We start from the raw sequence: 251,887 nt of genomic DNA, 5'->3' as shown, positions 1-251,887 counted from the left end.
TTGCCGTGCCTAATTGGTTTTCCCAAGGCTCGCGAAGATTCTGCTAATTTTTGTTAATTATTGTTGTTAATTTTGTTGGGGGGGAGGGAGCGGCTCATTTCTCTTTGCAGACCCAGCACCTGGCACGATGCCAAGCACAAATATGTCCTCGGGAGATGTTGAAATATATAACTGAATGAATGAATGAGCGGGCTGGGTGCATTCCTGGTAATCACGTTTCCTACCCACCCCCCTTCTGCTGCCTTATAAGAGAGGATTTGCAGTCTCCTCTCTCCGGGCACCAGAAGATGATACTAATGAACAATACCAGACAAGAATAATCTCCTTTTACAAAGACATAAACAAAAATCCGATTTAAAAAAGGCTATTTTAGTCATAGGAGCTGGAGATCGATTACATGTGTAATCCTTGTTCTCCCCTTTGCGTTTGTTGAGCTCCAGTGTTTGGTACCTAACTTCAGAGGCTCTGCTTTGAGTTTGCAGCAGAGCCCAACAGTTGCCATGGCAACTAGAAAGCCTCTGGCAGCTCGAACAAACTGTAAAGACTAAGACAGTGGTGGTGGTAGAAACAGGTTTGCTCTGCCCAGCCATCTTCCGCCTCTATGCCCTCTTAAATCACTGCTTCCCACCGAAGCCCTGGGTTTGGGGTCTTTGGCTGTCATTAATCACCTCACAACCACCCGGAATTGACCGGATTCAGGGGTGAACTGCAATTAACCACCGAGTTACCTTAGAGTATTTGTCTCCCAGCAAATAGTTCAAGGTAGAAGTAACAGTGTTTGTGCATGAGTAGCTGTTGCTACCCTGCCGTCTGAAATCATTTAAAGGAACTGGATGGAGGTAACAAGGTTACAGGTATTCTCTTGCCCAGAATAACAGATGGTGCAGTGCTGGGCTTTTCTCCCCTCTCTTTGATTCTCCATCTTTCTAGTCTTCTCTGAAAATAGGTATTGACTTCCTTGTTTTTCTTCTACTACTTGTTAATTAGGAAGCATTATTCTCTTCCACAAAGTATGTTAGTCAAGGTAGCTCATACCAAATAATTTGTATAACAATAAAGTTTCATTATAATAGATTCTGAAGTGAATAAATTTAAAGTTGATTTCAATATGAATCTGGGTAGTTATTTTTTTTTCTGGCCAATTAAGAATATGCTTTGCATAGCTATTTAACTGTTTCATTGGGTGCACACACTAAATCACCATTCTGATTAGCCAGTGAACTAGGAATGAATTCACTAGACGTATGTAGTGAATAACAAATACTCGTCTAGGTACTCTTTGCATTTTGCTAAGATTAGGTAAGTTTTCTGCATATAATCAGTGGCAATATGATATTGCATATTTTTATACAACAGTAGTTTATAGTTTTCCCATCAAAAATTCTTAACAAGATTTTACTTTTATTGTTCTCATACATAACTGAAAGATGCTGAGAACTGTTAAGAGAAATTAATGAAGAGAAAAGGTGAAGGATATATCCTTAGGCAGTTACACATTGTCTGTTTATTCTTGTAAAAATAAAGGACTGGAGTAATTTCCAAACTGGGAAAGTTTCTGTATTTTCTGAAATATATGTTTTTGCCAATTTGGGGCTGAAAATTTTCAAACTTATTTAAATTCTTTCTTTCAAGAAATTTTATCTGACTTTTTATTTCTCTGTCTCTTCCCTTGATTTATTTTTCCTTCTTATAATATTTGTCTTCTGGGAAACTGATCCTATTCTGCTGTCAAAATTAACTATAATTTCCTGTAAACTATGTTAAAAGGATCTGAGCCCTCTGGAACCTGAAGAAGGAATGATGATTTTGTATATGAGGTCTTGATGCTGACAGTCTGTCTCATTTGATTTGCTAAATCAGTTGTGTGTGTGTGTGTGTGTGTGTGTTTGTGTATGGTGGGAGGGGGGATGACACATAGTGTGAGCCCTGAAAAAAAGCCAAGAAGGTACACTGTGCTCATCAAACAAACCATAGTGTCTCACAGAGGAACACTTATGGAGAAACAGATCAGGTGTCTTATACGGTATACAAATCTAGATTAGAAGGCCGGAAGTTGCTGTAGGAAAGTGTCTGGAGACAGCTCCCTGTCTTCCACTATGGCAGTGGTCTCCAATTCTAGGCAATTTGACCTCATGAGACATTTTTCAATGTCTGGAGATATTTTCAGTTGTCATATTTTCAGTTGTCACAACTTGGAGGATGAACGAGCTACTGGCATCTAGTAAGTAGAGTCCAGAGTTGCTGCTACACATTCTAAAATGCAAAAGAAAGCCATCCCACTTGTCATTGAAGTCACCATACCCCTTCTCCTTCCTTTGACATGCTAAGCCATAACCATTATTCATTAATTTCATACCTAGTTGTGATGATTATCAACTCATATTTCACAGCATTTTTTTCAAAATGTAGCCAAGTATCACCTTAGAATAAAATGCTTGGAGTATCTACTAAAAATGCAAAGACATGGGCTTCTCACCAGACCAAATGAATTAGAATCTTTAGCAAGAACCTCTGGAGGTTCTCATGCATCAAAACATTTGAAAACCATTGTCCTATAACTGTCCCACAAAATGACCAGTGAGGCAGTGACCTGATTATGAATGTGCAACCCTGGCCTAGCAAAGCTAGATTTCCATATGATTCACTTGTCCATTATTAATGTATTCATTCAAATATTTATGAATAAATTATGATGTCAGACACTGTACCAGGCACTGAGAATACAATGGTGAACAAGACTTACCTTTTTTTTTTTTTTTTTTTTTTTGCGGTACACAGACCTCTCACTGTTGTGGCCTCTCCCGTTGCGGAGCACAGGCTCCGGATGCGCAGGCTCAGCGGCCATGGCTCGTGGGCCTAGCCGCTCCGTGGCATGTGGGTCTTCCTGGACCGGGGCACGAACCTGCGTCCCCTGCATCGGCAGGCGGACTCTCAACCACTGCGCCACCAGGGAAGCCCCAAGACTTACCACTTTTTGCCTCGCTTTCTTCATCTATAGAAAGGTTATAAGAATTTTTAGTTTACTGAGTTGTTTTAAGCATCAAATGCATGAAGACATGGGGATTGCTTTAAACAGTACATGGATAATAGAGATTACTCAAAAAATGTTATTTGTCACTGTTGTTTACTTGTTGAGAGTAGGTTTCAAATCTAATTCATTCACTCCAGCGCTTGGTTACAGGATCTGGCACAGAGTAGTAATTTCTAGAATGTACAGTCTAACAGGGAGAATGGAGAAGATTAGGAGACACTGATGTTCTCACCCCACCCTCAACGTTGTCCTGAAACCTGACCTCTCCAGAGCAAGAGGACATTTGGAGTCATTTTCTAGTTCTCCTGGTACACTTTTCTTCTGATGGCCACAAACTCTATGCTTCAGTCAAAAATCACAATTGTAGGTTCCTAAACTCAATATCATACTTTTGTGTGTTTGTTTGTTTTGTCCTGTCATATGCTATACCTTCAGTTTAAAAGGCCCTTCCCTCTTCTCCATCTGCCTCGTCTTTCTTCATTCTTTCTGATTAAGTTTAGGTGTCATTTTTTTCCCCCAAGGAGCCTTTATTGCTTGTTCACTGCATGCTAGTCTGTGGTACAGTCTGTCCTATAATAATAGTTAATATTTATTGAGTTCTATGTGTCACCAGGCATTATTCTTAATGGTTCTACATTATAGGTGCATGTAATACTCTCTCCACTTAAAGCAACCATTTCATATTTGTATCATAGCACATAACACATATTTTAAAAGTATCTGTATTTCTACCCAAATTATCAGTTCTGTGTTTTAAAATTTTATATATTAAAAATTTATAGGGCTTCCCTGGTGGCGCAGTGGTTGAGAGTCCGCCTGCCGATGCAGGGGACGCGGGTTCGTGCCCCATTCGGGGAAGATCCCACATGCCGCGGAGTGGCTGGGCCCGTGAGCCACGGCCGCTGAGCCTGCACGTCCGGAGCCTGTGCTCCGCAACGGGAGAGGCCACAACAGTGAGAAGCCCGCGTACCGCAAAAAATCAAATAAATAAAATAAAATGATAATTTAAAAAAAAAAAAAATTTATAGTACTTATCAAACCTGGTATTGTTATGTATATATTTAATGTTATTATAGCTTATCTGTATTTAATATTATGTGTACATTTGGTCAATACCTTTCTCTCCCTATAATTTAGCTCTGTGAAGTCAAGGATTTCATTTGTTTTCATCCACTCACCCCTTTTGTCCAAAGCAATGGCTAGCTAGTAATAGGTACTCGATAAATATCTGTAGAATGAATAAGTATTCAGTGTATAATTAAATAAATAAACAAACACATGCATAGCTTTATTCCTTTTATATACTTCTGCAGCCATTAAAGGATCTCTTTCAACAGCATAGATTCCAAGTGCCCATCTCTAATTAGACAAAATCCAGACCTTGTTGCTTGACTTATTCCTTCTTATCACACCATGGAAATTAACTATTTTTCCTATTTACATATTGCCATGGTAAAAATTAACAAACCCAAGCACTTTAATTTATGCAATAAGATTATTATTTAAATCAAACAGAAGAGAGGGCCAGGTCAAAGAGATTTCAGAAAACTGAAGACACACACCCTTTCTTTGTTCAATCTCCTTAATCCTGTACCTGGCCTCTAGAGTACAGCAAACAGAGGGAGTACTGATCATTGGTGGCAGGCAGCTATGGATCTAAAGCATCTAAGTCCATCCCATTTTTGGGTTTCTCTATAGTAGTTTCTGAATCTGACCTTTTGCCACTGGTTATCGCTGTTCTTTCTTGTATGTTTCATGCTTTCTTTTCTAGCATTTCTTTTCCAGCACATCTATTTTATGGATGAGGAAATTGATCTAGTAGATTTAGTAACTTTCCCAGGTCACACAGCAAGTAAATGGCAGAGCTGGGATTTGAATCTAGGGAGTCAGTTTTCATAGCCCATGTTTGAGCTGCTGCGTGATGTTGTCTTTACGATGACAGATGAGTCATGATCTCTGCTTTAAAGAAGATAATTTATATTTCTGCCCAGGACACCTTTTCCAACCTCAGGTTAACCAACACTGTTATTTTAGTGACTACATACCAGGACATCACTGTCATGAAAACCTTCCATATTTTACTTTAAAGGGCCATATCATAAAAATGTCAAAGGTGGGAAAGAGTTTTTGAAGAATGACCCTTTAGCAGCCGTGATTCAAAGGAATACAGTCCTGTTCAGAATATGAGACACTTACAGGAAAAGCTACAGCACTTGGAGATATATCAAAGCCAGACATTTAATGAAAACCTTAAAGATCTTGATGGAGCTTTATATCAATTACTCATTCACCTTGTATATGGCCTAATATATTTTATTTTTAAAAAGTCTCACTAGCAGGACTGGCATTGAAATGCCCCAGCCCCAAGGGCATCTTTGAATGGGTCCTATCGAGTAACTAACTCCCTACTTATCTAGTTAATAGCCTGCAGTATGTCTATTTATATGGTTTTGACTAGCAGCTAAAGAATAATATAGTTTCCCATGGCCATTTAAGCTCCACAGAGAGAGAACATCCTTCTACTTGCAAATTTCCTCCCTAATTTGTCTTACAATAGCTCTTCGTCCAGCAAAGTATGCAGTGACAACATGTACCAGAAAAGCATTTATAGTCCTCAAGTCTCCTTTTAGACCACAAGGAGGTGCCATGAACACCAAAAGAATTGTCCTTATTGACAGAAATCTGGGGAGCCTTTATGAAAATAAATTTTAAGTATATTGGATCAGGGTAGAAGGATTATAATGCTGGGTGGGTCAAAATGCTTTGAAATGGGTACATTCCACTAAGTGAAGATTCTGGATTCAATATGTTGAATCAAGAGTATTTCTAGCAGTTTGCTTTAATGACTGACTGATCCTTTACCCCAAAGTAGCAAGTTATGAAGTTAAAACATCCATGATACTGAAAAGTAGGTATCCGAAGTTTTAAGAATAAATAGATGTTAGCATGGATTTGTCCTGTTCACCAACTCCAATCTATGCCCCTAAATTTGTCCAAGCACACTCCCTTAATGTATTCATCAGGGGAGCTCCAGCAGCCTTGAAGAGCTCTTGGGTGACTATTGTCTCTAGGCCAGAGATGATAGTGGGAAATGCTGCCATCAAACTGGATTCCCAAATCCAATGGAGATAATGGGATCTCAGGGATTCTCTGTATTCAATGGGCAGGATAAAATCCTAGAATATCAGGGGTCAGGTGGTGGCACTTAATCACCAGAGTAAAGATGGGCATGGGTACAGAAATGTACACCAGAGGCAACACAGTAATCAGCATAGTCTGAGCTGCAGAGATCTTTGGTGTTTGTTAAATGATAATGGTGTCCTTGGAACTGAAGTAGATGATCAGCCTATAGAACCTTAGTGATGTGTATAGTCAGCAAAGCATTAGGTCTGGTGAAGAAAGATGTGATTTGAATTATCACAAAAGAGTTCAAGCCCCTCAAACCAGTTTCTAGTCTTGAGTCTAGAGCCTCTTAATGAAGGGGAGATGGGTTTTGCTTAAGGAAGATTGTAGCTACACAGACAAAAATTTATTCTGTAAATTTATGTCCTATTCTTCCTCCCAGAAGTCCTGCCACCATTTATCAGAGTGACTGTAGAAGCTGAATAACCAGATTCTTTGAGATTATAAGGCCCTGGTTTTAACTTACAGCAATTCCTGGAGATCCAAAATGCCACTGTGGTCCAGTGTAGCCATAGTAGACATCTATAGAGATGAGATGATTTATGGTTTGGGGTAATTCCAAGGGAGGCCTATGTGCACCTGAACCCATCATGTGATTTTATCCCAGGTATACAATGCATAGTTGTGAGGGACATACTCAGCAACTTGTAGAATACCAAATTAATTCTTTGACCTGTGGGAAAAAAACCAAGAAAAGCCCCAGGACTCTCTTTACCTACCAATATAATAAACAAAATGTAATGCTACATCTCTACCACATCAACAATGTAAAAGATGAAGGAGTGGTACCTCTTACTAAAGATACATTTAATTTGTCTATTTGGCTTATACACAATGCAGATGGGTATAAGAGAATAAGAGTAGATTATCAAAAATTTAATTAGGTAATGATTCCAATTGCAGCTGTTATCCCAAATTTGTTTTTATTACTGGAGTTTCCAGAGTCTCTTGATACCTGATGTGTAGCAAACATTTCAGTGGTGAAACTCATTAGAAGTTTACTTTCAGAGGAGAGGGTCAGAATACACTGTTGCTGACTTACCTCAGGGCTAAATCAAACATCCAGCCAGTGACATAGTCTAGTCTAAATGGACCTTGACTGTCTTTTTATTTTATAAGACATCATGCTTTTCCATTAAGTTGCTGACACCATTCTGATTGGATCTGGTGGACAGGAAGAAGAAACTACTCTAGACACCTTGGTAAGACACACGCATACCAAAATGTGGGGAAAGAATTCCACAAAAATTCAGGGCCTTGTTTACACATTGATGAAATTACTAGGGGTTCAGTGACCTGGGTGTGGAGATATTCCTGTGAAGGTGAAGGAAAATTTGGTGTATCGGGTCCTTCCTATCATTAAACAAGGATCATAATGTCTCTTTGGATTGTAGAAACAACATATCCTTTATTTAGGTTTATTACTCCAACCTATTTACTGAGTAACCTTAAAGTCTGTTTTTTATTAGGGCTTTTATTATTTTTATTAGGCCTCAGAAAAAGAAAAAAACTGTGCAATAGGTTTAGACTACTGCATAAGAGCCTCTACCACTTGGGCCAAAAGAGAATACTAATCCAATTATGTTTGAAATGATTGTAGCATATAGGGATGCTGTATGGCACTTATGAACAGACTCCTATTAATGAATCACAAAGAAGACTTTTTTTTTTTTTTTGCGGTACACGGGCCTCTCACTGTTGTGGCCTCTCCCGTTGCGGAGCACAGGCTCCGGACGCGCAGGCTCAATGGCCACAGCTCACCGGCCCAGCCGCTCCGTGGCATCTGGGATCATCCCGGACCGGGGCACGAACCCGCGTCCCCTGCATCGGCAGGCGGACTCTCAACCACTGCGCCACCAGGGAAGCCCAAGAAGACTTTTAAAATTTTAGAGCAAAGCTGTGCCATCCTCTTCAGATTATTATTCTCCTTTTAAGAAATAGATTCTGGCTTGCTACAGGTCTCTAGTAGAGACTGAACACTTCATGTGAGCCACCAAGTTACCATACAACCTGAGTTACCCTTCATGAACTGGTATTGTTGGCATGGGCAGAAGTCCATAGTCAAATGATAGCAACACATAAGTGATCAGGCTTGAGTGAGGCATAGACTGAGACCCACAAGCAAATAGCTAAAATGCCTATGGCCCTTACTCTAGCTCCTTTGCCCATCTCTCTCAATCTTCACCTAGAGTCTCATTAGGAATTTCCTATGAGTAGTTAACAAGATGAAAAAAAAAAATCAGGCCTTATTTACAAATGATTCTGTAGACAAAAGTAGACAACTTCAGCTTACTCCAGGACCTCCAGAATAAAGTGAAGAAAACTCCCAGTAGGCAGAACTTTGAGTAGCATAACTGTTTTGTTGAATTTTTTTTTTAATGAGAGATTGTCAGAAGTAGAATCTTCATTGATTTATAGTTTGTGTCTAAAGGTCAGAGACTTGGAAGAGACACACTTGGAAAATTGGTGGCAAGCGAATGGGGAAGAGATATTTGAATAGACCTCTCTGAAGAAACACAGAATGTCGACACAATTTTCATTCCATCTATGATTCTCACCAAAGATAGCCTCACCAGAACAAGACCTTTGTATTCAAGTGAACAAGATGACGTGCTGTGTGACTATCAGTTACCCTCTTTCTCCAGCCACCCATGTCCTTATAGACTGTCCTTTTACACGAAGTGATGAATGTTATACATAGAGTCAGTAATATAGATTCACCAAGTATGGTCTGACTTGGCAGATTTCCAGCCAGTCAATAACAGATACTAACACTTAGCTCCAAATATGATACCATTGCACAAGAGCACTAATTAGCCACCTGATAGCACGTGGATTGAATTGGACCCTTCCATGGATGCCATTTTCTTCTGAAAATTACCTGAGTTGTCAAGATTGGAGGTTGTGAGAAACACCCCAGTTTCTAGTTTTTCCTTGCTCTCTATCCCTTCACAGCCAGCTTTCTTCCACAACTGCTACCCCTGCTGACCTATAGCCATTTATCACCAACCACCACCCATGAAATTCTATAGAGTCTGACTCATTTTGAACAAAAGGGTGGTCTGAGAAAAGTCCAAATTACAAAGTCTCCAAGAATATTAGTGTCTAAATTTGGGGGAATAAATATTGCCTAATGTGTTGATTCACAATGTAAAATATATTTTTACATTAAATCTTTGTGGACAGATTCTACACATACACAATCATCATCAGATATTGACATCTATTTTTCTGTATTTCTACACTGTATATGTGTTCCATTTATAGCAGTAAGTTTTTTCTATTATGGTGTTTGTCATAACACCATATGGCATACTCTCTGTAGCTGGGACTCTCTCTTTTGTCTTTGTGTCCCTAATAATACCTAGCTATAGTAGGTACACTGTAATTGTTGGATGAAAAAGAGTGAATTCGTGAATTATCTTGTCCATCAGTCTGTCTGTTTATCTATTTAGATAACTAGCTATAGAAATAAGACCAGCATTTAAGTCATGAAAACATAATCAAGAATTGAAGACTTGTCACAAATTTGGGTACACAGGATGGGATGTCAGGGTTAATATGGGGAGAGGTTTCTCAGCAGAAATTGAGATGGTGCAAGGATCTGTTGCAAGTTAATTTTTGCTGATCAAAACAAGACTTAAAAATTAATCAGGTAAATTATGTCATACCTCATGGGTAAAAGAGAGGAATATATTTGTCCGGATATCCAGGGTAGAACAGGAGTATGGACAATTAATCTTTGAAACAAATTATGAGGCAGAGAAGTGAGGAATATAAAAACAACGTCAAATTCATATTAAAATATTTTACAAGTGGAATAGATGGAGAGGAGAAAGCATCTACAAATTTATACAACACATATGCGTAATATTGTATTTCCCCAATACTAAGTATTTGATTAGTAGAGCTGATTCTTAAAAGTCTTTACAATATTAATTTCTGTCATATTTTCCCATCAGAAGAATTATGAACATCAGTGTGCTATTCTCTGAAAACTGGATTTTATTTTAGAATTAAGTATTATTTCTTCAAAGTCAGTAGTTCACTTTGTAATGGTTCCTTCATTATTGCTAAAAACATCCATAAATTATTCTGCCCAGAACAAATGTTTGAAATGGTTATGAAGGCATGGAATTAACTGCTATGGTCTTTAGGAATAAATTTATCATCAGTAATTTGTTTTCATTGAGAAGAAGTTTAACTTAAAGAACATGTTAGATAATTTCATGTCTCTATAAACATTGAAATGTAGTCCAGTACTTAGTAATTTTTGAACCATATTTCCAAACCAGGCTATTGAACAGAAAGGTCTAGTGGAGCCTTTAAAAATAGAAATTCTACCACCCTGTACAACCCGATTCAGAGTTTCAGTAGGTAAAATCCTGAAATTTGTATTTTTAACAAGCTTCTCAGGAGATGCTTAAACAAATGATATATAGACTTCCATCGAAACCACTGATACCATATACAACGGCAAAATGCAGTCAATACATATTTGCTCACTGAATATATGTGACCAGCTTTGCAGCTTTGCTAAACGTATCACATTCCAAGGAATGTTAAAATACTTCCAAGAACTTTACAAGTATTTATAAGACAACATAATGGTGATCCTTCTCTTAGGGTTTGATGACCTCTTAATGAAAAGATGAATTGGATTCATAGTCTTTGAACTCCATTTTACATGAATAATATACATGTTTTTTTCTGAGAAGAAGCTTCATCTCATTCTCATTGATTCAGCAAATATTTGACTATCTATAAGGGATTCTTTCTTCTCTCCCCCAAAGGTTAAGAACTATTGCCCTAAATTACTCGTATTGCTGCTGATTTGCATTCACGCTCTTTCCTCCAGGCTCACAACTAACATCATTTAAATTTTAAGCAAAGTGCAATTATCAAGAATCTATATACCCTTAGAATAAAAAGGAAGACGTGTGATCAGAAAAAAAGAAGCCAAATAATATCATTTTTCCACATTAATATACATGTGGAATAGCCTCAGAGGTTTAATTTTTTCATCTTGGAATTCAAGACAGATATTTTTGCTTTGAGATAACTTAATCAACCCTCTCAGTTGACTACATTGCAGGAACTTGCTGCCAACAGACATGGTGGAGGATCATAGCTTTGAAGTCCTTGGGGTCCATGTTGTTTCAGTCTGTTTAGTAGCTGTAGTCTGTGTGGATTTAAAGTTGGTTAGTCAACCAAACAAGGACAGAATAGATTTAGTTGATCAATGTCACCTTGAAAGAAAATTAAAAGGCATTTTTTGCAAGACTGAAAAATAGGAAGCTAGAAGAGAAAGCTTACTTATATGCTGGATGACAGAATTTAGCTTTGGGAAATCTTGACGCAGATAAAACCTAACAGGAAGGAGTGTAAACAACATTGCTTATATCTCATGATTATTGAGATATAATTTACAATTGGTAAAATTTACCCTGTTTAGGAATACTATTCCATAGGTTTTGACACTTGTCACTATGAAGATACAGAATATTTCTATTATCTGAAAATTTTCAACATACTTCTTTGTAGTCAATCCATCTCATACTCAGTCCTGGCAATCACTGTCTTGATATCTATCTCTGTTCTTTGCCTTTTCCAGAACATGATATAAACAGAATCATAAAGTATGCAATTTTGTGTTCTTGTGTCTTTCATTTAGCATAATAAATTTAAGATTCTGCTCTATTAGATGTTATCAATATTATGTTCCTTTTATTGGGAACAATATTTAATTGTATGGATGTACCAAGATTTATTTATCCATTCAGCAGTTGACGTATCTTTTTCTTGCTTCCAGTTGCTGCTATAAACCTTTATATACAGTCTTTTGTGGACATATGTCTTCATTCTCTTGGTTAGAAGGTTTTTAATTTTGATGAAGTACAGGTTATCAATTTGGTTTCTTTCATGGTTTGTGCTTGGGATGATCTAAAAGCATTTTTCCTAATCCAAGCTTGGAAAGATTTTCTCTTATGACTTCTTCTAAAGTTTTGTAGTTGTATGTTTTGTGTTTAATTCTATGATCCAATTAGTGTTGATTTTTATGTAGTGTGCAAAGTATGCATCAAAGTCTCCTTTTGTTCATGTAGATATCCAAATGGTGCATCACCATTTGTTGAGAAGACTATTCTTTCTCCATTGTATTACCTTGTCAACTTTTGTTGAAAATTAATTACTGTTATATATGTAAGCCTATTTTTGGACTCTATTCTGGTCCAATGATCCTTAGGCCAATATCACACTATCTGGATTAGTATAGATTTGTTGTAAGCTTTGAAATCAGAAATTGGGAGTTCTCATACTTTATTCTTTGTTCTCAAAATTGTTTTGACTACGTTCTTTACATGTCCATAAATACTTTCAAATAAACTTATTAATCTATAACAAAGCAAAAAAAAACGGCTGGGATTGTGTCTGAAATTGCTTTGGATGTACAAATCAATTTGGGAATAATTGATATTTTAATAATATTGAGTCTTCCAAATAAACTTTTCATTTAGTTAAATTTTCTTTGATTTCTCTCATTGGTGTGTTAGTTTTCATCATATTCATCTTATACAGACTTTGTTAGATTTTTCCCTAAGTGCTTCACATTTTTTGATTCTATTATAAATAAAATTTAAAAATTTTTGATTTTCAGTTGTTTACTTAAAGTATAATTTTTATTTCCCCATTTATTTAGTTTTTATTTTTTAAATTGACTATATTTTGTTAAAATTATTCCTATAGTTGTCATTTTTCATACTGTTTTAAATAGTCTCTTAAAATTTAAATTAAAAGATTTTTTATCACTGGTATATATAAAAAATGATTTTAGTAGGGCTTGTATCCTGCAACCCTACTAAATACATTCATTGGTACTAGAGAAAATTTGTAAATTCTTTGGGAATTTTCTATGTAGACAATTATATCAAAGTATGAATAAAATAAATTTTAGTTATTTCTTTCTCATCTCTATACTTTTAGTGGTTTTTTTTTTTGGCCTTATTTTACGGGTTAAGGTTTTTATTATGATATGAGTAATAATGGTTAGAGAGGACATCATTGCAGGAATGCATTTGTCAATATTACTGTACACATATTAATAAATATATATGATATTAGCTGCTCTTTTTTTTGGTAAATGCCTTTAACCAGGTTGAGAATGTTCCCTTTTATTCCTCCTTTGCTGACAGTTTTTATCATAAATGTCAAATTCTTTTTGGAAAAGGCAAGGAATGAAGTGTTCCTAAAAGCCTCTGGAGCAAGTGCAGCTTTGCCAACTCATGATTTACATCCACTTATAATGATTTCAGGCTTTTGGCCTCCAGAAATGTGACAGAATAAATTTCTTTTGTTTTAATCCACCAGATTTGTAGTAATTTGTTATAGCAACTAGAAGAAACTAATACAATATTCTTGAGGGATATTTAGTAGGATTTTTCTTCCCCCTCATAAAATGAGTTGGAAATTCTCAACTTTCTTCTATTTCCTGGAAGAATTTGTGTATAACTGGTACATTCTTCCTTTAATGTTTGTTAGTATTTGCCATTGAAGTTATCTGGGCATGGAGTTCTCTTTGTTGGGAGGTTTTTAACTAGAAACTCCATTCCTTTAATAGACATGTAATCAGCCCTGTTATCTATTTCTTCCTGAGTGAACATTGTAAGTTTCTATATTTTGAGGAAATTGTACATTTTATGTAAATTACTAATTTAGTGACTTAAAATTGTTCATAATTTTGCCTTAATGTCCTTTTAACTGGGGTTTGGCAAACTATAGCCTGAGAGCCAAATCTGGCCCTGTTTTTATACACCCCACGAAGTGAAAATGTTTTTTACATTTTTAAACTGTCACAAAAAGAGTCAAACAAACAAGAATATGCTACAGAGGCTGTATTGTGGCATGGAAATTCTGAAGTATTTATTATTGGTCCATATAAAGAAAAAAAATTACTAATACTTGCTATGATGTCTGTAGCATCTAGAGATGTCACTTCTTTCATTCCTGATTTTGGTAATTTGTGTTGTTTTTTTTAAATCGATTTTGTGATCAATCAGGCTGAGGATTATTAATTGTATTGATCTGCTCAAAGAACCACCTTTTTTGCTTCATTTTTGTTCTTTAGTGTCTTTCCGTTTTTAAGTTAAGTGATTTCTGTTCTTATTTTTTTACTTCTTCTTTCCTTCTTTTTTAGTTTTAATCTATATATACCTTTATAAATAAAGTAGTTTCTTTATAGGTCATACGTAGCTCAGCCTTGTTTTTTTCCAATCTGATAAGCCCTTCATTTTATCTGGGGTGTTTAGACCATTTCAGTTTAACTTGATCTGGGATATGATTAGTCGATCTATTATATTAATCCTTATTCTCTGTTTGTTCCATCTATTCTTTGTGCTTTTTCATTCTTTTTCATGTCTTTTTGTATTAATTATTTTCATGATTTCATTTATTTTCACTACTACTTATATCTCTTTTTGAAGTTTATTTAGTAAATATTTAGTTTGAAGTAATTTCAGACTTACAGAAAATAATGATAAGAAGAAATATAGGGACACCCTTCTGTGATAGTCCCAACTGTAAAAATTTCCCCACACCTTTGATTATTTTTTCCGTATATACATATTCTTCTTCATAATATTGTTACTAACCATTATCATTATTATTGAACCATTTGAGGGTAAGTTGTAGACATGCTGTCTCTCAACTCTAAATACTTTTGTGTGTATTTCCTAGGAACAATGATCCAAATTAGGAATTTAAGATTTTTACAATACTACTATATAATTTATAGACATTATTCATACTTTGACATTTGTTCCAATAATGTTGTTTATAGTGAATCTATCTTTGTCTATTTTACCCTTGATATTTTCTAAAAGAGTAGACAAGTTATTTTGTAGAATGTTCCTCTGTCTGGAGTTTTCGGACATTTCCTTCTGACTAGATTTAGGTTACATGATTTTGGCAAGAACACAAATGAAAATATTTTGTGTCCTCCAGGCACAGGTTATTTTTTTTTCACCCATTTCTCCCACAATGCCATTCCTCACCTCTAGCAACCACCAGTATGTTCGCTGTGTCTATGAGTTTGGTTTTGCTTTCTTTTTTTTTTAGATTCCACGTAAAAGAGAGATCATACAGTATTTGTCTTTCTCTGGCTTATTTCACTTAGCATAATACTGTCTAGGTCCATCCATGTTGTCACAAATGGTAGGATTTTATTCTTTTTTATGCCCGAGTAATATACTTACAATTCGTATCACAATTTCTTTATCCATTCATCCATCGATGAACACTTAAATCGTTTTCATATCTTGGCTATTGTAAACAATGCTGCAATGAACATGTAGTTGTATATGTCTTTTTGAGTTAGTATTTTTATTTCTTTGTATAAGTGGATTTGCCGGATCATATGCTAGTTACATTTTTAACATTTTTAGGAACTTCCATACTGTTTTCCAGAGTGACTGCACCAATTCACATTTCCATCAACAATGTACTCAAGTTCCCTTTTCTCACATCCTCACCAGCGCTTGTTGTTTTTTTGTAACAGCCATTCTAACAGGTGTGGGGTGGTATCTCATTGAGGTTTTGATTTGTATTTACTTGAAGATTAATGATGTAGAGCATCTTTTCATGTAACTGTTGGACATCTGTTTGTCTTCTTTGGAAAAATGTCTATTCAGATCTTCTGCCCATTTTTTAATCTGATTGTTTTGTTATTGCGTTGTATGTGTTCTTTATATATTTGGGATATTAGCTTCTTATCACATATATGATTTGCCAATATTTTCTCCCATTCATTGGGTTGCCTTTTCATTTTGTTGATGGTTCCCTTTGCTATACAGAAGTTTTTAGTTTGATGTAGTTCTACTTGTTTATTTTTGCTTTTGTTGCTCTTGCTTTTGGTGTCAGATTATAAAAGTCTTGCCTATGTCAAGATGCTTACTGCTTATATTTTATTGTAGGAGTTTTATGATTTTAGGTCTTATGTTCAAGGCTTTAATACAATTTGCATGTATGTTACTCATATTTCTTTTCCTTAGTAGTAGCCATAGGGCTTACAATATTCTTCTTTAACTTATCACATTTTACATTCAAATAACATTATACCAATTCACAAAGAGTTTAAGAAAATTATAACAGTATAATTCCAATTATGCACTCCCATCCATTCTACTATTGTTTTTTCATAATTTTACTTTTATATATGCTGTAAGGTCCACATTATATTTTCACATTTTTGCTTTAGAGAATCAAATATGTTTTAAAGTATTAAAAATAAGAAAATATGTAATTTCTATTTGCATCTTTTTTGTGTGTATTATTTCCCACATTCTTTTTTCTTTGCCTAGATTGAAGTTTCTATCTGGTATCATATTACTTAACATGGTCTGAAAATTTTCTTAACATGGCATGCTGTCAGTTAAAAATGTTCTTTATTTCATCTTAGTTTTCTGTAAGATATATTCTTTGGATGTACAATTCCACTTTGTTTTTATTTTTTGCCCAGTCCTTTGAAGATGTAAAAATCTTGTATTCTGGCTTGCATAATTTCCGATCAATAAGATTATTTTTATTTTTTCTTGGTGTGTAATGTTTTCTTTTCTTCTCTGATTGCATACAAAATTTTGAAAATCTTCTTTCCCCCCACACATTTTGACTATGATGTATCTAAGTGGGTAGTTTTTTTATCTGTTTGTTTCTCTTTGTATATATACTGATTAAGATTCTATGGGCATTTTGATCATTATCTCTTCAAATATTTCTTCTGCACCCAAATTTTCTCTTCTCCTTCTGGGACCCCAATTACACATATACTTGACTGTTCATGTTTTTTCTCTGCTCTTGGATTCTCTCTTTTTTCTTCTTTCTCTCTTTTATGTCCATCTACTAATAAATCCATTAAAGGAATTCTTTATATCTGGTAGCATTTTTAAAATGCTAGTATTCTTATTTCACCTTCTTATGTTATCTATCATTTTACTAAACTTTCCTCACACATGTATGTTGTCCACTTTTTCTGGTAGATCCTCTAACATATTAATTTTAGTTATGTAAATGTCCCTATCTCATAATCTAAGACCAGGGCCATCTCTGAGTCTGATTTTGTTGATTGCTTTATCTCTTGACAATAATTTTAATTTTTTGCCTTACATTTTTCAATGTCTCATAATTTCTTGAGTATCAGGAATTTTATGTAAAATAATAAAGACTGAAGTAAATAGTGTTTATGCTCGTAAATGGTCATGCCTCTTTTGTTATGCTGTTAGTGTAGGGGGATGAGCTAATTTAGTTTGTAGTTGAACTCTATTTGGGTTTTGTTATTGCTATTATTATCTTCAGGATACTATGATGGTTAATTTTCTGTGTCATCTTGACTAGACAAAGGGATACCAAGATAGCTGGTAAAAATAACTTGTTTGTCTGTGAGGGTATTTCCAGAAGAGATTAGCATTTGAATTGGTAGATTTAGTAATGAAGATTGCCCTCACCAATGCATCATTCAATCTGTTGAGGGCCTGATTAGAAGAAAGAGGCATAGGAAGGGCAAATCTACTTGCTCTTCTTGAATGGTGATATCCATCTTCTCCTGCCCTAGGACAGCAGGGCTTCTGGTTCCTGGGTTTTTGGACTCAGACTGGAACTCATATGTCTGGCCTCCTGGTTCTCAGTCATCTGGGTTTGGACAGGAACTACACCAGCTTTCCTGGGCTTCCAGTTAGAGATGGCTAATCATGGGACTTCTCAGCCTCCCTGATAACATGAGACAACCCCTTATAATAAATCTTTTTCTACACGTCTGTATGTATATATCCTATTGGTTTTATTTCTCTAAAGAGCTTGACTCATACTGATACATATTCTTCAAATTCTTCTAGTAATGGGCTGTTGTTTCCTTGTGTAGAAAATAGGGAGTAGAGAAATAGGCATTTTTTAGTGGCCCTCCTCCTCTTTCAACTTTAGTCATTTCTGCACACCTGCAACCACAAATAGGCTCTTTCTATATGACCTCACCCTTCCTAATGCCAGGCTATTGCTGCTTGTTACTTGTTGCTTGAACTAAGTGGGATGTGGAGATAGTGGTTCGCTATTGCCCTGGTCCAGCCTCAGTCAGAGACTAACCTGGTGTTATCAGACTTGGGAATAGGACTTTCTCTGCGTTTATTCTCTTCCTCCTCATGGCAACCAAGCTCTTCTTTATGACTTCAGTTGGTCTTGGGTGAAAGCTTCTACAATATTCTAAATAAAAATCAGTTCAAATTAAGTATATTATTCTAAAATATTTGCATATGCAAAGTAAGCTGTTAAAATTGAGAAATACATCAGCATATAAAATTGGTAATAGCTGCCATTAAATGAATAATTACTTTTTAGTAGGATCTGTGTTGTGTTTTTGCATATATTTAGTATTTCATTTAATCCCTGGAAGAAATCTTCCACTTTATATTATACTTATTTTATAGATAGAGTAATGAAAACTCAGAGAAGTTAAATAACTTGCCCAGAGTTACACAGCTACTAAATGGCAGAGCTGGTATTTACATCCCAGATCTTCCTAACTCCAAAACCCTGCTGCTTTCCACTATACTTCAAAAGAATTTAAGTAGCTACTTAAAGCTAAGAGCGTAATTGCTTCATTTAGCTAACATGATGCTAGCAAAACATCAAAGAAGGGAATTGCAAATTGGATACCAATGGCAAAAAAGCATTGATTTCTTTAATCATAAAAGAAACTTGGGACTTGAATATCTAAAATAACTAAAATGACTTTTTCCACCTAAATTTAAAGATATCTTCTCAGTTTTTCTTTTCATCTTAATTTAGTAGATGCATGGGTTTATTGACAGTAATTTATGATTATAAATTAAACTCAGGGTATCAGAACCTATTAATGTAGAAATCAGTCTCAGAAGCCTCAGCTCAGGTGTCTTTGTTATAGCCTCTCATTAAAGAGATCATAAGCTTACTCAAAGACAAGATTAAATAATCATGATGTTATAGAAGTAAACATAATTTATCAGATATAGAAGTACAAGCAGTAAAGGTGATTACAGAGAAATACTAGAAAGTAAAAATCATTCATATAAGCAATAGGACCCATGATCTCTGAAGTTTAAAGTTACTCTCTGGTAATAAAATAGATGTTTGTTAGTATCCCAAATATATTTAAAGCTAGCATTATGTATAACACAAATCAGAGAAGAGTTCTGTCAACTTATGATATCATTTCCTGGTAAGACATTGTTTACAGTGAAGTCTGCAGCAAAGTCTGATACTTTAAGCTTCACAACTGAGCTTCATCTCATGCATGACCATGTGATATTGACAAGGAAATAAGTAAAGAGTTAGGTCCTGAGCTATTGTTGATGATGATTCACTGTATGAGTCATCAGTGCAAATGGAGGCTTTGTTTTAAGTTGAACAGAGGAAGGCTTGTAGCCAAAGAAACTTAAAATACAACCTGTCTCTAGTTACCAGGCAGAAGACCATTGATACTTTGGGAACACATGGATTCAATGTAGACTCCAGAGACACCATTACTCAGACTGGAGATGGAGGTGAGTCGTTGCAGTTGGGGTGGGAAGGGGAGGTGGAGTAAAAACTTTAGTAACGTGGAGAAAAAAAACTTCAGCTTATATTTCACTGAAGTGAAATATAAATATCCCAGAATTGACCAGAAGATGTGGAAAAGGACAATATGGTGAATGCCAGGAAAAAACACAAACTGGATCACAGCTTCTCTTTCATAAAAAGGTTAAATATTATTATTACCTGTTACTTAATGAAGAGAAACTAGAAATTAATAATAAAAGCCACTCTCCTTTGGAATTCATTGTGTATAAGTATAGTTTAGGAAATTCTACATAGTTTTCATAAATGAATGTAGATTTACTTATGCTCAATAAATCCTTTTGTCAACTTCAAAAATCTCTGAGTTAAATGAAAACACTTTAATATTGTTTCATACTGTTATATGAAACGTGAATATTTTCTGAAAATTAGAATTAAGATTTTGGTACCCAGAATGAACAAAATCAGGAGTAAAAGCCCTTTCTCAAACAATCCTGTATTAATGAGCCTTAATTTTATTTGGGTATGATACACCTCGTAGTAGCATTTACTCCTGTATTCTGAAATCTGTATGTACTCTTTGTCTCCTAAGTAAGCTGAGATTTTGGAGGGAAGGAAATCATGAATTATCCATCTTCATGTCTCCAGTGCCTAATATATGCATGGAATATAGGAGGGGCATAATATGTTTATTGAAATAAACTGAATTAAGTAGAATGAATAAAGACTAGGATAAGAGAAGCAATGTGTCATTGCCTAAAGGGGACTGGCATGTGGATTAGGAAGTGGTCTTAAATAGTGACTTTGGCATTAATCAAAGGGTGTTTAAAGGATTGAGTTCCTTCATCTAACAATGCAAACCTTGAACTAGATCACTTGTTTTTAAATACTTGGTTTGGTTTTGATTTTATTTATAGCCCTGTTCTCAGATTAAAAACTTACCACAAAAAAAAAAAAAAAAAACTTACCACAAATCCCAATATACAAAAAAACTAAAAAAATACCTGAACTGGATAAATCAGGGGCACAGGTTATAGAGCCCTGCTTGCTCCTTCCACTGCTGTTTGCTCTTATCCCATACCATCCAACAACAGCAATCCTTAATCAGTCTCCTCAGTAAGAGTTGGAAAGAGTAGAGTTTGAAAACCAGCATTCTACCATGTGATCTTCAAGCAATGAGTAGGTATAAAAAGCACTACATATATAAAATGTGTGCATGTGTAAATAATAAAATATATAAGTATACATAATATATAAATAAAATATATAACATAATAGAAGTATAAATAAATAAAATAGAAAAATATAAATAAATAAAATAAAAATATAAAAATAAAATATAATATATAAAAATAATAAAATAGTGTTGTATAGTTAAGATAACATGCTATCACCATACCCTGCTCTTGCCATGCCTGCCTTGCTATGATTGAGTCAAGGTTTTCCTATATAAACAATTAAAATGATCATTTGTGCTTGTTCTTACAATTCTGTATGACTCCTTTTAATATATCTTCTTTTTAATATCTAATCTAGCTGTAATTGCTAAAGAAGTATATAAAACAAGAAAGGTGATTCACTTCTTCCTCAAGTGTGATTCATTTTGAATTCCATATTTTACTCCTCAGCTGCTTTGTAAAAATAATTTCCTTAATCTAAATTATTGCCATACTCATGAATTTAATGAGTACAAAATTTTATAGTAAATATTTTCTATTAATTACATGTTTGAAATATAAACGAAAACTTATTTTAAAATTGCTATAACAGGTTTATCATAATTTAAAATGGTATATAGGTTGTGTTTTACTTTGTAAATATCAAAGTAATTTGATAATTACTTTGTAATCTTGCCTTGATGTGATCATACATATTTCGCTTGTCTCCATCAGTGCCCTTTATACTAATAGTATTTCCTGATTAATATAGTTTAAAATATTGTCTAACTTTTATGAAAATGCAAGATAAAAATTCTTCCGAAGTCATTCACTGCTGAGGAAATAGAATAAAATCTGTTGTATGCTTCAAACCCACAATTTAAACCTAACATAGGTTTTATAATTTACACTTGTAGATTAAAAACAATTATTTTGACTAGGATTCATATATTCCTTTTGTGCTTATGTATTCTGCAAGAGAACGTTTGTGTAGAAGATCAAGCCAAACACAAGCCCTTGCTTTTACGCAGGCTATGTATATAGTAAGCAAAAAGCAAAAATTCCATTAATAATAATACCCTAAGTTTCTCGAGTGTTTAACTTGTGCCAGTCTCTGTTCTAATATTAAAGATGTTAAACAGAAAAGAATTTAGGAACAGACTCATGCCTAAGCCCCTTGGAAATGACTCCCTGAACCTGTCACATCAGGAAACTGAAGGATCAGAAAGCTGCCTCTGCAATTTTTAGCTACAAGAGCACATTGGCTTGCAGTTATAATCAGGAACTAGGAATTCCCCCTCCAGAATGTTGGATTCAGAGTCATATCACTAATCCCTCAGCAGTAGAAAATAATAATAATTTGAACACTTTTCACTCCACTTAACTCATTTCCAAATTCAAATCTTATACTAATTCATTAACCCCAAGATCCTAGCTCCTAAGAAATCTGGGAAACAGTTTCAGCATGCTAGAAGGAGATTGGAATAGGGGTTCAAGTGGGCCAATCTACTAAATCCAACAACCACAAACACTACTTTTTTGTGCTAAGATTGTGAATTATTGTACAGATTGAGATTGGTTCATTTTAAAATTGGATCATGACAGAGGATCAAGAAAACCTATTTCTCTCCTCCAAACCTATCCATCATAATTTGGCATAAATGCTATTTTTGTTAAAGGAAAACCAATAGCCCTGGAAACCAAAACTGCACCATAAATAGGCCATGCATTTTGAAAAACTTCTAGGAGATAGACTAGAATTACAATGATGAAGATTGAAGAAAGCCCATCACAATGTAAAATACATATAAGAGCAAGTCACTGAAAGGTTATTGTAATTCCATGATATTCCTAAATTAGTGTCAAGAAATAAGTAATCAAGAGGGACTCCTTAGTCAATTCTCAGAGTTAATATTTAATTAATAATGCACCTTCCCCTGAAGTTAAATTTATTACAATAGCACAACTGTCTAAATAGGTTTATAATAGTACGTGTGGGGGGATGCTAAACTAGGTACCTATATAAATAAATCTGCATTTTCATTCGGTAATACAATGAATTTTCTATAATTGGGGGGATAAGTAATAGACCTAAGGAAAAGGACCGAAGTGAGCGACCAAAATAACTGAACCCAAAAGAAACAGAATGAGTCAAAGAAAATTCCAAGACTGTCATACAGAGTGAAGTCAGGAAGAGGAAAACAAATATTTGTGGAACCTAGAAGATTGGTACAGATGAACATATTTGCAAAGCAGAAATAGAGACACAGATGTAGAGAACAAACTTACGGATACCAAGGGGGGAAGGGAGAATGGGATGAACTGGGAGATTGGGATTGACATATATACACTACTATGTGTAAATAGATAATTAACGAGAACCTACTGTATAGCACAGGGAACTCTACTCAGTGCTCTGTGGTGACCTAAATCAGAAGGAAATCTAAAAAAGAGGGGATATATGTATATGTATAACTGATTCACTTTGCTATACAGCAGAAATTAACACAACATTGTAAAGCAACTATACTCCAATAAAAATTAATTAAAAAAAGAAAGAAAATTCTGAGTATTAGAAATGCTAAGAGCAGTTTTTGGGAAAAATTAATCCTGAAAAAAAAGCCTGTTGTGAAAGAGGAGAAAATATTAAACAGCAAAACACACTTGTTTAAATAAAAGCTAAGTAAGTTTGAATTTGGCTAATAGTAAAATTCATTGTCTGAAAGGGAAAATCAGAGAAATCTTCCAGTACCTAGAGGATCAGTCTAAAGGAGATTTTTAGAACTCTGTCTAATGTGTTTTCCTTAAGATGAGAACAAAGAAAATGGAATAGGAGAAATGTTTGTTGCTTTTGTTGTTGCTTTTGCTTGTTGTCCTTGTTAGGATTTTTAAGAAGATAATTTGTCTAAAACTAGTCCTTAGATTGCATCTATCAAATGCTGAGAAACAGTTCATTCTTTCCTTAACTTTGACCTATCAATAATCTAGTAAAATTATAGAAATCTTAAGATAAAATAAAATTTAAAAGCTTCAAGAGGGAAAGAAAATAGTAACTTTAAAGGAATAATAAAATTTGCATTAAATTTATCCTTTTCAATATTGGACACTAGAAACATAATAATTTCTTTAAATTTCTGAATGAAATTTATTTTCAACTCAGAGTTATATTCCCATTAATAATTAAAATCTGGAAAATGAAACAAATATATTTTTAGTCAAAAATTACTCACCAAATAATAACTGGTACTTGGTCAGTTTGTCATTTGGAGAGTTTTGAAAGAATTTTATAAGAATGTAAGGCAGAATTTTTTTACAAATGTATTTAAATAAAGAGATAGATATAGAATACAATAAACATTAGCTACAAAATAAAATGGTTAAAGTGATATTTAAAATCTAAATTATTTTTTACGCATACTGAAAGACATTAAGCTATGGATCACAGTTTGTATTTTTAAAAAGCTGAGAGGAGCTTCAAGATGGTGGAAGAGTAAGACAAGGAGATCATCTTCCTCCCCACAAATACACCAGAAATACATCTACATGTGGAACAACACCTACAGAACACCTACTGAATGCTGGCAGAAGACCTCAGACCTCCCAAAAGGCAAGAAACTCCCCACGTACCTGGGTAGGGCAAAAAAAAGGAGGGAGCTGTGAAGGAGGACAGGTTTCCACACACTAGGAAGCCCCTTCGTGGACGGAACCTGCGGGTGGTGGATGGGGGAAGCTTCAGAGCCGTGGAGGAGAGCGCAGCAACAGGGTTGCGGAGGGCAAAGCAGAGAGATTCCCGCACAGAGGATCGGTGCCGACCAGCACTCATCAGCCCCAGAGGCTTGCCTGCTTACCCGCGGGGACGGGCGGGGGCTGGGAGCTGAGGCTCCGGCTTCGGTCAGATCCCAGGGAGAGGACTGGGTTGGCTGCATGAACACAGCCTGAAGGGGGCTAGTGCACCACAGCTAGCCGGGAGAGAGTCCGGGAAAAAGTCTGCAGCTGCCGAAGAGTCAAGAGACTTTTTCTTGCCTCTTTGTTTCCTGGTGCTCGAGGAGAGGGGATTAAGGGTGCTGCTTAAAGGTGCTCCAGAGACGGGCGCGAGCCACAGCTATCAGTATGGACCCCAGAGGTGGGCATGAGATGTTAAAGCTGCTGCTGCCGCCACCAAGAAGCCTGTGTACAAGCACAGGTCACTCTCCGCACCTCCCCTCCCGGGAGCCTGTGCAGCCCGCCGCTGCCAGGGTCCCGTGATCCAGGGACAACTTCCCCGGGAGAACGCATAGCACACCTCAGGCTGGTGCAATGTCATGCCGGCCTCTGCTGCCGCAGGCTCGCCTTGCACTCCGTAACCCCTACCTCCCCCCCGGCCTGAGTGAGCCAGAGACCCTGAAGCAGCTGCTCCTTTAACCACGACCTGTCTGAGCCGGAACCGACGCCCTCAGGCGACCTATATGCAGAGGCTGGGCCAAATCCAAAGCTGAACCCCAGGAGCTGTGCGAACAAAGAAAAAGGGAAATTTCTCCCAGCAGCCTCAGGAGCAGCGGATTAAATCTCCACAATCAACTTGATGTACCCTGCATCCGTGGAATACCTGAATAGACAATGAATCCTCCCAAAATGAGGAGAGGTGGACTTTGGGAGCAATGATATTTTTTTTTCCCTTTTTCTCTTTTTGTGAGTGTGTATGTGTATGCTTCTGTGTGTGATTTTGTCTGTATAGCTTTGCTTTTACCATTTGTCCTAGGGGTCTGTCTGGGGTTTTTTTGTTTTTATTACTTAAAATTTTTTTTTCTTAATTATTTTTTATTTTAATAACTTTTTAATTTTATTTTATCTTCTTTTCTTCTTTCTTTTTTTTTTTCCCCCTTTTATTCTGAGCCATGTGGAGGACAGGCTCTTAGTGCTCCAGCCAGGCGTCAGGGCTGTGCCACTGAGGTGGGAGAGCCAAGTTCAGGACACTGGTCCACAAGAGACCTCCCAGCTCCACATAAACGGCGAAAATCTCCCAGAGATCTCCATCTCAACACCAAGACCCAGCTCCACTCAACGACCAGCAAGCTACAGTGCAGGACACCCTATGCCAAACAACTAGCAAGACAGGAGCACAGCCACATCCATTAGCACAGAGGCTACCTAAAATCATAATGCCACAGACCCCCCAAAACACACCACCAGGTGTGGACCTTCCAACCAGAAAGACAAGATCCAGCCTCATCCACCAGAACACAGGCACTAGTCCCCTCCACCAGGAAGCCTACACAACCCACTGAACCAACCTTATCCACTGGGGACAGACACCAAAAACAAAGGAAACTACGAACTTGCAGCCTGCAAAAAGGAGACCCCAAACACAGTAAGTTAAGCAAAATGAGAAGACAGAGAAACACACAGCAGACAAAGGAGCAAGGCAAAAACCCACCAGACCTAACAAATGAAGAGGAAATAGGCAGTCTACCTGAAAAAGAATTCAGAATAATGATAGTAAAGATGATCCAAAATCTTGGAAATAGAACAGAGAAAATAAAAGAAATGTTTAACAAGGATCTAGGAGAACTAAAGAGCAAACAAGCAATGATGAACAACAAAATAAATGAAATTAAAATTTCTCTAGAAGGGATCAATAGCAGAATAACTGAGGCAGAGGAAGGGATAAGTGACCTGGAAGATAAAATAGTGGAAATAACTACTGCAGAGCAGAATAAAGAAAAAAGATGAAAAGAATTGAGGACAGTCTCAGAGACCTCTGGGACAACATTAAATGCACCAACATTCAATTTATAGGGGTCCAAGAAGAAGAAGAGAAAAAGAAAGGGACTGACAAAATATTTGAGGAGATTATAGTTGAAAACTTCTCTAATATGGGAAAGGAACCAGTTAATCAAGTCTAGGAAACACAGAGAGTCCCATGCAGGATGAATCCAAGGAGAAACATGCCAACACACATATTAATCAAACTATCAAAAATTAAATACAAAGAACAAATATTAAAAGTAGCAAGGAAAAAATAACACATAAGGGAATCTCCATAAGGTGAAAAGCAGATCTTTCAGCAGAAACTCTGCAAGCCAGAAGAGAGTGGCAGGACATATTTAAAGTGATGGAGAAAAACCTAAAACCAAGATTGCTCTACCCAGCAAGGATCTCATTCAGATTTAAAAGACAAATTAAAAGCTTTACAGACAAGCAAAAGCTAAGAGAATTCAGCACCACCAAACCAGCTTTACAAAAAATGCTAAAGGAACTTCTCTAGGCAGGAAACACAAGAGAAGGAAAAGACCTACAATAATAAACCCAAAACGATTAAGAAAATGGTAATAGGAACATACATATCGATAATTACCTTAAATGTAAATGGATTAAATGCTCCAACCAAAAGACATAGACTGGCTGAATGGATAAAAAAAACAAGACCCATATACATGTTGTCTACAACAGTCCCAACAGACCTAGGGACACATACAGACTGAAAGTGAGGGTATGGAAAAAGATATTCCATGCAAATGGAAATCAAAAGAAAGCTGGAGTAGCAATTCTCATATCAGACAAAATAGACTTTAAAACAAAGACTATTACAAGAGACAAAGAAGGACACTACATAATGATCAAGGGATCAATTCAAGAAGAAGATATAACAATTGTAAATATTTATGCACCCAACACAGGAGCAACTGAATACATAAGGCAAATACTAACAGCCATAAAAGAGGAAATCGACAGTAGCACAATCATAGTAGGGGACATTAACACCCCACTTTCACCGATGGACAGATCATCCAAAATGAAAATAAACAAGTAAACACAAGCTTTAAATGATGCATTAAACAAGATGGACTTAATTGATATTTATAGGACATTCCATCCAAAAACAACAAAATACACATTCTTCTCAAGTGCTCATGGAACATTCTCCAGGATAGATCATATCTTGGGTCACAAATCAAGCCTTGGTAAATTTAAGGAAATTGAAATCATATCAAGTATCTTTTCTGACCACAACGCTATGAGACTAGATATCAATTACAGGAAAAAATCTGTAAGAAATACAAACACATAGAGGCTAAACAAAACACTACTTAATAACCAAGAGATCACTGAAGAAATCAAAGAGGAAAACAAAAAATACCTAGAAACAAATGACACTGAACACACAACGACCTAAAACCTATGGGATGCAGCAAAAGCAGTTCTAAGAGGGAAGTTTATAGCACTACAATCCTACCTAAGAAACAAGAAACATCTCAAATAAAAAACCTAACATTACACTTAAAGCAATTAGAGAAAGAAGAACAAAAATGCCCCAAACTTAGCAGAAGGAAAGAAATCATAAAGATCAGTTCAGAAATAAATGAAAAAGAAATGAAGGAAACAATAGCAAAGATCAATAAAACTAAAAGCTGCTTCTTTGAGAAGATAAACAAAATTGATAAACCATTAGCCAGACATATCAAGAAAAAAAGGGAGAAGACCCAAATCAATAGAATTAGAAATGAAAAAGGAGAAGTAACAACTGGCACTGCAGAAATAAAAAGAATCATAACAGATTACTGCAAGCAACTATATGGCAATAAAATGGACAACTTGGAAGAAATGGACAAATTCTTAGAAATGCGCAACCTGCCGAGACTGAACCAGGAAGAAATAGAATATATGAACAGACCAATCACAAGCACTGAAATTGAAACTGTGATTAAAACTCTTCCAACAAACAAAAGCGCATGACCAGATGACTTCACAGGCGAATTCTATCAAACATTTAGAGAAGAGCTAACACCTGTCCTTCTCAAACTCTTCCAAAATATAGCAGAGGGAGGAACACTCTCAAACTCATTCTACGAGGCCACCATCACCCTGATACCAAAACCAGACAAAGATGTTCAAAAAAAGAAAACTACAGGCAGGTATCCTTGAGGAACATAGAGGCAAAAATCCTCAACAAAATACTAGCAAACAGAATCCAACAGCACATTAAAAGGATCATACACCATGATCAAGTGGGGTTTATCCCAGGAATGCAAGGATTCTTCAATATATGCAAATCAATCAATGTGAAACACCATATTAACAAATTAAAGGATAAAAACCATACAATCATCTCAATAGATGCATAGAAAGCTTTCGACAAAATTCAACACTCATTTATGGTGAAAACCCTGCAGAAAGTAGGCATAGAGGGAACTTTCCTCAACATAATAAAGGCCATATATGACAAAGCCACAGCCAACATCATCCTCAATGGTGAAAAACTGAAGCAATTCCACTAAGGTCAGGAACAGGAAAAGGTTGCCCACTCTTACCACTATTACTCAATGTAGTTTTGGAAGTTTTAGTCACAGCAATCAGAGAAGAAAATGAAATAAAAGGAATCCAAATTGGAAAAGAAGAAGTAAAGCTGTCACTGTTTGGAGATGACATGATACTATACATAGAGAAACCTAAAGATGCCACCAGAAAACTACTAGAGCTAATCAATGAATTTGGTAAAGTAGCAGGATACAAAATGAATGCACAGAAATCTCTTGCATTCCTATATACTAATGATGAAAAATCTGAAAGTGAAATTAAGAAAACACTCCCATTTACCATTGCAACAAAAAGAATAAAATATGTAGGAATAAACTTACCTAAGGAGACAAAAGACCTGTATGCAGAAAATTATAAGACACTGATGAAAGAAATTAAAGATGATACAAATAGATGGAGAGATATACCATGTTCTTGGATTGGAAGAATCAACATTGTGAAAATGACTCTACTACCCAAAGCAACCTACAGATTCAATACAACCCCTATCAAACTACCACTGGCATTTTTCACAGAAGTAGAACAAAAAATTTCACAATTTGTATGGAAACACAATAGACCCTGAATAGCCAAAGCAATCTGGAGCTGGAGGAATCAGGCTCCCTGACTTCAGACGATACTACAAAGCTACAGTAATCAAGACAGTATAGTATTGGCACAAAAACAGAAATATAGATCAACAGAAGATGATAGAAAGCCCAGAGATAATCCCACACACATACGGTCATCTTATCTTTGCTAAAGGAGGCAAGAATATACAGTGGAGAAAGGAGAGCCTCTTCAATAAATGGTGCTGGGAAAACTGGACAGCTACATGTAAAAGAATGAAATTAGAACACTCCCTAACACCATAAACAAAAATATACTCAAAATGGATTAAAGACCTGAGTTTAAGGCGAGACACCATCAAACTCTTAGAGGAAAACATAGGTAGAACACTCTATGACATAAATCACAGCAAGATCCTTTTTGACCCACCTCCTAGAGAAATGGATATAAAAACAAAAATAAACAAATGGGACCTAATGAAGCTGAAAACTTTTGCACAGCAAAGTAAAACATAAATAAGACGAAAAGGCAACCCTCAGAATGGGAGAAAATATTTGCAAATGAAGCAACTGATAAAGGATTAATCTCAAAAGCATACAAGCAGCTCATGCAGCTCAATATCAAAAAAAACAAACAACCCCATCCAAAACTGGACAGAAGACCTAAGCAGATATTTCTCCAAAGTAGATATACAGATTGCCAACAAACACATGAAAGAATGCTCAACATCATTAATCATTAGAGAAATACAAATCAAAACTACAAGAGATATCATCTCACACCATTTAGAATGGCCATCATGAAAATATCTAGGGCTTCCCTGGTGGCACAGTGGTTAAGAGTCTGCCTGCCGATGCAAGGGACATAGGTTCGTGCCCCGGTCCGGGAAGATCCCACATGCCGTGGAGCAGCTGGGCCCGTGAGCCATGGCTGCTGAGCCTGCACATCCAGAGCCTGTGCTCCGCAACGGGAGTGGCCACAAGAGTGAGAGGACTGTGTACCGCAAAAAAAAAAAACAACATCTAGAAACAATAAATGCTGGAGAGGGTGTGGAGAAAAGGGAACCCTCTTGCACTGTTGGTGGGAATGTAAGTTGATACAGCCACTATGGAGAACAGTATGGAGGTTCCTTAAAGAACTAAAAATAGAATGACCTTACAACCCAGCAATCCCACTACTGGGCATACACGCTGAGAAAACCATAATTCAGAAAGAGTCATGTACCAAAATGTTCATTGAAGCTCTATTTACAATAGCCAGTACATGGAAGCAACCTAAGTGTCCATCAACGGATGATTGGGTAAAGAAGATGTGGCACATGTATACAATGGAATATTACTCAGCCATAAAAAGGAAAGAAACTGAGTTATTTGTAATGAGGTGGATGGACCTAGAGACTTTCATACAGAGTGAAGTAAGTCATAAAGAGAAATACAAATGCTGTATTCTAACACATATATGTGGAATCTAAAAAAAAAAAAAGAAAGAAAAAATGTTTAGAAGAACCTAGGGCCAAGACGGGAATAAAGATGCAGACCTACTAGAGAATGGACTTGAAGATACTGAGAGGGGGAAGGGTGAGCTGTGACAAAGCGAGAGAGAGGCATGAACATATATACACTACCAAACGTAAAATAGATAGCTAGTGGACAGCAGCTGCATAGCACAGGGAGATCAGCTCGGTGCTTTGTGACCCCCTAGAGGGGTGAGATAGGGAGGGTGGGAGGGAGGGAGATGCAAGGGAGAAGAGATATGGGGACATATGTATATGTATAACTGATTCACTTTGTTATAAAGCAGAGACTAGCACGCCATTGTAAAGCAATTATACTCCAATAAAGATGTTAAAAATAAAAAAATTAAAAAGAATAAATAAAAGCATCACACGTATTATCTCATCTAATTCTTTTTAAAAAGTTGATAATTATTAGGTCTAGAACTGATTAAAGTGATAGTATACTATGACAATAGATTAATTACATGAACAAATTGTAGGATCAATTACCCTTAATGAATAAGGTGAAAAATCCCACCATAATCTTGATTGATAATGAAAAAGCATTCTAGAAAGTTTAACATGCATTTGTGATTACAAAGAAATAATAACAAATTTATATTTTACAACAAATTTTTAGTTAATATATATCTATCAGAAATCTATGAAAAACTTCAAAGTTAATGGTGAAAGATTAGATACATTTTCTATTATGGTCAAGGACTGGACAAGAATGATGTTATTACTCAATACTGTACTAGTCATTTTTTTATTGACTTTTTTTTTAGAGTAATTTAAGTTTCATACTAAATTGAGAGGAAACTGGAAGTATTTTGATAAACACTCACACATTATATCTTTTAAAAAGGAAGAGTTGTAACTGTCATTAAATGCATCATATAAGCTGGATATGTAAACTCCAAAAAGCAAGGACTATTTTGTCCTCAGAAGCTAGAAATTGCGTTGCATATAGTGGGTACTTAATACATAAATATTAAAGTAGCCAGACAAAATAATGATGCATAAATGTTGATAACCTTCTTATACAACATAGAGAAAATTAAACCAAAAAAAAAGCAACAAAGTTATAGAAAATCTAGGAATAAAACTTATAAATGTGTCAAATCCATATAAAGTTATGCTGACACTTTAATTACGGATATAAAAGACAACTAGAATAAATTTAGAATATTTCATATTGTGGAATGGAAAATCTTTGTAATATAAATGTGTGAATACTTGTAAACTTAATGTTAAACTTCAAAAAAGATAGACTATAAGAAAATAATTGAATATATGGAATGCATTAGTAGCAGAATGTATAAAGAGTTAAAGAATTTTTTTTAAATAAGTCATTGCAAATATGAAAGTTGCTAAGAAGGTAAATCTTCAAAGTTCTCATCAAAAGAACAAGTTGTAATTTTGTATGGTGACAGATGGTAACTAGACTTGTTGTGGGGATAACTTTGCAATGTATACAAATGTCAAATCATTATGTTGTACACCTGAAACTAAGTTGGGCCTTTAGCTGATCATCACCAAGATTCACCAGAGGTGAATCCTCTCCTTGGTTAAATCCAGCAGAAAGGGAGATGATAGAATTGCCTTTATAATCCCTCTCGGAATGCATTTACTATGTGTTAGATTTAGTTCTAAGTTTTTTGTTTTTGTTTTTTTTAAGAAACTAAATTTGTTTGTGTTATCTCTCCAAAAGTTTCAAAATCAGATCTTCCTGGTACCAAACATTCACAAATATTAATCTGAAATGATTTTTTCTTCCTTTCTTTTTAAAATTTTCTTGGAGTACAGTTGATTTACAGTGTTGTATTAGTTTCATGTGTGCAACAAAGTGATTCAGTTATACATATACATATATTCATTCTTTTTCAGATTCTTTTCTCATATAGGTTATCACAAAATATTGAGTAGAGTTTCCTGTGCTATACAGTAGGTCCTTGCTGGTTATCTATCTTATATGTAGTAGTGTGTGTGTATGTTCATCCCAAGCTCCTGATTTATCTCTCCCCACAACATTTCCCCTTTGGTAACCATAAGTTTGTTTCCCATATCCGTAAATAAGTTTTGTAAATAAGTTCATTTGTATCATTTTTTAAATTAGATTCCACATATGAGTGATATCATATGATATTTGTCTTTGTCTGACTCACTTCACTTAGTATGATAATCTCTAGGTCCATCCAAGTTGCTGCAAATGGCATTATTTTATTCTTTTTTATGGCTAATATTCCATTGTATATATGTACCACATCTTCTTTATGCATTCCTCTGTCAATGGACATTTAGGTTGCTTCCATGTCTTGGCTATTATAAATAGTGCTGCAATGAACATTGGAGTGCATGTATCTTTCTGGATTATAGTTTTCTCCAAATACATGTCCAGGAGTGGGATTGCTGGATCATATGGTAGCTCTATGTTTAGCTTTTTAAGGAACTTCCATACTGTTCTCCGCAGTGGTTGTACCAATTTACATTCCCACCAACAGTGTAGAAGGGTTCCATTTTCTCCACAAAAAGTCATCAAAAAGTCTGAAATGATTATTTCTTAAAGGTGATCTGGAAGAAAGAAAGGAGCTGTGAGGCCATTTGTAGGAGTCATCTTTTAATCTCTAGTACTGAAGCAAGATAATTATCTTTCTTCTTTCCACTGGTCTCCCAGATTCTTAGAGAAGTGAAGAAACTGATTTTCTGCTCATAAAACATTTTGGACTTTATAATTCTTAACTCTGCTGTTTTCTGTTCCCAGCTCTCTATAACCCATTGTGTGATTTTTAACTCCCCACACACTGGCAAAACTTTGACTTGAAATTCTGTTTATGTTCCTTGAATTTTATGAATTCCCCTTGTCTTTTTCAATAATTATTTTTTTGTCTAAGTTTACAACTACATCTTTCAATGTTTCATTAACATGAAAGTTCCATTTACTCACTGACAAATGAAATCTTTCACCACTTTATCTTTTTCACTGCTGTGGCCTCTCCCGTTGCGGAGCACAGGCTCCGGACGCGCAGGCTCAGGGGCCATGGCTCATGGACCCAGCCGCTCCGCGGCATGTGGGATCTTCCCGGACCGGGGCACGAACCCGTGTCCTCTGCATCGGCAGGCGGACTCTCAACCACTGCGCCACCAGGGAAGCCCTACCACCACTTTATCTTTTGTTTGCTCTGAGAAAAGCAAACATTCTTCTTCTTCTTCTTTTTTTTACCACATTTCTCTTCTAAAAGATATTTTTGATATCTTTAAAAAATTTTTTTTCCATCCTGGGATGATATTGTCATACTAAAATGGAAGTCACCTTGCTCCAATGATGATTTATAAATGTCAAAAACTGAAGGCTGGTCATTGGAGAGGAAAGAACAATTAATTCTCTTATTTAACTAGTTTTTCCAAAAGGAGATCTTGAAGACTACTAAAAGTTTCTGCATATTAGGAAATATAAAATCTTTGTTTTTGTTTTTTAATCTCAGAATTTTTTTTTTTAGTAATCTTGTTTCTCATTTTTGAGGTTAATTCTCATATAAATCCTTACTAAGGTGACAATTTTCAATGCTCTTTTTAAAAAAAGTAAATTAAGTGTAAACATTTTTAGAATCAAATTGATAAATATCCATTAAATGTCATAGATATTTTGGGAGAAAACAAAACACAAGTATTCTCCACGAATTTAAATTTTAATTACATAAATAACATGTGGACATAATACAAAGGAATTTACAATACTATGAAATGAATAATAAATACCAAATGAGGTTTCTGGGATAAAAGTTATTCAAGGGTTTAGTGTGGGAACAAATTGCTTAAAATGGAACTTAATCTGCATTTGGAGAGACAAGCACTTGCTGAAATACTGGTCAGCAACTGACTGCTCTAGTGAAATAGGGATGTTTGGCTCATAATACTTGGATAGAGAAATATGAAAGAGATTTGAAGGTACTCTTAAGAGTACTGATTCCTGGTATTATTATGATGTTTTGTTTTATTTGTACAGAGTAGAGACAGGAGGCTTACTCTAGTGATTTAATGCAGAATTAATAGAAGGAAGGAGGACTAGATGCAATAAGCCAGTTAAAAGTTGTTGTGGTCATTTCTGTGAAATGATAAAGGGCAAAATTAAAACGGTGGCTGGAGGAAATGTGGTAACAATTTGTCAGACTTTGGGTATTTCCTGGATATAAATGGCTACTTTCACCACAGGAAAATGTATACTATGCAAATGTTAAACCCAATCAGGTTCACTTGCTTCTTTCTGCCATTTCTATGTGTCAGACCCTATTTTGAACATTAAAATATACAACATTTTTAATGAAACCTCTTTTACAAATTCAGAAAATCGGAATGTAGAGGGAAAAAAAAAAAGGCATTTCCAGAAGAGTAACAACTCTATCTGATCACAATGTGTGCTACTTTATTAGGCACTCAGTGAATACATGTTAAACATCATATGTATAAGCATGTAAATATTGGGAAACATGGCCTATATCACATATCAACACTGTCATACCAACATTTTATGACACATATACACATATGTTTCAGGATTTATATTAAGTTGTGACTGACCAATACATACAAACCCATTTAGTGTGATTATTTTATAGTAGAGAAAGTAGATCACTGATTATTTGGGGCTTTATGCTTTGGTTAAAAACTATAACCCTTTGAGAGCAAGGGCTGAATTTTTATTAATACAATAATCTGGGAATTCAAAATTTCAAGTTTGCATCACTAATACTGATTTTAGTCAAATTCTGAATTCTTGCTTAAAATAAACTAGTTAATAGCCTTACCAGTTAAAAGCCAAAGAAAAAAGAAAACTATCTATAGAGTGCCTACTATGCCCCTATACTGTACTAGATGTATAATTATTGTCAGGTTGAATTCTCTCAGTGACTGTGAACTAGATTTTAATTAACATAGTCATAATTCACAACAAGTAATTATTTATTACTAGGTACTGTAGCACAATGCAACTGTAGCTTTTTTTAGATAAAACTATTTTATTATTTTAATGTGTGACTTTCTCTATGGTTTCAAATATGCATGCATACCATTTGTATACGTGAACGATATTATTCCAAATAATAATGTATCAGTCGTAAGAGGCTAAATTATATTGCAGAAACAAACAAAAACAGAATTGGATAACAGGTACATTTATCAGGTGTGTTCCAAGTGCAATAAAGATCAGCAGAGGAGCTCTGCTCATTTTAGTCAGAGACCTGGGTTGACAAAGACTCCACCTAGACTCGTTCTCAAGGTTACTGTAGCAAGCGAAATAAAATATGTGGAACCACACACTGGATTTTAAAGTTTCCTGTCAGAAAAAATACATCCTGTTAGCCAAATCAATGCACACAGCCACCTCAAACTTGGAAGGAGATTTACATTTATTTATTCACATTTATTTACATAAAAACTTAAATTTCTATGTTTTCTAGCTAGCAATGTAATAGTAAATTGTTTGCAATCAGGCTGAGAAACACTCTATATCTAATGGATTCATCTCTATTCTGAAAGATCTGTAATATTTTCACTATTGAAAAACTAAAGATGAATTAGTTTTCACTTTTGGCCCAGTATTTAGCCAAAAAAAAAAAAAAAAAAAGACCTACAATCTCTTTCAGATGAACATGAATCACAATGAAGTATTTGAATTATTTATAAAGAATGAGTTCTGAAAATGATATATTGAGATATTTCCATATGTCTTACTAAGTAATGGACAATGTTAAGATGCATACATTTTAGAAGAACATCTTCTATATGACTTGATAAATACTTCCTCCAAGTAACCCTGAATTTCAAGTCATTTTTACGGATTTGTTTAACTACCATTTACGTACTGACCTCATTTTCTTAACAACCTAAAATCTCTGAACACCCATTCCTTTCCAAAAGTAATTTTATTCAAAGTCTGTGGGGAAAGGTTAGCACAATCAAAATGAATATATTACTTTAAATTTTGTATCTCCTTAGCTCTCTGATTCACTGTATCTGTCTTTTAAGCTCTTGGCCTTTTGACATCCCTAGACACAAATTCAAATAATGTGGAAAATATATTATTACATTGTAATTTGTGTGAAATACAGAGCAATGCCAGGTTTTTCATGGAAATGAATAAAGTTCTTAACAAGTGATATGGCTATAATTTTTGAGACATAAAAGTCTTTTTCGGGGCTTCCCTGGTGGTGCAGTGGTTGAGAGTCCGTCTGCTGATGCAGGGGACGCACGTGGGTTCGTGCCCTGGTCTGGGAAGATCCCACATGCCGCGGAGCGGCTGAGCCCGTGAGCCATGCCCACTGAGCCGGTGTGTCCGGAGCCTGTGCTCTGCAACAGGAGAGGCCACAACAGTGAGAGGCCCGCGTACCGGGAAAAAAAAAAGTCTTTTTCTAAGTCATTGGGAAGAAAACTAGACAAATCAATTATATAAATGAGAGAAAAGGAGAGGGAGAGAGAGAGAGAAAACAGAGAAAATTTTGCTTTTTAACTCACCTTATGAGTTTATAGTATTATACAAAGCTAAATATTAGTTCATTCCAAGATTTTATTTAATCTGCATGTTAAATATAAGACCCTTAATAGGAGGAAAAGGAGATTAACATCTAATGAGCTTCCACTCTCTTCTAGACATGATGATAGGCATGTGGCCAAGTGGGTAAGAAATAAGATAGATGATAGATATATGTGTATGCACACACGTTTCATGTATATATATCTATTATATACACATATATAATTTGAATATAATATATGTATATAAATACATACGTACTTTGGATGAGATATTTTCTAGCTATGCTTTCATTTTCTCATTTATAAAATGAAGATATTAATACCTACCTTCCTGACTTATTGAGAGGATTAAATAAGGTAATTACTAAAAGCATATAAGTACTGTCTTCCTTCAATAAAGGTCCCATTTTATGGCCATTATTAATTCATTCATTCCACATTGCATTTTTTTTTTAAGCACATGCCAGTTTCCAGGTACTGTGCAGGCCCTGGGAATTTCTTGTGCAATAGCACACATACAAGATAACTGCTCTTGTGGAACTTGTATTCATCTGACTGCATAACACTTAAAAAGAAAGAAAACTTGCTTGGGAAACTTTTGATTTTATGGTTTTCACCCCACACTTTTTTTTTTGCGGTTTGCGGGCCTCTCACTGTTGTGGCCTCTCCAGTTGTGGAGCACAGGCTCCGGACGCGCAGGCTCAGCGGCCATGGCTCACGCGCCCAGCCGCTCCGGGGCATGTGGGATCTTCCCAGACCGGGGCACGAACCCGTGTCCCCTGCATCAGCAGGCGGACTTTCAACCACTGCACCACCAGGGAAGCCCCAGCCCACACTTTTGATACTAATTTTTGAAGGTAATGCCCAAATAAATAACCCTTCCTCTGTTGTTCAATGAAATAAGTACCATATTATCTTCAGCCTTTCAGAATTTTATAGATATAACTTCATTTTAATCTTGAAAAATCAAGTATCCAATGGAGTTATGGTTAAAAAGACATAGAAAAGAAAAGTTTCTGTTTTTGTCTATAGTTTTTTCTTCTTATGGCTCAACACAACTAGTTTTCTGTTGGTTATTATTGCTATCACTGGGACATGGCCTCTGACTTGCTGTGATTCTTTAAATCCTCAAAGTCAGCATTGTGCCTAGAAGTCAAATAGCAAAACACAATTCACTGTGGTCTTTACAAGAAGAATAAGTTTCCAAACATTCAGGAAAAAATAATTCATACTTTCATATTCAAGAAAAAAAATATTGGGTTGGCCAAAGCTTTCGTTTGGGTTTTTCCGTAAGATGGTATGGCGAACCCGAACGAACTTTTTGGCCAACCCAATAATTCATATTTTCAATGCACAATTTGAAGTAATGAACCACAGGTCTATAATTTTAGAATAGAAGTCTGAGGCCAGAAGATACAATAGGGTCCAATTTGCAGGCCCTGTATTTGTCACTTCTTTCCTCTACTTTAACTCAATAGCTTGTTATCAATGTTGTGAAAATAGCTATATATAAGTTTTAATTTTTGGTTTCATTTTTTTCCTGTTTTATGGAGAAATAATTGACACTGTAAAAGTTTAAGGTCTGTAGGATAATGATTTGACTTACATACGTCAAGAAATGATTACCACAGTAAGTTTAGTGAACATTCATCACCAAATATATGTATATATATATATATATATAAAGAAAAATACTATCACAAAATACTTCTGATAGCTATCAGGATTTACTCTTTTAACAACTTTCAAATATAACATCCAGCAGTGTTCATTATATTTATTATGATGATTATATTTATATTATATTTATCATGATTTAGTACTGATTTATCTTATAACTGGAAATTTTTACATTTTGACTACCTTTATCCAATACCCCCTCCCACTACTCCCTGCCCATGACAACCACAAATCTCTTTCTATGAGTTTGTTTTTGAAATATAATTGACCTATAATATTATGTTAATTACTGGTGCACAACATAGCTATATTTTAAATAGAATAAGGTTGAACAGTATATACAGAGTTTGTAAAAGCCAGCAACATAGAGAATTTCTCCAGAGATCTAGATGTGATCATGTTTTCCTCTTTCATATTGCAATAAAGATTACTAATCCAGCTATTCATGCTGAAGATTGTCTAGTAAATCCTAATCTTAACCTTTCTCAGGGCAATATTTTGAATTCTTTTAATACTCTTTCAAAATATTGCTAACGAAATTATTGCAAAGCATGATGTTCTGATCTTCAGTCATCTTGATAATGACTTAAACATTTATTGTACCCTGGAATTTTTATAGTCACCTATTGAGACAAAAATAATTTTGTACTTCCTCCCTTATCCTTGTAAGACGCAGAAATTGAGCAGTAGAATTTTCAGATGAGGAAACCAGAGTTTATAGAACCCAATCATCAAATAACTATGGTTAGTTAAATGTTAAATTTAAAGAAAATCTCAGGTTATGGGGCAATCTGTTGGAAGAGTCAGTCAATTAATATGGATGAAGAGTTTATTCCTCTCAAGCACAGTTTCCCTTTCTCTTTGGAGTTCTCATTTACAAATGAAAAACAATGATTATTAATTAATCTCCAGGAGGTACATCAATTGACTCTGACTCTTATTAATCTCCTCTCCTACCCAGCTTGTCACCAGGTGATCATACTGCTTCCGATTCCTCACACTCATCTAGCAGTTTCCGGCTTTCATGCCTTTGCTCATTAGCTCTGTCTTCTCAGTGCTCTCTTTTTGTAGAGCTAACAGCTTCTCCTCCAACCCTCAGCTCAAATGTCTTTTTTTTTCTAGGAAGTGTTGCCAGAATCCCAAAGGTGCTTCCTCAAAGCACTATTAACACCCTGTGGATTTCACTATCAGAGTATAAATCTCTTGAAAGTGAATCCATGTCAATATTCTTGTTTTAACCACTATGTTACAACTGATTCGAAGTCAGATTCTGTGTCTCATTCATTGTTACATCAATGAATTTATGCAACAAATTTAATGCTCAGGAAGGCATTAAATAAATGTTAATGTGGCTGTTTATTTTGGTGTAGGGATGTTCTATCCAATACATTATTCAGAGAATCTGTAATAAATACCTGCTGAATACCTACCAGGTGCCTGGTACTATGTTGAATAAAAGAGCACACGTTTTACAAGCAAATAAAATAGTTCAAAATTATTATGATGGGGTAAATGTAAGGCACAACTGCAGCACACAAGAGATATTTCTAATCAGTTTTGGAATACAGGAAAGGCTTTGACAAGAGGGAAATATTGAAGCTAAGGTTTAAACTGTAGTACAGTTCATGATCCCTTTTCTGAAATCCTGTAATCAGATGCATTTCTGACTTCAGAATTTTTCACATTTTAGGAAGATAATATGGTGCATACTTAATACATTATGTAACATCTCTAGTGAGATTTGGGGTAGCACACCAGTATTCAAAATATTTATATTTCAGCAAAGAAATGAAAATATACACTTTAATTTTGTAAACAACATAATAGTATCACTTTAGTTCAAGTCATATCTTGTATCCAGATAAGCACAGGGTTAGGGTTGATTTTCTTGCCAAATAAATCCCAAAACTCTTTGTTTCTAGAGATTTTTGTATTTTGTAATAGGAAATAGATAATTTTGGACCAAAAATAAGAGCAAACATTTATCAGGTTCTTACTTTTTGCCAGGCACCATTGCTTTGTATGTTTATGATTGAATCATGGTTACAGTCTTATAATGAATGTACCTGTACTACTTTATGAGGCAGAGAGGTTAAGTTCACAGAGAGACTCAAAGTCACACTGCCAAATGACTGAATCAGATTTGAAAGAAGGCAGTCTTGTGCCAGAGTCCTCCATGCCTTTAACCATACACTGAAATGTTTTCTGTAAGTTATGTAAATGAAGGGAGTTGACAATGGAGAAGCAGGAACAGGAAAATGAATGAGGAGAGAAAGTAGGGCAGAGCACAGTACATATCAATATGCCCCAGGTACGGCACAAAAGGTTTTCTTTATAAGGCAGGTAACAGAGCTAGTATCTTGTAATTTATTTGGCAATGAATAGGCAAAAGGGCAAAGGAGTGTTAGGAGATAGAGTGTGGAAGAATTAGCTCTATTCTGAACATTGTGCATTATTCCAAGGGATGTGTTCCTACACAGTTGGATAAGTGTGTAGCTTGGCAAGGGGTTGTACGGTGGATTTGTAGATATGAGGCTATTAACAAAAGGATAGAAATTAAGCCGTGTGGTTGAGTAATACCTAGGAAAAATATACTAAGAGAGAGGCAGAGAGAGAGAGAAAGAATGAAAATAGGAAAAATAATAAATTCATCAGGAAACAATTATGTAAAAGAAGATCAGAGGAGCCTAAGAATAATGCAAAGAAAGGAAAATGATAAACTAGAAGACTGTGATGTTCTGGAAGACTGAGAAATACAACACAATACAGTAAAAATAGGAGTTAATTTAGTAAATATTAAATAAAATCTAAAGTACATAATATGAAGGTGTTAGATATATCTTCTTTCTTAATTTAAAAAAAGAAAAACTGGTCAAAATAAAATCCCTAAAACTGCAGAATAACTAGAATGTACTAACAAAACATTAAGAAGCAAAATTGTATGATAAGGCTAAAGAGTACAGTGGAAAATCCGTAAAAAAAAAAATCTATTTTTTATCAAAAAGTAATATTATATTGGAATTTTGAAATATTCTAAAACTGATTTATAGTGATGAATGCACAATATGGTCAAATCAATAATTGTTGAATTTTTACACTTGAAATTGTGAATTTTATATGTAAAGTATATCTTAATAAAATTATAAAACAGTAATACTATGATGAAGTAATAATGTAATTATTATGAATTAATATATTATTAATATAATATTATATATTAATATATTAATATTATATGAGCTAAACATCTAACTCAAGAAATTGGAAAATACAAAACCCACAAAACCAGAATAATATTAAATATGAGCATAAATTAAGCAATTAGATATATAAAATCAGTAGGCAGAAGTTAATCTCAAGGGATATTTCTTTTTTTTTTTTTATTGCAGTACGCGGGCCTCACGGCCTAAGCCCGTGAGCCATGGCCGCTGAGCCTGCGCATCTGGAGTCTGTGCTCCGCAACGGGAGAGGCTGCAACAGTGAGAAGCCCGCATACTGCAAAAAACAAACAAAAAAAACACAAATATTTAGATGTGTCAAAGAATTAATGCACAAAAGGCAAAAAGAAAAAAAATACAGGAAATAAAGCTGTAAAAGCACTTGAAAAAAAATACACTAACCATATATATTGTTCTCATATTATTAGAATCAGGAAAGCTTTATTAAACAAGGCACAAATCCAAAAGATTGAGAAAATTGAGTTTACCTAAAATATTAGTATATCTTTAGAAAAACCTTCGTGAACAGACTCAAATGCAAACATTACACTGAGGAATCCTGGGAGAATTCTGAGATGGCTCCCATGATTCCCTGCTCCTGATAACCACACAGTTGTATAATTCCCACCCCTTAAGTGTGAGTGGAATTTGTGACTTGCTTTTAACCAGTAGAATGTAGCCAAGGTGAATTAATGTTACAGGTGTAATTAAGGTCCTAGATGACTGACTTTCATTAATCAAAAGGGAAATGAACCTGTCCTGATTTTAAAGGTGAGCTCTTTTATAAAAGATACAGACTTTCCCTGAACAAAAGAGACACAAAGCAGCAAAAATTCTCCTTCTCACCTTGAAGAATTAAGCTCTCAGGTTGTGAGAGGACCTGGGAGAGAGCCATGTGGCAGGGACAATGGGCAGCCTCCAGGACCTGAGACTGAAAATTTTACTTTGGGAAATGGGACTGAGACTCTGAGCTATAATTAAAAATTCTTTTAACCTGTTTGAAATGTTTATCATTGCATATATTACTTTCATAATGGATTTTAAGAAAACATACTTGAACAGGAAAGTAACTAGAGTCAGTGCCTATGGACAACAGTGTGAGGAGACTGTGAAAAGAAGATATTAGATAAGGCAATAAGGCAATAATAAGATAGAAATGAGAAATTGAGGGTTTTCTTTATGAGATATTTAATGCTGTTAGAAAAGATACAGAAATTTAAATAGTTTGAACATAAAAGAAAGTAGGAAATGATATAATGAGAGCTCCAAGAATGAAGAAAGTAGTGGGTATGAAAATACAGTTGACCCTCGAACAACTTGGGTTTTAAGGATGTTAACCCTTTGCACAGTCAAAAATCCCCTTGTGGGACTTCCCTGGTGGTCCTGTGGTTAAGAAGCCACCTTCCAATGCAGGGGATGTTGGTTCGGTCCCTGGTCGGGGAACTAAGATCCCACATGCCACGGGGCAACTAAGCCTGTGTGCTCTAGAGCCCGCGTGCCACAGTTAGAGGAAGCCCTTGCACCGCGACGAAGAGCTCATGTGCCACAATGAAAGATCCCGCATGCCACTACTAAGATACGACGCAGCCAAGTAAATAAATAAATATTTTTTTAAAACCTCATCTGGGTTAAAAAAAACAAATCCACGGGCTTCCCTGGTGGCGCAGTGGTTGAGAGTCCTCCTGCCGATGCAGGAGACACGAGTTCGTGCCCCGGTCCGGGAAGATCCCACATGCCACGGAGCGGCTGGGTCCGTGAGCCATGGCCGCTGAGCCTGCGCATCCGGAGCCTGTGCTCCACAACCGGAGAGGCCACAACAGTGAGAGGCCCGCGTACCGCAAAAAAAAAAAAAAAAAAAAAATCCACTTGTAACTTTTGATTCCCCTAAAATTTAACTACTAATAGCCTACCATTGACCAGCAGCCTTACGAATAACATAAACAGTGATTAACCCATATTTTGTATGTTATATTTACATGTAATTAACTATTCTTACAGTAAAATAAGCTAGAGAAAAAGTATTAAGAAAATAATAAGAAAGAGAAAATACATTTACAGTACTGTACTGTCTTTATCATTACAGTAAGTTTATGTCATCTGTTTACAAGATGAATCACCTGTCAATACCTACATCAATATTGTCTTATATGATACAAAACACTGTAGATGTTATGCATATTACTAACACTAGACATTAAAAATTAAAAGACGTGAAAAATAAATTAATATTTATTTACAAGTATAACAATTCATGCATTTACAATATAATGAGGCAGCAATATGATTACTTCATGGCTGCCTAGTATAATTGATGTGATTGCTTCACTGTAGCCTAGCCTATACACTAATAAATAGGTCATTATAAAATTTTTATGGCATACAGTATCACAGTCATATTCATAATAGAGTATTAGAAACATTACATTTTTAAAAAAATACTTATTTTGATGGTAGACTGATATGCATTTTCTCTAATTACAAGACAGAGACACATACTGTACAGTAATGTAATTCTTTGAAAGCAGAGTTATAAAACAGTAAGAAAACTTACACTTTATTAATTTTATATTAAATATCACTCACCTTATGCCTATGTAAGGATAGGCTCTCCACTTCAACATGAGTCTTGCACACGATGGTCTACATGGTAAATACTTTGATGATAATGATGGTGACACCAAAAGGTCTCATAGAGTTCTTGCTGTACAGTTATTAGATTTTCACACAAAAACACATATGACACAACAGATAAGTTTATTAACTGTAGAGCATGGTGACAATTTACTCTTCATTAGCTGAAAGTGGATCATCATAAAAGTCTTCATCCTCGTCATCATCTTCACATTGTGTAGGCTAAGGAGGAGGGGAAAGAGGAGGGGTTGGTCTTGCTGTGTCATGGGTGGAAGAGGTGGAGGGGGCGGAAGAGATTGAAGGGGAAGCAGGAGAGGCAGGCACACTCATTGTAACGTTACTGAAATACATCATAATTTCTGTCTGGATTTTTTTCACTTTTTTATTTCTCTAAAATTGTTCCTATATGTTATCAAGCCCCTCATCTAGAAGCAGAATTAGAGACATTGTGATTGGGGGCAAGTAGATCAGTTCAGTGTCTACAGGGTTGAACGCATGGGGTTCTGGGTGGCCAGGGGTGTTGTCCAATACCAAAAGAACTTCAAAAGACAGTCCCTTACTGACAAAGTACTTCCTGACTTCAGGGGCAAAGCATCAATGGAACCAATGCAGAAAAAGGGTTCTGGTTGTCCAAGGCTCCTAGTTGTACAACCAAAAGACTAGCAACTGGTGTTTATCTTTTCGCTTCAAAGCTCGGGGCTTAGCAGCTTTATACATAAGGGCAGTCCTGATCATGAACCCAACTGCATTTGCACAAAACAGTAGAGTTAGCCTATCCCTTCCTGCCTCAGATCCTGATGGTTGCTTCTCTTCCTTTCTAATAAGTGTCCTTTGTGGCACTTTTTTCTAGAGTAGAGAACTTTTGTCTGCATTAAAAAACCTGTTCAGACAGATATCCTTTCTCTTCAATGATTTTCTTAATGGCATCTGGGAACTTGCCTGCTGTCTCTTGGTCTGGAGAGGCTGATTTTCCTGTTAACGCTGACACTTTTTAAGCCAAATTTCTTTCTGAAATTATCAAAACATCCTTTGCTGACATTAAATTCTCCAGCTTTAGATCCTTAACCTTCCTTTTGCTTTAAGTTGTCTTATAATGACTTTGCTTTTTTTCAAATAATATTAGAGTCTATAGGTATGCACTTGTTATAGCAATCGTGCACCCATATAAAAGTTTCATTTTCATTGTGAGATAAAAAGGTATTTGAAAAAAATGTGCAAGGCTATTGCACCTGCTGGCATAGCTGCAGTGATGGCTTCTTGAATTTCCTTTTCTTTTTTTTACAATGGTCCTTACACTGGATTCATTGATCTTGAAACAGCAGATAACCACAGCTACAGAGCTGAATTTACAGTACATATCAAGCAACTTGACTTCTTCTTGTAATGTTGTGACTTTTCTCTGCTTCTTGGGAGCACTTCCAGCATCACAAGTGGCACTTCGTATGGGTCCCCTGGTGTCATTCAAGATTTGCAAAGTTGCACTAAATGTGGTGAAAAACACGGGAAAACCTCGAGAGATGACTTTTTACCTTGATATGCGATTTACTAGAGAGAAACTGCTCAGGCAGAGATGATTACATGACGTTTTAAGCAGATACACACAGCACTTGTGTTCACCACAATAGGAACAGGAGGTGGCTACAAAACTATTACAGTAATACAGTATGTACTACAGTTAATTTTATGCAATTATGATTTAATACTGCATCTTTATGTTTGTTTACCTTTCTCTCAACTGTGACATGTATGGTCTGTGTTTGTGTGTGTAAGTTTTGATCAATTTAACTTTTTTATAATAGATTTGTGTGTATTTTATAGTAGTCAATGATAAGATAGACTAGTATCTACATATATTTTATGCATTCATGGCATAACCAACTTTCTCTTAATTTTTCTATATTTCTAGGCTACTTGGTTCATCTGTAAGTTTTTTCAAATTGTTACAAATCTCCAAAATATTTTCCAATATTTTTATTAAACAAAATCCACATATAAGTGGACCCATGCTGTTGAAACTGGTGTTGTTCAAAGGTCAATTGTAATTCAGTGCTTCATCATTTGGCAATCAATCTTACTACTCAGGGGAAATTCACAAGACTTGGAGAGATTAAACCAATGACACACTAAACCATCAGAAGACAATATCTTTAAACTATTTTCCAGCATTTTCCTGTATGCCTTTTTTCCCCTAACAACGTCATTAATTTCTTCCCAAAAATCATAGCACCGAATCAGAAAGTAGCCTAGAGAGTATGTAGTCCGGTGATTTCCATGCTGTGTTGAAGAAGGAGACAAAGAGACACAGTGATTCTCAAGTGAGAAGAAAGGTCAGAGGGCAGAGTAACAGAATATAGTTGTGGGGAAGTGCTCAGCAAGAGAGAAGATATTTCAAAGAGTTTTCACATTTATAATCTAAGTTTATCCTTAAACGTCCCTGAGGCAAGTAAGCTAGGGCTTATTATTTTTATATTTCAAAGGAGGATCTGAGGTGCCAAAAGGTTAAGTGACCTTGCTATATGTCGTTTTCTGCACATAGTTTGCTGATTTCTATCTATAACACCACGTGAAAATGAAGGGGCTTCAGTGGTTCTTCTGATGATCAAAACACCTTTTGATTGTTTTTGAGAGCTTAAAGGGTTTTATACTCTCTAAACTTTCTTCTCTCTTACCATTAAGTGCAATTTTGTTTTGTGATCCAAAGGTTTCTTGACAGTAGTTATCTCAGAAAAGAAGGGATTATAAATGATTTTTTATTTTTCTCATCTTCATTGTACTACAATAAGCATGTATGAGATTTATAATCCCTAAATTATAATTGTTATACACTTTCAAAATTTATTTTAATGCATTTAAGAGACTTCCTGACTAGACAACCATGTTTGATTTATCCTTAAAAATATATAATGCAACATGAAATAACTTTTTAAAAGAGTGATATATTTCTATTGAGGACTAGAGTAAACATTTAAAACCAGAGAGGATGTCGCTTAGAGTATGGGTTATAAGCACGGTCTCTGAAACCAGACCCTTTGGGCTCCTATTCAAGTTCTGTGTAACGTAACAAAACTCAGTAAACATTTGCTGCTGATGACAATTAGGTAAAATGGTTAAGGTGCATAAACTTTAGCATCAGTAAAATTTGTAATGAAAAACTGGCCTCATCATTCTTGAATTTATTACCTTCTACAGAGTACTGAAGCTCAGTGTTAATTATGTGTAGAAGAGGAAAAATAGCACTTTGTTTACAAAGTTCATTGAACCAATAATGATTGCTATTCATTATTAATTAGATTGTCGATAACAATAAATTATTGCTATCTTTAATAACTGCAAAGCCTAATTATTTTATGTAACATAATGATACTTATGTAGAATAACTTTCATTATGCTGACTAGGTGATTCTCTGAACCAGCATAATGAAAATCATTAGAGATGCCAGGGATATAAACATAATTATACCAGGATCAATTAGATATTGGAGAGAGAACAGTTTCCTTGGTGAGCCACGTAGGTGCCTTACGTATTTTTTTATCTTTGATGAGAAGATCCACTGTCTTCTATCCAAAGGGTATTTCAGGGGAAATGTTGAGTTCATTGATCAATTTCAGAACTAGCTTACATACTAAGAAGGACAAATATCAGCTTCTCTCACCCACATATCATTACTGTCTTTTTCATTCAACATATATTGACTGTATACTTACCATATTCCAATCATTGTTGTTGGGCCTGGAAACACATCAATAAATGAGCAAGACAGACAAGCTTACTTTCCTTGTCAAGCGTAGAATACAGGGAGGAGAAAAAACAAATATGTAAATAAGATCATTTCAGATAGTTTAAGTACCATGAAGGGAAAAAAAACCAAACAGATAAATTAATAAACCATAATTTGATAGAGAGTGACTCGGGCAGGGATGAAAGCAAAATATTACACAGGATGGTCAGGAAAGACTTCTCTAATGCAATGACATTGGAGATGAGATCTGTATGACAGAAAGGAAAAACGCATGAACAGATCAGGGACAAAGAACCTTGCAAGCAGAAGGGAATACCATAAGCAGTGTAGTGAATGAGACTGAGAATGGTATGTAGTGAGATTGTAGCAGTAAACAATGCCCAGATTCTGCACAGCCTTATGGAATTGGTCAGGCCTACAGGTACATTTTCCTTTGTTTCTGAGCAGCTTTGGGAAGAGTTCGCCTGTCAGTGGTGGTAACTAGCAGCTAGGGAATTCCACACTGGCTCTGATCAGCAGTGCTGTAGGGACAGGACACAAATCAAGTACAACCACATGCATTTGTTTGAATCTCAGACTTTGCTTTTTAACTGCTGTTATAACTAGTTTAAAGATGTCAGATATTTTGCACTGCTTACACTTTATTCTAAGCAAAGTGTATTATTTTAAAATTCAATAAATAAGTAGCTAATGATCTCTCTTAAACTAATTTTGTAGGTTAATGGCTCATTTTGAGTCTAAAAGAGAAATTTTATTGTTTTCCTAAGAATCCCATGATCAACTATACTCCAATATGAAATAAAAATGAAATTAATTTTTAAAAAAGAACCCCATATTTGTACAATAAATATAATATTAAAAAATAATATACTGTCTCCTCCTATGTTAGGGATTTAAAATGTTTCCTTTAAAAAGTACTACATCTTAAATTTAACTCTTTAAGAAAGATAGATTTACCTGGAATGCCCCAGGAAAAAACAGAAGAATATGGGTATAGAATACCATCTCTTATTCTCTATTTTATGATCCATTCAGCTGTGTCATTCAACATAAGCACTAAGTATCGTAGCACTAAGGCAAGGGACTATTCATTGAAATGTTGGGGGAAAACAAGGCAATAGCAGACTGATTCTTCCCCTCCCCACAGTTTCCCCAATCTCCCAAGGCAAGAGCCTCTTGAGGAAAGAACATCATCCCCTACAATGGTGTTTGCCAGCAGTAGATGCTGGGGCTCTAACACATTTTGACTGCTGCTAATCTCTCATTAATGAAATGAGGCTTGCTGTATTTGGATAAGTTTTCTTCCTCTAGTTATAGTAGGAAAGCATGGACTAATCCTATTCTAATTCTTTGCCCTTGACAGTTTACACTGTAATTTGAGTTCAAGAATGTGAGAGTGATTGGCAGTCTTACTTCTCTTTCCTTGCATGCTTGTAGACTATCTTTCCTAGTTTACCTTGCGGATAGAGTTGGCAGTTTCACATATTGGTAGCCATGGAATGTAAGCAAAAGTGGCGTCTATCACTTTCTGAACTGACCTATAAACATCTCCTATGTGCAGCTGGCCACACTGTTGCAAATGTCAGATTGATGAAGGCAAGCACTGCAGACCTGAAAGCCATGTATTGAAGATGGTGCAGCCACAGGTGAAAAAGCCTCGACCCCAAATCATCTCATGGAGAGCCATTGCTGGTCTGGAGCTTCATGTGAGTCAGAAACATGTTTCTCTTGTGTCTGAGCTATTTTATGATACATTGGTCTTGACAGTTATTGTTACCTTAGGGAAACAACAAGTATTTTAATTCAGAGAAAGAAGATATGGAGAAGTTAACTCTTTTCTGCAGCATCAAATGAAGTGGTGTAAACGAAATCAGAAAGTATTTCTAAGAGGATTTGAAACATCTAACATATCAGACACATAATCTTTCAATGAAAGCCTTCCTTTAGGAATAACAAATCTTCCACACTTGCTGGAAAGCCATCTTATAATTATCAGGCCACTGATTGTTGAGAGATTTAACAAGAACAGATGAAATTGGGTTATCAGAAAAGAAAAAGTAAAATAAAATTATTAATAACATTTGTTTGACTAAATAAGAGAAATATGTTCACATTAACTAAAAATATATATATTTTGCTTTTAACCTATGTCTAAGTTCATGGAACCATGATTTTACATTTTGGGATAATAAGAGGAGTTTAAGTCACGTTTATCTCTAATTATCTTCAATAAAAATATTGCATGTGATATTATAGGCTTTGCAAGGGGTGTTTGTGATATTCAGTGGAGCACATTATATAAGTGCTTACCTATTTGGCCTCTGAATTGAAATTTAGTCTTAATTTACAGCCACACACACTTCTATCTAAAAGCTGATATCTTATATAAAGGCAATGGAATAACATAAAAAATCAATAAAAAGAATGAAGGTTACAAGGGGATTAGAACCATAGACTCCAAATCAGGCTTTCTGGCAAATATACAGATGTAATATGGTTCTTCTTTTCTAACTAGCATGTCACAATTTCAAAAAATAGAAAATTAAATTAAAATTAAATTAAACAGTAATTCCACTACATCAACCCTATTCACACCACAAAGAGCATAATCGATTGACACAAGATTGTATTATTTTATTTGGGAGAAGGATTGGTGAGGTAACAAAGCATAGCATAGTTATTAACAAAGTTTTGAAATTTGAATGGTCTAGATTTATTCTGTCCTTTAACAATTTATTTCACATCTTTGGATTTTACTAACCTCATATGTAATATTGACTAGAAATGATACATATAATACCTGTGAGATTTAACAGATAAAATGCCTGCATGATACATCACACAACATTTGGCACGTTGCAAGCTCTCAATAAATGTTAAACATATTTTCTAAATAATCTTTATTATTCTTTTTTTTCTAATTACAGAGTAATACAGAAAACTTCATACAAGATGGGGAGTACATAAAAACACAATACAATAATAGCAATGAATTCTTGTTGAACATTTTCAAATTACCAGGTTCTTTTTAAATAATTTTCCACGTTTAATTCATTTAATCTTTAAAAGACATTCAATACAAATAGTATTCACTTTGCATCAATGAGAAAACTAAGGCTCAAGAAAGGTGAAGTACATTGAACAAAATCACAAAACTAGTATCCAGATAAATTTAAATAATTTTCAAGTGTAAGCTTTTAACCAACACACCACACAACTGTTCTCCATAATCCCAGTAACCAGAAATCTCACTGTCCACCTCTAAACCCTCTGACTAGAAATAAGCGCTAATATATTTGACATATGTCTTATTAGTATTTGTTCTGGTCATATTGTTGATGATGATTTTTAACATACCCTTTGTACTAGTTTCCTAGGGCTGCCAGAACAAGGTACCGCAAACTGGATGTCTTAGAGCAATAGATATGTTTTCCTCTCAAGGTTTTGGAGGGTAGAAGTCTGAAATCAAGCTGTTTGGTGGGGCCGTGCTCCGTTGAAGCCTCTTGGGGATGGAACATCCTTTCTTGCCTCTTCTAGCTCCTGGTAGCCTTAGGCATTCATTGCCTTATAGCAGCATAACTCCAAACTGCCTCAGTCTTTACATGGCTGTCTTCCCTCTGTACCTGCTTCTTCATATGGTGTTCTCTTTGTGTATTTCTTTCTTCTCTTCTTATAAGGACATTAGTCTATTGGATTAAGGGCCCACCTCAGTTCCTTATGACCTCATCTTAACTAATTACATCTGCAAAGACTCTTTCTCCAAATAATATCACTCTCTGAAAAACTGAGAATTAGGACCTCACCATATCATTTTGAGGAACACAAGTCAACCCATAACACCTATAATAATAACAGAAAGTAAACTAGTTTCTTAATTTACATACTTTTAAAGTGCTATCGATCATGTATCTGTTAGGAGAGTGAAAAAGAAGATTCTAATGTTTAGGAGATTGTTTTAGACCAAAAATATGTTTTGTCCTAAAATATACCAGAAAACTGTAAACTGTATTAGTGTATGGATATTTTGATTTCCTATTTTCATGAGTTATCTGGATATATACTTTGTTTTCTCTTGGACTGTCCAGGCTACAGACTTTTGCTAATAGAATGGACTAGAAATGAAACCAAAACAAGGTTAATTTCTATCCCTTCGGGTATGAAATTAGATATTAATCAGATTAGAACATAAAAATCCTAGACACCTTTCTTCAGCCAAACCAAAAGTTGCTGAGGAAAGAGAAAATAATTTGAAAGCATTTTTACATTTGTGGAAGTAAGAGAAACAGGTGATAAGGCTGTTCATTAAGTAAGAACTGGTGAGTCAGCATTTTCAGATCAGGCACACTTTCTGCTCTATATTTCCTTTGTAACTTCGCTGAGATGCTTCCATATAATTGCTGTAGAACAGGAATATCACAGTAAGCATGGAACCTTGATTTTTATATATCTAAAAACGATGAAGGATCAAGAGTGTCCTTCCATTCACTGTCAATGATTCATTAAAACCTATTAAGCATAGAGCATTATACTAGGTACAGGAGGTGATTCCAAAATTAAGAAACTTTCCTAGATCTTAATAATCTAGGAAACAAACTGAGTAAAATTTCAGTCTTGTATCCATGTAATTTCATAACTCTGTAGATTTGTTTAGTTTTATACCAAAAAAAGGATTTATGGAACTCTTAAAATACATATTGTGTAGTAATATTTTTAAAAAATAGTCTTTGGAAAAATAATCTAAAATGATGGAATTTGAATACATTTTAATGTATCACAAATATTCACATGTTAAATATTTCACAGATATTTTTGTTACAGGCTCTAGAGCATAGATTATCAAATGTCTTTCCACTAAAATATAGCCATGCATATTTTTTTCATTTCTAGAACAAATAATAGACCTGGAAGTGATTATGTTTTGAAAATTAACTAGTGCTTAGTATTAGAATATTTATTAAAAGGAAACAGCCTACCAGTGATTTTAGCTTTGGTGAGCATTCATTACTGACTAATGGGAAAGCATATTTCTCAAAACTCATCAATTTTATCATTTTTACCTATCTTTAAAATAAGATCCATACATCCAAGATATTGAATATGTATATGTATATTTCTTTAATGTAATTTTTTTCTGAAGAAGAATATACATACCGAAAAGCACAAATCACAAGTGTACAGCTCAATAAATTTTCACAAGTTAAATACATCTATGTGACCAGTAGCTAAGCCACAGAGAAGACTATCAGATTCTTCATATCCTTTCTAATTTATAATCTCACAAGTGTAAATACTTTTAGCATAATGGGTTAGTTTAATCAGGTTTTAACTAATGAAATCGTATGTATTTATCCATAGTATAGGATGTAATTTTGTTATTCTCAATCTATATATTGCTATGTAGTGTTATTCTCAATCTATATACTGCTATGTATTTTGTATATATTTGCTATATGTACAAAACCTATACATTATAATACTACAATTATTTTATCCACTCATATTTGAGTATTGAACATATTAGACTTAACTCTCACAACTCTGATTTTTAAAATAGTTTTTAAAAGTTAAAGATATATATTTAATGAATACTCTTAAAAACCATGAAAAACTTCATGTATGATTTAAAATATACTCAGTAAGCAAATCTATTGTAAATAGTGGAATGAATCTTGACAAATCAGTATTTTGACATGTGGAAATCAGAGTTCTGTTGTACAATCTTCTATTTCAAACTTTTAACAAATAATTGTAAAACTTCTCCAAGGTATTACAGCTTAGAAATTGCTTGACTGTTTTTTTTTTTAACATCTTTATTGGGGTATAATTGCTTTATAATTGTGTGTTAGTTTCTGCTTTATAACAAAGTGAATCAGTTATACATATACATATGTTCCCATATCTCTTCCCTCTTGCGTCTCCCTACCTCCCACCTTCCCTATCCCACCCCTCCAGGCAGTCACAAAGCACCGAGCTGATCTCCCTGTACTATGCAGCTGCTTCCCACTAGCTATCTACCTTATGTTTGGTAGTGTATATATGTCCATGCCTCTCTCTCGCTTTGTCACATCTCACCCTTCCCCCTCCCCGTATCCTCAAGTCCGTTCTCCAGTAGGTCTGTGTCTTTATTCCTGTCTTACCCCTAGGTTCTTCATGACATTTTTTTTTTCTTAAATTCCATATATATGTGTTAGCATACGGTATTTGTCTTTCTCTTTCTGACTTACTTCACTCTGTATGACAGACTCTAGGTCTATCCACCTCATTACAAATAGCTCAATTTCGTTTCTTTTTATGGCTGAGTAATATTCCATTGTATATATGTGCCACATCTTCTTTGTCCATTCATCCAATGATGGGCACTTAGGTTGACTCCATCTCCGGGCTATTGTAAATAGAGCTGCAATGAACATTTTGGTACATGACTCTTTGAATTATGGTTTTCTCAGGGTATATGCCCAGTAGTGGGATTGCTGGGTCATATGGTAGTTCCATTTTTAGTTTTTTAAGGAACCTCCATACTGTTCTCCACAGTGGTAGGATCAATTTACATTCCCACCAGCAGTGCAAGAGGGTTCCCTTTTCTCCACACCCTCTCTAGCATTTGTTGTTTCTAGATTTTTTGATGATGGCCATTCTGACTGGTGTGAGATGATATCTCATTGTAGTTTTGATTTGTATTTCTCTAGTGATTAATGATGTTGAGCATTCTTTCATGTGTTTGTTGGCAGTCTGTATATCTTCTTTGGAGAAATGTCTATTTAGGTCTTCTGCCCATTTTTGGATTGGGTTGTTTGGTTTTTTGTTGTTGAGCTGCATGAGCTGCTTATAAATTTTGGAGATTGATCCTTTGTCTGTTGCTTCATTTGCAAATATTTTCTCCCATTCTGAGGGTTGTCTTTTGGTTTTGTTTATGGTTTCCTTTGCTGTGCAAAAGGTTTTAAGTTTCATTAGGTCCCATTTATTTTTGTTTTTATTTCCATTTTTCTAGGAGGTGGGTCAAAAAGGATCTTACTGTGATTTATGTCATAGAATGTTCTGCCTATGTTTTCCTCTAAGAGTTTGATAGTTTCTGGCCTTACATTTAGGTCTTTAATCCATTTTGAGCTTATTTTTGTGTATGGTGTTAGGGAGTGATCTACTCTCATACTTTTACATGTACCTGTCCAGTTTTCCCAGCACCACTTATTGAAGAGGCTGTCCTTGACTGTTAAAGGGCTTGTTCTGACATCTTATTCAGTGATGCTATATTATTCATGATATGTGTAGAATTAATTTTCTTTGCCCTGGGGGATTTTAAAGAATCATGCATCATGACTGAAGAGAAATTGAACAGTTAAATCCTTAAATACATGTGACAAGAAGTAAGACTACTCCTCTACATTATCCAGACTATTTGGCTGGCTGCCAGTGATGTTCAAACTAGAGGGAGACCTCTGATAAGATGCACTGTCTCTGAATTAGAATGTCTATATTATAGCTGATGATGAAAACACAAATGTCAGTTGAAATGACCCAAGTCTTCGAAACTGCTGACATTACTTTTCCTTTAGAATTCAAATAAAATTAATATCTCTTCATCCACTCAGTTGGACATCCAAGACCCTTCTTTTATCTTCAGGATGCCTGGCTGCCTACTGCAGACTGAGGGGAGGAACTGTTTTTCTTCTCATCACTTCTGGCCCCACTTGTCTCTCCTTTTAGGCCAAATTGGGTGCATCAAAGTATTTTGCTTAAACACAAGTATATTTAATTTAAAAGGAAAGAAAACTTTGCATTTGTCCTGAAAACTGATTACGTCAGTTGTAGTTTTAAATTGCCATTTTTCTTTTTTGCTTCCTTTCTCCATTGCATTGCTTTTGCATAATCCTTTATATTAAACAAAAATCTATAATATAATTCAAATTTTGCCATAAATGTATTTACTACTTTCTTTTAAGGTTTGTTTAAGACCTATCTCCCAACCCCAGGATCGATTAACTCCTGTGGGGATTTAGTTCTGTGCAAACTTCAAAGATCTAAGAACTCCTAGAATTGTTTCCAAAATACTGTAGTAAATGTATTATTTTTTAAAATTTTTATTTGAGTATAGTTGATTTACAGTGTTGTGTTAGTTTCTGCTGTACAGCAAAATGTATCAGTTATACAAATACATATATCCACTCTTTTTTAGATTCTTTTCCTATTATAGGTCATTACAGAGCATTGAGAAGAGTTCCCCATGATGTATAGTAGATCCTTATTAGTTATCTATTTTATATGTAGTAGCGTGTATATGCCAATCCCAATCTCCCAGTTTATCCCTCACCCCCTTCATTCCCCCCGGTAACCATAAGTTCGTTTTCTACATCTGTGACTCTATTTCTGTTTTGTAAATAAGTTCCTTTGTACAACTTTTTTTAGATTCCACATATAAGCGATATCATATGATATTTGTCTTTGTCTGACTTACTTCATTCTGTATGACCATCTCTAGGTCCATCCATGTTGCTGCAAATGGCATTATTATGTTGTAGTAAATGTATTATTAAAGAGGTCCATGATCCTGACATAACGTACTTGGATTGAATGTCAGTTTTGCTCTTTATTAGCTGATGACCTTTGACAGATTATTTAAACTTTCTTCCTTACCTAAGAAATGGAAATAATAATAGGATCTATTTGATAGGGCTGTTGTGAGTTGATTTATGTAAGTTACTTAGTGCTTGGCACATAATAAACACTGGTGTGTATTGATTATTATATTAATATTATAATTATTATTAAATGGTCCTGAAATTCCATGTAAAAATATTAGCTGTGAAATTCCAAAGTAAAAGAAAATCAGAGTAATGTGGTCTTGGAACCAGAAAGGTTCTGAATCCTACCTCCTTTACACCTGTGAGACTTTAGGCTATAATATAAGCCTTTTGGGCTTCAATTTCCTAATTTGTAAAATGGGCACATTATTCGCACCTTAAAGTGTTGTTTCAGGGATCCAATGATGTAATTAGAGGCATGTTCCAGCACGTACATACAAAACTCCCAATAAGTATGCTTCCTTTACTCATTCTGTTTGCTTTGATACCTGAGTGGGGCTTGTTTTTTATAGCCTACAGTCACTTGACAAGGGTAGAATAACCAACGTTCAAGGAGTTGGTAGATTACAGGTAGAGAGACAAAATGAATCATCCCACTCTCACATGTCACATTTTATTTCATACTCCTGCTCAACAAAGCAACAGAAAAGCACAACAGTATGGGATCTTTAAAAGAATGAAATCTATTGCACAAATAAAACATGACACATTATATTCCTGACAGTTTCTCTACCACAGCAAGATTTATTTTTACATTCAACCAAAAAGATAGATGTAACTCAGGTTAAGATTTACAAGCACTGTGAGACTGGATTAAAATAAAATTTAAGCAATGACTTGTAATCACAAGGATTAAACTTATTTCATATTAGAAAAAGATAGTTGAAAATATCATTTGATCTTCCAATTATTTTCTTTACTGATAGTTGCAGTTGTTGTAAAAGATATGATTGGAGACAGCCAAAGAATGGTAAGAATTCAAAGCATAGTATTTACTTGTTCTACAATAATATTTTTTTAACTAAAAAATATACATTTCTAGATATTTCAAAACTTTTATATATCTAATCATCTGTTGGTTACTTACACTAATGGAAAAGAGGGAGAATTATACCAAATTTCATCTAAAACCTCATTTAAATATTCATTTTTTGCAAGAGAAATAAGAGGATAACCAAATATTCACAAATACACATTTTTTTTTTTTTTTTTTTTTTTTATGCGTTACGCGGGCCTCTCACCGTTGTGGCCTCTCCCGTTGCGGAGGACAGGCTCCGGACGCGCAGGCTCAGCGGCCATGGCTCACGGGCCCAGCTGCTCCGCGGCATGTGGGATCCTCCCAGACCGGGGCACGAACCCGCGTCCCCTGCATCGGCAGGCGGACTCTCAACCACTGCGCCACCAGGGAAGCCCACAAATACACATGTTTGATATATAACAGACAGATACAACTGAAAATCAGGCTCTGTTGTTTTTAAAAATTCAAATAAGTGAATGAATAAATGAATGAATAAATATAAGCTAAGAACCACAACACTACCTATCCCTTTAAATTTCTAAAATTATAGCTAGTGTCATTTCTAAATGAGAGAAACAAAAGCAAGAATTAGCTTTGGGGCTCTGAAGTTTCTGAAGATTTTGAATAATGAGAAATCTTTACATATATGTAACATCCATACAATACATCATTTTTCCTTGAAGTATTTACCACCAAATGTAATTGTCATTCAGATATCTTCAGATTGAAACTCATCTGAGCTTAAAATATAGAAATTTGACTGCCTTGATTCTCATGTATCAGGGCACCAAACCAATTTGTAATTTCAAACTAATGGGACTCTTGTGTTCTAAAATTGTCCTAGATCTAGGTTCTTTGGAGTTGAATCCAACATATAAATTCCATTTTCTGTATGTCTTCCTGAAACTAGCAAAATTAACATGTTTGAGTAGTATAATTCTAGAACCAATCCACCCACCTAGGGGGAAATGTCAACTCAAGAATGTTGGGGAAGTGGAATAACTTTACTATCTTAAGATTTTTCTATCAACAATACATTTGTAAAAGACTTAGTGACCACTCTCAGTCTGGTTTTTGTTGTTGTTGTTATTAGGAGGCATCTATATTTATGTCCCTTTTGTAAATAACAGTGTTCCCCCATGTTAGAACTTGAGAATTCACTTCTGTCTCTGACATATCTTCTGATGTCATCCACCTCTACTGCTTCAGGGAACATCCATTTTCTGATTATTTCCAAACCTCTATCTCTAACTAAGATCCTTCAGACCCTCACAGACCTCAAACTCAATAAGACCAAACTCATCATTATCTTTCCCTTCCAACCTACGCCCTACTCCAATGTCCTTGCCTCTAGGAGCCCTTTCCTGAATATTGTTCTCCATCATCCACATCAAAGTCAGTGGTACGAGAGCAGAGTGGGAAAGTTCAGTACACAATTTGCCTTAGAGGGCTATTGCAAAGTGATTAAAATGACTGCCTAAATTTACTGTAAATTGAATATAGCTAAAGAACAGAAAAATCTTTCTGCAACTTGAATTGTTTTATCATAAAGTACGATTTTGCTAAAGAGGAGTCACCATTTTTTTCAACATACCAGGTAATAGAACACTTATATGATTATTTAAAGTGAATCAAATATCATTAAGGCTGAATTACTTGAGGAAATATATATATATATATATATATATATATATAAAGGCAGAGATGTTAAGTTCTAGCTATTATTTGCCAGATTGGTTTAAATTCCAACTTCAATATTTACTACTGCTATGAATGTAGGAAGTAACTTTTTTTTTTTCTTGCGGTACACGGGTCTCTCACTGCTATGGCCCCTCCCGTTGCGGAGCGCAGGCTCCGGACGCGCAGGCTCAGCGGCCATGGCTCACGGGCCCAGCCGATCCGTGGCATGTGGGATCTTCCCGGACCGGGGCACAAACCTGTGTCCCCTGCATCGGCAGGCGGACTCTCAACCACTGCACCACCAGGGAAGGCCAAAAAAGGGATAAAAATTTTAAAACAAAATAAACCAGGAAGAAATATTTAGAACACAAGTAGCAGGCAAAAGGTCAGTTTTTAAATCATAAATGTGTCATTCAGATTAGTAAGAACAATATAGTTATGTAAAGAATGAATAATGCATCAGAAATATATTTAATATGTAAAATAGCCAGCAAAAATTGAAATTTTTGGCATATGCTATGCTGGAGTACTGTGCATTATGCTTTACAAACATTACTTCCTTTAATTCTTCCAATAATCCCATGAGGATAGATATCATTATTAACTCTATTTTGTAGAGGAGGAATCTGAGGAACAGAGAGGTTAATGAATTTGTTCAACATTAGACGACTTTAGCAGTAAGCCTAGATTCAAACCAAAAACTGTCTGAATAAAAGATCTAAATTACTATGGTAGATTGACAATTCCAAATTAGGGAAGTTTATAAAGGAAAAAAATACAGTTTTAAAGAATGTCCCTCTTTTCTGTCGTTACTTTGACACACTTACTTGGGAATCCACAGCTGAGTTAAATCCAACCCTCCACCTGCTCTACTCCTTAGCTTGTGAAGCTGAACACATTCCTATCAACATATAAAATGATGAAATTTCTCCCATCATTTCCGATTAGTTGATGCCTCATTTATTGGTACTTTTTTTGAAACCAAACTCTGAAGATACTCTTTGTATCCAATTTCTTCTTTAATGTTTCTCTCATAAATTTATTTATCCAGCTCTGACTTTTCCACTCTTCAGAAACTACTCTTATTCAGGTTGACCATGACCTTTACTTGGCTAAATTCAGTGGTAAAGTTCCAGTCGTCGCCATATTAGACCAATCTGTAGCATTTAAAAGAGAAAGGTACTCCTTTTCTACATGAATTTTCTATACAGACTTGGCTTTCAGGATACATCACACTCTTGATTTTTCTACTGCCCCCAACATTATTTCTTCTAATTCTCTTTTGTTGTTTGTTCTCCTTCTTATCACTCACTTAATGGTTGAATGCCCCAGGGCTTAGTTTGGGAGCATTGTCTTTTCTATCTAAATTCAGTCCCTTGGATATCCCATCTAGCCTCATCATTTATATGCTGACAACACCCAACTTAATATTTCCAGTCTAGACCTCTCCCCTGGATGCCAGATCATATAAAACTTCATTATCTTTACTGAGATATCTCATGGCTTTTCAAACTCAACATACCTACAACTCAAAAACAGTGATACCTTCCTTAATTTCCATATCAGGTAAAAGGAATTATATCCTTCAGTTGCTCAGATAAAAAAATCTCAGGGTCGGGCTTCCCTGGTGGTGCAGTGGTTGAGAGTCCGCCTGCTGATGCAGGGGACACGGGTTCGTGCCCCGGTCTGGGAAGATCCCACATGCCGTGGAGCGGCTGGGCCTGTGGGCCATGGCCGCTGAGCCTGCGTGTCTGGAGCCTGTGCTCCGCAACAGGAGAGGCCACAACAGTGAGAGGCCCGTGTACCGCAAAAAAAAAAAAAAAAATCTCAGGGTCAGATTAATTCCATTCTTTTTTTTTTTTTTTTTTTGCGGTACGCGGGCCTCTCACTGTTGTGGCCTCTCCCGCTGCGGAGCACAGGCTCCGGACGCGCAGGCTCAGCGGCCATGGCTCACGGGCCCAGCCGCCGCTCCGCGGCATGTGGGATCCTCGCGGACCGGGGCACGAACCCGCGTCCCCTGCATCGGCAGGCGGACTCTCAACCACTGCGCCACCAGGGAAGCCCCCTAATTCCATTCTTTAAAAATTTTTTTGGTATTTGTTTTATTATGTTAAGAACACAACATAAGATTTACTCTGAGTGTATTTTATCAGTGTATTTATTGTTAACTATACTTACAATGTTGTTCAGCAAATGTCTGGAGCTCATTATGCTTAACTGAAACTTTATGCCTATTTATTAGTAATCTCCAATTTCCCTCTTCTCTCAGCCCCTAGAAACCTTCATTCTACTCTTTGATTCTATAAATTTAACTATTTTTGATACTTCATCTAACTGGAATAATGCCAGTATTTATTTCCTGTGACTAGCTTATTTCAATTAGCAAAACATCCTCAAAATTCATCCAGATTGTCAGTAATTGCAGAATCTCCTTTTTAAGGATGAATGTATACATTCCATTGTATGTAAATATCACATTTTCTTCATTCAGCTGTTGATGGACATTTAGGTTTTTTCCACATCTTAGATATTGTGAATAGTGCTGCAATGGCCATGGAAAAGTTAATATTTCTTTGAAATCTTGATTTTGATTCTTTTGTATAAAAACCCAGAAAGAAGTGGAATTGCTGGATCATATGGTCCTTAACTCCATTTCTCTCAAATCCCACAACCAACCTATCAGGAAATCTACTTTAGCTGTACCTTCAAAATATATCTGGAGATTTGGGACCTGTGAATTTACAATTTTCATCAAATTTGGAAAGTTTTCAGTCATTGTGTCTTCAGTTTTTTTTTCAGACCCTCTCTGTTTGAAGTTATCCCATAGCTCTTCTTCTCTTTTAATTTTTAAATTATTTTTTCTCTGTATGTTTTATTTTGCATAGTTTCTACTGCTATGTCTTTAATTTTGCTAAGCTTTTCTTCTGCCATGCCTAATTAATCCCTGTTATCCATTAATGCCCTTAATCCCATTCAGTGTATCTTTCATCTCAGTCATTGGAATTTTTATATCTAGAAGTTTGATTTGGATTTTATTTATACCTTCTGTTTCCCTGTTTAACTATTTGACAGTATGTAACATAGTTATAATGTCTCTTTCTGCTGATCTAAAATTCATTTCAGTTTTTATTGGTTGATTATTCTCCTCATTGTAGGCTGTGTTTTATTGCCTTGAGTAATATTTGATTGAATGCCAGACTTTATGAAGTTGTTAATCAAAATTTCAGAATCAAAGACCTGATCAAAATAAAGAAGCATTTATTTGGGGTTTGTAAGGACTACAGCCTGGGAGACACAGATTCAAGAAACACTTGAATTATGTTCTGCTGGACTACAAAATGGAGAAAACTTATAAAGGCAAAAACCCTAAGGTCACACTTAGTTACTTGAGTTGTTTATAAAGAATTGTAACTGGAACTAGCAAGAATTAAGAGTGCTTGTTAAGCAAGGATTGGTTGGGGCTTAAATGGTTGCATAGTTATAAGAGGCAACAACCTTGAGGCCACAGGTCGAAGCTAGCAGATGTTCTTTTAAAAACGGTTGGTAGTGTCCTTGAGTTTGGGACACTTCACAGAAAGTTGGAGTTCTCAGTGGTGCAGGGACATGTCTGAGACCAGATGCTCAACGGCCATCCAGCTCCATTTTGTATGCCCGAACTATGATTACTCCATTATGATTTCAATCTGTCTAAATTTTACCTTGTAGAGTGCTGGATTTTTTTATATTCCTATAAATCTTAAGCTTTGTTCTGGGTTGTAGTTAATTTATTTGGAAACAGTTTAATCATTTCAGGTCTCGCTTCTATGATTTGTTAGGTAGGTCCTGAGCAGAGATCAGCCTATGGCTAATTATCCCCAAGTACTGAGCCAAGACCTTCCTGAGTTCTCTATTCAATGTTCTGTGAATTATGAGTTTTTCTAGTCCAGCTCCTGAGAATAGACATTGAGATCATCTCTGTGTGAAAGCTGGGAAGTGTTCCCTCTGTCTATTTGAATGGTTCTGTCCCTAGACTTGAGTAGATTCCTCATACATTTACTCTGATGAGTAATTCTCAGAATACACCAGACTACCCTCTGCAGATTTCCAGAATTCTCTCCCTCTGTGCAGCTCTCTCATTTCTGGTATTCTATCCGATGAACTATAGTTAGCTTAGTTTCTCTGGAAGCTCAGCTCTTTCTCCTCAATTCACAGAATCCTCCAGGTTCAGCTTTAGTGGTGCCTCCTGTACTACGGCCTGTAAACTCTCTCAAAGCTATAGAGGTCACCTCATTTGCTTCCCGTTTCTCAGGGATTACAGTCCTCCATTGCCTAATGTCTAAAGTGTTTAAAAAAATGTTGCTTTATGTATTTTGTCTGATTTTTTTGGACCTTTCAGATATGGGAGCAAATCACATCCCTGCTACTCCAGTTTCAACAGAAGCAGAAGTTACCTTGTGACTTTTGTAAAAAGAGAAAATAAAAAGAGGGATATAATATTTTCAAATATAGCCAAATAGCACATATATGTGTTTCTTCATACAATACTGACTTCTTATACATTTTTAAACTATTTCATATAGCTTCATTTTCAAAGTTATTCTTACAATGTTTATATTATTTAAATTTTACTGAATTATATCAAAAAAGTTACATTCTTTGAATAAGTTATAGTAAGTTAGAAATAAAAACAATTACATTTTCTTACCTTTATTGGATAGACCAATTACATTTGCTCCTTAAGGATAGAAAGGAAATATGTTATCACTTGCAATCTGAGATATTTAGATAGAAATAGTTTTTGAGATAATTAAAATTAACCTTCATCAAGAAATGACTCTTGTCACCTAATCTAGATATCTAATATTGCATGGCATTTGGGCAATTTACCAAAATCATGCCCAATTTAAATTATTTTGTCAAATCCCAGTTGATACTGATATGGACAAATATGAAAAAGGATTATTAATTTTAAATCAGCAACAATACTCCAATGTCTTGCTTCATTTGGCATGTTATTGACTCAGAAAAAAATTAAAAATGACTTCAGATAATTTCCTCATTCTTATGTAAGACTGTCTGAAAAATTATAAAAGAGCTAAACAATACAGGCAATACAAACAATACAAGAAAATGAAAGTTAATTACCTACTTTGATTGGTGTTGTTCAAACAAATTAATATTTTATGAACTAAAAATGAAGTGCTTTCTGGAGATTCAGTGGGAAGTCCACTTAACTTGGAAGAGAAATATAAATTTGGGTACAGCATGTGTTTGAGCTTTGGCAGATTACTTAAATATTCTGAGCAGAAGTATCCTTATCTATAAAATCACATTAACTGTTTATACAAATTTGCTGTGAAGATTAGATGAGGTAGTACATTTTGCAGAGCTTTACACATGCACATTGATATAATCATTTGTATTATTAAATATTTCAATATTTATATTATAATATAAAACATTAATTAATCATACTATGAGTCATAGCAGCCTGAAAGTTTATCTTCTCAGTGAAAGATTCACTTTAAATTCAATTTCCCTAGTTAAAAACAATTCTTTATTATATGAAGATTCAAATGTCATTCTCAGTGTCAATGAGTATTAAAGTACACATGTTGTTCCAGTATTAAACTGTCATTCATAATTTAATAAGTAAGCAACCAATGTTCAATATTCTGCAGTGTACACAGGAAGTTATTTATGTATATATACGATTTATACCACTATAGACTGTAATATATTTTAAGTTATTGTTGAATGTTTCTAGATGCTAAAACTACAAACTTTGCTCAAATAGGAATAAGGACTTTAAAAAAGAAATCATTCACAAAAGACAACCAATTCAATATGGGACAAAGTTGCCTGGGAATATGATAGGCTAGGAAATCTGAAGGGAATCTTAATATAACTAGATCTTACATAAAATATTTTTTTAATGTGTGCCTGGGCTCCCAAGAGGGAAGAAAATCCCTATGTGACATTTTCCCTGCTTGAAAAGCAAACACAAATAAACAAAAACCAGTAAGCTAAAAGGTGAGGTAGCCTAGAAGAAATACAAACTCAGAGATTCAACTTGAAGCTGAGTTAAAGTGATGACATTGAACCTGTGTATCCTCTATTTAGCATCTTTAATAGGACCAAGGTTATTGCAGGAAAGTAGTACACTTGGAGGCCTGCAGGACCAAATACAAATTTTCTCTGGAAAAAAGGATACCCAACATGGTTTCTCTGGATTTCCACAGATTAAAATGAAAATTGTTGAACTCATAAACAAGATCACCAAACATATAAGAGAACATGGAACTATCAGGGTCAGAGAAACAAATTGAAGGAATATTCCTAATTAATTTACATCTTCTATAACACTTCAGATAACAGAATATAAAATAGGTAATAAAAATAATTATATAGATATTTTTAAAATATTTTAATTAAATATTAAATATTTTAATTAATTAAAAAATATTTTAAAAATATTTTAAAAATAAAAGATAAAAATCACACAAGAAGTAGGAAACTAGTAAGTATAAAAAATTCCCAGAGATATAAAAATGAAATGAGAATTTGAAAAACATAACCCATAAATATTGATATAAAAATATTAATAGGTGAGTTAAAATGATACAGTTGAAGAATGATTTAGTGAACTGAAAGATCTGAGGAAATTACCCAGAATGCAATGCAGAGAGGTTAAGAGAGGAAATTATGAAGGGAAAAATAAAAGAATCAATATAAAGAATAGAGTGTTGTATTCTAATGTATATCTAATCAGCCTATTAGAAAGGAGATTAGAGAAAATGGGAGAAATCTGATATTTAAAGAGAAAATAACTGAGTAAACTCTACTGATGGTGAAGGATAAGAATCCACAGACATAGCACAAGATATTCTAAACAGGGTGAAAAAAAACATAAAAAGCCTGTATAAACTATAGAACATTAAGTACAAAGAGTTGGTCCTGGAGAAATAAGTAATACTGAAGTCAGACTTCTTACCCAGAAAGAGTGTAAGCCAGAGAACATAGAAAAGATTATAAAGGTTTTGAGAAACTTCTTTTAAGGAAAAAAAATATACTATTAGAGTAAAAGTGATAATAAGTATACTTTTGGGAAAGTTACTACCAACAGAAATATATGAAAAGACATTCTACAAAATGTAGAAAAAGAGGAAATAAATTTGGAGGAGAAGATGGGAGATACATAGATAGAAAGGATAGATACCCACTAAAAGAATAAAAATAGAATGTGTAAGGAAATAAAAGGTATAACCTCTAAACATATAAAAAAGAAAAAATATATGAAAAAAGAAAACTTCAGGTATTGCCCCCAAAAAAGAAAAGGGCAGAAAAGAAAAAAAAAGCATAAAAAGGGAAGGACAAATAGGAATCAAAAGAATTCACATAGAAATAACTCCAAATATATTTTTTAAACTCTCAATAAACAAAAATGAATTAAGTTTAATATTTAAGAACGAATTGACAAAACAGATTTAAAATATCCAGATACCTGCTGTTTTAAAGCAACTTATTTAAAACATAAGGATAGTTTAAAGTATAAAGTAAAAAGAAGAAAAAAGTTAAATCAGGAAAAACTATTTACACAAAATTATATTAAATTCAGATAACATATTTAAAAATAACCTTTATTAGGGATAAATAGGATCATTACAAAGTTATGCTTATTTTACCAAGAAGATACAATAATTCTAAATCCATGTGCCTCTAATAAAATAATCTCAATTACAGAGAGAAAAATTGATAAAACTAAAGGGAAAATTTGTAAATGCACAGTGATAATTTTCTCACTTATTCTTAGATCAGGCAGAGAAAATTTTTTATAAATATTTATAAATTTTGAATAATACAAGTAACAGTTTTGTTTGAAAAGGTTGAACACCCCATCCAGTATTTAAATAACAAACATTCTTCTTACACACTAAGTCATAAAGCAAGTATCAACAAATTTAAAAGAAATCTGTATTAAACATAATATATTTTTCCTTAACTTTTTAGAAACCATTCCCCATTATTTTGTAAATTTTTAAAAAGTATCCTTCTTAGTAATTATGAGTAAAGAAAGAAATCATCCTAAAGGAAATTTAAAATTAATTATAATGGAATAATAAAATTATTATACAGAAAATTTGTGGACTTCAATAAAAGCGATATTTTTAAGGTAATATATGACCATCAATGTTTATATTAAAAGAGTGGAAAACCTTAAAATTAAGAAGTCCAGTGTTTAAATGAAGAAGGTAACAAAAGAACAAAAGAATAAAACCTGAGAATCACTGGAAAAAATATTGAAGTTAATACAGAAATTAACAAAAAAAAAGAAATATAGTCGACCCTCCAGTTTCGGCAGATGCGGAACCCCAGATATGGAGGGACAACTGTAGGTATATGCATATAAAGAGATATCTTCTCCAAAGCCAAAAGGTATTTATTCTTATAAAATATTAATAAAATTAGAAAACTCCCAGTTAGATTTCTATCGTATTAGAATCCTCATTACTGGCTCGGGACTTGGTTGCCTAGAATAACTGCTACATTTTTCAAGGTCTCTGGCAGCTAGTTTTGCCCATGTGATTAAGTTCTGAGCACTTAGACGAAAGCGGAATCTTCCTTATAAGGCATGAGCCACATCCTTTTTCTTTCTCCTTTTTGCCTTCCTTGGGCTGGATGGAAACTTGATGGCTGGAGATGAAGGAGACTTCTTAGTCCCTGAAGTGCTTTTGGGAGTGGAGACAGAGGAGTGAATAATGAGCTAGAAGGGGATAATGCCTATAGACTTGGGGAGCAAAGCCCTTATATCTGTGCTGATCCTACCTGCCTTCAGACCTAAACAGAAGTAAATTAATACATTTCTATCTCACTTGAGCCACCTTTATTTTTAGTCATTACTAATTTGCTGAAAAAGAATTTTGCAGGAGGAAAAGACTCTCACATGAGATACCTTCTATTACTTTTTCAATTAAAATAAGGTGAATGATTAATTGAGAATTAATTGGGTTAGGGGGGATGAAGTTGAAGTTGTGATCAGAGAGGATAAATAATCATTTCAGAAAGTAAGCATATCAGGAAACAAGTTAGTATTGTCATCCTGGTAGTGGTGACAGTGATTTAAAATTGTACCAATTTGCCAAGTAGTATAACTTTTCTCCAAGATGTTTCAAATGTTTGGGTTGAAGTACAGAGAAGGGTGATAGTTGGAAAGAACCAGGTATGGGTGTTGCCAGGAGAGTATTAAGGCAAAAAGTTGAGGGTGTTTTACAGATATTAATTATAATAAATGGGGCACAGGACCTAGATCAGTCAAAAGGAAAAATAAGTGAAAAGTGAGGAAATGATGGATCTTAATGCATTTTAAGAATTTTGTAGATAACTCAGGAAGAGATATGGAAGTTTTGAAGCTCATTGTCTGAGAGTGAAATTATTTCACTCACGATGTTCTAACTTCTCTCCAAATGTTCAGTTCTAAAGACCTTTTTTCTCCACTGTAACTGGTAAAAACAGGACTGGATGAAAGTTGGGAAAAATTGCCTTATGCAGTTACAGGTAAAGGCAATGTTGTTTAATGAGAAAATTTTAAACATTTAAAAAAAGAAAGAAAGAAAGAAAATGGTCTTCAGAGAACCCCATTTCCAATGGCTATATATAAGATCTTCATGAGGTATAGAACCACTCGTGCCCTAAGAATTATCCTAGAAATTAGTATGAACATACAAAATGCTAATAAAAATATAGGCATTCTCATTATCCAAACTCTCATTCGGTGAACTAGATTTCAATGTACTTTTTCAGATTCTTGTGGAGAAAACCATATCCCTTACCATCTAAATTCTTACTACTTGAACTCTCCTAGATATTTGAAATGGGAAGCCAAATATATACTCGTAGTAAGGGAATCCACTTAGGTATATATGTTACATTTGTCTTTCAATCTTCAATCTAAAGTTTTTATTCCAAATATTTTGTACTGTGTTATTAATAAACTTTATAAAAGATTTTAACATTGTTCTCCACAGTTTTTTGTCACCACTCCATTTCTTATACCTGATTAATTCAGTGATATCCTGCTGGCTTCAGTCTTAAAAGTTTTCTACCTCCTCAAAAATTTTTAAGCCATTTCACTTATATTCTTCATTAGGGTTTTTTTAAAAGGCAATCTTGAAAAAAAAACATTAAAAATACATAGAAGGGGCTTCCCTGGTGGCGCAGTGGTTGAGAGTCCGCCTGCCGATGCAGGGGACACGGGTTCGTGCCCCGATCCGGGAAGATCCCACATGCCGCAGAGCGGCTGGGCCCGTGAGCCATGGCCGCTGAGCCTGCGCGTCCGGAGCCTGTGCTCCGCAACAGGAGGGGCCACAACAGTGAGAGGCCCGCGTACCGCAAAAAAAAAACAAAAAAAAAACAAAAAAAAATACATAGAAAATCAGTTTCTGAAATTTTTTTATGCAAAACAGCTCATCAGATTTCAAATAGCCACATATGTCAGAAGTCATATTCAAAGAGTGGTGTTCAATGTTCAGAGGTGGTCAGGCTTGGCTGAGTTTGCTACTATTAATGGGTCTCTTTTGTATTTCCCAGGTGGGGTCCACTAACATTACCAGCGATTTAAATTGGAAAGGTTATAATGAGCATAATTTCAGAGGGTTGAAAGTCGGCAAAGGATGATCATAAATTGTAATATATGACTGTGGGAGTTAATTTCATTCCAAGTGGAATCAAGATTCTTGAAACAGACATAAGCTTTAACCTTGTGTTATTTCCGTTAAAAAGAGAAGTTAAAAAAAAAGCCATATCAGTATAATGTATAGATCATGAAGAATTATGGATTTTAAGAATTTATTAAAGGCATGATTTAAAATGAGCTACAGAAATCACAGGCCTCCATAGGCTCTTAGCCTCGGACATATTAGACAGAGCCTAAAATATAAAACACAGGCCATTATCACTGATGAACACAGATGCAAAAATCCTCAACAAAATACTAGCAAACAGAATCCAACAGCACATTAAAAGGATCATAACGCAATGAACAAGTGGAGTTTATCCCAGGAATGCAAAAGGATTCTTCAATATACGCAAATCAATCACTGTGATATACCATATTACAAACTGAAGGAGAAAAACCATATGATCATTTCAATAGATGCAGAAAAAGCTTTTGACAAAATTCAACACCCATTTATGATAAAAACCCTCCAGAAAGTAGGCATAGAGGGAACTTACCTCAACATAATAAAGGCCATATATAACAAACCCACAGCCAACATTGTTCTCCATGGTGAAAAACTGAAACAATTTCCATTAAGATCAGGAAGAAGACAAGGTTGCCCACTCTCACCACTATTATTCAACATAGTTTTGGAAGTTTTAGCCACAGCAGTCAGAGAAGAAAAAGAAATAAAAGGAATCCAAATCGGGAAAGAAGAAGTAAAGCTATCACTGTTTGCAGATGACATGATACTATACATAGAGAATCCTAAAGACTCTACCAGAAAACTACTAGAGCTAATCAATGAATTTGGTAAAGTAGCAGGATACAAAATTAATGCACAGAAATCTCTTGCATTCCTATACAGTAATGATGAAAAATCTGAAAGAGAAATTAAGGAAACACTCTCATTTACCACTGCAACAAAAAGAATAAAATACCTAGGAATAAACCTACCCTAGGAGACAAAAGACCTGTATGCAGAAAACTATAAGACACTGATGAAAGAAATTAAAGATGATACAAACAGATGGAGAGATATACCATGTTCTTGGATTGGAAGATTCAACATTGTGAAAATGACTATACTACCTAAAGAAATCTACAGATTCAATGCAACTCCTATCAAACTACCAATGGCATTTTTCACAGAACTAGACCTAAACATTTCACAATTTGTATGGAAACACAAAAGACCCTGAATAGCCAAGGCAATCTTGAGAAAGAAAAGTGTAGCTGGAGGAATCAGGCTCCCTGTCTTCAGACTATACTGCAAAGCTACAGTAATCAAGACAGTATGGTACTGGCACAAAAACAGAAATATAAATCAATGGAACAGGATAGAGAGCCCAGAGATAAATCCATGCATATATGGTCACCTTATTTTTGATAAAGGAGGCAAGAATATACAATGCAGAAAGACAGCGTCTTCAATAAGTAGTGCTGGGAAAACTGGACAGCTACATGTAAAAGAATGAAATTAGAACACACCATAACACCATACACAAAAATAAATTCAAAATGGATTAAAGACCTAAATGTAAGGCCAGACACTATAAAACTTAGAGGAAAACATACACAGAACACTCTATGACAAAAATCAAAGCAAGATCCTTTTCGACCCACCCCCTAGAGAAATGGAAATAAAGACAAAAATAAACAAATGGGACCTAATGAAACTTAAAAGCTTTTGCACAGCAAAGGAAACCATAAACAAGACGAGAAAACAGCCCTCAGAATGGGAGAAAATATTTGCAAATGAAGCAACTGACAAAGGATTAATCTCCAAAATTTACAAGCAGTTCATGCAGCTCAATATCAAAAAAACAAACAACCCAATCCGAAAATGGGCAGAAGACTTAAATAGACATTTCTCCAAAGAAGATATATAGATAGCCAACAAACACATGAAAGAATGCCCAACATCACTAATCATTAGAGAAATGCAAATCAAAACTACAATGAAGTATCACCTCACACTGATCAATAAGAATGGCCATCATCAAAACATCTACAAACAATAAATGCTGGAGAGGATGTGGAGAAAAGGGAACCCTCTTGCACTGTTGGTGGGAATGTAAATTGATACAGCCACTACGGAGAACAGTTTGGAGATTCCTTAAAAAACTAAAAATAGAACTACCATATGACCCAGCAATCCCATTACTGGGCATATACCCTGAGGAAACCATAATTCAAAAAGAGTCATGTACCACAATGTTCATTGAAGCTCTATTTACAATAGCCAGGACATGGAAGCAACCTAAGTGTCCACCAACAGATGAATGGATAAAGAAGATGTGGCACATGTATACAATGGAATATTACTTAGCCATAAAAAGAAACGAAATTGAGTTATTTGTAGTTAGGTGGATGGACTTATAGTCTGTCATACAGAGTGAAGTAAGTCAGAAACAGGAAAACAAATACCATATGCTAACACATATATGTGGAATCTATAAAAACAAAAACAAATGGTTCTGGAGAACCTAGGGGCAGGACTTGAATAAAGATGCAGACATAGAGAATGGACTTGAAGATATGGGGAGGGGGCAGGGTAAGCTGTGACAAAGTGAGAGAGTGGCATGGACATATATACGCTACCAAATGTAAAATAGATAGCTAGTGGGCAGCAGCCGTATAGCCCAGGGAGATCAGCTCGGTGCTTTGTGACCACCTAGAGGGGTGGGATAGGAAGGGTGAAAGGGAGACGCAAGAGGGAGGCGATATGGGGATATATGTATATGTATAGCTGATTCACTTTGTTATAAAGAAGAAACTAACATACCATTGTAAAGCAATTTTACTCCAATAAAGATGTTTAAAAAAAAAAGGTAAACCGTATTCAGACACAAAATGAATATACTTCACATCAGTAGGCATAGTTCTATGCTTTTTAAACATAATAACTTATTTAATTTAAAGTTCTAATGAGACTCAAAGACAAAAGTAACTCTGGGAAAATGTAAAAATAATTCACAGAAGAGGCTACAGGCAAAACTGTGTCTTGAAGTCTGAAAAGGGTTTCAATAGGCATAGATGGATGGAAAGTAGGGCGCGTGGCAGGGGAAAAGGAATCACATACAAAGTCGCAAAGAAGGAGTACATACAACCCATTTGGGGGTCAGGAAATACTCCACTACAGACAGAGGATAAAGTGCTTAAAGGAAAGAGCAAAGAAAAATAGTAAAAAAAATAGGGTCTGTAATTTAGGATATGGTCATATTATGAAGGACCTTCTATGCTTTGAATTTTTCCTTGAAATGATTAGCTACTGAACAGTATGCTGGTGTGATTAGATTTGGATTTTGGAAAGAAACCTCTGCTGAGGAGATGGAGTGTGAATAGGAATGGAGAGAGACAAGGCATGAAATTTATTCAAGAGACAAAGGAAGGAGAGGCCTAAGGGAGACAGCAGTGTTAAGGGTGAAGAAAGGGGAAGGTCCAAGGGGCACTTCAGCAAAGAAGCAACAATTTCTTTCAACTGGACCCAGGGTATTTTTGTTGACAAGAACTGATGAAGGTTTGAACATGAGGGTGGGGAATAAAACAGAAACAACAGTGACTATAAGCATTCCCTTTTGACCAGTAGTGTGGGTGCGGCCTCCCAGACTGTCAGTAGATCAGTACCTCAGATACCTTTCTGAGTGGATGGGTGGTACCACACAGGTATTTGTATGGTGGTGAGTATAAGAATTTTCCTGGATGTGAAGGTGTTAATGCATATGTTTCCACAGAGGCTTTCAGATGCCATTCTCTTTGAAATGGCTTCTTAACAGATAACAAAATGAGACTAAACAAAACAGAACAATAAAACTAATTGGGGAGAAATAGAGTGAATTCAAAAATCACTTTACGTTCACTGGCAAACCCTGGCAGTCAATCACATGTTGTTCAGGCAAATCTATTTTGTTAAATGGAGACATTGGCTATAAATATAGAGAACTTTAATATATATGATTTTCCCTCTAAACTCCACCACTATTACTTTATTAACAAAATTATTTCTAAAACGCTCACCTGGATATAAAATATTGGGGATTGATCACATAAGTTATACAGACTACATCTTCCAGAGACTACTAAGGTGAATATACTTATGAAAGAACCAACAGCCTTCTGAAGTGTTTCTCCTCAGTGAGTTTGGCACTATTCACCTGGCATTTATTAGTGACCATGCTGGAGGTGGACATTTTTTGGTTGATTTGTAAATAAGGTACCTCATGTAATCCATATCCAAGTTTACTGATCCAAAATCAAGATGTCAGATCAATTATTGCCACCATCTTCACAAAACCACAAATCAGCTCATTATTTTATGATCTTCACCCATTACGTGAACTCTGGAAATTACCAAAATGATAGTGCTATAGAGTAATGCAAATATCCCTTGAGAAGGAGATGTCTAATGGGTGAATCATACACCTCAAGGGAACCACAAATACCCTTAGCTTATTAGTCATTGCTTTATAAGCAATTGTGTCTCTGTAACTTACAAATGATTTTTATTGTATACTGGAAATTTTTCTCTCTTTATACTGTAAGATGATATTCATGAATATAAAACACAAAATTAGATCATCATATTTACATTTGTTCCCAGGTTTCCTTAACCTCCATATATGTGTGCAAATAAATCTTGAGAGTCTACTAAAATGCTCTTTCTAAGAGGAAAAGCGTTTTAATAACATCACTACATTTTTAAAACAACTTCCAGTGTACAGCTAAATGAGTTAGTCCCATCAAACAGGAGCACTTTGTTAAATATTTATTAAAAAGGAAGACACAACAAAGATTATACATTAATCAGGAACTTAGGCAAATCAGTAAAAATCAGAATATTTTATATATTAAAATTATTCAATAAAGAATTCAGTACAATATGTGGTTGTAAGAATCTAGTATATTAAGTTGTGATTGAGTTTTAACTTGAAGTATTTATCCTGGTGTTTTCTGTACATACTTCCTCTCAGGCATTTTCCCTTGTACCCTTTATATGTTAGTAGAGTTTATGTATTCACTTCATATGCAGTCACAAAGATTGAAATCCATGTGTACAGAAGTTTGTGTACAGAAAATCCAAGATTTTCCACCCTCAGAAAATAATCAGTCAGTGCTGCATGATGGTAGAGCTGGTACTGAGGTCCCTTTACCTCTTCCTGGTCGTGTGACACTGGGAAGCTATTTAACTTAACTGTGCCTCAGGCTTCCTACTGGTAAAATGGGCATAATATTACTACTTGCCTCAAATTTTCTATGATAATTAAATGAGTACATTCATGGAAAATTATTTGTGTAAGTGACTGCTAGAGTGAATCTAGCTTAATAAATGTTAGCTACTGTTGATAAGTATTGAACTACAGAGGAAGGAGAGAAAATGAGATAGCCTAAAAAGCAAATAATGGAATGGATAACTTCCTATTAGACCAGGAAGACCTCTCCATCAATACTACCTGAGAGCAGAATAGGAAGTCTACTCAGGGCCAGTTGCTTGAGGAACTCATTACCAAACCAGAGCCTGGAAATCAGATCCTGTGGATAGCCAACCATGTGATGATGGAAGATACCCCCAAACACTTTTGATCAGTGCATGATCCTGGTAGAGGATCATGGTACATTAGATCAACTTCATCCTGTGATCGAAGTAGGACTAGAGATGAGCAGATAGAGATTTCCCTATGAACATGAGCCAGGTCAGCAGTAGATGCCTCACTTCTGTTACACATGGTTGTGATTTGCATGGTCTGACACAGTTCTTCACTTTTCAATTTGGATATCAACACATTTACACACAGTACAAAATAAATAAATAAGTAAATTTTATCACAATAGAAAAGGGTCTAACAATTAACCTGTTGCTAGTCTTTAAAAGGCATTTTTGCTAATTGCAAGGATGATAGAACTTTATTTTAAAATAGAACATGGACCATTTATACAAGTCTGCCTGCCACCTGAAAGCAAGACCATATTTTCCTCTACCACTGATATCTCCTCTGACTTAGAGATAGAAAGTCTATACTAATATTATCTGTCTGTAGAGGAACTCCTCAGAAAGTTGGTTGAAAACTGGGAAATGGAAATGACCCTTTTACATTGCACCTTGAAAAACTTAATTCCCAAAACTTAACTGTTGTGGATGAAGAGAAAAAGACCTGTTGTAACTGTCCCTTCTGGTGATTGGATTTAAAATAATAACAATAACCATAACAATGCCAGTGATTTCTAACATTTATTGAGCAGTCAATATGTACTGGGCACTGTATGTTACCTAATTCAGGGAGTATATGGTAATGAATATAAACTGGATTACATGTACTGAGGAAGTACAAGGAAGAAGTAATGGTATTGTGGTTAATCTCAACCTGGGAGAAAATAAATGTGTGACTGTTCTCTTCCTGATACAGTGATATAGAGGTGGGGGAAGTCCAGTGGGCTTTCCTCCAGAAAGGACTCAGGATTTCCACGTACAAACTTTGTAATTTACCTATATCCAATGTCTGATTCAGAAATAAGACATTTCAGCAAATCATTGAAAGTTCTTCTCTTGGTGACAGACTCATAGTAATCTAAATGTGAAAGTGATTTATAAAATCAGAACAACCATGATGCTAATCTGTAACAACAAAAACTATTTATAGAGGCAAGAACATTCCTAGTCTATACACCTAGCACATTGTCTCACTGTAGGCAGACCTAAATGAGAAGCCAAATACTGATGAAGAGTTAGCTCAGTGTGTAAGTGTGATATTGTGATGTATAAGAAAAATATATGTTTGGTCTTCAGATGACCAAAATATATTTCTCACATATATTTGGTCTTTTCCCATGGTTCCTGACTCACAACCCAAAACCCTTAGAATTTCCTTAGTGCTGTGCGCGACAGATGTGTCTTTTGTTATGTTAATGAGGTGACCTAAGGATGGGAGCTGGTTGCCAGGGGAGCCAACCCTGTGATTAGAGGGTTGGAACTTTCAGTCTTATCTCCCTGAGCTCCTGGAGGGGAAAGTGGGCCAGAGAGTGAACTGATTGCCAATGGCCAAAGCTGTAATCAGTAATGCCTATATAATGAAGCCTCCAAAAAAAACCCCAAAGGAGAAGGTTCAGAGAGCTTCAGGCTTGGTGAACACATGGAGATTTGGGGAGAGTGATGCCCTAGGAGAGAGCATGGAAGGTCCCTGCCCTTTCCTCATAACTTGCCTTGTGCATCTCTTATATCTGGATGTTCCTGAGTTATATTCCTTTATAATAAAACTGTTAATCTAGTAAGTAAAATGTTTCTTCGAGTTCTTTGAGCTGTCCTAGCAAATTAATGGACTATGTGGAGGAGGTCATGGGAACCTCTGGTCTATAGTCAGTTGATCAGAAGTGCAGATAAAAAATGGACTTGGAACTGGCCTCTGAAGTCCAAGGAGGGGGTCATTGGAAACTCCAATCTATAGCTGGTCTGCCAGAAGTACAAGAGATAACCAGAGCTTGTGATTGGCATCTGAAATATGGGGACTGGGTAAGGGGGTAGTCTTGTAGGACTGAGCACTTAACCTGGGGAATCTGAAACTATCTCTGGGTAAATAGTGTCAGAATTGAGTTGAATTATAGGACACCGGCTGGTGTACCAAGCATTGCTTGAGGGTGTGTGGTGAAACCATGTCACCGCTAGCACACAATTTGGAACTGGTACCAAAACACCCAATTTAGTAAATAATCAGAACAAAGGGATATGATAAATTGAATATTAACATAAATTAGGCTTACTTTGCCTGATGCAACGATCTGACAGTAGGGATGATTTTGTCCATACTCAAGGACCAGGGTATTCTGATGTATTTGCTTAGTCTCTCTGTTCTGGGGCAGAACTAGGATGGACACTGTAGGTGCTTGCTTCTAAGAATCTACTTTTGTTAGGCTTCTGTGGCCAGCCAACAACACTCTGATTGACATTTGTTATTTTGAAATGTTACAACTTGTAATCAAGTTATAATCTTGTCCATATGATCTGGAAGATATTTTGTCTGCTAAATATGAACTTGAAACTTCCTTTTTGACTTTAGGGTTTAATTCTCAGAGAGAAAATTTAATTCTTTGATTTCTAGTATCTAAGAAGTTGGCATACATACCTAATTGAGTTTTTAAATTTTTGATGCAAAAAAATCTGGACCTAAAATAGAATATTAAGTCAATCATCTAACTAGTAATATGCCTTTCAACTGAGAAGTTTATTGTGCCATATGTGAGTTTACTATGCAATTCTTAGAATAGCCTAAGAATAATAATTGCAATCACATAAAAAGTGAAAACACATGCAGCTGTGATCTGCTTCCTTAGAAGCTTAGCAAGACAAATCCCGTTTATCTTGACTTTCAGTCTACAATTGTTATACCATAAATAACTTCTCTTTCTTTGTACATTAGCTTTAAATATGCATATCCAATTCATCCCATTATTCTTAACCTGCATGAACAGCTGGATTCATTACAAGAACAGAACTTTCTCTTTCTTCCACCCAGAATGAGATGAGAGAATAATTTTAAACATTTACAACAAGATTTGAATGAAATGGCAAATAGGCAGGATGCGGATGCCTTTCCGGGCTTTCTGTTCCAGCAGCTACTTGTTTTCCAGTCAGCAGAGTGCTGTGCTCTTCTTAATGAAACCCAAGTGTTCTGTATTGCTTGCCCTATAATTTTCTGGACTGAGTGAGCTGTTGTCTGTGCCAAGAAAGAACTACACACTTCATTATCTTTTCAATAGACCTGAAAATTATTTGTTTAAAAATATTTCCCACTGTCATTTTTAGAGGTGTTTGCAAGAGTGATTGTTATAGAGGTCCCAGTAATTATAATTTAAGAGTTGCTTCATATTTATTCTCTCCTATATTTCAATAAGAAACAACGTGAGATTTAAAAATCACCTGTCTTCCATGGCTTTGTTTCTTTTCCCAAGAGTTGTCCGTTCTTTATTCATCAATATTTTGATTCACAAACTACTCCCTTCTCATGAATTCATTATTCCCTTTTCATTCTCATGAGAGCACTTCACAGTACATCTTCTAAGGGACAGATTGTACCATGCCCTTGATTTCTCTCTTCACTACCCACAAAATCATCACATAACAGTGCTGGAAATTTATCTTGTATGTACAGCATTTCATTGCTGATGTTTTTTGAGCTTTTTTCCCCACATTTTCCCAGTGTACTTTTCTAAGGTACTTCATAACTCAATTCTACAAACATGTCTACCATTTCAAGAGTTTTATAGAAATTCAACCATGGTCTGGGCTAGTTTTAAAAAAACTAGCCCAGAGCTCCCAATTCCCTCTTTATTCTAGATCTACATAACTGCTAATGACAAAGCCAATTTGAAATACTATTGATTCCTGACATTGTCATATTTTAATATCCAGTACATTACTTTTTTTTCACCAGATAGATTCCACTTCCTGCTATTATCCTTTCTTTCCTAGTCTTTCCACACAGTGGCAGATAAAAGTTCTTGTCCCTGCCTTAAAGAGTTGGCATACATCATCTCAAATCACTTTCTTTTTTATACCAGTTTACATTAAAGAGCTCAAAGGCAATGCCAAACTCACCCGTCTGCATTAGGAGGAGCAGGAAGGCATCAGGAAATGAGCAGAGATGTAAGTGAAATCCTTTTTCTGCTGCTTAACCGCTTTTAATTAAAAAAAAGACCTATTTGCATGTAATTGTGATTTTTTTTTGGTCTGTTTTGCGGTACGCGGGCCTCTCACTGTTGTGGCCTCCCGTTGCGGAGCACAGGCTCCGGACGCGCAGGCTCAGCGGCCATGGCTCACGGGCCCAGCCACTCCGCGGCATGTGGGATCCTCCCGGACTGGGGCACGAACCCACATCCCCTGCATCGTCAGGCGGACTCTCAACCACTGCGCCACCAAGGAAGCCCCTGTGAGTTTTTTAATGTCGTGTTTTATTTGGAGCAGACTTTATACTATATTAAAAATGAATGCTTTATCAAGAATTCGGTGGAATGGTTCTCAACAGCTACTCTACTATCTTCTGAGCATCTTCATTTTCAGACTCACCTGCAGCTAGAGTTCTAGATTTGATTTAGATTCAGACAAACAGATAAACTCACACAAGAATTGAAAAGTGAAAAACAAAAGAATGAAAGGCATCTTCTGGCTCTGCTCTTTACTCCAGTGAAGCACAGTCTAGGAGATGTGGAGTTTTCTACAGTAATATTAGCAGTAGTCCCACTCTTCCATCTCCACAGGACTTGAAAGCAGGGCACAGGTATTTTCCTGATAATGATAATGATAGTGGTAATTAATGATAATGGCAGTTACTTGGTTATGATGGTTGATTGTGGCAGTGGTGTTAGTTCTGGCACTGGTAACTCTCTGATTATACAAGAGGTAACAACTCCCTTGACAGCTGTTCTGCAGCACATATTTGAGAGAATTTCCTAACCTAGAGCTTCTTTCTGCAGTCTTCCAATGAGTCTCTATACAATTCATATGCTATAAGAAATCCATTCTTGTTTTCTTTGGTCTGCATCTTAATGATGATTTTTAAAATAACTGATGGCAAGATTGTTTGAAAGTAATAGATTCTTAAGAGAATGAAAATTGGAATTGATTAGATGACCTGGTTTAGTTTTAAGTTGGCAATGTTTCTACTAACATGAGATGGGCTATGGGTAGTCTATGACATGCAATGTTAAATGGGTTACTTGAATTATGAGAGATAGTATATGAGATTGGTTGAGGTCATAGACTTTAGAGATTTATGGCTTATGATTGAACTCAGGTTCTACCATACAATTAGCCATGTGGTCTTTGGCAAGTTATTTAATTTATCTGCATCAATTTCCTCATCTGTATGATAGTACTAACTTAAAACTTTGTATGAAGATTATACATATATATATCTATCTAAAGTGCCTAGAAAGATGTCTGAAAGGGAGTGCTTTTTTGTTATTTGTAAGTATTATCATTACTATCATTTTTGGTAGTTGTTATTTGTCAAGAACTGTGACGTCTAAGATTATACCCTACATGTAAGCTGACAAGTTAGCCAGCCAGGTTTTCTGAATACTGGCAGGGGACCTGAGATTCCTGGTCAGAGACAGCTTTTTTACTCAAAGCAATAGCAATAGCCAGCATATCATGATGTTTGCATATATTTCTTGAACCCTAGTTCCTACAGAACAACAAAAAGAGTTTCAAAAAACACCTGCTCGATGGGTTACATTATAAGAGAGGAACTTCAAGCTTAGAGAACCTGAATTTTTTATAATGGGCAATAAAACTACCTGACTTATGCCTCAGTGAAAGACATTATCATTATCATACTGGATTGTAAACAACTAGACTTTGCTACTGTCTTTATCTTCCAAGGCTGTTTGTTATACAAATGTATTTGAAAAGAGACTGGGACAAAGGCAGCCAGTGCCTTTGCTGATGAGATGTACAGAAATTTGAGCAACTCATGGAGAATTGTTTCAAAAAGATCTACCTCTTATTCCTACACTATCTTGGCTTCTGGTGAATTTTTCCATGAGTATATGCCACTTTATTGATTCTTCTGGTAAATCTGACTGATCGAGGCTTGGATTATATCTGTTCAGCTTGTCTCGTACATCATTTAACTAGGGCTATCATCAATTCCTACTCCAAGACGGAGGATGAAACAAACTGCACTATTGACCATAACCATGGTCTCCGAGGTTCTCACACATATCCAGCTGAACAAATCCCATAAAACACCAAGGCCTAACTTAAGAAGCCAGGAATTTTTCTCTGTAAATCTTTGTACTAACGTTTCCCCTTGTCCTGAGCCATTAATCTATGTAAAACAGAGTGTATTAACAATCACAGACAATGGCCTGGCCCTCAAGGAGGAAATCTAGGATGGTTCTATCATTCCTAACATCTCTGGCCAGTGAGTTAAAGATTATCTGAATGTCTTCATGGGTCAAGGCAGTGTCATTTACCATTTCAGATAAAGTTAGGAAAAAAATTTCCTACCACCCTTTCTGATTGTATGACTCCCATTATAGGGATAAACTGTCCTCAGGATATCTATAAATAATGAGTCAGTTATCCCTCCAGGAAGTCCCCCTGAATAATCAAGGATAACCTTATTTTGGAAAGAGCTCTATAATCTGAGGGCTAAATGATCTACTGGCAATGGTTCCTTAAATACTTAAAAGTCTCTAAAATGCAATTCACCATGTTTCAAGCAGGAAAGGAAGTTAGTGTCTGGTTTCCATGCAAGAATTATAGTCCTGAAGCACATTTGTTCCCTTTGAAAAGAAAGTGTTATTTGCAATTATCAGGGCCCTCCAACTGGGACCTATATAAATTGAGGGGCACAGGTTGCAATGTTTCCACTGTGGCTGAGAAGAGAAAAAACATGAAATTGTTAGAGGAGGAGAAAAGATATAATTATGAAACATAGCTTCATCATCAGTTGGAAAACAATGGACAGAAGTATTTACTCATCATTTCTCCCTTGCCCTATTATATATGGACTTTTTTGCTTTTTTTCTCTTCCTTTTGTCCATACTTCACGTAGCCTATGGTTGTAGGCATAGGCTTTATGTCATCATAGAATGTCAACACAGAATTATGATTATACTAATGAATATTGAGACTGAACACCTCCCAGAGAAAGATTCTATGACTGCTAGAATTTGTTTTTGTTTTTTTTCACTTTTGGAGAGTTGCTGAAAATATTTTTACTGTTCAGTGATGGTTTAATTATGTTTAATATTAGCTTATTGTTATTTCTGTTGTGGGATTTTTTTTTTTTTTTTGGTAAATTTAAGTATGGAAAGAAGGGTACTTGTGGAAATAGAGTAGTCAAATGGGTAAACTGACAGTAGGGTGACTTCCTATATTTTGGAAGTTTGAAAGATAAATATTATATAATTCAATTTCTGGCTGATTTATGTTTGACCAATCAGATGCTATTCTGTGAGATTTGAAGACCGATGCAATCTGAAGACTGTGCTTCTGTTGTTTCAGCTGTTTCTGCTGGTAAGGGTGGTAATGGCAGTTGATTTTACTTTGGCAGCATTAGCAGATACTCCAGTCACTAACCTCATAGATATTAAGAAGAAGGACACAGCATGAATCTTCCATTAAAGACTGTATGTGGCACAATGTGGTTCGGGACCGAGGAACATCATACTAGCTTCCTGATTGGGGGGGTCTTCTTTTTTTAACATCTTTATTGGAGTATAATTGCTTAAAAATGGTGTGTTAGTTTCCTCTTTATAACAAAGTGAATCAACTATACATATATCCTCGTATCTCCTCCCTCTTGTGTCTCCCTCCCACCCTCCCTATCCCACCCCTTTAGGTGGTCACAAAGCACTGGGCTGATCTCCCTGTGCTATGCAGCTGCTTCCCACTGGCTATCTATTTTACATTTGGTAGTGTATATATGTCCATGTGGTTGTGGTGTTACAGATCTTGGACCAGTCATTCCTTAATTATAGAAGAGAACAGCCTTGCTGGCCTGGTCCACAGTGAAGATATTTTCCTGTAAATTCATCCCATATTCTATTTTATTAACCTTACTAACAATTCTGTAGGCTCTTTTTAAAACTCTGTAATAAATTATTTCCTGCTTAACATGGGTATAGTGGGCTGTTTTCTGCAACTGAAATCTGATTGATATAGTACCATAGGTTTACTCTATAAAAATAATTATTTTTTATGAAGTAGACAGCTTTAATGCCCTATAAATTGTGAGCACAACTCATATAAGATAAATTCCTTCAAGTTCCTGTATATTTTCTTCTAAAGTAATCTGTAGTCATTCTAATTCCTTCGGACCTAAAATCAAAATCAATCCGTTTACATTTGACTGCTTTGAGTTACTGTATTATGCAGGCACTGGATTTTTTTTTAATAGTTTCTTATTTCAGAAGTATGCACAATGTTTCCAGAGACACTTGCAGCTTTTCCATAAGTAGTTAATTACAAAGAATTTTTTTAATAACAAATACTAATACGATGGCCACAGCTGCATCTTGATGTATGCAATCTTAAGATGTTTTCTAGGCACTTATCTCTTTAATAAGGTGATTCTGTTTTATTATTCAGTTGAATAATAGAAGATACAATTATCACGGACAATGATGGAAGATTGAATATTGTCACCACATTATCAAGATGAAGTCATTCCCCTTTGAGCTTTCAAGTAAAATTTGGCTGAAATCAATTGCCAGATTTTCTTTTTAGAAACTCATTCAGTCAGGAAATCTGTTATACGTGTATTGAACATTTAGTGTATACAGAGAACTGAAGTCTGCAATAGAGCACAGGAAAAGCAATTACCAGAACATTATTTTGAAATGGGGACACTCACTTGCCCATGTTGTTTTATATGACTGAGACCACATGCAGAAAATTAATCAAACAGAACCTCAGGGGTAGGATCTGAAGACATCTACTCGACTCAGATTCCTGGGGTTCCTTCCCTACTGCTCTGCCACAGAGCATGGAGTTTCATCCTGGAACTTCCCAGTGGATTAACACGTGATTTTTGTAAGGTCTTACTAAATATCTAAGTAACTTATACTCATATTAATTCCTTTCAAGGCAAGATAATTATAGAATTTAATGAAAAGACTGGAATTTGAAATTTAAAATATTATAAATATGGTTTTAGGAAAGTTATTTAGCCTTAGCCCAAAAGAAGTTATCCAGAATGCAGCACAGAGAGTTAAAGGCATGGAAAACATAAAAGGGAGGCTAAAGAACATGGAGGATAAAGTGGGAAAATCTAACATATGTCTAATGGACGCTCCAGAACAAGAGGGGGAAGAGAATAGAAGAGAAAGAATGTTATTTAAAGAGAGAATGATTGAAAAGTTTTCAGCACTGATAAAAGAAACAATCCACAGATTTGACAAATCTCACTGAATTTCAGTCAATGCTGTGAAGAAGACGGGCATAATCCCCATAAGTAAGAATATTATAGACTAAAGGGGAAAACAAATATTGAGTAATCCTGGGTCACATAGGAGCCCAGTGATGAGCACAGCACATGCAATCAGGTACAGGTTTTCCACAAAGGTGACTCGGATTTTCATTCAGAGTCTAGGTCAGTGGGAAGGATGTGGAAATAGTACTAGCTTCACTAGATAAAGAGTTGGGTATGAAACAGGACTTCTCTTCTCCAGTGCAGTGCCTATTAGTGGGATAGCTGAGAAAGGCAAACAAGAAATGATGTGGAGCCTAATTTTGCTCAATATAGGTTTACAAAGTGTTATCAAAGTTTGTCTATGCTTTGCTTAAATCAAATAATAAATTATAAATTATTATCTAGTGTTCAGTTCTATTGTTATTACAAAATTAGCTATAACTCCCTCAAATTTGAAGTACTGAAGTTCAATATTATAGAAATTATAATAATGTATGTTCAATAACAAGTCATTAATAGTGACATCCTGTATAAATAGAACTTCATTCTTTTGTGCAGAAAGTGAAATTATAAAATCATTCTTTCAGAAATTAGTACTGTACTACCTTGAAATACACTAATCAGATAAATTAAGCTTATATTAAACATGTAGGATGTGATCACTATTCCTGTATCAAAATTTCTTATATGGTATAAAAAGCACCCTAATTATAATCTTTGAACAAAGAAGCAGTAATATACCAAATACACATTTAGCTGTAAAATTTATATTAAGGGTAAATGGCAAGTCCTAGTTTGTGGAAACAGGGAAGACCAAGTCGTCAAATCTTGATTGCTACTTATCTTTTCTCAAATTCCAACTTTATTTCATTTTTGTCTATTATACCTATTACTACTGTTACCCAGCATGCGTTATGAGCATAACGGGTAATGAAGATAGGAAGATATTCTAGTTCCATTCTTGGTCATCAACAGGGACTTGATTTCCATCATTTATAACACGTGTTCCAATTCCACATCAGTTCTGCTCTTCTCTTCACCCTTTTGTTTTGATCTTGTTCCTACAGTTTTGAATCTGTTGATTGTTTGTAACTGTCCTGGAATATTATTTGCCAGAATAATTTCTGTTTGACATTAATCCTCAGTCTCCTTCCAGTCCTGGATCATTTAAGATAGGAAACAGAGAAAGTAGAACTTCTAACTCCATAGAACATCCTTTGGAACCTCAGTTCCTCCATTTCTGAATCTGTTAGAGCAAAGGTGATGTAAAAATTGTCTTGTATTTGGAATCTAAAAAAAATAAAATAAAAAATTTAAAACTGAACTTATGGTAATAGAGAATAGAATAGGGGTTACCAGAGGCTGGGACATGGTGGAAAAGGGGAGGTGAGACAAATAAGAGTGATGGTTGCCAGGGGTGAGGGGCAAGGAGTCATGGGGAGTTATTGTTTAATGGATCCAGAGTTTCAGTTTTGCAAGATGAAAGGAGTTCTGGAGATGGATGGTGGTGACGACTGCACAACAGTGTGGATATACTTAATACCACTCAACTTAATAAAAGTGGTTAAAATAGCAAATTATATGTTATGTATATTTGACGACAAAAAACGAGGAAAACACGGACACTTATGGAATATTCCTCTCCTACATCTTGTGATAAAGACATACTTTGTTTTCACTTTTCTAATAAGAGGCACTTTTTCTATCAGAATATAAATTCTAATAAATTCCTTCGGTGATTAAAAAAAAAAACATTTTGTCCTCTAGGAGGACCCAACTTGTCAGTCATGACACATTTACCTGAGCCGCCAATCAAATTACCTCCATACTTATTGAGACACTGTGCTGATGAGGCAATTGCGAATGTAGTAAAGTAGATGGCCTGTCAGCTCAGTGTAAACTAGACATGAGTAACTTTGATGATAAAGATGTATATAGCAAAATATATGAAATACATGTGCTCTTTGGGCTTCTACATGTTAGTTTGTCTTTTTATGTTATATACACTATACAGACCTATAAATACTAACAGTTCAATTATAAATTATATCATCCTTTAGTCGTTGAATTCTATCAAGTGGGAAATACAGTCACTTACATGAATATTGAGTGTGATACTCTTTTTTCCCCTCTTTGTTATATATTTTTAAATTTTATTTTCATTTTTGGAGATTTTCAAAGTAAAAAAAAAAAAAAACTTGCTTAAATGTAATAGCCAATGTTTTGAGGTATATGCTGAAGCTTTGCCTCTCTTCAATGGGCACAGCCTCTCTTCCTGCAGAGAGGTGGGCCCAGCAACTGTGCTTATTATCTTTTTTACTCTTGATCATATAACTGATTGAATGAAACTGATCCTATCAAATTATTTTACTTAAGAATTTGAATTAAACTGCATAGGCAGGAGTCTTGTTACTCCAGCACATTGGTAAAATCCAAAAGCCAGTCCTAACTTCCCTGAGCTCAGGGGCTTTATTGCTCACTATGGGACATCTTATATCCTTTCCCTGAGTTCCTTTTGTGCTCAGACTAGTTGGAAGTTGCTCATGTTCTTAGTCAAAGAAATTGTGGCTAAGATACTGACTGTCAGTAAGCAAGATACGATTTTCAGTAAAATACTCTATCTTAACTTTGAAACTACCTTAACTTACCTAAAAAAAGTTCAATATAATTACTGGATAGGATACCAGAAAATGAAAAAGAGGAATGCAATGATCAGTATGAGGTAAAGTTTTTAAAAATTAGAGAATTATAAACATGTTTCTCCTCTGGTACAGATTCAGTTGTCTGGAATGGATTGGATTTTGAGAGAAGCCTTAGGGTGACCCTATACACACTCATTGTGAAATCTTCCTGTAAGCTGGTTTAGGGGACAGGCATAATGACTTTAAAATATTGATAAACTCTTTCATTTTTCTATTTATCTGGCATTCCATGTGTATTTTAGTTAGAAAGTAAAACTAGCTTTCAAACAGTAAGTTCAAGAGCAATTCAAAATTGATATGCTTCAATTATTAGTTTACATTTTTTCATTATTCTACATCTTAAGACATGATTTAGAAATTCTCCATAAGATTATTTTTATTGATTCATGGAAGAAATGTTATAACATTTCAAGCTACTTATGGAATAAGCTGTTCCACAGGAGTGAATTTTCCAGGTAAATGAACCCTAAGTAATTAAGCTCCAATTTTTAATTAAATTTTAAAAATACCCATTTCCCTGATTTCTTAAACCAGAACACTGGATATAATTCAACATTTTCTCAAGAGGCAATTGAGGGATTTAGTGCTATTTTTACTACTTGCATCTGGCTTCCCATTTTTCTAGTTTTCTATCTGTATCTGAGAACTTCCAAGAGTTAATATTGGCCCAAGAATATAAAACCTTTTCCATTTGGCAGTGCAACAGTCTTCAAGAATTACCATTTTTGAGTCTTACTGCTTTCTCAGCAGTTTCCTTGGTTTTACAATTTAAAGATGAGGCAAAACTTCTAATGCCATAGAAAACCATTTGAAACCTCCATTCCTCCCTTTCTGAATTCTTCAGAGCAAAGATGACATAAATGCTTCCATTTATAGAATGCTTTCATTTACATGAATTTGACAAAGCCTGGACTATAAATTGATATTGGGGAAACTAGCTGAATGGTGCTGAAGAATGTGGCTTTGTGGCTATCATTTAACTGAGATGTGAATTTGAAGTGATAAATATTCACCTCATTATTTAAGTGGAATATACTTCCCTCCAGGCAAATAGTTTAAAAAATGTTAGAATACATAATTTTTTAAATATTTGATTAAAAAGTGTAGGCTGAAAATGACAATTAGAGTGTACCTTTTTAATACATATACTCACATTGTTCATAATTAATTGCAGGTCTATAGGGTAAAAATTAAGAGTAAGAGTAATTTTAATTAATTGATTAAATAGTAAAATTTCAAGAATGCATACTTTATTACATAAATTTGATAGCTTCACTTAAATTCACTATATTTTGTAAAAAACTAATTTGTTACATTCATTTAATTTTATGTTTGTTTCTTTTTTTCTTTACTAAGACTAAACTATAGACTAAACTAAGAGCTATAGGAAAAGCAAGCAGAAGTCTCCAAGAAAGAAACAGATTAGATAGAGTCCATGATAGGTTTATAAAATGAAAACATGTTGACACATGGCTGTAGAGTAGAATTATTGGGGGAGTTTAAAAAATTTCTCATAACCCCTCCTCTCTCAAGATTCTGACTAGGGTAGGACGAATGTTTTTTTTCTTTTTTTTTTTGGACGAATGTTTTTGTAAAGTCCTTAGGTAATTATAAACTGTGGCTAGGGTTGAAAAATACTATATGAGAACTTACCATGTTGATAAAAAATTGCCTTGTTATTATACCTTTTTGACATCCAAAAGCATTTAATTTCAGTGATATTAGCAATAATAGCAAAGGAACTCATGTCAACTATATTGCATTAAGTTAAGAGAATAGATCCAACGAGAAAACTGCAAGATTTCTGCTTAATAAATAGAATGATGAACTTGAGTCTATCTAAAAAAAAGAAAATCTTGTTTATTTTATTTAGAAGTTCATGTAAATGTGACACTTTTTATGATAGAAGGGAGCTAATTTTCTGGGTGAACTTTTATATTTTCCATAGCACCACTTTCTTAAAGTGTTAAAGAGATCAACATTATCAATTTGTGATACCCCCCTAAAATTTCAGGGTAGGTTTGGACTTTTACTCTCACCCTATAACCTTTTTATTTTAAAAAGAAATTTAAGAAACCAATAAAATTTAAAATCACTATTACAAAATATTAGTGTTATATCCCAATATAAAAGAAGTCACATTTACAATAAATTCAATTCTTGTAAGCAAACATGTAATGAATGATTAGAGTATAAAAAACACAATTTTCAGATCAAATATATTTAAATTAATTTTAATAAGTACAAAAAGATAATGGTTAGCATTAATCTGCCTGTGATTAATTAAGAATGTTTAAACAGCAAGCATACTGACACATTCAATAAGGGTCAAGTTATCTTACATACATAAAAAATGACTTTTCCCAATTACAGCAAGGTCACAAATTACAAATATAATTAGCTTCAGGATGATTTTTTCAAACAAGAAAACTTACCATACAAGCGTACTGTCACCCTGAAAATTTAAAATTAATGAATACTCAAAGTTTAGTTTTGGAGCTTTATCATGCATTATCTATGCATGTGATTGTATTATTAATGTGTAGCAAGAGGAAAACATTCCTTTCCTTTTTGTTTTTTACTTTTCTAATTTAGCAACAAGTATGAAGCTTTCTTAAGTTTCCATGCATGTGACCTCTAAAGGGAATATTTCATGAAAGGTCACATTCCTCTGTTTGGAGCACCCTAAAACCTGAATTTGTATCTGCTCAAGAGAATCTTGAAAAAAATGAGATACCAATAAACCTGAAATCCATTATGGAGCAGGCACCCAAGATCAACAATCAAGGACTTATCCATGGATGGCAATGTTTAATTCATGAAAACTGTAACTCAAAGTTCAGTTTCATTTAGGCCTTTCCAATCATACATTAAACTTGTTCACATATTATGCTGGGTTTAAAACACAGCCAACTGCTTCAACTACTGTGTTGAATATTTAAAAATAAATAATTGGGAACAAATCTTTAAGCCATTATCCCTAAAGTAATTCTGTGTCTAACACCTTTGTTTTGCTTTCCTAATACCATTTGTTTTCATAAATCAATTTTGTTGGAGTTACACTTATCTATCCAATAATATAGGCTTGCATTTGGCAACTTGTTGTGGTAAAATAAGTCTTCTAAAACAAAGCATGAAAAACAAATTTTTATACCAACTAAGCTAATTTTTATACCAACTAAGCTAATTTAACACTTACAGTGCCAATACTGGTATTTATATGGTGTCAGATTAGACTTCTTTCTATAAACAGTAATTTGCAACAAACTAATGAAATCAATACATAATCCTTGAAGTTCATGTTTTAAAAGTTATAAAACCAACAATATGGCAAATAAAAACAAAATCTCTCCAACCCCTAACACAAAACTGTCAAAAATATTTTTAAAGAAAAAGGAAAAATAAAATAAAGAGGGAAGTGCTTATTATTTTGTGTGCTTAATCAACTGTAATCATTTTTTATACATTATTATACCTATGGACCAAAGAAGAAAAATGTAATATATTCCCAGAAACTAAATTGTAAACAATATTAGTGAATAGCTAGTTTTACAAAAAGGGATTCTTGGTTGCTGTACAATTCAAAAAGATATAAAATTAACCAGAGACAAATATAGTAGATGACTTGGTATTTGCAAGTGATCAACAGGATATTAAATTTAATGGAGGCTTTCACAAACCTCCATTGAGAAACTTGGAATTCAAAGATTTTTCTATCTTACCTTATCAGCACAATTGTGATATCATTTTGAATTTAATGGCTCAAAAGAGCCAACCAGAAATACATCAGAAAAATGTTTACACCTTTGTAGGAAGGATATTTTTTAAGAATATACGGGGCTCAAGACTAAATTCCAACGAATAAATTGGTTGGATCTATTGAAAAAACACTATTCTATTGACTAAATTAATCACTAGTTTAATAAGAGCTATGTTTGGAATTAGATCCATTATAAAATAAATTGTTTAGATTTCATAAATTTCTCAAAATATTCTTTTATACCTGGAAAATACACACAGATACACACAGACACACACACACACCTACTTCTAATCAAAGCTAAGACCTTATTAAAGGTTCTTTGAAAGTATTACTTTAAACTGACACACAAACCTGTTCTTCGTTCTTCCCTACTGGCAATATTAACTGATGTTATGTATTAACTTCAACGTAAAGTGGTTTGAAGTGGGGTATATAATTACATGTATTTTAAAAAGTTCATCATAAAAACAGGCAAAAATACAATATTTTACCTAAATAAGGTTGAAAACTGTGGTCTAAATATGTTGGATAATTAAGAATTTTTGAGAAAAATGATATAAAATTCTTATAAGAAATAGATTTTCATTACCTTTCCCAAATGCCTTTCACATGAACTTAATCTATCTTAGTATTTTAATCATGATGCTTACCTTGATAGAATCATGACTGTTAAATATCTCTGTATATACTTATGTATGTATAATTTCTCACCTTTCTTAGAAATTAAAAAGGGGAAATGCCTCATTAGGTTTAACTAGCAACAGACATTTTTCAAGTGGGTTTTTCTCTTTGATTTTTTCCCCTGTTTTTGAAGTCTTGAATTTGTTTTTGAATTTGATGAAAATATGAGTGCATAAATATTAATGGAAAAGATTAGTATCTTTCATATAAATGTTGATAACACAAGATTATGGATATTAAGAATTTTATTAAATGCTGAATTTCATTTCTTAAAGCATGAATTCAATAGAGAAAAATATCATAATTTGTCTTGTCCACACTGTTATGATTTTGATTCAGTGTCTCTGGTTCCTAAGCATGCAAGTGTTAAAAATAACCACACCCCACCCCAGTTTTAATTTTATGCTTCTGGATACTTTGGATTAAGAAAAGGTAAGCCCAAGCTTCCCATAAGACCTCAATTAAAAAGAAAATAAGTGCACTACAGGGTAGCAATCAGTCAACTCATAATTCTCTTGAAATTCTGAATCTTTTTATAGGAAAAAATCTGAGAATTACTTCAAACATATGCAGATGGATATAGGAATGCCAGAAGACTAATAACAAGAACACCAGTATAATAAAGCTATTAATATGGTCCCAAATTTCAAAATAAGTCATAAAAATGTTGGTGTTTCACAGGCATTGTCTGAGGGTAACAAGTATGAAGCATTTGAAAAAAAAATTCTTAATAGATAATGAAGAACCATGACTTTGCAGAAGGTGGACCTGAGCTACTTCCCTTATCCTCCCATTGGGATGATGACAGGCTGTGTCAAAGTACAACATCCATAGGCTCCACAGAGCTTCTCTGCCCTTTTAGAACCTATGATATTATGGCAGAGTTGAGTTCCTTCAACCAGCAATATGAAAAGAGCCACATCATAAAAACTTTATATATATATATATATATATATATATATATATATATATATATACACACACATATATATATGTATATATACCAAAAACTGTGAGTAAAGTAATAGCTTTTGTGCTCTTTTTAAACAAACTATGAACTATTCAAAAAAACTGGAAATGTGGCTCAGGGGGATCATTTATCCAAACCTGAGATAAATTCGAAATAGAGAGATCCCTGAAAAGACTGCTAAACATGAAGATTGGCACTTTAAAAATCACTGAAGTTTAAAAAAAATTATTAGATGGTTCTATATTAGTTCCATTTTATATTCAAACAAATAGAAACATAAATAGAAGAAAAGAGCAGAACAGTCACCATCTTAGCACACTCGTGATCTCATAGCTCAATAAACAACTCTCAGTGCTAAATTAAGTTATATATTACATTTGGTCTTTTATTTAAAGTCTTTATAAGAATGAGATGCACTTTGATTTTCAACTGAATTCTGTGGATGTGATGTGAGTGGTAGTGACACCATCCAGATGGCATGGCTAATAGTAGGAGGTAAAAAATTTTTGTTGAACAAATATTACCTTAATCAGAGCAGTAACTATACAATAGTGAGATTATATCTCTATATATGTACATGTATTTATCTACATTTTGTACATACCATAACTCTTTATGTCAATATACAGCTGCATAAAATAGTCATAATATTATGGGCCAAAGAGACCATTGTTAGTTTATTAAAAATGTTTCCCAAAAAATTAATCTTATTTTAATAAATCCATGTAACTTTTTTGTGTTTTTAAAATGATTTATGGAAGGGAGAATAATTGTAAAGACTCTGCTTCTATAATTTAAAATCCTTTTCCATGGAGCATCCTCCCTCTCTTCAGCAAGATTAAAAGCTCCTTTCAATTTATATAAACTTTAAAAGATTAAGAAGTGTGTAAGAAAAAATTCCACGAAAGTAAGAGAAATAATAGAAAATCCTGATCCACATTATTGGAATATCTCAACCATCAGGATATCATTAGGCTCAAATTAGATTTTAACAGTTGAAAGTAAAAATAAAAATAACAACAATGATAACTTTTCTGGTCAATCTACCATAAATTTTAATAAAACAGGTACCATCAATGCAGGTGCAGCCTTTTGCCAAAGGTATAGATGAGTCTTTTCTGTTGTCCTACAGAAACTGCTATTCACAAATACTTTTACATATGTACATATTTATAAATTTATAATGTATAGTCACACATTAAGGGGGAAATGCAGAACTTATAAGAACAATATTTAAAGTGTCTAACAATACATACCATACAAAGCATTTTTTTATTGCTTGTCTTCAGGCATTGTGTACTGTCTTAGACTACCACACCCTTCCCTAAACAGCCCAGAAGAGCTATGATATATTTAAATGTGTAAGAAAATAGGATATCTTCCATTCCAGTGTATGAATAAAGTGCACTTTTAAAAACAATTTAGATGACAAAGAAGGTGCTTTTGGAAGGGAATTAAAGAAATACATTAATTGGCTCATGTAACAAATTTATTTTATTAAGGATTATGGATTACTTTTCGTGAGGGAATTTTTAATGTCAAGGCTGTCTTCACCGCAAATTCTGTTAATAAGATGCATTTATGACCTTGGTATTAATACAATCATGCAAAGCACATAACAGAATCACACTGAAACAAAGAAAATGAAAAAAAATAAAATTTAAACGAGGCAAAGAAATAGCAGTTTTGGTTGTGATTTTGCTTATTTCCATAAGATACTCCTTTTACTGATTTTATGAACATACCTATTTATGCACTATACTGAACTACTGTACAAAACTGCAAGAAATGCCACTATTTGACTACTTACGTTTCTACAAAAACACCATCATATAGGTGTATCTATTAGTAAAAGTCAACTAATAACTGCTAATGTATATGTGAGTCAAAAGGATTTTAAGTTTGCCCAAAATGTTGAATCTAGGCATGAGACACAACTATTAATTTCTATTAGCATATTTCAGGGACATAAAGAGTACTTTTTAAATACTGAAAGGAAAATGAATTTTACTCATTAATAATTAGTAATTATATAAAATTGAAAATTGTGGTTTCTAATTTAGCTACATGTTTGTGTGTGTATCCTAATTGAGCTAATTGTGTGTGCGTGTGTGTGTGTGTGATGTCTGTGCATGTGAACTAATCCGCAATCTGTTGGTGATGCTTTAAAGTTTCAGTTTAAAAATGTTCAACTCTTACCAAAACCTCTTCAGGTATACAAAGCTGCAAATTTGAGTCAGAGAAATTTAAAGTTGCAATTTACAAAAGCAGAGTTACATTAATTCTTATCTGAAAGAGCTGCTTTCAAGACAGAAAAATGTGCCAATTAACTGCCCTTTCCTTTGTAATTAGTGGCTTCTGAGTCCTGATGAAAAGAAGCCTTAAGGCAGAATTTGCAGTAAACAGGAAAGGAGAGAATCATATAAGTGCTTATATATATTCTGTGACACCTATGAATTCTCATTGATGGGAGTTTTTGGCACAATTTTCTAATCCAGTATGAATGTTGCTCCACAGCAGCCAAACTGGATGTTTTTTCCAGTCTCCAGCACCAAGAAAATTTAGCTGATCGATTTCAATACAACACATACTGGAAAGAGTAAGACCTATTTATTGTCTTTTTTTTTTTAATTTAAGGTAGTTTCCAATGATTAAAATAATCTGTAGGATTTCAATTATTACTTTCAAATAAACTCTAATGCTAAAAATGTCATGTCCACGACATTCCAATAGCTATTAAATTCTAGGCATAATGAACATCCTGTCAGGGTGACTCATAATTATTTGAATTTGTCATGCTGTAATATGTACATGGCTATGGACACTATACAGGGTAATTAAAAGCTGATTTCAAATCTCTAGTTTTTCTTCTGATGTGTACTAAGCTTCCAATTATACTAGCAGGGATTCTGAGCACTTGGGAAGGGAACTGATGTTGCAGATATGAGGTTCTGTTATTTAGAGGAATTCATCTTGGAACGACAATGTTACCTTACGTTATAGTTAGGCAACAGTAGAAAATACTCCTATGTAAGACCTAAATCAAAAGAGTCCATAAAATGTGGTGTAGGATCTCCATTTTCATCGCTGTTAGGAAAAGAGAAAATAAATCAGGTCATCTGAAATCCACTTTAAACCAGTTCCTAGGGTAAATCTTTTAAAAAGGCAATGGCTTTTTGGGCATGGGGTGCTTTCTGCCTGCAGTACCACAAGTTAGCAAATGCGTGTCTCTATTAGAGGTCTATAAGCTATGTTGCTATATACATACTGTACATGTTGGTTCACAAATTAGCAGTTATTAGTCAGACTGTACATGGCAAAACAAACCAGGTTTAATGTTGCTATACATCCCAAAGACAACCTGTGTCTAGATTCAAGGACTGACCCCTAATACAGGTTCTCTGTTTAAGTATGTAGCCCAGTAAACTAAATTAAATGTACCAAACAAAACTGGGAAAACTATTCTAGACATTCTGTCAATTTTGCTAACACTGTTGAAGGTTTTCTTGGCTTCAGCTGGCTTGTTTTCCGGCTTCTTGTTGGGTTCTGGCGTGGTTGCACTCTTGGAGATGGTGGAGAGAACTGGGTCTTTTGAGAGATTCGGGGCATAATTGGCAACTGCCACTGCATAAGCATTGTTCTGTATCATGACAGAGGCTTTTTCTTTTTTCTATTGAAAAATACAAGAATTAACAGAATGTGGGTTGAGACTGCTTCTTAATATTTTCCAAACTCCAGTTCAAATTCTGAAGTATCTTGATAAGCATCATTATCCATTAGAAAGAAGGAATTTAGGGAAATAAATGTAGTTTATTAAGTCCTAAAACCATGAGGGAGAGGAAAACCCCAGAGTAAATCAATGATATCATTTTCCTGGAGAACCATTTTCTTGTTGTTTACATGGAACACTGACAATCAAAAATACAACTTTAACAAATGATGCATTTTTGACTCTTACAACTCACTCAAATATTTGTTGAATGAATGTGTGAATGAATAAATGAAATGTAGACATAATTTAACATGAGGAATGATCATCTACAGTGAATGACCTCAAATTTTGAATTAATAATTTAATTTCTTTAACTTGATAACAGGATTTCTCCCCTTCATGTCAAAATCATACAGTAATGTTTTACTCAGATGGTAGGAAATTGTATCCATATACAGATGTTAGTGTAATAAATACTAAGAACATAGATGGAAGATGAAATACAAACTTTTGGATTTCTGCCTAGCTCATCCACAACATGTTTCTCCTTATACTTCCCAGTTCAGTTCTCACCCACTTTAGTCTGGGTCACAGTTTTCTCCTGCCTGGACCAAGCTGCATTCCTTTGTACTCTTCCACTTGGCTTGACCTCATCCAATCATTAGTCAAACTACAACCCCCATGGGGACTTTTTAAAGACATAAATTGGATGGGGTCACCTGTCTGCTTAAATCTCTTAAATACCATCTCATGGAACTTAGAATAAAATCAACACTTCCTGCCATGGTGTCTTTTTTTGTTCATTATATACCAGTCTCACTGAAATAACTTGCATTTGGAGGACTTCTTTGTTTGATGCCTTTGGCTATGCTACTTCTGATAGGGCCAGAGTAAAGGGACAAAGTAGGTAATTAAATAGTTAATCCCACTAGGGGACTGTAAGTAAAGAAAGAATTATGGGAGACTCCTGTAAGTTAACGAACACTCTAGAAAGCAGGCTTGCTTAGCAACAAAACCATGAAACAGAAGCACGAGACATGCCCCAAAACAATAAAACAATGGTGGCATGAGACCCACATCCTGCCCAGTGAGCTCAGTAAATTAATGTTTCCTAGGACACATTCCTATATGGACACTAAAAACAAAAATATAAGGAAAGGTGACATACTAAAACCTGAGATGATTTCACATTTTTAGCACAAGTTACTGCCTTTTTGCTCATTTCCATTGAGGCATGACAGTCCCAGCTTGACCATGTAGGGACAAGAAAACCCCCCTGTCTGACATGGAGGAGGAATTGATGATAGAAGCATGACATCTACTCAAGAATGAGGAAGAAGGGGTTTTTTCCCCCTCCCACTGTTCCTTTGATTATAAAACTGTAGCCTGCTAAGTCCTTGGGGCACAGCACCCTCTGGCCTGCCTGCTTGTAAGCCTCACAAGCATCCTATTCTAATACATCACGTTTTATCTATCTCTTTGTCTCTCACTTAATTCTTTCTGCACTGAGACATAAAGAACCGGAGCTTGGAGTCCCCTGAAATGCCACCTAGTGGTTTCACTTCCTCTTCCTGGAATGGCTTCCCTGCATCCCATTTTCCACATGATCAATACCCTCTCATGTTGTGGTCTTGGTTGAAGTGTCATTTCCTCAGAAAGTACTTCCTAACCACTCTATCTAATGTCATCCTGGCTCCCCATCTATACTCTTTTAGAGCACCCAGTTTACTTCCATCATGTCATTTTTCAAAATGAGTAAATTCTTTCTTTAGTTGTGTGATTATTTGACTGACATCTTCCTTTCCTATTAGAATCTAAGTTCATTGAAGGCTGGTGCTATTTCTGTCTTGTTCACCATTATAACCTTAGCATGATTCCTTCCAGGAAGTAGGCAGGTAATATGTAACCAAATTAACGAAACCTGAAAATATTTACTCAACATTAAATAATAATATTTAATGAAACCTGGAAAACTATTTAACTGCACTTCTGTATTAATACAAACTCATTGCTAGTTATCTAAATGCAAACAAATTTGAGCCAGCAACGAATTATCCAAAATAGTGAATAGTGTAAATCAACAGATTTATAGGACCAACTGACCTAGAACAGAATTTCAAGTATCAGTATCTCACAATGTCCAAGTAAAATAAGATAACAAAGGGCCTCTGAAAGCCCAGGAGGGTCTGTAAACAGGCCCACATTTCCTGTCCTTCACTGACACTGGGTTTCTCCCTCACCTCTTTCCCTTGCTGTTAAGGCATTCTTCCAGAACTGGCTGGAGCAAAAAAGGAAAAGGGGTAAGGGATTACCATTTGTAGCTTTATGAAAGCTATAAAACAGCTTTTCCCATGTTACACATGGAGGGTAATCCTCAAGCATCTAACTGGTAGCAATGATAACTAACACCCTGTGAGCCCTAGGATGTGTCAGGTTGAGTGTTAAGCCTAAGGGTGTCATTGCTGACAAAATTCACTACTGGATAAGAAGTAAGTTCTATGTTGTAACCCCAAGTTACAAAATCAGAAACAGAAGCTAAAGAGGTTTTGTGACATGACCAGGTCTCCTGTCTACTAAATGGCGAAAAAAGCACACAAACTCAAATGTGTGTGGTTTCCAAACCTCTGCTTGGAGCATGCCTCGTGACTACCTCTGAGGAAGCTTGTGAGTATCTTTTTCTCAAGATTTTCCAATTGAAGTTTATATTACTAGGTCAACCTTCTAAAAGGACTTTTTAACCCATAAAATTCTGACATATAGTGTTTATATTGTTATTATTTCAGTTATACCTAAACATCACTTAAACTGATATCAAATTGCAGAGATTGGGCAATGCAGAATTCCTAACAAAGTTCCTGGCACAGGGCAGGCTCAGAAAATGTTTGCTTCATGATAAATGAATGACATCTACTAGAATGATTACTGTGATTATATATATATATATATATATATATATATATAAAATGTATATAAGCATATAATGTATTTTATAGAATACAATAACCATTTATTAGATTAATAGAAATAGATTCTAATAGTGTGTTCTGCAATTCTATTATGTAATTATCCCGAAAGTCCTCAATTTCAACATCTATAGATGTAGGAGACTGAGAAATAATAAAATAAGCTCAACTGAAAAACATTGCTGCGGAATTTCCACGTTTGTGGAAACTGTTTCACTTGTGATTGAGACATATAAGAGGGAAGTGGGAAAATATGACTGTACACTAAAACAGCAAATGATTTATTTTTATACATTATCTGGGGAAAAAAAGTAAATTATGCTGCTTTAGAATCAGTGGATGCTGTTACTTAAGTGGAATGAAAAGGGAAGATAGCCCATACTAATTAAACTTGCTTTTTTTTTTTTTTTTTGCGGTACGCGGTCCTCTCACTGTTGTGGCCTCTCCCGTTGCGGAGCACAGGCTCCGGACGCGCAGGCTCAGCGGCCATGGCTCACGGACCCAGCCGCTCCGCAGCATGTGGGTTCCTCCCGGACTGGGGCACGAACCCGTGTCCCCTTCATCGGCAGGCGGACTCTCAACCACTGCGCCACCAGGGAAGCCCTAAACTTTCTATTTTTTAAATGACATTTTATAAGAATCAGAATATTCTGAGGTTATTACTTTATTAGAGTGTCCAAATATATAATTAAAATTTTAAGTCTGGAAAATTCCTGATTACAGAAATCAAAACATCTTACATCATCGTGGCAAACCAGTTTTGGCTTTCTTGGAGTATTAGATAAAATGAAGTGTTAGTAAATTGAGCAAACGCTTTAGCTAAAATATAGACACCTAGTAGTGAAGTGACCTAGGATATAAATGAAAATAACAATCACATAGTTTCAGAGTTGGAAAGAATCTCAGAGACTGAATAAGGAAATGGAGCTTAGAATAAGGAAATGGAGCTCTCATAAATACAACACTAAATACAACAGTCTTTGGAGAAAACCCCAGGTTTACAAAGTGGCAAATTTATGCCCTTTCTACATACCATGTTGCTTTTTTACAGTCATTGTGGCTACTAGAAAGCCCATTACTTGTAAAACAACATGCTCCCTTGTCAGATGCTATTGTTAACTGTCTGCTAACCATCCTGACTGAGAAAAGTGATACTTACAGAAGATTGTTTGAAGGTTATACAGTCCATCCACTTCTCTAAGTACTCTAAAGTCTTTCCTTGGATTAAACTGGGCCATGAGAAAGCTATATACTTGGACCATATTAGCTTAGCTCCTTGAAGAATTGCCTTCACTGAGTTGTATATTAATGTAATGCCTTCAGCTTTTATTGAAGGGGACTACAAGAAACATCAATATAAAATTCATTACTGCTTTTACTGGGAAAATGTTGACATTACTTGCAATAGCACCCAACTTTCCCTAATATAAAACCCATATGATATTGTTTAAAAAAGATTTTTAGTATAGGACAGTCGTTCTTTCTGAGGAAATTTATACATCCATTTTTTGGTTAAAGAAAGATAAGTTTCCCCCATGGTTTACTCTCATAGCCAAGAAGTTCAAGATTTGAATCTCAGCATAATCTAGCTGTGAACTACAGTTCATGTTCTGGCCCAAATGGTGGACATATTTGCAGTCTATTTTCCTTCATCCTGATTTTCTACTTCTATTTATATCTTATTATAATAATTTAAGTACATGCATTCTTTTGGTAAACTGGCTGAAATGCTTTTGGAACAAGGCATGATGTTTAAAAATGCATATAAATGAATAAAAACACCTGAAATACAATGTTTTCTATGAATTGCATGGAGTGAATCACAAAACAATGGCACATTTCATGTTAGTTTGGATATTACGGTGCTATGCCTATATTTCAAGTAATTTAACATATAGTGTATTTCCAGAGAATATGCTTTTCTTGGCCAGTGTAGAACCACTGACTCAGATTTAGAAATAAAAACAATCTCGAGACAAAAGGTATTTTTAAAAATTTAATTCAAATAAACTATGTGCTAAATGCTATGTCAGGTATTGGCAGAGAAATAATGAATAAGACAAAACTATTATCCTCTTAGATCAGGTAACCTACTGTTAGAAACAGATTTGTTTATAATAAAAGTATAATTTAATGAGGTTACATAAAAGAAATTCATGCCAGGTACTGTAGAAGGATAATGGGGGGATGGCAATTAGATACAATTGGATAGATTTGAAGGAATAAGTAGTTCATCAGTTAGAAAAGAAAGGGGAGGGCATTTTAGCAAGAGGGCTGAACACATCTAATGCCATGGAGATGTGTAAGGGCATGGAATTGGGAGATGTTTTTAATGGCTAGAGGAAGCATATGAGCATGGACTTTAGACTTGTGTTCAATCTTGGATTCACCACTTATTAGATGTGTGATCCTGAGCAAGTAACTTTACTTGACCAATCTTATATTTCCTCATTTCTAACATGGAGATATTCCCAGGCACATAGTAGTAAGTGCACAATAAATTACACACACACAAAATTTCTTATTATTTATTATGTAAACAAATATATGAGAAGGCTATATATTTGGACCATATTAGCTGAGCTGCTTGAAGAATTGCTTTCAAAAATTCATTAAAGAGCTGAAAAATTAAATGAACAGATTTCTGTTTTAGAAAGATAACTCTGGCACTACTGTAGAGGATGGATTAAAGGGAGACATGATTTAGAGATAATGAGGAATAAAGAGTCTCAAAATAATGAGAGAGGCAAGGGCATGGTCTATGACATATAGGTAGGAGAATGGACATCATTCAATGACTGATTAGGTCTTAAGGGTAACTTCCAAGGTGTTGGTTTCTGAGATTAGGTTTTGCCATGAACTGAGGTATATATGAAAAAAAAAATGTAGGCATTTAGGAGATTTTTTGCTTGTTTGTTGTTTCTTTCACCTTTTAAAAGAGATATGTAAAAACTGAAATGTCATATTCATGTAGAAATGCCTAGGGAACAGGTTGGATATATGAGATTGGAAGTTAAAGGTATGGAGTATAGCTGTAGATAATAACTGTGGAAGGTAAGATAAAGGTGTTGGCTGTAGTTGTGATTTGGTTATACTTCATTAATTCATACCATATTTATTGAGCAACTAATATATACTAGGCCCTGTGCGAAGGGACAAGGATAAATGATTTATTAAAATAAACATGGTCATTGTTATCATGATCAGTGAAGGAGATGGTATATAAGCATGCAATTACAAACTGTGATAAAGAATTAAATGGAAAAGAGCAGGATACTATACACACTTATAAAGTGATCTAATTATTCAGGGGTGTGGGGAGCAAGTGTTCAGAAATTTCCTGAGGATTGGTATATGTGCCGAAGATGAGTGGGTTTTACCTATTTGGATATAATAAATAATGAACAGTGTGCTTAGTGTTGCTGACATTCCTACAAGTATTGTCAGTAAAATCCTTAAAGTGAGAATCACATATGAATAGTAAAAACAAAAACAGAAAATAAATGTAAATGACTATTTTGGGGATAAACAATAGCAGATGCTAAGGAGATTGGATCTACTCTGAACTCAGGCAAAGACTCTCAAAGAACAGAATGAATAGTGGTAGCTGCCAAGATTTGAGGAAGGAAGTTGATATTCTAAGGCCTGTTTTAAAGGCCTAAGAGAAGAGAAAAAGTTGCTGACTTGGACCTGAAATGGAACCTTGGAGTATAACAGTATTCAATGGATTCAATGGGGATCCCTTAAGAATGGAAAATTATCTTACCTGAAAATGTAGAGGTCGTTGCTGTCCTTCAGTTATAGGACAATGAATGGAAAGAATTACAGTGAGCTGAGAATTAAACTAGAAGTGAGAACATACACATTATAAGCAATGTTTTCAAAAAGCTTGAATGGAGAAAAAGAGGGTGGAATCTGATAATGGGGAAATGGGTGACATACAATCTGGAGAGAGTTTTGGTTTTGCCTTTATGATAAATTAAACATATTAAGCATCTTCAGAAACTTAAAGCAAGGAGACAGTTGAAAAGGAGAAGATAGCTTTGAAGAAGTAAGAGAAGAAAATAATAACTGATGCTTCAAGATTGAAAAAGGAACAAGAAGAAAAGAATCAAGAGATGGGGTGGAAGTCTTGAGGAAGTGGAAGAACACTGGGTGTAAGAGAAGGTTCCGGAAGAACTTGGGGGGTTGCATAAGTAGATATTTTCTTATATGGAAGGGCATAAGTGTTTGCCCTTCCATATAAGTTAGATTATTTGATCCACCACTACATTTTTAGAATGATAAAATTTTGTTGACTAATTTCACACCTTAGGCTAAAGGTATAGTGTACACACTTGTGCAAGATCACAGAGCAAGGTAGGCTTTGTCTTCTAATAGAGGGCTCAAATGTGTCTTGAATATGAAGTGAGTGGATTTATTTATTTATTTGCAAAAACTAACGTTAAAGATCAACAGAGCACAATCTACATGAAAACTGTATGTTAAATACGTATCTCTTTCTTTCAAACATATAATATTAATATGAATCTCTGAGTGATTATTCTTATGAGACAAATTAATACTTGCCAGTTAACAAACCTTTAATAACTTTTTATATACTCTTTGGATTGACAGATAATTTAAGTGCATCTACTTATGTTTACTAACTTCAAAAAAGAGGACTTCCTCCAGTCTGGTTAAACTGAAAGGATGCCAATTTGGCTGATGGATAAAAACTTTGTATTTCAGGAAAATTATTGTTCTCCACTTAATTAAATCTAAGGATAACTAAAGCAGAGGTAAATTGCACTGAAATATCTTTTTTAGGCATATGTGCTAGTTTGGGGCACTATACTAGATTTCCTTTTAGTTCTAAGGACCTGGTTACTTCCAAGGTAGGTTTAGGAAATACCTCCCCAGATTCATTTCAATCATGAAAATGGATTGAGTACCCATTGATAAATTCACCACTGTAAAGTTTTAAAAGTCTTTCCATGAAGGCAAAGAAGTCTTCTCATTGGTATTACATTGCCAGATCTAATATCAGAAACTTATTTATTCTCTTATTCAACAAAACTTTCTGAAGTGCCTACTAAGTGACTGGCACTGTGCTTGGCACTCTAGCTGTGGAAAAGTAATTAAGAACAAACAAGTTGCCTGATATAATGTTTCCTTTAACTTATCCACTGAACTTGAACCACTTATTACTGAAATAATACAACTTTGTTAGTTGTTTTCCTGCAAATTAGGTTGGAACATAAATGATTTCAACCTAGATTTAGCTTCACTATGTGTGATCTGCTATGTGGGTGGAGTTAAATCCAGTATTCACCAGTAGTGGGTTATTGCTTTTAGAATGCATTATCAAGAATGTGTTTTTCGCATTTATAGGTACTTCTCTTTTCCAAGTTCAGGGGGTGAGAAGGCATATTATTTGATATGCCAAATCACAATATCAATTTGATTGACACCCTCATCGCATTAAAAATAATATATCAGTATATTTCTACACAGGGCATTTACACTACAAACCACTATTTATCTTTTGTGACATATTTACAAAGCATTTTATCTTCAAAAAAAGTTAGTATGAAAGTGCATGTGTAACTAATATAAAAAGAAGTAATTGCATAGATAGCAATGGAAAAGCAGTATATTTTATGGGGAATGACAACATCAATCAACAGTAAAATGCAATGGAAATGGTAAAATAACCTAGAAGTTAAGCATGGAAAATTAATCAGATTCCCTTTAATATTTACTCATTGGCTATTAGTATACAAAACATAACTTATAAAATGAAATAAACCAGCAGTCTTATGAGAACTTATACAGTTTACAAAATTAGGGAAAAAGAGCAAGACTTTTAAACTATAACATCAACTGTTTGTACGCTTTAACTGCAATATTGTCATAGAAATTTGAAAAAAAATTTATATTCAAATAACTGAAAAGGAAAATCAGCAAGTATGTTATTCCAAATTTAATGGAAGGGTATTCAGGTAGATATTTTATTAAAAAGGAGCCCTCCAAGTAGAACTTTTTACTATTATTAAGACTACTTTATATCTCATTGTGACATATACAAAACCTCCTCTTAAGACAGATGAATAATAATCTATAGACTAAGAAAGGAAATGGCTATTTATCAATGCACAAAACTCCCACTTCCTTCAGTACTTGAAACCTAAAAATAGACACCTGAAATAATTACCAAAGAAGTTAATCTTCAAAACAAATACTTTTTCTCTTATAGACTGCAGGAGCAACTTAAAATGTCTAGGCATTCCTACCTAGTTACTTATTCCGTACAACATGGGAGAGATTACGATGCTGCCAGTCTCTTACATCCAAGCAACAGAGATGCGGGTAGGTGAAGAGTAACTCAGCCCACTTGATAGGGCCTAAAATTCTATAACTGGGAAAGTTAATGCCCACTTTTCTTTTCCAAATCTTTTTCCTATAAACCAGTGTGGTTAAGAGCATGGATTTAATGGTCAGGCAGATCTGGGTTTAAGTATACTTATTAACTTGTGTGAGCTTGAGCACGTAAATAACCTCACTAAGCCATCCATAGCTTCTTCATCAGAAAAAAATGAGAATTAAAAAGAAACCCTAGTTATAAAGTTGTAAAGATTACATGAGAGAACATATCTAAAAAACTTAGCACAGTGCCTGACACACAGAGCTCAAAAGATGCTAGGAAGTGGTTTTAACGGAAGTAATACTACCAGCACTCCTAAAGGATTTCAGGCAAGAGCGTACTTTGAAAGAAATCTTTTATGTTTGAATGTTCTTAATGTCAGTTTTGAGGAACAGTATCTGTTGCAAGCTAAATCTGTTGGAGGATTCTCTTAATCACGGTGAGAAGGAAGTTCTCACTTACCTTGTCATTTACTACACTCTTTCCATCCCAAGCCCATCCTCTTTTGGTGAAGTAATTAACAGTTGCAAATTCAATTAGGGCAGAGAACACAAATGCATAACAAACAGCAATAAACCAGTCCATGGCAGTTGCATAAGCCACTTTGGGGAGAGAATTCCGAGCACTGATGCTTAGAGTTGTCATTGTTAGAACAGTTGTTACTCCTGCAGAAAGATAGGAAGCAAAAACATCAACAAATACCAGCAGGGCAGCATTGGAACTACTTTTTTTTTTCTTTCCCAAAGGTACTTTCAGTGCCACCTCTAGCCATTAAAAAAGCAAACAAAAATCTTCAGAAAGAAAACAGTGCAAAGTTAATTATTGTAAATGGTTATTATACTTTTTGAAGTGATGACTCTGAAATGCTTTCATTTTCCATTTCTGTTTGTATGAATCTCCTTTTTCTCTTAAATACCGTTGAGGTTAGAAAGACTGGTGAAACTGAAATAGAATTTCCTATGAGGAAAGAAGGACTTGAAATTGACCCATTGTCCATTAACATTAATTTAAAAAAAATCTTTCACAAAGCCGCCTCACATTAATTTGTTCATCATTTATTTGAATCATTCTAAGCAGACGACCAATCATCCACACTAGTAGTCACAATAGAACTATGATTAAGAAGTTCTTCATTCTAAGTATAGCTACCTAAGGATGAAATTAATTCTGGATTGCCTAGCATTGTGAGTACATAATTTCTTTCATAATGCAGCTTAGAATCTTCAGAAAATAAAACAGGCATCTAAATCCCAAACCTTATAAAATTTAAATCACTAAAAAGGTATATTATATACCTTTGTTGGTTTAATAAATAATTTCGTTCCTTGCATTATAAAGCTTTTCTGCCTATAGTCTGGGAAGTCACAATGGTTAAGTAAAAAGAAAGCAATAACTCAGAAGCCAGTCACAGTATCAGCAGGTCAAAATGTCTACAATTACCTGTTTTATCAGAGATTCAAGAGAGGATTAGTTATATACATAGGGGATACATTAAATTAAAAGACAATTGAAATGTTAAAGAAATGTTCATTCATATACTGAAATTTTTTATATTTTATTTTTTACTTTCCCTTAGGATAAATAAAACAGCCTTTTTTCTCACTTACCATAGAGTTAGAAGTTCAAAATAGCAATAATTCTATTTAATCGTGAGTGAATGCATCTGGGAATATGATGGTAGCAGTAGGGATAAAAAGTAGAAAAATAAATTTATCTCACCTGCTGCTTGAGTCAATATTAAAAACCACATTTACAGAAATACATTGTGTTTGCATGCATCAAACTGTGAAAGGTTTTAGATGGTGTCTTCTTGCGAGAATTTGGTGGAGCACATGCCAGATACACCCACACATACCCACAAACACAACCATATCCACCTGTACACACACACACACACACACACACACACACACATATATATATATACATGCCAATGCAAATGATGAATCAATATATGAAACTATATTTAACTTCACCAGCAGTCAAGGAAAAAAAAATCAATAATGAGATACCTTTTCAAAACAATATTATCAGCAAAATGTTAGCAAAACCTTAAAAGATTGATACTATCCTGGCATTGAAGAGGATGTGGGGCAATTGACATTCTCTTTAATAGGGATTACAAATATCTAAGAGACTGTTGCCTAATCTGAGGTCATAAAGATTTAGGCCTATATTTTCTTTTGAGTTTTATAGTTTTAGTTCTTACATTTAGGTCTTTGGTCCTTTTTGAGGTGATTTTTGTGTATGGTAGACGTCCAAATTCATTCTTTCTCATGTGGATAGCCAGTGGGCCCAGCAACATTTGCTGAAAAGACTTTTCTTTCCCCATTAAATGATCTTAGCACCGTTGATGAAATCAATTGATCATAGATATATGGGTTTACTCTGGACTTTCAATTCTATTCCATTAATCTACATGTCTGTCCTTATGCAAATTTCACAGTTTTGATAACTTACAGCTTTAGAGTAAGTGCTGAAATTGGGAAGCAGGAGTTCTCCAAATTTCTTATTCTTTTTTCAGTTTGTTTTAGCTTTTCAGGGTCCCTTACACTTTCCTATGATTTTATGGTCAGTTGCTCATTTTTTCAAAAATGGTCGCTGGAGTTTTGATAGGTATCGCATTGAATCCCTTGTTTGGGGAAGTATTACCATCTTAACTACATTAATTAAGTCTTCCAATTCCCAAATATGGGATACATGTCTATCCATTTTAATCACATATACATATATCATCTCCATTTATTTAGAACTTTAATTTCTTTCGGCAACATTTTTTTTTTTTTTTTGCGGTTCGCGGTCCTCTCACTGTCGCGGCCTCTCCCGTTGCGGAGCACAGGCCCCGGACGCGCAGGCTCAGCGGCCATGGCTCACGGGCCCAGCCGCTCCGAGGCATGTGGGATCCTCCCAGACCGGGGCACGAACTCGTGCCCCCTGCATCGGCAGGCGGACTCTCAACCACTGAGCCATCAGGAAAGCCCGTAAACTGGACTTTGAATACTGTAATGTGGCAATTCTGGAAATCATATTCTTGCCCTCTCCAGGGTCTTTTGTCAATTGCTGCTTGTTGTATTTATTGTCTCTGTTTAGTGACTTTTCTTAACTAATTCTGTGAAGTCTGTATTCTTTTCATTTGGGACCACTTAAGTCTCTGTTTTCTTAGCTTAGTAGTCATCTAATGATTGCATAGATTTTTGCTGAAACACTTGAAACCAAAAAAACTCTCAGTCTTTGTCAGGTGATTCTGTGTGCAGGTTGGGATATGTCTTCATCATTCAACCAGGCAGTTTACAACTCTGCCTTCGCATCCACTTCCTGCTTGTATAGAGGCTCAAGGTCAACAAGAGGGGAGAGCTTTCGGCTTCCTCAGTGTTTTTTTGTGTATTCACATAGCTCTATGTATGCGTGTGGCCTTCAAGATTCCAGGAAATATGTCAGTGCTTTTCAAATCACTTATGTACAATTCATTCACCAGCTTTTCCTCTCAAACCTTTTGGTCAGCCCATTGTTTGCCCCAGATGTTATCCACTGCCTCAGGCAGAAGCAGCTAAAATATTTGCCTGGAAATGCTTTCAGTATGCATCCTTCAGGTGGTAGCTTTGGCACTGGGGGAATTCTGAGTCAAATGAAATAAAAACAAGCTTCTTGAGAAGATCTTCCAGGGAGGCATAATACAGATGAAGTAATGACAATTCTTTTTGGATGAGCTCCATTTTCCTCCTTCTGGTACCAGGAATTCAGGCTTTATTTTCAAGATTACCACTTAGGTAGGGAGTGGGTATGGGACTAGTGTAAGTTGCAACACCATAAAGATTACTATTCTTTACCAAGATTCTACCATTTTTCTTGAATACATGTACTCAGGGTTGCAAGCTGTTGGCTAGTTTCCAAAGTTCTGAAAAAGCTGATTTTAACAGTTTTACCAGTTTCTTATTGCTTTTATGAAGATGTGGGATTTTAGTATTTCTTATTCCACAGTTTTTGGTGATGTCACTTCTAACATTTTGAGGGTCTACCCTGAGACCTAGGAGTTATCTTTCTAGATAAGCCAGGGCAGTATAAAATATTGGATACCAGTATAGATATTTCCTCAGAAGGCCTTATCATCAGATGGCTTGAGTTTGAATTCTGGCTCCATTACTTGCTGCCTGTGTGATTTTGAGCAAGTTTCTCAACTATTCTCATTATGTTCATCTTCAAAATAGAATTTTAGACTATATCTACTTCAGAAGAACGTTGTGAAGGTTAAGTATGCATTTACCACAAAGCCTGGAACATTGTAGGAATTTATTAAATGTTACTTATTTTACTTCTCTTTTTCGTTGTTATTACTATTACGTCTATCAGAAATCTACTTTACTTAAATGATAGCAGAAAAATATTTAAAGGTAAATGATACACAAGGCCCTTTACATGAATACTGCTTATAAAAGTAAGAAAGTGGCAAAAGTGGCATAATCAGTGTTTGGTAAATAGTTTAATAAATTGTTGAATACCTACATTAGTAATACCAATACAATATTGAAAATAATAAAGTTGGGCTATACATTGATGGCAAAAAATCTACAATACATTTTGCTTAAAAATGTTTCATGATTCAAGATTCATGAAAATATACACAAATGGATTTGTGCATCAATATAGATATACTGCATGAACTGAGTAAAAAAAAAAATCAGAAAAGACACTCATCTTAAGTTACCACTTTGGTAACTTTAGGGGAGAAGATAGCACATGGTTTGGAATGATGAAACAGAACTGGACTTGTGACTGATTTTTCATTCTTTTACTTTTTTTTGGTATTTTATCAGGTAAATATAAAAGGACAAAATCTCTAAGGATACAATCTAAGACAATAATATTAGTTACTTTGGGGAATTAACATTGAAGGAAAGTCATTCTTAAAAATTTTTCCTGGAGTGAACCTGCTTTGCTTCTGTGATAAGAAAAAATACAAAATTTTTGGTTTAAACAAGAGACACTTAATGACTTTCAATCTTTTCTAATTCAAGTGTGAATTCCTGGGAACGACTGATATATACATTAGTGTTGACTAACTTAAAGAAAATCTACAAAAAATGCATGTTCAAATTATGGCCAACTATAAATTTAACTATGATTCTAAGTCTATACTGCTAGCTTAAAATTAGATTTGAGTCTAGTCATTCAAGCCAATAAAATGTTATAGCAATTTCAATATGAATCTACTATGAGGCTCTTTTTTCACCATATTCAAATCTTCCCTATATCTAAATTTTATTTTCTTTCGTCTGATTGTGGAAACTTGACATTAAAATTGTTAACATGAACTATAAGCTCCTTCCTCCTTCCCTCCCTTCCTTCCCTTTTTTCCTTTTACTGGAGGAGTAAGATTCTCATATGTCAGCTTTTCTGCCTGCTAGTTGAGTCTAGCCTGGTCCCATTACACTGTAGATAGAAGAGCTAAGAATTAAAGAGCTGCACTTAGCTAGAAACCTCACAAACCTTCCACAAGCCCATCTCCCAACAATGGGCATTCTTCTATACCTAGTAGGGCCTCCATAAATGAATGTTCCCACAACATTAACAGACTTGTGTCTTCCCTTATCACCTCTGTGTGACCACCAAATCCCAATGCTTCTTTGGGAAGCCTAAGTTGCTTTTTCAGTAAAATAAAAGGTAGGTATTTTAAAGTGCTTTCAGCACTAAAATTCTATGCATATATGTGAAAACTATGCGACCATTTCCCATACACAGACAATATCTAATGTATAGCTATTTTATATTCTGATTTTATTCTGTGTAATATTTATTTCAAGGTGTAGGTGCCAAAAACCTCAACTCATAGTAGCTGAGAAAATGGTGTCAAAGTAAAGAAATGCTAAGTATTGAGTGAACATATGCACTGAAAGGAGAAAATCAAATCAGGGGAAATGATTTCAGCACAGAGACTGAGACTGTGGGCTCCAAGGCCAGATGCCTGAATTCTAATTTTGTGACCTTAGGGAAATTTCCTAGCCTCTTCGTTCCACAATTTCCTCATTTGTAAAGTGGGGATTAGGTATAGTGTTTTCCCATCCTGTTGTTATAGCAACCAAATGAGTTACTGCATGCAAAGCAATGCCTCTGTTATAAAAAAGACACCTCAGTGTGTGTGAGAAAAAATAACATCACTCTGAAAGCAAAGTCAGGGCATATTTAAATCAGAAAAATAAAATAAAATACTCCTTGAGACCTTTATCCCCATCAAATGCTTGTTTGTGGTTAGGGTGTGGGAAGTTAGGAAGTTAGGAAGAAGTGTCAGAAACCAAACAGGCACAAAAACTGCAATAGAACAGAAATGTAAAATTGTTTGATACCACCTGCTGGCTACTGCTAGAAATGGCAGAAACAACAGACATCCTGGAAACAAAATGGTGGATTCCCCACCCCACCCCTGCCTACCCCTTCAGCCCAATGGACAAAGCAATAATCGCCCCTTTCCCCGAAAAATGATAATAATAACATTTACAAATACAGTATAAGTGCAGTATGAAAGGTTGTGATTTTAGTTTAATTTTAAGGTTGAAATTTTAACGTATAACTGTACTACATCTGAATAACAAAAAAGTTGAAACTTCTATGTGTTAGAGACAGAAATTAGAACTTGGAGAGCATATCATTGTCCTAAAACCTAATTATCTCAAATTCCACTAATTTAAAATTTGTGAACTATTGATTATAATCTAGAAGAACATGATCGAAAGGTTAATTATAATGTAGACAACACTGTGAGGGATTACAAAGTTTTCTTTATGATTACCTGAATACATCATGGATTTAATAAATCAAAACTCATATCCCTTTCCCCAAACCCTTTGTATCTTGATGTCCCTTTCTCAATGAAAGGCCTCTGCGATCAGAATGAAGTCATTTTCATATTCTGTCAGTTTGGGCAACACATGGTTTCCTCTCCCTAGAATCTTTTCCTTGTCACACATCCTTCTTTTTTACCTAGTTAAATCCTATTTCTTCTCTTAAATTATTGAGTACCTACTTACTGCAGGTACATTTTGTAGGCACTGGGAACATACCAATGAACAAAATAGCAGAGATTCCTGCACCTAACGAATGCACATTGGACTAATGCTGCAGTACACACAGCTCAACTTGTTCTTTCTGCAGGATTTCATCCATAAAGGAAAAAAAAAATAGGCAACTATGACCTGGTCCTATGCATACCTCCATAGGTTGTGTCCTTTTTAAATTTTCTGTTGGTTTACATGACTGTATATCCCCAATAAACTATATGGATTACAGTTTGTTTGCCTTCTTCTCCCCAAAATGTAAAAGTGTGCATAACAGAGGGTAGGAGATCATTAAGTAGTTTTTAAATTAAATAGTTTTTAAATAAATAGTGCATAGCAGAGTGCAGGAGGTCGTTAAATAGTTTTTTAATTGAAACTACTCCCCCAATGATCTGTAATTGATAAGCCTTTATTTATTAGGATAATGGCAAGAAATCTCTTCCTTCTTTTATAAAGCAAGTAGGCACTGAGTTCCCGTTCTGTGCTGGGCTCTGTGGAGCTGTGAATGGAATGCGAGCCAAACCAAATCAGCTCTCTACGAGACATTTTTTCAAAAGAGCACAAAGTGACATAACATCACAAGTGGGCAGGGTCTATGATGAACTGTAACGGGGTTACCTACCTAGACGGGAATTTGGGTTAGACTTCCCCAAGGAAATGAAGGGATAAGTTAAAATGGCCACCAGACAATGGAAGATAATACTAGACTGAGGAAAGACCCAACCACAGACATGGGGAAACACGGCATTGCGAGGCATGGAGAGAATCCTGCAAGGTGGGAAGGCAGAAGAGAAGGGTTTCGTGAAGAAGAGGAGAGAGGGGGAGGCAAGAGCCAGACTATCCAGGGCCTGTTTGATGGTGTTCAGGTGATATAAATTCTTTTCAAGAGCAATGGGAAAGCTTTACAGAGTCCATTTTGAACTGGTTAGTGACATGGTCAGTATTTCTTGTTTAAAAGATTACTCTGGCTATTGTTCCTCTATAGTTAAGGTGGTTGCTATTTTCTTTATTTTTCTCCAGCATTTTCTGTTTGCCTTTTGTTTACTGTAGTTTGAATACAATATGACTAGGTATGTTTATTGTTTGTTTTGATTTGTTTTGTATTTATCCTTCTTGGTGTCCTCTGAGCTTTTGGACCTATGGTTTGGTCATTAATATTTGGCAAGTTTCAGCCTGTTAATGTCAAATATTTCTTCTGTTCTTACTGTCTTCTTCTTCTGATATTCCAATTATGACTACGTTATACCTGTTAAAATGGTAGCACAGTTCCTGACTGCTTTGTTGTTTTGTTTTTGTTGTTACTTATTCAATTTTCTTTTCCTGTTTGAATTTCAGTCTGTGAGGTTTCTAATGATCTATAGACAAGCTCAGCCTTATTGAGTTGATCGATGAACCCACTAAAGGCATTTCTGTTATTGTGTTGGTTTTTTTAAAATTTCTATCATTCCTTTTGATTCTTAGAGTTTCCATCTCTCTGTTTATATAACTGATTTCTTCTTGGATGTTGTTTCCTTTTTCCATTAGAGACATTAACATATCAATCACAGTTATTTTAAATTCCTTGCCTAATAATTCCAACATCCCTGGCATGTCTGAGTCTGGCTCTGTTGTTTGCTTTTTCTTTTCCAACTGTGTTTTGTTTTTTATTTTTCCTTTTGGCATGCCTTCACAATTTTTCCCCAAGTTTTATTAAGATATAATTGGCATGCATCACTGATAAAATTTGTTGAAAGCTGATCATGTTGATTTGGGTAATAGGAACGGAGATAAATAGACCTTAAGGGTAGGATTTATGTTAACTTGGCTAGAGGTTGGCTGTGTTTAATGTTTGCTGTCATTATAGGTGCCACAGGATTCAAGGGTTTTTTTTTGTGTTCTTGCTTTGGCTTCCCCTTTTGACTTTGGACTTCCCTAGCTACTCCTCCTCCCAGGGAGTCTGTGTCTTCAGCTCTTTCTGCTGTAAGCTGCTGCTCTTCTACGGGCGTCACCTTGGCGTGGCGGTAAGGTGTACGGGAGGGAGACTGGTCTACAATCTTCGAGTAGATCTCAGGCTTTTAGGCAGCCCGTGTCTCAGCCTGTAGCTTCGCGAGTGTTTCTCCACTTGTACAGCTTTCTTCCCCATTCTGCTTACTCCTTGCAGTGGCTGTAGCATGCCCAATCTATTTCCTTGATGCTCTGATCTCTGTTGATAGTATTTCATTTCCTCAAACCTCCTTAGGTGAGAGAGTAAGACTGGCCTTCTGTCAGCTGGGATGAGGCTCTGGCCAAGTCCCTTCCCCTGGACACGGGCTTTGGCTATGGAGAAGGCTCTGGGTATATTTCAAAAAGCTTCTTCTCCCTTACCCTTTCCTCTGCCATTGTCAAGAATGGATATTTCTCAGATCTTTCCCTTGAGAATTTAGTGGGGTTCCGGGGAGGTAAAGCCCACGAATATGTGGGAATCCCCCATAAGATTGTGGTCTTAGGAGTTTCTTACTTTCACATGAGTACACGCTCAGTTTCTAACAATTCATGACAATGACCATTCAAGTGCCTCTACCAGATGCTTAAGCAGCATCTCTTTCAGGTAAAAAGAAAATCTTAGCTGTGTCTCTCAGTGTGTCTGCCTCTTCACAATTTGGGATGGCAGTTTGCCTGTCACCTTGATTCTTGTATGAATGCAGTAAAAGCCCTTAATTTTCATTTGTTTAGCTTTTTCATATTGTAAGGATGGGAGTGACAGCTTGCAAGCTCTTCACATGTCAGTGCTGAAACCTGAAGCTCAGCGCCTTGATTTTAATACATGATTTTTTATAACTTCCCATGTTATTAGTCATACGTATATTTTTTCTCTTCTGGGTTTCTGGTTGTGTCTGGGTAGTTGAGTTTGACAGTTAATCAGAAAAGCTAGGTAATATTTAGCAAGGTAATGAATCAGTATAATATAGACAACCTTCTGGAAGTAAAGAATGAACCGATATCAGCAGATGACTGATAGTCAACAAGGCAAATTCATAAATCTCTGCATTTGGCCAGCACAATTAAATTTGGAACAGATGCTCTAACAGTTCCCTGTGTTCCTGCTAACTGCATCTTAAAAGAAGAAATTTGAAGACATATAAAAATGAATTAAAATGAATTATAAGGTCAGAGTATTTTTATATCACTATATTAACATCATTTAAAAATAACTTGTTAAAAACAGGAAAATTCAAGAAATCAACCAAATTTTTAATCATATGTACCTGATTTATTCAATCAGCTTGCCTAATATTTCTTCCCCCACTAACTGGCTTGATTATATTTTTGGCAAAAATACTACTTGTAAAATCTGGCCAAATTATTTAATGCTTCACTACAAGCATAAGCAAAATCATATTTTAAGATTGAAAGTAAGAAGAAAATTCATACAATAATGTTACTGACCTTAATTTAACATCTGTACACACTAGTTGTTAAATTAATAAGATATTAAGAACCTTCCTGGGTACAGACTGCAATTTATTTGCAATCAGTGTATGTGAAAGTACATATACATACATGCATATGAATATTCAGGAACTCTGGGGCATCAGTGGTGGAGCCTCAAGCGATGAGGATCAATTAATATACCAGGTCTGTGTTGAGTGCCCCTTCCAGGTTATCAGAGAGCACCCTGAATATTCCCAGAACATAACATATCATAATATAAACCATTGTTTACCTTCCCTTCTCCTCAAACAGACTGTAACCTCTTTGAGTGTAGGAATAACATCTTTTTTGTTTACCTTGTGTTGCTAAGGTCTAGCAAAGTGTCTGGCACATATTTTCTAACTGAATGGGTTAATAAATATAGTTTTGAAGCAAATACACCTATTTGTGTGGATATAGACATATATTATAAATGAGTGGGTATGTTTGTGTGTGTTTGGGGTTAAATACATAAATACACAGAAACAGTCTGATACTAGCTATTTTTTTCCCAGAATTCAATGACTAGGGAAGTGGATGCCTTGGAAGATTTGGGATTAAGAGATGTCCGATCATTTAAACAGTTTTAAGTAAATATTTTATGTGCTCCATAAGTCTAATCAAAATATTATATATGTAACATTATATATATATATATACACACACACAAAAAATAGTGTGTACATATATGGTGTACTATATACTAATGTATAATGTATATATATAACATATATAGTTATACATGTAATATATGTAAAATTACATAAATATACTAATGTTATGGTTAGTTCTTAGAAAAGTTATTAAGCTAAGCACCAACTAAAGGCTGTTCTCTGGAGTGAGCAAGTAGGAAAGCAGACAAGATAAAATGAAAGTACCGCCTCATCCTCTCTCTCATTTAACAATTGTGGTGGAAGACATCCAAGGGTATGATTGTTGTGGTATCAGAGACCTAGGCTTCCTCTTTCTTGTTTCTCTGCCATTTTTAAGGTAGTGCCCATGTCCTTGAGGTTGAAGAGGGCTTGCCAGCACTTGGCCTGCATTCCAGCAAACAAGAGGGGAGGGAAAAGGAGGGGCACATAAAATATTTAGGTTCTTAATATCTTATTAATTTAACAACTAGTGTGCATAGATGTTAAATTAGGGTCAGTAACATTATTGTTTGAATTTTCTTCTTACTTTCAATCTTAAAATATGATTTTGCTTATACTTGTAGTGAAGCATTAAATAATTTGGCCAGATTTTACAAGTAATATTTTTGCCAAAAATATAATCAAGCCAGTTAGTGGGGGAAGAAATATTAGGCAAGCTGATTGAATAAATCAGGTACACATGTCCTTGAGAACTTAGTCATATGGCCACATCTAGCAGTAAAGGAGGCAGGGAAATGAGTGGGTGTGTACATCAAGTCAGTGTAGTGTTCACTTGATGTACACAGCTAGAATTGAGACTTCTAATGTTCTGTAAGTTATTAGGGAATAACTAATCATCTCTGACAGATGGAGGCCTGTGATGCTTTAGGCACAGACTATATAAATTATCTGAAAAATTGGGAAAGGAAGAAAGGAGTGTTTTATATTAACCCTCTAACGTATCAGACTACATACTAAAGCAAAACTCTGCATACCTATGTACGCTGGTCTCCTGCAAGTTATTCCAATGGGCTTGATTTGCAAATGCAGCTTTGAGACAGTCCCAAGGCCCACTTCCCAATAGTTTGGTCCTATCGAAATAGAGATTCTAGACCTACTATTTCCATGCACATTCTGTCTTTTGACCACTCTCTTCTTTAGTTCTCTGTAGGCCGTTTGTTACCACTCGTAGCTCGACTGTTCAGATTCCACAAGGTAACATAATTGCTCTTCTACTCCTCTCACTTTACTGTTCTTTCTGGGCAATATAATTTACTCTCATTTCCTAACCTGTTCCTACATGACAAATATCTTTAAGGATGTATCTTATGAACTCCAGTGCCAAATATCTCACTCTGGCCATCTTCTGGATATCTCTAATGGGCTCAATAAAAGTTTATTGAGCTTCCTATATGACATTTTTTTTTTAGATTTTAAAAAAGTAATTTATTTATTTTTATCTTTGGCTGTGATGGGTCTTCATTGCTGCGCGTGGGCTTTCTCTAGTTGCGGCAAGCAGGGGCTACTCTTTGCTGCGGTACGCAGGCTTCTCATTGCAGTGGCTTCTCTTGTTGCAGATCACGGCCTCTAGGCACACGAACTTCAGTAGTTGTGGCATGCAGGCTCAGTAGTTGTGGCTTACGGGCTCTAGAGTGCAGGCTCAGTAGTTGTGGCATATGGGCTTAGCTGCTCCACGGCATGTGGGATCTTCCTGGACCAGGGCCCCAACCTGTGTCCCCTGCATTAGCAGGTGGATTCTTAATCACTGTGCCACCAGGGAAGCCCGATATTAGTTTTTTTTTTTTTTTGCGGTACGCGGGCCTCTCACTGTTGTGGCCTCTCCCATTGCGGAGCACAGGCTCCGGACGCACGGGCCCAGCCACTCCATGTTATGCGGGATCTTCCCGGACCGGGGCATGAACCTGTGTCCCCTGCATCGGCAGGTGGATTCTCAACCACTGCGCCACCAGGGAAGCCCTAGTTTTTTAATTAAAAATCTATCCAGTCTACTACATGTCTGCACTTTGTTATACATGAGTATACAAAAATATGAATTATATGCTCAGGGAGAATATAATCTACTGGAAGATGCAGATAATCAATAGGCAAATTTTGCAGATGGTGTAATAAATAACAGAGAAAATATGGGGTGCTCTGAAACTGCCTAAAAAGTACTTGTCCAAGATTTTGGGATCAGAGAAGGCTTCCTACAGGAAGTGATATATAAAAGGAAATTTGAAGAGTCTGAGGAATATGTTCAATGAAGACAAAACATGTTCCTGGGTCTAATGTAAGTCAGTGTAGCAAAAGGTACCCTCACAACAGGTTAGGTTGGGGAGGCCCATGAAGGCCACATAAACATGGTAAGTATTTCAGTCAATGGCTGTAACATACAGTCATGGAAAAGTTTCATGCAGGAAATCATGTGACTAGATTTGAGTTTTAGGAAGATCACTCTTGCCACAGTGTGTAGAATGGAATGAAGAAGAGTAAGACTAAGGACAGAGAGATCAGAGAAACCTTTTATAATAATCCCACACTGTTAAGTCCCATAGAAATCTCAAGTTTTAAGCCTTCACAACTGAATCTATAGTCTAAGCCAAAACCTACCACATCTCCCATAATTCTCTATTGTAGGGAATGACGTTACATTTATCTAGTCACTCAAGTAGAAATCTAGGAGTATTCTGCAATGCCTAATTTCTCTCCCCTTCAGATTCACCATGTCCTGCATGTTCTTCCTCCCTAGCTTCTCTCAGATCTATAACTCTTTCTCTACCAATATTCATTGTCCTATTCAGGCCTTCATTATTTCTCACCCAGATAATATCAATTGTCTCTTAACTAGTCACCCTCCATCACTAATACCATTTCAATCTATGTATACAATATTCCCCATAATGGTCTTCCCCTACACTCAAATGCCTCCAGTTTACTCCCTCACTAAAATACCCTTCAAGCAGTTTCCATGGCTTTAGCATGGAATGTAAGGCTGTACACGAACTGGCCTCTGTCTAACCATCCTTACAAACAAATGAATCCCATGCCTGAGATACACCGAGCAGTAATCTGCTGTTCTTCATATGCTCCATGTTGCTTTTGATAATTGCGCACCCTCTGCTTAGAATATGGCCTTTTCCATTATGCTAATTTGCAAGGCTTGAGTCGATTCTTCTTCCCTTGGGGTTTCTCTGACTTCCTCAGATTTAACTGCTTCCTTCTTTTTGCTCTTACCTTATTTTGGAATATTTCTCTCCCAGCACCTATGATCCTCTATACCACTTATTTATTTACATGTCTCTCTCACTCCTCCATACTCTGAGCAGCCTATAGGCACATGGAAATGCTACCACCTCATTCAGATTCTGGCCAGGGTAAATCCTTATTTTTTGTTGATTCATCAAATGAAATAATTAATTTAAAAATCTGTGAACAGTAACACTGGGAGACCATATTCACAAATTCTATAAGAAGGAACATACAGGTTAAGAAGCTAATAAGCTTTAGAATGAAACAGAGGTTTAATCACAACACTGTAATATAAATGGAATATAAAAATAGTGTAAACTGATGCCTTTTCCACTTAAATCGCATATTCTTACATTACTCCAGATAGGATTAAAAAGTATCATTTAGAAGCACCTACTATATGCCACATCTCATTATAAGAACTTTTCATGTATTAATTTGTTTAATTCTCATAACAACCCTGTGAGTTCGGTATTATTATCATCCTCACTTACAGTTGAGGAAACTGAGGCTAAGTGAGGCTGACTACCTTACTGTAGATCACACTGTTAGCAAGTAGTAGAGGTGGGATACAAACCCAGGCAGTCTGCCTCAGAAGTCCACACTCTTCACTAAATTGTACTGCCTAGGGCTTCCCTGGTGGCACAGTGGTTGAGAGTCCGCCTGCCGATGCAGGGGACACAGGTTCGTGCCCCGGTCCGGGAAGATCCCATATGCCGCTGAGCGGCTAGGCCCGTGAGCCATGGCTGCTGAGCCTGGTGCGTCCGGAGCCTGTGCTCCGCAACGGGAGAGGCCACAACAGTGAGAGGCCCGCGTACCGCAAAAAAAAAAAAAAAAAAAATTCTACTGCCTAGTCTATAAATGATCTTCTCTTTCAAAGCGAATTATATGTCCATATAGTGTCTTTTTCAAAATCATGAACCTAACACTTCAGCCCCTAAGCTCTTTATACATTTTAAAGTTATATCGTGTATTAAAATGTTTCGATTGCTTGAGAAATGGCTTATACATAGAGACAATGTGCAGTGAAATCAGGCACAGATTTGGATTCTGCTTCTGCCACAGCAGCTCTGTGACCTTGCTAAGCTTCATTTCCATCTGTAAAATGTAAATGATTTTTTTTTTGGTGGGAGGGGGATTGTTGAGAGGATAGAGTATAAGCATGTATGCCTGGTACATAGAATTGTCCAACAAATGTTAAATTATCCTCCTTTCTCTCTCCCTCTCCCTGCCACCTTCTCTCTCTCAGCCTCAGTGACTTTATCTCTAAAATGGGAATTATGATATATTATAGTATAGTATTTTATATACTTGAACATTAAATGATACATGCAAATGTCCCATTTGGAACCTGTCAAATAAAAAGTGCTATAGCTTCCCTGTTATTTCTGAGTTGTTTAGGCCCCCAATGTGTAGATAAAGCAGCTAAGAATCCAAACCAAGGATGCAAGAGTCCCATCTAGTGGTGGTTTAAGAAAAAAATCAAGACACCTAAGGATTATACTGCTTAAATGGTTGCCTAGAAAGCCTTGGGCTATTTTGTTTTATTCATTTTCCCACCTTGAGAAACAATCTAACGTGGCTCCCAGGGAAAGAGAAAGGAAAGCCTTGAACTGGATTCTTCTCTGTTCTTCCATTGTTCCAAGAATGTCCAAAATCTTTTCAGAATGGATCCACAGATTTCTGGTCTTGTTAAACTCATTATCTTCATTGCTGAACTACTCTATTCCTAGATTTCTAAAAGGATGTGATTCAGCTCCTCAGTTAGGCATGATTTGATAGCCTAATGCTATCATATGGATTCAGCAGTGTCGTTATGACTTAAGACCAATCTCTCGCAAGAACACCCATCAGTCAAAATCTATTACATTTGAGAGGTGACTTCCAAGAAGTCTAGCATATGGTTTACATCTAATCTCAAATGATATCAGGAATGAGGTGGAAGTTCTGGTTAAGGTAAGGCTAGATCTAAAGATGGTTGAAAACAGCCTTTCTGGGATCCCTGCACCTCTGCTCCATTACCCAGGGAAGTTCAATCCAGCGTAAGTGCTAAATACCACAGTGATTGTTATGAACTAACTGCATGTTTGTGTTCCCCCCAGATTCATATGTTGAAATCTAATCCTTGATGTGATGGAGGTGGGGACTTTGATAGGTAATGTGGTCATGAAGTTGGGGCCCTCATTAATGAGATTAATGCCCTTATAAGAAGAGGCCAGAGAGTTAGCTCACTCTCTTTCTGCCACGTGACGACACAAAGTCAGCAACCTATAATGAAGGAGAGGCCTCTCACCAGAACCCCACCATGCAGGTGTCCTGATATCCAACTTTCAGCCTCCAAAACTGTGAGAAAGAAATTTCTGTTGTCTATTAACCACCGAATCTATGATACTGTGTTAAAGTAGCTTAAACTAAAACAGTAATATTCTGATTTCATAAGTTTAAAAGAAAATAATATATTCAGTATGATGACAATAAGGCAATAAAAGAACAGACCACAGAAAACACTATCTTGTATAAACTCCCCACTGTTATCAAATCTTTTTATTATTTCAATCTTGTAATTGTATTGTCATAAAATGCAAGGTGACTGTTCAAATATTAATAGTTTTGGTGGTATGGTGGTATCTTATAGCTCCCTGAGGTGATCTAACTAGGGAGATATTATGTTGTTTGTGATAAATAATGCATTATTAAATAATTTTTATCAGAAAAAAGTCACCCAAGTAGAAATCATTTCCTTGAAAGACTAGTAGGTATTGGAAAATAAACAATAGTTTTAATTTTTTTGAGAGTTTAAAAACTAAGAATAAGGCTTCCCTGGTGGCACAGTGGTTGATAGTCTGCCTGCCGATGCAGGGGACGCGAGTTCGTGCCCCGGTCCGGGAAGATCCCACATGCCGCGGAGCAGCTGGGCCCGTGAGACAGGCCGCTGAGCCTGTGCGTCCAGAGCCTGTGCTCCGCAACGGGAGAGGCCGCAGCAGTGAGGGGCCCACGTACCGCAAAAACAAAAAACAAAAACAAAAACAAAAACCAAGAATAAATATGCACTCAAAATTTTGCTATAGTGAAAATAAATATTTAATGATCTAAACCCGTTTAAATAGTAAAATAATCAGAGTAGAAAAATCTATTATTTTCCACTTCGTTATTTCAAGGCGTAAGTGAAGAAAAAACAACTAAAAAAAAAACTAAAAAAAAAAATCAAAATGAAACAACGACAGTAACAAAAAATCCTGCTCTTGAAACACCTAAAATCTCCCTTATATATTCTATAAGGTTATCAAGCTTTCACAGGTGAGTTCCAAGACAAAGTACATTATAAGAAATGGTTTTACAGAATGCAGTCAAAAGCAGTCATAGAATTCTCCACCTCAGATTAAAATTAAACAGAAGTTTCTAAGGTGAACCTATTATAAGTACCTATACTTTGAAAGACCTGGATTAACTAGGTTAATTTTGCTTAAAAATGCAGAATATGACACCAGGACAGGAGAGAACGTTGAAAAGTCATTTAATGCCTTAGTTACTATACCATGATGTGACAGTATCAACTTCTGGGCAGGAAATAGGGCAAGGAATCTGAAATACTTCAATAAGCAGCTGCTAATGCCAAAAGTTAACTATTGTTCAAGTCTGAACATTCACCTCTAGTTCTGATCTATGTTTAGTAAGCCTGACTCTCAAACAGAAATTACCTATGTTTGAAGCAATCACCCAGGAGATTTCTGATTTCAAGCTCTAAAAGAAAAGAAAACAAAACCGAAAAGAAAGGGAAAAAGTAGTTTGATGGCATAATGGTGCAGTAGAAAAAGTGAAAAGATTAGAGTCAGAGAGTGTGAGGTCAAATTCTTTCTTTGTTACTGACCTGCTGTCTGATAGCGGAGTAGCCTCTTGATACTTTCGGACTTCAAAATTCTTGTCTGAAAAGGGGGGATAATTACTTTCCTAACTGGGGATATATTTTTTTCAGAATTAAATAATGATTAAATTTGAAGTTTCTAACACAGTATATAACCCATAGAGGTGCTCCGAAACACGCTTTAAAATTTTTTCTCATCACTATGACCACATAGATTTCAGTGTAGGAAATGGGATTGGATAATCTGCCCTCATAACTTGAATGGTTATAACTGTATTGAAGTGACATTGGCATGTCCTGAAAAGAATCTAAAAAAAAAAAAAAAATTCACTGACAAAATAACAGCATACACTTTTAATTCTCTTCCTGTGCCCTTACTAATAATCCATTCTCCTCAATCAAACTTAAGCACCTATATTCCCGAAACAACTTCTAAACCTGCCCCTAGACTTGGACCAGCAGAGCTTTCTAATCTTCCTTGCCATGGCTTATTAACGTATCTTGCTTCATTCACTTTCCTAATTGGCAGTGGCTGACTGGGATGAGTCTACCAGCAGGGAGGAGTGTGGCTGGTGGGCTGGCAGCTTGCTGATTAGCGTGTGCTGCCTTGTGCCAAAGTCAATTCTGGGATGCCAGGTGTGCAGCCTGTTAGCGCTCTGCAGCCCATGCCTTGTGGAAGACAGGGATTTGGAACGAGGTTTGCAGAGACTTTTTTTTTGCCCCGCACAGGCTTTCTGTTCATTGCTTTCATGTCCTGCTACCACCCAGACATTCTACTCCTGCTGGCACTTTCTCCATACTTTCCAATTAAAACCGTCCATGTCTCCTTCTAAGGCTGCCCTGATTCTTTCGCCTAGATAGGCTGAAGCTGTATCCAGGTGATTTTCTGATTTTCTCTCTCTTTTTAAAGTTCTTTTCAGCTTGATTGTGGTATAATTGGCAAATAAAATTGTAATATATTTAAAGTGTACAGTGTGATGAATTGATATACATTATGAAAGGATCCCCACCATAGAGTTACTTAACCTTATCTCACATATTTACCTTTTTTCTTTCTTTTTGGTGAAGACACAAGTTCTATTCCCTTAGCAAATTTCAATTACACAGTACAGCATTATCAACTAGAGTTACCATGTTATACATTAGATCCTCAGACCTTATCCATCTTATAACTGAAAATTTGAACCGTTTTATCAGCCTCTCCCTAATGCCTCACACCCAGCCCCTGGCAACCGAGATTCTATTCTCTGTTTCTATGAGTTCAACTTTCTCTTTGCTTGGAATTTTTGCTCAATTCTTATGCAGTGCTCTTTCCTATCTCTTCATGCCTTCAGCCATAGACCACTTGGATTCACAGAACATTCGACAGTATCCTTGGTTCTCAGAAAATACTCAGGCTTGCTATTTGTTGAATATATAAGACAGTAAAAATGTATGTTTACTTTAAGACTTAATAAAACCTGTACACATATTGTTTCAGGGATCCTCTTAGCATCCTGATGAGGTAGACAGCATAAGTTTTACATCTATTCATAGTGGAGAAAATCTAGACTTTACAGAGGTTACATGCTTGCTTAATCTAGAAGTGGAATCAGAACCTAACAGAAGCTCTCTTCATTCTTGGTGCAATATTCTTTCAAACATGTAGTTAAATGCTCAACATTATTTGCTGTTTTATTTAATAATTTTATTTATTATTATTAGTTGTTTTATTATTATTACATTTGTTACTTCAGATCTTGATTATCTCTTTATTAAACTACAATAACCTCATTATTAAGGGACTTTCTGCCCAATAGGTGACTGGTTTCTCAAAAGTTGAAGTGGAATGTTCTTCTTATCTGCCATTTTTATGATCACCTATAGTATGTGTTTCATGTAACGGGTACACAGAGCCCACTTATTATATAGCTTTCCTGAACTAAATGAAGAAGCATGTTTTTCACTCACCAATTCCACTGTAAAAAAGATATTTCTAATATTAAATAACTTGTCAGACATGCTGGTGGAGGGGAGAAATGCTCCAGAGTAGGACTAATGTTGAGACCTGTAGGGAACTAGACAATGATGAGGGCAACAGGATAAAGGGAAGGTAAGCATGAGGGAAGGGAGGAAGACTAGTGGCAATATTGAGAAAGGTATGAAGAAATTGGTAACTCAAAATGATGGTCTAATAATTAGATATTTAATATTTGATTTTATAATGTATACAGTTTACATAATATAGAATTTTAACCACACCCAAAGAGAGGTCAGGCCTTTGCTCTCAGCTTCTGGGATGTGATTTCTAGGCCTGGAATGTCACACTTGATAAGAGTGGCTTTGCCTGGGGGCTTTGGTACAGCTCAATAGTGACAGTTGAATTTAGGGTGGGAGTTTGGGGACATGCCATATCAGCTCTACCTCCCTGAGCAGCTGGAAACTGAGATCAGCCACAAGACCAATCAACCATGCCCATGTGACAGAGCCCCAGTAAAGCCTCTGGACACCAAGGTGCAGGTTAGTTTCCTGCTTGGCAATATGTGCTGCCACGTATCAGTGCCAGGAAAGTACTGCTGTCCCTGGCTCCATGGGGAGAGGCCAATGAAAGCTCTGCATCTGGTACTTTGCCTGGACCCGACTCTATGTGCTTCTTCCCGTGGCTGGCTTTAATCTGTATCTTTTCCCTGTAATAAACCATACCTGTGAGTGTAACAGCTTTCACTGTGTTCTGTGAGTTCTTTTAGTGAATTAACAACTCTGAAAGTGGTTTCGTGAACTCCCTGAACCTACAGTTAGTGTCAGAGTGACTGCAGCCCTCTGCCCTGTGTTCCTTCTAAACTTCAGTTAGCTAACCTATTGCAATGAGTAAGTTTTATTTGCTTATTGTTTTTCCCTGTATCCATGCAACCTTCTTTTGGAAACAGCACTCTGATTCCCTAATTTTAAAAATTAGGAAAGTACCCCACTTGACACTTTTAGTCTCTATAATTTTGCTAACCTAACTCTCGTTGAACTCACAAATGTGCTTATCTATACTATCTATCTATCTATCATCTATCTAAAATCATTTTCCATTTACTTATTGCCTCAGTTTAACCTACTTAATTGGCCATCAGCTTAAAAAGAGGTAAAAATAACTGCCCTCTTGAAATTTAAATTCTTGTCGGGGAGGCAGATTAAACAAAAGTATATATTTTTTCTATAAAATATTGGAAGATGATATGTGCAATGGAAAAAAAAACATAGAATAGGGCCAGCGGGAGCAGAAGATTCAGGATTGGGAAGCAGTTCACGATTTTAAGTTAGATTGTCAGGTAGGTCTCTTCAAGAAGATGACATTTTAGAAAAGCCTGAAGGAAATGAAGGAGTTAGCCACACAGATATCTGGGAAAAGAGAAACCCAAGCAAAGGGAAAAGACAAACCTTAGAGGTGAATGGCTAGTATATTCATGAAATAAGAAAGAGGCCTGAGTGGATGCTAGGGGAAGGGAGGTCATAGGAGGGGTGTGAACCTGTCCATGATGATTGTATCAGGGATAAGAATGTGACCCATGTCTAACCAATAAGACTCAGTTAGGGGACTTTGAGATGGGATGCACATCTAAGATGTTGTTTCTTATGGATATCTGTACAAGCTCATGATTAATTAAGAATAAAGTTAACAAAGAGGCTTAAGTCCGCTGGACTTGAGCTTCATTTGACATAACAAAGGAGACTCGATTAAAAACTGAACACACACTGGCGTATTTCACTTAAATACAGGAATATCAAGAATTCTGAAATTCCCTTCAAACAATTGAACACTGATGATATGAATATCAAAGAAGTTGGATACCTGCCCAGGTACGTCTTACCTAGAGGTGTATAGAGTTCATAACTCCCCAAATATGCCATCTTGGGATATCCAACCTAAACTAAAACAAGATCTGACCACTCTTTACCTATTTATTGATAAGAAAGAATTAAGTATTAGATAATAAATAGTAATAATAATAGCAAACGATTACATAGAATTTACTATGTGCCAGAATTGTTCTAAGTGTTCCATGTATCTATGAATGTATGTGTGTGTGTTGATTCCCTAAAATACCTAATGAGGTAGATATTATAATCCCAGTTTTACAGAGGGAGGAAACTAAGGTACAAAGAGGTTTAAAAAGACTTTCCATAGCTTACCTAATTTCATCATAGAAGAGCCAGATTTTGAACCAAGATACAAACATCTTGGAGATATTACAGGTTTGGCTCCAGACCAGCACAACAAAGTGAATATCACAATAAAGCAAGTCACATGGAATTTTTGGTTTCCCAGTGCATATAAAAGTTATGTTTACACTATACTATAGTGTATTAAGTGAGAAATAGTATTGTCTTAATTAAAAAATACTTTTATTGCTTAAAAAATGCTAAGTATCATCTGAGCCCTCAGTAAATTGTAATCCTTTTATAATAGTAACGTCAAAGATCACTAGTCACAGATCACCAAAACAAATATAATAATAATAAAAAAGTCTGAAATATGGTGAGAATTACCAAAACGTGACACAGAGACATGAAGTGAGCAAATGCTGTTGGAAAAATGTCACCAATAGACTTGCTTGATGCAAGGTTGCCACAAACCTTCAATTTGTAAAAAATGCAACATCTGCAAAGCTCAATAAAGTACAGTAAAACAAGGTATGTCTGTGCTCTGATTCCAGAATCTGTGCTCCTAATCATTTCATGACCTTCATAGCAAACTGCTATTTTTTCTTTTTTTTTCTTATTGTAGTAGAAACCACTAGCTGCCAATCCAACATTTAGTCAATCATAATATTGGAACACTGAATTTATTCAGGGTGGCAATTTATCAGACTCTCCGGTTATGAGACCAAGTTAGGCTAATAATATGTAAATAGAGATTGCCTGAAGGGACTTCTGGGAAAGTTCATTAATGGCAAACACAGAGGTGGAACAGGTCTTTTGCCCTTTTTGCATACTCCTTCCTGTTCCTGGATATGAATGTGATGCCTGGAGCACCAACAGCCATTTTGGACAATGAAGCAAAACGCCATGCTAGGGATATAAAAGAAGAAAGATGAAAAGAGACAGACTGCCTGATGCCCATGATATTATCATATTAGTCTTGGAGGATATACTTGAGGATTTTTTTCACATGAAAAAAAAAACAACTCATATAATCAAGCCACTATCTTTTGGATTCCCTAACATAAGCAGTCAAACTGAATCATGGAAATCTGTGATCTAAGTAGAAAAATGAGCAATCCAAACATATCCCTTCTGGGGTTTTAGTTACTCCAAAAATATAAGACAAGCAGGTAAGTCGCTTGCAAATGCAATGAACTTTGTATATACAAACTTGGCAGTATAAGGCATTTGAACTCCCTGTACTCTTTTACCAGACAAACATACACCCTAACAGATGTTTGTTATTTGGTTTTAGTTCTTAATAGAAAAAACTCTCTATTCCATGATGAATATAATATTAAGACAGAAATACCAGTACATATTTCTTATATATAAACTTATTCATGTACTCATATGTTCATATATTAATGTGTAGTAATATATTCATAAATAAACTTACTCATAAATTTGAAAAATGATTTGGCTTCAAGTATGCAAACAATAATTGGCAAGCTCGTTATCACTATTCTTATTTATAGGAAGTTCTGAAGGATGTTAAGCAACTAAAAAAACCATAAGCCACAATTTCACAAAATAAGCTATATGTTTATACAAACACAAAATGAGGTTTGTACACTGCAAATACATTGTTTAGTCACAGGAGGCTTGAAAGCACAAAACCTGAAGTTTAAGGTTAGAAGTTTCCCAAGTGCTTTCTTGTACCATTGGCAACAGAGAACAACTACCTCATCATAAGGGTGTTTGGTTTTGTTCAAGGACATACCCCAAGTATCTAGAACCACGTGATACGTAGGTGCTCAGTAAGTATTTGTTGGTGTTGAATGAACTGGATGTGAGCACTCAGAGAAAGTCAAAGGAGGTTTTCCTCATCTATCATTGCAAGATACGTAGGCAGCCCCTTTGAAGAAATATCTTTGAAATATCAAGCTGCCCCTACAACCACAAAATAAATGCAATATAAAAAAAACTGAATAGATGAAACCTAATACAATGGAACAAAGTTTCTAATATCAAAGGGGTGCACATTCTAATTTCAACTCCTCTGCCTGCTGTCTTATTTGCTCTGTTTTCTTATTCTATTGACAGCATAAAGTCAGACCTCAAACGCTGAGAAATTTGGCATCTGTGTCCCAGGGCATATTACTTTCTTAACTGTAATAGTTGTTATTGTTGTTGTTTTAACTTGGGGGGTTACCCACCACAGAAAGCCTCTGAGGCAGTAGGAGGGCAGATGATTTAATGATATATTGTAGACCTGATTTAATGGTAATCAGCTTGTAGACCTGACTGTGGATTCAGGGAGAGAAGTTTGGAGAGGGTAGAGACTTTGCTTAGGTAACTGCTGTGCAGCGGTCAGAGAATGATGTTAAGGAGGCAGAAAACAGTGAAAGATAGAATGGGGGTGGAGAATAAAGAGGCTGAGCAGGTTTCAAATCTCATTCCACACGGGATGTAGGATTTTTAGCTTTTACTTTCACACACATATACACATACACTCACATGGAATTATATTTATTACAAACGTTACACAGAATAACTTGTAGAGATAATACTAAGAATGCCTTTACCACCTAACAGTTTATATTTACATGACAATATGACTTTTGGGTCCTTAAACCTGTATTGTGAATCATTCATACACAAATGAATTTACACATTCAAGTATAGCCTGGATTTTTAACTTTGTATGTGTTATTTTTATAATCAGTCTTTAGAAACTTTTGTACATTTGTTATAGTTGAACCTAGCAGCCTAGATACTAACACATTCTGTTGATTCACTGTTAAATATTTATCCATCTATTTATCTCTCCTTATACTTAGGTAGTCTTCTATTGGTTTTTTTTGAAAACATATTCCTCTCTATGATTTATGCTATAAAATCTGTCTTTATTTACCTCAATGCGATATTCTGTTTTCCTTACAACCTTTATTAAGCAAATACTTCATCATTTAATTTTATCTGATATGCTATATATTTATATATAAATTTAGATCTTTCTGGAATATCAACTCTGTCCTAATCATTTCCTTTCTGTTATTAATTATTATGTACTTTTCCTTAAAACTTTATTTTCTGTACTATTTGTGCTCTGAAAATCATGTAACCTTATTTTTCAAGTCATTTGAATGGAAGTTTTGTCGTATTTTTAGCCATGTCAGTTTTTTTTGTCTTTGATTCAATAATCTGCAAATTTTGAAATAGATATCTAAGAAGATTCCTAAATCCTGGGAAATCCTTGGTGTGCTCATCAATTTTTTTTTTTAAACTCGTGACTTAAAAATTATTTTACGGAGATGAAATTCACATAATATGCAATGAATTATTTTAAAGTGTACAATTCAGTGGCATTTATGCATTCACAGTGTTCTGCAACCATCATCTCTCTCTAGTTTCAAAACTTTTTTATCTCCCTAAAACACCCTGTTCTTACTACAAAATCACTTCCCATTTTCCCCTGCATCCATCTACTGGCAACCACTAAACTGCTGCCTGTCTCTATGGATTTGCCTATTCTGTATAATTCATATGAAAGCAATCATACAATATGTGACCCTTTTCATCTGCCTTCTTTTACTTAGAATGACGTTTTCGAGATTCATACATGTTGTAGCATGTTATCAGTATTTAATCCTTTCTATAGATGAATAATATTCTACTGTAAGTATATACTACATTTTGGTTATCCATTCATCCACAGAAGGATATTTGGGTTGTTTCCATCTTTTGACTATTAGAAATGATGCTGCCATAAATACCTGTGTACACGTTTCCATGTTAACATATGTTTTCATTAATCTTAGGTAATACCTAGAGATGGAATTGTTGGATGATATGGTAATTCTATGTTTAACCTTTTGAGGAACTGCTGAACTGTTGTCCACAGAAGCTGTACCATTTTATATTCCCCCAGCAATATGAATGTTTCTATTTCTCCACATTCTCACCAATATTTATGTCCTTTTGTTTTGTTAATTATTATGGCCATCCTAGTATGCATAAAATGTACTTTATTGTGGTTTTGATTTGTGTTTCCTTAATGTACAATGATATATATCATTTCTTGTGCTTGTTGCTATTTGTATATTTTCTTTAGAAAAAAGTCCATTCAAGTTCTTTGCCCATTTTTTAAATTCAAGTTTTTGGTCTTTTCGTCTTTGAGTTGTAAGAGTTCTTTATTTATTCAGGACATTAAACCCTTATCAGATATATAATTTGCAAATATATTCTCCCATGCGTAAGTTGTCTTTTGACATTATTGATAATGTTATTTGAGATACAAAAGTTTTCAGTTTTAGTGAAATCCAATTTATCTGTTTTTTCCTTGTTACTCATGCTTTTGATGTCAAACCTAAGAATACATGGCTAGATCCAAAATCATAAAGATTTGTCCTATATTTTCTTCTAATAGCTTTATACTTCTAGATTTTACATTAATGCTTTGTATCCATTTGAGTTAATTGTGGTATCTGGAGTGAGGTAGGGGTCCAGCTTCATTCCTTTGCACATGGTGGTCATAGAGCTGTCCCAGCACCATTTGGTGAAAAGACTACTATTTCCCTACAGAATGGTCTTGGCACCCTTGTTGAAAATCCATTGGCCATAGTTGTTTGTTTGTTTGTGGACTCTCAATTTTATTCCATTGGTCTATATGTCCATTCTTATGCCACTACCACACTGTTTTGAATAATGTAGCTTTGTACTAGGTTTTGAAGCTGGGAAGTATGAGTCCAGCGAATTTTTTTTTTCTTTTTCAATATTGTTTTGGCTATTTGGAGCCCCTTGCAATTTCATATGAATTTGAGGATTGGAATTTCTGCAAAAAAAATAAAAAGCCACTGGATTTTTTACAGGTATTGAATTCAATCTATAGAGTGCTTTGGGGATAATTCTATCTTAACAGTATTGTCTTCCTCTCAAAAAACATGAGATGTCTTTCCATTTAATTAGGTCTTCTTTAATTTCTTTCAACAAAGTTTTATAGATTTTAGTGGACAAGTCTTTCACCTATGTGGTCAAATTTGTTTCTAGGTATTTTATTATCTTGGATACCATTATAAATGAAATTTTTTTAAAATTTCTTTTCAAATCATTCTTTGTTAGTATTGAGAATAAAATTGAGTTTTCTCCATTGACAATAAGAATAACCAACAGTTATATAGCACATATTAAATGCCAGGCATTGTTCTAAGAGCTTACACATGTCTATGGTCTCAAAACACTATAGTCTATAAGATAAAGGTACACTATCTTAGCATGGCCTACAAGGACTTCCCATTAGGCCTCAAGCTATACTTCTATCTGTATGTATATCAACTGACACTGAAACAGCTCACTGTCACTGAATACACTATGTTCTTTCATCCTTCAATGTCACTGCACACTTTATCCTTTTTTGGCTAGGATTCTTGTCCCATATCATCTGTCTGGGAAACTCCTACTTATCCTTCAAGAATTAGCTCGAATGTTGACTCAGCTACTTAATCAATCCTTTTAGGGAGGATCCATGCCCCTGTCTTTTTTAATGGTTTATATGTGCCTCTTTTATAATGATTTCATCTTGTGTTGCCATTATCTTTCCTGCTTATTCTGATGCCCTCCACTGTACAGAGATAGTTGAATGCAAGGACTGTATTTTATATGCTTTTGCACCTTTAGGGCCTGATGCCATATCCAACTTAGTAGATTCTTAATACAGCTTTCCTAGATGAATGAGTGGACCAAATACACAAAGGTGATCTACTTTGTCACAGAATGTACTCATCCTAGTTCATATATCCAAAAAGCAGTAACCAAATTCCCCTGCATGGTTTAAATCAAGAAAATTAACTTTGTTATTAAACACACTACTGGTAGCGAATGAGGGAGTCTTTTTCTCCCTCTCTTTCCCTTCCTCCCTTATTCTCTCTCACTTAAAGTACTAAGGTCATTTTTGTTCATCTAAAAACCAAACAAAAAAAATGAAATGAAATAAAATAAAATAAAATAAACATAGCTTAGAAATATGGTACTGTTTTACTTTACATTAAAACCTCTAAGAATATTCTCCTTATACTAACATGGAAAGAAACGTTGATAAGCAAAATGATTTAACAGAAAGAAGACAATGTAATTCAGAAGATTTGAGAACTTCTTATATTCCTTTTCAAGAGTGTGACACTGACTCTGTATTGTACCTCTCTGAGTCTCAGTTTCCTCATCTATAAGGCAAAACGAATACTCCCTGCTCTGCATACCACAAACTACTGGGGTGAAGATCAAGAGAGATAATGCTTTTGAAAGAAAGTCATGAAACAAAATGTGCTGTACAGCAAAGTATGTAGTTATTCACTCACCAAACACAGTTCTTGCAGGCACAGATTCTCTATTAAGCCAGAATGACACTTGGGAGAGAATGACAGTCATGATGCAAGGCAGATATGTCTGAATCACAAAATACCCAATTTTTCTTTTCAAGTGGAAATGAGCTGTCATTACGGTATATTCACCTAGAAGAAAAATTTAAGAAGCTTAAGAAACTGTAATAGTCAATAGTTTGAACATTTTGGAAATGGAAGGGATTAGGCAAAGAACAGTCCCTGATTTAAAAAAGGAAAGAATTTGCCCCATATATGACATGGAAAGTATATAACATTAAAATGCCCACTTAGCATAGCAAGAGTATTTAAAAGAAAATTTTCATATGACCAAAAAATTTGAACGGCATGTGTATCGTGTGGAATTTGTTTTTCTCTCTAGGTCATGCTTACTGACCAAGGGATAGAGGATTCATAAATGCTCTGACCATGGATTATCTTACTCGCACAGGTTCTCATCCCCTTTGGTCCCAACCTCAAGCCTCTGTTTTGACTGTTTCCAGTCCAGCCCTCTCTGGCTCTTTAAAGTATTGATCTCTGGCCACATCTCCAAGACTGATTTCCTGGCCCAGATTTTCTACTTTTAATCTTGTCACCAATTCTGAATTTATGTGTTAATGTCTGCTCTAATATAGTGGGGTCAGTTCTATCTGATGCTCATAGCTACCTTCCTTTCTGTTCTCTGGGTTTACATCTGCCAGATGTGAGATCATTCGTTCATACAGCTGCTTTTTCTTCGAAAGGGCTTTAGCTTTCCCACACAGACCAATAGTAATTATCCACAATCAAGAGTTGAATAGTCATAGCTTATCCAGAATAGGGGGAAAAGAATTAGAAAGTGAGGGGAATTGTAACACTGTGTGAAGGTAAAATTGGCTTGTCTCAAAAGACACACATGTTTTGAATTGGGAGCATAAGTTAGACTACTGTTTTTTAAATTTTAATGCACACCTTGGTATCTCCTTGAAATGTTGTTAAAATGCAGATTCTGACTTAGTAAGGAGTCAGGCCTGAGATTCTGAATTTCTAAAAAGCTCCCAAGCACAGTCTGTTGCTCCTTCTTAGGGCACAAAAGGTTTTAAGCAAACTGACACATTTCCAATGACGTTCACCCATTAATCTTCTCAGGAACTAGCTTTTCTTTAGACTCATTTTACTAACCTGTACTGGATTTAATTGTCTCCTTCCCAATTGATTGGCCCAGCAGATCATACTGATTTAACCTAGAGCCATCAGGAGCAACTTGTACAGAATCAGATGCATTGTATGTCCAAATGTAAGTGACCTCCGAGGTTGTATACGCATCTGTAGGAAATCAGGAAAAAAATCTTTTTAAGCATTTTAGTAAGAACTATCAATAACATCCAGCATCAAAGTTCGCATATTTCATAGAATTACTGTTTACTATAAAAATTGATATTTTTTAGGGCAAAAAAGTGCCTTTGAAATTTACAACTTCAGTATGAAGGGTGTGAAGCAGACCAAGAGAGACAACCATGACCACAAGAGTATTTTCACTGTAACCACTTTGAGAGATGAAGAGCAAATTTCTCTTTAGAGCCTGCAAAAATCACTGGGCCCTGAGATGGTTAAAACATCCTCCATATTCGCAAGGTAGTAGATGACGGCATTACAGTAAACAGGTTATGAATGCCCAAGGCCCATTTAACCAGTTAATTTAGAAATAATAATCACTCATGAAAAACTTATGTCCATGTGAGAATAATGATATGTGTTTATTTTAGGTATTATTTTTGTAGTTAGTTTTGTAGGTTTTTCTTCAAAACGTTCACCTAGTTAAGAATTAAGTGACTTGGGCTTCCCTGGTGGCGCAGTGGTTGAGAGTCCGCCTGCCGATGCAGGGAACATGGGTTCATGCCCCGGTCCGGGAAGATCCCACATGCCGCGGAGCGGCTGGGGCCGTGAGCCATGGCCACTGAGCCTGCGTGTCCGGAGCCTGTGCTCCGCAACGGGAGAGGCCACAACAGTGAGAGGCCCGCGTACCGCAACAACAACAAAAATGAATTAAGTGACTTAACTATCATAGTACAATGCATTTCATTAGAAGAATGAGAATTTGGCAGAATATGCAAAATAATTCAGAATGCTATAGTTTCGCAAGTTGAAAACACTTTTTAAAACCTGTTCATTTTAAAATTAATTAATGCACACAGATCTCACTGAACTATACTTGCATAGCATCCTAATTAAGCTATGGATTGGCAGGAGGAGACAAATCACATACAGACCAAGTATAATTTTCTGATTTATTTGGCCAAGGATACAGAACTAAGCAGAAGTGAGATGACTCTAACGCTGGAAGGCAGGCAGCCTATCTTGTCTCAGTACTTCTCTGGCCCTGGCATTTCCCTTGTGCCTGTAGGGGGAACAGCTGACCTCTCCATGCGGGCAGAGTCTCTCCACAGTTGAATAACCAGATAATTCCAGCTGTACTACTGTCCTTTCAAAGAACTTCTATGCACTTTTGCTCAAGGGAATGTTTAGAAATATTAGTTACTCCTGGTCCTTGAGCAAAACTCAGCATCACAGTCACATTTTCAGTTGAGGGAGAGAAAGAACCAGCAATATCTCTGCCTCTAGCTCTCCAGGACAATGGAAAAGCTCATTTACCTGCCATCTAATAGATTTTCTAGGTTAATACCATTGTTCCGGGGTGGTTCTGGTACTTACCTTGATCTAAAGTCTGTGATCACAAATCCATTCCCACTTAAGCATTAGTTACAATAATGTGAATGCTGTGTCTTATTCACTGTGTGGTCTTTTAATGACATACTACAGTGTTGTCTGGTTTTCAGAATGTTACTAGTAAATGTTAATATCAGTGAAATACATGTATACACCTACACCCACAAATAATTATATTATGTGAAACAATTTTTGAAATAGCATTCTAAAAAAGTATGTATGTATGTATATCATTATACATACTTCATATCACTATATGTATATATATATATATGTATTTGTTTTAATAGCAGATCTATTCCTACAGCTTATGAATGAATTCAGTTACCCTAAGGTCTAAATTTTTATTAATTAATTTCAATTAGTTAATCATTGATGATTCTGCTGTTACATATAAATAAGTAACATGAGTAATGTGTATAACTAGCAATGCATTTGCAGATCATCAAGTGGCCTTCTCTTCAATAAAATTTCAAATGACACAGAATTTAATAAACCAAAAAGACATCACATGCTCCAGTTCATATTAGAAGGCCTCAGAGTACTCAGTAGTTGTGGATCTTAATAACTTATGAGGTTTTATTTTAAGCAATTATAATAATTCTACTTTTGAATTTTGACGTTTACCTTTAAACATAAATAAGAGAAGATGAAACTCTACAAACGTAGGTGACATTTTAAAGAAACTAGTAAGAGACTAATGGGAGGGACTCTATCTTACTCATCTCTATACTTCTTGCACCTGGCACAATGCCTGTCATGAGGAAAATGTTCTTACTTCATTCTTGCTAGATTAATCAATAAACTCATAATATTTTAATTCTGTTATTTACTGTTATGAAAGATGGAAATCTGGATAGAAGCCTAAGAATATGTTAAAGAAAATGACTGATCCTGCCCATGTCTTTTATAAAAAAGCAATTATTTACTTTCATTTTTTAGGCAGGAATGTTTTTTAGATTGGGGGTCTGATGAGAGAAGAGAGAGCAGAAAGTCATGCAATGCAGATAAGAGGCATTTCCTGGCCTACCAACACACATATAAACTTGGAGACCATTGTGATTTTTCAGTGAAGTATAAAAGGAGAGAAAGACAAATTTCTTTATAAATTCCATATCTAGATTAAGTTTCCATTAAATAATTTTATTTAATTTTATGCAGTAATCCATTTTGAGTCCTAATCTGCATTAAACATCAAATGCATACTGACCGATTCTTAATATTTGATAACCAAAACAATCCCCAAATTATTTTTATCCAAAAAGAAAATTTATAATTTCTTTTGGGATAATGCCCAGAATACTCTTAGATTTCCATTCAGGAAGTTTTAAATCAAATTAAACAGCAAAGAATTATAAAAAGATGTGAGGCAACGGGAATAACGCAAAACGAAACTGAATTCAAAATTTAAATTAGTAGAAAAGATGCTTCTTTTATTTGAGAACAATGATAAAAAGTTCCAGAAATTCTGTCATTTGTGGGGACATGAGGGAGTTTTTTAAATAAGTGAGGAGTAAATGACTAGAAGAAAAAGTCATGGCTGCTTCCGCTAAAATTTGTTATGCCAGTATTTTAAGTTTTAGGTTGGCTTGTTAGTCTATACACCATGCTCGTGTCCATACTATTAACACTATGTCTCAAGTACCTACTATTGGCAAGGATAAATGAAAGAATATACAACTTTTTTACTCAATGTGTCAGAAAATAAATATAGAGAAAACTAAATAAAAAAAATTACTTCAATAGAAAATGCCTAACAGTAAGCTCTGTGTGCTGCCTGAAACACTTCTAGATACAGAAAACCATATTCTCAAATGTACAATATTACACTACCCTGAAGATGCACTCTAAGGGATTTTAAAATTTCATTTAAAATATTTTCAGGTGTATTTATTTCAAATTCAGAATTGAGACATCATACGTCATTTATATTTGGTATCTTAATGGCACTAACTTGTCCACTGAAAAATGCCTTTCCTTCTTAGACCATTACTGCATCTTGAATAAATCCTTTCTTTGGTATGAAGGCTTTTCAGTTTTCTATTTAATGCCATTTATGCAATGCAAATGAGTTTTTCTCTGCTGCAGTTTTTCCAGCATCATGTTTACTTTGTATAACAAGATTGACTATCTTCGAAAAAGTGCCAGTATTGAAGTGATAGTTTCCGTGAAAAGAAAAAAGGGTTTATTGTTAAACAAAGGAGAGATTCTCAAAGAAAACAGAGAGCTGACACCTTTCGTAAGATTGAACAGAACAAACAAGATTGAACTTCTCATTCCACAAAACTACGGCCATCAATAAAATTAGAGGGTTTTGCATTCATATTAGCCACCATTCTTCTCTTTTCTTTCACTTGATACAGTCTGTGGGGAGAAGGCATATTATTCAGTCATACATATTTGTATCAGGTGAGAGAACTGCATTTCTATGCAAGAGAATGAAAAGTCAAAACTGCCCAGAATGGACAAAGATGAAGGTGCCAGAAAGAGCAAAGGTTTCTGAAAAGGTCAGGCTATGGAACACACTCACAAAAGAGAGAAGCTGCTTAGCTGCGTCCATGAATTTATCCTGAACCTGCCCTGAATGCCTTGTGGGCCTAGGGAGATGATTTGACCTTCCCTCTTTTCAATTATTCTGGGAGAGCTAATGCTTCTGCTTGACATATAAGATACAACCTCAGTGACCTAAAGAACAGCCAAACGCACAGAGGCTTTTCTGAAATATTTTATGTACACAGAAAGTGCCCACATGTAGCAATCGAGTTACATCATCTTCTTCAAATTTATTTTAGAAAGAAACTTTCCTTCCGTTATTAGAGAGTAGAAAGGTAATTAGAGATCCAGCTTTTTTTTTTTACCTATTCTCCGTTGCCATTTGCAACAGGTTGATCACTACTTTAACAAATAGAATCTATCCTTAACATTTCATTCTTAGTTGAAAAAAAAGCCGTTTATTTAGCATTTTTAATGGGTTAGCACTTGAAAAAGAAGGTAAATGACATAGTCCTGACCTTCAAGGAGCTCCCAGTCTACTTTTTCACATTGATAAAAACGCAAGGTGTTCTTTATTAGCAGTAAAGCAAATGACAATTAAACACAATGGTTAAGATATGATATTTGAGAGTACAATAGGGCTAGCCAATTGATTACTTGAGGGAAATCAGTATGTTTTTTATTTCTGCATCTTATTGGGCAAGTATTAAGCATCCCATCATATGAGAAGAAAGTACACAATTATGTTGTGCTGCTGCCTATCCCTGATTTTATTGACCCAAAACATGTACCTTCATCCCCATACTTACAGCTGCCAAATTTCAGAGGACATGAGTGGGCATCCATTGGAAAATCCTCCAAGTGCATTGGACACTCAGCTTGAACTGTAAGCCTAAAAGTCAAAATTCCACTCTTTGTTTACGTAAATTTGCAAGTCAAGATAAATCACTGCTTATTGTGGTCAACAGAATTAATGATGAGGTAGGACCCTCATTAGGGCATCTGATTAGGCTAATTCACATTTAAATATGCTTTTGTTCTTTCACATTTAGGTGATCCTTCAGAAGACATTTGCACCTACAAAATCTGAGCTCAAGTAACAATATTTATTTAAAAATATACTTTAAGCACTTTGTACTATATGGTTAGTTAAGAAGAAGTTATGTACACATTTTTGAAGGTTATTTTCCCATTAACTTCAGTATTAACATTTGAAATCTTGAAGAAAAAAATGAAAAACAAACCTCTGTCATAAAAAGAATGCTATTTTCTCCCAACATTCCATCAATAACCATATAGCAAAATTGATATAGGAATTCAATAATGCCTCAGAGAAGCACCCTTCAAAATTATGTAAATTGTAAATGAATATCATATACTATATATAGATACATATATATAAATATAAATATAGACATAGTTACATATATATAGATATATCTCCTAGAAATATCTTGTTGAGACTGGACTATTCAAATCACAGACAGAGGTTATGAATGTTAAAGAAATAGTTTTTTTGTATATATGTAATCATATTAAAGAGTAATCATAGCAAATTTGTTTTAAAGAAAATTATCAACTATTCCATTTCAGACAAAGGTAAATTATATAAAATAGGGACTAAAGTGAACTTACAGAAGAATCTCTGACAATGAGCAAAACAAATGTAACCAACAATTTAATTATAGCTTATATACTTCCAAGAGAGTATTTAAGAAGAACCCTACACAATATTTCTCCAAACCCCAAATTTCCAATCATTGTCTTAATTCACAGGACTAATTAGCGTGTAAAATCAAGGGGGATACGGCATCTATATTGCAAGATTCAGAGAGAGAAGCAGAAAGAATAGCTAACTTCCATTTTAGGCAATGGTCATTTAGCAATGAGAACTTAAAGAGTTTTTTTCTTTAAAGATAAGACTGTATTATTGTCCCTTCTTAAATAACTTTCACAATTGAAACCCAACACTTAACATTTCATATGAAATAATACATCAAATGCTTCAAATACACATCTGTCTATATACAATGCTGATGAAGGTTATCTATGTTTTAAAGTCTTTATCAAACATTTACCTTTTAGATTATACACCATTTTATTAGATTTGTGATTGTTTTCTTTGTTATGTAATATAAGTAACTTATTTTAAAAAGATTGATTCATGAGAAGAGTTCAAATGGAACAGTGATTAGAGTCAACAACTGTATATTTCTTTCGATAATTTTTTAAGATTGAATCATCTGAACTTGATGTCACATGACATCTCTGAGGTTATAAAAGTATTTTTCTCCCTTCATAAGAAGGATTAAAATATTAAATTAAGTGAAACTTGCTTAAAAATCATTTAAAAATTTGCTGGGATATTTCATGAGATATTAAAAATAAAATTATGTGCTTGTATAAAGAAAAATTTAAATCATACTATTAAAGTTGTATGTAACTAAAATATAGTATGAAAAGTAAACTGCCAAAAAAAATCAATTCTTAACAGCTAAGGCAATTTTTAAGCCTTAACACACTAAGATGAGTGTCAAACTCATAACCTTTATTTTTTAAATATCAAAGCATTTATAAAGCATAGTCTGGTTACCTCAATAATCTGTTATGAAAATGTTCAACTTGCTAATACTTGACAGCTAAGTTGGCTGGTTGGTTAATACACAGATTCCTCAGTATTTAATGACAACATATCAAACCTGAACACATACCTCATTGTGTATAGCAGAGTCCCGTCATCCTGGATTCGAAGAAGCTTGTTTGGCATTGTCATATTATGTGCTACTGATTTTTTCCCGTTGTGGAAGAAGGTATCTGGCGTCCAGATTTTGCTGGCCATTAAATTGTTAAGTCGAAGGATGTTCATAGGACCTTTAAATTTTAACCGTTCATCTTTCCATTTTTGTCGAAAGAAAACATCTATTGTATATTCCTGAAATATAAAATAGAATTATTTTGAAAATAATAAATGTTTTAGATACAAAGACACTATAAAATTTCAACAAAAATAATAATATAAATACTTGAAAAAGAGAGAAAGCTATTTTGAGAAGTGAATTTTGAAAGATCATTCCTTTATCTTATCAATAAATGTTGCCACTTACAATAGGATAAAGCATGTGTACTTGCACAATTAGCTACATATTATTATGAAAAGAAAATAATAAATTTACTTTCTCTGGTGTCTTTCAGTTGAACAAGGTCTTAGGCAAACTGCTTTACTACATTGTATAGTTTAGAACCACTCGGAAAAGGGGCATGCTTTGGCCGGGTCTGGGTGGATTGTCCCAAATCATTCATCTCAGGAATGAGTAAGGAGGAAAGCAGGCAGCCTGATTCTCAGTAGAAAAAAAGGAAGAAAGGAAAAGAAACAACTATTAAATACACACACTGTGGGATCTATATGACATCTGCTGTTGCCAAAGAAACTATAAAAAAAACTTACTGCTTTCTTAATCCTAAAAAAATGGTGAGACGTCACAAGAATGTATTGGGGAAGATGATTTCAATAAAGTTTATTTAATGAAATTGTAATAAAATACTTTGAAAAGGTATTAGAATACTTAAAATATGAATATTTTGCCAACAAACACCCTCAGGTTAAAATGTACTTTCAAATATTCATACAGACCAGCTAGTGATCAATTCCCCTATTATCATCCTCCAATACGTTAAAAGTTGTTTTATTCAATCTCTCTGTCTCTCACCCTCTCTCTCTCTTTTCTCGTTCCCCACCTCCCCTCTTTTTTCATTTTCTCTCTGTCTTTCTTAGGATAAGAGGATGTATACATTTTAGATGAGATGTACAATTCACAATTATGATCGATACTGACAATTTTTCGATATTAAAAATTTTGGTCAGTGTATGTTTGTGCAGACACTTCCATGATAAATAACTAAAATGTTCATTTATGCACCTGAGATTGGAAATTCAGAAACTGTCCTTTGTGCATAAAGCCATAACCATCACATGTTTGAAAATAAACAACTTAGCAACTGGCAATTTCACTCAACCAAAATTATGTGTTTAAAAAAGGACATTAAAAAGGCCACATACTTATGACAATAACAAATCATTTATACCAACCTTACTCAAGTAAATGAAAGTAAATGATTCCCAGCAATCCCTCAAAAGTTGAATGGATGAAGATAACAAGAAATGGCCACAGGTAATGACATATGGACAGGAAGTAAAGAGTGGCTCTGAGCTCCTAACCCTTAGAAGAAAATATCATCATCTAATCCACCCTCACTCTCTGTGGTTTAGTCATTGTTTTTAAGTTCAGTTCTATATAAGTGTAACTCAATTTTTAAAAAGAAGCTGGATTAAGAGATGAGTTTTTGCTATCTGACAAATTTTTATGCAAATGTTTCTTCCAACTGTGGTTCTCCCAAATCCAAGCCTGATGTGAACACATTGGACATTTGCTTGTTCAGGCACACTGAATATATTTTACAACTTTCTGTAAAACTTCAAATTCAATTTTTCCATTTCTATAAAATTATGAGATGTTTTATCTGTGTTCAGAAGCTCTTGCTATAGCAGCAAATATTTCCTAGAGATCCATCACATAGGGAATACTCAAGGTTTCCAAACAGTAAATTACAGGTGAGCTCTTTTTAAAAAGTGTCCCAGGTATGCTCTGCCAACCTCTGCAGAGTGACCTATGCCTTTTTCTTCCCCTCTCCGCAACCAGGTACATTCATGTTATGCTCTGGGCAATTTTAGCAATCCGCATCCTCGCTATTCATCAGATAAAGCAAGTTCCCTACTTGTCTGGGCCAAGAACTGTACTCACAGCCATGCTCCCAGTCCCTTGAACATCTGGAAGAAACAGTCAGCTGTCTGTATCTTTACTACTCATAATACAGCTTTCTATTACTAAAGATCGTATACTGCAATTATACCTTTGTTCCTCTGCCTTCTGCTAGATCTGCTAGATCTTCTAGCAGATCTTCATAAAAGGCACTATGGCTTTCATTGTGCATTATTTTACTTTGTCTTCAGAGACATAAGAGAGTGTAAAGAATACTACAAACACTTTGTAACCATCACCAGCAAGAATCACAAATATTATTGAAGCATTTTCTCTCCTGTGTATCCCTCCTCAATCACATTCCCCTACTCCATGAGGAAATAATCATCTTGAATTTGGTGTTTATCATTCCCATACATGGGCTTATGTATTTACTATATAAATGTATGTGTTCTGTGTCACATTTTTAACATTTCTATAAATGAGATCATACTGTGTATACTTTTCTGACAGATTTTTTTTAGTTACATTGTTGAGATTTATTCATAGCAATATATCTAGTACTTTGGTTCATTTTTCATTGCTACCTAGCATTACCTTGTAAGAACGTTTTACAGTATTCCTCCTTTTCCATGTTCTTTAATATTTTTTCTATTTCCTTTGTCACTATTGTAAGCAATACTGTTATGAACATTATCAAACAATGCTTTAAGGTGTAAGAGTTACTTTAGACCAGAGGTCGGCAAACTTTTTCCATCAGGGGCCAGTTAGTAAGTGTTCTAGGCTTTGCTGGCCATACGGTCGGTATCACAACTACTCAGCTCTGCTATTGTAGTCTGACACAGATAACACTTCAATGAGTCAGAGTGTCTATACTGCAATAAATCTGTGTTTACAAGGAAAGGCGGTCAACAGGATTTTGCCCGTGGATCATGGTATATCCATCACTGCTCTAGAGTAAATGGAAAAGTGGGGATACAAAATTTATTATATGTGCAATCAATAACAAGATATTGTCAAAATGAAATTGTAAGACGTGTATACGTTGCAATAAATAACAAGATACTGTCAAATCTTCAAAAATAACAAGATATTGTCAAGTTGAAATCCTAAGAGATGTATACATTTATATCCCCACTAGGTTCTCTACAACTTGGTATAGACAGAATATTTCATTTTAACCATTATGGTTGGCGTGAAATGGTTCACAGTGCTGCCATTTGGCTTTTTCTATTAACTAGTAAAATTTAACACATTTTCATATGTTTATTAAATGCTCTACTTTTTTATGGATTGTTTGCTCATGTCATTTACTCAATTTCCTTTTAGGTTGTCCTTTTCTTATTGAGTTATAGAAATTCTTCATATTTTCTATATACATATATTTTAGAAAAATACAGAACTCACTAAGAATTATAATAAAGATCATAAAGGTATACAAAAGATCATAAATATACCCCTGTATGTTTCTCTTAAACATGTCAAAGTTCTGCTTTTAACATTTAGGTCCTGGAATTACTGTGTATCATATGAGACACAGATCCAAATTTTTTTTTCAAATGGAAAACAACTTTCTGGTACCATTTATTGACTGGCCTATCTTTCCCCACAGCTCAGCAATGGCATTTCTTTCATGTATCTAGTGCTTATATAGGCAGGGATCTGTTTCTGTTTATATTTCAGTCGAAGACATTTTATACTTCCTATTACGGCTTTTTTCTTCTTTATGTGGGAGATATTGTGAAGTACGTTTTTATGATTCCAAATATATCGGTTTCTTTTACTTATATTTTTGTCACTGATGTTTAATTTTACTGCTTTATGATAAGAGATTATGCTCTGAAGATAGCAATAATTTTCAATGTACTTAAAATAGCTTAAGAAAAATTTTTGTTGAACCTGACCATTTCCATCTTTTAATGGTAAGACAATTCAGTCCATTTGCATTTAATGTGATTACTAATATATTAGGTATGTCCCCAGGCTATACTGTTTTTAGCAGTGACAAAATGATGAGGATAGATGGGATAACTTATTTGGATGTTTCATGATTAACTGATTAAAATAAATAAGAACTCTAGAAAATTATGGAAGAGGAATCATAAAAGAACACAGATACATGCACACATACACAATGAATAGAGGGAGAGAAAAGTATCAAACTAAGAGAAAAGAAATTTTAAAAAGTATATAGAGATTAACAGTGTCAAATAGTGGTGAAAGATCTTGAACGCTTAGTAGAAAAAAAGAGTTCAGAAACCAAAATGCAATGGGTTGAGGAGTGAACAGAGCATACAAGTGGGAAAAAGTAAAGTATAATGTACTCTTTGCCACTCCTGATTTTGTAAAAGCCATTAAGGGAAATCAGAGTTTAACCAGTAAAATCTAGAGACTAACTTATACCATTTAGCTATTGCCATGTTAAAAGACACCTAAAATGTAGTAGTTTAAAATAGCAGCCATTTATTATTAGCTCATAAGACTGAAGGTCAGCTGATCTCACCTGGGCTCAGTTGATCTCAGCTGTTCTTGCTCATGCATCTGTGGGTTAGGCGGCCATTGGCTGATCTGAGCTGTTATTGTGTAGAGACACTGGGGCAACTCAGCTCTGCTCCAAGTGTCTCTCATCCTACTCCAGGGACCACTGGTCTACCCTGCGCTTACATTTCTCATGATGATGGCAGAAGTACAAAAGAACAACCCCCAATGCACAAGCCCATTTCAAGCCATTGCTTGTGTGATGTCTGTTAACAACCCATTGGCCAGAGAAAGTCACATAACTGAGTTGAGTGACAAATACTTTAGCAGGTCACCTCACTCTCAGTGGGAGGGCATTACGAAGTTAACGAAAAAACATGTTGATATTGAAAGGGGTGAAGAATGGGTGCCATCATTGCAGCCTATCACACTAGCCCTCTGTGAGAGAAAATAAAAGATTTTTGTGAATGAAATGAGATGTTTGAGAACATCTGAAACTTCATCATGTGACTCCAATGAAAGTTACATGGGTCTAATATCAGGGGGCAGGTTGGTTATAAGTTAGTAAGTATAACTGTAATCAACTGTATTGTACCTCAATTAAGTGTGGGCCCGTGAGCAGAAGCAAGATTATCAGCTTAGAGCAGTAGCTTACAAAGTGGGGTATGTACATCCATTTGGGTGTAGGAAGAAAATATTAGAATCTTTATGTCTATATAGAATTCTTATCTAAATACAAGAAGTAAATTAAGCTTTACTAATAATATATGGAATGATATTGGCACTCTCACTATGTCCATAAGTAGTAGATGATGGTCATGCATGAAAGGCATGCTATGGGAAGAGAAGAAGCCACAACAGGGAATGGTCAAGTGATGCTGAATTCATTTGCATTCAGTGTACTGTGGTTTGTACTCAGGTGAATTTTCAAGTTATAATAACTAGTTTTGATTAAACTAACTCTAGTGAAAATAGCCAATTGGCTTAAAAATTATTGCTAAATGACACCATGGATCGAAGAAAACACTAATAATTACACAAGCACAAGTGAAAAATAGGAAAAGGGGATATCACTTCTATGCCTAATATGAGTTCTTCATTAGCCACATAAAGAATGATGAACTAATAAACTCTACAAAGAAATATGCAAAAGCAAATTCATAATTTTCAATAAGGCTACTTAAAATATGGGTTTATACCCACTGCATTTAATGATGAGCTTCATCTGAAGCATATGTTGTGCCATGAAATACTGGTTAATGATAGCATAAGGACTATAAATAGTAAGTTGTTTTGAAAGTAAGTTGTAAATAGTAAGTTGTTTTGAAAACCAAATATCCAGAACATGAAGATGAACAGCGAAACTTGGTAGATGGGTTTTTTAAAAATTGGCATGATGGTTCAGTAATCCGTAGCCAATGATGCACTTCTTAAATTTGCCTATCTTTTTCATCCATGGCAATTATTAAGACAAGTATTAAAATAGTATAAATTTAGAATCAGACTTTTTTTTTTTTTTTTTTTTTTTGCAGTACGCGGGCCTCTCACTGTTGTGGCCTCTCCCGTTGCGGAGCACAGGCTCCGGACATGCAGGCTCAGCAACCATGGCTCATGGGCCCAGCCGCTCTGCGGTAGAATCAGACTTTTGATTGCTATATTACAAAATATTAAAGAAACATATTTAGAAATAATAAAGCACAATTTAAACATATTAAATGCTAAAATATTCTCAGGAATAGAAATCTTAAGTATGAGTAAAAATAAATCTATTTTAATAATTATTCCTGAAAATAGTATGTATTTTAACTTTATCTCATTCCAATTTCTGCTTTTGTGCTTCTCAGAATACCTCAATATATTAGTACAAAAGCATATAGATACATAAACAAATAAATACAGCTGATTCACTAGTTTTTATGGTTTTGCTTTCAAGATTAAAATAACAGGGAAAGGAGACATTTCAATTAAATAATATTCATGTTATATCCGCTAAGTTACTACAGGATTTCCAGACAGATTATTTGCATGTGATTCTTTTAAATGCATAGATAACACACATTCTCAGTACTTGAAAAGAATATTTTTGAAAGGTTTCTTAAAATAAAACTCAAGTCTGTCATGAGTATATACTAATATAGTAATTATTTGATTTGTGTGTTACAAGAAAATTGCCAGAAAGTACAAAACAATGCAACTTCTTCATACAAATAAGACCTAGTCCCTTGAACCAAGGTTCTAGAAGAAATAAATAATACCAAGATCAACTACAAAATCGCTCAGAGAATACACAAACAACTAAGGAGCACAATTAGAAAGAAACAAAAAAAATTCATAAGGACCTATCAGCATGCATCTATCCTCTGGCCTGTGTATAGGACACATGAGGCTGTTAACTGAGACTGAAAAGTTGAAGAATCCGTACACTTCAAGATTTGAAACACTCTTTGTGGGAAATTTAATCCAACTTCTCCTTCTTATAGATGGGATTATAGATAAATGTAGTGACTGTCCTGTTTCCAAGCTTGTAAGGGGCAGAACCCAGACAAGGATGTGATTTCCAGCCTAATGTCTTTACTACCACTAAGTGTTATTTCCATAAAATGTATTGCTAACAGAGAAATCACTCTCTATTACGCAGTTTATTGAATAAACATGATTTCAAGGACACATTAATTTAGTGAAGACAGCATATTTTTTAGTGCCTGGCTACATTAATTATAAGTCAGTGCTTGTAGCCAATTTCTGAAGAATTAGATCTACTCACAAAAACATAACCAAATTGCAGGACTGCTCTTGGAGTGATTTCTCATTTACTTTGATTTACTGAGTGTATTTCTTTTTCATTTTTCATTTAATTTAATTTAATTTTGGCCATGCTGTGCGGCCTGTGGGATCTTAGTTCCCCGACCAGGGATTGAACCAGAGCCCTCAGCAGTGAAAGCACAGAGCGCTCACCACTGGACTGCCAGGGAATTCCCTCCTGAGTGTATTTTAAAGTACCAGATTTATTTCATTATACCCTTTTGCTATTAAAGGTTAGTCTCCTCTGAGTAAGTTCCTATCAGTGTGTTTCTTCAATAACGAAGAAAAATGTGGTTTATGAAGCATGTATGTAGCAACTGAAGAAATAACACCCTGAGACTGTACAAGAATGGGTAAGATCTAACACTTTCAGTTGGTACTCAAAGGAGCGTGAACCAGGAATTTAGTCCAGTATTAGCATCGCAAAAATTGCAAAAAATGAAAAGCTTAAGAACAGATCAGCAGTGTCAGTAAACCCAATTAGTGCAGTTTATAAAATCTTATTATGCAAAGACGCTCACACAAACAGACTGCAGACCACCACAGCGACTGCATGTTCCGACTATTGCACAGGTGAGATGCCTGGGCTTTCTCTTTGCAACTAGATGCCTGGCAGGTTTACAAACAAATTAGAAACTGATACTAAAGGTTCAGATTCTAACAGTAAATTATTAAAATATATCTAATCAAAATACTTAAGATGATTAATAGAATATGTTAATTGCAATTCACTTTGATACAATTTATTATTTAAAATTCATAATAACCTTATTAAATATAGAGAACTATTCCCATTTCACATATTCATTAAAAAAAAAAAAAGAGGGCTTCCCTGGTGGCGCAGTGGTTGAGGGTCCGCCTGCCAATGCAGGGGATACGGGTTCGTGCCCCGGTCCGGGAAGATCCCACATGCCGCGAAGCAGCTGGGCCTGAGAACCGTGGCTGCTGAGCCTGTGCGTCCGGAGCCTGTGCTCCGCAGCGGGAGAGGCCGCAGCAGTGAGAGGCCCGCGTACCGCAAAAAAAAATAAAAGAGAGAAAGCCAAAATTTGAACTCAAACCTTATGTTTCCCAACATCATGTTCTTTCATTGTACCATATGTAAAAACAATCCTTGGAGGTGGGACATTAAAGGGAAATTTCCTTCTTTATAGACTAAAAAATAGACACTAGTCATGTATTATGGAAAGTTGCAGGCTGAGACTGAAGTTTTGGAATCTCTGTCAAAGTCTTCTTTCCACATTTAAAACTGACTCAAACACAAGATTGAGGGATAACAGCAATAATAATAAGTTGAGTAATGTGAAATAGATGTTAAGTGCATTCAATCTTAAGTCAGATAGCATAGGGTACTGGACCTTTAGCAGGTCACTTAATCTCTCTTTATTTCAGCTGACATATCTGTAAAATGGTGATAATTATACAACTTACTTCCTTTAAGGATAAAGTGATATAATACCTGTAAAGTTCTTAGAAACAATTTGGACATCAAAGAAGGTAGCCTGGTATGAATCACCTTCAAAGTGTCCTTCTCCCCCCATTCCCCATACTCAAGAAGGTGGCCTGGCAAGAGAGGGACACCCAGAAGCAAAAGGGCACAAAGTAAAGTGCCAGGGGAAGGAGCTAAGTAGGATGCCACAAGAGGTCCATGAAAGAATAAACCAGCTGTGCATCTGGTGTTTTGGATAATAAAGAGGTCTTTGAGAAAAAATCACAGGTGTGCCCCATGAGAGGTCCTGTATTTATCTACTGGCCATTCAAATGTCATTGATTGCCAGGAGAGAACCACCAACAGAATAAGCTAAGTAAAAAGGAATTTCCCCCCCCTTTTTATAATCTCCTTTTTTCTTGCTTCAACTCTGGAAGACCCAGAAAGAGGAGAAGAAGCGTAGATCGTGGCCTCTCACCAACTGTGCACCCCTTACCTGTGACCACGGCTAAGAAGAGGAGAGAAGCTCTAAATGGCATACGAGATTGAAGTTAAAATTGGACTGGACTGGGCTCTTTGATGTGTGAAAGTGAACAGAAAGCTACAAGATGCACCCCAGATATTGCCATGATATGGCAAAAGAAGATCCAAAGAGTGAAGTGCTGCTGAGTTTGATGAGTTGAATTTCTAAAGCCTTGGAATGAAGCCCAAATGCTTTCTCACAGCCTCCAAAGCCCTGCAATGACCCCTCCCTCCCTTACTTCTCTAGTCTCATGCTTAGCAATTCTCCATATATGTTGCCTATAGCAATAGTGATACTGCAGGGCCTCTGACGTGTCATGCTTCACCTTACTACCCAAACTCATTGATCTCCCTTGCAGTCACTCTTCCCTGTCAACTCCTACATTTGGCAACTTTTACTCCACATTGAGAACAAGTACAAAGACCACCTTCTTCAATGTATCAACAGTATCTAGCTGCCCAGAACATAGGAAAAAAGCAATAATTAGTCCATGAATAAACGAATGAGAGGAACCACTGGAAATTAAATATAGTAACAAGGATTCTGGGCCATAACAGCTCAAATGGTGCACAAGGAGAAAGGCATCAGCAGAGGCAGACGGTAGAAAAGCTCTCAGATATCTTATCTCAGTCCCCTGCATGCAATACCCTAATCCTTAAATTCACAAGTGTGAAGTGTGTATGTTTATGTGTGTGTGCGTCTGTGTAACTATATTAAACTAATCACAGTAGGCTTTTCTTTTATATGATATTTACTTTTTAAAATATATTGACACATATAAAAAAGTCAGGCTATAATAAGATCTATGGTAACAGAAATCTATGTTTTAAGTTTTATTTGGAGATGCTTTTATGGTGTTTTGGGGCATTTGGCTACAATGCCATTCATGATCTGATTCTAAGTTATTTTCTAGCTTCATCTCCCCCAAAATCTCTAAGAGTATTCTGGGCTGCAGTCACACTGAACTTTTACATTTTACTAAATTCAACAAGCTCTTTCACTTTGTGCTAAAACACTTTTCCCATTACATAGCCAGCCAGTCCTTGTTTGTCCTCCACTATCTTCTTTTCCTAGAAACCTTCTCAGATATAGATATCCTCTACCCACATCTCCTCTGCCACCATATTAATCCATAAATACTTCAATAAAAACATGACCACACTTTTAAAGTGGATTTTTTTTTTTAATCTTAGCTGTTCCCCACTACACTGTGAACAACATGAGGGCAGCAACTGGGTTATACTTAAGTATTTCAGCTCCCAACACTGTGACAGACAGAGTATGTACTTAGCAAATCTGGTTGAAAAGAACAAACACAACGCATGCCTTCTAGTAACTCAGACGGCAGTAAAGAAGAAAAACATGTTCAGATTTTTGTAATCTAGCGTGCAAAGTCATAAAAACGTGTGAAAGCCATGTGGTGGAGCACAGGTACAAGAAGGACTGACTCTACTTGGAGTAGCCTAGAAAAACATCAGGGAAGATGAAATGGAGCTTGGCTTTGAATAAATGAAAGCTCTCCAGTTGGCCAAGGAGGAGGGTAGGCATAACAAGAACAGGGAAAAACATCTGCAAGGCCAGAGAGTTGTTAAAGATAACGGCAGGTTCCCAGAACAGTGAGAAGTTCAACGCAATCTTTAAAAATAAAAGCCTGTCTGATAGTTATAATGCCTTGCAGCTACTGCCCCCCCCGCCTTGCCTTCTCTCCCCGACCACGCTGCTTAAAAATGTTGCCTCCACTCTTTCTCCATTTCCTCACCTCCCACATGCCTCAGCCCACTGCAATCTGGTTGCTTTTACCACAATCAACAAATATCTCCTTGTTCTAATCTAATGACACATTTAAATCCTTTTCTTGGCTTTACCATAATATATGACACCGTTGTTTTCTCCCTACTTTTGTAATGCTCTCCTGCGTTGGCACTAAAACCACAGTCTCCTGGTGGTGTAGTTAACTCTCGGGAAAATGCTCATCATGGGACCTGAGACCTCCTGTGTCTGACAATAATCTACACGTAATGGTATCTCCTGGAGAATGTATGGGAGTAACACCGGTGGTTGGTTTCTATTATTCCTCCTCAAGACATACAAGTTCTGCATAGTTTTCCCCAAAAGACGGTCTCACCCTTGTAACCTGGGGAAAGAACTTGCAACTTCTGCAATTTTTATTTTAAAAATCACTTCATATTCAGAAATCCTAGCTGTTTTTTATTTAGTTTTTACAAAAGAATGGAGGAGTGGTAAGGAATGCCCTCCCCTGAGGCAGCCAAGTGAGCTATGACTAGATATATGTAATTCCTACAAGCCTCCCTCCTGCAGAAAGGTAATGGAGCGAGTCAAACTAGTTCAACTACCTTTATCTGCACTCTTTTATGGAACTATTAACCCACTCCCTGGGTGAGATTTCACTGTGGGCACAACCTATGGGTTCATCCCATTACTAAATGAATCATACTTCCTTCAGGATACAGAATCCTACCTGGACAGAGGGCCATAAATTATACAGACACCTGACTACTGAACATTGTTGCATCTGATAAGGAGGGAAAGGCAGTGGTCTCTGATGTTTGTTCTTAAGGATCAGAGCACAGTCTAGTCAGAGAAGGGAATGCACCTCCATTTGGGCAGACATCCATGGTTACTCCTTCTCAGATTCCTCTGCAATCTTTTCTATCCTCTTCTAGTCTAGAGCTTCTGTCAGGGTATGATTACCATCTCATCCTAATCTCTTTCCTTGCACAAGTTCATGTATGCCTTCAACTACCATCAGATGGCTCCCAAGCCATCTGCACTCTTGAGCTCCAGGTCTATTCCTGCTACCTAGACATCTCCAATTAAATCTCTCACAAAGACCCCAACTCAATACGTCCAAAATGTAAATACTCATCCCCTAGACACCAAAACAAAAGCAAACAAAACTTTTCTTCCTGTGTTCCATATCCCAGTGAATGGTACCACCATCCACCCAATGCCCCCAAGCCTTCATCCTATACATCTCCTTCAACCTCTACTTCCAACAGATCACAAAGGCTTATCATTTCTGTCACATCTCTTAAATCTTTTCAGTTCTTTCTTTCAGGGTAGTAGTCCCTCTACCCTGACCCAGTCTACAATCATTTCTTGGCTGGCATATATCAGCTTTCAAACAATTTTTTCCTTTCCTTGTCCTCTAATATAAATTATTGGATTGCAGAAAATCTGACTCTTCACATTCCTTCTGTATTACCCCAGTCGTCCACCAATCCTAAGATGGTTTTTGGCTGCCCTCAGCATAAAGTCAAATACCTCAACCCTGTTAAAAGGCAGACTGTCATGCCCCACAACAAGCAATTATGATTCCACAGATCGTAGAAGGAACCTAGAAAACCACTTTTTAAATAAATACTCCAACTGATCCCAACACAAGTGTCTATGATTCTCATTTTGAGGAACATTATTAAAAATTCTAGGAGGGTGCTGAAAAATATTGGCTGAATATTAGCTAAGTCTAATTCCTATCCTTCCAAAATATCAATAACTGTCCAGTAATCAACTTCTACATTCTGACTTGAAAGTGAGGAAACATTAACAGACGGCAACTTCTGATTAAGTGTTGACAGCTTAAACCCAGTGTTAATTTTCGGCCAAATATCAAGATCTAATAATTCTCTAAAGCTCCCTATGATGTTAACTACTGAACTACATAATATCCCAATAGCTTCTGGGGTTTCTAAGAGTTAATGCACTCTGTGTTTTCATAAGATAGACAAGTACTAACTAAGGGGATTGATATGATCCATAAACCAAGGTCACCACTTACCTGGCTGCCTGTTTCTTAATAGCCTAATGGTAAACTCTAGATCAGAAATCTTGAGATGACTTCAAAGTGTTCATCATTCAAGATCTAACCCTAACACTTAGCAGTGCAAGAGGTAACCATTTGGGCTGAGTTCTTAGTCTAGGTTTCAGTGCAATAGTTGGTGGCTATACCACTTATATCTGAAGAATATGCTCACACAGTGAAAATGCTTACTAGAATGGGAAAAGACCCCCTATATAGACCAAGTAAAAAAGTAAAACATACACACAGAAGAGCTATAAATTGCTTAAACGTGCAGTCAGCTACTACCAACTTTGTCAATTAGCTGCTAGTACATCCCCAGGTTTAACTTCTTACTCATGAATTTGTTTAAATCTTGAAATTAAAAAAAAAGCTGTACTTAATTGCAAGCACTGTAGTTACAATCTTTAATTATAATTTAGATCTGCAACTTTCCTTGGACAATTACACTAGTTAATGATTCTGAGACAGCAGTGTGTGTGTGTGTGTGTGTGTGTGTGTGTGTGTGTTTGCTCTTTTGCTTCTTAATTCCTTTTGCTAGGCTGCTTTTTCCTCTCAGGCTAATGTCAGAACAAATCTACATCACTGACCTGCACAGAAGGACTGCACAGGAGGACTTAGGAGTTTAAGTCTTGCTACTGAGTATACACACTGCATAGCAATAAGGGTATTAGCTAAGCTACCAAAAGTGAAATTAAATTTATTCTTTACTGTTTTCCCATTAACAAATTGCTCCTGTAAGACATGAATTAGATATCTTCATATCCACTTTTATGTATAGGTAATAATAACGTGGGTATCTTGTACCTCTGAGTCATACTAAATTTCTTTCTCTTTCGAGTCGCACATATAAGTTTCATTTCTTGACCTGGCCATCCACACTAACATATATTCAAACTTGTCCTCATTATTTGTTTTGCCTTCCAACAAAAGTAATATCAAGATTGGAAATCACTCCACGTGAGCACCGTGAGGTCCAAGTCATTTCTCTTCACAAAATGTATACATGTTTTTAAATTGAGCTCTGTCTTCCCTGATATATTTATAATATGAGTAAGTGTGTGTGTTTGTGTGTGTCTGTGTTACATGTGTATGTGAATTACTCAGCTTTCATTTTCTCCTCTAGATTTGGACACATATCAAACAGCAGCTGTTGCATGGTCAAACTACCTCTTGACTCTCCCTCAAAATCCTCCTCATATCACACGTTATTATGTACACCTATTATTAGTGAATTGCCTCTCAGCTCCAAGTCCACCCTCCTTTCCCCTTCTTTGTGACACAGGAGAAGGGCTCTGTAAACAGTGCTCCTTCACCAGTTCACACAATTTTAGGCTTTGCCATTAGAAGGTGCTGGAGGGATACTGCCATGTCATAGCAAGGGAAGAGGGCTTTTCTTTCTGGTTCTCTTCCTGGTTCAGGCACACTGTCATTCTCTGACACAGCTTCAAAGGACTGCCGAGCTGTGAGTTGTCAGCCAGCAGGCAGGCTATTCCTCTGACGAGCTTCAGCATGTACCCTCATATGTTTCTTCACCAGCAGGAGGTGCATACGCCTCTAACCATAAAGTCCTCTCCAGTGAGCTCTAAGTCTTGGCCTTAGGGGAAGGACTCCTTTACAATTCCTGAGTTCCTTCCTTGTTCATGATGCTTCACCCCAGAGGCAGATGCAGCCCTCTGCATCTGCTAAATCTGTATTGCTTAGAGTCTTCTTTTACATTTTTATTTAACCATCTTGTACTAATCTATAATTCATTCTATGAGATTTTCCCTGTTCTGATTACCGTTATGGATCCTTTCCTCTAACTGGACTCTGATGATAGAGTAAGTAACCCAGTTAGTGGTCTTGCAACTAATTAGACTCCCCCCAACCCAACTATTGGTAAGACTGAGTAAACAAGGTGCATAAAGATGGAAACAAAGTAGAAAATTTGACATGACCAAAGAGAATTCTATAGGACTATGTTAGGCTAGGTGATTCAAAGAAAATGTGTATTTTAGGAAAAAATTAGGAAAAAATGTCTAGGGCCTTCAAGCATCTCAAGAGCCTAAGAGATGTTAAATATGTATTTCATTTTAGGGAATTTCTCAATATACAAGTGCATGTGCTCACAAACATACACACACATAATCCAAAATACATAAAGAAAACTAAAAAAATAAAAATAAGTGATTTTTTAATATTTATATGTTGCCAAACACAATTCTACTCAAGTTAATTCAACCTATATGGTTTGGAATATGAGTGCATTTTCATATTTAATATAATGTGTGGTAGTGTCCCCCAAAATAAGAAAGCCTAACTGGAGCCTGTTAACATTTCTTTAAATTCTTGGGCTAAAGTCACTGAAGACACCGACATTCTGAATTCAGTTCACAGATGAGTTTAAATTTGCTCTATTGCCAACGACTATATGCCTAACATGAGCTCCCACCTTTTTATTTTTATATATTTATTTTTGCATATAGCTTATTAATATTTATTTCAAATTTATTTCAAAATGACAGCAGCAGACAGGACACACAACTGCTAGACACATTATTGCCTGATCGTGACTGCTTCACTCAGACACGGTCCTGTCCCAGTTCTGGGACTTGTTGCCCTTAACCTTGAGTGTTCAGCTTCACACATCAGCATTCCCTGCTCTGCGCTGCAACTTGACATCCGTGGATTCCTTATGCTAAGCTTTAATTCTTGCAGGAGAATTATAATGCTTTTTCCCATTTTCTTATTTGATTTTTCCCAGAATTTAGGATTTGTAAAAATATATAAATTTCCCATCAAATGCCTGGAAGAAATTCCTACATGGAAACACTAACTAAACGATCACAGTTTCTTTTTATTTTCCTTTTCTTAAAAAAAAAAAATTCAGCTTTATTGAAGTATAATTGACAGAAAAAAATTTAAGGTGTTTGGAGCAATCATAGTGGTGATTTGATATACATAGTGAAAGGATTCCCTCTGTCTAGTTAATTAACATATCCATCGCCTCATATCTATTTATTTATTTGTTTGTTTTTGGCAAGAACATTTAAGTTCTACTCTCTTAGTGAATTTCAATTATACAATACAGGGTTATCAACTGTAGTCACCATGCCTTACATTAGATCCTTAGACCTTATTCATCTTGTAGCTGAAAGTTTATACCCTTTCACCGACCTTTCCTTATTTTCCCCACCCTTCAGCAGCTGGCAACCACTTATCTAACATCTCTTTTTATGACTTTTTTATTCCACATGTCAGTGATACAATGCAATATTTGTCTGGTTTATTCACTTAACATAATACCCTTGAGGTCCATCCATGTTGTCGAAAATGCCGGGATTTCACTCTTTCTCATGTGATATGTATATCACATCATATTTCCATATCTTGGCATTGTGGAAAATGATGAATAAAAAAAGGAGTGCAGGGAATTCCCTGGCGGTCCAGTGGTTAGGACTCGGTGCTTTCACTTCGGGGGGTCCAGGTTCAATCTCTTGTGTGGGGGAACTAAAGATCCCACAAGCTATGCAGCACAGCCAAAAAAAAAAAAAACCTGTAGTGCAGATTTCTCTTGGGGATCCTATTTTCATTTTGAATATACATTCCAGAAGTGGATTACTGAATCATATGAATGATAGTTCTATTTTTAATTTTTTGAGAAACCTCCATACTGTTTTCTATACTGATTACACCAATTTACATGGCTGCTAACTGCACAAAGGTTCCCTTTTCTCCACATCATTGACAACATTTATCTCTTGCCTTTTTTAAAAACTATTTTTATTGAGGTGTAGTTGATGTACAATATTATATGTTTCAGGTATACAACATACTGATTCACAGTTTTAAAGGTATACTCCATTTATAGTTATTATAAAATATTGGCTATAATCCCTGTGATGTGCTCTACAATATATCCTTGTAGTTTATTTATTTTACACATAGTAGTTTGTACTTCCTAAACTTGTACCCCTATCTTGCCCCTCCTCCCTTCCCTCTCCCCACCAGTAACCACTAGTTTGTTTGCTCTATCTCTGAGTCTGTTTCTTTTTTGTTATATTCACTAGTTTATTTTATTTTCTAGATTTCACATATAAGTGGATAAGTGATATCATACAGAATATCTTGTCTTTTTGTTGATAGCCATTCTAACAGGTGTGAGGAGAGATCTCATTGTGATTTTGATTTACTTTTCTGTGATGATTATTGATGTTGAGTATATTTTCATGTACCTCTTGGTCATTTGTATGTTTTCTTTCAAGAAATGTCTATTCAGTTTTTATTCCTTATTTAAATTGGATTGTGGTTTTTGTTTTTGTTTTTAATATTGAGTTGTACCAGTTCTTTATATATTTTGGTTGCTATCCCCTTATCAGATACATAATTTGCAAATATTTTTTTCCCATTCTGTAGATTGCCTTTTCATTTTATTGATGGTTTTTTGCTGTGCAGAAGCTTTCAGTTTGATATAGTCAGTCCTACTGGTTTATTTTTGCTTTTGGTGTCAAATTTTAAAAAAATCATCGCCAAGACCAATGTCAAAGAGCTTACTCCCTATATTTTCTTCTATGAGTTTTATGGTTTCAAGTGTTACATTCAAGTCTTTAATCCATTTTGAGTTGAAGCTACCAGCTTTCTAAATTTTTCAGTGATCCCAAGAATGGTCAGAACAAAGAAGAGGAGGATTAGTTTAATCCATTATCACCAGTGGAAAAAAGTCTCTTCATATATTTTGCCAAAAATATAACTGTTTGTCTAAAACCCTCAAATAACAAACAATTGCATGTCTAGAAAAAGCATATATGAAGATTTGTTTACTTCTGAATTTTTTCAGGTAAAAGAACTCACTCTGCAAAATGAACAAACAAAAAAACTTAAGCATAGTAACTCTTAGTATTAATATTCACTACACAAAAATCTAAAACATTGAAAACTTTGATATTTTGGGGTCCTATATCATTTGCCTTTCTGTTTTGGCTGGTGATAAAACACCATAGCTAACCATCTAAGAACCATAATTTATATAATATTCTGCTAATTTTTCAATGTCGTGCTTGACAAAATTCTGACTCTCTGCACTTGACTCCACATAGAGGTTAGGTGCTCACTCTCACGGTCTCTAAGATAGAGAGCATTTATTGAGACAAGCTTCAGAGAAATATTATCTTTACTGCCAACCAATAATGTTTGGGATACACACTGTTACTAAAAATATGTATCTGTGCTCTTTTCAAGTTTGTGTACACTGAAATTAACCTATGGAAAGAGGAGGATTAATATTTCACGTCATGATATAGGATACTGCAAGGGAGGAGGAGAGTTATGTTGAAAAGTGGGATCTTTCCTGTTGTTGCAGAATTGTAGCTAATGCCAGAAGTTGGGGAACAAAAGCACTTAAATCGTCACATTCTAATTTGAAAGAACTTCAAAGATCAGCAGTGTTTGGTATCAACCACCTCCCCAAAATTGGGGGTCATCACCCCTCTTCCACTTTACATCTTCAGCCATCCAAGTTAATGTAAAAAAGAACTATGAGGTCAGAGAAATGGCTCTGGGTGGAAGAAAAACTGATTTTTTAGTGATAAAACCAGCATATCTGCTCCCTAAAGGAAAGGTAGGGAGGTCCCAATAGAATGGATAATTATGGGAATGTAAATTGGTACAGCCACTAATGAAAACAGCGTGGAGGTTCTTCAAAAAACTAAAAATAGAGTTGCCATATGATACAGCCATCCCATTCCTGGGTGTATAACTGGAAAAAAACAAAAACTCTAATTTTAAAAGACACATGCACACCAGTGTTCATAGTAGCATTATTTAGAATAGCCAAGACATGGAAACAACTCAAGTGCCTGTCAATAGAAAATTGGCTTAAGAAGATGTGGTATATAAGTATACAATGGAATATTACTCAGCTGTGAAAAAGAATGAAATATTGCCATTTACAGCAACATGGATGGACCTAGAGAATTTTATACTTAGTGAAGTAACTGAGACAGAGAAAAACAAATAATGTATGATATTACTTACATATAGAATCTAAAAAATAATACAAATGAATCTATATACAAAACAGATATAGACTCACAGACATAGAAAACAAACTTAAGGGCACCAAAGGTGGCGGGGGGGAGGGCAGGGGAGGAGAGGTAAATTAGGAATATGGGATTAACAGATACAAACTACTATACATAAAATAGATAAGCTATAAAGAGTTACTGTATAGTACAGGGAACAGTATTCAATATCTTGTAATAACCTATAATGGAAAATAATCTGAAAACAAAATAACTGAATCACTATGTTGTACACTTGAAACTAACACAATATTATAAATCAACTATACTTCAATAAAAAATAATTGGCTAATATTGTTAGCGAGCATCTGCAAAAAAGGAAAACCTTTAGTTTTGTGTGTTTATCCAGGTGGAAAACCTGCACACTTATCCTTCCCCTTGGGGTATCAGATAAAGGGAAGAAATTGGGAAGAGATGACATGATGGAGAAAGGCCAGGCAAAGCAGGGTCAAGGGCATCTCCTCTAATTCTCATTCCCTGACCATAAGGAAGGTGGATGAAAAATAATTTTTCCAAAAACCTTCTATAATAGAGCACTGTAGATAGCAGTAGAAGTGGAAGATGGATTACTAAAATTCTTATGCTTAACCAAGGATTTATCGATGATGTATCTAGCCCACTGATTTCTAACCCAACAGACTAATTTCCCTCTTCTACTGATCTCATTTTAAAGAAAAATAAAGACCAGTTCCATAGAATTCAAGAATGTTAAGATTCTAGTTTTCTTTAGATTAATTTATATGTATGAGTGTATGTAGTGTATTTATGTAGCTAGGATGACAAGAAATCCACCTTACTCAATGTTAATAGAAGGTTTCCATTTGTAACACCGACCATAACCACAACCTGTAAGAAGGAGTTATCTATGAAACTGCCCCAGACGTATGGAAGTCAAGTAGGGGCCTTAACTGAACAAAGTGGTTTGGGCTTCCCTGGTGGCACAGTGGTCGAGAGTCCGCCTGCCGACGCAGGAACACGGGTTCGTGCCCTGGTCCGGGAAGATCCCACATGCCGCGGAGCGGCTGGGCCCATGAGCCATGGCCACTGAGCCTGCGCGTCCGGAGCCTCCGCAACAGGAGAGGCCACAACGGTGAGAGGCCCGCATACCGGGTTCTCAGTAATATCATTATTTTTATTTAAACAATTGTTTGCCACACTGCAGCTGGGTAGAAAATTTTGAAGATAATATAAAATATGAAGGGTTAATCTGAACACTCAAGTTAGAATGGCGCACACAGATATAAGCAGATTGACAGCCTTAACTCTCCATGTATTTGGGCAGACTAAATAGGCATGAGACAGATCCAGAATTTATAACACTAAAGATACCCCCAAACTTCCCATTATATGAAGTAAAAATACTGTTTAATGAAAAACTCACCATATCTGTATCTGAGACGGGGCCAAAACTGGTCACATAGATGTTAGTGAAGACTTCAGTAATACTGTCTGGTGTAAGAAAAAGAGATTGAATATAGACATTATATAATGAGAACCACAGGAGAGAGAAGGGGTCAAGTACATGGCATGGTTAGAAAGTTCTGTGATATTTGGGAATATTTCGTTTTTGCTTTCTTTTCAACGTTCACAACCAACAAAAATAGCTGTATTACTTAATTACTTCATAGGGTCTTACAATCCTAGATGCTAAATGCTTAGAAGGATTATGACATTCTTATTTGGAAACTATACCTGACTAGAGCATTTTGTTTTCAGCACACTGCTCAGAATGAATAGTTTCTCAGAAACTATCTTAAATGTACCACCAGTATGGAAAATAAAAAAGTACAGTTGGTATGGTTACTGTTTGATACAGTCCTGTAATTGACCATTAAACGAAATATTTCAAATGGTATTTCATGCTGGTAGAGATTTAGTTTGTAAATTAGTGTATCTTCTCAATAAAGCACAAACACATTGTTAATCATTATAAATAAACATAATTCATATTTTATAAAAAGCTTTATCGTTCAGTAACATAAAAATAAAAGCAAATAACATTCATTAATCACAAGGATTACTTCCAAACAAGCTTGCCTTTACATGTATCTAAGAATGCCTAAACCGCAAAGATTAAATTGAATTAGATTTGAAATTTATGTAACTTATAAAGTGTAGCACAATTAACTGGATTGCTTTATTAACCAGGTGATTTAGATCTTTGATTTTAAATAAGCCAAATGGCAATGGGGGGAAAGCTCAAAGGAAAAATTTAAAACTTAAACCCCTTCAGTATTCTTATAAGAAAAAAGTACATCATTAATTTCTACCATCATGAACTTAATGCCTTAACTGCTAAGTGTCAAGTGTGTAATTCTACACAAACAATATCATGAAATATTTTAATATTATACTGAACATTAATTCACAACCATGAAAGAGACAGTAAACTGAGTCTGGAATATTGTATCCACTAAAGCAAAAAAAAAAGTAAAAGGATTTTGAAATAACAGAGTAGACTGAATGCTTACTCTTAAAAGGACTTGAAATGTAATAATCTACATGAGAAATCTATGAGATAGATTCTTTGTTATCATCCCAATATATGTGTACACTGATGTATGGGAAGATAAGGAAATGTGCCCCATGACCCACACTCTGTTGGGTGGATAGAGCCAGGTTTTAGGAACCAAGCACTCTGGCTCCTGAGCCCTCAGGGTAAACAAAGCACTGTACCACAGTCAAGAATAAATTTAAAACTAAAAGTGTTTCCTTATCAACTACATATTTCTATTTACCACAATACTCTGTGCCAAAAGCACACTTATGGTGTTCCAAATAAATATATTCCTTCAACATTTTTATTTTATATACTATTTTATTCCAAAAAAAATGGTATTTGTGAAATTTTGTTGTAAAACTCATTTGAAACTCATTTCTAAAGTTAATCCTCAGCTGCCACCTGCCCCCAAACACCTGCACAGGGTCTACTTCATAGCTATACAATTTGTGCAGTCACATGGGTCCCTGTGCTCAGAAAAGTCCCATGCCTGGTCTAATGTTCTGTTTTTCCTTCCTTGAAATTCTTCATTATGTTTTGCATAAAGGGCCATGCATTTTCATCCTGGACTGGGCCTCACAAATTATGTAGCTGGTCCTGGATCTGAATTATATATGTCTTTTTCCTCTTACTCATACAAAATCAATCGTGCTCTCACATTTATTCAATAAACAATTGAATAAAACGTTAGTCACTATAGATATTGGTTTAAAATGTTCCAAGAGAGAGAAATTAAAATGTTATGGTAGTCTTCACCCAAATAAAGGCAAATGGAATTTATTCTCCTTAATCTGGAGTTGTAAAGTTAGAAAAGAGAGTTGATAAAAATACATGAATATATTCATGCTAAGGACATGAAGAATATCCACTTACACACCAAATGGCAAGTAAAGCGTAAAGGAGAATATGATCATCCTAGTGGCTGCAATGAGGTGCCAACTAAGAATGTAAAGAGAGAAAAATAAAATTACCCTCAAAGCTCTAAACAGTAAGAGCAACACCTCAAGACAGAACAGAGATAGGCAAAGTTACCTTAAAGAAAATAATTTCAAAGTTTATGGACTTCATAAACACAGTTAAAGAATGTATGCATTTCAAGGAATATTCTCCTGCTATGCATGTTCAGAAAAAGTAGAGGAAAATAAAGTGTCCCTAAAGCTAGAGATTATAGTGTTACAAAGGCAGCTTACACCCCTGTGAAGAAGTGAGTTGCGTACAGTCACTGCTGCTGAGAGATCCAGTAATCTGAAGTCTGGAATATTTACTGAATTTAGAGACCTGGGAGCCATTAGTAAAGTAATGTGTGCAGAGGCCAGCTTGAAGTGAGGGAAGTGAGAGAAGAGGAAGAGCCTAGAGTGATTTTAAACAACCTTTGAGAAGTTCGACTGTGAAGGGAAACAGCAACAAGGGAAGGTGGGGGAAAAGAGACAGTTTTTGTTTGCTTGTTTAAGGTGGAAGATAGTTAAGGATATGGCAATGCAGATGGAAGGGACTAAGGGAGCCGCTGAATATTCAGGAGACAAGATCAGTGAAAGAGGAATATTCCTGAGTAAGCAGGTAGTGCATTCATTTAAAGAGACTGACATTATATACATGGAGGGAAGAAGGAGGAGGGAATATCCTTAATTATATCGGGGCGAGAAGACAGAATGTTGAAATAAATGGAAGTAGGTTTTTAGGTCTAGTGGCAGGAAAGTTCCTGGAGAGGAGAGAACTTCTGAGTTACGTGCAAAATATCTGTGCATTATTTTTATTATAATAGATGATGATTCCAAGTAAAAAATTTGATAGTATAATTATATTAATAACATCTACAATAGTATACATCCATAGAAGACCAATGTAGCACCTGCTGCCAGTCCTTTGTCCACAGCCCCTTGACAATCATGATTCCTCTACATCAGGGGTCCCCAACCCCCGGGCCGTGGACCGGTGCCGGTCTGCAGCCTGTTAGGAACCGGGCCTCACAGCAGGAGTTGAACGGCGGGTGAGCGAGCGAAGCTTCATCTGCCGCTCCCCCATTGCTCCCCATTGCTCGCATTACCTCCTGAACCAACCCCTCACCAGTCCATGGAAAAACTGTCTTCCATGAAACCGGTCCCTGGTGCCATAAAGGTTGGGGACAGCTGCTCTACATGCTGGGAGGTTCTGCTGCAAGCTCCTGTGATTCTCTGCCTGAGGGCTTTTCCTGGCTGTGCAGGGCAGAGTGTAATTGCAGAAAAGTTTGTGTTCCTGGGAACAGCCATCAACCAACGATGGAGGAGAGTTGGAGGAACTCAGCTTTCTCTCCCTCTCAGTGGAGACAACTCTAAGGCATGCTCTACACCATTTCCCAGATGACTTCAGGGAGGAAACTACAACTGTCCTCAGCAGTAACCTGCTCACCATGGTACCCTGCTTTGGCTGTCCTCCCTTCCCTGTATCACTTTGACCTCCCTCAGCTAGTGTCGGCCTGATATCCCTTCCCAGATGATTGTGTGTCTTAGAGTCTGCTTCTGTGAGAAGCCAAAGCCAACTACAAACATCATTCACATACTCTAAGAAGAAAAAAAAGATAATAATTAAGGAGTCAGGAAAGATATTAATTGTATTAAAAGACATTAATTAATTAATTGCAGCTAACCATCCAAGCAATAAGCTATATCGTCTTCACCCCTGTAATTTAGATATAACACTAATACTAATAAGGGCACACACTCATAAGATGGAGAGTAAAATCAAACTGTAAATGACATCCCTTCAAGAAGCTGAGGATGCTAATAATTTTGCTCACCATGTGTCATAAATAGGATGTCGTGCACATATTTTAAGACAAGTTAGCCATTGCTGTTTTGCTTTACTCTCTCAGCAGCAACAAAGACATTTTGCTTCCTGGGATGATTTCTGTTAACAGCTACATGTGCCATTTGTCATCAGACAAGTTCAGTAAAGTCAACAAATACTTAACCGACTTTTGTGTATATGGCACTTAGTGTTCCCTATTAAAAGTTGAAAACTTGGGCTTCCCTGGTGGCGCAGTGGTTGAGAGTCTGCCTGCTGATGCAGGGGACACAGGCTCGTGCCCCGGTCCGGGAAGATCCCACATGCCGTGGAGCGGCTGGGCCCGTGAGCCATGGCCGCTGAGCCTGCGCGTCCGGAGCCTGTGCTCCACAACGGGAGAGACCACAACAGTGAGAGGCCCGGGTACCGTAAAAAAAAAAAAAAAAAAAAGTTGAAAACTTGCAATCTGATCATATAATTTGTCACCATTCCACCACAAAAGAATTGCTGCTGCTTATCCAATATCTTCCTCCCAGTAGACACTTAACACCTGTTTGATAAATATAGTGCCCATAAAATCAGGAAGAGTTAAGACCAATAATAAAACCAATATGAATTGTGTTTTCTTACAAGCATTTTTCATGATAGTTCTAAGTTTTGGACTTTGATTCTTTGCAATGATTTGGAAACATGAAATATAAACATATGTTGAATACATGAAATTTCCTCTCAGTGTGACTCCTGGTGCTTTTAAATTTTTGAATCTTTGTATATTGTTTGTTCTTGTAGTTTTGTTTATTTACTTTGATTTTTTTTCCTATTAATGAAAATGCATTGATTTAAAAAGTATAGCACATTTGGGGATCTGAAACAAGAATCACGGTGGCTGTATGTTTATGGACAGGACACAAAGTCCTCAAAGGATAAACTAAACATACCCCATCATGACAGTCACTGATTATGGGTTACAAATGAATCTGACTTTGAAATCACTGGAGGGTCTATCTATCCCCCAATAAGGTTTGGGACTGTTCTGGCCCTGAGAACCATCACCAGGTAGAAGATTTGTAGTGCCTTCTCTTTCTTTGAAATGTCTTTCTTCAGTACCTAATGATTCAGCTGGCTCTGGTGAGGAAGCTGAAGACAAACCTCTCTCCCCAAAGCACTAGTAAAGGAAATCAACTAGGAAAGGGAAGAGGAGACTGAATGCACATTGATTCCCATGGATTTAGTGGGACCGTTTGGTTCAATTAACAAATAGCTACTAAGGGTTTACTAAGTATTGTCCAGAGACATCCCCTGCCTGACAGACAAGGGAGAGAATGTTTTCAAAGGGAAGCTGTTAGTGGTGCCAGAAGCAATTTATGTTCCTCAAGGTAATGTTTCATCAAGACCTCGCTACATGCTCAGTGTGGGACTCTGACAGGGGAAAGAATGAAGATGTTCTCAAAGATCTCACTTTTACTATCACAGGTTAGATTCTCTTTTGAGGAGATTCTAGTGACCCCATCCCATTTCAAGTTGTTAAAGATGGCATCCAGAGCACATGGGATACCCTAGAACACTAAGAGTTCAAAGTTTAGTATGAGCACAGGCTATTACATATCTAGTATCCCTGGGTTAGTTAGAAACTTGGAGCTTGTTAATCACCAACCTGAAATCCTATGCTGTTGTCTAACTACTGATAGAAACAAGCTTAACAACGAAGTTATGAGAATTTTAAAATAAAAACTATGCTGATATAAATTTACATTTTGCTCCCCAAATACATATTAATAAAAAATGATTCTTATGTCCAATATATATAATGATAAGCTTTTACCTTAAGATAATGAATTATTTTATAAATCAACATAAATTGAGCATTCTTAATGTGCTAAGAACTACAGTTCACATATATATGTGTGTGTGTGCATATATGTTACTAATACAAAGGATTGAAAAAATTCCACTGTATTAATTTTCTTTCTTATAAAAAAAGGTGCATAAGTTAAAGCTTGCTAATTGACTCTTTCTTTTATGACCTTTTCACCATCCTCACAAAATACTGCTGTGGACAGCGATATTTCCGTTTACTTTGCAAAATAATTTTTCAGTTCTTTCTTTTCTATTTTGTAGAAGGAAAGCATTTAAATGTAATAGAAGTATAGACATTGAAAACACTAAATTTAAAAAGCTCATATAGGCCATGGCTTCAAATATTCAAATTTCTGCCTCCTCTATTTCTAGTCTTGGTAAAAGCCACCATCATTTTGTCAGTTGTCAAACTTTTAGTCTCAGGCTGAACTTCTTACTCATATCCAGCATTTTCATTGTTGACTGGGTTCTGTTGATTATATTTCCTACATCGTTCTTGACTTTCCCTTCTCTCTCAATCCTCACTGGCAATGACCTCTGGAATGGCCTCTTTTAGTTTTCCTGCTTCTAGTCTCACCAACTCCTATACCCTCCATGACACTGCTAATAATAAATCATGTGATGTCTCTTCTCTGATCAAATTTTTCTCAATGACTCTCCTTTGCCTAAAGATCAAGTTTGAAGATCACAGCATAGCACATCAGACCCTTCATGATCTTTGTCTCCTTTCCATCCTGATCCAACACTGTCCCACACTGTATACCTTAGCCATACCCAACTCCATGTTATTCTCCTTCATTCTTTTTCAGGCGGGGGGTGGGGGGAGGTGCTTTCTCTTTCCTCTACATAAAATGCCCTCTCATTTAATCCTTGTTCTTAAAAAATAAGTTCAAATAACACTTCCTCTTTGAAGTTGTCCTTGCCATCCCTGAGTATTTAATTAGTCTTTCTGTTGGTTCCAGAAATGTTTACTTCTTCAAATGAAATAATCAAATCATATTGTAACTTCTAATGCATGAGGAGTTGTTAAATGGTTGTGTGTTACCCCACTCTACTCACCACTCAACAGTGCCCAGGACTTTGTTCTATGTGCATAATATGGAGCAACATAGATTATCACAGAAGATTATGGTCAAGGATAAGGCCCTACCAATCCTGTCATACTCAAATATGAGATAAAGTATTATCTTTACACTTATGGATAACCTGCAATAAATTACATGTAGAAAAAGTATTATGATGGTAAAGTGCTGAATTACATTAAACATATAGGGAAAAAATTTAAGGCATGGTTTTAGATTCAGATGCTAAAAGCATAAGATCATTTGCCTTTATTTCTAATAGAGTTCAGTTATATTCAACAATCCAACATTTTTCATCTACAACATCCTAAAGGTAAATGCATGAAGAGCCTTGTTGGCAATATTACAAACCTTTGCTATCTTTCCCTGAATCTCTTGGATCAGCTTCAAAAAGAAATTCTGTACTTATAAAATGGAGCTAACTGATATTCTAATTTGATGATAGTATCAATTTCTTCTTAAAAATAAATTTGGCCCAAATTAGTATAAAAGGAATCTTTTAGTATATTAGTCTAAAAGGAATCTTTTAGTATATTAGTATAAAAGAAATCTCCTAAAGTAATTAACTTATCTCCCATCACTGGATGCTGTTTCCTGACAGTGTGTATATTGGAAAATGTTATGATTACTTTATACCTAACATGTAATTAGGAACTTTTAGAAACTTCATGTAGCAACCCTTAAATACTTGTCTTATCTGTTGAATTCCCATTGTGTGATAGTAAAAGGAACTTATTACCTATTAAGAATTTACTATATGCATGGACTGGGTTAAATTTTTATATATAATTTCATGATCACCCTGTGAACTGTGCATAATTATATTCATTTTATCTCATCCAAATTCAACAACTACTTAGAGAGCTGTACTGAAACGTTTTTTGTCACTTAAAAATCCCATGCTAATAACTATTTCAATAATAAAATGTCATTCAAAAACACAACCATTGGAAGAATTTTTCATTTAGTTTAAGATTATTTGGTATCTTTAGTGCCAGTATAGTCACATCATATATATATTTATTACACACTTGCCATGCACCAGTCTAAAGTTATATATCTGAGGAGATAAAATAATGTAGAAATAATAATAAAGAAACCTACAGTCCAGTTAAATAGTTGGTGCTGGTTTTATAAAACATGATGTCATTTCAACTTTTCATTCCATCATATACCTGATGTAATATGTATATGTTACATATTAGTATGTATTATATATACCTAAATATATATATATGTATGTGTGTATATGGTTTGTTTATATACGTATTATATATTGTTGTGTGTGTATACATATATATAATAATATGTGATTTATATGTATATATTTGTGTGTATGTGTATACACACACCAATATATAAATTTTGGTGTTGAACTGTCCCACATTTAAATCAAAAGCCTTGGGCTTCCCTGGTGGCGCAGTGGTTGAGTGTCCGCCTGCCGATGCAGGGGACACGGGTTCATGCCCTGGTCCGGGAGGATCCCACGTGCCGCGGAGCGGCTGGGCCCGTGAGCCGTGGCCGCTGAGCCTACGCGTCCAGGGCCTGTGCTCCACAGTGGGAGAGGCCACAACAGTGAGAGGCCCACGTACCGCAAAAAAAAAAAAAAAAAAAAAAAAAATCAAAAGCCTTATATGACTCTATCTTAAATCTGGAACTTCTGAAGAGGGCTACATGTAGAAAGATACTGATAAATGGATAAATAAATTTTCTTTCTTTCCTCCTTTCTTTCCTCTTGTTTTTCTTCCTTCAAAAAAATGATAATTGAGGGACTGATAGTTACACTACATAATACACTTAGGTAAAAGACAAATAAAGAACATAGTATGTAGCCATCATGGTCTTTGAGGGGAAAGAAACAAGTAAATAGATGACTGTCTACAAAGCATGTGTAAATGGTAAAAATAATCAATCATGCCAAGCGGTGATGTCAGGAGGTAGGAGGTGGCTGATGGTAAGAAGAGGAGTGACTCTGAACCAAAACTGGGGTGTCAGAGAAGGCTTCTCAAGCCATCCTTTTATTTATAATGCATGCTTCTTTTTACATTTTTTAAAATTTTAAAAGTTGTCTTAGTTTGCTCTCAGAACCTTTCCCTTCTATCATTTCAACTCATTTGATTACATGGTCTCATAGTTGAAAGAAAGAAGGAAAGAAAGAAAGAAAGAGAGAGAGGGAGGGAGGGAGGGAGGAAGGGAGAAAGAGCTAGCTAGCCATTAACTGTAATGATTATTAATTCTTATGCTACGCCCCCCCTTTTTTTTTTTTTTTTGGGTACGTGGGCCCCTCACTGTTGCGGCCTCTCGCACTGCGGAGCGCAGGCTCCGGACGCGCAGGCTCAGCGGCCATGGTTCACGGGCCCAGCCGCTCCACGGCACGTGGCATCCCCCTGGACCGGGGCACGAACCCGTGTCCCCTGCATCGGCAGGCGGACTCTCAACCACTGCGCCACCAGGGAAGCCCCTGATAGGCCCCTTTGATGCAATTTTAGGAGACCTAGACTTCTAATTAGGGAGAAATCTTAAGAAAGTAGATTACAGCATAGGGTTTGGACCTCAAAGTGAGGGCAGAAACACAGCAGAAGGAACTTAGAAAAGATGCACTAGATGCAGGAGATAAATGAAAGGTTGAAAAAAAAAAAGATAACTGTGAAATTAAAGTGATAGAAGAATTCTTTGGTGGCCTTTTAAAATTGTTTTGGACGCTACACCTAGATCTGGTCAGAAAACTCAGTTTAATGCAAGTTCCCAAACTCAGTCTCCTTTGTGATTCATAACATTATTTTACTTTGTTCTAGATCTGTCCCTGAATCCTAATTATGTCTATATATTTTTCAGAACATTAAAATATTTTTATTTTAGACATTTACTACTATATAAGAAGTAGAGATATGAGAAAAAATTTTTACAGTCAAAATTTTTAGTCAGAATATTTGAAAAGATATATATATATATATATATATAGGTAATAACATTCAAGACTCATGCATGAAAAAACTGTCCTTTCAAGGATAGTGATTACAGACTGTATTTGAAATAAAAAATTAAATTTACTCTTTTTTAACACCTTTATTAGAGCATAATTGCTTTATAATGGTGTTAAATTTACTCTTTATTAATCTATAGTATACTTTTAATTTCTCAGCTCTGATCATATATCTTCCATAAAATATTTCAATGCAAATAATCACGTTGCTTCATTCCTTTTTTGATTTGCATTTAAATTTTATCCTTTTTCCTTCTCTGCTCTAACACACTGTTATGAGCATTTGATTTTTCCCCACTGTCCTAAATTCAGTTTCCAACACCACATCCTATAACAGTATTCGTTATATAAACTTGTAGGTTGATACAGTTGGGGTTTTACCAGAAAATGATTCCCACTTTGTCCACCCTTACTTGTTCCTGCCATTCCTGGTAGTCTTTTAAACTGCTGTTTCAGCTCTCCAGGCAGTTTTAAAAGGCAGCTGTTGTACAACCCCAGCTAATAGATCAAGAGATTCACCCCATGTTTGCCTTCACTGAGCTCAGAACGTGGAACTCTCAGCCTTTTGCTATAAGGGCAGAGAAACGTTGATGAATGAGCCTTTATACCTCATGCAAGAAAAACACATCCAGTTTATAGTCACAGGGACAGTTGTAGCTAAATCAAGGTATTTCACTTGTACCCAATATGTCTCACCCCCAGCTCTCCTGTTTGTAGGGAGCTGACACTATGTGTCTGAACTGTTGGGTCTCAGTAGTTTGCTTTTATTTGTGACTCACTGATTATGATGAAAAAACAGAAATAGTAAGTAAGCTATATAATTGATTTTTCCTTTGGTCCTCCCAGAAATAATAATGTTTGCTTCTTTTCTCAGTGTGGATGTTTTTATGAATCCCATCTGTAAATGTTCACAAGAATATAAATCTAATACAGAAATGAAATACATCATTTCCAGAAAATATTGTGGCCGCTCTCTTTAGTTCCTTAAGAATATATCACCACAGAAAGAGAAGAACTGAGACTGCCTTTTGCCCATGTAAGAAAAATTCTAGACAGACTTTTTAGACTTATTTAGTCAGGTAATTTCATCCATTGTCCATTTCCATTGACTGCACAGTACTTGCCTCTGTGTGGCCAGAGAACAATGAAGCCAGATCACTACTAAGGCTCCCTAACAAGGGAGACAATTTTCTGCAATCAAGAAGGCTGTGGGCATCCATACTGATTTTGGAGAATAGCTGGAGCAGAGTGCCTGGATCAGACAATTTAATGGGGAATGCATAGGCAGAGCCAGACCTAGATCAAGCTGTAAAGTAAAAGAAGTTTTTCTCTGAAAGGTCATATTATCTTTTCATGCCTTACTATTTTCTTTGACCAGTAGAGTTGTACCCATAGCCCTCAAAGGTTCAACAATCACTTATTCAGCACCAGCTGGGTGCATATCGTTTTCACAGTGCTGTGGAGGTTACAAAGAAGTATAAGGGAGTTCACTGTTCTTTTTTGAGTGCATAAAACAAAAAGCCACAAATTGTAAAATAATAATACTCATTACATTTATTACAATACTTGCTGGTGCTTGGGCTAAAACCTTGTAATTATCTTTGCCTTTTCTCTTTCACACCCACATCCAATCCATCCGGAAAACTGTTGGTTCTATAATATATCCAAAATCCTGCTACCTGTCAAGATCTTTACTGCTACCACCTTGGTCTAAGCCACCACCATCTCTCACCTGGATAACAATGGTCTCCCAGCTTCCACTTCTGCCCTCATACAGTCTGCTTTCATTATATCACTGAGACTGGGTCTTATAAAACATGAGAAAACGGAATCATGCCATACCACCACTTGGAATTCTGAAAAAAAGCCCCATTTCACTCAGAGTAAAACCAAAGCTCCTATAATGACCAACAAAGCCTTAAGTGATGTAAGCCATCCCCTCTATTACATATCTCACTTCATCTCTCTCTATCAACTTGGCCTCCTTGTTCTAGACATACTCCCACCTTAAAGCCGTTGAACTAACTGCATCCCTCCCCATCCTAGAACGCTATTTTCCCAGCCATCCATATATGTGACTCCTTCTTTAAATCCTCATAGAAATGTCAACATCTCATCTTGCCTTCAGTTTTCCCAATACTCACTTCCCTGCTCTACTTTTATTTATTTCTTTTTATTTTCTCCATAGCATTCATCACTTACTGTCATACTACATAATGTACTTCACTATGTGTATTTATTTTTGCTCTGTTCACAAAGATGTAAACTTAGGGGCAAGAATCTGTTTTGTACACTTATAATGTTCCAACGGATTAGAATTATTGTTGACACATACTTGGCATTCAATGAATGCTTATTAAAAAGTAAATACATTTAGGAAAAAATGAATAAAAACAGCTTTTACCATGTGTATACTACATGCCAGGACTTTGCTACGTGTTTTGCATATACTATCTTATCTTCTCTCATAAAACACTGTGAGCTAGGTATTACTCCAAATGCAGAAGCTGACATTTGGGAAAAAAATGTGTTACTTGTCCAAGGTTAAAAAACAGTTAAGTGACAGAGCCTGAACAGAAACTCACGTCCAACTAAAACTTGGAATATTAACCACCATGACATGTTGCAAGTAAACCCTTGTTTCACTACACAGCTCTGCATAATCCTAAATTCTGTTATGTGTAGGAAAGGATTTAAGCTTCCTAGATTGGCAAGCAGAAAGTAATTGTCAAGAGCTTTGTTATTCCAGAGTCTAATCCTAATTAAGAAAAATTTTCAAAGATACTGGTTCATAATTTCTATAGAAAAAGGAAAGAAAAACAGAGGGAACGTGTGAATTTTAATGTGTTCTTTTATTTCATTTCATCATATCCTGATTCTCAATTCTTCCTGGGAATTACTCCTAAGTTTCTCTAATGCTTGAACTCTCTTCTGGACCTTCGATTAACACAATACCCAAACCATTTGGTAAATTCAGCATTTTCAAATAAACTAGGTGACTTTTTAAAAAAATCATTCAAACTGCTTGTTTGGAATAATGCAAAGCAACCAACCAGTAGAACCACAGCTGCTCTCAGTGGTTTCTCTTGAATTCAGTTATGGTCTCAAGAATGAAGACACTTGGTCCCACCTTGGTGAAGCACGGTAATCCTTTAACTTCCCTCACTCATGGCACCAGTGTATACTCTTGTGCACATTATCTTATTTCAGATATGAATCTGTCATCTAGTCTTGCCCCATGTATGTCAGACTTGGCACCACCTGTACCTCAGATTCCAAGATTCTTTGGGATGAGGCCTGGATATAATTATACACACTAACTCATTTTATACACACCGTACAGGCAGCCATGAACTGACTAGACTCCTAATATGCACATTCTGATAAAAATATCCTAGTCTACTCCCTTCCGAGGCACCCTCCACCCACACCAACACTTCACTTTCTCATTTGCCTGGTGAGTCATATCAGTGCTGGGAATTTATATTAAATGCTTCAATCCCAATTTCTTATTTTGTTTTTTGCCAGTATTCTCTTAACCTGAATAGTCCTTATAAATGCAATTGTTCGCTTCTTACAGTATAACCATGGGGGAATGTGTAGTAATCAATAGAGTCCTAGCATTTCGATGTGCTGAACAATATGTTTTAGAATTAAACATCCATCATGCTTTAAAAATACTCCAACAGATTGTCTTTCTAAACGGTGCCTTAAACAGCAGTTGTCCCTCTCTCTGCAAGCTCAGTGAAGATAATATATCCTTTGGGGTCAGGCAATGCTCCATTTCCCCCCCAGTAGACCTTTTAACTGCAAATAACTTTTCTTAAATGGATTCTCAAATTTCTTATTATTAAGTCAAAGAAAACAAGAGAAGAATTTTTATGTGCACAAAGCATTCACTTTAGCACTTCCTGCAGGATAGCTCATTTAAATGTGGAGGATTCCTGATACTCTCATGGCCAAAGATCCCCCCAGGGCACAAGAACCTTCAAATAATCAGGACTATGTTAGGCACAGCACTACCAGAGCATGATTGGAAGAAAATACATTACAGTCTAATATGCTACACGTTTTCTGTCTTGTTTTTATTTATATTTTTCTGCATTACTTTCAAATACGACTAGGTCAGTTAGAATGGAAGTTCAGTTGTAAGACTCTTTCAAGCTCTTTCTAAATATACACTTCATCAGCTTATTAGACCACTGGAGCTAAATGTGGTTAAAATAGTTTTGTTTACATTCCTCGTCCGTTATTCTCATAATGGTGATGTATTATTACCTGTTCCAAGAGTCAAGAGCCCTCATCTCTGTCTTCATTGAATCTGCTGAAATGTGACATCTCTTGCTTCTCATCAGGGACCAAGATCATATCCCTGTTAAATGTTAGCTGGATCACGGCACTCAATGCTCCCGCCAACATCGTGCCTCGTGAAAGAACACCATTTCCCTCAAATTCATCCTTTAAACTCCGAAAATCGCTTTCTTCAACCACTGCTCTACTGTGTGCCTCAGAAAACCTTAATAATTCTGGAGTTCTCAGAAAATCAAAATCAGCTTTCTACTGCTCTGCTTGTAATCTCTTCTCCGAAGACTTCTAATTTTATTCTCCTGTCCAGTCCCTCTCTACGGACTTGCCAAAGTCAATCTACTTGTTGATTTTTTGACTTTCTGGAAATCTCCCGTTCAAGAACCCACTTGCCTCCACCTCTTCACACTCTGGCCCAGGCACAAATCAGCGTGGCAATTACTTAGGAGGTGAGGCAAACTCACTGAGCAGAAAGTGGCCACTGCTTTCCAGCTTCCCAAATTTATGGCATCTAACAGCTCCTCTCCTTGAAGTTCATCAAGCAATTACAGGATTCATGGCAGCCACAAGTAAGTCAGTCTTTGAGGAATCTAGAGTCTGCATATCAAAATCACTTCTGAGACTCACATAAGCCCTGGGTCTGCAGAGATTGTCACAGGACAATCAGGAACAAATTTAATGGTTTCAGAGTTAGCGTATTCTATTTTCCTAGGGAGGCAAAAGGAACTACCGCCCTGTGGTGGTTTGATCTAGTGTTAGGGGGAACCCTTATTCCCCAGTCCTCACATTTTCCTGAGAACAGTATTGAAATAACACTTCCAGCCCCATTCCCCACTCATTCACGCCTCCCCTGAAAGAGAACTGTGGCAAGTGAGATTCGGAGAAGGAACTGAACACTTTGTTGGGTTAAGATCTACCTGCCCCAGGAGTGCTGTGTCCTGTGTTCTTGCTTCCTGTGATAAGCATGCAATATCAAGCATAAGCTTTTCATCCAGAGACAGAGCTGAAAGTGTCCTTTTCTGGCTACACTACCGGGGTTCCATACATATGAAACAGTGACTACGAGTGTGTGTGTCTATCTACAGGCCCCAATATTTCTGGAGTGAAGTATTAGGAAGCCTGACCATGATCACGCGTGTAAGCCATTCTCCAATCCAGCTTGGTCAGAAATAAAACTGATATTCTAATCACCGTATGTCTGCTTCCTATGTCTACGTTTTCTGTGAGTTGAGGAGGGGAATAAAGGAGTCTTATTACTGGCCTCATAGACCTTCAACAGCTAAAGAGAAGGAATTACACGTCTTTCACCCAAAATGTTGAGTTTCAGTTGATTAGGACTGTGTGAAGTTTAAAGCCCTCAATTTGAATCTGAATTCTGTCATTTACTATCTTTATAATATGAGCAAGTTATTTAATCTCTCAGTGCCTCAGTTTCCTCGGTTGTGGATTCAACTAAGATTTTTTTTTTTTTTTGCGGTACACGGGCCTCTCACTGCTGTGGCCTCTCCCGTTGTGGAGCACAGGCTCCAGAGGCACAGGCTCAGCGGCCATGGCTCACGGGCCCAGCCGCTCTACGGCATGTGGGATCTTCCCGGACCGGGGCACGAACCCGTGTCCCCTGCATCGGCAGGCGGAGTCTCAACCACTGCGCCATCAGGGAAGCCCTCAACTAAGATTTAATGAACACATGGTCTGTGCCAGATACTATTCTAGGATCTGAGGACACACACACAAACAGAATAAAATGTATTCATGGAGCTTTCATTCTGTAAAATTGAAAGAGTTCTACAACATAAGGTCAGTATAAGGATTAAACGAGTTGGTATATAAAACGTACTTACAGTGGTACCCAGAGCATAGTAAGCACTCATCAATTAGTAAGCACTCTATAAGTGATGGTGATGATGATGATGGTGACGATCTTTGCCGCATTTAGGGAAGCAAAGCCAACTCTAAATCTTGCTATTTATGCAGTTCTTTCTCTGTGATTGTCTCTGAGCTTCATTCGAGATACCCCATGATGCATTGATGATTCTCACCAAAAAAAATGTCATAAATTCCGATTTCTAAACTCCACTCTCAAACCCTACACTTAGCTCCTAAGAGGATACTGTTATTTAATATGCTATGTTATGTCAGAAGGAATTGAATTTTTCTGACTTTGAAAGTACAGGGGTTTCATTTTTGTCTGTGTTTTGTTTTGCAACATTCAACTAAAACATGCTTTGCATATCATACTTTCAACTTGATTATGGTAGACAACATTGAAAACATTTTCTCATGGTCTTCAATGTGGCAGTAGGGCACTGCTAAATAAATACATCTGTGAAGTCGACGAGAATGTGGACAAAACAGAACTGCCATTTCTTTAAGAATATTCTAACCCTTTCTCAGTTTCACACACTGGCTAATTAGGAATTCCAGGTGCGCATGCTTGCTGGGTTGGTTCTAGTATAGATGTGGCTACACTAGCACACTCCTGCCCCTACGTCCATGCGTAACCACCTTCTGCAATGCAACTGGTCTGGATTCAACTCAGAGGGAACTCTCTACACACTCTTCTAACAGAACCCATTCATCTGCATGCCATGCCATTTATGAGGATCTTATGTACTAGCTTTGTTACTTGTTAGAACTGTCCATTTTAATTCCTACCTAAAAATACGTGACAGATCCATTTATCTTAGCCACATTAATGTTCTCTACATGAGGACTGATGATGAATTGTTTTCACAGGTAATGGATAACTCTCAAACACAGCTCCTTGTCTTAATACATTCATTCAGCTATCAAAAGACATGTCTATTATTTACAAATGCTGTGATCTGCAATTCTGTCTTCATTTTGAAACAGGAAGTGAAAGCCTGGAGAATTTAAATATCGTGTACATGGAGTCATAAAGATAATAATGAGTAAAGGCATTAACTAAAATATTTTCCTCCTGACAAAGTCTGTCAAACTATAGACACTGGTTTGCAAAAGTTGACCAAAATTTGCCCGTTTATGTTGTAAAGTCTAATAAAAGTCACTCACTGCAAATTTAAGCAGATATTCTGAAACAAAATCCTTATGGGATTTGACATTCTCAGGCATATTCTCTCTACTACTGTTGTAAAATCTAATGCAAATCACTCACTCCAAATTTAAAGAGATAATCTTAAAATAAATCTTAATTGGACTTAACATTCTCTAACAATTTAGGGCTCACCTTCAATTGTGGACACTCATGATATCCATGACAATCACTGTAGAAATGGCACTGTCAGCCCCACCAATTATCAGATGATTGAAAGATGTCATACCTTTCTTTCCTCAGTAATGTGTTGCTAAAACAACACATCTACAATTGCCTGTTTCTAATATATTTTTAATGTACCAAGTAATATTTTTAAAAACTTTTGGTAAGTTCTCTAATTGTTTAGAACTCTAGTTTTTAAAAAAAATAATTACTTTCAACAAGGAACGACCCCACATGTAGTGATTTTTATTTTTGTATTACAATACAATGATAAACGAGAGCATGAAAGATCTGTAAGAGCAGCAGTGGGAGCTTCACTCACATCCCTGAAAAGAGAGGAGCAGAAAGAAGAACATGAATGTTCTGATGAAAAGAAGAGTCCTTTCTCCTGTCCTACTAGCTCTGGGAGCAGTGAAACCAGATAAAATGCCTTATGGTTCCTTGGGAATCTGATTTGTTCAGGAACTCCAAAAATAATAAAGACAACACTCCTTAAAGCTTGAAAAAAGAAACTTCATTAAAAAAAAAACACTGCTTTCCATGGTACAGGTTAACTTACATTCCATCCAACAAGAAAAGCACAGTTTGGAAACAGAACTAGAATTTTTTTAAAATGTAGATGAAATCATTATAATAAACCATAAAACGCTACTAAGTAAAAGATTTAGAATTGTCTCTAAAATTTTAATGATTGGTTGTAAGCATCTGCCATATAGTTGCTGGTCATTATTAAGAGGAGAGAATATAAGCCTTAGCAGACTTACATGCAGTAAAGCAATGGTTTGCAAAAGGACAACAGATGATAAAGTTAAACTGGTTTATTCGATTATTAAACATTTACTGAGTGACACTCTATGCAGGACGCTGTGTTAAGTGCTGTGCAGATTAAACAATCAAGATGACTTAGTTCCTATATTCAAGAAATTCATAATCTACTCAGGAAGCTAAGGCATGCACAGAAGTCACGGTAATTCAGATCATCCCTATTTAAGTAAAATTAAGCAGTTTTTACCCATTTGCCTAAGTCAAAAACCTTTGAGATATCCCTGATTTTTCGTCTTCTCTCACCTCATCTGGTCTAACAAGTTTTATTTCCACTACCTGCAAGACATATCGAAAAACAGATGTTTTTAAAAAATGAATAAAGCTGCAATAGATAACGCAGATGATAAGGGATGGATAATAAATGTAGGGAATGAAAAGTAAAGTATTTCAACAAGACAGAGAGGAGATAAGTGGCAGGGGGAGTATTAAGAAGTAGTGGATACACACTATTATATATAAAATAGATAAACAACAAGGACCTACTGTATAGCACAGGGAACTATACTCAATATCTTACAATAACCTATAATTGAAAAGAATCTGAAAAAGAATATATATATATATATATACTTATGTATAACTTTGTCGTACACTTGAAACTAATACAATATTGTAAATTAACTATATTTCACTTAAAAAGAAGAATTAGTGGAGACAACTAATCAGTAAGCATTAATGGACAGAGCTAGGAGATGTTTACACCTGCAGAGGTAGAGCGGGCATGAGGTCTCTAATCTAAGAAAAGACTTTAGAAAAATGCACACAAGGGCAGCTAACTCCTGGGGAAAGATGAGACTGCCATCAGGAATGAAAATGTAAGCAAGAAATATTTCCATGTATTAAAGGAGAAAGAAAGGAGGTCATCAGAGAGAAAAGAGGCAGAAACACACTAATACTAACCAAAAAATATGACAAGATAATGGCCTATTTGAGAATATATAATGACATAAAACTAATTTAAAGAACAATTTAGCAATGGAAGGCTTAAAGAAAAAGTTAACTTTATTATATAGAATTTCTAATGTGTAATAGTTTAGCCTTTCAGCTATAAAGTTAGTATTCTGAGAATACTTCATAAGACATTTAATAAAGATATCAAGAACATTAACAACCCTAAAATGGTTTTAAAAGACATCTATTCAATATAGGCAAGGGTGATCAAAATAAAATTAAATGTTATGAAAGTATTAATAATGCACTTTAAAAGTCAGTCATTTTAGAATGTATAATTTTATTTATATTAATGGCAATTTTGAACGATAATTGACACCTAAAATGCATTGTTGGATATAATTCAACTTTTCCAGGACAACTGTAAGGGAAAAAATGCGTTCACATACAATGGTTTAAAACTACAACACCCACAACTGGTAATATTGTCACATAAAAACTAAAATGAAATTTCTTTATCCCTTGCTAAGGGTTCATAAATAAGATATTCTGTAGATCAAGCGTCACATCAATGTCATATCATCCTGTAGATGGCTTGTCATCACCTCCGTGAAATGTTCATTCCTACCCAATTAAGGGGCATGTAAGATGCCCAAACTTGGAATTAGAGAAATCTAAATTCAAATATGAGTTATATACCAATAATCTTGTAGCCCTGTGCACACATCTTAAATTGTGCTGCCGTTTTCTTACAGATGGGGCTCAGAATGCTCATCTGACGACGTTCTTGTAAAATGAAATGAAATGATGTCTGTAAAGTGCACTGTGCTTGGCACAGGCTAAATAGTAAAAAAAAAAAAAAAAAAAGGGTATATTTTAAGTTGGTAATAGAAATTATATTAGTTTTATATTGTTTAACAAATGATTACAAACTTAACAGCTTGAAACAGCATCCATTTAGGAAGTCCAGTTTGGCATATGTGGGTTCTCTGCTCAGGGTCTGAGGCAGAAATCACGGTGTCAGCTGGGCTGTGTTCCCTTCTGGAGACTCTGGGGAAGGATCAGCTTCCAAGCGCGTTCAAATTGTTGACCTTGCAGCTGTAAAACTAAGGCCCCCATTTCCTGCTTGCTGCCCTGTCTCATCTCCTTGAGGCTGTCAACATTCCTTGCTACATGGCCCTCTCCAGCAGTGGAGAATCTCCAGGTCAAATCCCTTTCCTGTTTCAAATCTCCCTGAATTCTCTATTTCTGACCATCTCCGACCTCCAGAACCAGATTTAAAGGGCTCATATAATTATGTCAGTCCCTCCTGGATAACTTCCTTTCCTTAAGGCAAAGTGCCATATAACAAAAACCTAATCGTGGGATTGATGCATTCACAGTCCCAGGGATTACAAAGGACTTATAAAACATGCAGCAGGAATCGTGGGAGATATCTTAGAATTCTATCTATCACAGCATTGTGGCAACAGTCTTAATAATTATCTACTGTATAACACTTTCAATCATTTTAAAAACTTATCTTTTTTAAAGTTTGAAGAAATCATAAGTAATTATGATTAGAAACCTCATAAAATCCCTAAAGTTGTTATATCATTAATGTTTAACTATATTTACACACAGGAGATACAACATATTTATGAGAGTTTGAATTGCTAAAGAAAATCTAGAAGAAAGTAGATTATCATTTACTTGCCTACTCATGCTTTCTCAGAGACACCTTATTCCCCTGTTTTGTTCTGCACTTCAATAAACGTAACGTTGAAAACCAGAAGTGACAAAAAAACACCATGCAATTCACAGATTCTGACAAACTTCTGAAGTTTGATTCTGCAACAAGCTTCTACTGGAAAGGCACCCACAAAAGGAAAAGTTTAATCATAGTTAACCCTAGGGTAAGTAGTTAAAGATCATCCAATTCCATGAATTCTCTTAGAAAAAATAACTACTCGTGTCCTGTTTTTAAAGGAACTCTCATTTAAACTCATTATTTCCTAAACTGTGAACAAACCTCCACATTATGACATATTAGCAAGAATCAAAGGGCAATTGGGAAGCTGGCTACTAACAAGCATCTACCATATGCCAGGTACTTTTATGGTTACATTACACACATAATTTCATTTAATCTTTTTAACATTCTTAAGAATGTTGGTTATTTTATACCTATTTTACCTATGAAGAACCTGAGGCTCAGGGACAGTAACTAATATGTGCAAAAACCATATAACTAGAACGTGTTAATGCCAGAATACAAACCTATGTTTAACAGACTCCAAAGCCTAATCTCTTTCCTAGGTACACTACACTGCCTGGTAAGATTAACATGGGTCAAATGGGCACAAAGGAAAATGCATCTAGGAGACAGGGTTCTTGCATTTAATATTCCTTCATTTCTTTGGTTTTTATCGACTTATCCTTCTTTCATGTGCCATGTTCTTCAAATGTGATTTACAACAAGCCAACCAAAGCTGAAATTTATAAGACTGATTGCATCATTGCATTATTAATTCCACAAATAATCTAAGTACTAATAAAGCAATGCTGAAATGATCTACCTAAATGACATGGTCTTCTTGTGTCCTTCTCATTAGCTATTCTTGAGCATAATAACAGCAAAAGCTGTGATTCACATCAAGTAAGGAGTAAAACCAGCAGAGTGAGAGGCAAAGATTCTGGCTTTAATTCACCAATACCCTAAGAGATTGTACTACTAATCAATTTCCTTTCTGTCCCTTCATATCTGAACCCAGATCCAAGTCCAGGGTATATGTCAAAGTCAAGGCTGACCAAGAAATGTGATAAGGAGACCCCCTAATCAAATAAATGAGTGGGATTGCAAACCATCCTTCACCTTCCAGAGGTACTTACCCAGAGGGCCCTAGAGCAGAGATATAATCATTGCTATCAACTATCTCTGTTGCATTTGGGGGTTCTTAATTCCTGATTTATCAGATAAAAGCTCTGGAGAAACATGCATGGGTCAGAATGCACATTCTATCACAACATAATTATGTGATAAAGGGCAAATAAGTGGTCTCTTGCTCTCATTTTCTTAAAGAGAGAAAAAAGTGGAGATCATCAAATTACTACCTTGTGGGACTGATAATGAGTATTAAATCATAGGTGAACTGCTTAGCATATTACCTGACACTCAAAACATGTTGGATATCATTATTATTAATTTATTATGATCAGCATCATTTTATAATGTAGCCTCTGCAGGACGACCGCAAGGCCTCTGTAGACGTATAAGAGAGCCTCTGCAAGACAACTGAAAATTTTCAATCATCCATATGAAACTAATAATTGTTCTGCATAATTTCAACATGGAAAAACATTTAGACTTATGCTACTCGGGTTTCTGAAATATATTTTTGTAGTTTTGTTTTTGTTTCTATCACATGCAACTAGTGGCTCTTCCAGTGCTTCTGTTTTGGAGTTAGAATGCAGTGCTGGGTGCCCTATAGACAACAGAACCCATGGGGCCTTTGGTTCACAATCATCACTCATATGGTTCGCCCAATGCAGCAACAGTGAAGGCCACAGAATTAGTTCTTTTGCTATATTAAATCCAAGCTCATCCTAATAGTTCTAATTCTATGTGTTATTGAATTTAAGGTCCAGCACAGCAACTGAACCTATATGTCAATCAGCAGTGTTTCTAAGAAGAGTGACCCATTGGAAGAAATGCTGGAGGTCAAAATCACTAATATTTAAAAATAAAACTCGAGACAGCCTCATCCACCAGAGGGCAGACAGCAGAAGCAAGAAGAACTACAATCCTTCAGCCTGTGGAACAAAAACCACATTAACAGAAAGACAGACAAGATGAAAAGGCAGAGGGCTATGTACCAGATGAAGGAACAAGATAAAACCACAGAAAAACAACTAAATGAAGTGGAGATAGGCAACCTTCCGGAAAAAGAATTCAGAATAATGATAGTGAAGATGATCCAGGACCTCAGAAAAAGAATGGAGGCAAAGATCGAGAAGATGGAAGAAATGTTTAACAATGACCTAGAAGAATTAAAGAACAAACAAACAGAGATGAACAATACAATAACTGAAATGAAAACTACACTAGAAGAAATCAATAGCAGATAACTGAGGCAGAAGAACGGATAAGTGACCTGGAAGACAGAATGGTGGAATTCACTGCTGCGGAACAGAATAAAGAAAAAAGAATGAAAAGAAATGAAGACAGCCTAAGAGACCTCTGGGACAACATTAAACACAACAACATTCACATTATAGAGGTCCCAAAAGGAGAAGAGAGAGACAAAGGAGAAGAGAGAGACAAAGAGAGAGAAAATATCTGAAGAGATTGGAGTCAAAAACTTCCCTAACATGGAAAGGAAATAGCCACCCAAGTCCAGGAAGTGCAGTGAGTCCCATACAGGATAAACCCAAGGAGAAACATGTCAAGACGTGTAATCAAATTGGCAAAAATTAAAGACAAAGAAAAGTTATTGAAAGCAGCAAGGGAAAAACGACAAATAACACACAAGGGAACTCCCATAAAGTTAACAGCTGATTTCTCAGCAGAAACTCTACAAGCCAGAAAGGAGTGGCATGATATACTTAAAGTGATGAAAGGGAAGAACCTACAATGAAGACTACCCTACCCAGCAAGGATCTCATTCAGATTCAACAGAGAAATCAAAAGTGTTACAGACAAGCAAAAGCTAAGAGAAATCACCACCAAACCAGCTCTACAACAAACGCTAAAGGAACTTCTCTAAGTGGGAAACACAAGAGAAGAAAAGGACGTACAAAAACAAACTCATTACAGTTAAGAAAATGGTAATAAGAACAAACATATTGATAATTACCTTAAACATGAATGGATTAAATGTTCCAACCAAAAGACACAGGCTTGCTGAATGGATACAAAAACAAGACCTATATATATTCTGTCTACAAGAGACCCACTTCAGACCTAGGGCCACACACAGACAGAAAGTGAGGGGATGGAAAAACATATTCCATGCAAATGGAAATCAAAAGAAAGCTGGAGTAGCAATACTCATATCAGATAAAATCGACTTTAAAATAAAGAATGTTACAAGAGACAAGGAAGGACACTATATAATAGTCAAGGGATCAATCCAAGAGAAGACATAACAATTATAAATATACATGCTCCCAACATAGAAGCACCCCAATACATAAGGCAACTGGTAACAGCTATAAAAGAGGAAATAGACAGTAATACAATAATAGTGGGGGACTTTAACACCTCACTTACACCAATGGACAGATCATCCAAAATGAAAATAAATAAGGAAACAGAAGATTTAAATGACACAATAGACCAGAGAGATTTAATTGATATTTATAGGACATTCCATCCAAAAACTGCAGATTACACTTTCTTCTCAAGTGCACACAGAACATTCTCCAGGATAGATCACATCTTGGGTCACAAATCAAGGCTCAGTAAATTTTAGAAAATTGAAATCATATCAAGCATCTTTTCTGACCACAACACTATGAGATTAGAAATGAATTACAGAGAAAAAAACGTAAAAAACACAAACACATGGAGGCTAAACAGTACGTTACTAAATAACCAAGAGATCACTGAATAAATCAAAGAGGATATCGAAAATTACCTAAAGACAAATGACAATGAAACTACGACAATCCAAAACCTATGGGATGCAGCAAAAGCAGTTCTAAGAGGGAAGTTTATAGCTATACAAACTTACCTCAAGAAACAAGAAAAATCTCAAATAAACAATCTAAGCTTACACCTAAAGGAATAAGAGAAAGAAGAACAAAAAAACCCCCAAAGTTAGCAGAAGGAAAGAAATCATGAAGATCAGAACAGAAATAAATGAAATAGAAACAAAGAAAACAATAGCAAAGATCAATAAAACTAAAAGCTGGTTCTTTGAGAAGATAAACAAAATTGATAAACCATTAGCCAGACTCATCAAGAAAAAGAGGGAGAGGACTCAAATCAATAAAATTAGAAATGAAAAAGGAGAAGTCACAACAGACACCGCAGAATACAAAGCATCCTAAGAGACTACTACAAGCAACTCTATGCCAATAAAATGGACAACCTGAAGAAATGGACAAATTCTTAGAAAGGTATAACCTTCCAAGACTGAACCACAAAGAAATAGAAAATATGAACAGGCCAATCACAAGTAATTAAATTGAAACTGTGATTAAAAATCTTCCAACAAACAAAAGTCCAGGTTCATATGGCTTCACAGGTGAATTCTATCAAACATTTAGAGACGAGCTAACACCCATCCTTCTCAAACTCTTCCAAAAAATTGCAGAGGGAGGAACACTCCCAAACTCATTATATGAGGCCACCATCACCCTGATACCAAAACCAGACAAAGATACTAGAAAAACTGAAAATTACAGACCAATATCACTGTTGAATATAGATGCAAAAATCCTCAACAAAACACTAGCAAACAGAATCCAACGGCACATTAAAAGGATCATACACCATGATCAAGTGGGATTTATCCCAGGGATGCAAGGATTCTTCAGTATGTGCAAATCAATCAATGTGATACACCATATTAACAAATTGAAGAATAAAAACCATATGACATCTCAATAGATGCAGAAAGAGCTTTTGACAAAATTCAACACCAATTTATGATAAAAACTCTCCAGAAAGTAGGAATAGAGGGAACCTACCTCAACCTAATAAAGGCCATATATGACAAACCCACAGCAAACATCATTCTCAATGGTGAAAAATTGAAAGCCTTTCCTCTAAGATCAGGAACAAGACAAGGACGTCCACTCTCACCACTATTACTCAACATAGTTTTGGAAGTCCTAACCATGGCAATCAGAGAAGAAAAAGAAATAAAAGGAATACAAACTGCAAAAGAAGAAGTAAAACTGTCACTGTTTGCAGATGACATGATACTATACATAGAGAACCCTAAAGATGCCACCAGAAAACTACTAGAGCTAATCAATGAATTTGGTAAAGTTGCAGGATACAAAATTAATGCACAGAACTCTCTTGCATTCCTGTACACTAATGATGAAAAATCTGAAAAAGAAATTAAGGAAACATTCCCATTTACCATTGCAACAAAAAGAATAAAATACCTAGGAATAAACCTACCTAAGGAGACAAAAGATCTGTATGCAGAAAACCATAAGATACTGATGAAAGGAATTAAAGATGATACCAACAGATGGAGAGATATAACATGTTCTTGGATTGGAAGAATCAATATTGTGAAAATGACTATACTACCCAAAGTAATCTACAGATTCAATGCAATCCCTTTCAAATTACCAATGGCATTTTTACAGAACTAGAACAAAAAATCTTAAAATTTTTATGGAGGCACAAAAGACCCCGAATAGCCAAAGCAGCCTTGAGGGAAAAAAACAGAGCTGGAGGAATCAGACTGCCTGACTTCAGACTATACTACAAAGCTACAGTAATCAAGACAATATGGTACTGGCACAGAAACAGAAATATAGATCAATGGAACAAGATAGAAAGCCCATAGGTAAACCCACGCACCTATGGTCAAGTAATCTATGACAAAGGAGGCAAGTTTATACAATGGAGAAAAGACAGTCTCTTCACTAAGTGGTGCTGGGAAAACTGGACAGGTACATGTAAAAGACTGAAATTGGAACACTCCCTAACACCATACACAAAAATAAACTCAAAATGGATTAGAGACCTAAATGTAAGACTGGACACTATGAAACTCTTAGAGGATAACATAGGAAGAACACTCTGACATAAATCACAGCAAGATCTTATTTGATCCACCTCCTAGAGTAATGGAAATAAAAACAAAAATAAATGGGACCTAATGAAACTTAAAAGCTTTTGCACAGCAAAGGAAACCATAAACAAGATGAAAAGACAACACTCAGAATGGGAGAAAATATTTGCAAATGAATCAACAGACAAAGGATTAATCTCCAAAATATATAAACAGCTCATGCAGCTCAATATTAAAAAAACAAACAACTGAATCCAAAAATCGGCAGAAGACCTAAATAGACATTTCTCCAAAGAAGACATACAGATGGCCAAGAAGCACATGAAAAGCTGCTCAACATCACTAATCATTAGAGAAATGCAAATCGAAACTACAATGAGGTATCACCTCACACCAGTTAGAATGGGCATCATCAGAAAATCTACAAACATCAAATGCTGGAGAGGGTATGGAGAAAAGGGAACCCTTTTGCACTGTTGGTGGGAATGTAAATTGATACAGCCACTATGGAGAACAGTATGGAGGTTCCTTAAAAAACTAACAATAGAATTACCATATGACCTAGCAATCCCACTACTGGGCATATACCCAAAGAAAACCATAATTCAAAAAGACACATGCACCCCAATGTTCATTGCAGCACTGTTTACAATAGCTAGGTCATGGAAGCAACCTAAATGCCCATCGACAGATGATTGGATAAAGAAGATGTGATACATATATACAATGGAATATTACTCAGCCATAAAAAGGAATGAAATTGGGTAATTTGTTGAGATGTGGATGGGTCTAGAGACTGTCATACAGAGTGAAGTAAGTCAGAAGGAGAAAAACAAATATCGTATATTAACACATATATATGGAACCTAGAAAAATGGTACAGATGAACTGGTTTGCAGGGCAGCAACTGAGACACAAGTAGAGAACAAACATATGGACCACAAGGGTGGAAAGCGGCGGGGGTGTTGAGGTGGTGGTGGGATGAATTGGGAGATTGAGATTGACATGTATACACTGATGTATATAAAGTTGATGACTAATAAGAACCTACTGTATAAAAAAATAAATAAAATAAAATTCAAAAATTGAAAAACTACCTCCAATCACACTATTTAATATTAAGGCTAATTATCAATTATTTGAAATCTTTAAATTATTGATAAAAAAATAAAGGTAAAACTCATTGTTAAATGCCTCAAATGTATATGAGAAGCCCAATTAAGGAGCTACCCAAAGTACCAACAAGTCTATGTATTTTTATGTATATGGGCATTGGATTCACATATATAGTCAATTGACAGATAGTGAATTCTAGGTATTCTGCCAGGCACTGAGGACACAGTAGCAAACTAGAAAGACATGGCCTCTGCTCCTCATGCATTTAATTCCACTGTCCCTGGCAATTACTGTCACAGAGGTTTGAGATTGCAGGCTAACACTTCAGACTATCTCCTCTTAAATCCCTGCAATTTGAGCTCTGGCTTCCCAGCCCAAACGGCAAAGCTCTTTATGCCTGGGAGTTGGGGAAGAAGGTTTTGAAGGTGTATCATACGAATTTGTCAAAAAAGCATAACAATGAACTCGTAAACACACTAAGCATGTTACCCACAAAACATAGTTCCTGAATTATATCTTGAAATAAGATATGACTGTATCACCAAGCAGTGCATATTGTCACTACTGAAGATGAGTTACACCCTGAGAAATGGGTACTAGGAATGGTAGTCATTACGCTGCCAAATATCTCCAATTCTTCTACTCCTGAGTTAATGGTAGAGTTGTACTTCTCTGACCCCTTGAAGTTAAGCATGTTTATATGCCTTCCTTTGAGCATGTTTATATGCCTTCCTTTGAGCAAAGAATCTGAGCAGTGACATTGTGTCACATGTGGGCAGAACTTTAAGTGACAATTGCTCCTGATCACATGTCTTTTCCCTGACACGGTGACCAGCGATATTTTAGATGGTGGAGGTCCACCAGCCTGAGACCCTAAGGGATGATGATGGATAGGTGAGCCCAACTCTTACATACCCGTCGCACCTCAGTGGACAGTGTTGTGTCATGAACAAGATAAATAAGGGAGAAATAAAACATATTTTAAACTGAGAGTTGTTACTGCAGCATAAGTCAGTTAATTCAGACTAATACCTTAGTAAGGAAACGTAGGTCTCTGACCCTATAAAATTGACAGCCATCTCAGAACAGTGGTGCACAAAAGCTCCTCTTTGAAGTTATTGAGGAAAATGCTAGCCAGACTCATCTGGTGACAGACTGATCTTACTATACACATTTATTTTTCCTTTTTAATTAAAAGGTTACGAATAAAGTCCTATGAGAAAAAAGAGGAAAACACCATCATTTTTAACCAGAAACTTAAAGATAGATAATTCAGTCCAGCACTGGGACCTCCTGCATCAGAATCAAGAACATTTGATGAAATGCAGATTTCTGGGCTCAAACCAAAACTGACTGAATTTTTGAGAATGTGTTAAATTTGCATTTAACAAATTCTCCAACTGATTCCTTCACACCCTTCATGAGAAATCTTGGTTTAGGACTGGGGCCTGCAAACTAATAATACTCAGGTGTGTGTTGTTTGCGTTACACAAGATTTTGTTTTGATTAGCATTAGAATTGGTTGGTCTTTAAAATTAAGAAACTTCCCATGACAACTGATATTTCCAACAACTTGTGAAAAATAATTGGAGTATCTAGCAACTCTAATCTCAAACACTTATACAGCAATAATCAGATAAAACAACCCTCTTTAAACAAGGAATGTACCTGCTCCAGTTCTTCAGTTGTCATAATGTCAACCCATTTTTTACCTGACCTGCCCAAGAAAAGCATTAGGGTTTGGGTCCCCTTATTCTGGTTTCTGGAAGCTATGTTATACAGACTGGAGGTTATGCTCTGGAAAGTGGGGAGAAAAGAAAGCCATCGGAGAGTATTGAGCAAAAGAATTACACAACCAAATCTAGTTAAAAAGTAAAAAGTAAAAATCAATATAGAGAACAGGGTAGGGCTAGATTTATATACACAAGTGTTTTGGGGGACAGCACATTATTTACTTGCAAGGCAGGTAACTTAACTGAGTGACATGAGCTGAATGAGATCTCTGGCTAAAGGTGGAGGACACACCTCCTGTAATAGGGAAAGCCATTACTTAGTTTCAATTGCTGTCATCAACTCAATTTCAATTTCAATTTCTGGCATCAGGAATTTTGGCCTAGGATCCCCAAATATGCCATTTTTGAAAGAGAAAGAAATCCACACTTTTATTGGAAATTTCCTAATTTTTAAATGTTTTAAGCTAATTATTTATTTAAAAATAAGTTAAACAACCAGGTTAATATCTGTATATTTGAGGACTGCAGAATTGGAGTCAGGAGACTGGAAAAGAGTAAAGAGAATTTGAAAACTCATTCTCAGATGGATTTTTAGCTCTTGTAGCTTGACAAATGTAGATTACCATTAGCCATGAAAGAGAACCACAGGAAGAAAAGAAGTTTCAGGTAGAAAATTATGAATTCAGTTTCTAGAAGTTTGAGAAATGTATATATGAAAAGGCATAGCTCATCAGTAGTCTATTCATCTATTCAACAATATTAATATTATTAATATTATTAATTCATCTATTACAACAAATATTATGATTACTATCTACCTTCTAGAAGCATTACACATAGAACAGGGGCTAGAACAACAGACAAGGAGTCATAAATCTCTGACTTTAGGGACCTTAGATGCCAATAGGTAAAATGGGAGTTACAAGAAAGTATGTTAATTTTATTCCAAGTATAGTAATGGGTGATTTGTTCAACAGAGACGTGTGTGTGAGGGGATGATAGTCATGTAAGGTTACTAGAAAGTATGACGTCTAAGCTGGAACCTAAAGAAAGGCAAATGTGTTCCCAGTAGACTCAACAGCCTGTATAAAGGCCCTCAGGCTAGAGAAAGCCAAATGCATTAAAAACTGAAACAAGGTCAGTGAATCTAAGCCACTTCATGCAAGATAGCGATAAATAGTGAGCAATGAGGCCAGAAAAGTGAACAGAGGCCAGAGACTGTAAAGTCTGCTACGTTAAATGCTCTGGACTTGATCCTAAAAGTAGTGCGTGGTCATAAAGAGAGTTCATCTGGGCAATAACGAGCAAATTTACATCAGAAAACAGCAGCAGGATGAGAGAGAATCTACATATAGGTTAACATTTGAGGCTATGGAATTGAATGAAATTCTTCTGGGAAAATCATGAAAGTGAAAAGCAATAAGAGTTAAAAGGACAGGATCTTGGAGAGCACCCATATTCAAGAAGAGAGACAATAAAAAGGGACCAAGGACTGAAACAGATGAAGAAACGTGGAGAGACCAAGAGTCAGGAAAGAAGTGGTAGATCTATGTTACCAAACAGAGCAGAGAAGCCAAAGAGGGTGAGCTTCAAAGAGATGTAGCCATGTACATCACACACAGAGAGAGAGATATTGTCCAGCAATGTCTAGAACACGGGCAATTATAATTTGGCACATTTATCACTACCTCACTGGTACCAACCACTTCCTAATCAACCTTGCTCGGCTTTAAGAGAAGCTCTTAATTGGCACTTTTGTGCACTAGGAGTACCTACTTTTGTACAAACTCCTAATTGCTAGGAGTTGGAAGACCAAACAGCCTTTATTCTCTTAGCTGGCCATACTTTATAGAGGCCTAGCAGCCTTATTATGCTAGCTTGTATTCAGGCCCATACTCTATTTTTCTACAATGAAGAAAAAATTGGCTTCAGATTTCTGTTCCAAGAACCTTATTTTCTACTCTATTTGTCTTGAAATAAGCCACAAAAGGATGGGAAAAATTTTAGATGGAAAGGGCATTGCAAGTCATTGCTACAGTCTCCTTACCTTCATGTTTTGGAAACTGAGGCACAGAGATAATAATTGGCCTTTTATAAAAAGAAATGGGTTTTTCATAGATAAACTAGTGTTTTTTTTAATGCTCTCGTACACTGCTTTGCCCTCATAGCCTTTTCTGATGAAAGCAAAGGCCCCTTCCCCTCTTCGTGTCTTTAAAATAAAAATTTAATCAGTTATTTAAGAACTTGGATCCTCCGGGTTTATAATCTGGTCTCTGTCAGGCACCCTCATACAAACCATGTATAATATTTTTAAAAGGAAATTACAATTTTCATCTGTCCAAAAAGAAAATTTTGGAGCAAGTTAAATAGAACATAAAATAATTTAAAGAGAGAGCTCTATTATTTTTCTGCCCTCAAGATTACATATGTGGTAAAATTTTATTTACCACAATACAATATTCAGAATTAAATCAGTTTTATAATCAATTATTTTATAATTTTATAATCAATTAATCAAATTGTATAATCAATTATTTATACTGGATTAATTCACAAGCTCCATGTCAATATTTTCTTTCCCACAACTAGCTAACTGTAATATCCAACAAATCTTTTGAAGCAGAGTTCAAATATCATCATGGTGTTATCACAACATAGCTTTAATTTTTTTAAATATATATAGAGATAGGGATATGTTCTTATTTATATAGAATGTGACAGAATTAGAGTGTACTGATAGCTGGATAGAGAAATTGTATTTAACATACCCCATAGACTTTAACGGTCAATCTAGTATTTACTGGCAATTTTGTAAAAGTGTATCATAAGGAATAAATTTATCTATGATTATACTCTGATAAAAATAAGATTTATCACTGCAACCTTTAGAAACATAAATTATGAATTCCTAATTATCAGAGTAAACCAGAGGCAGTAATGATAATAATAATAAGTGAACACTTAGCCTCTTCTTGTCATTGCATTATATTCTGTATGAATGCCCCCTGAGGTTGTACAGCATGGCAGCCCTAGCTGAGTACTTTCTTGCTACTGAAAATGTGACCCAAAGACCAGCAGCATTGGCATCACTTGAGGGCCTGTTAGAAACCCAACATCTTGAGATCTACAGAGATATATTGAATCAAAATCTGCATTTTAACAGTCACCACCCAGGTTATTCATATGCAAATTAAAGTTTAAAGTACTTTAGGTATATTGACCCATCATTGGAATTAATATTTTCTATTTTACAGAATAGAAAATTGAGGCACAAAACGATTAAGTAACTTTTATTAGCATTAGTAAATGTGGCAGGCATTGCCAGTAGCCTACTGAATAGCCAACACATCTTCCTTCTTTCTAATAAATCCTCAGTTTTATAAGGGCAGAAATGTGCCCAACCCCAGGTAGGGCACTCATTTTCCCAGATACTCTCCTAGCTTGAAATAACTATGAGATAAATATAGAAATCGGCTGCAAGTGCTGGAAAGGATTATTTTTCTGATAAAGGGAACTAATGGAACTGGCACCATCCCTTCGTTTCATTCCAGCCTTAACCACGGATATGATAGCTGGAGCTGCAGCAGCCATCTTGGGATCAGAAGGTAACAACATAAAGGACTGAAGTCACACTAAGGAAGAGGAAGTGGAAAAATAAAAAAAGTCTCAGTTCTTGATGTTCTTGATGGCATCACTTAAGAACTCAATACTAGGAGCCACCTACCTCTAGACTTCTTGTGAGAAAAACTGATTCCCCACTGAAGTCACTGCAGACAGATTTTTCTGTTGCTTTCAGACAAACGCATCCTTAACTGATAAAAGCTACCATGAGGGGGCTTCCCTGGTGGCTCAGTGGTTGAGAATCTGCCTGCCAATGCAGGGGACACGGGTTCGAGCCCTGGTCTGGAAAGATCCCACATGCTGCAGAGCAACTGGGCCCATGAGCCACAATTACTGAGCCTGCGCGTCTGGAGCCTGTGCTCCGCAACAAGAGAGGCCGCCATAGTGAGAGGCCCGCGCACCACGATGAAGAGTGGGCCCCACTTGCCACAACTAGAGAAAGCCCTCGCACAGAAACGCAGACCCAACACGGCCATAAATAAATTAATTAATTAAAATTTTTTTTAAAAAAAGCTACCATGACATTCTTCTTTCATCTATGTTTTATTATTTTATTCCAATGTTATGTTGTTCCAACTGGCATTAAATTTGCACTATAAAAAGCCACTGGGGATTATGATATCCTCTGCTAATGTCTTCTTCAGACAGAAGTATGTAAAGTGTCACATCACCCTCTGTGAGTGGGTGGGGGAAATTACAGAAATGACAGGCTGCAAAACAGTTCCCTAAAGGGAAAGGATTTGATGAAGAGTCACTTTCCGCCCCACTAACCTTCATATCCACTCACTTAAACACGAACCTGAGCACTTTTCCTTATCTGCTGATAGATTTTGCTTAACCTCCCAGCTGTTCCAGAGCGGCAGCAACAGTGGCAAAGATTGCAGCTGCCCCTACAAATGGTAGCAGTCAGATACCTGAGAGTGAAATGCTTGTGTTAGAAGCTGTCACCAGAAATGACAAAGACTAAATGGGGTGTGGCAGCAGCTAAAGGACAGTGACAAAGGCAGGCAACATCCGTGTAACAAGCAGACCTCCATCTACACATAAATAGCTCCATCCTGAATCAGCAACTGGGCCCCACGTGACTTCTCATCAGCCCCGTATTTCACAGATAATAATGGAAATGCTCAACGACCCTCCCTGCTAATGCTATGAGTCAGATCATCAGTTTGGTGGCAGCCAAAAACACCTCCAGGAGTTCTGCAGATTACCTGGGGGAGCTTGAAAGAATGAGAGTGGGAAGGAATTCTTCTGCTACAGAGATATTCTCCTCACTACTTCATCTGCCTGGTGTTCTCCTTTAAGAATTCAGACTCTATTATTCAGATTTATAAGTTTTAACAAGTCAATTTTTTTTTTTGCTGTACGCGAGCCTCTCACTGTTGTGGCCTCTCCCGTTGCGGAGCACAGGCTCCGGACGCGCAGGCTCATCGGCCATGGCTCACGGGCCCAGCTGCTCCGCGGCATGTGGGATCTTCCCGGACCAGGGCACGAACCCGCGTCCCCTGCATCGGCAGGCGGACTCTCAACCACTGCGCCACTAGGGAAGCCCTTAACAAGTCAATTTTTGATATGTAATCTATTTTAAATGGCTACATACTGTAATATAGACACTACTGATCATACAGCTCAGTGTATAGCTTTCCTGTTAGTTCTCTTTGATCCTGTAATTTTGTAATCATTACTAAAGCAAAAGCTACTCAGGATGATAAACGGATACCCAGTTTTAGTTTTTAGTTATCAAGGGACTTTGTTCTCTTAGTAATGCTCTAACGGCAACTCCCTTTAAAATCGCTGGACACTCACCCCCATTCCATTATAACATTTTCACCACCTAAACCCACCCATTCACTCTCTTAAGACTCTAGAGTTTCTCTTCCTCTAATAGCTGTTGGATGATTCCTTTGCTATTCTCCAAAGCACAGTCATCAGCTTCACATTTTTTGCTTCGATGATTATCCTCTCACATGCCCTAGATAACTAATTAAATCTACCCTCCCATATTCCCCTCTACCCGACCTGAACACCAGCCACGCAATTCCATTTTCTTTTAATTAAGACTTCCTCTCTCTTGGTATCCAAAACTTTAATCTTCCTTGTAAACCTGGCTAGCATTTTAGCTCACTATTTCCTTTCTTGAGAAATTGCAGAGTTTATGCAATCATGCAGCAAAAATGAATTTGTTCCATTTACCCTAATTCTCTGCCTATGGCTGATTTGCTTATTTCTCTTGTAAAGGCTTCAAAAAATTCATATAAGTGAAAATCTGTGGACCCTCCAACCTATATATATGAGTAGTAACTCATCATTTTTAAAGCTTCAAAATCTAAAATCTTCTCACCAGTATATAGGAGTAAAACGGAAGCCTCTCATCTTTTTCTAAAACATTCCATGACGTTTGTCTTCCTCCTCCAAACCACTCCTCCAGTTTAAGTCTGGAGCTCTCTTCGTCCAGGGAAGTTTTTAACACACACACACACACGCACGCACGCACGCACACACACACACACACCATTCTAAAAGCAGCTGATCCTTTTACGTTCTTAATGGAAGTCAAATGCCTTCCCAGTACTTACTAAAATATTTATGTACCACTACAAAACATAACCTAAACAATGGGTTTGGGAATGCTCTAAGGAGGCATTTATAATTTTTATCCTCTCTTCAACCTTCCTTAACTTTGTGGCATAACTCTATTCCTCTACTCAATAGACAAGATCCAATTGTACTACTCAATATGTGATATTCCTCAAATATTCACAGAATTTATGAATTATTAACCATCTCCACAAAATAGCTGAAGATAGCAGTATCTTCTTTTTGACATATTTTTTCTCTGGATACTATATCAGAAGAAGAAAACCTTACCTTTTCTTTTATTATGTTTCAAATCAACTTAGTAATATTCCGACTGAACATGTCCTCTTAAGAATCCTGCAATACTTTAATACAGAAAGAATAATGCCACACATACTACTGGGACAATCTTTGTGCTACATTTTGCATTTATTCCCCTAAAAAGGAGCTACCATCCTGAATCTTAACAAAGATATTTCTAAAAAGAATGCTCTTAGAGTACTGTATTTTTGAATTTTGTGCAAAACCATTTTTTTATGTTCTTAATGTGCATGTTTTAAATATTAAAACAAACAAAAATTAAAAAAAATAAAAGTTGACATAACTTAATTCATATTAAATTAAGATGGAGATGGAGTCATACTTTTCCATATGCTAGTTTTTTCATTTGTTAAAAGGTATAATAATAACATACAGAGACATCAAATCTACCTTAACGTAAGCTACTTAAAATGCAAAAACCCAATGGAGAATTTGAAGGGATTATATGTATCTTATAAGTTGATATCCTCAATTTGATGAGTTTCTATATGAAATCCCTTTAGATTTAAACATTAATTTTATTCTTATGATAACTTACTCCTAAATGAGAAGATCTAAACCTTGAGGAATGAGGGTATTTCAAATTAGAAACAAGTTTTCAGAATTCTGTGTTGGGTCAGAAACATTAAAACTCAAAGGAAATACACTAAATCCTCATGATATTACAACTCATATCATTAATTTTTTTATTCCACAGTTCATGTCTAGTTATTATTTAATTCATCTGTAGCTCAAAACAAATTAAGATGAGGCAGAAAATAAGTTTTCCTTAGAAAGAGAACTGAGGAGTATCCAGAAGTTTCGACTGGAATAAACACTTCCCTTTCTACCTCTAGGAATGCCACTCTTACCATAAATACTCTCAACACCCCTGCTACAGACACAGAAAGACATGCCCTCTGGATGTTATACTCTTCTGTAGATATCACAGTTCTCAGCCTGACAGTAAGTATATCAGAAATCTCTCTTCTTTTTATGAGAAAAGACTTACACTTCAATAAAGAAAAAGCATACAATAATTATACAATATTCTTAATTAAGGAGAGAAAGAAGAAACCACTGTTAAGATAGTTGAAAGGCAGAAAGAGCCAAAATATGATATGATATGAATTTCTGCAAGACTCAGTCCTGTTCGGCATAGTATTTGCAGCATTTACAGCAGGACCCAGCAAATCCTTGGCCCTTAGAAAGAAACAATGGAATGAATGAACTAGGCTTATAGAGACAGAAATTGGCTAACTCCAGTTGTATGATGCAAGTAAAAGTGATTTCTTTTCTTTATTTCAATAGCATGTTCTTATAATGGAACATGTGTTGTACTGTTTCGAGTCATTTTGAGAATCACACTGTACCTACCTTATCTGCCCTCCAAGGGGCCTCATCCCCTGGAGACCAACACTACACCTTGTACATCTTTATATCCTGCAGAGTGTCTGGCACGTCATAAGTCTTCAATACACATGTGTTAGGGCACAAACTACTAGAATAACTTCATTTGACTCTTTTCAGGTTAACACATCAAAAAGTAATGAATTGCTGGCTGGCCAAGCTGTGCACTTGGCCATCTCCACTACCAATATAGATTTCTACAAGATGATTGGAGATGTAGCAATCAAAAAATAACACTAACACAAATGGATCCGTCATGCCTATGGTACAATTCATCCGCTGTGTATTAAGGAGTGAAAAAAAGAAAAATGTTGATTGCACCTGAGCTTAAAAGCTGGCAGGAAAACAACAGAGTGAGTGGGGTGTGCTTGTGCCAGAAAAGAGCAAAAATAACAATCCCTCAAAAGTATGACTAAGGGCAATGCCTCTCTAGCAGCAATGGTTGAGAGAAGAAGCTGCTATTTACCAAAACTGTTTTAAGGTGAAAAAAAAAAAGCCTTAGCGTTAGTTCATTGAAACATGGGTAGTATTCTCTGGGTCACTCACTTCAGTGATGCTCCCTTGAATTTTGCAGGAGATGCTGTTTGGGAAGAAAGTGCCACCATCCAGTCTAACACAACCCATTGCTGCCGTGGACGCACTCAGTCTGCCTTTCCTATAAAATAATCACAAGCTATATATACAGTTAAAACATCAAACTGAGAAAGAGTTCTGCAAAACCTCACTCTAACCATTTCTGAAGAAGCCGGTCTTAGCACCACTCCCTAAGAGGGTAGGCAAGCAACACACAGCTTTAGAGTGAGGGTGTACAGAAACGCTAAGATGTTTCTTAGTCGGCTTGTAATACTAAAAAGAATCCAAAAGCCTGCACATAACACGACTGCGTTTCTCGTTTTAGTTAGCATGCGCTGTGAGGAAGCCCGCACTCTGAAGGAAGCCCATGTCCAGAGTTTCCAGCCTCCCAAACAGCAACCCACTTCAGGCACCTAGTACCTTTCCGCGTTCTGTTTCATGCCTCCCACAAAATAATTTTCAATAAAGAGGAAATGAAAAAAACTTGATATCCATTATTTACATATTTACCCAAAGCTAATTACACACTTCTGTGAAGTCATCCCAATTTATTTTTATTTTCTCGCTCATGAAATAATCAAACTCGGTGTTTCCTGTTTGAAACACCTTTTCGCAAACGCAAGTGGGTGGAGAAGATCTGGTGGCAGAGAGTGAAAAGGGTTCTGAAATCTTCTTATGCCTAAGAAGGTTAGCCCACTCCAGGCACACTGGGGGACCTCAGAAGACCTAGTCAGGAGGGAAGGGAGAGTAGATTCTCTGCTGCCTCCTGCCTCTTCAGGAGCATCAGCCCCAATCACAGCTGCTGAATGAGGAGAATGCCAAACATCAGAGCTGTAGAGCGGAGGACCAGTACCTGAAGTTTACCCCGCCTCCGCCTGAGACAAGAACTTCTTAAGGGCTCAGCCGCTTCCTTTCTGCTCAGCGCACAACCCACTTGTCCCCTGCCCCTTTCAATTCCGTATAGAGATTTCAGATCATTCTCAGTGTGTTATCTCCTTCCTGATGCCTATACCACGTCTCACCTCATAAGATACTGTCAAGCATCAGGCACGCACCCGGTAGCTGCAAGACCCAGAGCTCGTGCCATTCAAGTTCCCGGCACATCACAGGCTAGGATGGTGGACACGCTCAGTTTCATGTCCCTAAAATCATCCTCTGCATCTCATAGTGAGGTTTTCATTCTGTAAATATGATTTTGTTCTTATAGGCAAATTCAGTATCGTGAACTGGTGATGCTCAATTGTTATATGTTACAATAATCTGACGTATTTCTTTTGTGATTGGCTTTGTTTCCAGAGATTCTGTACATATACAAAAGTGTGCTACAAAATGAAACTAATAGCATGAGAAACATACAAATATATCTTTTCTCTGTGCCACACATTTATCCTTTTTTAGAAGTCACAGCTTTTACAAATTAAAGAAAACATTGAGTGATGGACTCTATTGCATTCATAGTAGAAGTAGTAGTAGAATCGACAATAACAGCAATAATACCTACAAGTATTGAGTTCCTACTCTGTTTGCCGGACGCTCCAACATTTTTTTTTAAATTAAATACTTAACAAACCAATAAGTCACATACTTTTAGCCCCCCCATTTTACAGATAAAGAAACCAAAGCAAGGAGAGGTTGAGTGAAAAGTTTGTAGTTCATATAGTATGGCAACAGAATTCAAATTCAAAGATGCTGGTATTCAGAGGCACTGATCTTAACCACTTCTTTATAAAATAATACGATGCTATTTTGAGGTCAGACTCCCTCTTAGGTTCTGGGAGAGACCAGATTTTTTGTACTAATTTTTGCCCACCGAATATCCTATATTTTATTTTTATAAAATTGAGAGTAGTAAAATTCATAGAAACATGTTATCATCCATCTCTCTACAGCCTGAGGAGAAATATCCAAGAGTGAAGTTGGAAACTGACCCTCATACCCTAAGTCTATAATCTGACATCATGTGTTTCATGGCTTTAAGCATAAAGCTGCTTCAAGTTTTAGAGGAAAAAACAAGAGCACTGTGTACCAATTCTATCTAGACAAGCTCCTTGAAACAGCTTTTCAAAATGCAGCTAAGCACAGCACTCTATCTAGATTTTCCAGACTGAATCTATAATTTAGATACCAAGCCTTGTCATGTCTAATAGTTGTCATTGTCGAGCACTGTGAATGTTAGCTGTTATAAATATACGAGGCCTGTCTACACTTTCCTTTTCTTCAACGACCTTCTAAACACAGTCCGAAACGCAAATGTGGCTCCTTTTATTCAGTTAACAATTTGAAAGCCTCTTATGGAACATCAAAATCCATAGGTGGTACCTGAGTTGTGAGCTCCAATGACTAAAAGGAAGACTAAAGGAGAAATTGATTCAGTTATAAGTTCTAGCTAAGCTGAACATATGGTCTTGGTAGATACATTTCCAGACTTACAAGGGACTAAGCCAACCAAATGCATAAGACCTACCAGTATTTTCTTGGCATGTTTTCAAGGATACTACCTTCTAAGATGATGTTCTTGAAGAACTCTTCTCTGCTATTCCTAACGGTCCTAATACCTATCAATGCATGCCACATTATGCTTTCTTATTTACTTGAACCATACCATATTATTGTGAGACAGACAGGATAAGTAGAACCTCTCCTCCAATTTCACAGGTCAGTAAATGACGTCACAGATGGGATAAATGAATCATCCCAAATCCCCCAAATCACACAGTTAGTTCAAGGCAGAATCACATCTAACATAAGCCAGGATTTGGAATAATTGTAGTGATTGTTTCCATCCACCAAGAAGTCAGCCTAATACGCTGGTGCTAACAGTGAAAGGCCAGTACAGTAATTAAATGATAATTGCTCTGATGATTTTAAGGATAAGGTAAGTTCTATAGTCGATTCTTTTCATGGGAGCATACTAAATAACATAAAATAAAATAAATGAATAAAATAAAATTCATTCAAGAAATATTTAATTCCATGCTTACTCTGTGCCAGGCACTATTCTAGATGCTTGAGAACCAGACAACAAAACAGACAAAAATCCCTAACCTCAATTAGCCTTCATTCTAGCAAAAGAGACAAAAGTAAGCAATTGACCTAATGATTTAAAAATTATCTTGTATATTAAAAAATAGTAAGTGCTAAGTAAAAACAGAAAAAAAGGCGTAAGAAGGAGCAGTATTGCTAAAGGATGAACACATAGTATTTATCGCACTGTTCTGGGTAGGCCTCGTTGAGAAGGTGAGCTCAATGGGTATCCAGGGAAGAGGGAACAGTTGGGGAAAAGCTCCAAGGAGTGTGTGTGTATCGTGGTGTCTTCATGGAACAGAAAAGAAGCCAATGTGACTGTAGCAGTCTTAGCAAGAAGGAGAGTTGTGTGAGGTGAGGCCAAAGAAGAATAGGGAAACAGATTATGCAGGACTTTGGAGACCATTGAAAGAAATCTGTGTTTTATTCTGAAAGAAGTAGAAACCATTGCAGGGATTTTGAGCAGCTGAGTAATGTGATCGGGCCCTCAGTTTAAAGAGGACCCATAGGTCTGTACACCTTAAATGTTTACAGTGCTATATGTCAATTATACCTTAATAAAACTGGAAGAAAAAAAAGAAAACCCATAATTAATTATTAAATACCTTAAAATTTTATCATTCGACCTATTGTACAATCCTTTTCAAGTATAGAAGTCCCAATTTATCTTCCTCCTCTCAGAATAAAATGCTAATATTCCCATTTTCCCTAAGAAGATATCAAGGCTCAGAATGTCTAAGTAACTTGTCTGGGATAAGAGCTAGTAAGTTGAAGAGCCAGGTGAAAAGAATAATTTTTCTAACTCTTAATACAAAACTGATTGCTCTTTCCTATGTACTCATTTATACTAACGTTACAAAGGAGAAATAATAATAATTGAGATTAATTATTCAGATTATCCATCAATAGAGATGTTCAGTTTGATATATTAAATTGAATCAAACCCATTTTTCCCCTTATTATTAATTTCTGGGATATAATGATACAAATAATTTCCCTGAACTTTCTATTTGAAATGACATATGAACATTCAGGCTGAGAATTTTGGACAGAGAAGAAACCGTAATAATAACTGAAACTTACAACAGTGTATTTACAAAGGTTTTCAAAGTCTTCTAGTTATTGCTATGTATTAACTCTCTACTATATGCCAGTCATGTGCTAAATCCTTTGCATATATCACTGTATTTAATATTCATCAAAAACCCTAAGAATAGTAATAGTAATCCTATTTTACAGATGACAGATGTAGCCCCAGAGAGGTAAAGTACTGAAAGGCCACAAGACTGCTCAGTACTCCATCTAGGATTTTACCTAAATCACCACAGTCTAAAGTTAGGTTCTCTTCACTCAGCCACACCACCTTCCTGCAGTAGGATGCACAAAGTATCACCTCAACATTCCCAACTAAAAGGTCAGCCAGATGTGAGTAGCTCCATTTTCCAGATGATTAACTGGTCATAGAAAAGTTAATCAAGTAATCAATATATTTTTTTAGAGTCACCATATGCAAATCAATATTTAGGTAGTGACAGTACAGAGCATTTATGATACAATACCTTGCCTCAATAAGTTTACGCTCTTGTTAAGGTAACAAGAGACACATAAAAAGGTAATAAATAATCCAAGATAGCACATAATACGTACCAAATGAGATACAAAGCCAACAACAGCCAAAGAAATTCAACAGAGGGAAAATTGAATCTGGGTGCTTCAATTCAGTTAAGAAAGGTTATTACTGAAAAGGATCCACATTGAGGTGGTCTTCACAAGAAAAGAGAGAATGAGGAAGAATAATTCCAGTGAGAGGGGAATATTTTCCCCTCAAAGGCTAAGGGAGCAGATGTGAATGGATTATCAAGAGAAAATGAATGTGTTTGAAGTACAGGATAGATGGGTGGCAAAGTAAAAATTAAGCCAGAGAAGTAAATTGTAAAAACCTTGATTGTCATGTTTGGAACCTATGGGAGGAGGGAAGGAATTGATTGTGTTTAACTGCTAGTATGTTGCGTGTACACTGTAGTTTATGTAATCCTCTCAACAACACTATAAAGTAGAAATACATCATGGCCATTTAATTAATTTATTTTTTTAATTTTGGGAAGGTATAGTTGATTTACAATGTTGTGTTAGTTTCAGGTGTACAGCAAAGTGAATCTGTTGTACATATACGTATATCCACTCTTTTTTAGATTCTTTTCCCATATAGGCCATTAGAGAGTACTGAGTAGAGTTCCCTGTGCTATACAGTAGGTCCTTATTAGTTATCTATTTTATATATGGTAGTGTGTATATGTCAATTCCAATTTATCCCCCGTTTACCCCCTGGTAACCGTAAGTTTATTTTCTACATCTGTAACTCTATTTCTGTTTTGTAGATAAGTTCATTTGTACCCTCCTACATGGGAAAGGAAATAGTCACCCAAGTCCAGGAAGCACAAGACTCCCATACAGGATAAACCCAAGGAGAAACATGCTGAGACACATATTAACTGAACCAACAAAAATTAAATACAAAGAAAAAATATTAAAAGCAGCAAGGGAAAAGCAACAAATAACACACAAGGGAATCCCCATCATGACCATTTGAAATGAAAGGAAACAGCGATTACCTGGCCAAGACACAGTTTTGGGTGTGTAGATGGAGCAGAAATTCTAATCTAGATCCATCTGCATGCAAGGCCTATATTCCTTCCCCCCTACCCCCTCATCACCATCTACAGAAAGCAATGGGGAGCTATCACAGGTATTTGATCAAGACAAGAGAGTAATATATGAAAAGTATTGACTACAAGAAGACCAATCTGACTGTGAAATATTAGCACATGTCCACTATCAGAGAAGGATTGGGGAAGGAAGACACTAGGCAAGAAAAGCCACTTTGTCTATTGCATTAACCTACAGAATGAGTCACAAGGATCTATATTCGAATGCTGATGACCAAAGTAAAAAGAATGGAAGAGATATTTTAAAAGAAATATGAAGAGATAAATGGCAATATCCATGTCCTTTAACAGGTAGTTTTTACTTCCCAACTATACACCCACTGTGTAAACATTTCTCTTAAAATCTCATAGACAAGATCTAGCTTAAATATCTTAAGTCTTTTAGACAGCACATGATTTATTAAAAAATAATAAAATCTAAGCCTTGGGAAAATCTCTGCCTTAGTGCAATCTACCTCCCAAATCACCATCATGAACTATGACAGCCTCATGCTAGGCATACTTCTGTTGTATGAGTTTGACATTAGCTCCTTGCTATATATGCTAACATGGACGGTAATGCCTTCTATTCATGGTCATTAGAAATGTTAATTACTAAGAAAAGATTCTTTTCCTTTAGTTTTTCCTTATTTTAACTTTTCTTTTAACTTTTTATTTTATATTGGAGTAAAGAACTTATTTACAAAATGGAAACAGACTCATAAACCTGAGAGTTTTTCTTTTAGTAGACTAAGTGTATATTAAACAATTGAATTATCTCTGAGAGATACAATGCATCATACTTCTGAACATTATTCTTCCCCATCACTTCTCTCTTGAAATGCAAGGTACCACTCAGGATTCAAGTCCAAAACCACTATCAATTAAATGGCATATTATTTAAAAACAAGTTGGGTCTTTTCCAACCTTTTCTGACTCCTGGGCAATGCAAACCACACAATTGCCAAATATGTATAGAATTAACAACCACTTACATTTTTCAAAAGACAGTATTGACATAAACATCCAGGTGTTTAGTCACTACACATCTTTTCAAGCAATTTAATATTGCAAAGTTGCCAACCTGGTAATAATCAGGCTAACTATATAAACCTTCAGTCAGTACCAAGCATTCAACTAATTCATCTTAACTTTGAATTAGTTATTAAACTGAACATCCTAATTAGTATAACATACATTTGATAAATGTGTGCATGCAGATATATACATACATACATACATATATATATATATATATATATATATATATATATATATATACATCTCATGTTAGAATTAATAAGTAACAATATTTTGACTCAGAATCCTTTCAGGAATTACACACCTACCTTACTTGTGCCTAATCTCTTTAGTATCACTCATCTATGCTAAAGGATAATTAAAATTTAACATATTAGCCAAGCCTAGTTTCCTTTACCTTTATGGATAAAAATAGATCTGTTTTTCTGAGTTGAGAATGAATGTTTAAATTTGAAATCAAACTGTACCACAGGTCAATAAATTAGGCCTACAGCTGAAGTATACCCAAAATGTCTTTGAAAGTTTCAAGAATGCCAAACCGGTGCTGTATTTTAGAAACGTCACATGCACGTGTAAAGAAATATCATCACAGAATCCTGTGATGATTGCTAAAATTTATCTGGTTGCTAAAATTCAACCCAGATACTCTTTTATATTTTTATGTTTCTCGTTTCTATATATCTGTACTAGTGTGAAAGTAGGCATCTGTAAAATTCAATGAAGGAAACGAAAGATACTATACAAGCATATCTGCCCAATAATGTCACGCTTTCACATAGTCTAAGTTTGAAAAACTTAGCCATTATAAATAAACTAATTTAAAAACTATTCATGCACAAAGTCTGGGCTCTATATGACTTCAGGTAGTCTATAAAAGGTATGGTAAATACATTATGTCTGTATAAAAGGAATCAGAGATAATGTTTACTTCATATACCTTATTTTCTATTACCTATGTTTTTTAATATGTGACAATGCATTCATGTATAAAATGTATTAAAATATAAATATTACCCTTAACTTTTAAAGGCATTATTTTGTGAGCATTTAAGAAAAGGAAAACTATTTTTACCTCCCAGTCCTGGTCTAAGCCGATTATCGTAACCATCCAGAAGTCTGTCTAGAATTCTTGTAAAGATGGTAATGTTATTTTTAGCCTCATCTTCTTGGATGTTAGCCAGCACCAACCTAAACAGATAATTTTACAAGCTGATATATATACATACGTGTGTTTTGCAAGTGCCAACATGCTCTTCCTCCTTGATTTGAATTTTAAGGCTCCCTGAGCTATTAGTGTCACCCGTTTTCCTCCTTTTTTTTTTTTTTTCCCCACTCCTTTAAATGCCAGTATGTCTATAGGGAAGGTAAACATGCTGTTGGAAATAGATAATAAATACTAGCTTATCAGAAAGTTTGATGCCAAAATTATTTCAGATTTCTATCACTTCACGTTTTGTGTAACCTATTCAATTTTTCTAAAATGCACTCCCTAGAATATATTATGATGGTAGATTATCACATGCAGATACTATTAGTAATGTTGTTCTGCATTTGGAAAGGTACAAAAACCAAAGGGACTACTGAAAGAATTCTTCAGTGATTTGAATATTAATTGGAAAATAAATTGCCTCCTTGGAGGCACAGAATTTTTCCATCTTTCTCAGAAATGTCTTTTCTTTTTATGTCTTTTTCTCTTTTAAGCCAAGATGATTTTCTAACTTTGGGTATACCTCCACCCAATGGCCAAGTGCAATATAGACATCAGGGAAACTCCGCTGGCTGTGTTCCAGACTCCACTGAAGTCAGGAGGTGGAGGTGGGCTCTGAAAGCATCAGCAGCACAGACACAGCTGCAGAGAGCCTTGGAGGAGTACCCTCCTGACTGGTCTCTGAGGAGAGCAATAGAGGTCATCCAAAGATTAAAATGCCCAGCTACTTTGTGTGTGTGTGTGTGATAAATTTGAGGAAAGAATAAGTGGTCTTAAAATATCACCAGAAGAGGGTTAGAAACACTGATTTTCTCCATTATTTCTCCATCAGAAAGCCAGACACCTGGTTTTGTGACATCCAGCAATTTGGTGCAGAAGCAACTGGATGTATAAAACAGAATGTCCCTTTTCGCTGCCATTTTTTTCCCCAGAATGATTCAGAGATTTAAATTACTGGTCCAGAAAAAGAATCATTTATATAATAGAATAAAATACTGGCATGAGCATTACTGGTCAAATATAGAACAGAAAACTAGTAGAAGAAAATATGGTTAAGTACTGAGGATTTTCAATGATTATTAATGGACCACAGTTTGTTCACTCCTCTAAAATCAAAGATTATATGTAATTGCATTCTGATCAAGGTGTACTGTGTGAAATATCATTGACAGAATTCATTTGCATTTAAATGATTACACAGCTAGTAGCTAAAAATAGTCATAATACATCGAAAAATCAATAACCAACTTCAAGCAAATATCCTCTTGGGAGAAGAGAAAATATTAAAATATTGATATAAAGATAAACATTTAAAAAATTATGTAAGCAAATTAGTTCATACCTCAAGCCTCAAAAGTTTTTATGTTGCCTTAAGCTAACTTTAAAACCAATCACTAAGATGGTCATGAAGTTCCACTTAGAGATTTTCACTGGAAAGCGTTTTTTAATCACATGTCACATTTTCTTTCTAAACTCAATATTAAGATATTAAATGAGGAGTTACTTTCCAATTAAAAATAAGACTTCATAAAGAGATTTCTTCTCAGTTCTAGAAAGTATTTTCAAACTTTGACAAACTTTCATTTTACTGAGACAGGGAAATGAAAAATTTAAAGGGAAATAAAGGTATCATAAAATCATAAACACTAATTTTTTTAAAGGAATAATTACATGGACATTATTATGAATCATATTTTAAGTTCTCTGGCATTTTGAAAACCATACCCTAAATTCAGGCAATTAATAAAAGCTGCCCATTGATGATAAAAAAAAATCAGAAAAGACTACAATTAAGATGATGCTATTGAAAACAACAGAAATTAAATTTGATATTTGTAGAATACAGGCAAAACAGAATTTGTTACATTTTCAAAGTACTTTTTATGACAGTACCATTTTAGAAGTAAAAATTTCTAAATCAATAATATGAAAAGTTGATTAATAAATCAAGCTTTTGTTTTATTTGTTTGTGGTTGTGAAGTTGTATAGTACCTCCACCTAGAGGTTTCAGATCCACACATCATTTAGGTTTTCTATGTTGACTGAAAGAGCCAAGACCAAAAGGAAAGAAAGACAGAAAGAAAAAGAAAAGAAAAATATTAACACTCAAATCATTTTAGCTTATGCTTTTCTGTTGGGCTTAAAGGAAAACCGATGGTTTCTTTACTGAACTTTGGTGTTATTATAATCGCATATAACAACCACTTCAATTCCTTGCAAAAATATGCCATCTAAAGGGCACTCTTTTCTTCCGTGATTTATTTTTTTAGAAAATGTTTGTATTCCTTTTTATATTTTATCGCTAAAGACAAGAAGCAGCGAACTTTTAATAGTCTCTGTCATTGAATAGTTCTGTTTCTTGGTACAATATGTTTTCATTAGAAATGATCCTTCAAAATACTTCAGCTTCTGAAAAGCCACCTCTGCATTGATAACATTCAAGAAACACACCTTCACCCTGAATTTAAAATGGCAAATACAGTAAATAATTGTCTCACCTGGCTGGGTCCCACACCAAGAAAACAAGCAGCAGCAACTGCGTGTTGCAGATGTGCAGTTTCATCTTCATCACCACTCTTTGTAAAGTCATGGAAGAAAAACAAAATACACTTAAAATTACATTCAGTCCCACCGTCCAAACAGCCCAAAAGAATGTCATTTCAACTGGGAATTGGAGTTAAAGATATAGAGATTATTCCAGTGGAGTGTGTGTAGGGTGTGATGACTGGAGGAGGGTCTTTTCTTTTCTTTTCTTTTCTTCTTTTTTTTTTTCTTTCTTTTTTTTTTTTTTTTTTTTCTCTTAACAGAATGATGACCAAATAATCAGACTTTGCTCTGCCAGGAACTTCCCTCAGCCACATCGTCAGCAAACACTGTTTTGTGGACACACACGTATTAAGGACACACGGGACCCTGCACTGACATTTGAGCTAGAGAAAAGAATGGGTTGGAGGGGAGAGTGAAAAAGGGGAGGAGAAACGGGTATTTCGTGCCACATCCCCTCAACCAAGACCGCCTCCGCGACCACAGCGGGAAAAGCAAGGGGCAGCCAGCCCACTTTTTTCGATTATTCTTCTTTCATTACAATGAACTGCAGTCCTCACGTCTTCACTACTTCAGTCCTTTTAAAATAAAATAAAATCACCTCCCTCCCTGCCCAACCACAGTTGCCCAAGACCACGTCTTGGAGGCAGCCGGGTTCGGATTAACTGCTGCGAAACAACGCGTTTGACAGCTGTTCCGGAGCCGAGGACCGCAATCCGAGCCGGAGCGTGAGGCTCCGGGATCCAGCGGAGGCAGACAGGCAGCGGCGATCACAGCGTGCAAAGTTAAAAGACTATAAAAGAGCCTGGCTAACGTGCTGCCGGGCGGGCGTCTCGGATCTAATTGTAGTTGCAAATAGGCTTCTGGTGAGGAGTATCGCAATTATTTTTTAAACATGCTGGGGAGGAGGGGGCGACCTGAGCCGCTTCGGTTTCCAGGGACCTCGGAGAGTGAATGGGGGGAGATGAGCCATGCACGGGAGGCAAAGGTAAATGGGGAAGCAAGGGTCCCTGTTGGGACCAACGTGTGCGACCTTACCTGAAACGGCAAGCAGAATTGGGTGTTTTCCTCCCTTTGCCCTGATCTAGAGGAGATAAGAAACTTGAGAGAGAGACAGACAGACAGACAGACAGACTGCAGCAGCCCGGCGAGCGGGGAGCGATGGGCTGGTAGCAGCCGAAGGAGAGCGCGAGGAGTGGCGGCGGCGCGAGGAGTAGAAGGAGGCGAAGGCGTCCGTAGTGGCGGTGATGGGCGGAGGAGGAGGAAGAGGAGGAGGGGGAAGCGTTGGCAGGAGCTGGCTGGGTGCGGGGGGGACGCGAGCAGAGGCGCGGTGCGCGCAGGCAGCGGCGGGCACGAGCCCCACGCCTGGAGGAGGAGGAGCCAGGCCCGAAAGGAGGGCTAACGAGGTTCTCGGCAACGCAGGGACGCCCCCCTACCCCCGCCCAGATACCGGGTAACCGCCCACCGCCCGCCGCCCGCCGGGCACCTGCCAGGGCACATCCCCAAGCGGCGGCGAGCGCCTCTCCCCGCGCCCACGCCGCGCCGGAGGAGCGGAGCCCACTCGCCGCCCGGGACTGCGCCCCGCGGCCGCCCTCAGGGACTCCCTAGAGGCCCCGAGGTTCCAGGGGGCTGCTGGTGGGTGCTGGTGCGGCTTCGGGGACGCGGTGTGTTTGTGCGGCCCTAGATCCCCGGGACCTCTCCCTGCCGCCCGCCCCCCAGCGTGCCCTGGCTCCGGAGCGACGTGGCTGCCGAGGAGAGGTACAGCTCCCGCTGGAAGGCGAGGGGACTCATCACGCCTGTACTTGGTCATCAGCGCATCCACGCAGGACCAAGTTCGAGGCATGTTGCGTGGAATCAGACAGCAGGAAGTTTCTCTGATTTCCTGAGCCCTTCTGATGTACCACTCATTCCTTCACACTCCTGCAATCAGGACCAATTTCCCTTCAAAGCTCTGAGGGCTGGAGACTTCCCTGGAGCTGGTCAGTCAAGTCATCTGCAAATTATTGGGAAACCCGCTCACTCTCAGCAATTCTTTCCCCCAATATCTTTTCACAAACGTCCTCCCTACCTGGAGGACAAACTCAATCAACCGCTCCAAAAAAGTTTACGTACTCCCCACCCTACCCACCTCCACCCCCAGCAAAAAGGAACCTGCCGTGCTTCTGCTACCTCTGCAAATTCTTTCCGCAGCGGGGCGGGGTAGGGGCGGGGTATGTAACATGTTTTGAGGTTTTCCCCCTTTAGGGGTTTTTGCTGGTGTAGAGACCTGTTGTAATTTCAGTCCCATCGTACACTTTCAGCCTTGTGCTTAATTTGTCTCATTTCTCTTCTACTTTATCCGAGGCGATAAAATCCAAACGTGCAACTTGAACAACAACAAAAAGAGAGACATTTTCCTCTTGGTACTGCAGGTAAGACAGAACGTTATGCATATCCTTCTAAAGCAAAGCAGAACGGGTGTTTGTCTCTTCAAGAAGTTGTAATAAATGGTAGACATTTTAAACGAAAAAACAAAAAGTATGCTGATATGTTTCTGTCTTTTTGCATTCAGAGTCAATATATGCCAAACACTTCAATTTTGTTAGATATGAACCCAAAATTCAGATATTTTTCCTAGATGGTACAGTTTTCATAACAACAGGCACTTCTAATCGCCGGTAAATTTTAGCTTTGCTGTGAAGATTATGTGAGGACAATAAAACCTTTACATTGCAAATTTTTCAAGCTGTTCTTTTTAACCTATTAATCACCACTTTCTAAATGAGCATTTAATAAGCTACAACCTAAACAAACATTTGCTCTACTTAGCTGCCTCTGTGAAGAATGGAACACCACCCAGCTTTCTCCTCCATCATTAATATTCCCTTCCTGACTTGCCCACTGCAGAGTCTAATTGAAATTCACAAAGATAAAGGCATGCCATTTAAAACCTTGCAACTAGGGAATCTAAACATCTTCTACTTAGTGTGAACACTTCACTTCCTACTGTATTTTCCTATTTTCCATTTCTATGAGTCAATCTTTATTAAGATCTCTAACACTTCGCCATTTATATTACTACTAAGTTGTTTATATTTTGATAATGAAAGTTGAACAGCCCATGGTTTCTTCCCAACCTTAATTGCTATGCTAGAAAATTTCTCCTTCATGGATGTACAAGTTTTGTAAATATCTTCATAGATTATTTGCTTACCACTATAGTCTTTTCCTTGGGTGCTAATGACGAATTATGGATTGTAGCTTTAATTGTTTTATCTCAAAATTTGTATTTATTGGAATTTGTTCTCAAAAAAAAAAAAACCTCTACCATTAGCACCCTTAATAAATTTGTAATCTCACTGCCGTATGACCCGTTTATGTGGAAGTTCACAAAGTTCAAGCTGTTTTGGATGATTTTCACCATTTGCTTTTTAAAAAACTATGTTAGAACAATCTATAGATTTGGATATACACTTACTTGAGAGAGACTCAGTAAAAGCTAGATTCAAAAAATTCATTATAAAACCATGATTTTTAGTTCTTCCCCACAAAATGCTTTGCAATTTTATTGAAGCCGGATAGCTGTGATTTAAACTTCAAAGTACATTAAAGGAAATGGAAATCAGAAAAGCCGATTGCGAGCACCGGACCTCTACTTTTATTGCTATATCTTCACTGATATTTCGCTGTGTTACTAGTCCAGTCAAATTTCTTCTAGGATTGTCCAGCTTCCACAAATATCTGAAAAATCCAGCCTGATATCCTTCTTTCCTCTCTGTGATGGAGTGCAGCGAACTGCCTGTGATTTGAGAGCCAGCCTGCGTAGGTCATGACTAAGCTCTTCCTACCCACTCCTTGTGGAGCAGGTCCTAAGGCAACCAATCCTGTAGAAGAACTGACAACTAGTCGATGACCAGTAAATCCAATCCCACCCAGGCTAAAGCAGTGCAAAACCTTCTGTTTGAAATTGTTTGAATTACTCTCCCACAAATTGGATTTAGGGGGGCGTCACTTCTTATATAGTTCCCATCCCTAACAACCAAGTCCCTAAGGAGATTTCCACATGAGGACCAAGAAAAAAAGAAAATGAAGAATTGGGAGATCATGATTTTGTCTCCTGATATCTCACAATATTGTATAGTTTTAAAATTCATTTAAAATTTAAATTTCACAAAACTGTTTGTGTTTTTTAGCAGATATTTTGTAGAGCTTCCTTTTTTAGGGCTCAGTTATATTGAGACTTGGTACCACTGCTCCAGGGAACTACTACTCCATAATCTATATATAGGGGACCTAATGAATCTTTAGGTTCTATAAGATGTGTATATAGGTATATATAATATATGTACATATATATTATATACATGCATACAGATATACAGATATTTATCTGTAGAAAGACAGATACCTGAACTAATAAAATAGGCATAAGGATTTTAATGAGAATAGCATTTATATAATACATTTCTACAAAATGCTTTCAGTCTCACTGTCTTAGTGAGTCCAGTCATCACTGGTCTTAGTGATGTTTACATACCTTGAAGAGAAGTACCAGAATTACTTCAACAAGAATAGCATCTCACCATATTTACAAATTTTTAAATATCAGCATATATTTCATATAATAAATTTATATACACTTTACATTCTTATGAGTCATTCATTCAAATGAGAATATATATTTGTGAAAAAATAGAAACTAAAGCATAGATTATCCTGTTTTCACAGAATTAAATATTATTCTGTACTTTTCCCCAGAATACTTTACTAATTTCAAAGTATGCTTGGAGTGCAAGTCTGTTCTCACATATTCACCACATTATCATTCAAAAAAAAAAAAACTGGAGCAAATACCCATTTGTTAATTCTCAAGTGGAAACCATGGCTTGGTGAAGCTCCATTTTTCCCTGTAAGTTGAATTTAGATAGATAGTTCTAATATGTCCACTAGGCTCCAAGATTTTGCAAGAAGAGACAGCTGGAAAGTGGGAGTAACTAGCCTTATAAACAAATAATTCCAAAACTACTCTGTTACATTAATGTATCTAGGTCACATTTCATTACAGCTAAATATATCACATACACTAACTTGGATACACTAATGCACATTACCTTCTTCAAACAGAATAACTCTCTGTTTATAAAATAATTGTACAAACCCTTATCCAACTTGCAAATCAAATATATCATGCATTCTAGTGCATTTCTAAGATATTAAAAGCTTAAAAACTAAAATCCTAGTGATTTCTAAGATTTTAAAAACTACTTACATCAAACACATATGCAAAGTAATTTGAAAGGAAATCCTTTTGCTATCCTACTTCGTGAAATTATAGGCAGAATATTTTCACGTCATTCAGTTGCTTCCTAAAACAAAGAGAACATTTCAGTAATGCAAACCAAAAACTCCCTCACTGCAAAATACACTGTGCATTTCATTGAAGGATAAGCTGCTACATGATTGGCAACTTTTGCCTGTGAGGCACGTTCCCTAAATAATAATCATTGTAATGAAAATAATAAATGTAAACCTATAATGTCTTCATTAGTATAAAAGCTTAGACCCCATTCTAAATACTTTGCACATATTTATTTAATTAATCTTCACAAGCAAGAGGTTATTATTATTCCTATTTCACTGATGCAAAACTTGAGGCGCAGAAAGGTTAAGCTAGCTCAGGTATTCCAGTTGGGGAGCCAGGAGTAGAGCCCAAGCGATATGGTTCCACAGTCTCCATGTTTATTATTCTGTATTACCTCTACATTATTCCTTGACAGCCAAAATTTTAGCTTCTCATGTGTAGTCTCACTATTGAAACTTAGGACAAAACATTTAACTGTTGATGTCTTGGTGTCGTCTGAGTAGTATAAGTCTGTTAATAACAGCCGTATATTCATTTAACAAGTCTTATTTAGTGTCTGCTGTGTATGTACAAGACCCCATTAGATACCACTACTCAGGATATAATTATGACTAAGGCATGGTCCCTACCCTCATGGGAGCTTATATCAAATTGAAAAGGCATAAAATAATGTATGTTGTTAATTGTAAACAAATTAACGACTGAAGCCTATACATGTACCCTAAAAACTTTGTTTCTACAACAGTACTACTTTTACTAAGGGTAACATACAGCATAAGAAAAAGAATGAGACATAGGGAGTGTTTCCTTTAATAATTTACAAATCTAGATGTTACCATGTAACAATTAATAAATGGATTCTTATTATTAAGAACATGATTAAGTACCTTCTATGAAACAAAAAAAAAAACACTTAAGCCCCTAGGCCCAGGAAAATTTTATATCCAGAATAAAAAATAATCTATTTTATGGGGATATTTTCTGAATAATAACACCTCATCAGGAAAAATCATGCAAAAGAAACCACTAACAATAACAACAACAAAATCAGAGGACAGAGGAAGTCCAGGACCTAATTTGAGCCTATGTACATACATCTCAGGTAGGATAATATTGGTCTCAACGAAGGATTATTCCAATATCATTATTTTTAGCATCAAAGCTCTTCCATCGTGAGAGGAAGAGAGAATATACATATTGTGAAGAAATAAGTGAAATACAATCAGGCTATGAGTATTTCATGGTCAGTCAGAGAGACATGACAGAGAAAATAGAAACCAATTATTTCTAAGAAAAAATGAATAATACCATGGCAAATTAAATATGGAGACCAAATAATTTAAAATAATAATATGTAGACCATTTCTACTTTCTAGAGACCTCTTTTATTTGCCAGAGTGACCTGCTCATAGATGCCCAGTAAATAATTGCTGACTTCTCTGTAGAGTTAAGCACTTTGGAACACAAAGTGGGAGCCTTGGTTCCAGAGTTTAAAATATCATGACCTTTGGCAGTCACAGCTGTGATATATGGTAACTCTTGAAGCTCTCACCATCTCTCACCACTCCCTATACATCACAGGAAGTCACCTTCTTTCCTCAAAAGGTCTCTTCTCTGGTGTCCTCTATCTTACCACCATCCTCCCACCAAAATTCTGAAAAATGGATTCCCCGAACACACACACATTTACTGTTGCTGAGAAAATACCTCCTATCTATCCCCATCATCTGACCCATTCTACCCATTGCCAGTCCCATCTCCTGAGCTCTGTCCTCATTTGGGCTACTGCAATGCCAATACATAGTAGCCAACTGGTTTCTCTACCTCCAATCTCAGTTTTTTTCAATTTGTTTTCTACAGGACCAAGAAAAGAGTCTTCCAAAACCAATTCGATAGTGTCTGTCAATCATTTAAAATCTTTTGTTGATAAAAGTATAAGGTGCAAACTTTTACACATCACATATGATCCCTGTTTATATCTCCAGCCTCAACTGTGATCTTTCCACGGACACCTTGTCACACACACGCACATGCCGGCACGTGCGCGCGCACACACACACACACACACACGCACACGCGCACATATCCATAATTAGCATTCATTTCTCAACATCATCCCGTTCTCTACACTCCCTACAAAGGAAAGTGTTTACATTTCTGTTTCTCTCAACAGCCAGTAGTTTCATGTCGCTATGCTTTTGGTTATCATTGCCCCTTCAACTGGAATGCCATCTTCACATTGTCTATCTGGTGAGTACGTCACGCCTCAGCCCTGTAAACTATTTCTTACCCGTCTAGATACAATTGTTCACATTGTCCTTTTGTGCGCCTGCTGAACTTAGCACAGGCATTTAACATGAAACCTGGACTATCCCATTTAACTTATTTATTAACTTTTCTACCTCACACCTGTGAGCCTCATCGTAATCATCTTTACCTTCCTGGTGCCTAGCATAAAACCAGGCATATATAATCTTTCAGGAAATTCTTGAGGAATTTATGGAAGAATGAATCAGTGAATGAATGAACAACCTGATGAATAAATAAAAGAACACATGAGCCTCTGTGCCTTCATATGTATATGAGAGACAATATTTCTTCAGAGGAAATGAGATGCAAGGGAGTAGTGGTTAAGTGCTCAGACTCTGGTGCTAAGCCTTTCGGTTCAAATCCTGGTTCTGCGGCGTAATCACTAGGCAACCATGAATAAATCCCATAGCCTCACTGTGCTTTAGTTTTCTTACCTATGGAATAAGGAGAATTGTAAAAGCAACTTCACAGGTCTTGTGTGAGTGCTCTGAGTTGACACACGTACACAGAATAGCGACTGGATCACAGACAACACTGCAGTGTTTGCTGGTATCACTGACATGTTTGAAAGCCCTTAGTTCACTGCCTCGGCATTTAGTAGGTGAGATGAAGTTACACTCCTCACCCTTGAATTTATTGCATTTTTTAGTCTTATCTTTCCACTTTATGTTCCCCATCCACTTTTTCTCACTAACATTCAGTTTCCCACCTTCACAGAATAATCAGGTAGAGCCCTCCTCTTATACCTACATTCTCTTATGTTGCCTTATTTTTGTTCTTATGAATACATGGTTTCCCTCATTCTCTCTCTTTTTTTTCTGCTCTTTTTTCCCTGTCCTCCTTTTAGTACACCATGCCCTCCTTTTTATTCCAGATCGGCCTGCATTTCCATCTTTTGTTAGTTCCCTAATGTCCCCTTTTCCTCCCTCTTTCTTGATATTTATATATAGCATAAGTCTGCTTTTGTGCACACACTTGTCTAACATATGGATGAAGGTGTGTTTATAAGAGTGCATACAGGCAGGGAAGTGTCTATTTTGTCCAGTGGGAATGTGAGTGTCTCTGCTACAAAGGTACGGGCAACCCTGTCTGTGTTTCTGTCTGTCGGTCTCTCTATAAACCATGCTATTAAATTATTCAAGTGCATTGTGTGATTCATTATAGGAACTGAATAGAAAAGTCAAGTGACTTTCTCTTTTGAACTGGCTACTGGTTTTCCTGCAATAAAGAGATTGCCACATGTTGGATCATTTGTTTAAAAGAGGCCCATATCTGTAACATCCAGAGAGCCAAAGACACTGATCAATGTAGAAGTTTTCAGCCACCCTGCCAGCCATACCCTAGATTAAAATATGATTAGAAGTTGCTATTCCTTTTTTGTGACTTCCAGGTCTCTAATATTCCCATGCTACTCAGCTGGAAGAGAAAAAAGTAAGAGACATTTTTGTGTTAGGAGTTAGGCGTTAACAAATTATCTTTAAAGAATATTTTTTGGGGGAAGCTATTGTAAAAGTGGCTTATGAAAGACATTAATGCTGTCTGGCAAATAGGGCCAGTTTCCAGCCTAGGTGTATGAATAGACAGAATTTCATTACTTTCCTTGAAATTAGAGGTGACAATGGAACTTTCTCTGACCAGTGAAAGTTGAGCAGGAGGGACACAGGCCATTTCCAGATGGAGGCTGGGTGAGCCTGTGTTCATTCACCCTGCTGTCTCCTCCATCATAGGTCTCGTAGCCAGAGATGCTCCAAATTGTACCTTAGTGGTTCCTTGAGGAGGGCATCCTCTGAGCTAAGATCAGAGCTCCTAGCTGACCTGCGATGGACATACAGAATGAAATAGAAATAAATATTTGTAGTCTTAAGCCTCTAAAATTTAGGATGGTGTTTAACTTGGCCTCTCCTGACCACTGAAGGATGAAGAGAAAAGGAAGTTTTGTTGTGTTTTCTTTTTCTTTTAATTTTTATTGGAGTATAGTTGATTTACAATGTTGTGTTAGTTTCAGGTGTACAGCAAAGTGAATCAGTTATACATAGACATATATCCACTCTTTTTTTTAGATCCTTTTCCCATATAGGCCGTTACAGGGTATTGAGTAGAGTTCCTTGTGCCATACAGCAGGTTCTTATTAGTTATTTATTTTATATACAGTAGTGCGTATATGTCAATTCCAATCTCCCAATCTATCCCTCCCCCACCTTATCCCCTGGTAACCATAAGTTTGTTTTTTACATCTGTGACTACTTCCATTTTGTAAATAAGTTCATTTGTACCTTTTTTTTAATTCCACATATAAGGGATATCATGTGACATTTGTCTTTCTGTGTCTGACTTCCTTCACTGAGTATGACAATCTCTAGGTCCATCCATGTTGCTGCAAATGGCATTATTTTGTTCTTTGTTATGGCTGAGTAATATTCCATTGTATATATGTACCACATCTTCTTTATCCATTCATCTGTTGATTGTCACTTAGGTTGCTTCCATGTCCTGGCTACTGTAAATAGTGCTGCAATGAACATTGGGGTGCATGTATCTTTTCAAATCATGGTTTTCTCCAGATATATGCCCAGGAGTGGGATTGCTGGGTCATATGGTAGTTTTTAAGGAACCTCCATACTGTTCTCCATAGTGGCTGTACCGATTTACATTCCTATCAACAGTGTGAGGGCTTGTTGTGTTTTCTTTTTAATATGAAATATTGAATGATGGAGTGGCATACAAAATATTTTCTGGCAGGGAGACTTTCTTAAACATCCTGAAATCACAGCATATAAATAGTTGCTTACCGAAGTCTGAACCAATGGATTTCTTTGATTTGGGGTAACACTTGTTCTTTATTTCCATCTCTTAACAGTTCTTCGCTTTCTTTCTCCACCTAAACACCCAGAGAGGTTGAGACAAAGTCTAAGGTGGTTCCTGACAAACAGTTTCCCTGAACCTCTGCTTCGTCCTGCCCCACAGCAGCACAGACACTGGATGTGGTGCTGATGAGGACAGAGCATGGTATTCAGTGAGTGCCAGCAGGAACTCTGATAACCGAAACATCTGTCAGGTTCCAGAAATGGGATGGAAAAATGACAAAAAGAGAAGGGATAAGAAAAAGAGGATGACTGGGACAACAACTGTTAGATGTTAAAGTGAATGAGAGGTGGATAGGAAAACTGGTCCTGATGAGGAATTCATGTTAGGAATATGTCTCTGTGTCTCTATTACATAAAGAAAAAACAAAAGAAATTGACTCTGACCTAAATATAGTGAGAAAATTTTAAAGCCATTTGCAGGGATTTCCAACCAGGTAGAAAAGGCAAGTTAGTCACGAACTTTAATTCTATTGTTGTCATTATACAATTCACAGGAGCAAACATTTCTAGATTCAAATTTCTTTTAGCCAATCAACTTCATTCAAGTACAAACCATTGCAACAATGTAACATGAGAAGAAAAATATACTTGTCTTGAATAAGCTCTTGAAAGACCCAGAAACTATGATTTATCTCTCTTCTTATCACTCACTGTAGTTCTCATATTGTAGATGCTCTCTTAAAGATGTTAATAGAAGATGTTAATAGAAGAATGTAAGGCTGTGTCAAGGAGTTCATATATGTTGTTCACTGTAGCTCATCTGTTCTCCCCTGATCCATTTTGACCCTCACCAGCCTGGTCTCCATGCAGTAGTCTGAGTTGTCTGTCCAAAATACAGATCTGTTTGTGTCACTGCCTAACTTAAATTCCTTCACATATTTCCTATTTCTCATAAGGTCAGGACCAAAATCCTTATCATGGCCAAAGTTAGTCCCAGATGCCTTGACGCCTGCCTGGCCTTGAACCATTGTTTCCTTTGCTTCATCAACCACAGCCTTCTTCAGTTCTTGGAATGTACCAGGCTTCCTACTGCTATTTCTCCTCCTGCCATAGGTCACTGTAGTACCTATCTCCTCTGCTGGAAAGTTCTTACCCCTTCCACTCACCTGATTTGCACCAATTCATATTCATATAAAAAAAATAGGAAGCTCTTCCTCAAGAAGCCTTCTCTGACATAGCTTCCCCACTTGTCTCTGTTAGGTTCCTTTGTTATATGTGCTTTCTCTTAGAGAACTTGTCTCAGTTTTTTTTATTGATATATGATTGTGTGTCACTATTTGGTTAAAATCTATTTCAGTTTTTTTTATTGATATATGATTGTGTGTCACTATTTGGCTAAAATCTATTAACCAGTCATGCTGTATATTCCATGAGCTCAGGAGCCATGCTTATTTTTACTTAACGTTGTACCCCCTGCAATTAGTACACTGTCTGACAGAGATAGTTGTTGAAACAAATAAAGGGATAAACAGATGTGTAACAAACACAGGATTAGATGTATAAATGTTGCTTTCAAAACTAGCATCTCATATCCTTATACATAAATCTGCAGTTCAGTAACTTGGATTGTTGCCACATTCATAAAGAGTCTATGGAGAACTAATAGCTGAACTTCAGGTCACAGCCTCTCTGCATTTATGAAAAATGAGAAGGGACACAGTGTTGGGACTGAGAGGGGAAGCGGAGTGGCTGGGAGAATTAATTCAACCAAGGCAGGCCAGCAAGAGGAAACGATAAGAAAGATAATGGTGTATTGGTTCACAATGAGGAAAGTTGTTTCTGCTCATCCAGTAGCATTTGGTAATGGTGGAAGCCAGTGGATTCCTTACGTCAAAGAATAAGACATCAAAGAATGTGCAATACCTAGGTTCCGGTCTTCAAGAATTCATCATCCCAACTTATCTGGCCTTAGTATATTCTGCCTGGAATGGGGTGATTTATCCTTATTTAGTTTGAATGCAGGACTAATTAGCAACCCCATATGAACTATCTGGATGTGGGATCTATAAGTATTCTAAAAGGAATTTTGCCATATAGGAGTTGTAGTGGATGGAATATAAGATACCTTTTATTTCTTATATATTCTTATATCTTGAAAACTCTGCTTATCTACTAACAGAATAATTTCCCTAGGAATTTTATTACAAATGGGAATTTTCTTTTTGTATCAGTTATTCCTAACTCTTAAGTCAAATGAACTGTTTATCTGTCCCATATCCCTATAAATCCAAGTGTATGCTCAGAGAAATGTATTTTACATATTATAAATATAAAATGAAATTAATATTTGCACATATATATATATATTTATAGCCCAATCTGAACTAATCAATTAAGACTCAGGGGTCAGTAAATTAATCAGCTGTTCACAAATCTGCCCTGCCACCTGTTTTCATATATAAAAGTTTACTGGGTCATAGCCATGCCCATTTGTTTAGGTATTGTCTAAGAGCTGCTTTTGTGCTACAATGGCAGATGGAGTAGTTCAACAGAGACTATGTGGTCTGCAAAACTTAAAACATTTCTATCTGACCCTTTAAGACAAAAAGTTTTCCAACCTCTGAATTAAGTCAGAGTTGCACATACGATCTGAGCAGCAATTTGGAAAAATTGGGCCATATAACAGGATGGTTCTTACATCCCTTCCTTAAACAATTTCTATTTGGGAGGCACCTTTCTAGCTCCTATGGGAATATGTTCAATTAGTATCAAAAAATGCCTTGGTGAATCAAATAGTTATATTTTTTTCTGAAAGAATTGAAAGATATTTTAATATACAATTTATAGAATGTAAAGCACTACCCTAGGTCCTATTTAAAATTAAAACCAGAAAAAAGCAGGACTTCCCTGGTGGCGCAGTGGTTAAGAATCCGCCTGCCAATGCAGGGGACACGGGTTCAAGCCCTGGTCCGGGAAGATCCCACATGCCGTGGAGCAACTAAGCCCATGCGCCACAACTACTGAGACTGCGTGCCACAACTCCTGAAGCCCGCATGCCTAGAGCCTGTGCTCTGCCACAAGAGAAGCCACCGCAACGAGAAGCCTGTGCACCACAACAAAGAGTAGCCCCCTCTCATCACAACTAGAGAAAGCCTACGTGCAGCAACGAAGACCCAATGCAGCCAAAAATAAATTAATTCATTTAAAAAAAAAGATTCTTAAAAAAACAAAACAGAAAAGAACAATATGAACACCCTCAAGAAACAGTTTGATAAAAGAACATGAGATCTGCACCAAAATTCTAAAATAAGAGGTCTTGTGTGCATCTTCCATTTCGGTGAGTGTTCTTCCCCTGTGCTCCCATACCATCCTCTGCTTGCCCACACTGTATTGCAAAAATATGTTCACCTGTCTCCACAAGTGGAATGTGAACTCCTTGAGGATAGGAGCTAATGATGTATTTCTGTACCCCCTTCTGGGTAGCACAGTATTGAGTTCTCAATAAAAATTTGTTGAAAGAAATGATAAAATGAAATATGGATAGATGGCTAGGTCAAATAAACATCGTTATCCTGCATGATTATACCAGTGATTGGTCATAAGATACTGAAGCAGGTTGAGCTAGAGAGGTGAAAACGTGTTTTGTGGAGATAAACACCTTCTTACTAATGATTCTATGAACACGCATGTTGATGTTACCTGTTCTTGTTACTTAGCAGAGGAATTTCCCAGTGTATCAGCACAGTTTATGTCACAGGATTGTCCTAAACATTTCTACTATTTAACTCACAAAATGTACTGAACTAAACAACCACAGATAACAACCACAACTTACATCCATTGACGTTTTATCAAAGTACCTGAAAGCAGAGATAAATTGAATTTAATTAAGAAGAGATTGGATTCTTTATTCAGGTATCATTGCCTGCCAATGATCAAGCAATTGTCTACAAAATCAAATTCTAACGTATTGGTCTCTCTACAGATGATTGTGAACTCTTGGGCACTGACTTTTGTACTATTACTTGGTAGAAATTATGGGTATCTGAACAAAACATGGAGGTGGCTCTGGGAAGAGAGAGAGATCTCCTTTAAATGTACAGTAGGAACATTGATTTACTGCATGAAAATATCAGTGCAATGACTTAACTATTCTTAACACTAGTTAAGAATTAACAAAACTTTGGAGGAAAATAAAGCAAGATGGTGCCATTTTGTTCCTGTAATATTTTTTGTCGGTTATAACTGCTCCCAAGGATGGATCCCACCCTAAGCTCTGAAAATAACTAGAACAAAATAATGTAGAGTCTCCAGGGACCAGTTTAATTACAAGACCTCAAGTCAGTCTTGTTGGGGTTCCATTCTGTCTGTCTTTATAGTTGTAGTAACAGAGTCCTTTGGTTGAGATTAAGTTCCAACCAATTCTTGGTTTTGGTAAGTGGCATGGCACTTAATTCTTCCACATCTGACTCCTGCTCTGATTCCATCTTTAATATCCCCTCTCTTTAAATAATCAGTTACTGTTTCATTTCTCCTAGTCTTCCTGGGACCTCAATCAGAGTTGTGAACTCTGTCCCTCTAGCTCTGTTCTCATTTCCTTGTTTATTCTCTTCCTTTACATTTTCTTAGGGTTTTATCTAACAGTGAAAAAGGACCTGGCCCCTTAAACAGCACTATCCTGGAGAAGGCTGACAAAGTTTGATGGATAAAGAAGTGTTCTGACTTTAGATAATCATAGACTCAAGTGTTCACAAGGGACCTTAAAGGCCCTCTAAACCTATCCTCCCATCCCCTCCTACCTAGGACCATGACTGATCTATAAAGCTGAATAACTTCAAGATCCCATTGATTTTATCTATTAAGTCATCTAGGAAATCAGGGAAGAATCCTCTCATTACCACCACCTCAGAAGCTGGTTTGTTCATTATATTTTCTGGTTGTAATTAACTTTAAATGTTTCAGTATCAGTGGTATGACATACGTGTATGGACAAGTTAAATTTAACTAACATTCTAGAAGAAGTTAATTAGCCTAAGAAATGTCTCAATATGAATCAACCCCTTTGGGTTATTGATTTGCATAAGCCTTAGGAAAAATAACTTTTGTTGGTGATAGCAATGGGATTTGAGATATGCGAAAAGTTAAGAGGAGTTTAAGAGGATCCAATGTCCTTGCATGAACAAGATGCAAGAAGCTCAGCAGCAACCAGTGTCCATGGTGCAGCAGGCCATGTCTAAATCCTTTGACCTGGAGACACCTCGCCACTGGATCCACTTACAAATACTGCAGATACTGCCATCAGAACTTCCTGTGTCCCCTTCAGAGAGAGTGTTTTTCATGGATGATGCTGGTCTGTAAACTTGTGGGCAAAAGAATAAACCTCTCTGAATTGAACAAAAAGGAGTTCTATGACTGTGCCTGTTTATTAATAAATACCTTTTATTTTGGGCAGATTTTGGCTTAAGAATTACTTTCATTGTAACTTAACATCTGATAGAGAGGCTGCAGGGTAGGGTCTGCCTCTAACCAAGGGTGGTTACTGATGTTTGCCGGAAGAACCTGACTTTACTAAAGGACCAAATTGGTTCTGGCACACTTGGGTGATTTGAAACTGTTCACAGGAACTGTAGAGTTTGAAAATGAGAAAACAAGGAGTGAGCAGCTGATGTTAAAAAAAATGTTGCCAGGGCTTTATACTTGGCGTAGGGTTAAAGGTAGCAATAGTGACACAGCTTGACTGGAATGGATACAGAAAGCTTACTCACATCTGAGCCTAGGCTCTTGAACTTGGACAAGGCCTCCCTGGGAAAAGAAACTTATAGTATAGGTAGGAGATCTTGGGGCAGAAAAAATGCCTTATTTCTAGAACACTTACTGATAGTGGAAAGCAACTCTTGAATATGGTTGTTGGTATATAAATCAGAGCCAGAGATATTTTAGGTCTTAGCTTCCTTCCCCAAAGAAAGCACACCATGCTAGCATGGGTACGACTGGAATTGAAAGATTACCGATTTATAGCCATGGATCAGAGCTCAAGAGAAAGATGATAGTTTAGCACGTCTAAAACTAGCCAAAAAAGTCATTAGATTCTATTAGATTCTCTACTAGGGGGAGGGCATGATTAATGAGTTAATAACCAGGGTTGGGAAGGCTAGAACATTGCAAGAACAGGAAACCAAGCACAGCCTTATACCATCTGGCCTTGGGAAGGTCTATACTGCCCCCACTCACAGATTGACATTTATATCAGAGCCTATTTGGAGAAAATTAACATCCAGTCCCCTCTCTCCCCTCATTCCCCATCTTCTCTTTCTCAAAAAGCAGCAGATTAAAAAAAGAAATGCTTCTCCTTCTTTCTTTTGGGCTGAAACCCTGCCTGCAACCACTGGGTGCCAGGGAAGGGGAGCTACCATGACAGACTTTATTTTCTTTAGTCAATTACTTTTCATAAGAGTTCTCTCACATTTAATATGGTAGAAGTAAAGAGTTTATAAACAGTCTTTTTTCAAGTTAAAATAAGTAGTCTATAGTCACATTTAAAGAATTTGGGGGAAAATGTAATTTTTCACTCATTTATAAATCATCCAAATTAAAAAAAAAATGTAAATGGACACCTAGCCCTTGTAGTACATGGGCTCTGCATAAGCGAAGGAACCTGGCTGTATAGCCCAAGATATTTCCATTTGATGGCTAAATAATTAAAATAAGCAGTTAATTTATTACATTATCAACTATCTTTACAAAGAACTTTTCTTACTGAATTTGACAAACCTCTCAATCAGCTTCATGCAGTAGCCATGTAGCGAGCATTGTTAAAAGAAAGTGAAAGAAAATGCGAGAGCGAGATCCTTAGTTCATTTTGGCTGCAGTAATGGAAGCAAGTTCTCCATTTTTAGTAAAACTTAATAATAACTCACATTTATCAAACCTCTGCACTGTGCATGACACTGCTCAGAGAACTTCAGATACAGCATCTCACCAGTCTATCATAACAGCCCTTTCAGATATTAGCTCTGCTTCAAAGATTAGGAGAATCAGGTTCAACCTGGCTAAGTTATTCATTTAAGGTGACAGGGCCACTCAGAGCTGTGTCATGGCTTTCAGAAGCACTAGACATTTTTTCCTTTGTGGGCCCCTTTGTAAAAAAAAAAAATTCAAATAATAAATTAAAATAAAAGAATATTTTGTTAATTGAATAAGTATAAAGACGATTATTACCCAGGCTGGATTCACTGTTACATGTTCATTATTCTTATATTATTTCTTTCTGATTTTAAGAGAATTTAAAATTAAAATAGACACCATGCCTACTGTGCCGAAGAAGTAAGTTGGCCCTGCAGACAGAGGATTCAAACTCAGATCTATAGAGTAAGTTAAAAAAACTACATCCTAAATCACCAACGTCACCTACTTTTCCACTTCTCCCAAACTTTAAAAAAAATGTATATTAATGTAACAGGCTTAGGCTAAATTCTATGAGTTTGTAGAATTCCAGTTTCTTTTCTTCCAAGATAGAACACTCCAGAATTAGTTTGGGAATGTACAAAGAAAATTGTCACCACATTTGTAATGCTGCAAAGTGAAAGGAAATGTTTTGTTCATAATCATATGAACTCTTCAAGCCATAAAGAACAAAGATGCTTAACCTATCTTTAACATTCATTTCTGTGTTATTGAACCAAAACTGCCTGCAGGTGCATGTGGCTATTTAAAGGGAATTGTAAATCGCTTTCATATCTTACTAATGTAGTGAGGATGTATAAATAGTTGCACATGGCAGATAATTAGTTTATGCCAACACATTATTGTGCTTATGAGCATCTGGATATCAACTACTTGGCAAAGCATCCAAAGGAAGTTATTGCTAACAAAATACTATGAAGTCATTTGCAAAATGCTGAGTGGTGAATATTCAAGTGACAAAAGGAATATGTTAAACTTGTGCTAATGTATATTAAGATTTAATTTAAATAAGGAAATTCAGAGAAAAAGTATGCTTCACAATCAGGAAATGGTGTACTTAATATTTCTTGGGACCTGTTTTCCTTTTATTATTTTCTTGTTAAATAAGAAGAGAACAAATGCATACATAAAAATACACATGTAATATAAATTGCACTTCTTCTACTTTACAGAAAACACTTAGAAAAACATTGGAAATCTTTATTCCTAGAAAAAATATATATACATACATATATGTGTTTATGTTTATTATGCCATACTCTTTAAAAATTCTAAAAGAAATTCTAGGATACATTGTCATTCTTTCTCTTGTCAGGCAGTCTGAAATCTGTCCACCCACAGAGAAGGCTAAATTGCCTAAAGCCCTTGTAAACTGTGGGCATTGTTTTCTCTTATACCCCATGTACCACTCAGCTTGGAGGTGGATAGGACTCCTATTTGGTACTCATTGCAACATCCAGACCATTCTCTTCCCTACTATCAAAAAAACCCAGCTTCTTTGAAGCCACTGTCTTCAGTATGTAGCCTCTTATCCACTTTTGCTGCTAATATTTCCTACCTTTCACCCCTTTTTATTAGTACCTCAATACCCATCATTCTGTAGGTAGGTAAGACCTATTGACACTGGAACCGTTTCACCAAACACACTCTTGACTTTTCTTACCTGACTCAGATTCCGCGATGCATCGTCTTATTCATTGCCCTACCTAGACCCCTTCACTTACCCCTCTCTTACTTTGTTGAACTAATTTGGGAAAACCCCAATCCTCTTTGAATCCAACTCTCGACAGACTTACTTGGTGCCGGCAACTGAATAGCTGCATGTGCCTATAGAGAAACACAAAATGTCATGATCAAAACCCTCAAGTGGACCCATAGTGCACCAGGGTAATCCTATTGTATTTCTTTAGACAGCTTTCTCTCACTCTGCTGCATGATTATTTCATACCGTTTTTTCAATATTTTTATTGGAGTATAGTTGTTTTACAATGTTATGTTAGTTTCTCCTGTACAGCAAAGTTAATCATCTATACGTATACATATATCCCCTCTTTTTTGGAATTCCTTCGCATTTAGGTCACCACAGAGCATTGAGTAGAGTTCCCTGTGCTATACAGTAGGTTCTCATTAGTTTTATACATAGTTTAGTTTTATACATACCTATTTTATACATAGTATCAATAATGTATATGTCTCAATCCACATCTCCCAATTCATCCCAAACCCTCTTCCCCCTGGGTATCCATACGTTTGCTCTCTCTGTCTGTGTCTCTATTTCTGCTTTGCAAATAAGATCATTTATACAATTTTTTTTAGATTCCACATATATACATTTATATACAATATTTGTTTTTCTCTTTGTGACTTACTTCACTGTGTATGAAAGTCTCTAAGTCCATCCATGTCTCTACAAATGACCCAGTTTTGCTCCTTTTTATTGCTGAGTAATATTCCATTATATTTATGTACCATATCTTATTTTCTTTTTTCTTTTATTACTTTTTTAACATCTTTATTGGAGTATAATTGCTTTACAATGGTGTGTTAGCTTCTGCTTTATAACAAAGTGAATCAGTTATGCATATACATATGTTCCCATATCTGTACCATATCTTCATTATCCATTTATCTATCAATGGACATTTAGGTTGCTTCCATATCCTGGCTATTGTAAATAGTGCTACAGTGAACATTGGGGTGCATGTGTCTTTTTGAATTATGGTTTTCTCTGGGTATATGCCCAGTAATGGGATTGTGTGGTCATACAGTATTTCTATTTTTAGCTTTTAAGGAACCTCCATACTGTTCTCCATAGTGGTTGTATCAATTTACATTCTCACCAACAGTGCAAAACAGTTCCCTTTTCTCAACACCCTCTCCAGCATTTATTGTTTGTAGACTTTTTGATGACGGCCATTTTGACCAGTGTGAGGTGATACCTCATTGTAGTTTTGATTTGCATTTCTCTAATAATTTGTGATGTTGAGCATCTTTTCATGTGTCTCTTAGCCATATGTACGTCTTCTTTGGAGAACTGTCTATTTAGGTCTTCTGCCCATTTTTGGATTGGGTTCTTTGTTTTTTTAATATTGAGCTGCATGAATTGTTTATATATTTTGGAGATTAATCCTTTATCATCTGCTTCATTTGCAAATATTTTCTCCCATTCTGAGGATTACCTTTTCATCTTGTTTATGGTTTCCTAAAAGGAATCCAAATTGGAAAAGAAGTAAATCTGTCACTGTTTGCAGATGACGTGATATTATACATAGAAAGTCCTAAAGATACCACCAGGAAACTACTAGAGCTAATCGATGAATTTAGTAAAGTTGCAGGATACAAAATTAATACACAGAAATCTCTTGCATTCCTATACACTAACAATGAAAGATCAGAAAAAGAAATTAAAGAAACAATTCCATTCACCATTGCAACAAAAAGAACAAAATACCTAGGAATAAATCTACCTAAGGAGGCAAAAGACCTGTATGCAGAAAACTATAAGACATTGATGAAAGAAATCAAAGACGACACAAACAGATGGAGAGATATACCATATTCTTGGATTGGAAGAATCAATATTGTGAAAATGACTATACTACCCAAAGCAATCTACAGATTCAGGGCAATCCCTATCAAATTACAAATGGCATTTTTCACAGAACTGGACCAAAAAAACTTACAATTTGTATGGAAACACAAAAGACCCCGAATAGCCAAAACAGTCTTGAGAAAGAAAAATGAAGCTGGAGGAATCAGGCTCCCTGACTTCAGACTATACTGCAAAGCTACAGTAATCAAAACAGTATGGTACTGGCACAAAAACAGAAATATACATCAATGGAACAGGATAGAAAGCCCAAAGATAAGCCCATGCACCTCTGGTCACCTAATCTATGACAAAGGTGGCAAGAATACACAATGGAGAAAAGACAGACTTCAATAAGTGTTGTTGGGAAAACTGGACAGCTACATGTAAGAAATGAAATTAGAACACTCCTTAACACCATACACAAAGATAAATTCAAAATGGATTAAAGACCTAAATATAAGGCCAGACACTATAAAACTCTTAGAGGAAAACATAGGCAGAACACTCTTTGACATAAATCACAGCAAGATCTTTTTGACCCACCTCCTAGGGAAATGAAAATAAAACCAAAAATAAACATATGGGACCTAATTAAACTTAAAAGCTTTTGCACAGCAAAATAAGTCATATTTCATACCGTTTTGTCTCTCCTCAGATATCCACAACTCCTTCCTGCCTTTCTCTCTGCTGATTATTTTGCTTCTCAGGGAAAATAGAAGTAAAAAGATAACAGGAAGATTTTACATGCTCTCACCAACAAATCTAAAATGCTATGTGTACTCATGTTTTCTACTTGTACACTGGCCTCTGTTCCATCCTGTCTCCTCAAGGGCACAACTTCGCTCATTTTCCCCATTTGATTCACAGCATGAATTTTTCCATGACTACAGGCTCATTCTCATTAGCAGACAAACATACTATAATATACTTCATTAAAAATAAACAAACAATAGCCAAAATCCTTCCCTTGAACCTGTATTCTCCTATAGCTACTGCCTAATCAATTTGCTTCTCTTTTAGCAATATTCCTCAGAAAAAATTCTATATTCAAATTTTCCACTATTTGTCTTCCAGTTTTTTTTCTTGGACTCATTTTGACCCCAGTTACAAAAAGCTCATGTTAATAACATCAATGGCCTGCATGTCACCATTTGTAAGGATCACTTACTTCTCAGAATTCACTTCCTTCCTCAACAGCATTTGAAACAGTGGCTCACAACCGTCTCCTTGAAATACTATCTTTACTTGACCTCTTGGACACCACTTTGTCTAGTTATTCTCCTACTTCTCTGGCCATCACTTCTTTGTCTCCTTTGCTGAATGCTTCTCATCTTCTCTACCTTCAAACTTCAGAGTTGCCAAGACTCCATCCTCAGATAGTATTTCCTTGCTCTCTGTTCTCACTCTGTAGGTAACCTCATCCATTCATGGCTTTAAATACCATCTATTCATACACTGAACCTCCAGTCTATTTCTCTACCTTAGAACAATTCCTGAATTCCAGACTCATATCTATGTGCTTACTTAACATATCCGTTTGGATATTTAGTTGATTATGGCATTAAAGACCTAAATGTAAGGTCTTTATATTACATGAAAAGTTGATCACATCCAATACTGAACTCCTGGTATTCATCCCCCAAATATGTTCTTCACATAGTCCTCTCCAGCTCCATAAATGGCAAGTTCATTCTTTACATTGTTCAGATCCAAACTGCAGAGTCCTTGTTGCCTCCTCTCTTTTACCCAATCTATCTGCAAAACTTCTATTCTTACCCTGAAAATATCTAGAATTCTTCCCATGCTCACTAGCTCTACTGTTTAGTCCAGACTAAACTCTGTTACTCGGACTATGAAAATTGCTGATAAGTGTTCTCTCTACATCTATCCTGGCCTCTCTACAGCCTATTCCCTACACACCCACATCTCTGTGTAAGAGGTGCTTCGGCTTTCCTCCCAGCCACTTGGAAGCTAAGCTAATTGTACAACTAGCCCTCAGGGGATAAGGAGTGGACCCCAGATCTCTCTCTATACATATATCATTCTGACCAGTTTTCAGCATTTTTCATTTTTTCTAAAGTCACTCAAAATAAATGGTATTTCCAGCCAGAGTAATATATACATATTTAAAACTCCAATATTAAAGAGATCTGTACTGAAAATTTAAACTCTGCTTCTCACCCCTAAGTTGCTCCATCTCAAAGGCAAAAATGTTTAACCCTTTAACTGATTTCTCTAACAGTTAATATTTCTCTATATTCAGGCAAAATGCATAGATTCATATTTTCTGGTTATTTTATTTCAAATATTATCTACAGAGTTCCTGCTCGGACGATTTTAGGTCTCTTAAAACTCAACCCAACTTTCTATCTCACTGGTCCTATTTAGTTTTTTTTTTTTTTTTTTTTTTGGTCATATTTAGTTTTATCACTATTTCTAGTTGAATGAATAAATATTGCATATGTGATTATGGCTAGGTAAATATTTTGCCCTAGAGAGCCAAGTAGAGTAATTCTTATTCCATTTTATTTCTTTTATGGTATTTTCTTTTTCCCTAAAGTTTTAATTATGTTACATGTTCTTGACTATATCCTGAAATGTTTTTTCAATCACTCATGGTGTCAGAAATTCTACTGAAGTCATCTCTCTACTTTTTTTTTTTTTTTTTTTGTGGTACACGGGCCTCTCACTGTTGTGGCCTCTCCTGTTGTGGAGCACAGGCTCCGGACGCACAGGCTCAGTGGCCATGGCTCACAGGCCCAGCCACTCCGTGCCATGTGGGATCTTCCCAGACCGGAGCACGAACCCGTGTCCCCTGCATCGGCAGGTGGACTCTCAACCACTGCGCCACCAGGGAAACCCCTACTTCTTTTTTCTTTTTTTTAAAAAGTTTTTTAGGTGTTTCCAGTTTTACTGAGAAATAACACACATCACTGTATAAGTTTAAGGTGGACAGCATGATGGTTTGATTTACATGTATTGTGAAATGATTACCATAATAAATTTATTAAACATCCATCATCTCATATAGATACAGTAAAAAGAAGAGAAACAAGTTTCTCCTTGTGATGAGAGCTCTTAGGATCTACTCTCTTAATAACTTTCTTATAATATCATAGAGTGGTGTTAACTGAAGTTGTCATGTTGTACATTACATCCCTAGTACTTACTTACCTTATAACTGGAAGTTTGAACCTTTTGACCATTTTCCTGTAATCTCGCCTCCCCTTAACCCTTTTTTTCTCCTAAAGACCTCCCTGCTGGAGTCCTTATTCTCCTCATCAGTTCTACACTGATTGATAGGATTTTTGACAAAAATATTTATTTAAGTTTCATTTCATCACCTGTAACAAAGAGTTAGGACAATTTTTTACATATCATGCTGGGTTATTATGAGGATTAAATGAGCTATATAAGAAAATACTCTATCAACTACATAGAGCTAAAAATGCATGATAACATTACTACTATCATTATTAAAATTGCCATTCTCATGTTGAGTTATCAAACCAGCTTCACAAATACAAGACACTAAATTCAAGACTTCAGAGAGAAGAAGCTCTTCCATCAATAACTGCCTGGCCAACCCAGATTAGTATCTGGTTGGTAGGCAGCATAGTGTTTAAAGGAACACAGTTTGTTATGAAAAGACATGGATTTGAAACTTGGATTTTTCACCAACTGACATTAGTTAAGTCATACATTAGCTGTTGTAACAAACCCAGGAACATAATAAAAGTTCACCTCTAAATATTGTTTTTATTTTCTCTTGTGATTTGACTTGCATTTTAGATTGAAAAGCTCTGATTGTTTTTTTTTTCCAGCTAAGTATCTTGAAAAACTTTCTCATTTAGGACACTGTGGGAAACTAGAAGAAACACCATCTTTTGACATTGTGAAATCAGGCACCCAGGAAGGGAATTTGAACATTTTCTTTTTTTTTTTAATGATTTATTTAATATATTTCTTATCTCTCTCCTACCTTCCTCTAGCCCCTCTGTTTGCTGAGATATCAAGTCAAAGCTAGCATGTTATGTTTGAAAAAAATTTATGAAGATTTATTTTATTAGTGAGTTTCTTGAAGGATCTGCTCTGGACAAATGTCTTAAGTCTCTTCTCAGGAAACACTTACATCCTATTGCTGCTCACACTGGTTGCCCTAAAACTCACCTCTGGGGTCCCCCATCTTCAGTGCTGCTCAGTAAAATGTCAGTTTTAATTACCCCTAAGACACTTCTATCCGGCCATTCATTTTAACTTCTAATCCCTGGTGTTTTTTTGCTGCCAATAAAATCAAGAACTATTGAGTTCAGTGACAAATTTTAAAAACTAATTTATTCAACATTATTGAAAAAGACACTAAATTTTTGTTATCTCTCACTCAGGATTTTTTTTCCTATAGAAATCCAGGTTTTGTTTTTGTATGTTTGTTTTCAGGAATGTTATATGAATTTCCTCAAAGAGGCCACACTTTAATAAAACCGGGCATGTATTTTCAAAATAGTGTACCTACCTTTTACCTAATAAACAGTAAAATGACCCTCTGAAGTGTTTTTTTTTTGTTTTGTTTTGGTTTGTTTTTTGCGGCACGCGGGCCTCTCACTGTTGTGACCTCTCCCGCTGCAGAGCACAGGCTCCGGACGCGCAAGCTCAGTGGCCATGGCTCACGGGCCCAGCTGCTCCGCGGCATGTGGGATCCTCCTGCACCGGGACACGAACCCGTGTGCCCTGAATCGGCAGGCGGACTCTCAACCACTGCGCCACCAGTGAAGCCCTGCAGTGTTCATTTTATCATTTCTTTTCATCAGGAATTTCTCCTGAACTTAGGAGGGAGAAGAAACAGCCATGCTTTCTGGTAGCTGGTCACTGGCCCCTGTTAATATCTGATTTGGGACTTATGCAACCTCTAGCTCTTCCCTTTTACAAAAGAAAGTTGTTAAGAAAGTTAATCTGATAATTCTCTGACCCACAGATAAGCAGCAGAAAAATGCATGTCACCTTGTTCAGCCCGATGGAGCCCTTGCTGATAGCATGGGCCATGACAAGACAGGACAGACTGGAGCCACTGGCCAGGACTGAAGGCTGAACACGACTCCATTTCTCCAGGACAAGCTCCTCTACTCAGTGTTTCTCCAACTCTTCTCCAACTTTTTTTGAAAACTGATAATAACAATAAACACTACCTGACATTTGCAAAGAACCAGAATTTTTTTTTCTTTCATTTTTCATTTCATTTGACCTACTCTAGGGAAGACAGATAAATTTACTCCCAGTTTACAGAGGAAGAAATTGAGACATGAAAAGATGTAGTGAGACAATGCAGGACATCCACCTGGAAGAATTGATAGGAGGATGAAATGGGATTAGTATAGTGCCTGGCTTAAATATTCAAAAATGCTATTTTACAGGAGACTCATGATAAAGCTCAGCTTAGAGCTGAACTACTCTCTTTTCACTAAATCACATAAAAGTTGGCTAACAGATTTTCAAATTAAAAAAAAAACTTCTCTACATGACTAGACACAAATACGTATCATTTTGAGAATTTGAAAATGAAACAGGGGCCATTTATTTTTCTTTTAGTTCTTTCTGCTGTTTCTCTCTTCTTCTGAGTAGATTTTCTCCCTCTGTCTCTCTCTTTTTTTTTTTTTTTTAAACTCAGCGGTTTCATTTTGTGTTTACCAAATAAGCACTTTAAATTAAATTATTTATATTATGTTTTTCAAAATTAAAATAAGAAACATAAATATTATTGGTTTTATACTGTTAAAGCCAAATTTGTAAAGTGTACCATACATATTTTAAAACTTTAGTTAAAAAAATATATAATGACAAGAATAGGATGAAAGGTTTGGAAAGATATGGGTAATGAAAAAAAAAAAAAAAGATATGGGTAATGGATTTTTTAACTCTTTCATCATAATAAGCTATTTTTGCCTGGGTTGTTTTGCAGCAACATTGCCCTTTTAAAATAAAAAATAATCAGTTATTGTAAACCACAAATATATACATACACAGAAACACCACTATAATAAGAAAATCAGTAGTAGATATAAAAGTCAGTTTTATAGTGCATCTAATAAAAAAGATACATACAATTCTTAAACATTTTAACTTAAAAAAATACATGTGCATTTACTTGCCAATATTTTGATATAGAGAGGCTGATGTGGCATTTTCTTTGAATTTAAAGTTTTATATTATACCTCTAACATGAATCATATCCCAAATACACCATTTACAGTTCCAACTTATTTCTTTTTAATTTATTTATTTTTCTTTCTTTACGGATTTCATTTTGCATCCCTTCCTACTTCCCTCTTTTCCTTCCTCCCAATATAATGAGAGCTTGAAGAGGCAGGTAAAGCAATTGGATTCAAAACTTGATTACCATTCAGGACTTGGGTATAATCCTTCATTAATCTTTATATTTTCACCCTAGTTTTTAGTTATCTTGTTACTGAACTGAATTTGGTCTGCTTGCCTGTGCACAGCAAAGCCAATCTACTGACACCAATCTACTGGTTTTGGTGAAGGAAAGTACAGTGTTTATTGCAGGGTGCCAAGAAAGGAGAATGTGTAACTAATGCTCAGAAGACCTGAACTCCTCAGTGGCTTTCAGGGGAGGATTTTTAAAGACAACATTTGGAGTGAGAGTTACAGCTCATAGACTTTCTTCTCATTGGTTGGTGGTGAGGTAACAGGGTAATGTTTTGAGATCTTAATCATCAACCTTCTTGTTCCAACCAGTCTGGAGTCTACATGCTCATGGTCAGCATGTAGTCACCATCCTCCAACTGGGTGGGAGTCTTAGTTTCTGCAGAGCAACTCAAAGATATGTATCAGATTATGTCTATCCCTTGAAGAGAAACTAGGACTCTGTTTTATCCCTGAACTATTGTTTAAGCTATCATTACTTCACTTCCCGAATTAGTAACTGCTTGAAACTGCTCTTTGGAACTCAGGGAAGGTCTAGGAGAGTAAAGCCTTTTTCTACAAGAAACGGGGGACACAGAGGGATCTTTGTACCTGAGAGAGCCCAGCAAGGTCCTGTTCAGTTTCAATCCTCTCTTTTCTTTGATACTCCTCAATCCTAATGGGAACAGGGGTGAGACAAGAAAGGGAATAAAGTTTTGGGTAGAGAGGTTAATCATAAACTCGGCAAAGGAACTCAGTCTGGGGGGACTTGGTTACAATCTCTCCAACATCAAATTATCAGAATTATTTTCGCAACCCACGTTCATCAACACTTAGCAATGCAGTATATTCTGTTTTCATACGATATCAATTTACAAATATTTCAAGTTAGCTATTGCCCTGATAAATACAATTGGCACATACAGGTTGAGAACAAATGCTATCTTGAGAAGCATCTTAATCCAAGAAGGAGCAGAAGGGCACAGACATTATAAAGAGAAGACTATGGCTGGGAGCAATTGCTGACTAGGGTCATGAGTCAGTGCATTTTAAGGAGAGAATGGGAAACATTCAAGCCAGTTGTCAAGAGGCCAGATAAGAAGGAATTTTCTGTAATTACTTTCAAAGCATTTATAAATTTTTAGCAAAATTGACCTTAATAGGTAAAATATTCTTCAGAGACTGGGTTTGAATAAAGCTAACACACACAGTCCAAACATCTGGGCCATCCATGGTATAGCTCCTTACCTATGTTGTAAGGTAAGCTAAGTGTGGGTAAGTTAGCTAACTTCCCTGGTGGCGCAGTGGTTGAGAGTCTGCTTGCCGATGCAGGGGACACAGGTTTGTGCCCTGGTCCAGGAGAATCCCACATGCCGCGGAGCGGCTGGGCTCCTGAGCCATGGCCGCTGAGCCTGCGCGTCCGGAGCCTGTGCTCCACGACGGGAGAGGCCACGACAGTGAGAGGCCCACATACCTCAAAAAAAAAAAAAAAAAGAAATGCTTCCTGAGTTCCAAAGGTTTGTTGTTGAGGAAAATATACAAATGAATACAATGCACTGTAGTAAGTAAAATAGTAGGAATATAGCCCTATAAATGTTTCGTAAGAGTCCAAATTAGGAAGGGCTTATACTGAGCCAGTTACAGCTGAGTTGGAGAAGACTTCACAAAGGATTCTTGTGCTAAATTAGTCTGTTAACTAAAACTCTATATAAAGTATGTCTTTTAACTTCTCAAAAGAGTAACTTGATGAAGAATCATAATTTATTTTTAGAAATTATAAATTATTCTGTTGAAAACTTTATCCTAATTAGTATTCCTTCTCCTTGACAGATTAGAGACAGATAGTTTTTCACGTTGGTCTATCCAAGGGAAATGTAGGAAAAGAATAATGTAATTAGTGAGGCACAATACGTGTCAGAAATCTGACATATTCTGGGTTAAAATTTTTTTTAATGTTTGCACAAAACTCATTAGGCATCTGAATAGTTCAGTGAATTTGGATGTTGTATGTGTAGCACTCGGCTCAATTAAGCAGATGGTATAGGTTGAAAGAGTTTTTAAGAAGGAAAAAATGAAGAGTGAAAATATTTTGGTGACATTACCTTTCTATAATCTTTGAGAAACTATTTTTGAGAAACAGTCTATCACAAACAAAATTATTTCCAAGTAGCATTAGAACACCATCCTGTGTTGTTGTTCGTATATATTCACCTTAATTACTTTGTCTATGCATTTGAAGGAAAACTATAAACTGATGGATGGAGATAGTATATATAAACCTAATTAGGATCACAATATAAAACATGCATTTTGAACTGTTTCTTCCAGTCCACCTCTCTCTTTCTCCCTCTCCCTCTCTCTCTCTTCTCCCTCTCTCTCTCTCTCTCTCTCTCTCTCTCACACACACACACACACACACATACACACACACACACACAAATATTTTACCTGGTTAATTAAAATGTTTGCAATAGCTTTAATGTTATATTGAGTAGTTTAGTGTGCCAGAAAACTGCTAAAATCTCAAGTTTTTGTACATGCTATCTTAACTGATAACTACAGTTTTGACATGTAAAATCAGAAATGCTTCTTTCTACCATTAGAAATTAATTTTTCATTCATATATTCCAGGTAGAGGAACACATGTTCAAACTCACCCTCCAGCATAGCTGACTGGCATTAGAACACTTCTAAGAGCAGGTTTTGACATAGCTTTGGGCCTCTGGAAGGTTTGAAGTCAGCTGGGTAGGTGAAAAAAAAGAACAAAAGGAAGAGGTGAGGATAACTGTGCATAAGATCTCTCTGTTTTATAAGTTGGCTAAGGAAGGCATCTAGTCTAAAATTTATTACTTTAAAAAGGTGCCCTAGAGAAACCTCAGGGCTTAGTCATAGCCAATATTGTAATGCAAACAATATATATAATTTATGGTCATTAAGACTATTAAAATGTTCTGGCAGAGGATTCCAACCACTAATGAGCTGGTTGGTATCCCCAGAGTCAGAAAATGCATTAGCCTATTTGATCCTTTGAAAATATATAAGAGAGATAGGTGCATTGTGGCCTCTCCCGTTGAGGAGCACAGGCTCCAGACGCACAGGCTCAGCGGCCATGGCTCATGGGCCCAGCCGCTCCGCGGCACGTGGGATCCTCCCAGACCGGGACACGAACCTGTGTCCCCTGCATCGGCAGGCAGACTCTCAACCACCGCGCCACCAGGGAAGCCCCATTACTTACCTTTTTGAGAGGGGACATTGCTAATATTGTGTTTGGATCTAAGGCCAAAGATTGTTTCTTTGGCTAGCAGACATTTTCACTTTGAACATGCTGAAAAGCCTCAGTCTTGTTCTGTTATCCATCCGTTCATCTCATTTGACCAGAATTCTTCTGGAGCCAAGATAAATGTAGTAGTATTATCCTTTCTTCCATTTATTGCTTTAGAGGCGGGCATGTAATCCAGTTTCAACTAATAAGACACAAGAAGAAATCTGCTAGGGGCTTCTGGAAAAGACTTCTTCACTCCCAAATAGAGTCACCAAAGAAGAAATGATTCTGTTTCTCCCACTGAACACTTGTGGTATCTTCAACAAAGAGATGAATCTTTAACAGCCATTTTGCAATTAAAAAGAGACTCAGCCTGAGGGAATTACACTAGTATAGTAGAAGGCATGAGAACAGAAAGATAGAAGAAATTTTTGCCCCAGATAACATCACTGATTTACAAATTTAACTAAATCTGAAACCATTCTATCTCTGAACTTTTCCTTTTTTTTTTTTCTTTTGGTATGATTGTTTCCTTATTATTGAAGCCATTTTTGTTACTTGCACCCAAAATCATGTTATCTGTATAGAATCAAAGGGAAGAATCATGCACAGCAACAGTTCTAAAAATGCATTATTAAATTACAAGGCGCAAAACCCAAGTTTATACACTACACTCAAACTGAGATTTCTTTATTCCTAATTCTCACACCCAGATAAGGAAATGCATTGCAAACATGTTGCAGCTGCTGAATGACTCAGCCTGGCACATTTCCTGTCTGGAATTATGTGCTGCTCTGAGTACCTCTCATCAAACATTCACCCCAGGAGCATAAGTATGTGCATTCGACAGATATTTATTAGACACTCATTATTGAAACTAGCGATGATACGGAATACAGCAGAAGTGTAAGACATGGTCTTTGCTCTCATGAGGCTGACCATCGAGTTAAGAGAATAAGGCATGAATAAGTAAAAAAAAAAAAAAAAAAAAAGACAAGAAAAGGATGTCACAGATAGTATAAAACCAAATGTTAAATAAATGGTATCAAAAATGAATCTCACTAACTGAAAAGGGAAAATTAACATAATCTGGAGCACTCAGTAGAGTCGATGGAGTTTATATTAGGCCTATTAGACAAGTAGAGTAGGGAGATTCAGGAAGGAAGAGGAAATATTTTTCACCGTTATTCTTTGTGCATGGTACCTTATGGGATTGAGCAAGGTATGTCTAGAGAACATAAAACAGAAAAGTGCTGTAAGAGAAGAGTCAGAAATAAGAGAAGCAAGTTTGGACACACTCTGGAAGCCTTGAACATCAGGCTAAGAAATCTGACCTTGACCCTGTTGGTGAGAAAATCATTGGAGGTTTTAGCAGGGAAGTACCATGGTGAAAACATTCTTCTTGAAAGAGAAGTCTGGTGTCTGGGTAAAGGATTGGAAGTGAAGAATTGAGAGCAGAATGTCAGCAAAGAGGCCATTGCAAAAGTCTCTTCTTATGAGGAAAAGGCTATACTCATAATTCAAATCATTAAGCAACGTTGTCACTTAGAACTAAATTGACTTGAATGAGATTGACAATTCAATCTCAAGGAAACCTGGAGCAAGGTATTTGATACTATGGAGATTAATAACAAGATATCGAACGAATTTTTCTCTTTTGGAAACTATCATTATTTTGATAGAGCTTCATGTTCAATGTAGGAGTTTCCAGTTGATGCAAAATGAGAAATGGAGATCAGTGGCATATTGTCCCTCATTCCATTGTTGCTGTTAATTCGTGATTGTAGGATCTGCCCAGAGTAGTCAAGGGAAATGTAGCTCCATTGTTCCATAAACAACAGAAATAACCTTCATTAGCCAAGTTGGAAAACAAGGATGTCACTTCTTCCTAACAAGATTTTTGTTACTACTTACAGTCTTTAATTAGGAGATTCATTTATTCAGCCTTTGATTATACAGTCTTTAATTATGAGATTCATTTATTCATCCAAGCATTTATTCATTCATTTATACTTGTATTCCACAAATATTTATTGAGCGCCTCTTCTGTGCTAGCTGTTCAGTGCTCATTACTAGAGATATTTAAAACATAAACAAGATAGCCTCATCCCCCTTTGGAGGCTGTAGTCTAGTTGGAGAAGGTTCCCATGAACTATAAAGTACTATAACCTACAACTGTAAGCTTTATGATGTGATCAATACAGGCTTCTTTGAAAGCACACAGGAAAGGAAATGAACGTATCCTAGAAGTCACAGCAAAGATGATATCTCTGTTCTAACACTTAACAGCTGTGTCATCTTGGGCAAATTAATTAACCTCTCTACATCACTGTCTTCATCTGTACAATTGTACATCATTTATGGGGCTATTGAAAGAGTAAATTTCATTCATATACGTGTGTGTATGTGTGTGTGTGTGTGTGTGTGTGTTTATAAAGACTGCCACCTAATAAATCACTCAATGAATGTTAGCAATTATTATCATATTATTGTTATTGTCATCATAATTATCATAACTATTATGCTGAGTCATGAAAAATGAGTAAGACTCACCTAGGAAAATGAAGCATAAGGAAGGGAGGTTATTGTGAAATGGAGCAAGGCCCTATGGTTCTTTCCCCCCAAGTCCCCCACCTGCCTTTTGCCTGTGGAAAAACTTGAGCCAAAGCATAAGTTTAATCAGAGAAGTGAGAAAATGCAGAAGCAAAGAAAAGCAGTCAAACAGGACAAAACAATAATAGTTTAGTCATTAAGCAAAGTTAAGGACATTTAGCTCCTCTTCATGGACTACAGCCATATCCTGTGAGCTGTAGATACTGAAACCCCAAGTTAACTGCATGATGACCAGACTGCAGTCATGACATAAGCTGCCACAATTTCGAGAACTGGCCTCAAAGAAATGGGAACAAACCGACCCTGGAACTGAAAATTAATTGTACTTAAAACAATCAAGATGGCACTGGTCAGACCACCACATGAACAATTTCAAAATGACAGTCAAAGCTGACTGTGCTGTTTCTGCATGTAGCCCCTCCCTCTGTCTATAAAAGCTCTTGCCCCCTGGTTGTCAGTAGGGGACAGTTGACCTTTGGACAGAAGTCTGCCCCCAACCCCCCACCCCATTGCTGGCATCCAAAATAAAGCAAACTTTCCTTTCCACCAACTTTGCCTCTTTTTTGGCTTTTGAGCAGCAAGCAGCAGAACCTCCACTTTCCGTTACAATTGCATGCAGATGTACAGAGGCTCTAACTGATGGGTGGAGATGGGGGAATTTAAGAGGCAAGGCTATGGAGGGAGGACAGTTCTTTCCAAGGAATCTGTTCATTATTTGTGTTGCAGCAGTATTTTCTCTCAGTTTGCAAGGGCTTGCTACTATCTCCCCATTTGTCTCTGTGTTTCCTGTTCCCCAAGCAACAACCTCTGTGTCTCACCAAGCCCCGGCAACCAAAGGCATGCTTCATGGTGTTCACCATATAATGAAAGAGAAAGTGATTATGGTTCAAGGTTAAAACAAACTCCCATTGGGTATAAATCTGAATGCTCAAAGCCTTCCTATGTATTACTTTTTTGGAAAACTGAAATGTATCAACATATATTCATTTCAGATGTACAACATAATGCTTCACTATTTGTATATTTGTGAAATGATCACCACAATAAACCTAAGGAACGTCCGCTGCCACACATAGTTACAATTTTTTTCTTGTAATGAAAAATTTTAAGATCTAGTCTCTTGTTATGTATTAATTTTAATCAGACTACCTCCAACTTAAACCACAAACATCCCAAAATTATATGCAAATATCTGTCTATATCCACCTTTTAAACTTTTTCTCAAGAAGAATAAGTATTTTTCATCAGATTTTCAAAGGAGTCTTGACCCCTAAAAATTTGCTATAAAAGTTAATGATAACCCTGGGCCATCTTTTACTATAACTATGGATAAAGCATAATTTTCCAGCAACTTTAAAATGATTTACATGTCTTTTATACCTATTTAGGTTTTCAGCTTATGGTATCTTCTGGAACATTGAATTCCACAAGGATACTCTCCATTATAGAAAGTAATTATTTCTATTTTCTTGTACTAAAAAATCCTTCAAGTATCAAGCTACATCCACAAGTTCTAGCATTACAGAATCTCGGGAACAAGTCCCCAGTGAGAATCACTTTATGGCATTGCTTCTCAAATGATCAGTAAGAAAAGATCTTTTTCTCTTCTTCCCTCTGATCTGTTGCAGAGGTACACTGTTGTAAAATAAAATTTTTAAGTGCAGCAATGTCATATTTCTGTAAAAACGTCTAAGTGCATACTCTCAATTTTTATACTTACTTGAAATAAGTAAAAATAGTTCAGAGACTTGCAGCAGTTTTTGGACCACACTTTGAGAATCATATTATAGGATCCCGGAGATAGAATGCATTCTCTTCTATGGGCATTTTGTTTTATAAGGGAGTTGGTGAAGATTGAAAGGTCCACATGTTTCAGAGAAGCTATTTTTTTATTGTGGTAAAAAAACACATAACAGGGGTTTCCCTGGTGGCTCAGTGGTTGAGAGTCCGCCTGCCTATGCAGGAGACACAGGTTCGTGCCCCGGTCCTGGAAGATCCCACATGCCGCGGAGCGGCTGGGTCCATGAGCCATGGCCGCTGAGCCTGCGCGTCCGGAGCCTGTGTTCCACAACGGGAGAGGCCACAACAGTGAGAGGCCCACATATCGCAAAAAATAAACAAACAAACAAAAAACACATAACATGAGATGTACCCTCTGAACACATTTTTAAGTGCACAGTACAGTATTGTTACATATAAGCCCAGTGCGGTACAGCAGATCTCTAGAAGTTTTCCATCTTGTGTGAATGAAACTCTATACCCATTGAACAGAAATTTCCCCATCTTCCCTCCTCTCAGAAACAAATTATTTTTAATGGTAAAAATTCAATTTACGAAGGACATAGGAACAACGGGCAAATTCCCAGCCCCACCTTAATGTGTTTATAGAATGATTAAATCAGATAGTACATGTAATCAGATGACAGACCTCAACAAGAATAATGAATGCAATAAAGTGAATTCTCTTTCTCTTTCCTTAGAGGTCTGAAAATACCACGATGATGGGAGTTGCTGTGTTTTTTGTTCACTTAAAAGATCAGCTATTACTTATATATAGCCTTCATTTTTATAAACTTGGTTATTAAGACACACATATGGCATAAAAGGCACATGAAAGGATGCTCAACATCGCTAAGCATTAGAGAAATGCAAATCAAAACTACAGTGAGGTACCTCCTCACATTAGTCAGATGGCCATCATTAAAACATCTACAAATAACAAATGCTGGAGGGGGTGTGAAGAAAAGGGAACCCTTCTACACTGTTGGTGGGAATGTAACTTGGTACAGACACTATGGAAAACAGTATGGAGGTTCCTTAAAACACTAAAAATAGAACTATCATATGAGCCAGCAATCCCACTACTGGGCACATACACAGAAAGAACCATACTTCAAAACAACACATGCACTCCAATGTTCATTGCAGCACTATTTACAATAACCAGGACATGGAAGCAACCTAAGTGTCCAGCAACACATGAATCGCCATAGTTTCCTTAAAAAACTAGAAATAGAGTTGCCATAAGCTCTATTTTTAAAATCGGAATCTTAATGCAACTCCGCTTCAAATACATTTCTTTTCATCCTTATCTTATGATCAATACTTATACAAGAATGCATGAAAAGTGAAGTCAAATTTCAAGGTGATTGCTGTGCAGCCACACAGGAAACTTAAAATAAATCCAACACAAGGCATTGTAGGACCAGCATCTCATGAGGCACATAGAAAATAAAAATTAAAGATGCTAAAGGGAAGAAGAAACACTTTTTTCCTAAGGGTTGGGATGAAGGTTAATGTAAATAACTTTTTATTAGTGTTGCTTCATTATTGAGTTATCTTCTGCATTTTCATCTTTGGGGGAAAATAATTTACTATTTTTTATTATGAGACACGTTATGCATGCGTGTCTCATAATAAAAAATGCACATATTATATGTGTGAAATGCACATGCTATGCATTTCATTGCATAATATGATTCAGAAATTATAGACCAGATATGTTAAGAGTAGAAGCAATGAGATTGAAGATGTTAAAATGAAAAGATAACTAGAGGACCAGATCTTGTAGTTGTTCTGGAACGGCACATTTTCAAAACATGTACCTTATAAATGGACAGAAGAGAAAATCTTAAAGTGAGTTATCTTAAAGCAGAGTAAAGATTGGAGATGAGAGAGATCACACCAATTTTCTTACATAAAACAGGCAAGATTGAGAAATCCACTTTAATTTCCAAAGGAAAAGGCAATGTGATAATCTGAAAGAGACAGGTGAAGGAATGGAATGGGGAGGTGGATGAAAAGACAACATTTTAGAATAATTGTTACAGTGAATGTGTTGCCAAATTACCAAGACATGAATAATGTAATTTTCATTGAGAACCCAGCTAGAGCCAAATAGCACAGTTCAGCTCTGGTAGTCATCAACACTGAGGAAATTCCCTGAACTGATTATGGGGAGATTCCCTGAGTCATCTTTAGTGTTACTAAGGTAACTGAAACATTTTTCTACAGTTGAAAATGCACAAAATTATGCCTGCATTTCTCTTCTGAATAAATATACAATATGATTATATAAGTGAAGTAAATGACTCAGAGTCTGTATGCATGAGATTGAAAGTCTTGGTTGTGAAAGGGTTTATCTCTTTGATTAGATTTTATTAAAGATACACTTAGATTTCTGTATCATCATAATGATCAGTTTCATGAAACCTATCCACTGGATAAAAATCAAAAGCAAAATTAAAAATAGTTATCTGATCAGATCTTGTCATAGTCTAACTATTTATAACATGGTGAGTTGGCAGCTTACTCCTAAGCACTAAGGGCACAGCTCTGCCTACTGAATAAGTGCTACCTGGACATCCCGTCAACCCTTCAAATAAAAGATAGAACAAAGCATTAGTTTATTATCTTTCCTTCTCCAGCTTTTCTGCTTCCTGTATTCTCAAATTCTGTTGATATCATTCGTATTCCAGGCATTCAAGCTAGAAGTCTCAGAATGATTTTCTATTCTTTCTTTTGTCTTGACATTCATAGCCAATATGCTCTCAAATTCATTTGATTTTGCAATAATAATAATGAAATGGGCAATTTTTCTTGAGCACTGACTATGAGCCAGACTCTATGCTAAAACTTTGTATGTATTGTTTCATAAAATTCTTATCCTCATACCAATCTATAAGCAGTAGTTTTGTTATGCTCATTTGTAAAATGATGTAAAGTGTGGAGCAATCGAGCAACTTGTCCAAATCCATGCACCTGGTAAGCAGGGGAGCTAAGATATGAATTTATGCTCTTACTAATATACTGTCTCCTTCACCTCCTTTCCACGCAAATACATTCTCCTCATTCAGTATTTTAGCACTTTTGTATTCCTTCTGAAGTTTCTCATATACCACTGCCTAGCTGATCTTTCTACAGCACTTCCTTCCTAAAATATCATAAATATATTTCCATTGCTTAATAAAAGCAACACAAATTTGACAGCCAAATTGTCAAAACTTTCATACTTTGGATCCAATTCATCCCTCCAGCCCCATCTTTCCCCATTTCCAGCCATACAACCAATATTCCAGCTGAATTATCTCTTTTCCTCGGGGGACTATGCACAGGCAAAATCTGGAAAGAGTTGAGTGTTTGAGGAAAGGAGAAGTCTTTCCTGCAGGATAATAGAGACTAGGCTAGAAACATGGTGGTGGCCAGACTGCAAGGGAATTTGAGTCTCATGCAATTAAGTTTGACTTTTGGCCTGGAGTCAAATGAGCTTGACTGTTGTTAGAGGTGGGGGTGAGTGGAAGGAGTATAAATTTGGGGGCACAGTGTCTGTTCTTACAAGGTTTTGATGATATTCTCTGAAGAAACAGCTATCTCTATTTCTGGTTTACATCAGCATGGTTGAGGATATTAGAACGTATAGCGAGATCAGTTAGTTTAGTTTGCTTCTAATAGCTCTACGGTTGATGTGCGCTGTGAGACTGTCTTGAACCAAAGTATTTGATTTTCTCAAGATTTGAAGAAGTAGCAGGGTGAGGGAAATGTCAAAAGAACTTTAAACAAAAGCTAGCAATACATAATTATGTACAAAAGATAAAAGTAAGAAATAAAGATTAACCTAG

The 251,887-nt window shown here is 36.1% G+C and overlaps 1 protein-coding gene across 1 annotated transcript; it reads right to left on the bottom strand.

Moving 5' to 3' along the window:
• Window positions 1–97,453: 97,453 nt before the first annotated feature.
• GABRA2 (gamma-aminobutyric acid type A receptor subunit alpha2) lies at window positions 97,454–214,811 on the bottom strand. The gene is made up of 11 exons (XM_065878250.1): window positions 214,006–214,811; window positions 212,922–212,997; window positions 210,289–210,404; window positions 164,315–164,382; window positions 143,777–143,997; window positions 141,875–141,957; window positions 137,028–137,171; window positions 135,846–135,998; window positions 107,624–107,826; window positions 101,915–102,094; window positions 97,454–97,750 (listed from the first exon to the last, which is right to left on the bottom strand). The coding sequence occupies exons 2-11, from the start codon at window positions 212,990–212,992 to the stop codon at window positions 97,454–97,456; spliced, it is 1,536 nt and encodes a 511-aa protein (XP_065734322.1). The 5' UTR covers window positions 212,993–212,997; window positions 214,006–214,811.
• Window positions 214,812–251,887: the final 37,076 nt, after the last annotated feature.

This window comes from Phocoena phocoena, chromosome 5 (genome assembly GCF_963924675.1).
Source record: "Phocoena phocoena chromosome 5, mPhoPho1.1, whole genome shotgun sequence".
NCBI classification, from domain to species: Eukaryota; Metazoa; Chordata; class Mammalia; order Artiodactyla; family Phocoenidae; genus Phocoena; species Phocoena phocoena.
Note: the sequence above shows the minus strand (reverse complement) of the source record. Positions and strands in the feature narration are given on the sequence as shown.

Bases quoted from the DNA above. Each gene is read 5' to 3' on its own strand.
- GABRA2 (XM_065878250.1), bottom strand. From the start codon at position 212,992: ATGAAGATGAAACTGCACATCTGCAACACGCAGTTGCTGCTGCTTGTT. The intron at 210,405-212,921 runs GTGAGACAATTA...TTATCTGTTTAG, and splicing joins TTGGTGTGGGACCCAGCCAG to GTTGGTGCTGGCTAACATCC. The intron at 97,751-101,914 runs GTAAGTATCACT...ATTTTTCAATAG, and splicing joins TAACCTTCAAACAATCTTCT to AAAAAAGAAAAAGCCTCTGT.